Source organism: Conger conger, chromosome 4 (assembly GCF_963514075.1).
Source record: "Conger conger chromosome 4, fConCon1.1, whole genome shotgun sequence".
Classification (NCBI taxonomy): domain Eukaryota; kingdom Metazoa; phylum Chordata; class Actinopteri; order Anguilliformes; family Congridae; genus Conger; species Conger conger.
The window spans coordinates 16015484-16303841 of NC_083763.1; the positions used below are offsets into that span (position 1 = coordinate 16015484).

General features: G+C 41.7%; 4 protein-coding genes across 13 annotated transcripts; 1 reads left to right on the plus strand and 3 right to left on the minus strand.

Annotated features, from left to right (window-relative positions):
* Positions 1 to 19846: 19846 nt before the first annotated feature.
* plpp3 (phospholipid phosphatase 3) lies at positions 19847 to 55890 on the minus strand. Of its 2 annotated transcripts, none has more exons than XM_061239424.1 (6): positions 55326 to 55890; positions 39129 to 39283; positions 35955 to 36235; positions 34718 to 34775; positions 27744 to 27920; positions 19847 to 21674 (listed from the first exon to the last, which is right to left on the minus strand). In XM_061239424.1, exons 1-6 carry the CDS (start codon positions 55462 to 55464, stop codon positions 21546 to 21548), a joined length of 939 nt encoding a protein of 312 aa, XP_061095408.1. In that variant the 5' UTR covers positions 55465 to 55890; the 3' UTR covers positions 19847 to 21545. The 2 variants fall into 2 exon arrangements, with proteins under 2 accessions (XP_061095408.1, XP_061095407.1); XM_061239423.1 differs by lacking the exon at positions 39129 to 39283 and adding an exon at positions 38618 to 38775 and having other exon boundaries at positions 55326 to 55887.
* A 4748-nt stretch (positions 55891 to 60638) lies between these two features.
* Positions 60639 to 74949, plus strand: prkaa2 (protein kinase, AMP-activated, alpha 2 catalytic subunit). Of its 2 annotated transcripts, none has more exons than XM_061238081.1 (9): positions 60639 to 60752; positions 63291 to 63432; positions 65006 to 65099; positions 65403 to 65547; positions 66837 to 66924; positions 67466 to 67690; positions 68296 to 68797; positions 69995 to 70121; positions 70827 to 74949. In XM_061238081.1, exons 1-9 carry the CDS (start codon positions 60659 to 60661, stop codon positions 71066 to 71068), a joined length of 1659 nt encoding a protein of 552 aa, XP_061094065.1. In that variant the 5' UTR covers positions 60639 to 60658; the 3' UTR covers positions 71069 to 74949. The 2 variants fall into 2 exon arrangements, with proteins under 2 accessions (XP_061094065.1, XP_061094066.1); XM_061238082.1 differs by lacking the exon at positions 60639 to 60752 and adding an exon at positions 62828 to 62844.
* A 2-nt stretch (positions 74950 to 74951) lies between these two features.
* LOC133126166 (titin) lies at positions 74952 to 91067 on the minus strand. Of its 3 annotated transcripts, none has more exons than XM_061238080.1 (19): positions 90723 to 91067; positions 88663 to 90103; positions 87409 to 87591; positions 86815 to 87199; positions 86547 to 86659; positions 86200 to 86225; positions 84410 to 84450; positions 83275 to 83410; positions 82639 to 82798; positions 82026 to 82149; positions 81781 to 81815; positions 81615 to 81678; positions 79369 to 79403; positions 78099 to 78162; positions 77517 to 77609; positions 77318 to 77334; positions 76912 to 76945; positions 76638 to 76723; positions 74952 to 76258 (listed from the first exon to the last, which is right to left on the minus strand). In XM_061238080.1, the coding sequence occupies exons 1-19, from the start codon at positions 90729 to 90731 to the stop codon at positions 76245 to 76247; spliced, it is 3060 nt and encodes a 1019-aa protein (XP_061094064.1). In that variant the 5' UTR covers positions 90732 to 91067; the 3' UTR covers positions 74952 to 76244. The 3 variants fall into 3 exon arrangements, with proteins under 3 accessions (XP_061094064.1, XP_061094063.1, XP_061094061.1); XM_061238079.1 differs by having other exon boundaries at positions 76638 to 76720; positions 78099 to 78165; XM_061238077.1 differs by having other exon boundaries at positions 78099 to 78165.
* Positions 91068 to 95889: 4822 nt separating this feature from the next.
* Positions 95890 to 228565, minus strand: dab1a (DAB adaptor protein 1a). Of its 6 annotated transcripts, none has more exons than XM_061240683.1 (15): positions 228506 to 228565; positions 173651 to 173857; positions 135907 to 136046; positions 134505 to 134603; positions 120958 to 121089; positions 119458 to 119577; positions 118382 to 118420; positions 116969 to 117034; positions 115438 to 115497; positions 109727 to 109789; positions 109380 to 109476; positions 106708 to 107274; positions 104881 to 105008; positions 102948 to 103019; positions 95890 to 98783 (listed from the first exon to the last, which is right to left on the minus strand). In XM_061240683.1, the coding sequence occupies exons 2-15, from the start codon at positions 173715 to 173717 to the stop codon at positions 98739 to 98741; spliced, it is 1695 nt and encodes a 564-aa protein (XP_061096667.1). In that variant the 5' UTR covers positions 173718 to 173857; positions 228506 to 228565; the 3' UTR covers positions 95890 to 98738. The 6 variants fall into 6 exon arrangements, with proteins under 6 accessions (XP_061096667.1, XP_061096668.1, XP_061096671.1 ...); XM_061240684.1 differs by lacking the exon at positions 228506 to 228565 and adding an exon at positions 221822 to 222036 and having other exon boundaries at positions 115444 to 115497; XM_061240687.1 differs by lacking the exon at positions 228506 to 228565 and adding an exon at positions 221822 to 222036 and having other exon boundaries at positions 102921 to 103019; positions 115444 to 115497.
* Positions 228566 to 288358: the final 59793 nt, after the last annotated feature.

Here is a 288358-nt window from a genome sequence, read left to right on the forward strand (position 1 = left end):
TTTCAGGGGAACACATCTGGCTTTCGGATTCCCAAGAGTTTTATCTGCAACTAAAATGGATACAGTCTGGGTGCTAGCAGATTTAACAATAAGATGTTTTCAGATGGCTTGTATACATTTCAATGACCACCTACCCAGTCTCCTCTGGTATACTGCAACTATGTTTATCGAGCTCTGTGAAAAGAAGAGAAATCCCCTCCTTGTCACTAATACAGAAAACAATTTTTAATCTGCTATTTAACATAGGAAGAGAATGTAGGTCATTTAATTAATTTCACCAAGTAGGAAAAGCTGAAAAAAAGGCTTTTGAGGCTCTTTGTCTAGCCACTCAGCACATTCCTGGAGTGTGGAATACAAGCTTTCCCCCCTCCAGGACCTTCCATATTGACACAAATAAAACAACGGCTGACCTGGATTGGCCCATTCCCTTCCTGGGGAGCAGAAACTAAAGGCACAAAGATTTTCATTTCCAGACTGACCCGGAGATGACTGCAAGCCGGACACACGAGATGAGATTTATTGCGAAGAAGGCTATTTAGGGTTTGGATAAGTCACTGACCAGTATGCACAACAAAACAAAACCGATAAAGGAATCCCATGGACATTTAGTGAGAAACATTGTTAGCGTGTTAGCAGAAATTGTCATCAAAATTTTGCCAACCCGTGCCCATGTTTTAAAAATGTCCTTTTTCCACGAAGATAACATCGCCACATTTTCCAACATCACAATCAAAGAATTACTCCACATCTTCTTAAAAAAGTCATTATATCAGAGATGGCAGCGTGATTATTGTGAAGGGAGGCTGTGCAAAGTACCAAAAAAGGCAGTAATTTTTACATCATTTTATCTTTTTGAAAAACAAGAATATTTTTAACAAGTAAGAATTTTCGTCATAATTTTCCCAAAAGATTAAAAGATGTTAGCATTACTGGCATGATAATAATTTTGTAGGGATATATTCTGTACGGTGTTTATATTCTTCACAGAGCAGAATGAGCTCAGTGGATTAAACTCGTAATTCTCCTCCAGGTCACTGAGCACAAATGGTGCTTTTATGGTTCTGAAGCCTGTATGCCACAGTTCAGAGCATATAGCACTGGACTTGGCGTATCCTTCTTCCCGTTCCACCGGAGCTCCTCGCTGCCCAGTTCAAACAGCCACTGCAGTCAATGGTCCCTGTATGTACGCAGAGGGCCATTCACGACACAGTGTGAGAGAGCAGAGCAAACGGGGGACAGCACAAACGCCTCTCACTGAGGGACCCCGGGCCCAGCTGCAGTATTTAGGAGAAGTGGACCCTGAAAAACAGGACATCCCCTACCCACTGAGATAGGCCCTGGAACAAGTTCTACCTGCCCCCTCCCCCCTCCCCCACTTTAAATCAAGCGGGCCCAGGACAGACGACAGGATGTAGCGTGGACCATTGCTTCTCACTGGAGGTGCATAACAAGGTTGAATGAGTCCCAAGCCCATCGCCGTCAGAGAAAGGTGGTGTGAGTCTCAGATGGGGGGGGGGAGAGCATGTGTGGAGGGGGTGATGTATGGAGACTGGCCCCACAGTTGCCTAAGGTCCTGTTCTGTGCAAAAGGACAGACGTGTCCAACATTGCTGCACAGAGCGCCCCGTGTATATACAGGGGCTACAGTAAAAGGAACCTCATGCCAAGCCCTGAAAAACCTTTATCTGTCCAGCTCGGATACACTGGCCGTATTTATATGGTGCTGAGAAATCCGACCTAGGCAGTCAAGAAAGAAGACTAAAATAATATACACATCCAACTCCTGTTTATTGTTCACAGTCAGTGGAGTGGGTCTCTATATCTACTGGAAACCTTTTACAAAATCACAGGGGAGCACGGACTGGTTCTGCACGCAAGCTGCAGAAGAATCACAATCTCCATTCATATTTTTCTACCAAACTGCGCCCCAGATTCTCACTGACTTTCAATACTTGCTGACCAAAATAGGCCTCGCAGACAACCTTCCTTTTGGCAATGATTAGCCAATGTAAGAAACCCTGCTTTGCTCTATTGAGAATGGCTGTCCGCTTGAATGATTAGTTTCATATTTTGTCTGATCTTTAAAAGACTTGTACATTAAATACTACAGTAGTGGGTTTCTACAGACGGCAAACCACTAGCCCATCAATGGACCATAAAAATATCAAAGGGGGGATATACTATATCAGATAGTTCAGAATGGTTGCCATTTACTGCTTATGATCATAATGTCCTACAAATGTTCAGCTATTCCAACATAGCGGATGCAATGTTATTAGTACCTGAAGTAAACCACAATGATATCAATACACATTTGACAACCCTCCTCCTTGGGTTCACCACCAATCTCTGTGCACATATGGTGAACACTTGTGTCTGAAACACAGCCAAATGGACGGAAGGGCGGTGAAGATCTCTGAAGACAGACTGCTCTGTGTTCCCCCTGGAGGACGACAGCAAAGGATCATCTGCCTTTCATCTCCATCTGCTACCTGCTGACCCTTGACCCTGGGAGGTCAGGACTGCGCTGCCTGCTGACGGCATGGGGGCCCAGGAAGCTTTGTCTTACTTCTGCCTCTGTAAGGCCCTGGAGGGGAGGGAGAGAGAGTAAAATACAGAGGGAGCGAAAGACAGACAGACAGAGAACGAGAGGGGTGAGGGGGTTGGCAAAGAATACGAGCCCCCCTTGCATTAAAAACGCATCGCTTAACTCTTCCTGAAAATGAACAACAAAAAATGATGGAACATAAGGAGGAAGTGGAGTACTGTTGATAAATCTTGGGTTAGTAATCCTGCGGAGGATTACGAGCAGATGGTCCTGATAAAGATGACGCCGTGGTTTGTAATGCAGCACTGCTTGGCTCCACTTCCAGACCAAAGCCCTGTTGAAGGTCCAGAGCACCCTTAAAATGAAGCTCAGCCAGCCCTCTCACATTCCAAAGCCTTTTTTTTCAGCTCTCATATGCACAAGGCCAGGGATGAAAGGGCCCACGAAGAACGGCACCTTGTAAATTTCCACCTTTGACTCTCTTCACACCAAGAGCACAGTCCTGTTCTTCTTTGAAGCTATGCGCCACTTTCCTGTTCCCAACCCAACATTACACATGCATGAGCAGACCAAAACACATGTATTACTCTACTATAGTACGAGTGAATCAGGCAGAACTGCAGGCGGCTTCCTCACCGACACTGGCGCACAACCGCAAACGCCATTCATTTGCTCAAAGCTCAGTTCTGTTGACTCGATCCTGCCAGAAGCACTTAGAAACATCGTTGCTCTGAGATTCAGAGCACACACAATGAGACGTTGGGCTAAATATCAGAGATGTCTTTGAGGGAAAGAAACGACTCCTCCCCCGAGCTGAATGAACTGCAGATTTGGTGAAAGGATGCCGTTTGGACGGCTCCTGGATTATGTCATTAGTATGCTGTAGGCAAAATAAGGGCATGGACATGCAAGCTGAGTCCTGTTGTCTTCACACAACATGACTGTAAGTGACACATTGCAGTCAGGAAGCGTAATATGATAACACACATAAAATTTTAATTTGGGCCATTCCCACAGACTCCCATTCCCTTGGAAACTGGGCCTCATTGACAACTGGTTAAATGAAGCGTCGATTCCTAATTCTCACCGCTGTTGAAACCAATGTAGCAATTTCACACGCTTCACCCTTGTCAGGCTTTCACTGCCCAAAGGAACTTAGCCCAATGGACTGTGGTAACCAGCTGGACTTCAGGAGTTTACAACCATATCTGTCTGAGCCATTGTCCGAGGGGGATAGAGAAAAGACAACAATTGGCGCGGCTGATTTGTTTTTTATTATTATCACTTGTGTGAAAGGAGCAGCATGTTGGTCAGTGGGCCATTGAGAGGGGCTTCCTGGCCTCCCTCTGCTGCCCCATTCTGGGAAAATTCAGCAGCAGAAAATGTGTTTTGTTCTGTCCTGAGCTGCACTGCAACAGGCGTGAAATTTGCTCAAAGAGCGGGACCCAGAGACCCACAGTGCAGAGAAAACTACTCGCATCAGTAGGGTGGTGGTTATTTTAAGAACAAACAAATTTAATTTCTTTGTCTGTAATGGCACCTGATGCAGAGCCGATAGTGGAAATGAGTAGCATGATGTCTGGGGATGAGACAGCAGTAATATAATCCAGACCTGATCCTTTTTATGGAAAGACAAGTTTGTGAAGTTACATGAAGTAATTTAGTAGTGTGAGCACTACTAGGGAAAGGCAGAAACAGAATAGAGCAAATCAGATATTGTTCATTTGGTAAATGGAACATGGAGGGGACAAACTGGTAGCAACAATAGCATCTTTTGATGATCACATGGCAGGGGGTCAACCAATGGAGAGGCAGACCAATCAAGGATGAGACAATAGCTAGAAGAGCCGGGAATGTATTGTTTAATGAGGTAATTACTGAGGGACAGGGTTCACAATTCACATGCCTACTCTATTTTTTCTCTCTCTCTCTCTCTCTCTCTCTCTCTCTCTCTCTCTCTCTCTCTCCTAGTTAGGGGCCCACTGGGTCAGCACATGCTTGCATTCATTCAGCCAGGCAGGAGTTGAGGGGCACATCTACACAGTAACAATGCAGTGTGGACTCCTGGAAGGGTTGAGAGATTGCTGACTGGAGTCTCAAGTGTACAATTTCAATAAAAAACCTGGAGAAAAGGGCTTATTTATTTCCTATAGAAAGATAAGAGCCCCATATGGGACAGTGCATACTGTTGTGGCCCACACCATTACTGGCCTCCCGCATAAATTGTTACCAAAACACGTCATGAATAACTTCACATTTTTTATTGAGATTTATGACAGATCTTGGCACGCTGTGAAATTTGGCTTAGACACAGTATGCTTTGCAATGCAAAAATATTGAGAGCATGTGCCTATGACCAACAGTGATGATATAAAGGCATTAGAGATTTGCAAAGTACTAAATCAGATTTCACAAGATGCATCTAAGGTTTCACCTTTCCCCTCAATTCTTGCTTTTTCAGTAGGACAGAGAGCAAAGACATTCCTCTCTGCATTCTAGATGCTTCTATATCAGCAACATGTAAAGACTTTTCATTTTGAGAATGTACTTTATTTTAAAATGGTCTTTTATGTGCTGAATGAGTGTGATTATTTCTTTGAAAGAGATTGCAAATACACAAATTTAATTTTAATCCTTAATTATCGCATGAATTAGTGTACTAATATATCTCACTTGTGATGCTATCCTAACTTTTGAATTAGATCATTTTATGTTGTTGAGTGACAGTTATTTTCTTTAGAAATATAATGCATTGAATATGCAAATAAAATACACATCAGAAATATTCCAGTATGATTACCATAAGATCACTGCTTCCACTACTGTGTGACTGGTGACTCAGAACAACTGCAGCAACAGTGGACTTTCAGGTGAAAAGGCAAACAGGGAAATTTAGGAGGCAAGTGTGGCAGTCATTGGGTCATTCCGAAGCGAAACAGTTTTATTGCTGTCTGGCATTTTTTAGGTCCAATGAGAGGAACTGAATGGCTCAAAGGGCAGACGTCTCTAAATTAACAACTGTGGAAGGCATTTGAAATGCGCTCATGTCTACATCATGCCAGAAATTCCTTCTGTACCTCTATTCTCTATATACCATCCATCTCAAATCCAAAGTGCAGCGCTCGTGATGCATGCAAAATTAATTTGATGCATATAATGCATCATATTAAAAACTAGCACGTAACCTTCTAATCTGAAATGGAATGTCCTCAATGTGCTGTAATTGACATGTTCCAGACTCATTTTTTGGTGTAATTCCAATTGCATTAAAACGTGGTGTAAACCGCGTATGATATTCTTCTGCGTAAATTACATGCACTAGAATGCGCTGTGTCCAAACAGACTGATAATCAATTGCCAGTTTTCTTGCTCAAAAAATTGGCTCTGCGGAGTTTGGCAGATGCAGTGAAAGTGGATGCGTGGTGTTGTGTGGAATGTCACGCTCCGCCTCCTTCAGGGCGTCTCGCTGGAGCTGGATGCGGCAGCTTTGCGTGAGCTGGTCGGCCCAGGAGAGTTGACCTGCAGCTGGCGGGGTTCCAGGGTTTCATTAAGCCCCCTTGTAAACCTGGAGATCTCTCCAGTGAGCCTACATCTGTAGAGAGAGAGAGAGAGAGAGAGAGAGAGAGAGAGAGAGAGAGAGAGAGAGACTGCGTTGTCCATCTGCAGCTTTTGCCTCTTCTCATCCAAAAAAGTAAGGAAGAAAAATGGGGTCTTTGGCGTAACCTGTTAATGTAACATTTCAAGAAGGCTTATGCAGGTCTCCAGGCCATGACATCAGGCCTGATAAAATGAGAGAACTCCCAGAACAGCCACAGAGTTCCCCCGTGCCTGCCCTCTCCGACTCCAGAACCTCTCTGCTTGGTTTCACATGAGTGAATTGCGAAGTGAAAGTTAAACTTGCACTATTTTCCTTGTCTTACTCATACTGAAAGTGTTAATATTTCAATGGAAAACCATGTATGGCCTTTTCAGTGTCGTTCTCTTACAGTGTACAAGAGCTTCATGTCCTGAAAATGAAACCACTCTAAATATGAAAGTATCTCATATCTTTTATCAGGGACTGAATATAAACCAGTGGAGGTCACTATCTGATTATAGTCATCTCAGAGCCTTGTCAATGCACAGTCAATAGAATTCTCTCTACAAAGAGAAATGCAGGTACAGCCACCAATAGGTGCATTACATGAATGTTTACTACACAAAAGACCAGCAAACTTTGACATGATCAAATTACTGACAGGAAATTACCGTGCTTTGAAATTAAATCTGCAGGCCTTTCAACATCTAAGGCTCAAACTGAACGCAAATGAACACGAGTCTGCTGGGCCGAAATGCCACACTATGAATCAGCATGAAAGCTTAAAAAAGATAGCACATGAAGCAAAGGGTCAGAAAAACCCTTCCCTTATCTCCATGACAATTTCTCTTTCTTTCATGGGCAAAACATTATTTATCTTTGTACAACCCTGATCCTTATTGCTGTGACACAATGTGCAGAAATGGTACACAATGCATGTGCCAAAAGAGCCACATCACGTCCCTCCTGATGCAAGGGCTTTGTGACCATCCAGTGGCCACATGACTGCAGACAGAGAGTGTCATATTTTACAAATAAGTCATGGCACAGTCTTGAGTCAGGGAGGGGAAATCACATTTCTTGTGGAAATTTTGTTGACAGGCATGTGCTGTAGGAGATGTAGTTTTTAATGTTTAAATGAGGTTCCGATTCTGTATGTTTGTTAAAGGCCCATAGGAATCCGTTTTCTCCTCCAGGTTTTAGTAATCACATTTTCGGAGTGATGTAGGTTAAGTCCATAACCCTGCCCCAGAGCACCCCAGACTCCAATGGTCAGCTCTCTGTGTATGCAAAAACATATGTCATGTCATGTGGGAAATAGTTTTTCGAACAGCTTTGAAAAATACCACTTTTACTCTGAAATATTAATACATCGACCAATAATTTATTTTGAATAAAAAAAAAAACAGAAAAACAGGAAAAACTATGTGTGTGGGCATTAAAATATTTAATGTAGCCTAATTAATCATGTAGCTTCAAGAAACGGGACAGGTCTGAGAATGTCACCATAGCTGAATGCGGAACAGCACATTGCTGAGTCACTTTTCACCTAAACTGTAATATGTAGGGAATGTACATTTTATTGACACTGGTCACAAGCTGATGGTGGGTTGGCCATTCAAATTCCAGCTTTAAGACACAACAAGAAAAGTTCAAATTTATCAAAAGTAAAACAAAAACTACTAGGGTCAAAGATGGTCTTCAGTTTATCTCTGTATGAAACACTACTGTTGACAGATGAAGTAATACTGATAAATGCACTGGCTGTGTACTGGCCCTCTGGTGTGTGGATAGTCTCACCGGTTAGCTGGGAGCAGACACCTTTAATGATTTTATTCTGTACATACTGCAACACAAAGGCATTTCTTAAAGAATGTGCACTTTGAGGGAATGACAGCACCAGCATAGAGTAAGGGTGAGAACAGTGAGAGAAGAGGTGGTCTGCCTACAGGGGAAGAATGGCAGTGCAGTGGAAGAAGTAAATATATGAAGTAAATAAGAATGTTTGATGAACAGAATGAGTTCATAATTGTGTCAGCGGTCTAAATGTGACCTGCTCTATCAAAATCAGTTGTATTGACTTCAAAACATTTTAGAACGAGTTTTAGAAACAGAACTATCAGTGACCCATGTAGTAATATATTAAAACATACTCCAAAATACCACTACAGTGTCAATGTTTAGATCACAAATATGAATCAATAAAGTTTAAAAATGGACATTCCATTATGAATAAATTTTCAAGAAATGTAACACCACACCCTGAAAAAGAGGAAATTGCACATTATAGGGTCCACTTAGGAAGTTTCCTGAGTTGCAGGGCATAGGAGGCGGATGCTTTCAAAGAGACTAAAAGAGCTGTGAACCACTGAGCTTTCAGAATTTGGCACAAATAATAAAAACAGGACATTTTTACAAAGCAGGATGTTTTATCGATTAATGTGTTGTAGTTCACAGCACACTGTTGATGGAAGATGGGCTTGCATGCAAAGTAGCTTTTGTTGAACCCAAAGGGAAGAAACCCTTCCCAGTCAGGGAAGATATTTCATTATGACAAACCCAAAAGCTTGCCAGAGCCTTGTTTCCCATACCTTGATCAGCACACACTGTGTAAACGTGCCTCCGTGCTTCAATATGAAATACAACCCGGAGCTGAACCTTGGCAAATGCTGACAGTCACCAAAGATTCTCCTCTAATGTAAAAACAAGATCCTGCGGCAAAATTCAACTGCTAGATGCCTACATGCAAGTATGACAACAAACCTCAACCCTGATAATTAGGATTATTGATGTTAATAATAATAATAATAATCTCACAATCTTAAAGCAATTATGGTTGAGGAGAATAATTCACTCAACAATAAATTGATGATGTGGAAGCAAAAGTTATGAAAAATGTGGGATAAACACTGTAACTGGAGTGATACCAAAATACAGTATTTGTGACATATTCAGGATCTGCAAGCTCTCTGCATGTACTGCAAAGAGCCACCCTACATCCAATATGATCATCCATCACAAGAAGGAGCTGTCTGGACAACATACTGTACACTGTGAACTCTTCCCATCTACAAAGTTTAGCCAGAATGCCAAAGATATGCACAATGATAAAATGCTTGGGTTACAGATTTGCTCTCGTTCACTTGGGGGTTATATACACAACGGCCACAATCAGGCTTTCCAGGTTGGCCACACTGTTGAATACAGAAATTTCACAAGACAATGAGAAGGGATTTAAAATGTGCTGACTCAGAAATGTCTCACACTTTTCCTCACAAAACAGATGCAAGTACAATTCACACAATATCCACCAGCTGTTACTTAGAAATATATTATATCTCAAATATAAACTGAAAATAATTAAATGATGCTAAAAGCGAGATCAATGAAATAAATAAATAGCTAATATAATAATAATAAAATAGAAATAAAGACACAGTGTTTGTCCAGTTTCCTTCCCAAGCTTCCAACAAAAGGTACACAGAATTTAAAGGGGCAAAATAACATCCCACGACTGCCAAATGGGCCTGGTAGAGTTATGCAAGAGAGCGAGCATCTCTCCTTTCATATGAGTGGCATTCAAGTAGGAGCTAGAGTGGCTCAGCCTGAAACAGCCATCGTGCAGCCCACTGGAAGGGGGGCTCGTGTTTCCAGAGCGGGGGGCCTTTCCTTCCCACGGCCCCTGCAGCAGACGGATCTCATCCAGGCAGATGGTGCGAACGTCAGGAGCCTACTGCCTCTGTTTCTATCCATCGGAGAGAAAAAAAGAAATATAGAGGCATTCTGTTTCTGTACGGAGGCACAAGCTGAAGATTTACATTACTAAATAAAAAGCCAGGACTAATTCCAGTAGCCTGGGAGGTAAATATGACCTTGGGAGACTGTTGGAAACCAGGACACAGAGCAGCTATTTAGATGTAGATGACATAATCACCTGTGCTCCTGCTGGGTTGCCAACATCTGCAGAGTTTATTATAAGAGCCCCAGCACTAACGTGGCTCTCTCCACCTTCGCAAATACTGCTTTTCTCTGGCTTTTCATGGAAACTGTCCGAATGTTTCCAAAGACAATTCCGCTAGAGTGCATATAGTCCTGCCAAGACAGAAAAATAACTGGATTAATATGAAAACAATGCACAAAACAGACCAGCCTCAGAGGTCATCTGATCTTACTAGTGATCTCTGAACACCTTCAGTCGAATTTTTGGCCCAACAACGTGTAGGCAAGAAAATCTTTCAATGTTAAAATGTCAAAACCTGCTAAAGCCTGCCAAAAACAAAAAGAACAGACATACAGATGAAAACAAGAAGAAGCCACAGTCCATCTGAACATGTTTATAATTGTTGGAAAAGAGCATACATGATGTCTCTGGGATACAAAACATTCATTTTCAGTTATTTTAGACATCATGTTTGTTAATAAAATGTTAAGCGTACAGAACTCGACTATAGTCAATTCATGTGTTACTCATTATTGGGAGGGAAACACTTAGAAGTCAATTCAAACCATGCGTACACAACAGTGTATGTGTATGTCATTAAGCGGTACATTCCTCTAAATGGGGTTGCTTCAAGGCTCAACAAATTGGTTCAAATTCAATACAAATTCCTGTCCCATGGAACATCAGAATAAAGACAACAGTTAGAATGAGCATGCTCCTTTTAACAGAAAGAACCTTTCGGTCTGGGAGTTACCACATCATTAAATATATTTGGACGACATTTGCTCATGTGATGCACATGAAACCATTAGACTACATAATTTCTTCTGCTTCTGCTGCTGTAGCCTATCCGCTTTGAGTTTTGATGCATTGTGTTCTTCAGAGATGCTCTTCTGCAAACCACTGTGGTAATGTGTGGTTATTTGCATCACTGTCACCTTCCTGTCAGCTTTAACCAGTCTGGTGCTTCTCCTCTGACCTTAGCAACACGTTTTTGCCCACAGAGCTGCAGCTCACTCGATGCTCACTCGAAGCTTTTTGTTTTTCACACTATTCTCTGCAAACTCTAGAGACTGTTGTGCATGAAAATCCCAGGAGATCTGCAGTTTCCGAAATACTCAAACAACAATTATTCCACAGACAAAGTCACTTAGATCACATTTCTTCTCCATTCTGACATTTTGTCTGAACCTCTTGACCATGTCTGCATGCTTTTATGCATTTCGTTGCTGCCACATAGTTGGCTGATTAAATATTTGCAGTACCGAGCTGGTGTACCTAATAAAGTGAGTGAGTCAGTGAGTATATATTCAGTCACTCATGATTTCCTATGACAATACAGATTTTATTTAATTCTCTGAAGTGTAGACAATCTCCAGGTCAACCCTAACTAATGGAGTTTAGTCTATCTAGCGTAAAATCTGAAAGTGAGAGGGAATGCCACGGGTCACAGGCGGCTCTCTTAAAGCTGGTCTGAGATGGGGGTGGTGGGATTACCTTACCCTCGCTCACACGATGGGGAAGGGGGACATTATTTATAGCTGGAAATAATTTTCGCTCTGTTGATTACAAGGCTGAGGAGCCAAAGGTACGTGCATACAGAAAACTAATAAGAGCTGACAGGTTGGGGATATGTGCTCCAGTCAGAGTGTTCACGGAGGCCTGTTAGTATTATTAATTATTTATGAATAATTTAAAATGGAATTACGCATGATTTTCCAATTAGGACTTTTCTGAGTTTCCAATTAAAGCAGTTTCCTACTACATTTACATTTACATTTTAGTCATTTGGCAGACGCTTTTAATCCAAAGCGATTTACAAGTGCATCAGTTCTTCCACAGGTCCATTATCCTTCCCATTGTCTCCAGCTAACTCTAAAAACTGTCAGACTAGAAATATATTAAGAGATAAGTCATGACATTAGTTGTGTTGTCTGACTCAGTAAATATTATGATTTATTTATTTATGAAAGCAATGGTGATGGTAATTTTGTGAGATAAACTTGGCAAAATGGATGGATGCACCATGTTCCAGGGTTTAAGGGCAATAGGGGGGCAGGGAGTAATTCTTGATTGCAAATGGCTCCATAGTTTGTTTCCACAGCATGAGTGTGGTCCAGGCTATGGGCGTAGAGTCTGTACAATGTGATGAATTGATCAGTCATGAGATGGGTGGGAGGAGGCTGGAAGGAATGGGGTTCAGGGTGCAGGTGGCGACAATCGAGAGAGGTCATCGTGTGTAAGGAGGAGGAAGGAAAGAGCAAAGGAAGGGCCAGGCAATGGAGGGGAGTGCAGAGGAGGGCGATGACATCTGAAGGAAATTGTGAATGTTTGCATTTTCCTTGTGGAAGTGTGCTGCAAAGTCATCTGCATTGGTAAGATGCTGAGGTTTGAATTTTGGATTGATAGAATGAAAGCTTTGCAGGCATGGCACATAAGATAAAAACAGAGAGAGGTCATTGGTAGTTGGACAGGTCAGCAGTTATGTTGTATTTCCTCTTTTTCCATTGGATGGCACAATTCTTTTTTTTAAAACTGGCAAATCATCTTTTTAGCAGGCAGGGGTTGTTTAATTTTCCCTCACCATGCATAAAAAACTGGAAACAGGCTGGAGCTAGCTTGTTAGCTAACTCTGGCCATGTATCTTGAATGTCATGGAATATAGAATTCACTTTAACCACACATTTGGTTCTCATTTTCAAATATGTAGGCTAACAATCTCAATGCCTCTCCTTTCTGCTAACACCACAGTCAAATAAATACAACGCCCTGAACAGACTTTCATACAAGCATGGGGATTTGTGAATCCCAGTTCAGAAAGTAAGACTTAAAATGAAAAGCACGTGCAATAAAGTACAGCTAGCACTCATGTGTACCTGAATTTTACCAAAGGACCAACTGAAAAACTACTATGTCAAGAAGAACACTTTAAGGACACTGAAGCACCACCCAAAACAATCCAGATTTTTTCTCCACAGAATGTTCAACATTCAATAATTAAATTAATTCCAAATTAACCGTAATGGCACTAATACAGCTATACTGACTGAGTATATTTTAGGACAGAGTTCTTCAATCAGCCTGGCTATTCTGATTCTGAACTATGTACCGAAAAAAAAAAAGATTTTCATGCACCAAATGTATGAATCAGGATTTATACTGTATATCATGTTTAATAATTTCCATATCATTTGCATATAGTATCCTTCACTAATGTAATATCATGAAAAACCCATATACACAAAGTGAATAAAATATTATAAACGGAAGATTGAAAGGTAGGTCAATCCTGTATTTTACCTAAAAGGATGTTCTTGCATTACTCTTGATTTAATACAAGCTTCATCAAGTATTCAGACTACTAAAAAAATGTAATATGTCAAATCTCTGACAAATCTATCTTCCCAGAATTATGATATTTCTGGAACAAGCAATCCCCTTGTGCATACATAATATATATATATATATATATATATATATATATATATATATATATATATATATATATATATATATATATATATATATATTTGTTAAGATTCACTTTTTAAAAGAGAGTACATAGTATTGTGTCCAATTGTTACTGTACCACCCACAAAGACACTGTTATTTGGGACAGCTACTGTAAGTGTCAGCATGATTGGATATGCCATCTGTGTGTGCCCAGAATCCAGCAAGCAATAGTGTTTTCCTTGTAAACTCCTCATTTTTGACTGAAGAAAAATGCTCAGGAGTGATTTAAAAGAAGAAAAAAAAAAAGTCAGACGTTCCTGGAGTTTCCAAGACTGGACTGGAATGTGGACCATTTCCCTAAAGGAAGTGTGAAGGAGAGCCCAGCCCAACCGCCCTCCTTCTCCCATACTGTGTGGCTCTGCGAATGGGCTCTGAGGCCCTCACCTCCTCCCTGGAGGTCCTGTCTCCCATCCAGCACTGCTATGCCACTTAAGCTACTGTTTGTGCCACCTTGTTATTAAAACCATTACAGCAGCTCTGTGGTTCTCTATGGTTAATACATAAATTGGGGGAAATTACAGCTTCTGCTCCATTGTAATATCATAATTGCCATCATCACCATCCCTCATTAAAAAGGAACCAATGAATGTAAAGATGGCAAAATGATACACTGAAACTGTAGGCAATAATGAAATTGATGAGAACCTGAGAGACAAGACGAGAACTAGTTCTCAGAAAGGTAATTATTGTAACAACATGCAATTTTCAAAGATATGAATATTAAACTGCATTTGTACTAATGACTAGAGAGAAATGTTTTTAATTAATATATGAGTTCATAATTTCATTCAGGCAGTCCAAAGTAATCAAACTTATCTGGATATGCAGTTTAAATAAAATTATTCATTTTCATTTCCAACATTTTGTTTACTTTTGGGGTCAGATAACTGCATATTTCATTGGGGGGTCAAAAGTATCTGCTAGCAGATAGCAGAACACATTCTTTAGAAAAACAACATTTTCAGACTTTCCTTTTTAAGGAAACAATTAGCATGGAATTTTCCTTTTAAACATCTCGTCAGTTACATAGTATCCAATCATGCTGACTTCCAAGGTCTGTTGTGAGTGTGTGTGTTTCCACATTATAATTGATGTGACTTTCATCTGCATACTGTTCATATTAACTTTAGTTTATGGTCAACAAACACCAATCTGGATCTCTTTTTTTTTTTTTTTTTTTTTGTAAAATACTCTGATAATTAAGTAATGTTTGTGTTGGATTGAGTGAGGGCAAAATGTTTCCTGTCTAGATTTTGTATTATTTTTCCAGCATGTAGGAAAACCCATTTTGCAATCAGATACACATTTTGCTTTCTGCCAGTTTCAGTAAATTATATATTTTCATTTCTTTCACATAATCCCGGACAGCTTCAGGCAAATAAATGCTTCAGCTTTCGCCATTATATTATTTTGACTTATTTTGATTACACCCCAAAGATTGTTTACATTATCTTTTAATTATTCCTTGGTAATATTATTATTGTCTTAGATACAATATGTTGGATTATGCTGATAGCCATAAAATAAGTGAAATAATTTTCATTTTCAGATGCAGATATTTCTTTCAGGCGTCTCACATATGGTTTTAATTGTGAATAATGAATTGCGAGTAATTTACTGTACATTCAAATTCATAATTAGAGTGTATTTGTCATGTTTTATGTCTAAATACACAGTATGCTGGTACATTTCAGTCTTCATTCCAGAAATAAATCAGTAAATAAATAAATAAATATAGTCAGCAGTGTTGTTACCACAGAAGATGAATTTCTAAGAAAAAAAGAGTACAATCCTTTAGTCTGGATTAGGCTAATATAGAGAACTTAACCAACCCAGAAAGCCTACTTGGATCTACACATGCCATGCATTAGCATCTGTATTTATGTTTCAGACTGACAACACATTCCGCTCTGTTACAGAACACAAAAAACTAAACTGTCCAAAATGATTCACACCCTTGATGAAGTTGAGCAAAGAAGGCTGCATAAAAAATAAACAAATAGAGAATGGAGAAATTATATTACTGTAAACAAATCAATATGTCCTTCATCACCATGACAAACGGCAAAGTAATCACAGAAGAAACAAGATCTTTGATCTTTGAAATTCAGGAGATGGGTATAAACAAATAAATGAAAAGATAAAGATATTACTTTTCTCTTGTAGGCCAATAATTAAGATGGCTAAGGCCATTGCAACAGAGCCAATTGAGCCTGGGAAAGGATGTATTAGGGACACGAAGTCTCCAGATCAAACACCATAAGCCACCTTCATGACAATATTGTTGCCAGAAAAAAACTGAGGGCAACAAGCAAAAATAAGTAATAATAATTTTAGCAAATTGGGAATTTAATAAGAAGCATTTGGAATTCAATGGAATCAGATGGTATGGTCAGATTGAGCAGACACCACCATTGAGCGTTTTGGCCTACATGTTCAAAGCTGATTTTTTGTTGTCAAAAAACCTCAGCTCAGCTTCTAGCACTGTTATACTAAAATAATCTGTGTCCAGAAACACACAAAACATGTATTTTATTCTGTACGAGAAAGTGCCATTGTTTTTGTGATTAACATGCCGCTACAAATGGAAACTTGCTCCCAACTCACTGAATTTACAACCTGCAGTTCATATCTAGATCTCTGAAACCAGCATGAGGCCCATCTCGTAACCTTTTTTTGCTTCTCATACACAAGCCAAGCCAAGAAACTTAATTTCCTTGATCCTTTTATAAAGGCCTATCTATTCCAACTGCAATGCTAGGCATTATTAGTTGGAGGGAGAGCGGATAACAATGATGATGTGTTATTGAAAAAGTATCCCTATTGGGACAATAGCTACATCTGCCACCTGGACCCTTTTCTCCTTTCTTTGTTGGAAAACACTCTTTTTGTGAAAGGAATTATCCACATAGTTTCTAGGCAGGATTTAGCAATCTTCCTCACAACCTTGAGACTTCTTTTTTTAATTTTACTACCACATCACAAGACAAAACAGGCTTTGGCCAACAATGCAGACATTCCTCAGCAATCTTTGTAGGATATATCAACCACAGTAAAAGAGCCTGCTACTCCCAAACAGTTTGACTAGGAATAATGGAGAATTATATGTTTGATCTTTGAATGGTAGGCCATTATACAGTAATTCTAAGCAGTTATTCTTAAAAAATATATTTTAAGGGGTCGCACTGGCTGCAACACCTGATTCCCCAGGACTGGCCACCTCAGTTTCCAGACCGGAGTGAAAAATTGTGGTTTGAATTGAAGATGGTAATTCACAAGCACAGACCAAAGGATCTTAGAAGACTCCAATCTCATGAAACATGGTAGGAAATTACCTCTAGTGTTATTTTGGGAAATACATTCATATTTTGAGAAAAGAGCCATTTTGGTTGATTCCATTGAATCATCATTACATTTGAATATGTTCTACATTTAGAGAACTGAAAATATAACTCAGTATTTATGTTATTTTATACATTCATTTTTGTTCATCTCCATCACGGGTGTGGATAATCTTAGAGGGAACTCTATTTACTAAATGTATAATATGATTTTTTAAAAATGTGGATTTGGTAAATTTGTAGATTTCTGGATATTTTTATTTTATTTAAAAGCTTGAATTTATGGCCTGTTAAAATAAGAACAGAAACTCCAGTCCTAGTTATCGGCTTGCCCCAAAATCAACTGCTAAATTTCATTTCTGGGAATTTAAAAACCAGATTACTTTATTCAGATTATTTGAACATTCTAATGTAAACCTTCGATATGCTTTACAGATCAAACAGTTGGTAACACTTATTTTCATAAATTTTAACACTGATGAGGTCAGCAATAATGTGGAATGACTGGCACCAGCTTTCCTTCTCAGTGTAAGAAAGCAGGGTACAGACAGGATGTTGTGATCTCTGACTGTCATCAGCCAAAATGAGTCAGCTGCTCCCTTGACTATGAATCATTTAAGCAAGCATGGACACTTTGGGGCTTGTCTTTCCTTTTTTTCCCCTCCTGCTCACATTTTTTCCTCCTGCTCGCAGTCAGGTTGCCTGGGAAGGAACAGTAGCCAACTTCTCAAAGAAGTGCTTATCTGCTGGTTCCCTTCTCTGAGGTGAGGTCAGTGATAGAGGAAGAAAAGGGGCTGCTTCTGTCCTTGTCTTTGGGAACAATCCTAACACAAGTTCCCATGTTACTCAGAGAGCAGCAGCCATTTCAACCATTACAAAATGGTGATCACTGAGTTAAAAGAGTCACTTGCGTAAATCGATTCACATGCTTTCCCTTGTATTGATGTATTGAACTCTGGCCAAAGAGCAAATAACGCTGAATCGATTAAAAGCTCAGTCAGGCCCAATGTCCATGTGATCAATATATGGAATTGATTCCCAGAACTCTGCTTGCAGAGAAGCATAAATGTTTGGCTGACTGCAATGGAAATAAATTATATATGCTAGATTTGTGAAGCATAATTGTCAAACTGGTCCATTATTTTGAAATCCACTGGAGGTGAGGAAACAACTATTATACTTGCAGGAATCATGAATAATCAGGAAAGAGAATGTACTGTCCATTCCATTTATTATTGAACATGTGAAAACATCATCCAAGAAATAACTGGCGGGCAACAGTGCAATTAAGGGTATAGCTTTTACGCTACACAACAACAAACATGAGACAAACAGCCCAAGGCACTGGGCATCCACATGTTGTTAGGCCCTTGAAATGGTCTAAAAGCAAAGGCAGGGGAAAGGAAGCTTTTGGGAAGCCAGCCCACCATTTCTGCTCAAATACAATGGCGTGCGTGGAGCCCTGCCAAAGAAAAGCTGTGTTCAGCTTCATCCCTCCCATGCTGAGGGGGGCCGTAAACATCTCAGAGCAAAAGAAGCAAGAAGCCTTCATTAATCATGTAGGGGCTACAGGCTCCAGTACGTCACAACATGACACCAACGGCCGCATTTTGGTTCTGCAAGCTTGGGGGGCTCCATATGTGTGCATGCGTTACGCTGGCCGCGCGCAACATTTCGTCAGCGGATACTCCATGCTGGTGATCAACAACTGCTTAGATTAGTTCCTGGTGTTGTGGTAACAATGTATATTTTTTGGCCTGGGGCCAGCTTCTTGCAAGGGGCTGCTGCCACCAGGAACAACACTAATCACCCCCCACCCCCATACCCAAACGTCTGCATCAGGCTTTGGTCCCAAGTTAGTACAGCTTATTAAGGTCTTACAGAAAACACCTCCACTTTTTTTTTGCAACTATCACATTATTATATTATAATATAAAGAACAATCATATTTTGCTGCCTTTTGTTGAGTACTATTGAAAATTGTCCTTTGTAGGGCGATTTCTTTTTTGAAATGTTGACAACTTCACAGAAGAGGCACATCAACCCAACACAGCCGAGGGCATCTTAGGAACAGCACACGAGGCCAAGGAGGCCTGGAAAAGAAATGTGAACCTGAAGACATACTGTGAAAGGCACAGTGTAAGTGTATTCTCCTTCTCATGGCTCATGGCTTTGCCCATAGAGAGTGTGCAAATGGATGCATATGTTTTGTCTTTTCCTCTAGATTAGACTTCAGCAGCAGCCAAAAGCTAAACCTCTAAAAGTGCTTATTGCGGGGCAAGATCTGAATCCATACAGGGTTTGGCCTCCCAGCAAACCCAGGTGGCTGGTGAGCTTTAACTTTGCAGGGAACTTATCCAGAAAATGTCAGTCTGGAGCATATTATATTGCGCCTCGGTGGGGAGATCGGAAACTGTGCTGTGGGGTACAAAACATATTCAATTTATGATACTATGGCCTGGTTTTCATAAAAGATTCCACAACACTGGCAAGGGCTCGGACTTTAAATGAAGTGCATTACCATAGGTCACATAAACCATGTAAGCAGGCTCGTAGCCTATCAATGAGTAATAGCAAGTTTAGAGACCCACCTCCTTAATTACCTTAATCACCACTTACTGTTAACTGGCAACACAAACACCCCCCCTTTTTCTCCAGTTACCAGTTGTTGAAAGTGGTAATTTCAGGACAAATTCCTCATCTGACTTTCCGAAATAACGAAGTAAATTCAAGGAGAACGATGCACACTTAGGCTTTAAATGGAGTCAAAGGCTAATCATATTTTCAATACAATACAAACTCGATTTTTGTTGATAATGAGCTTTTATTTAAAAGCACATGTATTATAGCTAAGTACATTTAGCAGGAAGAAAAAAAAAAAAAAACTTTGCTAATACTTCTTTTGTACAAAATGAGACAATACAAAAATACTAAAAGTGATTTTTAATACAATTGTTGGTGTACTTCTTTCTTTACGCATATTAAAAACTACACAAATCTACAATATTTTAGTTTACTAAATACAAAAATCTGTCAATCAATGCTTTTTTTAAGCAGCACTTTGTAAATAACACAGGTCATGACACAAACTTTTTATTCATAGTGGATATAACTAAAAAGGTTCGGAGATAATATTTTACATAGTTAATTTTTAGTGATCTATACATTATTTATATATTTATAAAAAAAATAAAACAGCTTGCTGTGGTTGAAATGATAGGACGGACTATACAATGAGAAGGATGTGCAACATTGTGGAGTTGTCATTGTTTACAGGGTTTTTGTGTATGCTGTAAAATTATTTGGGTAACTGTACAATTGCTATTGTTAATAACAGACAACATAAAAAATGTTAAAGATGCATCCATATCAAATATTTTTTTTTTTTTAAATCCACAGTTTTCTTTTCAAAACATAGTAACAGTCCTCTCGTTACTCAGCGACACGCACTCCGGACTTGGCACAGTTTTGACTGCGGGTGCCCCGACCTGTTCAGGCCTTATCTACACACACACCATTGATGGGGGCACGTCTGGTGTACATCGCGGACACACACTTCTGTCATGGAGTGATTGAGTAAGTGGAGCTCCTCCCAGCCAGCGGAAAGAGCCCTCTGCCAAAATGTGCCAGTATGCCATGGGAGTCAATCCCAACGACTGTCCCGACAGACCCCGTGTCCCTTCCTCCGCCCACCCGAACTCCTCTACTGAAGACCCCAACACTGAGGGGCAGCATGGCACAGCCAAGAGCCCACAGTACTGCTTGTGATGGGAGGCAGTGAGAACTTTACATCACCCTAAGAAAGAAAATCCTTAATCATGCCTCCCGCATCCCTCCCCTTACCCACATCCCATGGTGGTAGGCCACTGTTCTGAATGTCTATAATAAACCTGATGGGTTGGAAATGAAAGCAAACTTTCACTTGTATTACCTCTTTTCTTTCCAAATATCACAAGCAGGTCCTTGTGACAAAGAGGTACTGCATAATCCTAGGCTTCTTCACTTTGTGTGAGCGCTAGAACCCCCTCTGTATCATACAACTATCAACAAGCTTTCTTATAGCTATTCTTCCAAGTAGCAAGTGGTGACAATTTGAAATGAGCTCGGATATAGTGCTATAAGTTATTTATATTGTTAATATATCTGTGCTAGTTACATTTCAGGAAAAAATAATCATTCCTATTACTAAGGAATTTGTTGTCCTATATGAAGAAAGGCCACAGAGAAGGACAGGGATTAACTGGTGATGTCCTAGAGGGCACTTCAGCCAGCAATATATCCCATTCACCCTTTCCTTTTTTCTTTGTCATTTTTTAATTATTTTTTTAACCCCCCCACCCCTCCCGTAACCGAATGCGTGATTATTTCTCTTAAGTCAGAGAAGTGAATCTACAAAAAGTAGTTAAGAGGCTCAAAACCCTACACATTTTGGGGGTTTTTTGTTTAGCTTTTTCTTCTACAGCAAGGGCTCAATTTAAAAAAATGAAAGTCTCAATGGCAAGAATAAACGGTCTCTCTTCCCTACATTCTACTGTCAGATGAGAAGGGTGAGCAGCAGGGTGGTTGCTGGTCAACGGTCACAGGTGTCTGTCCTGGGTGTGCTTCAGATTGTCTGGGCAATGCTCCGTCACACCATATTGTGATGATTGTTCCGCTCTATGATGTCTGCAGAGGGGAGCAGTTCTTTCTTGATGGGAGAGGGTGGAGGGGTGGCCGTCTTGGCTTTAGGCTTGAAGAGGTCCGATACATAAAAGACCTAGAAGATAGGAGAATACAGATAGGAGTTGTCAGATATGGACTGGTTGCAGTTCCAAAATGCAGTTACTTAGGTGCCAGGTATTACCCTAATTTGTATAAACTACATTCATAGCAAAAATACTTTCTGTCTGGTATATACACATAATGCATCATATGATTCACAATTTCCTGTCTGAGCGACAATAAAATGACAAGTGAGGTGTGAGTATGCCAATGCACAATGAGCAATTCAGGAGAGGATGTGAGTGTTTTAGGCCATCTGCCAGACTGAACCCAGCCATGGAGAACTTGCCCTGACAGCACCGGCACACTTTAAATATAAAGTGTTAAATATACGTTAATCACCATGTGACTCATGTCCAATAGAAATCCATGTCATTAAGACAGGTTTTCTCAGTCCTGATTTGGCAGTATGAGGTCACTTAGGCTTGGCATGGTGGGAACGAGAAAAAGATACAGAAAGGCAACCTTTCCGGAGCTTTAATGACATCATTGGTGAAACAGGATGTAGAGGCCAGCCTACCAGGGAGTGGCAGAACGGAAACGGGACCGTGGAAACAGCCCTGGTCAGGAACCTTACGATTTCCTCCAAGACACTCAAGCAACCCCAAAAACCCTTACCTGCCTCACCATCCACTACACAGATTAGGGATTACGTTACAAAGCAGTGTAAATTGAAAAGTTTTATTCCATTTGAGCTGAAGTGGGACTAAGTGGCCTTACTGGGTGCCCAATGTTTCTGGCTGTACCTTTGCAAAAATAAAGTGGCGCATGGGAGCTGAACTGCCACCAAGTGTGTTTTTTTTTTTTTGACACAAGCCACCCATACTAGATTATTGTCCATCGGGCATGGTAAACAGCTGAGATATATTTTAGTCTGAAATATTAGATTCTTCCTCTGTGTCTGGCCTGCCTTTGTTTACTACGTGTCAGGGGACAACAGCGGAAGCACGCAAAATACTTTGGATGGCAGGCACAAACTTGGCTATCAGGTTTCCTGCTTCACTGTCAGAGAAGAGCTGGTCAGCGCACATTGCCAGTTACAAAAGAAGAGGCTTAAAAAAGGCACTCTGTTTCCTGTTATGAGTGCAGGGCTTCAGGCCACATGAATGCACCTCCTTCTCATGTATGACTTTGAATACCAAAAGCAATGCAATACACGCATAGTAACTATAGAGCGTGTGTTCATACTCTCCACTATCATCATGAAACAATGCTTAAAGGTGAGCAGGAGCACCTGTTTGGACAAGCTATAGCTTTTGAAAAAGGCCAGCAGGCTTCTTTCTGGTATAATATAATTCCATTTGCTGGTGACCTTTTGAAGCATGAAGTGCTTGCTGAAATAACTACTAGATGGGGAACTAGATGATGCCATTTCCTGATGACATTTAACAGAATGATGTGGACTAATTAGGAGCCAAAATGTATAGGATCCATTCACAAGTCATGCTAGATAAAAAGTGCATGTCCTGTTTGTAGAAGAAGCAGTGGGCATGAGTGATTCTGAGACAGGCACGGGTGACACATGGGAACCAGTTCAGGGCACCAGGATCCAGGATCTCGTAAGGGGCTGACTCACGGCAGAGGTTTCGACCTCTGAACTTCAGCAGCCAATGAACCCTTATCGCAGCTGCGGAAGTTCCTGTGTCATAACCTGTGGTACAAGAGGGACCTTCCCATGGTGGCAGAACCCATTGTTTTGAGACCGCAAAGTCAGCAACAGGCGGGAGAACTGTGAGAGTGGGCTCCTTGTTGGAAGAGTGCCAGGGGTCAAGTCACACTGTTAATTCAGGCATCAGTCTGCCACTTTCCTCGATATTGGCCACTAACTGTCTGCCAGCACACTGCCTATAGTAATTTTATGTCCTGTGGGTACAAAAACAATAAACCCATCAATTTTTTTTTTGTTTCATGGAAAGAAAGGTCTATTTCAGTAGGGGGAGGAGTGCATTGGAGCGACCTGCTGGAAGTAACGTCATCCTGGTACTAACAATGGGAGAAGGCCGAGAACAGAACGAACCAAAAGGACTTAAACAAAGAAATTATCCTCCCGTTGATTAATTTTATTTTGATCATGACTGCCCAGCAGATGGAACCCTTTAAAAGTCAGGTTTATGGCATCTGACTCATAGAGACGTTGAGTCAGGCAGGAAATTACAGCGTGAAAAGTTGCTTTCAAGCCGTTTGATTCTACTTAAGTTTCCAAATAAATTTTGAAGTATAAAAAAAAAGAAACCCCACACAATAGAAGTTGAGACTTATTCTGAACACTTGCAAGCGGGGCTATAAACTTCAATGCAAAAGAGGTGAGACATTTAGCAAATATTTGAACATCTAAGGACAGGCATTCAGATTTCGTTTTCGCCAAGGTGAAAATACCCAGGACAAGCTATTTTAAATGATATTGTTAACTAACGTGATAGATCTGGAGCAAGCCTTGCATTTCTTTGTCTTTCCCAGACTCTCAACTTTACGCTTTTAATTTTCGACCCAGCGTGTGAAGAGAGGAAGAGGCTTCCATGATTCTGCAATGAATCCTTTAGCACCCTCAGGCCAGGCAGACAGGCGAGGAAGGGCCTTCACCAAAGGCAGCATAGCACTGGTTGTTGTCTCAAGGCACTGGAGCACGTCCATGAACAGCAAAAAAAAGAACTAACTCGTGAGGCCAATTTTTTAAATGCATAACATCTGGAGGGTTTAATACCACACAAAAGCCCAGAGCTTCAGCTTCTTTTCTCCTGGCTTGTCGCACAAGTTCTCGTGAGGTTTCACACACGAAATAATGAAACGTGTAAATGTGACTAATTGGGTAAAAACAAAAACGCCCTAGAGATTGGATATGTGACTGCGTTGGCAGATAACCAGAACTTTAACTGGGGGCTATTATCTTGGGCAGAGATTAGTAGCAGAGATCGACAATTCCCCCCTTGGTCTGTCAATACAAGGTCAGAAAGCACAAAAAAGTTAAGTTCTTCATGGCCATGGTCGGAGAGCAGAGGAAAAGTCACTCCAGTGGTCTTTCACAGCTGCTTCCTTAAGCCTGACCTTGTCTGCTATGCTACAGGAAGAACCCATCAGAATTAGCAAACAGCGTTGGCCCACCTCCTACCCCCTGGCCTAAACCATGCAAAAAAAAGCAAAAGGTATGCCATCTTTATGAAGGGCATTCCACTCCAAGCAGGAAACAGGTACAGGATGTGACCAACTCCAATGTAGGCTGAAGAGAAATCAAGCCTGTTCCTGTTTAACTTAAAGGGTTCCTCTCTCAAATCTGGTCTCTCAAAACATTGTGACTCAGTTATAGTGGACACATATGGTTGAGACAGCGTACATTGAACAGGCCATGTCTGCAGTGGGCCCTCAAGAGTTTTGGAGACTCACAAACTCACTACACACAACCTAAAACATAACTATGAACCTGAGGGATTAATCCATGGATAACTTTCACAGCCATTCGATGTGTGGTACTTTGCCATTTATGCTAACAGAGGAGACAACTGGCGTGCTATCCCTACATGACAATAAATAACACCCACCCTAGATGTCTTTGAAGACCTGACACGCTCTGCAACCAAGTGTGACGTATTGTACTTTAGCTCTGGATGACTGTTTTTATTTCTTCTCCAACAACACAGACTATGAGATCTCCCTAAAGGCCACTTCTTAACTGAGGTTATTAAAGATATTTTAATTGCAGTCCCTAAGCATTTGCAGATGTGTGCGTTTCGCTAGATTTCTTGGTTGAGACGGCCGAGAGGAGAGCCTGAGTGTTTCCAAGCCCCATAAAACCAGCCAACTGTGCCTGGATAGGCTGGGTGTGCCTGTTTTAAGGACCGCTGTTCATGGGAGAAAATGTACTGCGTGACTGTGGAACCAGAACATAATCTAAAAACAAACAAACAAAACAAATAAGACGACTGGTCTGTCTTAGAATACTACACTATCACACATCAATTGCATTCCTCCTTGCAAATAGCTTTATTACAGTTTTCTGATATCCCCATCTGCCCTTGAACAGCCAATGGCCAAATTGCAAGAGTGAAATGCTCTTTAGATGTGCTAGAATGCTGCTCAGGATTATTTTACAAATTCGTTGTGCAGTTCCCAAAAGTGAATTGAATGGAATTCCAAACCTCACACTGGAGCCCAAAGTACCATCCCTATGGTACTTAAGCCATGAAACTTTCTCAGCTGTGGTCCCTCCTCTATCCATTACCCTCTCTGTTTTCTACACGTTTGAATGAAGCAGTAAATAAATACATTTGAAAGCAGGGCAGACAGTCTCATCTCCTTATAAAGCAGCACAACATGGCAGTTTCAGGATCCTTGGCTGATGGAGCACACGCTAGCAAAATAAAGGCTGTGCGCATGAAGCGTGTCTGTGCAGTTTATCGCAAATCAAAACAAACAATGACCCTTATCATGGGTTATAAAGCAAAACCCAATCACAGGCCAGTGAAATAAGTGGTTCAATTGCTATTTTTTAACAAAGCTATTTGTTCATGAATTCTTGAAGACAAACGGTGAAGGGAGGTGGAAAATATCCAGCATAACAGACTTAACGGCATTAAAAAGCTGCACTTGGTGTCTACAATGCTTGGGAGGAGGAGCGATGTCAGTGGCAATTTGTTTGACGAAATACATTCCCTACGGACTCCAGAGTGCGCCGGTTATCAGAGCCGAAAGTAGCGAGGCGGCCAAGAGTTAGCCTGAAATCAACCTGGTAGCACAGTGACAGTAGCCGTGCCAAGGCCTGGCAGCCTTATGGAAAGTCTATGAAAACACTTTTATTTTATGGAACGAACAATTTCCACGTTTACTTTTGGGCCCCCACAGGAGATCAGGGGGCCTTACAGGGTGGCTGTCTGCTTTGGAAAGCACTGCAAGCGTGGGCAAAGGTCTGCTGAGCCCGAGAGAGGCAGCCCAATAAAAAAGGCCTCAAAATAATTAACAGCATCTTTGCATCTCTGTTTCAAAAGAAAGCAGATTTTTTTTTTCTCCCCAATTTAGTTTTCCTTGGCGTCATCCAGCCTACTACCGTGTTATGCACACCGCAAAAATTCATCTGGCAAGAACCAAGACGGGAGGTGTCAAGTGTCAAATTCACAGATTTGTTTTAATGTGTGTGTGTGTGGGTGTGTGTGTGTGTGTGTGTGTGTGTGTTAGTGTGTGTGCATATTCGTGTGTGTGAGTGTGTGTGTGTGTGCGTGTGTGTGTGTGCATATCCGTGTGTGTGTGTGTGTGTATGTGTGTAAGTGTGTGTGTGTGCATATTCGTGTGTGTGTGTGTATGTGTGTGTGTGTGTTTGTGTGTGCGTGTGTGTGTGTTTGTGTGTGTGTGCGTGTGTGTGCGTGTGTGTGTGTGTGTGTGTGTGTGTGTGTGCATATTTGTGTGTGTGTGTGTGTGTGTGTGTGTATGTGTGTGAGTGTGTGTGTGTGTATGTGGGCACTGGCACCCAGCTGAAGGGCAGCATGCTCCCTGGGAGCTGCCGCAGGGCTCCAGGCAATCCTCTGTTCATTACGAGGAATCAAGAGTCTTTTTCCACTCTGCTGGCTGCACAATTTCTCAGAGCAAAGGAAACATGTGGAGATGAGGGTGGGGCTGACAATGTTTTGATTCAATTCCAGTGATATTTCATGGTTCACCAGCTCTAGCCCATGTGGAATAAGCTGTCCTCCATTCAAAAATAAATAAATAAATAAATATATATGGCTTGCATTAAACACAAGATTCTTTATGGCCTAAACCAGAGCATGATGCATTCCTGAATTGCACTGGATGTTCCAAAGGATCACTAACTCACAGTCAAAAGTCACACTGGGGTTAGGAAACGGGGCAGATTACAATTAATGCTTTGTTATTTCCTGAAAACGTAAGCTTGTAACATTGTAAAGTAGGTTGAGTACAGTATGAACGATGTCATTAAAAAAAACAAAAACAAAGATAAAACAAAAGCAAAACACTGCACTTACTACAGATGTTTTCCATCTTCCTATTGAATGCTGGTTTCGTGACACAGCTGGGGTGAACAGCATGTGAAAAATGCGGTCTGGGAAGCAGAACTTACTATGCAGTAGGCCACCAGGGCTCCCTGTGCAAACCCGGCCAGGACGTCGGTGGGGTGGTGCTTGTGGTCAGAGACGCGGGACAGGCCGGTGTAGAAGGCCATCATGAGCAGGGTGAACTGCAGCAGGGGACGCAACAGGCGTGCTCCACGCCATGTGAAGCGGGACTGCAGGTAGAACTACAGAAGAAGAAGAAGAAAAGCAAGTCAGATACAGACACCAAGCGTACACTCTTCATTCAGGCTTGAGCTTTCAATATGAATAGCTCCCATTCAAAAAACCGGTTATATAATAATACAGAATATATTGTCAAACAATTGTACTACTAGAAGGAATTTCTTGGATATCGGAAATGCCATGAGTGAGTCATGGTAACCATGTACAAGTCAACTTGGAAAATATTACGCAATCCGCACTACTGAATGAAGGCAGAACTGCAGAGATGAGAAATGAGAATTTTACATAATACTCTTTCTCTTGAACTTGTTCAGCCCACACCTGTGAGAAATACCACTGTTATTTCTGGTTAAGCACACACTTCTCCAGCATTATGACAAACTTGAAACCAGGAATCAAGAGGAAGGAAAAACGGCAACTCTTGCAGTTCTAACAAATATTCATACTACAGCTGTACAAATATCAAAGCCACTGTAAGAGGAGAATAATATACAGGCAAGTCCATTTTCAACACCTTTTCAAAACCCACCCATCACTCTCTGAATAAACATGAGGGTAACAGAAATCAAATGACTACATTTTCTCTACTTAAATCACTGACAAGGCGGGGACATGCTTCACACTGAAGCAGAAGAAACGCTTCCAAAAGAAAATGGAGCCCCTGGCCCCCTCTGGAGTGAAGTGGCGAGACAGGAACCCAGACACCCTGAACCTAAACCAAGGTCAAACAGGGACCCACGGACTTCCTGTGTTTATTCTCCTCCCCACAAAATCCATTGCCATGAATTGGCCTGGCCTTCCTCTATGTTGCCTGGAGATGGAAGGGGGGAGGAGGAACAGAGAGCCAAGAGATCACATCCCTAACCCCCACTGACAGAATAATCAACAAGCTTTAAAATACCCCCAAAATAGCCATCTACATTAGTTGTATTCCCAGTAAAGGTGTGGACAAGGTCAAATCCCGCATCCTGGAAAGAATGCTATCGACAAACATCATCATCGTTGTTTTTTTAGGAAGGAATTCCTCCCAGGGATGTTTTGTATATTCACTTCCTCGGAATCTATTCTCAGGTATAGATCGGAAAAGGGTGCGAGCCAGTGGTGGGTAGCTTCATTGTTCTGTCTGAGATCCCACAGGATATCACACACAATCAACCCACCCATCTTCAACCTGAACATCAGCAATCTTGCACCTCATAATGGCTTTTCCATGCAAGAATGCAATCGAAGCAAATGCATTAGCCTAATGTTACAGTGGTCTTAAGCCTCTTAATCCCAGACAACATGGCTTTAACCCATGTCTGGGATACAGAATTACTCCGACACAGTTTAAGTTTTAATGGGAGCAGGAAAAAGTCCAAACATTCCTTACCATCACTTGACTCAGCAACCACAGTAGTGTTTATCCATTTGGGATAAAATGTGCCTTTAGCAATGACATGCGTCTCAGCAGCTTTTACTTCTGAGATCCCAAACAAGTAGTTTGGGATGAATATCAGTAAGATCAATTTTAAAACAATTCAACTGTCTCTGCAAACTGGAACTGAGTTTTAGAAAGGGCCAAAACAGACTATAAGTGGATTATAACAGCAAGCAGGAACTAATTCCAAATACACATTCATTCTCTTCATTCTGACTTCCTGGCTGGGAGCACACAATTTTACATCGACTGCTCCATCAAAATAATTAGGAACTGTTTTGCCCTTAAAAGTGCCAATTACTTGGTGTTCTTGCCATTCAGAAATAATTATGGTTGCTGACACTTCCAAAGACTGATGAAAACAACCCTATAACTGAAGCTTGTCTTGAATTCACATAGAATTGGGAAATCGAAGTTGTGAGAAACCACACAAATGCATTGTGGTTGGGTTTACTGAAATTGAGTTCAGGATGATTCCTTGGACTGACTATTGTAAAATATGAGACAATTGTAAAGCCCTTTTGAGAAACAATGGTTTCCACTCATATGATTCACGCTACCCATAAAATAATCCTGCTTGTGGTAAAAACAAACCTAGAATTATTGTTTTTTTACAAATTCAACATCCAGTTTCAAGGTCTAAATCTTATGGATAGAAGAAAAAAAAAACGAATTTGACATATAAAACCCTTCTACAGAATGTATGGCATTTGCTAGCCCTGGCTCAGTTCTCACTACACTCCAAAGACATCAGTCATATCTTCTCCCTCAAGCCTCTATCCCCATTTCCTCCATTAAAGGGACATGGACCGTCTGGAGCAGTCCCTGTGGTATCGGGCGGGCCCCTCTCGGTCTCTCTCCCTCCAGCACACTTCACACAATGCCAGGAATGTTTTTTTTATTTTTTATTCAAACTCGCATAAACAACATGCCACAAAACAAACAGCACTCCAGGGCAATGTAATTGTAGAGACGGTGTTGATACTTCAAATGGTAACTCGTTAGCAGATCGCTAGAGAGTCCAGTGAGTAGCTGTGCACACAGACAGCTATTCCATTTATTTGAGAAGCTCAACATCCCACGTGCTTTTCAGCTTCACCATCTTTCAGAGACAGGTCAGAAAGCATTACTGCTTTGGTGAGATTCCGCAGCCACTGCAGACTTACTGTACAGTCACAGTCCACAAACAGGCCTTCAACCAGCTTTGCTTACACAAAAACACTATATAATTTCATGCAAGGTTGTCGAGTTCAACTTGACATGGTAGTCATGAAGTGCTATAAGATGTCTATTAGCATTATGTGGATTTTAACATTGCTGGGAATAAATAAAACTTAGCTCTTTGTCTCAATGTTACATGTTCCATCTCATTGGAATATTTAGGGTAATCAGTACGGAAACCTCTGCAGAAAGTTTCCAAACAAAGTCACTGAGAAGGTAAAAAAAAAGCTCAAATCAGTAGCTGGGCATATCGGAGTGCTGGGTGCCCCTGAAGTCCACTCCTGGCAATGAATGTGGAGTCACAGGAGGGAAATGCACTCCATCCGCAGGACTGACTGATAAAGAAAGGCTTTCATATGATGCAATCTTAAAAGAAGACAAGTGGCAGTTATGAAAGCCAAATCAAAGAAGTGGGCTAAGGTGCCCCGGAGTCCATATCTTAGAGAGCTTCGAGAGACAAAGTGCTCTGATACCCTTATCCAATCCTCTCAATAGCCCTGGCACCATGCCTGTACACAACAGTATTCCTATAGAGGCAGCTGAAGAGATAACTTTTTGTCCTCCAGCAACCTTTGCTTTATATCTCGTACAGCAGATCTGCTTAGAGTGAGAAAGTGACCAATTGACTGGTAGGGAAAGTGGATGCATTTATAGAGCCTTAGAACAAAGCAGCATTGGGACATTTTCTTACAAGTGGTACTTCCTTCACTTCAAAACATCCCCATACATTGCAACTAACTCCTTTGAGCGGATATGTAACAAACTGCAGAACTGAGATGATCACACCACTTTTGGACACAGATTGGTACCACAAAGTGTTTGCAGTATCAGAGGAATTATAAGGCTTTGTTTCAGACAACATTTTCTAACTTGACTTTTAACCATCCACACTTAATCTACTATGGTCAAACTGCAGAAACCCTCAAAGCTTCACATACTAGAGTCCATATTTTCTCTGATAAAATAATAAAAATATTGACAGGAGAACCAGTATCTTGTGTACCTCCTCACTGGTCAAGTATTCACTTTGTTTTCTGTTTTTATACCTGTATGTGTGTGGCAGAAGCTCATGTTTATCCTTTCCCTTCCGCAAGCACAACACTTCACCTCACTCAACCAGCTCTCCAAAATTTCCTCCTGGCCTGTGGCATGCTGTGAAGGCTTGGCCAGAACTTTAGTGTCACTGTGCGGTCGGGAGGCAACCTCCCCCAGCCAAACCAGAAGCCATCTGCTGTAGCAGCGAGCTGTCTGTGAGGAGGTTACAGAGAGGCTGGGAAATACCCACTCTACGAGGCCTGGCTCACCACATCACCCACTGACATCACCCATATCGCAGCCTGCTGGAAGCGCCATTCACAACCACAGGGATTCCCACAGACACAGGGCAAAGGCTTAAACCGGTCATACTGCACTATGGCCATACATCCGGCTGCTCGGATGCTCTGCTACCACCATCATCTCTGACTGTGCCCTAAGCCCTAAGCCCTATGCCCTATACATTAAGCCCTTTGCCCTAAGCCCTATTCTGGCAGCCATAATAAAAAGAATGAAAGTAGAAAAAGAAGCGTATAGAGAGGAGTGTGTGAAATGGAAAATCCAGCATAGCAATCCTAAATCCTAAATGTGGGCAATGCTCCCAGTTTTACAGCAAAAAATCTCCAGGACTCATCCTCAATGTTTTAACGAGTGGGTGGGGATTATATCTTCTTCTTCGAAGATATGATAATTATTCAAAATGCACGGCTTAAGATCGTCTCCCTTCCATATCAGCTGAAGACAGAAGGTCCGAGGACCGAGCCTGGGGTGGAGAAACAGACAGGTACTGTGCCCATACAAATGGAGCCTGTCTGTGCCAGCCAAGCACCACATCTGAGCTTTCATTAAGGAGGACAGTCAGAGGAAAGGGGCCTTCAAATTTCAGGATTGCCCAACATCTTCCAGGGGGCCTCCTTCACCCCTGACAGCTGAGATACCATCAGTGGGGTATCTGAGCAAGCCACAAGCTGGAGTCGGCATACGGGGGCCGTGGAACAATGGTGCACTTCACCACGGCCTGCGCGGACCGAGTCAGGGGCACATGACCGGTTCCTGGGATGGGGTTTAGAAAGAGGAGCGCAGCGTTTGACTTACTGCAAGCCTGAGGTCTGTCTGCCAGCTGAGCCCAGCAGGAGAGCTGCCTCAGGCGGGGAGTGTGGGAGGCTTAGAAAGCACACATCAAGGACGGCTGTGTGCCCGTGCAACGTGTTTGTGTGTGTGTGTGTGTGTGTGTGAGTGTGTGTGAGAGTGTGCGAGTGTGTGTGTGTGTGTGTGTGTGTGAGAGAGTGTGCGAGTGTGTGTGTGAATGTGTCTGTGTGTGAGTGAGTGTGAGTGTGTGTGTGTGTGTGTGAGGGAGAGAGGCGAGAGAAAGAGGGATAGAACCTAAGGCAAAACAGAGGGTGGATGTGTGTTTAAATGTTCACATAAAGATATGATGGGGTTTTTTTAGTTTTGTGGTTTTCATATTCATCTCAAAGGTCCTGTCCAATTACAGTACTTTGGTCCAGTGAGCCAAATCATATTGATACTATTATTTTAACTCAAGTTTTGTGTAAGCACATATAAAAATATATATATTCTCTTTGTATAAATTTTCGGACTTGTTGGAAAAATACGCACAAAATATGCATAACCCTCTAGACTATGTCAACAGAACACATGAATTAGAATAGCTGATTAAAAAAAGGAAATGTGCCTAGTGAAATTTTTAGTTCTCATATCCAAACCCAAAATACACTAACAAATTCCTCTCCCGACCACAACTCAGTAGGACAGATTAATTCACATGATCTTTGCATAGACCGCTGAAGAAATGTCAAGTACGTCTTGCATAAAACAACCACAATTATTCAGCCATGTTCTCCTGTGGCTTTTTCACATTTACATCAGTTTTAATACAAAGAACAACATGTCCAAAATAGAATATTCCAACTGCAGTCCTCGCTGCTCATCAGTACACGCGAATTACACTATACCCAAACCTGTAATTGCCCACTGTGGTCAGCACCATTATTTATTTGCTCCCATTATATTACAAATGGCAGCTCTTTGTATAATAATGATTAAAAAATAATAGTTACAATAATATTTCCTTAGTAGGTGCCATTATCCAGGGGAACATACACAGCTTAGATTTTTACCGATGGGTAAACACAAGGTTACAACTGTGGAAACCTCTGACCATGTACTTAACAATCTAGTGCCTTAAGCTCTTTGCCCCATTTGATATCCTTTGTAACCAAATATTTTATACTGTTCACCAGATGTCCCCTGACCTCTAAATTTACCGTACAATTACTTCAATTTTGGTAAAAGGCCAGTGACTGTGAAATTAGAGGTTTATTTAAGTGGCGCTCAGTTAGGGATACCCTTGCTGCAAGTTGAGTGGTTGTAGGCTTGTAATTTGTCTTGAACCGTGACAGGGAACCGAAGGACGGCATCAATACATCTCCGGTTTTCACATGACGTATTCAGTTTCAGCTCATGCTCTCAATATGATACTCCAATATAAAGAATGAGGAGCAGGTCACATCTTACTGATGTAAACCCCCCTCTGGGAAGTCAGGGACTGTGCGCACACCTGTACGTCTGACATCTTGTGTGCCTGAGTGTGTGTGACAGTGATGATTAGAACACCGCGGGCCAGGCCACCTATGGGAGATACACTCAGGTCTTCACGGCTCAGGCCTGTGTAGCAGTTCTGAGCCCTGTTGTTCATGGAGGCGTCAGAGGCAGGAGAAGGAAGTGGGAGACACCTAGCATTAGCACAGATTCGAAGCACAGGGCTTAGGAGTGGTCAGTCTGGCTCCTGCTACACAACAGGTGGAGAGGAGGTGGAAGGAATCACACCAGCTGCTGAGAAGAAAGCATTTGTTTCTTCTCACCACTTCAAACTCTCTAGCAGAGCTATGTGGCCAAGTGCATAGTGCAACACTGGATTATAGTCTGCCAAAACAGACAACCGCCTGGCCATTCAGTAAAATGAAATAAAGGGACAGTGTCAAATAACAAGGGCAGGAGATACAAAACCCATCTCGAAAAAATGGTGAATAGGAAGGTGTGGAAGACTGTGCGTGTGTGTGTGCGTGTGTGTGTGTGTGTGTGTTTAAAGATTGTACTCACCGACAGGTACAACATAGTGTACATGGAGAAAGAGGCGTGGCCTGAGAAGAAGGATTTTCTGAGGAGGGGAAAAAAACAAAAACAAATAAACATCCATAAATAGGCCTGCAGTCAGCAGTTCCATTATATTATTTAATCACTCTGCAATGGCCATGTTACTTTACAGAAATTTGAATTCCACCCTGCTCAACATTTTGCATAGAACCAAGTTCAGACTAGATGCAGTTCTTTATGAAGTGAATAGAGTCACTCAGAGCTGTATCTCGGTAATGATTTCCAAGTATTACAGGTTAAATCGATATTTAAATGGAACACTAAAAAGTAGTATCTCATAAAAATGCATTAAGCAAGCAGTGAAGTAATTTTCTTTTAGATTACGAAAACCTCAAAATGTAAACTCAAATAGCTTTATCTGCTACTTAGTCATAAGATATGAATACAAAGGCAGAACAATTCACATTTTATTGAAATGATAAAACTGACAGAAATTCTGAGGCTTACACTTTTCATTTAATTTCCTGTTGGGCCATGATTCCCAGTTTAATACTATTGAATTTATGCAGTGACCTAAAATATGCTTACCATTTATAATTTTGTTTTATCATCATTCAACACAAAATTGCTACATGAATTTCATTAAAGCCTACCAAATACGTATTATACTTTTAGATTATTTTATAGTAGCTCCCAGTTGAGCTTTGAAAGACTGAATCAAAAGGAATCAAAATTACATAATGCTTTTTAGAAAAGCCAATCCAATAACTCCAGATTGGTTATACGAGCATGATAAATTTCTTGATAAGATTACTTGCTTTTGGGAAAAATCACACAGAGCTGGAGCAGAAGAGGAAAATTATTGCCTGACTCAAGGCATCTGACTGTACCCCCACGAGTACACAACTGAGAATACAGCCTTTCTGTTCACACAGAACATGCATACATAATATTAACATATCGTTGTTAAAGTTTGCATCATGAGATTCCGGAGGCCTCAACGCCATTGAAATACTGCTGGGTTGCAGTGATTACTAATAGGCGCAGATGATTAGATAAGATCCTATTTCAGGAACGGGCTTTAATGCGATTTCCATTAAGATAAATATTGTGCTCCGTACAGCATGTGTCCAGACAGTTGTGATTCAATTACACTCTATCTGATCAGACAAGACCAGATGAGACCAGCCGATAGTAACTGGACACACTAATGAGGATGCGGAGGGTTCCTGTTCATTCATACCTGGCCTCCTGCACTTTGCTTTCGAGCCCTCTGCATGTGTAATCCGTGATGTATCCCAGGGAGCAGTTGATGGCGGAGAAGTCTGGGTTGCACACATCGAGAAAGTGGGGGCGCATGCGGCCAACCGACACCTTAGCAATGTCTGTGAAGGACTGGCTAATTGAGCAGCCGAAGATGAAGACGCCAACTTGCTTGTAGAGGGCAGAGACGTACGGATTGGTGATGAAGGACTTGGAGCCCTCATTCAGGTAGTGAATCCTGTAGCATTCTCCAATAATGATCTAAACAAGGCAGGGGGACATATTGCATGTAGAGAGCGTTCTGGATCCTGGCCATTCCTTCTTACAAATAGGTTTAACAGATGAGGAAGTGATAACAACACTCAGTGGTAATAATGACAACATTTCCTATGTTAGTGTTAGTTTCCCAAACACAACAGACAAAGGGGATGAAATGTCAAACAAAAAAGGGGATGATATGTCAAACACAAAAACACAGAAAAGCATGGCCTGCCTTGCCTGGTTTAGAGGTTATATAGTAATATAGTATATTATAAAGCTATATGTTCACAGTTAGCAATGACAGAGGGTGTTTTGGAAATCAGTAGGGTGAGAACTATTAGAATGTAAGCAGAGGAAGTGTTTAATTCCTCAAGTCAAATAGAAAAACAAACCAATCCATCACCAAATCACTCAAAACTAGTTATAAGTAATACTTTTAGAGAAGTGTGTGAGTCACCTCTAATGACGAGGGCTCATAAAGCTGTGCAGTGCGACTCTGTGCAAGCAGCAGAGACTGAACCACACCGTTCCAGCAGGAGGTCTGTAGCCAACCCCAGGTGAAATGTGGAAGTGTCAATCACACGGATCACTGGGGACATCTCCCAGGACCCCAGCAGGCCCTAACAAAGCTTCACTGTGCTCCTCCACTTCTTAGTCAAGCTTGAGATAATATTTACTGGACCACTGCTGAGCCTTCCAGCGTTTCATCTCTGATGCAAGGACTCCATTTCTCTGGTTAATTCTGTCCGTCCCCCGATTATATGCAAGCATAAAGTTTAATTCACACACATACATAGAGTATATTAATTATATACATAATGTATATAGTGCTATGGCACATTCTGCAGAATATGCAGTGGATTGTGTTGATGTTCTGAAAGGCTTCAGATAGGTAACCTGGAGTCTACACTGGTGGACTGTATTCAGAGCTGATCCACTGAGCAGAGTGTATATTTTAACTCTCATTATTTGTATACATCTCCCTCACTTCTGCCCAGGTTCTCCACCACAACTTTCTGCCACTCTTGAGTGCAGACAAGAGCTGTCGGGAGAATGGAGTAGAGACTGCCTTGCTGGGGTAAACAGAGGGAATTGAGACGCCGTTAATTCACTGCAGCTGTGCAGACCGCCAGCTCCCCAACCACGAGCTGTGAGCAGACTAGAGACTCCTGGTTTTGATAAGAAGAAACGCTGAGCTGGAGGGCGCGTTTCCCTCCCACCAATGGTGGGAGACGCTGTCCCAGGCACTTTTCTGTTTGGGTTTTCGCAAGGAATCACGCCCCAAAATGGTCTGGGTTTTTGGAATCTCCACCACAGGTTTTATGTCTTTAAAATGAATCTTATGTGCTGGTGCCAGAGATGAGATGTTCAACACAGAAACACTGCGAACTGGACCTCAAACTTACAACAAAACAATATAAACCCACTCAGCTCTTACCTGCCACTACTGCAGATATAGAGCACGCCACCTATTTTTACTGATGGGTTTAACAGGCTGGTTTTTAATCTGCTCCATGCATGGCACATCCCTCCAGCAATCATCAGATCCAAGCAGTATCCAACATGTCAAGCATAATTACATACAAATTCCACATTCTTCAGTCCCTTATGTCTGGCCTTCACCTTAAAGAGAAACAGCTTCAGCATCACGGATTCAGAGCTTTGGGGAATCCGAATCCCCACTACAAACCCACAGCTCTCACCATTCAACAGTTTTCATGGCTTCCCAGCATTGAAAGCCTCTGTAAGGAGCGGAGAAAAGCCTCAGTGTGGGGAAGCCAAGCTCTGGGGTGGCATGTGGCTGCACTCTCTGGGGTGTCCTACAGAACTGCTACACTGTTGAGGGCTGCCTGCTCCTAATCTGCAGTCAACTTGCACTTTGTTTCTAATTCTGTTCCCTGCCAATTTCACTAAAGAACGAATCTGGATTTCAGGAAGCAAGGGGGCGTCGCACAGGATTTTAAAAGCCTCTGCGTTCTCTCCCCATACATATTTTGACATTGCAATGAGCCAATGCTGATATGTGAGGATGAGACAAGGGATTAATTCACAAAAGACAAACAACATGGAATTAACATGAAACCCCAACAAAAAACACATAGGGCCAAAAACACAAAAGACGACGATGTAGCCTAAAGCTGAGCAATTGATGAATCGTATAAAATAGCATTTGCAATGTAAAGTCTTCTATTCACAGACTCAGAATAGCATCACTAAGGCGTATGTAGCTTTCAGAGTAAAATGCAAATAAAAGCATGTTTCTTGCCACAATTCAATAAATAAATACATTTTAAAGATTTATAATGAATTGGTTCTTTTTGTGTATACGGCAATTAGGGTTTGTATGGCTTGGTGAAATATATTGAAAGGAGAAAAACTTACAGAAAGAATGGCAATGAGAATGCCAGCGGCGCAAAGCACAGCGTCACTTATGGTGTCTCCGTTTTTGAACGGGTACTTGATGGACTCGTCGGTGCAGTAAAACCCGCGCTGGTAGGGCTTGATAGTGCTAGTTTCAATAATCAGGAAAGGCAGGCCAGCTACAGCGAGACAAAGAGGAAGAAGAGACACAAATGTTTCAGGTCAGTAACAGGGACACAAACACAGGAGTGCACACAGGGGGCACAGCGCAGGGCGCCCCGGCAACATGGGGACTGCGGGAGTGGGGTGATCCGCTTCACGGTTCCTTACGTCCCCCAAAGAGACGTTTTAACCCATCTTCACTCTTTAAGGTTCAGCGACCCTTTCACCACCTGCGCTTTCCCCTTGACATTGTCAAGCCACCACTGGAATGCACCCTGCCTTTTTTTACGGGTCTTTTGAGGACAGCGGAACAGTCGGACACCCCCCGTTTGGCCCCCATGTTCCAGGGGCTGCGCCGTGGAGCACTTACAGAGGCGACCGGCAGAATGAGCCCCACGCCCATCAGCACTGGGGAGGGGACGGTGCTGCTCTTATAAGAGAAGCGGATGCTGTCGTCGCTGCAGTAGAAGCCGCGCTGGTAGGGCGGGATGGCGGACTTGTGCAGCACGAGGGGGGGCAACATGACTGCACAAACAGACAAAACCGGGGTCAGCACCTACCTGCACCTCCTACTCTGGGGCCTGCAAGGCTCGGGACAGGCACAAGGCTTTTCATTTCAAAGCTTTTGGATTGTATGTGTTCGAAACGTGAAAATAATGAAACATTCTATATAATAAAATATAATAATATAATAAAATATACATCAACATTTGATCTGGTTTCAGTGGGACAAATTCTAAACCCCTCATGCACACACACACACACACACTCTGACACAAAGAATTTAACCCATTAAAACAAAATAAAAAAATGAAAAAAGACCTTTTGGACATTATTTGGATTGGCACATTATCCTATATCTGACAAACAGAAAATTATGTGAGCACATGGCCATATCACAGCTCCCGCAACACACACGACAGCTGTCACCAAGTCTCAATCGAAGAAAAAATAAATACAATTTCTGAATCAAAGCAAAGTAAACACAAAGTTTAAATTGTGGTAGGTACTTTGAAACGTTCCTTTGAAGGATTGTAAAACTTGTGAATACCAAGAAAAACAAAGCTACATTTTTCACTGGCCACCCAAAATTTCATATTTTTTTCCCAAGGGGAATTTTGAGGCGGTGCTTGGTTTACATGTGGTTAGAAACAGAGGTAACCTGAGTCAACACCCCAAGGTCCTTGATTCAAGCTTTGCACTCCAAAATAAACACGGCCATCTTTGAAGCCTGGCTACCAAGGATCTCGTGTTTCTGGTCGAAATGGTGCCAGAGGCCAATTGGCAGGACACTAGAAACACTCAAGAGAAGAGCACCTTAAAATTGCACAGGAAGTTAAATAGGTGTGGTTCCCATGGCAACATTTACACCTCCCCATACCTGCATTTTAAGAGATACCGAGTTCAATTGTGAGCACTGCTAGCATCGGTCACATCATGACATTTACTTTATTGTTCTACAGCAAAAGCATGAAAAACAAAAGTATATAATTATTATTGATTAACCCGACACACATTTTTAATAAATGCTTCTTTATTGAACAATATAGAGTAACTGAAATTACATATTCCATGACCCAGCAGTGCCTCTGAGGAAAATAATTATAATTTTGCGGGAAATGCAGCAGACTGAATTAGTGCTGCCTCAGCTGTTTTAGATCAATAACACATTAGTATTCTGTTTTCCTTTTACTCTAACATTTGAACAGCTGGAGAGAGGTTGTCTCTATCTAAGCATCACCTACATCACTGGGCAGACACTTGCAAAAATAAAGGCCGGAACTTTGAAACAGTGGAACTGGGAAAGAACCGGAAACCAGGAGTATTAACAGTGTCGGGGGCAATAGGCTGAGTGTTCTTGCCCTGTACAAAGGAACAGGCTGTTTTAGCTGGAGATGACAATGAGACGGGAGCCAGGGTCAGGGGCCATGGACAGTTGGAAAGGTCCTACAAGGCATAGACGGTCCATCGTTTATATAAGGTCACAGTTAAGCAGCCCAATGAATAATAACAAGACCTCATTTGGGCCAAAGGTCTGCCTGTTCTTAACTTTCACATTCAAAAGGCCACCAATGGCAATTTTACACCATTTGATTGTCATCTGAGAAAGAGATGATCATCTGAGAAAGAGATGATCATCTCAGCAGACGTTAGAACCATTTCAGCATTGCATTAACCTCTCCAACAGATCCACACAGAGACTTCCAAAGAGCTGGGGAGTAAACAGCTTTGAGCTGGGAAGCTTGAGAGATGGAGAATAAGAAATTCCACTCACAGTGGCGTGATCTGCATTGGCAGATTATGATGCAAATGAAGGGTATTGAAAAGACAGCCCCGGGTTTAGCACATGTGAAAACTCCGACGGGAGCTTTGCCCTCAGTAGCAAACTTAAACAAATTATAAGCCAGTCAGAGAATATAAGTGGGAGGCTCAGAAGCAAAGAGTAGGACTTGGGTTCTGTTCCACAGTGGGATAAAGAGGCCATTCCGGGTTCCACTGTGCAATAGAGGGAGCGGAGCGGCCCAACAAAGCCTGAATGGGCTTTTAAAAAGAGGAGCGCAGTGGCCGGGGGGGACGAACTCGGCCCTCTTTTCCACACTGCGTCGACCCGCTCACAAAAGCCTCTCTGTCCGTGCCCACTTCCCCAGCTCACAGGCTCCACCATGCCAGGGGAACATTGTTTTGCCCTCCATGCCATCTCCATGAGAGCAGTGTGGTATGCAAAGATTCCCCAATGCCACCCCCAACCAAAAGCGGAAAACAACAAGATCCTTTGAACCGTTGGGGAAAAAAAGAAAAGAAAAAAAGAGCCATCTTACGCAAAACGTAACCACAAATGCACGTCCAAGGGAGAAAATGCTAATAACTGTGCAAATGCTAATTTTGGAGAGGGTATGTGTGGCAGTAGGGGCTGTCACTTTCCCAATTTTGGGAATGAGGGAGCGTTTGCAAAAGGAGACAGAAGCTGTAGGAGAGGGAGAGAAAGAGCTGGGCTGGGCCTGTTGAGCGGAGTGAATTAAAAAAAGGCCAAATTGGAAAAAAAACCCTGAATAGACCTACATTCAGAAGAACTCCTGCACTGTGACAAAGAAACACAAAGCATACACTGACAACTAAAGATTCCATTATTCACCTTCAATGCCAAGAGAGGGGGGAAGGACAAGTAACAGGTCACATTGAAATGACTTGAGTACCATTTTACAAATTCCTCAACATTTTAAAAACCACTGAGAAACTAAAATGGAGGGAGCTCAAACCTGAGGGTTTACTTTATCTCCATATTGTTTCTATGGACTCTTCTCAAATGTTCTTTATGGAACGATAAAATAAAATATACATTTTCACCATCCCCTATGATAATAAATATGGAAAGTGACCCTAGTCCACCAGAGTTCCAGCAGAGGCGGGAAAGTGTTATCGTCACTTTCCCAGGGGCATGGGGTTTACTTTGCATAAACAGTTCATCTGCCCATTGAGCTTTACAAACTGCCTGCTCAATTAAACCATAATGAAACACAACTGGGCCTGAATGGAGGGGGGGAGCAAACTACAGCCATGAAAAACAATCATAAGTGGGTGGCAAATGTCTGCAATATCTTGTCGAAAATGTTACTTTGCTTATCAGATGCGGACACACACTTTTCACCTTTGCCTGAAATGGGGGTGAGGGGTGGGGGATTGGGTGCGTGTCTTTCCCGGTCTGTGGAACATGCACTGCTTTTAGAAATGGGAGACACCGCCGGTCATTAGAGCCCCATGAAGGCTTATGGTATAAAGCGTGAACCATGAAACACATTTGGCACCGTTTTATCGGGTCCATCTGCCATTGGAATGCACACACTTTCTCTGATGTTCTGCAGAGCCCCAGTGCCTCAGTACATCTGAAGGTAAGACAGGCAGAGGCAGGGGTGCGAGATCTGGAAAAACTTTTTATTACAGTTTTGACACTGGAAAAAACAATAAGCCCCATGATTCCATGGCAGTCATCAGGGGAGGTGGGATTGACTGGCTGTCAGGTATGCCTCACTGGCCTCAGCGAAGATTATTTTGGAGTGCTGCTTTGATTGGCTTTGGGGTTACGTTGGACAAGCTCGCACGGCAAGAGATCAGGTTATACTAATGTACTCTGACACTGTACAGCAACTCCAAGGAGTCTGAACCAGCTTTGTCTCATTATCCAGGGAAACTCAAACTGGGGTCACTCATCTGTGCAGTAATACCAATCATAAAATGGTAGAAGAAAATCTGGCGCTAGCTCAATTTTTATGCTTCCAAGTTTTACCATCCTAATTTGTGCAAACCATTCCCAGTCACAGCTTTTCACTGTCAAAGAGTCACATGGACCCTTGCTCATGAAGCCATAACAAGCAATTGTTGCATTGCAACTGCTAACACCCCTCCAAGGTCTGTCACCATGGACACAAAACAGCACCGCCTTAAAGGAATAGCTGCAAATTCCTGGAGAAGTGATGTAATGATACCACAAGAATGACCTCTCAACTATCCTGCAATCTCACTATTGAATGAGATACTTAATCCACAAAATTAAACCTTACTACTACACATGAGGTTTACATAAACACATAAAATAGACAATCAAAGACATATCGCAAGAATGTAATTTCACTTCATTTCTATAACCATACAGTTTTATGGGAATGACTGAAATATAAAATTACTATTGTGTAAAATAAAATTTAAATGTTCCCAGCTGTAAGGTTCTGTGATAAGTGCACCTCACTGTAACACTAAACATAATTGTATGGCCATTAAATCTGATTAAACAGCCCCACAATGCTTAGAAAAGTCACCTGAAATGTAATTTCATCCAATGGTGTTTTCTTCCCAAGTGTATTAAACTGATGAAGAAATATCCCATTCACCTCCTATAAGCCAGGCAGTAAACAAAGGTAAGGACAAAGCACACACTCCAGCCTTGGAAAACCAGCCTGCCTCTTCCCCATCAAACTGCAACAAGCGATATTCTAATGTTATTAGATTAAACCTGAATGACCAGTGTGGAAGCGAGGTAGAAGGGGGCATTCTAATCTTGGATAACTGAGGATATCCTTTTTTGTCTCGCATGCGACCATGTGACACTTTCTCCTCAGGAAAACAAATAGCAAAGGCCGGGACAATGGGATGGAGGGAAAAGGGCAGCTGGAAGGTTGGCCTTGCCAGTCTATTAACCCTGCGTGCCTCCTCCACCCTACCCTGACAGCACCATGACAGATGACTGCTGGGTTCAGGGATCAGGCTCGGAGCTGGAGGACTCTCTGAAGGAGAGTTTTGGGAGGGTAGACATGGCTTTACTGGCACGGGGAGGCCGTCACCTGCCATTTTCTTCCCAGAGCAGCAGCTGCAGGACTACTCATTCCATCAAGGCACGTACACCAACATGGACATGGGGACTGGTACGGCGGCACTAGGGGTGAACTGGGATAGGGCCACGCATTCTATCCAATCACAGCCTTCCGGCATTCTTCTGACAGTGAGATTGATGAAGGGGAACAGGGGGTAGAGCGAGCCAGGCACAGTCATACAGCCTCTCTCCATCTCTCCTTTCAGCTGAAATGAAGGTCTCGGAAGGTTCCACAGCACTGTTCTCATCACCACACTCCCATTCAGGGACTGATTCTGAGCACGCTGCAGCAGAATCCTGCCACTAGTGCTGCTAAATGGTGCTAAATGCTACTTGCCAAATGCCAGTGTGGATTAGCCACTGCTGCCATTTCAGTTCTCACACACTGCTTAAGGGGAGCCAACTTCACACAGCTGAATGGGGAAAGCGTTTATCCTTTGAATTCTGATACTTACAAATTCTCAAAGTAGCTGCCAGGAATACCCACTCCAGCCGAGAATACTGCAGCCGAGAGTCTATGTGTGACCTGCCTTCACCCTGGGATGGCCTAACAGTAGCCAATAGTGAATTACAAGACCAAAAGTACACGGCCCTGCTTCGGGAGCTTTTGTTTTCTTTGGTTTCTGGTCCATTAATTGCATTTATCACCAACAATCTTTGCATTAGAGCAGAGGGCCACTGTCCAGGGCTGATAAGCTGTGGGAGTGATTCTTTAGAGAATGGGTGGATGAGTGCCAACTCTGGCTGCAGGGCCTGGCGTATTGTTCACTCCATCAATGCTCGCAGGGGCAAATACAAAGGGAGCAGGCTGCTGGGAAAGGCAGAGGGGGAAATGTACATTAATTAGTCAACGCTTCCAAGTGCTCGGGATGTAGTGCAGAGGAACAGGCCAGGCCGTCATGTGACCCATGACAGGGTCAGAACTCATTCTACATTAACAAAATGGGACTATGGAGGAGGGAGTGGTGGAATTGAGAGACGTTATTTCTACTCATCGCTACATTCCCTGTATTTTAGCACAAAAGTATTTGCTTTACAAACACTTACGTGCAAAAAGACAGAGGAAGATCGAAGGAGATTGGCAAGATATAGGTGTTCTAGGTGGAAAACTCATCCCACTGACCTTAAATGAACATAGATATACATTGCGCTTCAGGGTTACATCCTGTGGGCATATATATATATATATAGACAGGATGTTTGGAGGGGTGAGACAGTGCTCTTTAAATCTGGCACCACACGCATTACTGTAGCAGGCATGTGCCTACAGTGTGCAGATTCTTGGGAAGTCACAGCCATTTTAAACAGGGGTGGTATTTCTGAAGCGTTCCTGACCCTGACACGGGTCCCAAACACAAAGGGCCAACTGCATTCCTCCCCTCAGTGATGAGTATTTCACCTTAGCACACACTCATACAGGCACTCACTCACACAAACACACACACACGCGTACGCACGCACACACGGGGGGGGGAAGTTTTGCCCCAGATGGATGCCTGACCTTTCAGAAAAACTCAAGTGACAGGTAGGTGCTAAAATAGTGAAGCAAACAGAAGGACCTCAACATGGATGTCCCATGCCTTCTAAAGCCAGTGTGGAAACCTTAGACAACAGCACAATACTGAAATACAGATTCTTTGAAAACCAAGACCTTGGGAACTTTGACCCACTTAACTGAATATGCTGTATTACATGTCACAAAATATGAAAACCATTTGTGCAGCTCTATAACTATAATGACTTTTTAAACTGACAGGGGGAGGAGAAGACTGGTGGAAAGTCTGGCTTTGAGTGCAGATGAGACAGTGGAAAGGGGGAGGGGAGTTGAGATGCTGGACTGGCTGGAGTGTGTGCCACTCTGGGACCGGACTAACAGGCCAGCTGCAGGCCTCTTCCCTGGCTGCCAGTCCGCTAGGCCCCGCTTCAGATAGCTTTGTCTATGCAAGCTGCTGATGTCAGCACGCAGCGGATAGTGCCAATCCCTTCCTTTCTCATTCTCTCAATACATTAAACAGGATATGGGGCCAGGGCTGCGCTGAAACATGTGCTTACTCAGAGAATTTTTTTTTTCATAGAAATAAATGCGAGCCCCACTCTTTTTCCACACAGCCCCCATAGGATGTTCTGTGAACTTCATTTTGCTGTAGACTCTGAAGAAACAGTCTTTCTTGGCAACTCCGCTCCGATATTTGTGAAACGTTTTGTACTGTACAACTGGTTATGTACAACAAAAAAAGGTTCTGCAATAATCACTCGCTCACATTTCAGATCACATTTAAGTAATTGTACTTTTTCTCATGGAAAGACAAAAAAACATTTGCTCTCTAAATTAGCACTGAAGAAGACAAAGAACATTAAATTAAGAACAGACATTTCTTGATGGATTTGTTTTCATACCACAGCTATCAAAATAAACAAACAAACACACAGTTTCCATTGGCAAGTGTGAGTTACTGTATACAGAAATAGCTGTGTTTATGCATGTGCCCTGCATACATAGCTGTAGCTCCCACGCGAGTGACCGCACATTTTCAGCGGCCTACCTGAAAGCTGCCTTTGTTGGATATCCTATTCCCCAAACTGCAAGTTCTGACTTCAGGCTCCTAACTGGTTCCTCTTCATCCTACAGGCTTCACCCATACAGCGAGGCAAATGTGCTTTTCTTGCTCGAAACTGCAGCAGAACACCCCCACAATGCCCTCCGGGAACCAGCTCTCTTCAATGCCAATACCTGTGTAGTGGGCCTTGGCTCCCAGGAGTACTAGAATGTATGATTGCAAAATCCAATTAGATCTGTTCATTCGGAATACACAAGGGCTGATATGTCACTTTAAATATTCATCCTTTTATTCGACCCTTTAAAATGAGCAGCCACAACAATCAGCGGCCCTACAAGCCACCTCGACTTTTCACAATGTGTGTGTTCCCCATCTCACAGACTCCCTCGATCTTGTTTTTTTTGGGTTTGTTTACACGGCCATAATGAAAAACCAGCTGGGCCTCTGCCTCCTTCGAAATCAAAAGAGGTGGCCTTCTTTGTGAAATAAGATACACAAGTAACTATAATCATGCAACAAATCCTTTTCATGTGACAGATCATAGAGTACAGGGGATAGGGGAACAGACACATAAACACAGCTGGAACCAAAGCTATTATTCTGCTGAAGATTTGGGGGGGGCATTATGGAATGCACAGAACTCCCATTTAAAGCTTAAATAAAGTCTATTACCAATAAACTGCACACCTATGGGTTTAAAGTCCTCTCAGGAGGGCAACGGCTTTCTCACATACACACAAACACACTATCTTTCTCTGTAGAGGCTTCAAGGGAAACCTCTTTCTACACTACAGGATTGAGACGGTGTTACACATCAGTGCATCACTATATACATGCTGTGCAGGTAGGACATGGCAACATGGACCATTGAGCAAATGACAATGTGCGTAAATGGCACAAAAAAACAGAACAGACATTTTCAGCAACACACAAATCTCTATATGACTGCGCCAAGGTATCCAGGTGTGAAGCAGTACTGGGCTGGTACAGGTATGTGTATTCTGAAAAGCACCATGTACATTATTACCCTGACTCCAAATGAGGTTTTGTATGTGAAATACAGATAATCATGGTTTTAAAATACAGCTTGGCTCTCAGCTAGCACCAGCCCTCCTGAGCATGCTGTAATGGAATTATATCATATGACAGAAGTGCCGGAGATGACCGGCTGCCATTGGAATCCTCCGATTAAAATGATCCTGGTGTTAAGTAAGCGCTCTAGGGACAGGGGACTGGGTTAAACGAGGCTGGGTGGCGCCAGAGTGAGGGCCACCTCCCGATGACTCCTTCCTCTTCCTCATTATGTCCCAGAAACCCGCAGATCCTAAAGCCCCAAAAACAAGGCCCACTGAAACACAAGCATAGAATTCCAAAACCAGAAGGAAAACAAGACTGGCTTGGTCTCCAGGAACGGAGCGTCCGACTTGGCACAACGATCCCGAATGGCTGTGGCAAGCCCGGATGTCAACATTCACAGCACTGATACCACAATGTGGTTGGAGCAACCTCCTACACAAACCTTCACAAATAAAACAGGAAATTACAGAAAATCTAGCCTAGCCTCTGTGACAACAGTTCTAGTCAGGTATTAACAATGTAACAATCCCTTACTGCTAGCATGCTATGCCGCAGTTTCATACCTCCAGAGTAATGCAAATTAAATATAGAAATTTCTAAATGCATACTCTGGATATGGTATATGCTATCTTTAACTAATGTGCAACATGTAATTCATATGGCTGCAAGTCTTTACAACTATGTAAACTGTACCTCTATTTGCATTTGTTATTTAGTGCTTCCAAAGGCATCCAGCTGTTTAAGCAAATACACTGATTAAATTAGGTTGAAGCTAGGAGCAAAACCTTTAAAGGTGTATCACAAACAGCCTATGGGTATGTTAAGCAGATTATGTAAAAGAGTCAGGGCCTACAGGAATTGCATTTTAAAACAGTTGCCTGTTTTATTCCTACTAGACTAACATAACCAGCAGAAATCTTGTTTTATGAGAGACGCATAACAGGTTCAACACAGTCTTAATCAAATTTGTAGTTGGCCCTCTGAGGCGCCCTTCAGTAAGATGGAATAGTAATTGCAACCCAGAATGCTCTGGGGTTAGGCAGACCTTAACCTGTTGCAGCTCTGATCCGTGTTAAAAGGTTGGAAGTAGTCTAATCCTCTAAATGCTCCACTTCCTTTTTGTGGTGAAGTCCCAGAAACCACATCTTTAACAAGCTTCCTCACTGGTACCCTGTGACACCAAACACACAGGGCAGACACATCCAGATAGTGGAGACAAAGTATTTTATATTGCTCCGTTACATTTCCACCACGCCTGTATAAAATCCTGTCTGTATAAAATCTGTCAACCACATTCAGGAACCCCATATAAGCCCGCAGTATCAGGGACCTAAATTTCATTACACCTATTAAACTAACTTCACCACCAGGTTGAGAAACAACTTTCAACACAGAATCATGGAATAAACTCATCATTCCATAAACAAGAAAAGGAGTCCTATTTACAGAAATAATAACTCCTAAACTTATTACCCAAGGTTCCAGAAAAGCAATGCATTCCTTGCATCAGCTAAAGCTGGTGGCAGGAAAGCAGAGATGTGATCTTAAAGTGTGAGAGTCCGCAGTTTCCAATACTGCAAATAAACTAGGCCACTTGCAGCTCATGACAATGGCTGCCAGTGCAGTGCCACCAGCCTGGGACACACGGGCCCATTTACATTCACTAACCAAAAAGCCCTGTGACGCATCAAAAGGAGGCATTGTTCCCAAACAGCATCGCTCCCCCCCCCTCTCTCTCTCTCCCGCTCTGGGAGCCATTGTTGAAGGCACAGAGAATGACAGCATTGGGACACAAACAGAGCTGGACAGAGCACCAATTGACAGTGTGCTGAGTCAAGCAATGAGAACGAGAGCAGGGTCTCAGCAGCTGAACCCAACAAGGCTGCCCCACTGTACACAATCCATCTGCACCAGATGCTTGGGGGAGATGACTCAATTGACACTTAACAGAAAATATGCATTTTAATGTCGTTAAGAGCGTTTGTACATTTGTGTATCGGCCCTGCCGACAAGTGCATGCTTGACACTGTATGTCAGAGTCTGCTGACTGGAGATGATGGAGCTGCTACCTCCTGCTTCTTAATAATAGGCAGTCAGAGGGCAGCCAATTTGCATCAGGTCGAGGCCATGTCACTGCGGCCATAAACCTTAGCCAAAGAAGCTTCTCAGAAGGAGCGAGCGTCATTAGAGCAGGAATGCAGGGCTTTGTGAGGTTAATCCACATGACACAGATCAGAGAGACAGTGGCAGGTTCTCTCGGTCACAGAATGCATGCAGGGATTCCTGGGTTACAGCACAGAGGTGTCACAGGTGGCCTGTGTGGAACTCCTCATGACACATTCCAAAGAAAAAAAATATTGTAACCAATTTCATCAACTGGGAAGTCAGATAAAGAGAGGAAGATATGCATGGGGAAATGTGGTGTGCTTAACAATACAAACTCAAAATTGTATTGATCTGGAAATAGTTTCAATTTGCATACTTCACAGCTGTACATACATCCAGCAGGGCACTTTTGCATCCCGCATTGTTATCAACATGATAACCAGGTTTATCCACTGCTACTTTGTGCTAGCACAATGGTTTATGGCGGCAATAGATCTGTAGAAGGTCATTTAGTTCAATCCTAAAGGGTATCATTGTTTTCACCTGTCAGAACTGACTGGGGAAACAAAGAGTGAAGTCACTTTTTTTTAAAGATGCAAATGTTATAACACACCTGCTAACTACTCCATAGTAGGCTTCTTTCTTTAGTCTTTGTTTGTTTTCTTTTGCAGTCTGACTACACAAAGACTAGGTGGCTAATCAGAGAGGTGGCTAATAAGGCATAAGCACAGTGAAGCAGATGGTAATTGAAGCCGTCTACTCCTTACAAAGGGGCCTCCTATCAACAGTCTGATAACTCCTAATTAACATTCTCCTCACACCCCTGCTTCAAACTGTTCAGCATCTACTCTAGTATATCCAAACACGAGACATTGTACACATACAAGCTCTAGTAGCCTGCCCAAGTTCTCAGGAAAAACCAACACACCAGGCCATTGCATGTCAATTTAATTGCTATGTTGAGCAAGTTCTTCTCCCTTGTAAATCTCATAGGTATATAATTTAGTCATATTACAAGCAGCCGCAAAAACCAGCCTACGTTTAAAGTGAGACATTGTTTATGTTTCGTTTGCGCGTGGGCATAACGCTGGAAGGACTCACCACCAGAAGAGTCTTGTTAAATGTAATGGTGTCACTCGAGGAAAGGAAGCGCACGCATTCGTGTGTGTGCACACACAAACACACACACAAAGATAGGATCCATTTTCCTAGGTCTCAAGCACCTACTCTTTCCACAGTGTTCACAGCTTCCCAAACATCAATCATGTTTTCATGGAAAAACAATTAAATAACAGGCTCTCAGCACAGCTCAATCAGTTGTGAAGTCGCATCCGCACTCCTCTCTTAAGTTTATAGACATAAAACTCAAGGAGCTTTAGATTGGACTCTGAGAGATGACACTGTTAAAGGGCAATGCAATGCTGGAACCTCAACATGCTCCTTTGTCCAGTCTGCACAGTTAGGGTGCAGATTACCAGGACATCATTGGTATATTATTCACACCAGTGGGTGCTGAAGAAAAGGAGAAACAAAATGAGTCCAAAATGCTGGAAAATCATCAACACACCATCCCACACCACAGAGTGCTTTCACAGAAAATCTAAACAACAATTTCATCCACGACAGAATTACTATGCAAGTCGAGCATATACTTTAGACGTATAAACAGAGATTTGGTTGTGACAGCTTCTGTTTTTGTCAAGAACTGAAAGCAACAGAAACGTAAACAACCACACATACCATAGTCAGAGAAAATCAGTCTGAACCTACAAGTCAGCCACCCGGACTCATTGACAAGATCATCTGTGCCATCTCTCTCATTTACATAGGGGCTGCTTATCAACTAAATTCCCTGCCGGAAAACAATCAGATGGAGCAAATGAGCGCAAGAAGAATCTGCTTTAACTGCTTAGAGCTTTTGCATTCCTTCATGAAAATGTGCTGAGCTTCAAGGGTCCCAGCAATTACTCAGTAATTGTAAGTGCACTCCATGGAAATGGACTAGAAAGAAGTATTGCATTTCACAGCAGACTTTGCCACACCTAAGCCAACCCAGACTCTACCTTTTCCCACCCTTTCCTGAATTCCGCAACACACACACACTCCCAAAATTATACCAGATGGCACTTCAATAGAGCTCCCTGCTCAGTTGCCAGTGAAGAATGTAAGAAATTTTGGCAAATATTTATAGAACAGGCCAAATGAAGGCAGTTCAAGAGGTAAGGGCTAAAGCCAAAGGACTTAATGGAGTAGGCACATGGTCACTTGATTCCTGCCATCCTTGCATACCTTTAACAAATACTTAAAATGCATTTAAACAGAACAGACACAAAAAAAACTGTGGATACAATTTCATCCAATTTGCAAGCGGGTTTTCAGGCTTGAGAACATATCATCAGTTATCTAGCTCTAAACTCTTTCCCCATTCTACAGAAAGACATAATGGATACGTGACAAAAGGACCAGGACATCTGTAGAGGCACATTTCTTTAGAAAGCCGGCTTTAACTCTGAGTGGCGATCTTTCTCACAATGAACACTCATATCTGACAGTAAGTAATCATTGAAATTATCTATCCGGGCCAAAGCCAGTTTGAACTCATTTTGCCCGGGGGTCGACTTTAAAACCTTGTTCATCTAACAAGCTTCAATTAAAAATGACACATCTTCAGGTGGTAGACTTCAAACTGTTACCAAATACAACTTAATGTGAGTCAAAGCGGGCTCGGTGTAACCTGGTCATTTGAGGCGGTGCACATACTCTTGACTGGAACACGTGCCTACAGGCATAAATGCAAACACAAGAATGCAAGCAATCCTTTGCACCAATCACTCCACCAAAGGGTTGCTTGCTGGTACAGACAGCAAATGCATTATCAATACAAATCAGTTCAGCAGAGATCTACCAGCACTCAAACGTGCTCAGTGGTCTCTGCCTGTCTATTGTCCAATATGTCTAACATGCCACTATTAAATTACCCTCTCTGATGTGGCTTTTGACTATTAAAAACAGTGCTCGACACTGGGTATTGTGTTATATGTATAAGACTCACAAAAACGAATACTGTGAAACATTAAACATATGAAGAGGATCGACTCTCTAGTCTTAATTGTACAGGCATAAGGTTGTGTGGTTGCCATAGTGATCTGCAAAAAACATTTATAAAGCAACCAAATAATCAGACCCAAAGAAGTACTGGAAAGGCCCCTTGGGAAGGCAAAGAGACAGTGATGCAAGCGCATCAAAAAACATCACAGCACAGGAAAATGTTTGAGATGGACTAAACCTCAGACTTATGAAAAGTTGTATTGTATTCTCCAGAGCAGCCCATTCAAGAATACAATTTTGCTCACAACTTAGCCTTCTTCCTCTATATCCCCAGTGTGTCTTTTTTCACCATATAACACCACAACAGAGACCAGCCACTCAGCCTATTGCATTACAAAAGAACATGTTTGTTTGTCTTCGCTCTTCGATGCACAAAAAAAGCCAGCTTGATTTCTGAGGGGAAGGAAGTTGGTTTTGATTCCAGCCCATGTGTGTTAAAAACATTGCACTTATACGGAAAAAAAATGAGGACACTTCTGTTTCTAATAACCCATGCACAAAAACACGTACTCCATGTCCACGTCTGCTCCAAATGCACTGCTTTGTTTAATTTACTTTTGTCAGAAATAAAAGTCTAGTGATACATAAATATAAGAAATGCCTCTTTTTGACAGCTTTCTCCACAAATAACCCATTTGAATACCAATTAAGACTATAGTGCATGATTAACCTGAAAACAAATCAGTTAATGTTTTCAGCGCATCATCACCCTCAATGCAAACACTCAGTGGTTCGAAATGCTAAAAACTAATCAGGTCACATGGAAATTATAGCCTATTTATTGCATTTTCAGTGATGCACGGTCCACATTTGGAGGTCTTGCATGAAACCACATGTTTATACATTTATTCCAAGTAACCCTCCGTCCAAAGCAAGGGAGATCCAACTCACAACTCTTTCAGAAGGGGTGCCTTGATATGTGCTAAAGAAGCTGCCTGGCTGAAAGCCCTTGTAAAAAGTTTCTGAAATAATGTAATGTGTAATGCTGGCTAGAGTCTCTTTATCCTTCGCCTTCTTGACAGCCAGGACTGTGGAGGAGAGCTCCAGGGATCCAAAACTTCACCTCTGATAACTTGCAGACGCAGGACTAAGCGATGCAAGCCATCATCACCCTCATATCCCCTGTAATGTTCTGTTGTAATTACAGTCTCTGCTATGGAAATAGTAACCACATCAAAATGCTTACTGAATGGTTCATTTTCTTCAAGGCTTTGCAAGTTTTTTTATGTTATTATAAATCCGTCTTCCGGAGATTTTGACATTAAAAAACACAAATTCCTAATGTAGGATATAAGAAAAACATAGAAACTCGTGTATTTATTGCCAAATTGGTAATGTCAGTGATCTAATAATCATTATTTAATTGACATGTTGCTATGAAAAAAAATGAACGCCTTGCTCTAAAAACGCCAGTAATACAAATGCCTCATATTTTATGTTTGCTATTGAAATAGCACAATAAATGTGTGTTCCAGGGTCAAACACTGATTGCTTATGGCGGAGTAGCCTACAGCGCATAATTCGGGTGATGCTCTCTGGAGTCCGCTTACGCAAAAATAAGCAACGACGCGAGGAAAGCATCACTGAAGCTGTAAACCTATATACATACACAATAATGTTCTTCTGCAGTCGTGAGTGAGTGACTTAAGTCATTAAATGTAAACGAGCACCCAACATCAATTTAAAACAATGTCAACAGCATATATGTTTTGAAACCTGGAATTTGATTGCAAACTCCCGCCGCATTTTGATGTAAGCTACTGTCTGCCGAAGTCCTTTTTGGTGCCTTCAGCATTCTTACTATACTACGAAAACATAATGATAAAAGTAGCATGTTAAATCGAAACTACACTTTTCGAAAGTTGGGTACCGTCCCGTTGACAAAATGCCGTGATGGTGGGACAGGCGCTACGATAACAAAAAATAACGGCCTGAGTACTTCTGTTGAAACCGATAACATGCACTGTGTTTTCAAACTGAAGCTTAAACAACAGCTAGCTTACCACAATAGCTTTTGTAAAGTATTCCGAAAAATGTTCTATGGGAATGCAAAGTTGCAATGCAAACCATGAAAACGTAGGCTAAATAGGTCACATAGTATTTATTCTAACCTAATTTCATAATGAGTGTTAAAAACAACATATTACATCTACTGTTTATTCACATCTTCATTTGTGTTTGACACTACATTTCTTCAAACAAACTAAAAACTTTTTTATTTATGTTTTTTGCATTGCATGTGTATGACTAGCAGTCGCGTCTTTCAGTTACATTTACAGTTGTAGGGCTAAGCCACCATCCTCATTAATTACTGTCGCGTAATTAAATAAAGCGAGTTGGCAATACGACAACTTACCGAGAAGCAAACAGAAGACATCGAGACATATCAGCAATTTCCTCTTGCTGTTGTCTATGCCGTTGTTGTTATTTAACGTTGCGCTTCCTCCGTTTCTGGTCTCTGGTGCCATTGCCTTCTCATACATGTAGTTTTGCATTTGAGAACCTCTTCCTATTTTCGTTAAAATCCAATACCAGACAAACGCAGGAATCAAAGAAGAAACAAACTTGATTTGTCCTTTAGGAATAGTTTAAACAAAAAAAAGGTCATGCAATAAGGGGAAAAACTTCCCTTGCGACTCGAGGGAAGAAAAGTCCTGCAAAGTTTGATCAGCAGTGAACCGATGCAATCTCTCTTTTGACCCCTTACTTTATGTAGCAGCAGAGTATTTTTTTTTTCTACTCTAGATAAACGTGGCCAAATTAAGCTGCCTAAATTAACTATTCGAATCGCAGTCTTCACTTAAATAAAGATACAGATCTGGCTATATATCTCTTGGAATGAATGGGAATTCAGTGTAACGCCGCTCCGTTCAAAGGTTTGGACTGATTCCTTGCTGATCAACTCCTGTTTTATGAATCCTTGTCCTCCTCCTCCCCCTACCTCTTAAAGTAACCCTATGCAGTCTAGCAGGCTCAGCCCCTTCCTCGAGGTTTACGCTAGGAGTAATTACCTCCATAGATCGGCGAGAAACTTTTCCAAAAAGATGAAAAAGAATAGGCCTTTAGTGCTCCAAGTGGTCATTTTTGGTAGAATTATTTTAGCGCCACAAACAGACGGCGGCTAAAGACAGTTGTCACAGGGAATGATCTAAAACGTACAAATTCTGTTGAAGATACCTCAAGACCCAAATAACGAAATAAGATGAATCAAGAATTGAAATGAACATTTAAAAACGTGTCAATACAAACGTAACTTCAAAGTGCCTAAATATGAACATGGGCACAGATTGCACAAATTATTTTGTTAGTTTGTTTGGTATGATTAAACAGTGTTGTAGCCTATGTAATGCAGCTTTTTCAGCCTTATACCATAATCATACTAGACCGGCATTAATGTCAATAAAATACGTGCTTTTTACTATTGTATAACGTACACCTCCTTTATTACTTGATTATATTGGGTTGACAACATTGTTGTATATATATTCGTCATGAATAAAAGTGAACATTTGGTTTTATTTATATAAATTGAATCAGTCATGCAATATAATTTTGAAGTGGAGTGAAGAACAGGTAGGTATCAAGAAGTATCATAGCTCCCCTTGTGGAGGACTGAAGGACTGTCCATCATAAATGTAACTGTCCGATTACAATTGGTACTACTTTCATTTCTCGTATTCCCAATGAGGTTCTTGTAAAACCCTACAAAGAGAGCAGAATAAATATGTACACAACAGAAAATATATTTGCATTATTTCTTATCTATTTATTTCTAACCTGGTAGTTAGTGCCAATGATTAAGAATATTGACAATATGGACTAAAAGATGTGGCAATAAAGCTTCTGTAAGCACATGCAAAATAACCACCATAACAATAATAGTGGTATATGACAGAATCAAATCACAAGAACAGCAAATGTGATCAAAGAGTGCCAGGCAATTTTGGAGATACATTAGCCTACGTTTAGCCATGCACTTTCACAGGTTTTAAAAAATAGGTTTTCTTGCATATTCCATGAACAAGGAACAGGACATGGTTGTGGTGTCTGCTAGTGAGAAGAGTACATAAGAAGGCACCCTTCTTAGGACAACCTTGCAACAAATAGTTAATTCTATGAGCAATAAATGTTATTCATCCCAACTTCGGATGTAGTGTGCAGTGACTGGTAAAGGATTTTGAAGCTGTAATAAATCACAGACGATGTGACAGCCCATATCTAACATTCCCAATGCATCATGCACATATTTCTTTCTTATCTTTCAATGGAACCAACTTACTTTGCTTTCAGTGAGATGCAATAATTGCTTCACAAAAAAACTAAACTAAATTTGATATATGATTTTATTGGTTTTAAAAGAATCATTTTTGCTAAGCTGCTATCAGGAAATTGTAATTGAGTCCCCTGAATAAACAAAGTGCAATTATCTTAAGGAACACAGTGAAGTTTGTGTCAACAGTTTCTATTTCCAGTATCATCAGCCCTGTTTAAATATGATATGAATCTTTTTTTATCAATTTGTCTTTGAAGCAGAATTTCTATTATGTTGCATATGTTTGAGCTAGATTGACATTTAAAAAATCAAATAATTGATCATAGATTTCTCTTTCCAAACTGCTGAAATCATGGGGGCTTATTTCAACTACAATTCCTTAGGTCAACTATACCTGAGGCAAGCCAGGATGTGTCCACAGCACACCAATTTATAGATATAACAGCGAGTGAGTTCAGATCTGAAGCAACAAGTAGAAACGTGTTGTCAATTTGAGACTTTGTCAATTAAAATGGAAACCTCCTCACATTCACTCAATTAAAATGGCATTAATGCATGTTTTTTTGATGGGCATATCTCATGTTAAAATCAGACAGCAAATTTAAGTAGCAAGGGAAGGCCAAAAGGGGGCAGTCCTGCCTCTGGAGTCTGGTCAAAGTAAGACACAGATTCCCAAGTGCCAAGATGGGGTTGGTGTAATAAACACTGCCTTCTTTACTGAGATGTCTAACCAAGGTCTCCATTGAGAATGTAAACAGTCTCATGAAGCATACCATATTAACAGTAACATCTGTATTTGTAGCTAACGTGCCAAATAAATTTCTCTCAACTTAACTAGAGGAAAGGTGCCATATTCAAGTTGTTATTCTTGGACTCTCAGGATAATAGGAGTATAATCCATATAATAACCCACATTTTATTCCAATTATGCTAGACAAATGTCATTCATTCTGACACAACATGGTTCTCTTGCTTTAGAATGTAGAATAATCTCTGAGCCAGGTGGTGCTTTCATTAAAATTTTCAAGGCTACAACAGGGAAAAGGAAACCACACAATGCCAATGGATCGTGCACTGCTAAAAAGAAGTACAACTGTTCAGTTATACTTCTTATTAGCTGTGCATATACTATTGGGACCTTTGATAAATATGCACCAAAAATCGTGTAAACACAAAATACAGATAATGACATAAACTTTATTTTCCATGTGTAGAGTGCTTTATTAATGATTCAATGGAATCAACCTATGTCTTACATCTTTCAAATAATGCTTTCATAATTATTGGCTCCCCTACTTTGTGCAACTACACCTGGTAAAGATGAAAGCCATGACCATAGTGGTTAAAGTACATCACTGGGACCCGCGAGGTTGGTGGTTCAAATCCCAGTGCAGCCGCAATAAGATCCACACAGCCGTTGGGCCCTTGAGCAAGGCCCTTAACCCTACATTGCTCCAAGGGAGGATTGTCTCCTGCTTAGTCTAATCAACTGTATGTCGCTCTGGATAAGAGCGTCTGCCAAATTCCATTGATGTAATGTAAAGAACACATTTGGAGGGATTTCTGACCATTCCTCCATGTATTCAGAATAATTGAAATCCTTGGGTTTGTGCTCATAGGCCCCCCTCTTCAGTTCAGACCACATTCGATGGGATTTACAGTGGTACAATTTCTGTTCTTTTGGGTCTGTTCTCCAGCACATTGGATTTGAAATGAAACATTGGATATGAGGTTGCAGACTGTCACCTTTAATATGAGGGTATTTACAGCCAAATGAACTCAGTGACCACTTTATTAGGTAGACCTGTACACCAGCTTGTTAATGCAAATATTTAGTCATCATGTGGCAGCAACTAAATGCATAAAAGCATGCAGACGTGAGCTGTTTTTCAGACAAAATGTGAGAATGGGGAATAAATGTGATCTAAGTGACTTTGACCGTGAAATGATTGTTGGTGCCAGACAGGGTGGTTTGAGTATCTCAGAAATGGCCGATCTCCATGGCTGTTCATGCACAACAGTCTCTAGAGTTTGCAGAGAGTGGGGCGAAAAACAAAAAAAACATCCAGTGACCAGCAGTTCTGCAGGCGGTAAAGCGTTGTTAATGAGAGTGGTCAGAGGATAAGGGCCAGACTGGTCGAGACTGACAGGAAGGTGACATTAATGCAAATAACCATGCATTACAAGAGTGCTATGCAGAAGAGCACCTCTGAGCACACAACGCATCAAACCTGGGTAGTGGGTAGGCTACAGCAGCAGAAGGCTTAATATAATAATATAATAATAAATAAGTCTAAAAGATAAATCTAGTAAATACCCAATAAAGTGCTCAATTAGTGTATTTTTCAGTGTGTAGGCATCCCCAAATTGAATATTTAAAAATGATAAAATACTATGATAAAATATGAACTACATTTCAGTTATGGTTATTGTTTAACATGCATATGATTGCTGAAAAAAACAAGTAAAAATGACAGGATGGGTGATTACCAACCTATAGGCCTATAATGAAATACTTCAAAATCAAACTAATAAAGGTATGATAGTGACATAGCATGAATTATAGTAGCATTATTGCTGAATTAAAACATTCAGATAGGTTCAAATAATATATCCATATCTGAAATATGATGCTGTTAGCAATGCACTTAATTAAAAGTGGCGAAGCTCTATGCGACAGAGGCGTGTGAAAACACTTTCTACTGGCGAAAATGACACGCTACAACAGTAACAAATCTTCTTTATTTTTAATGGACTAGTTTTTTTCCATTCACAAGCAGAGTGTGAGTTTTTATATAAATGGTGGTCCTTCTCAAATCGTTAAAATCAGTGAACAATACAAAGTTTGGTATTTTGAAAAAACTAATTGTGAAAATGTAATGAAAACCCCTAGCTAAATATCAGTATGTGTGAACGTATAGCCTCGCATCCATTTATAAACTTCACTCATCTCTCACTGCTGGAGATTTCCTCTGTTTTGAAGTTCTTCTGTTGCTTTCAACTGCTTTAACTTGCTATCAATCAAGAAAATAGGAATTTTCGTTCGTTAAAAAAAAAAAAATCCCACTGGCGAAAGAGACAGAAGGAGATGCCCAGGTTTAACGCGCCGCCGATTGGTTGCAGACGTTTACGCATATCAACGATGGTGATATTAAAACGATCGGCTGGCCATGAGAAGGTGGGTAAAAGCTGTAGAATTTCACAATACATGCAATGTTTACGATTTGGTACCACAATTAAATAATAATGTAATTAATTAAATATATGTATAAAAGGTAGCGCAAAACAGTGAATATGAGCATTCCCTCACGTTATTTGAATTACTGCCACCGAGTGTGGTCTTCTGCTGTCCTCCACTCCGACCCCGCCTCCCTCTGCACTCTGGGTAGAGCTACAGTAGGATTCCAAATGGTAAAATGGCTGAGAAGCAGAAACACGAAGGCAGGGTTAAAATAGGACATTACATCCTTGGAGACACACTTGGAGTCGGCACCTTTGGAAAAGTTAAGAGTTAAGTGATATGCTTTCATAATGTTATGTAGACGTTGCAACGAGATCAAGAGAAAATAGTGTTTTTCCCCCCTCTCTCGTTACTGTTAAACTTACCGGTGAACCGTGTACGCTATTTACGTAGCTCAGTTGCTCTCGAGAATGGAAAATATCCTTCTTCGAGAAATGTGAAATAACTGCGTAAATGTTATTTGAGAATGGGGAGTGTGCAAAATGTGAATTCTGTCAGGACGAAAGCACGGGGCAGTCCTGTCGCACATTTATCAATGTCGTGACACATAGAAATATGATTTTTCAAAGAAAGATTAAGGTACATTGTATACAGGTGAACCTGGAAAACTGAAATTTCGTCATGATCGAGTGACAATTAAATTAATAAAAATGGCAATTAACCGTAAAGGAATTTAACCTAATATACGTATGCACCAATAGGTTATTAACTAGGCTATTATTCGATGATGAACATGTAGGCTACAATGTAACCTTATACAGCAATATCAAAAGTAGCATCGACATGTTTGTGTTGAATTTCATATATTATTTGACGAGCGGTTTCTCCAATAATTGTATGTATACGGTCAATAATAGCGATAATCTCTGGGTATTGTGACCTTGTAGTTTTTCCAGTTCTGTCGAGTTGTCTCTTTTCGCTGTAGGGTGCGCAGAATGTGATACGAAGCTTATTTTAAGAACGAGGCCAATGTTCTATAGGCCTAACGTTACATAGTAAAAAAAACAAAAACAAGTATTGAATCCTTAGTTAAATTGTTTGCCATATGGGTAGCCTACGATTGTGAATTCAAACAGATAGCTAGCTAACATTATTCAGTTGCACTAAGCACAGTGGAACTATATAGATGCAGACACATTCTCGTTTACAAACACAGATGTAGAAAATTAGCCAATTCTTTTATGATGTTATTTTATTACATTCAGTATTCGCAAAGCAAGCTATTCATGTTAAAAACCGTTTGTCGTTGCATGCTACATTTAATATTAGGTTGGCTAAATTTAGCATCAATACGAAATTACGCACATATTTTCGCCACATAAGACAAACGGTACGAGTTCACGTCTGAGCAGTAGGTCGGGAAATGCCTCCTGTATTTTGGAACACCGGGTGTTGTGTAGTTTCCAGGAGGTTGCCCTTGGGAAAAAACAACTGAGGAGACAGTTTTCGACCATCATGTTTACATAAAAGCAGTCAGTCTATACACCAGCCTTCCATGTCCACCTGTTCATCTCGCTGTACCTCTTGCATGTCCATGTTTTCACTGGAAGTGTTTCATAGAATACATTAGCCACATTCAAACAAGACAACCCACTGTTTCAAATGCATAAACACCCACCTGCCTGGTTGACAATGGGAAATGCATGTTAAATACTGAAATGTGTCATACTTTGCCTGGTGCAAATAATATCATACTTGAAAGTTACCACAATAAGAACTTATTTTTTTAATATGAATTAATAGCACAGTAGAAAAGTTTCATACTTTTACCTAAAGACTGGAACTTTTTCTTCAGCAAAAGTTTAGTGTATAATACTCGACAGCACTGGTGTTCAGTAGAGTATCTCTCCACTCTCCAGTGCATTTTGTACTCTATTTGGTTTCAATTATAAATAAGTTCTTATTTTAGGTTTAATCTTCAGACAGTTTGTAACTGGACATTAAAAGCAAATGGGAGAGATTTCTCTCACTTTACAATAAAGACATTCCCTATGAGCTAAGCCCTGAATCTCTCTGAATTTCCCCATAGTTATTGGCTAATGATGTTGATGCTTTGCAGCCATCAGCCTGAAGTAGAATAGGTAGCCTTACAAATTTACTAAAATCATAATATATGGTAATTCTAATTGTAATGTGTGCCAGCTCAGAGGATCACCCAATCTCAAACCACAATTGAGTCGTCGGAGTCGTCATTTTGTGTGCGCTTTATCCTCGATTGCGAGGACATTCCCCACTATAGCTCCAGGAATTAAATGCCTAGTAATTGCACACTAAGGTCTTTTCCAATATTTAAGTGCAACTTGTATTATATTGCCAGATGAATTTGTCTGTGAGGACTGCAGTCAAGCAAAGGGTACTTTTGTATGTGACTATTTCAATTGACCAGATTGTTGAATGGTTGTTGAATCAGTTTTGCATGGTTATTTAATATGGAATTTGGCAGACGCTCTTATCCAGAGCGAAGTACAGTTGATTAGACTAAGCAGGAGACAATCCTCCCCTGGAGCAATGCAGGGTTAAGGGCCTTGCTCAAGGGCCCAACACAGCTGTGCGGATCTTATTGTGGCTACACCGACCCTGCGTGTCCCAGTCATTTACCTTAACCACTACGCTACAGGCCGCCACAATCATCAAGTGAAAACTCAAAATGCATCATCTTACTTTCCCTTGTAGTCCCAGAACAATGCCTCTAAATACATTGTCTATAAATTAGGTTTTCTGTAACAAAATAAAGCTATGCATGTGTAATATTTGTGGTCCATTTTTATTCACATCTCTATGTCCCTGTCTTTCTATATGCTTTTCAGTTGGAGAGCACCAGCTTACAGGACATAAGGTCGCAGTAAAGATCCTAAACCGGCAGAAAATCCGCAGCCTTGATGTGGTGGGTAAAATCAAGCGGGAAATCCAGAACCTCAAGCTGTTTCGCCATCCTCACATCATTAAACTGTGAGTGCGTTTCTGTTTCTCCTCATGCATAAGCACACATACATTCTGCAGCAAGTCCATCATGAGCCATGCTATATGAAATCAATGTGAAACAGGCAGGATACTTGTTGTGTCGTCAATTTCCCAATGACTACACTGATCCAGTTTTAGTCATCAAAACTCATTGCCCTGCTTATTTAACTCTGCCATTTTACAAAATTTTAATGATTCTGAACAAATTGTGCAGTGAAATTTCATTTACTTTGATTCAGCATATCGCTCACAGTTTCCACAGTTTCCACATTGAAATTAAGATTGTTGCTCTTCCCTCTCAATGTGCATATACCAAAATGTGAAAGTGAAGCCAAAATCGGCCTAAGATGCACTGCAGATCCAAGAAAATGTGTAAACACAATGGCATCGATACAGTGCAAACAGAAGGCGTCTGTTCTTTTGCTTCACAGTCAATGAAGACTTGCCTGTGAATGTCTGGTGGGAACAAAACTGAACATATTGTATTTACAATTGCATGTGTACTGGCTGCAAAGCAACCCACTTAAAAATCTGTTATGCTTGGTATGTTGGAACATAAATGTGTAAATACATTACAAGATTGTAAGCAGTAATAACACATGTAAAATAAGGTACAGTGAAATATTCAACTGCAGAGTTTTGAATGCTCGTTTATTCTGTGGGACCTTCTGTAATAAACAAGCACACTGAATTAAGAAACCTTTCTCAGCATTTGCCTTGAGTAAAAGAAATCAGTTCAGGTTCAGGAGATAGATGTGGAATTCCTTTGTCAGTAAATCCCCTGGGACAGCTTCCCAAGTTACCAGTGTGTTGTTTTCCCCTGTGAGGATAATACTGTTACACGTTTATTTTTAGGACTGGGAAGACATAGGCCACTTTGAACTATGGCAGACATCCGCTATCTGGTGCCCTGAATGCTGCTGTCAATGCAGCGCAGTTCCCAGTGAGACAGCTTCTAAAATAAGCCTTTTATCTATTCCAGTAACAGCCACATTTTCTATTACATTTTGCCAAATAACCTCTTGCAGCCGGGCACTGCACAAAGTGTAATCTGTGGAAAACAGGCACGGAGGCGTTTCTCTGAAGTGCTATGAGCGACTGTCTCCACAATTCTCAAATATTGTATAAAGCCAGACAAATGAGAATGGAGTAGAACTCAGCAGAGCCCTTGGGGGGAGAAAAAGTCATAACAGTGTGGCTCGGTTTAGTCAACATGTCTGACCTTTGTCAACATGCAGTCTTTTCATACCAGAGTTTTTCCGGAGTCATGTTGTTATGTGTCATGCGCTCTCTCCTCCTGCCTGACATAATCTAAGTTGAATGCTTAATGTCAAATGCAAAAAAAAAGGATCTTGAGGAATGAAAATACCATTCTCTTGCCAGCTTGAACTTGACGCTTTGAATTATTTCACCACAGTCAATTCATTTATACTGTGTGTTTCACTGTAGGTTCAGGTCAGCCCTTTGAAACTAATGGTTGATATTCTGGATTTTCTGTTATTATTCCGGTTGAAGGCACAAACTGTGTTGTAGTAGATCATAGGCTCCTCCTGTTTTTCAGGTACCAGGTGATCAGCACACCTACGGATTTCTTTATGGTGATGGAGTATGTTTCAGGAGGAGAACTCTTTGATTATATCTGTAAGCATGGAAGGGTAAGAATTAAATGCCTTGTTCATACCCAAGTCAGCCCATTATAACAGCATATTAAGAGTGTGTACAGTGAATTAGATGTTTTTTGTGTAATATAAGTCACTGCCAATCAACAACAGACACTAAATCACGCTAAAAATGAAATGCCATTCAGAATCAGCAGAGATACACCTCATTCAGTCTCGTGTCCTCTAACGTAGTGCCATATTTTGCAGAGAGCATGTTGGGAAGCTCTTAGAAAAAGCCCAGAATGCACAGGGGGAGTTTGGGGCCATCCTGTTTGTGTTTAATGCTCCTGGTTGCAGGTGGAGGATACGGAGGCCAGACGACTCTTCCAGCAGATCATCTCTGCAGTCGATTACTGCCACAGACACATGGTCGTCCACCGCGACCTGAAACCAGAGAACGTCCTGCTTGATGGCAGCATGAACGCCAAGATCGCTGACTTTGGTAGGTTCTGGGCCGGGGCTGAGGGAGAGAGAGAGAGCGACAGAGCCCTGGTGAGTTGCTAGGCAACAGCCAGTGTTGATGTCCACTCTGGCAGAGAGCCAGTGAAGCCCAGTGTTGTGTGATAGGTGGATTCTCTTTTCCTTTTCTGGGCCGTGTGAGGGGAGGGGAGGGGAGGGGAGGGGGCAGGGGAGAGGCACCGATGGGTCGCATTTCATTGGTGGGGAGGAGGAGAGCAGTCAGGCAAGATGGTGGGACGGAGATTAACGTCAGGTGGTATTAAAGCAGGATAAATTCATTAACAAGGGCTTCAAAGGGGGCCTTCTCATGCTTGCACTGAAAGATTTGCACAGTGTGCAGTGCCTTATGCTAAATGGCTACATCCCATTTTATTTGGAAAAAGAAGAAAACCAAGGATTTTTCTAGGTTATACTATTTGGTATTAAAGGTTAGACTAGTTAAATAGATCAACAAAATTTCTCAAAATTACTGATCTATATTGACTGTTATACACTCAGTGAGCACTTTATTAGGTATTTATTGGACTTATATTTTAGACTTCTGTTGCTGTAGCCTATACATTTAGAGGTTTGATGCGTTGTGTGTTCAGTGATGCTCTTCTGCATACCACTGTTATAGTGTGTGCTTAGTTGTGTTACTTGACAGTTTCCTGTCAGCTTTGACCAGTCTGGCTGTTCTCCTCGGATCTCTCTCATTAACTAGGCATTTCTACCCGTAGAACGGCTGATCACTGGATGTTTTTTGTTTTTCACACCATTCTCTGCAAACTCCAGAGACTGTTGTGTATGAAAATCCCAGGAGATCAGCAGTTGAGTTGAGATACTCAAACCACCCTTTCTGGCACCAACAATCATTCTACAGTCAAAGCCACTTAGATCGAATTTCTTTCCCCATTCTGATCCTTGATGTGAACAGTAACTGAAGCCCCTGACCCCTGACCCCCTGACCCATGCGTGATTGTATGCATTGCACTGCTGCCACACAATTGGCGGATTAGATAATCGCATGAATAAGTAGGTGTCCAGGTGTTCCTAACAAAGTGCTCAGTGATTCATTCGGTAGTTATGAAACACAAGAATTTGATTATGTGCATACTGTAACATTTTCACAAGTCATTATATATTTTCTTGCTTTTGCCCTGCCTATAAAGCGTGGCCGGTTACAAAATCCCCTCAGCTTGCCTGTAAGCTGTTAGTGAGACGTTGACAGGTGAGATGAGGGTTTAACCCAATCCAATAGATTCCTTAATCCTTTTGTATTCGGTCTGTTAGGGCTGTCCAACATGATGTCTGATGGAGAGTTCCTGAGGACAAGCTGCGGATCTCCCAACTACGCTGCTCCTGAGGTCATCTCTGGGAGGTGAAGGAGACATCACCTTCTTCTACCACATAGATCCCATGTAGGACACACCCTTGATGCAGGGCTGCATTACTTTAGCAAATGTCATACTGATACTTTGTGCTTTCTATTGTACACTGCAGCTCTGTTTGCTCATGAGAATTGTGGCTAATGAGAACCTAGTAGTCTTCCTTTTTAGCTCCTCCGTTCTGATAATACAGTTTCTTTCCAAAGATTAATGTAATGCTAATCACTCATTAGTTACTAGACTCTTATTTCCCATTTGTAGAAATGCTAAAGAACACCTCATATGTTGAAGTAGTTCTGCATATTTCTATTGTTAATGATAATGGATAATGGGGGTTTGCTTTCTAGAATGTTTTTTGAGCAGTTGAATGGCCTAAATAATATAATTAGATGGAATTAGAGGAGTAGTATCTAGTTGTCCCCAAGGCAGACAGCACATGTTTTTTCATTGGCAAAAAGATGAATGCTTAGCATGGCTAACACAGTTACAAGATCACTTACACCAGTCACAAAAAATGGCTGCTCCCCTCCGTAGACTCTACGCAGGTCCTGAGGTGGACATTTGGAGCTGTGGGGTCATCCTGTACGCCCTGCTGTGTGGGACCTTGCCTTTCGACGATGAGCACGTTCCCACGCTGTTCAAGAAGATCCGCGGGGGTGTGTTCTACATCCCGGAGTATCTGAACCGCTCGGTGGCTAGCCTGCTGATGTTGATGCTGCAGGTGGACCCCCTGAAGAGAGCCACTATCAAAGACATCAGGTACCTCTCAGAGCTCTTCGTTTACCGCCACATAATTTCCACCCGTTCATGCTGTTGTTTAAACTGCTTGAACACTGTTTGAATAAAAAAAGTTTAATAAAAAATGATATGGGGAAGGACAGAGCATTTACAGTATACTGCAAAAAATGAAAAATAAGTCAGTCTTAACAAGTATCTTAGTCTTATATTTAGACTTAAAATATCATTTCTATTACTATTTTGCTAAACGAGACAAGAAACTGGCAATGAAGTGAAAACGTCTGACTCATTTCAAAATTGGCCAATGGGGTGAGAAAATGTCAAGCAAACAGTAACTAAAACTAGCGAATATTTTCTGATATTTTCTTTAAGAGAGAAAAAAAAAGTACATGTTATTACAAGACTGAAAACACCTGTTAAGACAGCCATTTTCTGCTGTGTATACACAGGGCAGTGGTGTTTCCAATAGCCTGAAAGGGACAGGAATGTGAGTCATTTTATGAGTGAGCACATAGCTGGGAGCCCTGCAGGATGACACTTTGCTCATGGAGCAATTCATTATTCAGGGTCAATTCCCAAACTGTGGACATTACACTAAACATTTCTCTTTTGGTGTTCCTTGCCAGAGAGCACGAGTGGTTCAAGCAGGACCTCCCTGGCTACCTGTTTCCCGAAGACCCCTCGTACGACGCCAACGTGATCGACGAGGAGGCCGTGCGGGAGGTGTGCGAGAAGTTCGAGAGCACCGAGTCGGAGGTGATGAGCAGCCTGTACAGCGGGGACCCTCAGGACCAGCTGGCCGTGGCGTACCACCTCATCATCGACAACCGCCGCATCATGAACCAGGCCAGTGAGTTCTACCTGGCCTCCAGCCCGCCCACGGGCTCCTTCATGGAGGAGGGCATGCTGCTGCCCCCGGGGGTCAAGCCCCACCCCGAACGCATGCCCCCACTGCTGGCAGACAGCCCCAAGTCCCGCTGCCCCCTCGACGCCCTCAACACCACCAAGCCCAAACCGCTGGCAGTCAAGAAGGCCAAGTGGCACCTGGGCATCCGCAGCCAGAGCAAGCCTTACGACATCATGGCCGAAGTGTACCGCGCCATGAAGCAGCTGGAGTATGACTGGAAGGTATGCGTTGCCACGGACTGGCTTGTGATGGGCATCACTGTGGGTCAAATAAGCGTCATGGAACGAGAACCCATGGCATATCGTGGATATTGCGTCATGCCTAATCACACCCTAGCTGTTCCAATATCCACAACATACCACAGGTTCGAGTTCCATAACGGTTTTATTTGGTTACAATATTTACTTTTCAAAATTTCAAGACAGACTTTAAACTAATGTATTTTTTAACTAAAATATGTTTTATGGTAAATGGATTCCTCTGCTGAACAGTAGTTTATTCGTTGCTAAACAACAGTATTGCTAACATTAGCTAGCGATAATGTATCCCCACTGCACTAGTTAAGCAACGTTAGCTAGCAATAATGTATCCCCACTCCACTAGCGAAGCAACAGTACTAACGTTAGCTACTAGCAATAATGTAACTGCACTAACATTAGGAAAGCAAAGCTATTGTAATAATAATGTATCCCTACTGCACTAACGTTAGCTAGCTAGCTAGCTTGCTTGCTAGTTCACGTTACACCTGATGACACTGATACACAAGCCATTTATCTTTGTTGTTTGTTGTTTGTTTATCTGTACACTGCCAGATAACGTGCACTTACTGAAATAACTTATGAGTCATCATTTGCTTCGCCAGGGTTTGATGGTATTTTGATCCGAGGATGTTGCCTTAGTTGTATTTTTTGGTTCCTACTCCTTTCCAAATCCCCAAAAAGGTCAACGAACACTTTAAAATCACTCATTTTGTTTTACTTTGGTTGGACACTAGCGGCGAGATGATGATAACATAACGTTAATTTCGGTTTCAAAGTAGATAATGCTGATCTACAAACACGGAGTAATATTAAAAGATGTGTGAACTTTCCATTTAGCCATGCATATAATGTGGATATCGACACGGCTGGAACGCAAAATGAGACAACCAATAGAGACAATGGACTGGACCTATCCGTTGTATAATGTGCTGTGTAGAACACACACACACCAAATCTGTAGGGCATTATGTGATAAATATTGCATTGTTCACAGCTTTATTACAACAATTTGTACAAAGGTAGATTAGATTCGTGCTGAAAAACACAATGCCACGCCTGGGAATTGTACCTGCAGTATTTGGGCTGCAAGCCCAACTGCTTAATGAGCGTACTGAATTGTCATCCCTCAGATAAACACAAAAAGCTGTTGTGTTACAGGTGGTGAACCCCTACCACCTGCGGGTGAGAAGGAAGAATCCGGTCACAGGGAACCTTGTGAAGATGAGCCTGCAGCTCTATCAGGTGGACAACCGCAGTTACCTCCTGGACTTCAAGAGCATCGATGGTGAGTCTTCTTCTGTCTGTACGCTGGTAATGTTGTGAAAAATTCATCATGGGATGGACAAATGCTACTGCCTAGACTGACAGTGGGATGAGTTGAATTTGCATACTGTGTACTGTTTACGTGGGAAGCTGATGAGCACCGTAGTCTATTGCGCAATTGCTTTGGATTCAAATACTTTTCTACGCTTTGCTGAGCTTGTCTTGTGTATGGTGGAACCTATGAAATACTCTCAAAAAGTACAGACTTTACCGTCTGGTCCCCTTGTTTGGCTCAATTGCACCAGACAAGATCAATTGAGCACAGAAAAGTATTTGAATCTGAGATTCTCTTCACACTTGCCTTGAGTCCCCTAATGTACTGTCATGTGTTTTCGCTTGTCTCTATCTTTAGCCAATTGTTGTAATTCTGTACTTTAATCTATTCGTATTTCATTTAATTTGTATTGTCTCGGTACTGTAGTCCCTTACCTTATTGCTTAGACCTTGGCCTATCTACCTTGTGTACTTGACTTATGTTCATGGCTTTACAACCGATCCTTTGTGAATTGTACCCTATCCGACTGTAGTTCTGTAGTTTGTCCTATGACCTTGGTATGCACTTTTTTGTATGTCACATTGGATAAAAGCATGTGCTGAATGAAATGTAATGTAATGTAGCGGGAAGAAGCTGAGTCTCTCCCCTACCTCCCCCTCCCTCACGCTGCAGACGACATGGCGGAGCTGAGGTCAGGCTCCTCCACGCCTCAGCGCTCGGGTTCGGCCGGCGGGCTGCACCGGCCGCGGCTCAGCATCGACCTGGCCTCGGCCGCCGTGGAGACGCCCCAGCTCAGCAGCTCCCTGCCGGGGTCCCTGACAGGAAGCGCCCCCCTGCTGGCTCCGCGGCAGGGAAGCCACACCATGGACTTCTTCGAGATGTGCGCCAGCCTCATCACCACGCTGGCGCGCTGAGACTGCAGGGGAGGGCACTCCGTAAGTCCCGTCCGCTAAACCACCCCACCTCTGACCCTTAGCCATAACCCCGTTATCACTCTTAAAACGCCATCACTACAGCACAGTTAAATCCCCTCGCAAGTTTCAGAATTTGTTGATTCTTTTATTTTTTGTTTTATATATATTTTTAAAGAAAGTAATTGCATACAATATATAATACATAGTACACATGTATACATGTATGATATATTTATATTATCATTTGATTTTGACAGCAAGTTGCTGCTTAATTGAAAGGGCATACCAAAAATGAAATGTATACATAAAAACGAAGATTCTAATGATAGAGATGTCAGATTTTTATTTATTTTTTAATGATTTTTTTTATATGTTCTAGTTAAATTAAGTACTGTCCTGAGATTTCAGGTTCTTACCCTGTAACTGACCGTGACCTGAATATAAAGCTGTTACATGTGCAGTAGTTGGAAAGAGCAGGCTAGCAATGACGCAATATGGGCAGGCTAAATTCAGCAGATACTCAAGCATCATTTCTGGTCTTATAATACGTCACACTCAAGTTTGAACAATTCTGGGACGCAGTTTTGTGGCTTTTGCCACTACGACCTCACTGGTGATATCCTGGACCTTGGTTAATGTGTTTTTCACATTGTCATCATTTGACTAAGTGAACCCAAGGTCAGTGCTTTGGATGTGCTTTTGAGTTTTCCTGTCCTTGGGTTATTGAGACTACAAAGACCAGTATTATTTATCCAAAGTTAAAGCTGTCGTCTAAAGAATACTTGTAGAATTAACTTAAGTTTTGCTACCCAAGCATGAGGAAAATAATTGGAAACCACAATGACTCAGTGATCAAATGCCCACATTCGTACTTGATCAGTGATCAAATGGGTAGTGCTACACTGTAATATTAAAGTATCTCTAAACTAAATTGACCACAAAGGACAATTAATTAACATTACATAAAAGAGTTTGGGTTTGTTTTTGGGATAATATATCAAACTAAGAGTTTCTCTTGTGAATGTAGTTGGTGGTATTAATTGGTGGTTTTGTGATTGGGGAAGAGGAATCAAAAGGCAAATGGCAGGAGATTTCAGTCAAATTGAGGACAGCTAATGAATGACAGTAGTGCTCTAGCTTCTCTTTAAGTTCCAGAACCCAGCCGTGGTTCATCTGTGGAGCAGGGAGGCTTCAATACTCCCTCTTCTCCATTTACTGACTTAATCGACCCTGCAGTTACCTTCAGTAATTGGAAGCCGTAGCCAATGGAACATAACGGAAATGCAGAGTGAGTGAATGCCTCTGCTGGACTGTGAAGGCCATGGATTTAGCTCCGTGTCCTTGGCTGGATGAGGAAAGCGGAGTAATTAGTCTGTGTCCTTCTGGAAAACAGGTAGTGCAGAGAATCTCTGAGAGAGGGTAGCAGTCTGCCGGGATATTCGGTCGATTGTCGGAAGACTATGCTCTTTAACATACAAACCCCCTTTTTGAGATGGCCTGCAGTAAGAAGGAATGAGTTCAAATTTACGCGACACTGGGTTCTTTCCATTTGCTCTTTTTTTTTTACCTCTTCCTTCCTTTCCTTGCCCCTTTTCTTGCTCCTAGCTTCACCCATCAGGAGAGGCAAAAAAGGAGGCTGGAAAGGGAGGTGATTACAGGGAATCAAAATAATGTAAATTAGGCAAATGGAATGTCCTCCTTCAAATGTCAGTTCAAAGCCATGTCCGTTACAGGTGTGGCATATGCATGGCAGATGGGGAGAGGTGGATCCACAGGTTGATCGTTTATATGTCACGCATTCTGAAAAAATACTGCCGCTCATGTTTTCTTGCTCCTAACTTTGGCCTCTAGCTCATTGAAGGAACATTTAATGGGTTGGCATTTCCTTGTAGATGGCGGACCCGATTTCCGGGTCAGACAAAGAACAAGGAGATAGGAGTTGAAAAATAGGTGCATGGAAAGAGACACTGTTTTCCTGCCATACCCAGTGATAGTCAGCTTTAAAACTGATTTGATCCGATTACTCAGCAAGAAACACCTGGTTGATTGCTCCCAGAAGTTGTGTGTGGTGATTTGAGGTGATTGGTGTCTGCTGGAGTTCTGCCTGAGATCAAAGCCAAGGAAAACAATTTAGAGCCACTGAAAACTTCCTCCAGTTGCCTTAAATACACTGTACCGTTTTCTTTTTTTCCATTATGTCTGTATTGCATATTTTTGTTGATAGAAATATTTATTAGTGCTGTACACTTTATTTAACCTCACTTGTCAGAAGTTACTGTGAATCAGTGAAAATCATAAGCTGGGTAGGTAGTGACACTTTGGGAAGGCTTATCTGTGTTAAGAAAGATTTGTGCCAACAAGACTGAAAAGCAGGGGAGACTTTGCCGAGTGGCCTCTCAATCTCCATAGAAACTGCAGAGTCACTCTTGCCAATCAAGGTTTCAAGGTTGAAATGGATCACCAATGAAATTTTAGTGTTAAGGGAGAGGGTGGGTTTCAACAACTGCAGTCACTTTAGCAATAGTGATGATCAAATCAGCCTAGTTTTGAGATGGAAAAGCCAGCAAATTCAGCAAAATGTTCATCTCCCCCACCCGCTGTTTCTGATAGATGTGTATGTACTCAAACATGCACCAGCAGTAAATGGATACCTTATCCTCTTCATCAGCATTTCCTTTTTAGGTCTTCCTGAAATTCTCTGCCTACCTTTCATATATTGTACGGAGTGAGGAGTCATTCTTCTGAATGCAATGGGTTGTGTTACTGTGTTTTGTACCATGTTGATTTGTAATGGCACAATAAGCTAAAGTGTTGCTGTATCATTTATACATGAATGTAAAACCACGAGGACTTGAACATATGTTCGAAAACATTTCATTAAGAATACACAATGTGTGTGTTAAGTTCACTGAGAGTTCTCATTGTTTTAATGTTGGCAGCAAGTGATTAATATTACTGCAATCATTTACAAAATTGTCACATACCAGTTCCAGATACTTGACTTCTATTGTCCTACCAGTCAAAATACGGAATGGATTGCCAAGCTGCGTAGAGATATCCCCTCATGTCAAACCCTTTATAGAATATGCTCAGCCCACCCCATATAGTTGCATAAATGTACCTTTGGGGAGTGGAAGTTCTCATCTCTAGAGACACTGGCAATGCAATACTGTCAGGTTGAGAGGAACATCTGATTTCTCTACTTCAATTGCTGGACTCTGCCCTCTGCTGCTGTAAACATGCAAATACACTCAACTTTTATGAAGCGTCTCATTTGAAATGAAACAGTTGTATGAAAAAACTGGGAGGGAAATAGATTCATTGGACTGTGAAGAGATAATTATTGGATTGTGTCTGAAAAGGCACTGCGGTTTTCTCTGTATTCAAAAAATGCAAAACAATCTGCACACTCATATAATCCCTGCAGACAAGGCCAATGGCATTTTCATGCTTTCAAAAATAATTATGCATCAAGTAGGCTTGCAGTTCTTTATGGCCGCAAAAACGCAGGCCATCACCACAGCAAGAGGCATGCAGCTGTGTGAGAGGAATGCAACGCACGCTATCAGAACCGTACTGCAGGACTCCTGTGCGTCTACACCCACACGTTTCCATTATGTGTAATGTCTGTCAGCAGAAGTGTTTGTGATTGGATGTATTTTTCTGTCATTTAATGGCTCACGCTGCTTTCTATGGAAACGGGGGGCTGCTGTGTGTTGGAGTGTGATAAATCAACACGCGGTCTTTGGACTGCGAGTTGTACATTTAGTACTTTTTTTGGTTTTGGATTTCATTGTACTGCACTGCATGGTGTTGCTGTTCTGATTTGCACTTTAATAAATATTTATTGTAAAAAATTAAAAAAAAAGAATCGGGATACAGCTTATTGTCTATGGCATTTATTGCATTCACATTCATAGGACTTTTCATTTTGCCAGTGTATTATATAGCTAACAACACTCAAACTTAACCAAAGCAGTGGGGATCTAGTAAGACCCAAGTCAAGTTTAATGAGCTATAGCTTAGCGACAAACAGAAATAACAAACAGTCATTCAAGATAATAGAGTATACATCAGTTGATTGTCAGACTTGAGTTGACAAAATAGATCAAGGAATGCTCAAACTTGCCAGAGACCATCTTTTATCTTCAGTTCTCCTTTCACATCTATATGCAACTATATCACAGACACATACAATCACTGATGTGTTGCTCATTGTTTCTCAAGGCATTTTCACATTTAGTTAGACAGGAAGTGCCCTTATAAAATGAAGATATTTATTATTTGTAAGAGAACATACAGAAACATACTGGTATGTATATACTATATTTTTGCACAAATAGAAAGACAAATATATTGCCACACATGGCACTATATCATAAACATTTTATCCCCATAATACTAGTAATAAGTTCAAAGAACCTCCATTATACTTGTTTTGTATACTGCAGAGTAAACATTCACTCAGTAAAGACACTTTAATATATCAAAGGTATAATACAACAGGAACTTGTGTTGGTAGAGATGTAACAACTTAACAATAGATTGTTTTTTTTGGTTTTGTATGTTATTAAGAAAATAAGTCCAACTCAAGAATTCCACCATCAACACTATTCTGCCAATGGAGGCATCTGCGCTTATGATCTCTGTAACGTAATGCATTTGCAATCTTTGAACCAGTGAAGCAACTGTTGTCACTGACTATACTTAAGTTTCAAACATCATAAAGACCTTTTAGCCCCTATTATTACATTTCATTATTACTATAATCACGGTTTCGATCGTTTCTCTACTTTCCCTCAAATCCAAACTGGATCCAAACAGTTCTTGACCTGAAGGTGAAAGGATTTTCAATTTACTTTAATCACACATCACACAGTTCACCACAGGCACTCGCTGACAAATGCACAATTCCATCCGATGACCTTGAGAGGGCCTGGTCCTTTATGCGGCTGGCTGGTCACCACTCATCAAAAGCTTTATTACTAACCCAAACGTTTAAAACAAACACAAGTTGTTTCTCATTCTTCATCAGCGCAGCTCAAGCGAGGCTTACTTGGTAAATATCTCATTCTCCCAGATGAATTATACCGTTCTCCAACCTGGAACTCTGTCAGCAACAGTCGTATATGGCTGGCCACATGGGGGCCTCGTGAAGAAGTCCAATTTCCAGTGTTCATTCCACGCCAACTGTGGGAACCAAGTAAAATAAATATACGTGGATGTGTGAATACAAGGCTATATTGACTGTTTCTGAAAGATTCAACAGATACCACAAGCATACTGCAAAGAATCCTACACTGAATCTGAAGTCTTTGCCATTATGACTAAGCAGAAGAGTTTATTTTCTGGGCTGGCAGTCCTGGGACGTTATGTCAATCACATGTGCAGTGTAGCTTTTATTGCCAAAGCCACATTAATACAGACTTGCCCAAACACAAATTAATATAATAATTCCGTTTATTATGTAAGAACCAGTTTATCAGACATGAGAAAAAGCACTCGGTGTGTGCAAAGCAGTGTGTAAGCAACGGCACTGGCAGTGAAAAAGACCGACAGACACACATACTCGTGGGCAGGCTGGGTAGATCATCCACGCTGTCTGCATACAGTTCTGGTGGAGGAAGGATCTCCATGACATCCTCCTGCTCGCTGCTTGAGAGAACAAGAGCGCACAGTCACTCTCCCACCAAGCCCAGGAATGTGCAGCAGCTCATTAGGATCCAGTGCACCTTGCGACATTTTTTTAACAGGAAGAACAAGCTGCGCCAGTCCGACCACAGCGAGCGGGAGGCGTTTACCCACCATCCAGTTATGCGCAAACGTATTCAGGGAATACTTACGGGTAGCTCGACTCCTCCACAGGACACAACAGGCCTATGCACCGAGGGGAAAAACAAATGGAATATTTTCATCTTGCGCAATTTGTCTGCTCATTATTTATTTAACACTCGAACAGGCTTTTCTGACAAACACTATTCAACAGAATGATTCCAAAAGCACAACAGCAACTAAGTGGTACTGAGGATCTATTTTACAATAAATTATAGCAGTCGTAGTGCTGTCTCGATGCCTCAGTTGCGTCCTTATTCATGGTAGCTTGTAGTGTATATGTTCCAGCCCTCAGGCCAACTGTGAAATGGTGCTGGTGGAGTTGCATGTCTTCTTAAGTATTACAGAACTACATTGTAGCTTTAAAGAGCAAAGCACCACACGGCTGTGCTACATTTATATTATGCATTCACTTACTGGGTGCTTCTTCAGTTCTTCAGTCCGAGGGGGGTGGGGGAAGAGAGAGACAATAAATCAGCCACATAATCCTAGGAGGACTGAATATTTGTTCAATACAGTTTCAATAATTACATTATTATACACCAGCAACCTACCTTATTGTTGTATTTAATTATAAAATGATAGAATAATGTGATAATCATAAAGGCCATCATACCCTGCTGTAGTAATATTTTCGATCTCAGTTTCAGTGGTTCCTCTTGGCTGCCGGAAGAAGGTTGCCAGTTTCTGAAGTGCTTCATGTTTCGCGCTGTGTAAAAAAAATAGTGTAAAATACATTGTTAAATAAAACAGAAGCAAATCAGTCTTGGATATTACATCTGTCAAAACTGTTAAATGTTAGAAAAGAACATATTATTTATCTGATATGTAGATTATTTTCTCCCAGGCTGTGACACTTTTACAACACAGTAGATGAGAGACTGTGTTGACTGCATAATCATAATCAATTAAGTAACAGGACTCAATTAGAACGTCCAGCATATAACAATTTCCATGAATCAAGGAGGAGCTGTGAATCATTCTGTGAATTCCAGTGTACACCATCTGCCAGAACTGAGCACAATTGTTAGCTCTTTTAAACTGAACTAACTTTTTTTAAGTATATATTGACTTTTTCTTTTTCAGGGCGGTCAACTATGAAACTTAATTGAGAATCCGACCTATCACTGTAATCAATGCTGCAGAAATCATCTTGGAAATAGCTGTGATCATATAGAGAAATAAAAATATTACTCACTGCATATTGTTACCATCCGAGCTGCCATCATCAACAGTGTGCTGAAGGTCTGTGTGGTCACTCACTGCTAGGGCAAGAGGCAGAGAATTTTACTTTGAGTGAAAGCTTTAAATTCTGATAATGCTTGCAATATATTCCTTAAAATACTGTGTTTTCAACACTGTAGACAAAACAAAAAAAAAAAGCCTGTAAATAATTACAAAGATGTTCCATAAAAATAAATATTTAAATCATGCAAGCAAAAATATGACTAGCTTTACAATACTGTACATAGCACAGTTAGCCATAAAATACTGTATAAAATGTCCAATCCAGATTCATTAGATTTGCCTTGCAGCAATTACTCCTTGCATCAATTTAAAATATTGACAATAAGCCATTTTATATTGATGGTTTAAGTCAGAAATGTTGCAACCGCATCTTCCAGCTTTAATCAGAAACAAATTGCACGGTATTGTCCAATTCCTAAAGTCCACAAGCATGTATCATTTTATGCTATTGAAACTCTTCTATCCTGCTGAGTTTGCAGTAAGAGCGTCTGCCATTTCAGAAAGAGGACAAGTGTTGGTAGACAGGAGGAAAGCGGGAGTCGGGTATACATAACAGTTTCTTGGAGATAATAAACCTGATAAAATGGCAGAATGCCGTGTTTAGCTGTGGATAAATGTATAAACTGGAACCCATTCTGGTTCTTTTCCATTAATAATGGCAGAACCAAAAACACCACTATCCCTTCGTTTCCATGTCATTAAGGTGATGCATGAATGGAAACTGCTTTAATCTTAACGTGTGTGGTGGTAAGCAGCTTTAATACAATGTAGTGGGAAAACAGGCAATTGTTACTCATAGGCAATTATAGCATTTATAGATGCCATTGCATTGACTAATTTGCTGACATCAGTATTATCCCAATCATGGCAGTCTCCCAATTGTCAGCAAGAAGACTGGGATTACAATTTCAGACATGACTCATTAAGGTGACAGTAAATGTAAAAGTATTTAGACAGCCAGACACTAAGCAGTTTCATGTATACCCAATTTTCCCTCTGCCATCCCCGACGTCCCTCTGCGGCTGTAATTTGGCTGCGAAACAGCAAACAGAATCGGTGTGTAGGATTATAATTAAAGTGACTATTCGGATACTGTAGCATCATGGGCTAATAAAGTAGCGCATTTAGCTACTGGACCATGCTGACTTGGCCAACTGGAGGGTCCTGCTGGACTGAGCCAGCTTGGTGTAGAACAATTTACACTTAAGACTTTTACTTACACATATCAACCATTGGGGCAGTCTGACCATTTCCCCTGAAAATTGCAAATGAATGACACAAATGACATAGGCATGAATTAAAGCAGCACACACAATGCATGCATACACACCCACCCACCCACACACACACACAGTATAATACAGGTAAATGCAAAAGAATTGGGATAGTGAGTTATTTTTGTTTTAGCTCTGTACTCCAGCACATTGCATGTGAAATAAAGCAATGTACGTATGAGGTTAAAGTTCAGACTGTCATCTTTAGTGTAATTTGCAAGTAGTTACATCTATGTCAGGTGAAACATAGGAATTAAAGCTCTTTATACATTCCCCCCATTTTGGGGGACCAAAAGTAATCGAACAATTATTTGCATAATTGCATTATTAATTCATGCACAAGTAGGCTAACACAAAAGGTCTAGAGTGAATTCTAGGTGTAGAATTTTCATTTGGAGTTTGGCTCTCAACATGAGGACCAGATAAGTGTCAATGCCAGAAAACCATCATGAGACTACAAAATCTGAATGAATTCAGGGACATATTGAAATCACTGGGTGTTAAAATCAACCATTTGATACATTGCTAGGAAGCAAGATCGCACTGGAGAGTTTGGCAAACAACCTGGTACACCTCAGAAGACTACTGTAGTGGATGACTGAACAATAAGTGAAAAAGCAACACCAGTCGAACAGGTCAAGAACACGCTCCAGGATGTAGGCACAGATGAAGAGCAACACCAGCATTGCCTCAGAGGGTTCAGTGCATGATGCAAGCCACGTCTAAGCCTCAAGAACAGAATGTCAAGATTACGGTTTCCCAGAAAGTAAATTAAAAAAGAAAACTAGAGTTCTGGAACAAAGGCTTACAGACATGAGACGAGTATTAACCTGGAATAAAGTGATGAAAGTGTGGAGAACCTAAAGAGCTGCTCATGATCCAAAGCACCCCCCACATCTGTGAAACATGGTGGAGGTAGTGTTATGGCTTGGGCATTATGGCTGCTCACTTGTCTTCACTGATGGGATTGCTGACAACAGCAGCAGGTTGAATTCAGAATTGTACAGAAACATCTGAAGAAGTATCTTCTCAGATCCAACCAAAATGCCTCAAAACGGACGCCACTTGCAACAAGACAATAAAAAACATACATACATACTGCCAATGCAAGCAAAGAATGTATCAGACCCAAACAAAGAATGTTCTTGACTGGCTAAGTCAGTCACTTGAATCAAACTGAACATGCCTTTCACTTACTGAAGGCAACACGCTCAAATAACTAACAGGGACTGAAGATGGCTGTAGTACAGGCCTGGCAGAGCATCACCAGGGATGACAATCAGCATCTGATGATGTCTGTAGGTCACAGACTTCAGGCAGTTATCAAAGGAAGACTCAAAGGATTTGCAACCAAGGACTAAATATCAACTAAGTACACCAGCTTGTTAATGCAAATATTTAATCAGCCAATCATGTAGCAGCAACTAAATGCATAAAAACATGCAGGTTCAGCTGTTTTCAAATGACAATGGGGGAAGAAATGTGATCTAAGTAACTTTGATCGTAGAATGATTGTTGGTGCCAGACAGGGTGGTTTGAATATCTCAGACATATCTCAGCTGATCCCCTGGAATTTTCACTAGAGTTTGTAGAGAATGGTGGAAAAACAGGTGTGCAAAACAGCTTGTTAATGAGAGGCCAGACCTCTGGCGTCAAACCTTAAGTGGACAGGCCACAGCAATCAAAACAAATAAGTATAATGAAATACCTAATAAAGTGCTCCCTGAGTGTATATGTATAAAAGGCAGTAATTTGTACATTCATTCACCCAAAATGGATGCGAGTACTCTCAAATTAAAGCTGACAACTGACTTCAATCTCATATTCATTTTTCATAATCATATTCAATGTGCTGGAGTTCTGAGCCAAAACAACAAAAATTGCATTGCAGTCTGAGTAGACTACTTTCACATTTCACTGTATATGCAAACCATATAACACATACTATACATACTGTTGAGAGCTGTCAGTGGCTCATTTCCTTCCATGTTTTTGTCTCCATTTTATACTTTAAAGAGGAATACTCCCGAGTAATCCCCTGAATCTCATCAAATAACATATTTAAGCAAGCAATCCCATCCTCCACCCGCTATGCTTTAACGCCACCCAGAAATGTCCAGCAATAACAGAGCAGACAGTGTGATTCCAGAAGATTCCATAACTACATCAAGACTGTCCTTTCTTTTACTCACATGTTTTCTGTGGGAGACAAAGTGTCATCATCATCACAGGTCCATTCCTCACTGTCGTCTGTAACTGAAGAACAAACAGCCATTCAGGTGCATATGCTCTCAAAACACTTTCAAAGCTTGGAATACAAAATGGAAATTTATGTAAGTAAAATGTTACAAAACATACAGCTGCAAGCAGAAAGCGGGTAGTGATTAGACGACCTGCAAAAAAGGAAAACATTTATTAACAACTCGATAATGTAATAAAGTACTTCATATTTTGTTCTGGCATTTTGGAGTTCCACTAAATTTGGAATTGACTGCAAAATATGCCATTACGTACAGGAACAGAATAAATTGTAATGTATTTGGGACATAACAGCCATCGTGTCATTTTACAGAGAAACTGAGCATAAGTGGCCTCCTGGTTACCTGCTGCCCGTACTGACGGTCTCCGCCTCAGTCGCAGTGCTGCGACCTGCAGCCTGGGCCTTCTTCCCCAACTCCAGCATCTCCTTGATATCCAGCTCTACACTTTTCACAGAGATGTACCCATCTGCAAGAGCACCAACAACCATGAAGGCATGTACCCATTTGCAAGAGCACCAACAACCATGAAGGCATGTACCCATCTGCAAGAGCACCAACAACCATGAAGGCATGTACCCATCTGCAAGAGCACCAACAACTATGAAGTCATGTACCCATCTGCAAGAGCACCAACAACCATGAAGGCATGTACCCATCTGCCAATCTGCAAGAGCACCAACAACCATGAAGGCATGTACCCATCTGCAAGAGCACCAACAACCATGAAGGCATGTACCCATCTGCCCATCTGCAAGAGCACCAACAACCATGAAGGCATGTACCCATCTGCAAGAGCACCAACAACCATGAAAGCAGGCCCTCAATTACGATGAAAAAGTCAACAAACTGTAGCTTTCTTATGATAATTAGATGTTATTGCTTTCTGCACATACTTTTGGAAATATTACATGGAATCACTGTGCTGCGATATCATGAAGATTGATAACCAACTCACACTTGCTGGTGCTGTCCCTGGCCAGCCATTTCCCTTTGGGACAGTCGGTGGTTCGGATAATGCTGATAATGTCCCCGGTCTTTACGGGCAGGTCGTTCTTACGGCCCTTGCTTGGTAAAATAACTTTGGCCTCGTACATGGCGTCCTCCTGCCCTGTGATCTGGTGGGACACAGAGAATGGCAGACCAGCAGGTAACACGAGAACACAAACTGTATTCACTGTAACTTACAGGTTACAAAAAAATATAAGGCACTTTGTGTTAAGAGCAAAATCCTTGGCCTAATCCACATTAAATTACTTAAGCTACTTTCCTTCTTGATTATAAATCAATGCAGACTTTCATAAGAAAGGATCTTTGAAAGGCTACATTTTTCGATTGGCTTGCAATGAAAAACTACGCCTACAACCCTAAGCTTTCATGTTAGTCCCAGAGGAATGCACTCCTGTCGGTCGCCCCCGCCGTGTCTGAGCTGATGAGCCAATGGTAATGTACAAACAGGACTAAGCACAGGTCAGAACAACAACAAACAAATCCAAAGAGACTCGTTCCACAGGAACAGTGCAGCCAGTTTGGTCAACGGTTTGATCTTTTGCTACATACAATTCATTTCATTTGTCCTTCAATGCAAACTTACTTTGAACTTCTTTTTCATTTCATTTTCTTTCTTCTCCCTCTCTTTCTGCTCTTTCTTCTCTTTCTCCAGACGTTGCTTCTCTTTCTTCTTCAGCTCTTTGTCATCATGAGCCTCTGGGCTTACCTTTCGTTCATTTCTGTAACAACTCAAACATACACCTCGTTTTTAGAACCCCACCATATTAACTGCAGAATCAGAGGGACATCAATTAACATTGAAAGAAATAAAGGGCTATGAACAAGGGCGGGTTGTTTTCTTCTCCAATATGATAAAGATATGATTTACTGCTGTCGACTGAGAGTAATATGTCACATGTCATCTGCATGAGAGAAAAATGCTAAGAAATCATTCTTCGTATGTATTCAGGCATAGTGTGCCGTTCACAAGAAATGTCAAATGATTTGGATTCCTTTTGTTTGACATTCCTCTGTCACACCAGATGTAGAGAGCAGAAAATTGTTAAGAAACACCAGGAAGTCAGCTAGCATTCCTACTTTAACTTGCCACATTTCAAAATCTTGGTAAAAAGTTTATTATCTTTTCTGTTTAGACAAAACTAAAATGTTGGCATTATTTGTTGATGGTAATGATGTCGTACATTAATACCCAACCTCCTACAAAAATGATACAGTGCCCTGCACAATGTTTGGGACAAAGACCCATCATATTTATTTGCCTTTGTACTCCACAATTTGAGAATTGTAATACAAATAAATCACATGATTAAAGTGCAGATTGACAGATGTTAATGAAGAACATTTTTATAAGTCATGGAATGCAAAGGATATGGAACAAAATAATAAGCATGACTGCTTTCATGTACATAACACTGCTGTGTCCCAAACATTTTGGTGCCCTGAAACGAGGTGGACTATCTCATTTCTACATGGTGAAACCAAAATGTATAAAAATACACTTTATTCAAATCTGACAATGTGCATTAACCACATGTGATTTTTCTTTATTGCAAATCTCAAATTGTGGAGTACAAAAATAATGGGTCCCAAACATTATGGAGGCTACTGTACATCTGGACATTATGATCCCGTCAGAGCTATTTATTTGCAGTCTTCTTTTGACTGGTTCTGAGAGTTACCGAAAGTCACAAGAAATATAGGTTCAAGTTCTGACATACCGTGGATTAAAGAACCACGAACTCCGGTGAGACTCTTCACTCTGTGAACAAAAACAATAATAAAAAAATGTATAAGACCAATTTGTCTGATAAGCACACTCGCTGTTAATCTATGGAGTGATAAGTGACTACTGCTAAAGGATGGTGCATGGAAGGTCTGGTTTACACTGGTTTAAAATTCACTTGGAATGGACACATATCAGAAGCAGATCCGAACCGAACATTCCCCAGTATGGTCTTTTGAGTTTGTACACTAATAACAAAATGGATTCATTCATTCAGGAGCCAAAGGCAGATATAATTACCATTAATTAGCTTGAGTCAAACACTGGACTAAGAGATTCTTTTCAATGAACTTGATCAGCGTTTTCCCTCTACTAGTTCTACTTCTCTCTCAACACAATTTCCTTATCATCCATACCAAAGTTTGTCTTTTAATCATTTTAAAACTTTAATTAGCTGCAGCACTCATGTGTGCTTTGCATCTAAACATTTACTTTGAAACGTGAAGGTTAGTCCAAATACAGCAGACTGAGAACTTTGAACTGCAGGGTTTCGGACTCAATGGGTATGTAAGGAAGTATTGTACATACTGCGCCTTTTCAAGTCCCTTATTACCGTTGATGCAAAAAATCAAACAGAAACCAAAAAAAGTACTTGCTATCAAAATACTAACAAAAAGGTAATACAAAAGGATACTACAAAGGGGTAAGTGCTAATGCTAACAAAATGTGACAAAATCAAGCATTTGTAATATGATAACAGGGGGAAAACTAATGTAAACCGTTCAACAGTCTTAAATAAGATGGTTACTAGAAAGGAGATATATCTGTACAAAAATTGGATGTATAAAAATATTAATTACTGGATTACTGGGCTAATAAGATCCTGTTTGCAATTACCACTTAAAGTACTGGTTATTAACTTAAACTTAAAATACCGCAGCAAAATTAATGTTGCCCACTTAATTAAGGCTACAGCCAAGAAAGCACACAATTGCAATTAAAAAAGGACTCTTTGTCCTCTATGGTTGGACCTTTTGTGCAGTGATCAGTATACATTTTCAAAAACCAATAAACAAAGTTTAAAATAAAGTGTTAATGTTCTTTCAATTGGTGTGTATACACATCACTTTCAAAGTACACCAGGATCTTGTTACATGCCATCATATGGCACATATATTTTGTGTCTCCATTTCAGGGATTATCACTGAGTCTTTGGGACACATCTCCACTTTGCTTCAAATTACCCAATTACATTGCCAGATCCGTTTTGGACAACAGTTTCATCAGGAGTCATCTGTTTGATGTACATCCCCCTTAAACCTCACCACAGCAGCCAAGGGATAGAAATGTAGGGGTAACAGAGGCCAAACTCCAAATTGAAATAAGAAAAGCATTAGCATGGCTTAATGCTTCATTGGTTGGTAAATCATTTGTGTACCTCACTAAAAGGAATAATCTATTTGGCTAACATATGGGTTAGAATTTCATTACTATTTTAATAGTTTCATGTTCCCATCGTACACTGCTCATTTTCTCAGTTTTGTCTCATTGGATTTTGTAATTGCATGTTGATAAGTGGCAGAAAAGAGACTGGGACACCTCACCACAAAAAAAAGACTGAACAGATTACAGACAGGCGGTGCTGTACAAGTAGATTCCCACTGTCCTGACCAAGGTCCATAACATATATTGAATGTCTATATTTTATGGACAGGGTGTCACAATTTATTGTGCTGGGGATGTACAGTACAGTTGTGTAAAAGCGAAATTGCAAATGTTATTTACCACTGGCTGGGCATCAGCATAAGGATCTGTAAGATAAGAAACAAAAGGAAAACTCTTTGAAATATCTGTTTGAATGAACATATAAATCAACTTAAATACGTTAGCCTGTTTCCTTAATCATGATAGCAATGTTTAGATAATATTCATCAGTCAATTTCATAAGCATTCATGGAAATTTCTTAGCAAAATTTAAGATAACACAAGCACACATACGTATCCAATTATATAAATCATCCAAATATTGACTACCTTCGATATCTTTGCAATATATACAGTCCTAACCATATACTCTATGGTCCAAGTATGTTTCAATTCTGTTAATTTAAAATCTGATCATTGACTCTTACTTTTTGGAGGTCCTTTGCGTTTCCGACCATTTTGACCTTTTTTTTTGTTAGCAGCCTCCACATCCTCATAAACGTTATCACAGCTTTCATAATGGCCCTCATCCTGTTGGACTCTAAATGCAACAGAACATGGTCATACAGCAGAATAAAGCAGTCACAAGTAAAAAAGGAACATACGGAGTAGAATTAGCAGAGTTAGCAAAGTGACTTCTGACTCCTGACTCCTCGCATTGGGAATTATTAGATGACAGAAAACTAGTGATCTTACCCTGGTTGTGGCTCACTCTCCTTGCAAATGGGTGAATCAGGGGAGTCAGTGACAGTGGTTCCTGGAGCCTCAGCCTCTGGAGTCTCATTTTCTTGAGATCCAAAATCTGGATCCCCAAGATTAACATCCTCTGATTCTGGAGGACCAAGGTCCAGGGCACCACCATTCAGAGCACCAGGATCCAGAGCCTCAGGCTCACCATATTCAACAGCTCCAACTTCATCAGTCAATAAATGTTGGGCATCAAAGTCTGATGTCTCAAAATCTGGAACTTCGGGTGCCTCTAGTTGTGGAACTTCAACAGGAAGTTCAACAGGCTCACACTCAGGAGTGTCAAACTCTGGGACCGAAAATGCTTGATCTGGAAGTGCTGGTGTATCCAGTGCTATGAAAAACACGCAAAAATGGATCAGTATTGGAGGTCATTTAGAGGTCTCAAATGTTGGTGTACTTTGAAAGTGACATGTATATACACCAATGCAACTGGGCAGCAGAGGGATTTTCTTGAACTGTACTCATAACAATCTACTAAGAACTGTGGGGGATTTACATATTTACTTAAGTGCAGTTGTAGAACACTGAAAGTTTAGTTACCGTTCTCCACATAAGCTTCTGGAGCTGTGGCCTGGTACGGACCAAGATCCACAGATGGGGGTCTTGCAGGCTTCTCTGGAGGAGGGCCCAATGACTCCAAGTCTGGGAGAAATTGTCTTGGAGGAGGAATTATTTCCTCCATCCCCTGTTCTACACTGCCTTCCAAAGAAGATGAGGGCTCCCCTTGAGCAGCAGAAATAAGTGGTTACACAATGGGAAAACATTTCAACTGTTATGTTAGCTCAGTAGAGAGCAGTGTAAAGATTCACACTTTGCAGAAAATATTCATGTTCAGTTACAGTGGGGAAGCATGGTTGTACATGCTTTGTTCTAGATCTGAAGTGACTCATATGCAACACTAAGTCTACAGGCAGCTACATTTCTCAAATTCCAAAAAAGGAAAAAGCCTTTAAATCCTCAATTTAACATTTTTACATATAGTGATATACATATATAAAAAACAGTGAGTATTCCTGTGTACAGTGACTATGCCTCAATATTGATTTTTGTGAAGGAACAGGTTACGTGCTTTTCAGGACAACACATAAATAGTGAGAATAAACAGACAGGTACACAAAAACTAGTTAATTATTTTGTGAGCTATGCTGGTTATAAACTAAGATGGCTCCAATGTGCATTTCTCCAAATCATTCATGGGATTATCTATCTCCTTGAAACATGACACAATTACTTTAACTCACAATCATCCTGACAATGACAGAAATCTAGGTGTACACAACCACAATGGCATGTATTAAATAACTAAAATACCAGAGCTTCCATCAAGATGGAAAGTTTTTTCTAGTAGAATGCCAGCCATGCTGTTTGTCTCTTTCTATAACCCTTGTGAATTATCCTTTTTCCACAGATCAGCCAAAATCTGATAACAGTGCAGCCATGGTGTTACGCTATCTCTTGAGAAAATTGAGTATATAAAAACTTCATGAATATCTTCTCTGCATGATTTAAGAATTGCTCACCCATCTAAACATTATGGTTAAGATTCAACAAAAATATGACCATCATTTAATTCATATAATCATATAATCATATAATTTCCATATTCAAAATGCTGCATGTTTATCAGCTAAGCCGGAATCAGAAAATTGTTTGTACATTAGAACTGGTGCAGCTTTTTTGCAAAGCACAAAGACTACTCTGTTCTAATAACAGGTATGCAGGCTAGTATTATATGCTGAACTGGTAACGTGAGTGGAATGTGGTCAAAGCATGGACTATTCAGTTACAACTTACTAGGAGATGAGCCATCACGCTTATTGTCTGGAGAAACAGATGCTGCGGAGGGTACACGTCCAATTAGATCCTCATAGTCTATGGGGGGCAGTTCCGGGCACAGACGGCTGGGGGTCACTTCACCAGACTGATCCCCATTGACAGGGGAAGCGCTCTTCGGTCTGGCCTGCTGCAGTGAATTAAAGGGTGAGAATTTCCTCTTCGCATTTTCAAGAGCGTTCAGAACACGCTGATCACAAGGCGGGGTCCTGCTCCCTGTGGACACTTCATCAGCCCTCTCATCTCCTGAAGGTGGAGGGTCCTGCATCTCTATACTTAAAGACTGGGGCTCAGAACACAAGTCCACCTCATGTGGAACATTCTCATTATCCAGTTTTGGGGCCTTGTCATCAATCTCCTCAGCTCCCATTGGTGGTGGTATTAGTACCCCATCAATCTCATCAGCTCCCAGTGGTGGTGGTATCAGTACCCCATCAATGATGAGGGGAATGTCAGTGATGTTGAGGGAACCTTCACTAATGCTGGGAAGATTTTCACTGATGCTGGTGGGACCCAGAATAGTGTTGGTTGGATCCTCACTGGTTTCTACAGGACTCTCACTGATGCTAGTGGGACCCTCACTGGTAATGGCAAGAGACTCACTATCATTGGCCAGACTCTCACTGGTGTCGATGGGACCCTCACTAATGTTGACGGGACTCTCACTGTGGATGACAGGACTTTCAGCGGTGTTGATGGGACCCTCGTCGATGATGACTGGACTCTCACTGGCATTGGCGGGACCCTCATTGGTGTTGACTGCACTCTCGATGGCATTGGCGGGACCCTCATTGGTGTTGACTGCACTCTCGATGGCATTGGCGGGACCCTCGTTGATGTTGACTGGACCCTCGCTGGCATTGGCGAGATCCTCGCTGGTGTTGGAGGGACCCTCACTGGTGTTGGAGGGACCCGTATTGATTTGTGTAGATTCTTTTCCAGACTTTGAGAATTTTTTAAAGGCGAGAAAACCCTTTTTCTTGGGTTGGACACTTTTTGGTGGAGGAGCTGGATTTGATTTAGTTACCACAGGAACTGCTGGTAGCACAAGGGGCAATTTTCTGTCTTTGAAAGCTTGCTTGACTACATCTCCTTCTTTCTTCTGTTGATGGTCCAGCATTTCCATGTTAAAGTTTGAATCTCTAACAGGGGGTTTAGTGGGTACAACAGGGAGGGGCCTCTTTGCCTCTGATCCAGTCTTAGCATCTTTAAAGACCACTCTGGGTATGACTGGATTCTTGTTTTCCACGGCTACATTGATGGAGCTCAGAAGGGAAACTCGAGCACCAGGAGGGGGGATGAGTTTTGGCTTCTCTGGAATGGCAGGTTTGTTCTTCATCTGTCTCAAAGCAGCCTCTTCCTGAAACTTGGCCCTTAGGGCTTTAAAGTCCAATGAACCCTCCTGTGGACATTGAAAAAAATAATAATCTTAATAGACATTCTTCATACAGGAACATTTTTTTCAAATTTCATTCTGCCAGTAGTGTGAATATTTGTTTAAAAGAATTTGTTCAATCATACATCTGTTACATCTGGTTTATAATATTCAAATCCCCAATCATGATTGATCCTAGAAATTCATTCACTTCAGATGTAGGCCTATATGATCGAACTTCAATTAAGTAATCAGTAGCATATATGCAAATATTCTGATTATATACTTACAAACATGCATACATGCACACATACATAAAGTCCTTTGGCAACCAAATAAATAGTGTTTAGCGATTATTTTCCCTCACAGTAAATAGCAGGTCTTCAGAATTCTTCAATTTAAGAATCAAGACAAACAATTCCTGAGTTCAGACACATGACACGCATTCTGCGTCATCAATCAAACAATGATCAGTATTCGTCTTGCGAAAGAGCTCAATATATTTTTTTATTGTACGATATTGTTAACAAAAACATGGCAAACGCAGTCGTAGAATTAATGGTATATGTTCGAAGGGTTTAAAAGTCTGATTCAAATCTGTAACTTGAACTTGATAGCGTCACAAAATTCAAACCGTGTTTCCTACCTGCTCCATTGTGCGTGTCGTCGTATCGCCTTAATGAAACGATATCAGCACTGTGTTGTGATTTGCCTACATTTTAGTGAAAATCATACTTGTTTGTTTGACTTTTCATGTCAGTCGTCGCAAAGAAGAAATAATCCAATGTTTTGTTCTACGGTATCTCCTTGGGAAACACTCCTTTAGAAACTACTCCGGGAAGGAAAATGCATTGAGAACACGAGCGCGCACGTTCTGTTGCTCACTCAGAGGCGTCTGCGAAGGTTTCGGTCTTGAAATAAAGTTTGAAACGAATATTCATGCACTGTGAGTCGGTCCGTCTTGTTTAACAAGTCTCACCGTTCTCCAGTAAGGCACAGAGTCATCAACAGAAGCTGACAGATTTCATTCACCAAGAATGCGGTCCGTCGGGTACGGAATGTAGCAGTCTCAGAAGATAAAAAAAAAAACGTTTTAGACTAAAAAGTAGTAGGCTACGCATTTCTTCTTCTGATTATTGTTGATCTTGTATTTATCTTCTCAATAATACATTTAAAATCTCATAAATTCATGAGATAACGTGTACATAAGTAGCCTACAGTGTGATAAAAACATGTTTTACCTACCAGAAAGCAGGAATTAGTTCATTTGGATGGAGATTCATTAGGCTAAGGTACTGGCTTTGGGGGAAAAAAACCTAAAGAACTTTGCACTGGGATTAAAATGCTGTGATTTTACTTACAGCTGTGGGTCAAAGTGGCAATAATGCAACAATAACACTGCAGGGAGGAATTGAATGGAATCAGTTTCAATTTCGCCATCCTTGAACTTAATAATTAATGTAGTCTGAATCTTTGTGGTTTGCATTCCAGACTTCCTCACTGTGTGCCTTGTGAACCATAAGTCTCCTTGGGAAATTTCTGACTGATTTAAGTGGCCAATGAGTGAATGACTACTTGATGTTCTCCAAATACAAGACAAATAAACTCCTTTCTTTCTCCTACCATAGACAGTTATTTTATCCAGTTTCATCCAAATCCACTGAGAGCTGTCGTCATCCAGTTCACAGAGAGACATATAGACAGAGTTTAACATATAGATATAGTTAAACATACAACCCTTATTCCATTTCCAGTGGTTTCGGGAGCAATCCCTATTGAATGCGATGAGGCAAAAATGGTAAATTGGCAAAGGTTTGTACAAATTCAGCACATTCGGTCAGGTTCCTGACAATACCCTACTAAGGCTTGTCTGTTGGCTTTGGATGCCTGCTGGTTAGACGCACAACTGTCATCTACAATACTACCCAGGAATGACAAGAAGCCAGCTCAAGCAGCCAGCACTGAGAATGCATCAGGCAGCAGCCAGAGGGAGAGAAGCCTGCTGCTTTCTCAAGCCTCTCATCTGCACAATGAACCCAGGACTGTAAACACAAGAAACGACAAACAAGCTGCACTGGCACAGCACTGCTCCTTAAAAATTTCCCACTCCAGACACGTGAGGGACATCCAGACTTCAGGAGTGGGACGTGTAACTGGAACATGTGTCCCACAATCCAAGGCTCCACAGCTGGTGTGGAAGCGGCACGCATTCTGTCACATGCGCAAGATTTCACCAAGCTAATGCCAAGGCTGGGCAGCAGAGTCTCTAAAGCCTGTGTATTCCCAGTACAGTCCACCCAGTGTAGACCAGTCTCAGATGAACCCCAAAGCCCAGGGGCTCTGGAGTAGACCTTTGTATACTGTGATCTGTTGTCACTGGGCACTGTACGAATGCTTCAAATTCCCCCTTTTGATATACCACATTCACCCTCAGAATAGAAAATAATTTAAACTGGAAACGGTTTAACGTGTGTTCCTTGCATATTCTTTTTATCTGCCAGGGCCGGAATATCTACTAACAAAACTATGGCGGGATAGAAGAGGGCATCAATAAAGTGATTGAGTCACCTGGAGTGGGGCTGCCATAACTGGAACATCAGGTCCTTACAGATACTTTGTGGAATGAAGAAAAAGCCCTTTGGAAGAACTGGGGTTTGATGTGGAAATCTGGAAAGCTGAAGTCAACCAGAGAAGGAGCACAGCCCTCCAAGCTTTGCTCATGGACACAACCAGGGTTGCCTGACTAGTGTGGCTGGACCCATTCTTTACATGCACTTCAAAGGGAGAGATGCCAATTTTGGAGGAAGAGGTGTAGCTGAATACATACAGTAAGGATGTAGTGTAGCGTTCTGGTTAAGGTACATGACTGGGACCCACGAGGTTGGTGGTTCCATCCCCAGCCACAATAAGATCCGCACAGCCATTGGGCCCTTGAGCAAGGCCCTTAACCCTACATTGCTCTAGGGGAGGATTGTCTCCTGCTTAGTCTAATCAACTGTATGTTGCTCCGCATAAGAGTATCTGCCAAATGCCATTCATGTAATGTAAGGAAGTAGGCAACAGCAATGCTCTGAGAATAGGCTAATGTGTAATGTTTAACAACATGGCAAATGTTTTTTCAACTTCATTCAACATTCCTTATTTAGTAGCTGTTGACAGACATCATTCAGTGTAACAATCTTAACTGTAGATATTTAAAAATCAATACTGTAGACAAAATAAATCAACTTCAAAAGTTGTTTTGCACATCTTTAAAGCATCAGTTTTCAGTTAAAAGTAAGGGAACATGGCAGCACCTTAAAAGCAGCCCAATATCACAGAATCTAATTTCCCATCTCTTTAATGGCATCAATGATCAATTAACAGGCCTTGAAAATACTGTGTAAAATAAGTTTTACACAGACTCAAATAACAAGTGATTTACAACTTGTCAGCCAAGGCTCAGCACCATAAAGCCTTCAATCAACTCAGTAACTGACCAGCTTGTTTGAAGACGGATGATTGTGACACCCATTTTCTATTGTAAAGGCCCATTAGGGCTGCAGTCCTTTGAATAGCTACCTCTGAGTTTATGTACTTACCCACACAGAAATGTAATAGTTCTTCAGAGGTGGAAGGAGCACTTCCCAGTTCCGAGGCTGGACCTTGACAAGTGGGCCGTGGCCCTGTGGCCGCTGACGTGGTCTTGAAGTAACAGTGTATTCAATATTCACAGATCGGCAGGAATCAATATTTCCAGGGAACTCCTCGCCCGATTCGGTTCAGATACAACCTTCATCAATTCAGTGAGGAGGGGGAGGGGGAGCCTGCCATGAATACCAATGTATAGATAAGCTGCGTTTTGTGGAACTGAATTTTGAAATGGACACAATGTTTCTTACCAGGAAAAGCATGATATAACATGATGAGCTTTTGTTATTTTGTCCTGATACATACTGTATGTAGCTGTGTATAGCTAGCTGCACTGCATTGTACTTACAATATCAGCCACTTTAAATAATGTCCTCGGATTCTTCATCTGGATACAGTAATAAAACCTCAGATGGTGCTTTTCATGTTGCTAATACTGAAAAAGATAATCAAAGTACAATGAAGTCAATTCAATTTTCACGGATGGCTTTGGTCAGTGCCCTGGGGGATGTTTCCCGAAGCAGGATTATGGAGTTAGCTGGATAACTGCACTGAGTAAAACCCAAAGCGCTCCAAAATCTGGCACATAGATTGAAGAAAAAGAGCTGTTCTGGATTTTACGATGTCGAGATAACTCTGGTAATCCTGCTTCATGAAACAGGGCCCAGATGTCATCTATTCAGCTTCCCAAAAGTTCAGTGTCAGCAGAAATTTATTCTACCTAACTCAGGAGCAAAACAGTTATATGAAAATGGTCAAATGACTGGTGTCTCCATCTGTCTCTAAATTCAAAATGAACTGTTAAATCAGTTGTAGCTACAGAATATATATATGTCCAAGTGACATTTACTACTATGATAGTTTTTACAATAAAAAAATAGTTCATTACATTTTCAGAAAACTTTCCTCTGGAAAGTAATTAAACCAATAAAAAGACATCATTCTTTAGTGAACATGACATGACACAACAGGGCACTTGTTTGAATGTGATACAGTATTCGTCACAGCCAAGATGATGGTACAGATGATTTCTTTGGGAGGTGCAGCTTATCAGCAGGTGTAATTTGTTCAAAGTGACTAACAACCGAGACAGCCATTTTAAAACAATTACTGTACATACAGTATCTGATAATGAATGGCAATCTATTCTTAAAATTAAAGGCACATAGCTAGTTTCATGTTTTTTTTTCTGCTTATATCTTATTATTGCTATTATTGTTGATGTTCGCATTCAGTAATTGGCAAGCATAGCCATAAACCAAATATATTATGTATAGAAATCTTTAAACCTGGCTTGCCTTTATAGCAACACTCAACTATGAAAATAATAACAATGTCATGGAAGTCAATAACTTCTCTACTGTCTGGATGTTTAAAGAGGAGAATGGACTGATCCATTGGACAATGAATTTAACACATATTTGGCAGTCTAAATTTCAAAGTTCTCTGGTCGTCTTATTCATGCTGGTGTCAATGAAATGTGTGACACACCACTGGAACAGTATTTGCCTGAAACAGATCTAATTTACACTCACTGAGCACTTTATTAGGAACATTTATTTACTTTATTACACCTACTTATTCATGCAATTATCGAATAAGCCAATTGCGGCAGCAGTGCAATGCATACAATCATGTAGATACGGGTAAGGAGCTTCAGTTAATGTTCACATCAACCATCAGACTGGGGAAAAAATCTGATCTTTGTGACTTTGACCATGGAATGATTGTTGATGGCAGACAAGGTGGGTTCAGTATCTCAGAAACCGCTGATCTTCTGGAATTTTCATGCACACTAGTCTTCTAGTGTTTGCAAAGAAAAATAATAAAAAAATGCAAAAAAATAAAATAAAATAAAAAAATCCAGTGAGCAGTAGTTCTGCAGAGAGAAACACCTTGTTAATGAGAGAGGTCAGAGGAGAATGGCCAGACTGGTCAAAGCTGACATTAAGGTGACAGTAACGCAAATAACCACACATTACAACAGTGGTATGCAGAAGAGCATATGTGAACACACAACACATCATAACTCTAAGTGGATAGGCTACAGCAGTAGAAGTCTAAAAAATAAGTCTAATAAATACCTAATAAAGTGCTCACTGAGTATATGTAGGTGCAATATACATGAGGATAATGCATCATATGAACAAGCACAGTACTCAATGAACAAATGAACACACAGCCTCTTTTGGGATGTGTTTATTTGTAACAGTATTACATGGTGGGATACATAAAGCAAGAGAAAACAAAAATCCTCTAAAAATCCACTGTAGAATGTTGTATTCATAAAGATAAAAATAATGTGTAAATTTACATTAACAAACTGTTAGCTGAGGTAAAGTTAAAATAGGTCTAGAAATGTACTCAAACAGTAATGTTCCCTTTTTCTTTTCATTTTTTTCAAATTTAGTTGAGATCTTAGTCCAAAAATTATTCAAATTAAATTGGGACTCTGGCCATAAAATAGGAAGTAGATGATGACAGGCAATGAAATTATTGAAAAAAGGCTGACAACCCCAAATCAAAGTATATAGACTGATATCTATAGTCCCTAGTTTGTCTTGAGGAACACGCATGAGACAAGCAGGATCTCTGGGGCTTCTCCCTTGTTGTGTTTTTGTATAAGGCTGTTTGGATTCTCCTTTGGGCCTAAAGAATGATCTAGTGGTAGGAGCTGGCCATCTACAACTAAAAACATTTTTGCTTTTGTGTGTTGTCTGTGTGTCTCTGTATGTGTGTTTGTGTGTTTTCTGTCATTTTGACTGGCCTGGAGTAACCCTGGATTCATGGAGAGCAAACCCTGCCATCCAGTCCTCATCCCCCAGTCCCCACTTCACACACCTGGCCCTGGAGATGGCACTCAACAGTTTGTTTAAACACTTCAAACCTCATCAGGACCAAATGGCAAAGACAGAGAGGGCTTATTTCTGGCTTGGAGTAAGCAGGCCAGACCTTCTCAATCAGATAATAGGCCATAGAACCACATCCAGTGTTATCTTTTCATTTACCCAAGTGTGACCTCTTATAATGTACAGAGCAGTGTTTCTAACGTGGACTCAGGAGACACCTGTGAATGAACAGCGATGGCTCTTGATGGAAACAGCCATTGCAAACACCTTATGATATGAAGCACTTTTCAGATGTTTTCAATAAACATAACCCCCCAATTAAGTGCCCAACTTAATCTCTGTTCACAGGCATGAGGCAGGCATTTGGCCAAGCAGTGAATAATGCAACCATGTCCAAAAATAATAAGATGCAAGATCAGGTTGGGTGAATAACTATTTAATATTGTTTTCCTAACAGCCACACAAGTGTTTCTTTTCTTTTTTCTTTTTTTACAATATCTCACATCCTGCTGCTGTTCTGTTCTTTCCCGTTCACTCCTTGACGCGATGTTTGGCTTATTTGAATCCTACGACTTTTACTGGGTAATTTTACTTGTGCCCAAAATATCAAAGTTGGGGTGATCTCCAATCTTAAGAAAACCTTACTAATAATGTGCTGATGTCAAAGACCGCTATCAAGTTAAAAGGGAATTGATTTAGTTAAACTGCAGCCATCGGCCTGAGTTTGAGAAGTGAGCAGACAGGGGCAGAATTTGGCTTTATTTCAGACAGGGTGCATGACTGAACCAAATCTGCCTCTATACTTGACTTCTTGTCACTTAGAAACTCCCTATCCTGTGGAGCAGAGGTCAAAGTTGAAATTATTACTGGTCTATACACCTCTGCTCGAGTGGAATACCAGCAGTAGTCTTCACCAGAGAAAAGGCTAATTCTGGATTAGTTCAACCTACTGTACTGCAATGGCTGCTTTCACCAAATCGAATCCTGTGGATTTACATAAATATCACTGGCGAACAGAAAGTAAAGCAACAATAAACCATTGGGAAAAAATGCTGATATTGCTTGGGTACCACTTAAAGTTTGCATCACTGAGGTCTGCCTATTTTATGCCGCAGAAGTCCCGGTGAAACAATGAACACTATTATTTACAAAATGAATTTGGCAAACCAAAGTTCAGATGCCTTAAAGCCATTTTTACCCTAAAACACTTATAGAGTTGACCCCAACGGCTCGATTGACTTATAAAATAAAAATTCCATTTCAATGTCTTTTTTAATTAGTATTGTACAAAAGCTATAGAGAATGAACAGTTCAATCACAGAATCAGATTTGCAATATCCATGCCCCTCAGTGTCCATTTCAACTTCCGTCTGAGTCTTTACATGAAGAGAAATTTGGCAAATCACTCCTTGTGTCTTCAGCTAGGGGTTCACAGAGCAAGTCTTTTCTGCATAGCTCTCTAGCAGCAGACACTCAAACATAAAAAGAAAAAGAAAATAAAACATAATCCCATAAATGATTTGAATCCATTACTCCACTCATTGAATCAAATGACACATTTTATCTGCATTGTGATTGTAGCCAGAGGCTCCATTCAATCAATCCTATGCAGCAACACAGTAATTCTGTAGATTTTTTTATTATTATAGGAAATGATCTCTGTGTGTGTTGTGTTGAGAAGGAGGAGGGAGGTGCTAATCCGCATGGTCCTACGTGCAGCGAAGGTTGTGTTGGAGGGATCTGGTGAGAAACTACGTGTCGAGAAACTTTAATAAGGCTGGCTGTGGAAATGGTCAAGAAAAACAAAAACAAGTCCTTGCGGCTGTGGTTGCTATCTCATTGACAATAGAGGGGTCCTTGCAGGCGAGGAAAGTACAGTAAAAAAAACAAACGAAAGAGAGGAAGGAAGGGGAAATTTGTATCTCCGTGTTTTGATTGGGAGTCAGACAGTGAAGCGGTGTTAGCCTCAACAGGCCAGATAGCTCCACTGGAGAAAGGGCTGCTTGAAGAAGCCCGGGTGGTCAAGGGGAGACCTGTTGCAGTGGAGTATAGAATCCCACACACACACACACACACGCACCCACACACACTCGCACGCGCTCACGCATACGCACAGCCGGGAGACAAATAAAAGTCTTTCACCTCCCGTCTTCCCCAGCACCGCTCAGACCTGTGCAGAGTTCCTATTTCTTCCCTTTGTTAATCTGGGCGTAGAGAGGATCCTTCCCCTGTGGACGGGAGAGTCACGGTTAGCACAGGGCACTGGCACAGACACGCCACATCTCACACGCACGCACAGTCCATTTCACTGCCGTGGGGTAAAAAAAAAAAAAAAAGACTGAAGTGCACTTCATTTGCAAGATGTCAAAGAGCACGTCTCTCTGCCAAATGATGTTTCAAGTACCCCAGTACACCATATGCTAGGCCTTTCAAACTGAAGGAGCAGAGAAGTAGCACAGGGGAACGTGTTAACTGCTCACAGAAGGCTATGTTCTCTGATTGCCAGTGCAGAGGGTGACATTTGCTTTTATGTTGCACAGGAAATAGGTTTCCTTTTTTCCAAAGTAAACCCATTCTTGTTGCTATGACACCAAGCACTGCAGTCGTTTGATACTGTTACGTGACACAGCTCACAAACAGCACCAACTCAGGCGGCTGAAGTGATGGAAACACTGTTAATGAAGGATTAATAAAGAGCTGGACCCGTTAATCTCAGCATTGTAGGTTTCTTTAATCCTTTAATCCATTAAACTGCAGGTCAGTGAAACAATTGGCAAAGTTCAACAGTATGGACCCCCCCACCCCCCCTTACTACTCCCTAACTGTACACATATAGACATTATAATGAATATGGACCATGGTACTCGGTACCCTGCCATCCAGTGTACCTGAAAACAGACAGACAAGCCCTAAAAAAGATACTTTGTAGGCCTAGTACATGTTCCATTATCCCATGATCTGCAGAAACCCTTCATTATGATTAGCTTCGGTCACATTAAAACAATGACAGGTACAGTTAGGGTTTCTTACATGGCTAACTATAGCACAGCATAGTAAAAAAATGGAAGTGGTTGATTGATTGGTAGACTGCGCCATGGTTACATGTGAGATACAGTCGCATCCAATATTAGCACCCTTGATGGTGCTAATCAAATGAATCTAAAGCCTGTCAATCAAATGACCCTAAAGCCTGTCAATCAAATGACCCTAAATGTATAAAAAAGAAACAGAGACATGTGGACTGCCCTCTTCAATTAAATTCAATCTCATTCCACTTTCAACCGGGTCAAATACAGAGACTACAGTAGCTACTATAAAACAGTGATTTTGTGGTCAGTTAACCATTGCTTGGTTAATCTTTTTCAAGGGTGTGAATAATTTTGAAAGGCACTGTATATACATATATTGCTTGGAATTTCAGTGACATTCACCGATAAAATGCTCTGTGAAGCTGAGGTTGTAGCTTGCTCACTTCAGAAAGTATCATCTGGATGACATGCTCTGTAAATACGATTCTTAAATTTTTTTCCACTGTAGTAAATACTACAGTCAGCAGTTTTCATTGAGGCATATTTTGTTATTTCCGTGACTGTGCATACTGTGATAACTGACTGACTTCTTTTCATGTGTCTGAGCCCCGGGTTATGGAGTTGGCACTCCTGAACAGCAGATGGCAGTAGTGCTGCTGTTGAGAAAATCAGCTCGGCTGAGAGGCCTGCCATTTCTCCCACCAGAGGCTCAGGATGGAAGAGCATTCTCACTCATCAATGGCACTGGAACTATACTGGCACAAATGACGTATACCGTGAATTATCTACATCTGCGGGACCAATTATGACTAATGCATATATTTTTCCACACACAGTGAGCTGAGGTAAGTGCGTCAAATAGTAAGTCATCAACCAGCCTAAATATACATATATATATATATATATATATATATATAGACACTCATTGCAATTGCTTGCATTTTTGTGCGTTATTATCCCCCCTCCTCCCCAATCAAAAAAGTAATTATCGCATGGCGTCTCTAGTCGGTTTCAGGCGCTCAAGGTAAAAAGCTTCCAATCTCAGGCTCTAAATTTAAGCACTCCCACCGTCACTATAGAAACAGTCAAACCAAATCTCTGGCTGTTCTCTGACAGCAGCGCTAGCCTTGGCAAGGGGCCTGAGCGGGAGGACGGACAGGGCGTGTACACAATGCAGCGGACTGCATCCAGGGCAGCTCCGAGGCAGAGCACGGTCTGATGGACCAGGGAAGGAGGACCGGTCTGTGGGACCAGGGAGGAAGGACTGGTCTGTGGGATCAGGGAGGGAGGGAGGACAGGGCGTGCACACAATGCAGCGGACTGCATCCAGGGCAGCTCCGAGGCAGAGCACGGTCTGTGGGACCAGGGAGGGAGGACCGGTCTGTGGGACCAGAGCAGGAGGGTCAGTCGCAGGCACTACGTGGGGCGTGGAGAGGAGAGCGCAGAGCAGGGCCAGATGTACAGCAGAAGGCTGCTGCCAAGAAGCGTAACCGTCTTTCGCTGGGACGAACGGCGACAGCTGGGCGAGAGATATCAGCTCCAGTCACTTTGTGTTACACATCGCCCCCAGCCCTCCCCCCACCCCCCGATGTCCCCGCATCCAAACAAGAGTCGTGGTGTCTTCTGACATGGGAGAGAGAACAAGGAGGACAGGGCCGATGCCACACGCCGCTGGCGTCCACCCGGGCGTCCTGTAACAAAGCGTTCCAGCCGAGCGGCGCGGAATTGATAAGCGAACCGCGAGAACGGCGCCATTTCACGCATGTGACCGCGGGGACTTAATGGTATCATTCCGGACAAGCGCTTTAGCTCCCGTGTCCGCAAACACATGTCACTCCGAACAGCGGGAAGAAGTCTGCATGTCAGGAGCTGTGTCGTTGCGTGAACTGTTCACCCACCAGCCCTCGCCGTCCTGCAGATAGACGAGGTGGAAAGCGCCGGACTCTTGGCTTCCACTCTCCCCTTCATGAGCTCAGCGTAACACAGGTGTCTGAAACAGCCCATGCAGGTGTCTAATACCAGGTCTAATGAGCCCTTAATGACACAAGACAGTGCCATATGGATAGAGAGGAATAGCTTTAGCTCGACCAGAGCCGAAAGAGCTCACAGGAACTGTCCCATGACATTAGCGCAAAGGGCTAAGCAGTATTAACGAAGACATGCGCGATTTAACCACGCTCGCTAACCCTCAGACAGCATCTCCTTACTGCTGGCTGTCTCTGAGCCTTACATCCCGCCTTATGAACTCTGCCAGTGCCGCCATTGTGCCAACAATATGCTGCAGGCGCACAACAACGGGAGATACCGAGCTCTTCAGCCCGTGAGTGAAGGGATGAGGCTGATGGACCTGCGTCATTGTTAGAACCGCTTATTACCGTACAGCGATTTGTCCTCACAGCTGAGTACTGAGGGAGGGAGTGAAGAGATCATACTTGCTTAGCATTTCATCCTTTTGTTGAGCGTTCTAATAAACTGCCAGTGCTGGAGCATATCATTAAATGGGCTGTAGTCAGTCAACATGTTGCTTTGGCTGACAGGCCGAGAGAGAAGAAAAGGCACTTTACTGACACCTCTACAAAAGCTGGCACAACTTTCCAAAGTCCTAAGAATGGCACGGGTTTGTTTCTGGTCTATTGAACAACAGCTCTAATTTGTAGGTGTTGCACTGTATGGGTAACCTCTGGGCGCATACTGTGATAATGGCAAGAATAACAGAAGAGGCTCCTGAAGGCAGACGTTTGCCAAACTGTTCATATTTTTCAGCTACAGCTTAGTAGAATTTTCCCATTATTAGCCAGCAATGCCATTTGTGTTACTTGGCATGCAGGTTAAAACACATGAATGCATGCATTAAATACAATCTCTGTGTAAAATAGAGTGCAATTTAAAACGATTTCGAAATTATTGCAGGTCTGACAAAAATATTTTTCTTCCGACTGTGAGACGTATTGACAGAGGAGAAAAAAACAACATTCTGGAAAGTGCTGATTTCATAGTACACAGAACAATCATCAAAGAGCTTAGATACTCACCTGCTTCAGGCTGTTTGGGAGAGAAGAAACGTCCACACACAAAAAAACCAAGTACAGAATACACACAGACACTGTACACACTGTACCATTCCCACACAGCACATACCCTCACCAATGCAAGCAGGAGCAGCAGGCAGGAGAGGCAGGGTGAAGCAGAGAGCAAGAGAGAGAGAGAGAGACCAGGCACAGCCACAATGTGTGGGTCAGTGAAGGTGCAGACAGGTGGGAAGGCGTGCTTGGTCAGCTGATGTCTACGTGGAGCAGGCCAACACCGAGAAAGGGGAAAGGAAGGATAGATACCTACCCTGACCTGCGCTATCTAGCTACCGACCTGTGGACTGGGCTGATCAGCAGAGGGCTCTGCACACGGCTCACTGGTGGAGGGCGACTGAGAGCCTCCGGCCTGAAAGGAGGAGAAACGGAGAGAGAGAGAAGAGAGGGCACAGCTGAAGAGAGAGCCGGAGAGATCAGAGCAGGGAGGAAGCAGTGCAGGGGACAGAGGGGCCGGGCCGAGGGCTCGCCCAGGGCACATGCAGCCAATCACTGTTTGCCACCTCACGGGAGGGGCGTTCCTGTCAAGCAGTGTCAACTCTCTCACCACGGTGTTAACAAAGTATGCGCCTGTCAATCAAATTACTAACCAGTCAATCAAATGAGCAGCCAGTTGCGCAAACAACCGACCAGTCAATCAGACGCCCGATCAGTCAGCCAATTGAAAAGCAATATATTTATTTATTCATCCGTGCAACCATCTCATGTGCAAAGCGAATGCGCCTTGCTTTTTTCATCTACTACAGGTCTTGTTTATACAGTATAATGATATTTCAAATCAAGTTTATTGATCTTTGCCATATTTGTCTTCCAGAAATGCACTTTTAATACCCTGTCTGAAATGCAAGTGGGATGCCTGTTTGGGCCTTGAAAATAAGCCTATACTGTATGTTGGCTGGCCTAATTTCTCCTTTTGTGTTGTGTACCCATTTGTTTCAGAAAAAGCTGTTGGCAGCCCTCCTGTGGCATTTCCGCAGGTGATCGAACCCTACTTCTGAGATACTAATTAAAGTCGTGTTCTGTAACAAGACTGAATAGCGGTGACGCCTCAAGCCTGCTGGATGACTCACAGACTGTTTGTGAACCCCTTTAAAAAGTGGGGAGACTGGGCTGTGAGTCACCGGGGAACACTGTTCCGCTGCTCGTGCCTACCACAGACCCTGGCCTACAAACCTGCCATCCTCTGCCATTATGTCATTTATAACTGCAGCTGGGATCCAGAAGAGTATTTCTTGCATCTGGATCCCCCAGTGCCTCTCCTCCCGAATGCAATGCAGTGATGCCGACGGCCTACTTAGAGCTATGTTTCCACCTGTAGGGGTTCAGACACCTCTGCGCGCTCTCTCAGGGGTCATAATGTGTGCTACACAGTAAATATTAATCACCCAGGAAGGAATTATAGAATATTTTTCTTCTCATTGCACCTTATAAAATGCACTCATATAGAAAAGATAATGAATGATATAAGGTTCCAATCCATAGGTTGTGATGTATGAAGCTCACCTGCCTGTAATTAATAACTCTCTAACGATCTTACTGGCAGTTCTGCGGGCTAATTTAACGCATTGTTGGCCCGCGGTGCTGGTCAGCCATGGAAGGGGCTGTTTTAAGAAACGATCCCAATCAGGAGTGAGTGATTACCTGCATAGTCGGCTCTGTTTCAGCTGTGATTCATCAACGTATCAATAAAGTGGGAGATATTTGTGTTTAATGCTTATTTTTCTGTGGTCTTAGAGATCTGCATTCTGACCTACATTAGAATGACAGTACGGGATATGCTTTTTGCGGGCATCTGCTTTCATGTCTCAGGCACTCCAACCACAGCAACACTTCACATCCAATCTTCTGCTTATGCACTCTATGGGATTTGAAATGTGCTGTTCTTTCAACCTTCTCCTTGCCCAATGTGCCCATTCAATTCAGACCTCTTGATAGCCAATAAACGGTCCCCTATTCCACAGCAGGAACAGCATCTTCATATGGCAAAAACCATTCCCATTCTCCACTTAGAGCACAGATTCTTACACTGAACCCCTCCCCCTTCCCCAGTAACAACATATTCCTAACCTACAATCTGCCCACCTATTTCTACAGTAACATATTCTAAAACCCTATAATCCATCCCACACTTTCTGTCATAACATCTTACTACCCTACAATCCTATCACCCCATCCAAAATGGCTTCTCAGCGGCTCCTCCAGCAGATACTCACAGCGTCTTCCTCTCCGCTTCGGCTGGGGCTGCCCTCCGCCTCCCCGAACGAGTCGTCGGTTGGGGGGTCACTGGCATGTGAGGCAGAGGATTTGGAGGGAGAGCTCTGCCGCGGAGCTGGGGTGGGGGCTGCAGGGAGGAACAGAGGGAGGGAGAGATAGAGAGAGGGGGGGCGAGACAGAGAGCGATAGAGAGAGAAAGAGAGAGAGGACATGCTTGAGATGAGATGCAGAAACAGTACCCTGGAGACCCTGTAACTGGGTTACTGTGCTACTGCAATGCAGCCTGGTGAGGAATGGCTGTAAGACTTCTTCTGAAATTGTTTAATGACCTGATATTTTACTTCTTCTTCTGGTCCAACTTCCTTTGCTAACTTCCTTTGGCTATTGTGTGGTTAGTTGGTTAGTTTATTTAGTTAATCATCATGAGATGATCTCTGTGAAACCTGTAGCTTCCTATGGAGGAGAAACAGATGGGCTTACATGGAAAAAACAGGTGTGCAACAAATACCTGACACATATCACAGTCTGGACAGCCCTGAGTGTCAGTCATGACATTTCCTGACATTTAGAAGAGCAATCATTCCCGCTCTTCTGCAGCCAGACAGACGAGTGTTTGGAAAGAGATTCAGTCAGATAAAGCAAAAAAACTCTATAACTGGGAAGAGTACAGATGGACATGTGTGATATCACGGCATGGATTCCTGTTCTCACACAATGCTGTGTAAGGATTCACTAAATGACACGTCAGTTGGACACAGTCGGTACCGTACAGTAGAAGGATAAATCTTATTTGTGCTCACTGTGAGACGCAAGACATCCCCCTGGCTTACCATTCTCACTCATCAATTTCCCATCCCTCCTGGGCGCATTGACGTTCTTTGAAGCTCTGGCTATTACGCCAGCTCCATACTGATCATACGCAGAACATATAAACTCACCAGGGCCCAGGGTTGTCCCTAGTGGGGAAGGGTGGTGATGATTCTAGGGGCCCACAGCATTTCTTTTTTGGGAAGGGGGGGGGCAACAGCTGGAGAGCATCCACAGACCTTCCAGTAGGATTAAAAAAGGGGTCACTGGCCCACAATCCTTTAGCTACGCCCCTGCTTTGACTACAAAGCACTGCCTGACCCCCAAGATTCCTGGGGCATCTGGGCATGACTGTGTCTATGACTAAAGCAATCTGCTGCATTGGGTCCCTTATAGAGGCCAGCAGAGTCAGTTGAGCTCAACCATCTCCTCTACATTGAGGGAAGTGGGCAAACAGGAACTCACATGGAGAGCTAATGAATGAAGGAAGAGAGGCACAAAGCACATTTGACCAGATTTATCCTTCAGCTCTAGGGATCTAAAAGCAATTACCCCCCGCATCACACTGTCAGTGAACGTGAATTGTTCCTCTGCACTGATGAAGATCTCACTTCTACGGAGCAGTCGTTTACAGATGGAGTGGCCCATGCAGATCGAGCAGCACTTCTCCCATGCAATAATTAGCACAACGCAGGCTGAGGGATTGGAACAGGTTGGTCGGCTGTCTCCTGGGACTAGCGATAATTATACCCCTCCCAAACACCTCACAGGTGGGAAGAGCTTTTACTTCAGTTCTCCTCATCGCCACACTGAGTGTTGTTATTCCAAATTCGATAGCGTTAAAACGCTGCCACCTTTGAAGGAGTGGTTCTACAGCTTCACGGGAAGAAGTGGGACAATCGTCGAGAAACCCGTCGTTTCAAAACCGCAAACGAGGACGGCCGTGGTAACGTGCAGCGGGTTCTCTAAGGCTCGTGTGGTGACTGCATGTACGCGGGAGGAGGGGTGCGGATACTCACGCGAGTTGGTGGATGGCGTGGTGGACGTGACGGGCGTCAGGTTCATCTGAGAGATGTCGAAGTCGTCGCAGTCGTCCGTGTCCTGGGCCATGCCCACGCGGCTGAAGTAGCTGGAGAAGGCATCGGAGGTGCAGGCCAGGTTGGGCTGCTCGCTCTTGCGTGCCGGCATGGCCGGCGGCTTGGCCATCTGAAAATCCTTGAACATCTCCTTGCTCATCTTCTGCCGGGAGCGGTCCGTGTGCTGGGGGCTGGTGGCGGAGGCGGCCGGAGGCTCGCAGGAGGGGGGCACGGCCGTCACCGGGGCCAGCGTCTGGAACATGGCGGCCGGCAGGGGGCCCACAGTTTGCGTCGGCATGAAGGCAGTGGGGGGGAATGCGCCCGCCATGGCGGCCCATTGCTGCTGAGTGGCGGGGAAGAGGTTAGCCTGGCCCCAGATCATGGGCTGGGCTCCGGGGATGACCTGAGCGACCGGCATGGGAGACTGCACGCCGAAAGCCAGGGGTGCCTGTGCTGCAAACGGCTGCTGGCCCCAATGCGCCGGCTGCACGGCTCCCATGGTGACGTAACCTGGGCGACACACAGGAGAGGAGCATGCTGGGTGCTGCGGCCTGGAGTCGGCCAGGCATGAGGCGTCCGTGACAAAGATAAAATATCGTCATTAACAGCGGCCGGAGCTGCAACCACGAATGTGCAGACCTTTCTCTTTTTTCTCACAGGGTCGTAACATATTAAACGACGTGATTTACGTTTCACCGACAGTCTTCTGTGCTGCCTGAACATCTGGCAGGTTTGCATTTTAAATGAGAACACATCTCCCCCCGCGTATCAGAGCCACACCGGAGGAAACGCAGGTCAGAGGAAGCACAACCTGCAGGGCAGCAGCGTGTTTTTGTTGACACAGCCATTAACACCGTGCAGGACGCTGAACACCCCAGATCTGATCTGGGCTACCGAAGTCCGCTTCCTGCCTACACGGACCGCACTGCTGGAGCAGAGAGACGGCGGAGATGGCAGAGAGATGTCACGGCAGGCTGGAGATGCATTTCCCCGAGATGTGAGGGAGGAAAGCATTACACTGGGAATCAGCAACACCAGCACCTAACACAAAGCCTCAGTTATGACCAGTCAAGCAGACACTGGCAATTTCCCTTCTTCCCATAGCCATAAGTCATTCCAATGAAGTGCACGCATTAGCATTATCCATTTATAATACAGATGCAAAGATTAACAGTTTATCCATCTTGAGTGCCCCACTAAGTGTGAAAAGCGGGTCCAAATAAGCCTGCATTTTTGTTTTCAGAATATAAATCCTGAAAACTCTTATGATGTTGTGAAGAAATGAGTCAGTGAATCACTGCCATTCACAATATTAAACCAAAGGAAAACTGTAAATGAAATCTCCATAATAAAACCTACATAACTACAAATTGTACAGTCAGTGAAGTGTTTTAGCAAAAAATGACATAACACACTATTCTGAATATAATTATTCGTAATAATCACGTTATATAGAATAACCAGTTCAAAATTCTGTGAGCAGGTATGGTTCTTGAGAGCTTGTGTACTTGTGATTCCAAATGCGTATCAGTACACAGGGTGCAGCAGAGATATTCTGATGCATTTCAATGAAATATTGTTTACATTTATAGTACTAGTCAATCTTTCTGGACCAGATGCGGCCCGACACATCAGCGGTTGTGGGGGATTAGAATATGTACAGCATATTTCCACCCATAGATGCCCTGCAATCAACTGTCCTGCACTTAGCAGGCAAAGCCACCCTCTTACAGCAGAATCCCAGTCTTATAAGATGAAACTCCTTTAAGCAGACTGGCAATAAATCCACCCTGCTCACCTATCAGCTCACTAATGGAATGATTCACTAGAACTAGTTTGAATAAGCCATGTTTATTAAAGTCTCTTTCAAAATGAGGGATTCTTATTCTTCTTTGTTGAATAAGACAGGCATCTGCAAAATGTACATTCATTTTCCACAAAGTAAATCCTTTGGTACATTGCCTGCAGTGTTCCACTATTGGCTGTGTCCCATTGTGCTTAGTTTTGTTGCCCAGGATTAGTGCAGAGCCTCTGTTTTAGGTAATCTTCTCCAAACAGGCCAGACAGGAAATGAGGTACAGTACCAGGCATGGCAGCTTACTGTACAATGGCAGCAGCAGTATGCGTTTGTTTGTGAAAGCGCTCAGCCGATTAGAGAGGAGCCCACAATAAAAAGTGAATAGCAGCCAACGCTATCTGTATACTGCTCAAGCACAGACACGCACACATAAAAACACACCCTCCCTCCCGAACGCACACACACGCACACAGACCACATTAAAGCTCTCCTTTACGCCCAGACAAGGGTACACTTTACTACCTCGCCCAGCAGGCTCATCACACCAGGCGAGAACCTCATAACAAGAGTGATACTGACGACCAATTCAGCCCCATCTGCAAGGCGGCTTTCAGTGCTAATGCAGTAATTCACAGTCCCTAACTGATTATTATGCCAAAGCCAGTGCTAGGCTGAGACAAGGTTACATTTACTGAGGCGTGCTGGAAGGCTTTCTTCTCTACTTTCACATTTCTTCATTAAACTGTAGGATCTGTTTCTTAAATTCAAACGCAGTCCAAACAGAGTGGCTCCATTTTTAGCAATGAAGGTTCCTTACCTGAGGGCACAGACGCAGGGTTGAAGGAGGGAAAGAGTTCGGAGGGGGGCTGATGTGCCATGGAGGGGTCCAGAGTGTTCGCTGGAGATGCGGGTGTCTGGGGGGGGGGGGGGGTAAACAGAACAGCTTACTTCTATTCTGTCCTAGTCGAGACATAAACACACCAGTCAACAAGCAGTTCCACCAGTCCACAAAGTACCAGTGTGCTTTGATCATGTTTAGAATGAACGCACATTTGTAAACGGTTTTTGACCCTTTTGTCCTTAAACTCTGCTGTCCACCTGGCGCTCACTGATGCCAGGGCTGTGCCATTACTGGGAAACGCTCAGCAGGAGAGGGGAACTCACCGAAGGGGAGGTGATGTCCGGAGGGGTGGACATGTCTCCAAAAAGCTCTAACTGGTTGATATTCTGCAATCAGAGAAAGAGTCCACCAGTGCATATCAGCGCATGGTCATGCAATGCACCATGTGACTCCTAAGCACAACACATACACCTGGCACACGTCCAAGCACCCTTGCACAGAAGAGCGAGTGGGTACGCTTGTGTCACCAACAGACCGGTGACAAAGCGGACTATTAGTGGATGAGTCATAGCATGCCAATGGGATGTTAGGTTGATGAACTGTGATGAAATACCTACCCATGATTAACCACTGACGGTCTTCAAAGAATGGCAAGGTATCTAGAAAAATGCTTATTTCTATCATCTACTAATCGGTTTTACTGGGGAGGCACTTTTTCTGTTTCATCTATTTCAGCTGCATGGAAACAGAAAGAATGTTCTCTATATATAGTGTTCTACATTTCAGGCTTTAAATATCTGATTAGAGATTTGCATAAATGATGTTACGGGTAATTTCTTTTGAGAATTTCTTGGAATATTTTGCTTTTCTTTCTAAAATTTGTCCATCACATATAGACCATGACCCCCTTATATCATTATCAAATAATGGATCTGAAAGCGTCAACGTTATAGCCTTGTCTCCTTCTGCTTGCTTGGATATCCAGCATTTTAGAATAAATGGGAGCTAATAGGACATTATTGTATTGCTGCAGACCACTGGTACAGTAAGAACCCCCCACCAAGAAGACATTGTTCTCCAAGTTAAATAAGCACGTACAGCTTATTGAATTACAGAAATATGCTCCTGACTGCTTGTTTCTAACAACAGAGCCGTGCGCAGTTAAGGTGCTGCAGCACAATGTTAACGACGGCTGCAGAGCTAATGAAACGCACCCACGGGACCCTTCCTATTTGCACTGTAGAACTAACTGCCGCTCATTCCGGCACACTCTGGTCTTATTCCTCCTCCCGCTCAAAGGCAGTGATTTGTGGTGGAGTGAGTGCAGAGCTGTGAGTTACTGTCGCTGTCGGCTGTGCTCTGCTGGGAGATTGCCACAGCATCCCTCTATCTGAGATGGCTTTGACCTTCAGGTCCATTTGAAAGCCTCAACAAAGACTAACAATCAACTGCAGCGCCCATCTCTGTTCCTGCGGTTCTGTAAAACATGGAAGAGGTGCATTGTGGGACATCCTTCCCAGGCTGCCTCGCTTGTGTAGGGGGATGGGGATGTTTCGTGGATGGAAACACAATGGCCTCCTTTTGTAGTTGATTGATGACTAGGTAGAGAAATGAGTCACCGGACCCGGGCCATCGTAATGACGCTGGACTACAGAGGACGTCACGAGACAGCGGGGGGCACGGGAGACAGTGGCAGGCGGGGAGGGGCTAATCCAAGAGGTTTCACATAGGGACTCTCCGGTGTGCTTGATAATGCATCCCAATAAAAGCTCAAGAGCACTTAGCGTTTATTGTGTTAAATCTCATCAAACCGCTGAAGGGACATACATCTCTGTCCCTTCCCCGGTGATGCAGGAAGGGTCCGCTGGTGCCCGCCCCCTCCAGGGGGTGGCATCAGCCTTACCTCTGTGACCTTGCCAAGATCCACCTCAATGTCCACCAGCATCTGCCCGTTCTGCAACAGCAAAGTGGTGTTAAATGGAAGGTGGGGTGAGATGGGGAGGTAGCAGTGTTACTCTCACTAAAGGGCTGGTCTAAGGACAGGTGGGTGTGTGGGATGGGATGGGGTGGGGTGGGGTGGGGTGGGTTGAGGTGAGGTGGGGTGAGGCAAGGTAGGAGGAGGTAGGCCAGGTGGGCAAATACCTATACCATACCTGTACAGATGTGTTCAGGTTATTTACTGACACACAAGCAGATCTGATTTCTTTGTATGTATGTACAGTAACACATAAATCTGTGATGGAGAATCAATCATATTGGTTCACCGTCACAGTTTTTTTCAAGTCCAGTATTAAGCAGGTTTAGGTAACATTTTTTAAATTATGAGAATACGTATCATGTCATATATTTTTTTCATATTTCATATTCCATGACATGTTGTTAAAATATATGAACCACATCTGTTGTAAATGTCATTCATTGCATTGTTACACAGTCAAGAAACAGCAAAGGGAGTGCACGAGAAACAGGAAAAAGTGCACAAAAAAGGTCACTCCTTTGAGTCTGTCAGCACACACACACACACACACACACATACTCACATACACACATACACACACAAAAAACAGCCTGAAGGAAACACAGTCACAAGTGCGACAATCTGACAAGTAAGCCAAGTACGCTATTTAAACTCTCTGGTGTTAGCAATAAGTATGGCATGAGAATGGCTGGAAAAGGGATGTCTTAGAGAGATGTCTGAGTGGTACAAGGATTAATTCTAATCCAAAACTAAAAAGCAATGGAAACGCATCTCCACATGTATAACAAATGAGAAATTCCTCTCTGAAAAAAACCACAGTGCAATTACCAAACAATTAGACAAATATATCATGTGGCCTCATTCTAAACCACATTATTGTCCGAGTCTACCCCTTCCCCCGTTTCCATTTAAAGAGGACAACCTTGACTTCATCTTAAAAAAAAAGGAAAACAGATAAATAAAAGTGTGATTTGTGATTATTGCCTTCCGTGGCCAGGACGGTCCTGCGCGGCTGACCTTGCACGGTTTGAATGTCGAGCGCCTGAGCTCTGACTTAGAGCCCATGTTAGGGCGAGGCACTAAATAAAACAGCAGCCAAATTAAAACCCTGGAGGCGGTGATTTATTCATCTGTTCCCGGGGCCCAGATGGCTGCGACGGGGAAGCCTGGAGCACCGGAGCCAGGATCCGCAGCGAGTGTCACTTGTCATTTCACAAACCGCCATCTCAGGTGGAAACCGCAAAATGCCCGTTACGCCGCATTGGGGCGGTCCGGGGGCTAGGGAGCCGTTTTACGTAAAGGCCCACGACTACATCTATGACTGCATCTGTGACTACAGACATTAACCATTTTAGTCAAGATCCGAGAAAAAAAGAGTGGATGGAAACGGAAACGGAGAGTTGCGAACGCGCTTTGTGAACGTGGTTCATCGGTGGACTGGCTGCATTGGACCTGCTTCCCGTGAACCAGCCAGACGCAGTGTCTGCTGCTGCGCTGGCTGCGATCGTCCATCACTCCATCCCCATGCCCGCGGCCATCTTCCCACTGTACTCTCTCTAAGGAGAGACTAATTATCCACCTGCATGCATTTGCATGTATTTAAGGCAACCCACTTAATTAACATAATTTCCCTAATCTCCATTTTTCTCACTGATCACAGTCGTGTATTTATGCTTTGAAGGTTTTCAGTTACAAATCTGGAAAGCTGGTGTGAGGACACAGAGACAGACGTGTATCATGTGACCTCCTCTGACAGCTGATGTGTTCAGACTCACGGTGCATTGTGGTACTGGAATTGGATCCCTTTCATTAAAGGGCAGCTAGTGGTCTGGGGCAGGACATGAGCAGATTACAAAACAATTCTGCAAATGGATCTGTCAACATTGAAATCTGGGGCCATTGGTCAATGCATTGTAAAGTAACGCATGACGTCTGCGTAATGCGGTAGTCAGAACCAGTAAACATTTCAATTTCAAGCCAAATAGGGTCACCCTTTCATCCAAACAGTTCAAGTCATGAAAATGAGTGTTTTTTGCAAAGAATAACTTTCAGAGACATTCAGCAATCAACATCACACACTGGCACCTCTTTAAAATGCAGGCCCCAAAAATGACTGACAAAGTCCAAAAAGCATAACGTGTGACAGGTAACAGTCCACATACTATTTACTCTGACACAATCCTCAATCTCAGTCTGCTTTGTTTACATTTTATCAGTGATATTATGGGGATACCCATGATATATCTTCAGCCTAGACCATTAATTTAAAATTATATAACCCAGTGAAAACAGAACCAGGATCTCTTTGAAAAAAAAAGGAGCCAGACCATAACTTTGCCTTTAACTTCAAAACAAATATGCGTATATGTTAAATGACAGAAACAGGATAAATGCTGCATCTATATGTGGGGCTACTCAAACAAGAGCAACACACACAGACACACACACACGCACGCATGCATGCACACACACACCCGCACACACACATGCATGCACACACAGTGATTCATAGCAAAAACAAATTTGGGTGACATGTTTAGCATAAAGACACACAAAAAAAAAATTAAACAGCAATCAGTGAAGTGGGGCACTTTAGATGCAATAATTAATTACAGATAGATTATCTCAATGGTATAAGCCTCTGTAAATTTCTCATTAGCATAAACTTAAACTTCCAGTGTACTCATGATTGGACATATTTTGTATTGGCATCAATGCTGGCACTGGTTAGGAGCCAGTCAGCAAGCCCCCCCCCCTAAGGATTAGATCAAATAGGGGCAGGGAAAGTGGTCTAAATACAGATCATATACAAGGTAGGGAGCTATATGCACTCAACAAGCTCCAACTGAATGAACAGACCAGCAGTAACACCTGAGAAATGTAAGCCAACTATGTTATGACCATTTCAAGTGAGATAGCAAGGTTCCATGATCAAATTTCCAACCATAACCTGTACTCAGCATAATGACAAATGAGAAGTATTCAGTGAATGAAAGAGGATTGTGGATTCCCATCTAGCAGCAAGGGGATAAGGGGCCACAGAGGCATACTATATCTTGAAAATGGTCAAAACTTGGTTTTATTGGAAATCGTATTTCCTTTTAGCTGAACACTTACTATCTCCTTTGTAAATGGTTGAATCTTGGCCTACCCAGATGGAAGAAATATATTTTATTTTTGTCTTTCATTTAGTCCTATATCTTATGTAGAGCTGATGTGATGATATCATTGCTTCTCTGAAAAACTATTTCACTTTTGGAAATATATTCACTGTCCATATGGGTAGGTGGGGGTCAAGCATTTCTCACCAGACTACTACACTGCATGCAGCTACACCAAGCGAAGGCTACCTCAAACAAACCTCTCAATATTCCTGACAAGTAATAGAGAACACTGAAAAAAACATTACCAATTACCCAATAAGGAACAGGGGACCATGGGCCATTAGTGTATAAAAATAAAAAATGTTTAAAATTAGAAAAACAAAGCTTATAAACCATTATCTTTTCTTGTCTGCAAAATCATTTGTTTTGCATTTTCTCCCAAATGTGAACTGAAAAAAGATTAATTACATTCCACACTTAAAGTAATTAAAATGGTTATGATAAAATTATGATAACAATATTCCAGAATTATTGTACAGTGGAACAAATAATTACCCAAATGCAATAGTGCTTTACACTTTATTTCAAGGTCTATTTGACCCCCTCTGACAGTCTTTCCATTAAGAGGCATGGTGTAACTGGGACTGTATGGAAAAAAGTCCCCACCAGTTCCACATCCTCTATGAGATACAGAGGGTACGGCATGGGTGTGTATAATTTGATTGGATAGATTCTCATGGATTGATAGAGACACACATTTCGTAGGCCCATGGTCTCTGAGAAGAAGCCATAGAAAGGCACTTCCACAGCAGTCCCACGGCCTGGAGTGGAGCAGGGGTACCCTGTCAAACCCCAACGCAGAACATGGGCAGGAAAGCCTTTGTGCATGACGATTTGGGGGCAACTGAGAGGTTTGCCTGAGGGAAGCAAGCAACAAAGTACAAACACCTACACTCACTGGGTGCCGTTTTGGAACATCATAGACCCCTTCCTTCTGCTGACTTGTAGGGACCTAGATTGGCAGTCATTCAAGCCAAAGATAAGTAAACAACATATTATCTTAAGGCAGTGAATACCTATAACCCTGAGCAGACAAAATGTATTACTGACAACTTCCAGGATCTTATATTTACAATTTAATACTCAGAAGACCTTTCTGACAGTCTGAGTTAGCATTAGCCTAGTAGTCTGTTCATAAAGTTCTCATCTGAGATGATTATTTTGCATATCGCATATTTGCATTATATTTGTGAAGGCGTTAAGCTGCCACTGACATTGCATTGGTTCATTCTGGTTCATCAGTCTAACTGAAATTATTTGTATTTTTTAAACAAACAGTACCATGTGGTGTCTGCTTATGGAACCATGTGATTAATTCCATAACTTCACGGATGACATGGTGCAGCTGAAAAATGTTCCGGGTCTAAAGATAAGTTCAACGGAGGATTGCCGTATCCTTTGTTGTATTGGGGGGTGGGGGGGGGATCTCAGATGGCCAGCGGCTATGCATGTCATTGCGCCTGTTCTTCTTTTGTTTGTTTATTTCATTTATTTGCCACCATTGTTCATTTCCTCTCGGTTTGGGGGCTGATTGATATTCAGCACATTTTAACACATGCTTCTGTTTGAACTAATTTTTCATCCGTCTTATTTAAAGATCAAACAGCGCCGCTGCTGATTAATCTTTCTCCAGCTTTCATCTTGGGAAGAGGAGGAGAAGCCTGCTGCTTACTCACGGGGATGGAATAAATCACAGTCACGGCTCCACGAAGGTCAGCCGGCTCCGGTCTGTGGGAGGCCAGGCCGTGCGCTGCGGCACCTGGGCTCGAAGGCAAGGCCACTGGGCCTCCCTGTGGAGCCTCTGAGAGGACACACCACTCCACAGCGACAGCCGTTATTCAATCCGCATTGATGCGATGCACTCTCGAGTGTCTGACACCAGAGATATGGCTTTACGATGGCTCGCCGGGTTAGCCGATAAGGAGCAGGACCTCAGTGACACGACTGTGGGCTCTGTAGAAAGGCCTGATATGGCAGCACCAACCTGAATTAGTCACATGGTCAGTCAATTGAAAATACATTTCCAGGACATAATTGCTCAATGCAGTTGGTCAGAAGAGCCAGTGTTCATCAAAGGGACTGTGTGTGTAATATATTTCCGCTCTGGACGATGCAGACGTGTCTGTCTGAGGCTGTGGTGTTTTACTTAATCAATTCAGATATGGACATCAGACTTCAGGGCAGGCAATGGTGTCATACTTTCTGCAGCTGTACTACCTACAGTATGACCTATGAATATCATCGGGAGGTATATCTGAATAGTGTTCGTGGATTAACAGTCACCAGAAAAAAATCCCTAATTATGTTGACAAATCCGAATAGTCTGCTCAAGCATACTCGCCCACGGGCTAAAATCCTCGACGTTTTATTTAAGAATCAGGCTCCTCGCCCTCGTGGAGCAGAGGGGAGGAGCGTGATAGTACCTGATAAATGCTCTCCTCTGACTGGGGGTCACGGATGGGCTCGTGTCCAGCCTCAAACACAATGTACTATAGCATCAGCAGCGCAGGAGGAGAGAAGTAAGGGTGGAGAGAGAGAGACAATAGGAGAGCAGAGAAGTGATTGGTCAGACAGAATCAAACAGCAGGAAGGGCCCAAGCAGGTTACGTTACACTGTCAGTGCAGTGACCACCCAGCCTCCGGAGTGAAAGGCCCCATTCCCTCACCTGACTGGAGCCTCAGTATGACTCTCACCCATACCTAGTGCGAAACACCTGCTTTAACCGTAGCGATAATCTCAATTACATCCAAAGACATCAGACTGCAGCACAATTGCTGTATTGGAATTGTGCTCGCATCTGCGTGTACGTATTTGTATTTTTTTGGTATGTGTGAAATCGTTCTGGGTTTTTTCATGAATCGAATCACGAGGCTGCAGTGATTAAGCGCTAAAGAATCTGGGGAGAGTCAGACGCAGAAGCGAAGGTTTCTTCTCCTTCCTGACCACTTCACCTACACTGCAGTAGCTGCAGTCTCCTGCCTCTGCCAGCTTTCTACACACTATCACCCTGCATGGAGGAGAAATATGCTGTAGCTCACCGTACATACGAGCCAAAAGAGGCTTCGGCTCAGCCACTCTCAGCCAATTCCCCCTCTCCCCATGCATGCCCCATTGCATGTTGGGTTTTTACTGTATACTGATGTAAGGGGTGTCTATGCAAATCAGGCCCAGCCCAACTCCTTTTGCAGAGACATGTTTATAGTGCTTTATAGGCTCTGCTTCATATTTCTCTGCAATGCAGGGATCACTTAAAGCTGCGATACTACTCTTTTTTATCACAACGCATATTTTCTTTCAGCATGCAACATTCTCCACTACATGGAACTGTTCCTCTCGTCTCCAGATAACACTAGACAGAGTTAATGTTATTCACTTCATAGGCACACCGCCCAGTGTCACATCAGAGTTAAGGGTTAAAGCTGTCTGTATTCAGTGAGTGCTACAGAGTACCGCATTCAGTTAAAATTAAGGGGTGGGAATAACAGAGAATACTCAGGATATGGTTGGCAGTAATAATAATAATAATAATAATAATAATAATAATAATAATAATAATAATAATATATAAAGTAACATATAAAATAGTACAACACTATGCTGGTAATAAAAACAGAATTACTGTAATGGTCTACTATGCATTAAAGGTACAGAAATGATGAAATAATATGACTTTATTAATTCAAGAGAGAAAGAAAAGTGGAGTGGAGTTATTCATTTCAATATGAGATTAAAGGCTGATTACTACCACGGGATACCTCTACAGTGCAGTGCAGCAAAGAGTCTTTCAGGAACAGGAGAAAACATGGCAAGCGGCAATTTGTGCAGAGGAGGTTACCTGGTATACTGGGTCCTCTACGTCTTCCTCCAAAATTGTCTTTGCGAGCATTTAGAAGAGTGAGCAGAGATTGAATCAAGAGAGAAGGGAAGAGAGAGAAAGAGAGAGGGCGGGTGGTAGAGAGACTCAGAGCCAGGCAAATCAACTGATCAGACAGGAGCACAATAAATTTTTCAACATCTGATTATTAAATTTTCATTCAAGGAAAAAAGAGTTCCCTTCTTTTCCCCTCCAACACTCCTCTAAACTGCAGAAGCTGGTATTTGACAGATTTTGTCATTTAATTGTACAAGCTGCCTGAATAATATCGCATTGTGGATCTTTCAGCCAGTGGCCACATTCCTTGTGTGGAAGAAAGAAGTGGGAAGGCTGGAGGGGCTCCCTGTGAACCCTTGATCTCTTTAACGACATACTAAATTATCTTTCAGTGCCCTGACTGCTTTTGTCTTTACATGGCACCTCACACAAACCTCCTCGTCTCTTTCCTGTGTCTATCCTTTATGTGTTCAATTGTCTCTCCGTTTACTTTGCTGTGTCTGGTATTCATTTGGTCCTGTTTTTTGGATTTCCTCAAAGTTTCCTAGCTCATACCAATTCTGTTAGCTCTTGCTTACCGACCCAAAAAAAGTGGAATGCTTATGTAAGATTTTATGTATAAGCTTAGTAAAGGCTTTCCTTTCTATTTTTTCTATCCTTTTCCTTTCTTCCTTTCCATATCAATGTACATATAATATACGGCATGCTACTAACATACGTATCTTACAGGACAATAACACTGTATAATCACAACCAATCTTCTGGGCATAAATACATCCCACAATACCCTCCATCAATGACCTTGCGAAGTGGAATACCTGTATAACAAACATTACACTGATGAACAGTCCTTTGATGTGTAGATGTTGCTACCTGACAAGCAGTCTGTTTCAATTGCTCCCAGAGAAGCATGAATGCGGTTATCTGATAGATAGCCTGTTTGGGCATGTATGTGTGGTTATCTGATAACCAGCCTGTTTACGGGTGGGTGTGGATACCTGATAGCCAGTGTGTTTACTGCTATGAGTGGGTGTGGTTACCTGATAAACAGCCTGTTCACACTGCTTGTCCTTTTGTGCCTTTTTCTCCATCTCCTCGCGCTGCTTAATTTCGTAGATGAGTTGGAAGAGATCGCGCAGGTCAAGTATCACTGGCTCAGCCTGCAGAAGGACAGAGGAGTCAGAAATGACCGCCATCTCCCACACCCTTCCTCCCAGTGCTGAGTCAAACTCAAACAACCCCAAAGGTAAAGTAATCCAGATGGCACCCCCTCTGCACAATGCCTCCTTACATGGCAGATCAACCGCCCCCCTCCTGCTGTGAATTCTTCAGATAGTGTCCGTGTACAGACTCCCAATGACCAGGCCCACATAAAGGTAACACACTGTGTGGATTTTTATCAGGACAGTTGCATAGAACTTGATGAAAAACCTGCTTAAAACATATTTTTTGCCCAGCAAGAGATTAGTTTCTGCTATTATTCACATTATTTATTGAAACATTATTTTCACTGTTCATTAAAACACTAATACATCAATCACCTTTTTCAATCCACAGGGAATAATAATGATGAAAAAGTATAGGGTTTCTTATGATTCTCAATAATATCCCCCATCAGAAGCAAAATGACAAATAACCCTGAAGTCCGGCACTGCAAATGATCTGGAGAACCTTTCCCCATCTGTCTATGTCACCAGCGCCTGGGTCACTCTCAGTTCAGCTCACTGTGAAATGGATGGCGTGTTAAACTCGGGGACGGATACTCATCGATTTGATATGGGAAATCAATAAAGCCCCTCGCTGAGGCAGAATAAGCATGGCATAACATCAAACACAGCAGAGAGGCAGGGGAAGCCTGAGAGATTCAGAATAATGTCTGGACAGGAATGCATTGAGGCTGAATAGCAGGGGCAGGCATTGTGCTGGGCTATGACGCTGTTTCGGGATTCAGCAGAGGGTGCACACATGCTGGGACTGAATGAACAGGAAAAGCTGGACTAGTATTCTGTGTATCTTGTGTTGTGGTTTCTGTTGGGAGGATGTAGATAGAATAATGTGTTGTAGGTATACAAACAGAACAATACACAGACCTGGTGAGAAGGTGGCGTTCATGTCAGGGGAGGGATGACAAGTGAAGAATGAAAAGGATATGTATGGAACACTATGCAGTGTGGATGTACAGAGAACACAATGTAGTCTGGGGGTACAAGGAACACTATGCATTGTGGATGTACAGACAGCATTACATAGTATGGGTGTACAGAAAACATTATGCAGTCTGGATGTACAGTACAGAGAACACTATGCAGTGTGGATGTAAAGGACAGAGAACACTATGCAGTGTGAATTTACAGTAGAGAACACTATGCAGTGTGGGTGTACAGATAACACTATGTAGTGTGGATGTAGAGTAGTTCAGCTATAAAGAAGACATGCTGGGTCTGCATAGAGGACATTGTGTGTAGAGTGGTGTGTGTATTGAGGAGTTTATAGAACCTTGTACTGGATGACAACAAAGTTGATGCAGTGCTGATACTCACAGACTGAGCTGTCTTGATGGCCACAAATCTATGGTTGCCCTCCTTGCCGCAGACATAGCCAAAGGCGCGGTGGTCAGTGATGTCCTTTGCAATGTAGGAGATCTCGTGGACAGCATGGTGGTGCTGAAGGATCTGCAAGAATAAGGAGGCACCGTGGAATGAGCTTCTGTTAGAAGATAGCAAAATATCTCTCATTCCGGTCTCCCATTGTTCTGAATGCCACCATCAGAACACCTGCAGAAGAAATGCCTACATTTTGACATTCAGAGCATGTCAGCACAGGAAACCCTTGAAGCACCAGTCAGGAATGATGAAGCCCTGCTTCAGGGGCTGGAACAACATTTTACAGCAATCTCTCCGGCTTCTTAGGTAATTATCAACAATTACTTTTCCTCAACATTCTGCACTTAATTTTACAACCCAGAACAGTATTATAATCTTCTGCAATTATAATCAATCATCTTCCACTGTAGCTGTACAACACTATTTAGAGAGATGATTGGCAGGGCGTTACTTCAGTGTCATCTGGCTCCTCTCTGATTGCTTTGAGCTGCGTGAAACGCCTCGCCAAAAATACACCCTGTCTGAGAGGTTAACAGCATGCTGCGATGCTGTCTGCCTCACCTAAAGCAGTGAGGACAACATTTCCCAGAATGCTTGTGGCACCGTGGGCTGGGGAACTTGTGAACTGTGCCAGACTCTCTGCTCATGCTCGTGCTCAGTGACACAGAAGGCCCAGGCAGATGTTTAGAGAGGAACCATCCTGACCCCGCCCGCCCCCAGCACACAACCTCTCTCATCTGGGCTCATGCTAATGAGCTCATTCTTTACATCCCAGAACGGCCTCCTCTCCCCCTGTCCACCTCCAACACCCACCCTCCAGCCATTCTCTCTGGTACAATGAGGAAAAAACTAATTGTTTTCTTTATTTTCCCAAGGCACTCAGTTAACTGCAATGAATGAGAATGTATTCAATTTTTAAAAAACATACATTTCTCTCTTTATGGGACACACGAGCCCTTCACCCCCTGACCTCTTGATGCTGAGGCAATTCTGAGAGCTAAAGTAATAAAGTGAAATGAAATAATAGCCAGTTGTTTTGGGGGCTTAATTACTTGCACAGGAAGCCATTGTGGGATTAATTACTCCTGCGCCGATACGAAGGTGTTCTTCTGGCAGGTTTACAGTTTGCCTGGAGCATCCTGGGTGAAGCCGCTGCTATCGTTGAGTGCAGCCATCTTCCCGTCATAATGATGTGGAGCCAGGAGTCCCAGCAACCTCTCTGTCGGCCTCACAAACACAGCACACAGCTGCTACAGGAGGAACAGGACAGAAGGCCTGCTGCAAGCCCCTGTCAACCAATTATATTTCACAGCTGACCTCAGGACACAGGACTGCAGCACACAGACTATTTAACAGGAGCATTATTCCTTTGAAGGCAGAGCCGCAGGGATCTCCCTGCCTGCCCCCGGGTCCCCCCAGTGTTCACACCGAGCCATTTATTTCTGATTATGTGTAGTTTGGAAATGTGCATCTTCCAAAGAGCACCCCGAGTCGCCGCGATGAAGCCGTAAATGTCAGAGGTGTGTGATGCGGGCCCTGAGCGGGGCGGCACACCGCTGAATTTCCCGGGCTGGTCTCAGCCGCGGGGCATGGGTTTGCAGGTGCAGGTAGAAAATAGTAAAAAAGAGAAAAACCTATGGGAGAAATATATGTGTCTGGGCCAAGTATTGTACTGTAGGTGATATCACAGCCAGAACGGCAATAATGTAGGCACTAAACGCACTAAATTGGGTGATGGTTCTTAAAAGCGAGCACAAACCCAGCACACATTCATAGAATTACCCTCAACGCTGGCTTTTGTTGGAGGCAGCAGGGGGGGATTATTCTGCTTCTGACAGCAAGCAGGAAGAAACCTTCCAAATATAGCTGTCATTTGTTTTGCCCCCTTTCCTCTATTTTTGTGCGAGCACTCGGGGAGCAACAAGTCTTGCATATTACGCTGGAAAAGGCTATTATTGCGCTGATTTACACAGCATGGAGCGGCTAAGAGAGGGATCTGGAAACTGGAGCAAACAGCTTTCCTACCAAGTGTTGTGTTTCTCTGTCGCATCGAGTGCATATTATATGCGCCGCCCAACATCGCTACGACAGCACACTGAGAAGCAGGGGCCGTGAAACGCACTCCGCGGAATGGACTGCCGGGCTTTAATAATGTCTGGTCCGAGGTCGCCACTATGTTGCCAAACAGTTCACCTCCGCAGGCCCCTCTGGCAGCACAGGACTGTGGCTCAGTTATTATTCACGGTGCAGCGGTTCCTCATAAACTCAGTGTGGGTGGATTATTTCACACACAGCGGAGAGGAAAAATCCGGAGCCAGAGAGAAGCAGCGGGAGTGAGAGGAGTCTCGATGAAATCCGGTCCTCATTAGGAAGGGGCTGTGAATTGGGTCACTTGTTGTGGGAATGGGACAAGGTCACCCTGAGACTTGGCTCACGCTCCCACCTTCGAGGGCTACGGCCTGGCTGGTGGGCTGCCTATCCGTGCCGCCTCTCTTTCATCTGTTTTGGGGAGAACAGGCCCCCCGGTGCTGCCCTGTTTGTAACACAAACAGGTTTCTCCCTCCTCGTAGAGCTCCAGACCTTGTTTCGTAGAGGCCACCAGACTGCCAGACGGTACACTAGTGGTGTCTTTCGACCTTTATGGAAACAACTCCTCGCTGGTTCAGACATAATTATTTAGGCGAGCAAGTTGGCTGTTCCCAAACTGGTTTTGCCTCCCCCTGAGATGTGTCTGGCACAGGCAAATTTGTTAGTACTGACAGATTGCCTATGCAGAACACAGATAAGAGCAACGTGCTAGCCGGAACCCTGCTGTTGGTTTCACACAGACATGGACGTTAATGGGAAGTACAACTAGCAATGGTGTGGAGGGGGGATTGAGGAGCTACGCTCTATCACTAAAGAGCTACAGACCGGCAATCGCATGGAGTAAGGCTCCAAACCCCAATGGCTACAGTAAGTATATAAAGTAAACAGTATAAAGCAATGATATGTAAAATGGCACAACGTAAGTCTCACAGGCTTAGGGTCTCTGTTCAGGAAACAGATAAGGATAAATTGTGCCCGGCTCAAGGTTGACTGACTGCAAGGTTAGCCAGGAAAGCTTTAAGTAGCTGTGTGAGCAGGTTAAGGGAAATGTGCAAATAAACAGACATCAGATGGCCTGACCCATAGAGCAGGACGCGATGCGCAGCACAGCAGAGGAATAGCTGAGGCCAGCAACTTTCTTCATGGTCGTGAATACAGAGGCAAAGCCCTGAGTAAATGTGCCCTCAAAAGTGTAATTGACCTCACAGGGAGCTCACCGGCGGGTGTGTGTGTGCGTGTGTGCGAATGAGTGTGTGTGTGTGTGTGAAAGGCCCCCGCTGCAGTATCAGTGGGTGTCTGAGCGATCAGGCTGCCTCTCTAAGCTCAGAACATACAACGTGTCACCATCGTGTTCCTCCGCAGCATAGGGACAGAACACACTTCACAACGCCGAGGAGTTTGCTTCTACAACGGAAATGGAACACGCTGAAAATATGCAGCATGGAAATAAAATATATTGATAGCTATGATATACTTATTTTTATAGCACATTCCCAGCAGCGGAGCAGAAGATAATTCATACAAAGCAAGGCAATAACAAAAAATGATATTAAAATAAAACTTCCACTTTCAGAAATCCCAACGTACAATTTTTTTTTTTTATGCCCTGGCGTGAAGTATATATATATATTTTATAGTCAACATGTTTATATATTCCGGTATATTCCATTTTCATAAGGATTTGGAGGTTGACTTTGTCTACTTATTATATTTAAGGCATCATATACAAATCTACTGTACCTCTTCAATATTAAACCTAAGCAAAAAAGTAATTCATTCATTTATAATGAAAAACCGTGTTCAGCATTAAATGGGAGCTCAACGGCTTTGGTTTCTCCTTTCATCCCACTTTCTTAAATAAACAAACCTGAGACTAAACATCAACCTTTGAACCTTGAACACTCACTAATGTATGTCAAAACAATAAGGCTGTGAAGGACAAACAAGGCCTTAAAATGCAAATTATTTGCTTTGAGTCGTTTGATGTTATTTTGGCTGGAATCTGAAAACGGCACTGAATGGCAGCAAGATCCAAACCTCTCTCTAAAAAATGCCTACAGCTATCGTAACACCTGCAATCAAAATCATGAAATCACAAATACTTAGACCACTACCCAATTTAACAGCATCTGCAAGTAAAAATCCCATTACGACAGTTCATTTCACGTTCTTTTTCAGGGAGGAAAATGGAAGCCGCCCCACCAGAATAAAGCACTTCAGCGCAATCTTCGGTACGGCGTGAGATGAAAGGCCGTTCTCCGCATTCAATGCACAATATCATCTCATATAGAGAAGGGGTACTTCAGCAGCCTGAACCGCAGGCAGAGATAAGCGCCTTTATGTCAAAGGTACGCTGTTCAGCCTGGTGGAGGTAATTCCGCAACACGGCCCTAGTCTCGCTGCTCTGACAGCTTTTCTTCTGCTAGGCTGAACGGCTCCCCGATCTCTGTGCATTACTGCACATTAGACCCTTTGTTTTGACAGTCAGAATCCAATTACACAGCCAAGGACCACAGTAACATTAGTCCTCACCGCGGCCCGTGGCTAGCCCGAGAACCTTCCCCCGTCCGCAGACGCAGTGCATCATTCCGCCCAGGGCCGCAGCGGGGCTCTCTTAATCACTCACAGATGAAGAACACAGCGCCCGTCCCACTGTGAAATATGGGATTCATCTCCCATAGTGGCAGCGAGTAAGCAGTGAGGAGATGGGATTGGGTCTCGGTGTGATATGTCAGGCGGGCCAGCGGAGGTCTGGGAAGAGGGTGTGGGGGGGGGGGGGGGGGGGGGGGGGGGCGGGGGGAGGGTGGAGCTCCGAGCTTGGCGAGTATCTGCCTGGGCGTGGCTGTAAATCAAGGCCAGTTCAATTTCTGGCGTGGCACCTCAGTGTGAATTGATGTCTTCGGTGTGGAGAGGAGCCAGCATCTGTTCTCCACACAGCGCCCGCGCCACCCCCCCCCCCCCCTCCGCCTGTGGCAGCGCCGTAAATCTAGGCTGCGAGCCGGAATCAAAGACACGGACGCATCAATGCCCTCCAGCAGTCAGCATCCGCAGATGACGTCCTCTTCCGTCCTCTTCTTCTCTCTCCCTCTCTCTTTCTCTGGGTTTCTGCGAGCTTGTGCTCATGACATGATCCCTGTCCATTTGGAGTTTTCTCTATCTCCCATCTCTTCTCTCCCCTCTATCTTTCATTCAATAGCTCTCTCTCTCACTGCCCTCTCCTTTCTTTCTCACTCTCCGTCTATCTCTCCTTTTTCTGGGCTCCTTGAGCCTGTGCAAGCAGGAAATGTCGCGCAGAGGCGAGAGATTGCATTGATAGAACAGCCAACAGAGCAGGTACGCGTGAGCAGTCATCCTCAAGCATCACTTTCCCTTACAGCCCCCTCCCATGGACCACCACAGAGGAGAGGAGCATGCAGAGAGATTGCAATAACCGCTCTGGAAAAGGGCTGTGGCAAAATGTGTATTTTTAAAATAGAAATGGGCCAGGTTCAACACAGAAACGTTCAGGGTTAAAAATGGAAAATCAAGGGGGTTAAAATAACCAGGGGGCTCAGATGTTCAGTGCAGATGAGACAGCTGGCTGGAGCAGCTCTAGCATGCGAGCAGTGGATACATATCTGATGTGGCTCTGGTCGAGAGAACAGCTCCTTCCACCGCTAATGGTTTTGGTGACCTCCACCTTTTAACCTTCATATTCCAGAGGCAGCACTATCTCATTAATAGGTTTTAGGATGATTTATTGCCTCACAGAGCATCTCCCTCTCCTCTCTCTACCTACGTCTGGACCCCCCCCATCCCTCTTTCCTCCGTCTCTCACTCTACCTCAAAGAAGAAAAAAATGCACTAAATATTTGCAGGAAATGAATGCATATGAAAATAGACAGGAAGTCAGCAAATATGTGAAATATGTGATGTGCTTTTCCTTGTGCTGCAGATGGAATGGAGGTGAGCGTGAGGGAGATAACAGAGGGACTCTTTTCTGGGGTTTCTCTGCAGCCTCGGGGTTCGTGCTGTAGTTTCATCGCGAAATGAGAGGAAGACGGACATTTATTCTGTGTGAACACAAGCATGGAGCGGCTCTCCTGGGGTTCGGCAGAGGCGGCAGTGTTGAAAGGGCCCAGGACACGGAGTGAGCAGGCAGGCAGGCACAGTCTGTGAGAGAGTAGCCTCCTCCCAGATACAAGCAGACTGGAGGAGGGGCAGAGCAGGAGGGAGGGGAGGACGAGCTGAACATGCTCTGCATGCTTAATTCTCTCCACGGTCTCACACACACTCTGATACTCTCTCCCCACTCTTCATTTATTATGGGAGTTACCTGCTCTGCACAGTGTGCCATAGCTCACCCTCTCAGACACACACACACACGCAAACAAACACACAAACGCACACACACGCAAACACACACACACAAATACACACACACTTCTGCACACAGTGCATTTTACTGTAGTCCTGCCCTTTGAAATATACTGAACATACTGGCCAGTCCAGGCAAGTGACTCTATTGACTAATTCTGCTAGGGTGATAATCACCAGAATGCAGCCTCCTGCAGCTCCTGAAATGATGAGGTCCACAGGCTGTTTGTTTCTCAATACACCGATATGGCACACTCCATGCAGGGGAATCTGTCATTTACACCGCTAATAACACTCGTAAATGACAGGGAATTCTGGCTCCGGCAGATTATCGGCTCGGCTAATGCACACAGAACAATCATAGCGCAATATCCTTGTCACACCATGCCTAATAAAATGTTCTTTTCAACGGCCAAATGTGAGGAAAAAAGTGATGTGGGCGCTTCACCAACCACGGAGTGAGGAGGGAAAACGTCAAAGCGCCCCCACACACACATCGCTGGGTTTTGTTCTATTTTTAATAACTCTGGTGATTATTCCCATTGATTGACCTAGGAGCTCTGCCATTACTCCACTCAACCTGCTGTTACCACGGCAGGAGTTATTGAGTAATTAGCTGCTACCCTGGCGATGATGAGTGTCGGGACTGAGGCCTCTGATTAGAGGGAAAACCACTGCATCATCCCACGGTTTAACAGCAGGCTGCTGGGCCTTCAGAAAGAGGTGTGCAATTAGAAAAGAAAGCTGCTTAACTCAATCAAACGTCATTGTTATCATTAGAAGTTGGGGCCTGAGTCGGACCCCGCGGGGCGGCTCCACAGCCAAATTGGCTTGGGTTGTGTCACCAAATAACAGGGATGTTAATAAAAGCGTTTGCCCGTGGCGTCCTCCGGGAAGGCACGGGATCCGCGGCATATGGACATGCTCAGATCCGTCTCGCGTTCCCGTTCTTCCCAGACTGCTCGCTCAGCCCCGTGCCGTGACGGCTGCCACGGGCTCCGCTGCGTTCCCCCGCCGCGTGCCATCCAGATCACTCCCGGCTCTGAAATACCCAATCCCCATCCCGCTCTCCTCTCCTCTCCTCCACGGCAGACTTAATAAAGAAAAGACTTATTTTGGCAGCTCTCCAGAAAACAAAGACAGAATGAGATTAGCTAAGTCACATCAGTGTATTTTGCGATATGGTTGCTTTGGTAATGAAATTATAAGGTCACTGGTGTTCGCTGGAAGCGGGCTCGGAGAATCGCAGAAACATCAATGAACAGGGAGGTCAGTACAAGGAGGAGGTCGGGATGAGGCGGGGGACAATGGCTTTGACAGGAACTCTGGGATACGAGTTGGAATGACTCATTTCGATGGGCAAAACAATTTCCTTAATTATAGCCAAAACAAAAGCTCTTTGATTTGGAACTCCTCAAAACAGTATACATGCTTAGGGCATACTTCTTGTTGATTTAATTTGAAAGGCCAGGGGTTTTAAACTAGAATTGTATTGTTATTTTTAATTCAAGTACAAGCCTTTTGAAGCAACATAAAGGTTGGCTTCTAATTTTAATGTTGTATCCTCTTTCGTAATTAGTATTTAATGTCCTATTTCCCATTTGCCATGTGTATTTCTGAAAGAATCATTATACTATAATAGTTCAACAATATTTTGTTATTTTGAAATTATATTTGCCAGACAACAAAAGCACAAACAATGAAAAACTACACTCAATGAGCACTCTATTAGGTATCAATTAGATTTATTTTCTTGACTTATTGGTCTTCTGCTGCTGTAGCCTATCCATTTAAGATGTTTGACACGTTGTGTGTTCAGAGATGCTCTTCTGCATACCACTGTTGTAATGTGTGGCTATTTGCATTACTGTCACCTTTCTGTCAGCTTTTACAAGTGTGGCCTTTCTCCACTAACCTATCTCATTAACAAAGCTCAAGAGACCATATCAGCTGTTTCTTCGATAAACTACCATTCTTGGCACCAACAATCATTCCATGGTAAAAGTCACTTAGCTCATATTTCTTCACTGTTCTGATATTTTGTCTGAAAAACAGCTGAACCTCTTGACCATGTCTGCATGCTTTTATCCATTTAGTTGCTGCCACATGATTACATTACATTACATTACATGGCATTTAGCAGACGCTCTTATCCAGAGCTACGTACAATGAAGTGCAGATCAAACACAAAGTACAAGTGCGAAGAGGACCTGAGAGGACAGTACAGTTCTGAGTCCTAGTGTAAACATAGCAGATATAATCTGAACCCTTGAAGAATACATCAACTTCCAAACTAGCATACCACAGTTGGCAGCTAGAATACCCTGAGTACAACAATACAATAGCTAATACAAAAATCAACAATATCTATACAAATATATAAGTGCCATTACAGTCTATGGCATATATAAGGCTAATCACGGTGGTGAGTTAGGGAGGGAAAATGATTGGCTGATTCAATATTTGCATTAACAAGCTGATGTACCGGTCTACCTAATGAAGTACTCAGTGAGTACATGTGTATTATAACCTTTAAAAGGAGTAAAAATTGTCTTTATTTCACCATTTTAGGATTTCTATGGCAACCACAAAACACAGCCAGCGGAAGGACCAGACCTTCAGCTGAAATAAAAGCAGGTGAGAGTGCAGTGCTTTGAAAAGCCAAAACATTGGGGTGGCTGGCAGAGCTGGGTGCACATCTATTGACTAAAGCAGTGTTAATGAGGAGTGCAGTCCAAAGTCACAGACAGGAGGGGCCAGATTAATGTTGTTTTTCAGCTCTTCCTGCTCAGTATCCAACAGCTCAATGGCCCCTCTGTCCTTCCGGCAGCGTTCCCTGAGCCAGGAGAAAATGAGGAAGCAGAGGACACACATCCCTCCGAATATCCACCTGCCATGCCACTGACTGATGCCCTCACAGGAAATAAGACTGTCAGCCCTATAGCCAACCCTGACTGTACGCAAATTTAACATGAAACCATTTATGCCTATCGCACATGGGTTAAAGGCTGAACGCTGCAAAATCTGCTGTTTCAATCTGTGTAGGATTAAGGGCACAATCTGGGGAGCAAGGGTGAGAGCATGTCTCTCTCTATTTAATAATATTCATGAGTACAGTGTGACAGGGAGCAAAAGGGGTAAGCATTTATATGTAAAAGGAAATATTTTTAGTGAATGCATTTTGAATAAATGCAGAAAGCATTAGCACACAGAAGATAACCTGTTTGGATGACTCTCTCTGCTATGTTCAGATCAGGGTACACAGATTCCACTGTGTATAGAGTATTTCTCTACTCTGCTCTCTGCAGCAACTCCTCCCCCTCTCGATTTCAGACTGTGTTTTTTCCTTGTCCGGCTCCACTCTGCCCCCTGCTGGTCAACTGCTCCATTTATCACAGACAGTCACGTCAGTGAGGAAAGCCTCCAGGCACCAGGAAGTACCTGACAGCACACGGCTCCGCAGCAAAAAAAACCCACTCCGATGTGGTGTTCCTCCTGACGGACGGCAATGACTCATCACAAAGGAAGTCTCGGTGCGGCAGTGATGGGCGCTCTGTCAGATGTGCGCTTCCAGAGGGACACCTGGACCCTCAGGCGCTCCGCTCCAGAGCCGCAGCCTGCTGACGGGCCAATTACAAACCCCCACATGATAGTGACACGCTCCTTTACTCCCGTTTCCGGGGAGAGCGAGATCAGGCGCTACGATTTGCTCCTTTTTGTTTGCACCTTCAGCAGACAGAGTCTGTCCTCTTCAGCAGAGAGAGAGATAGAGAGAGAAAAAGAGAGACAGAGATAGAGAGAGAGAGGGAGAGAGAGAATAAGGAGAGTGAGAGAGGGAGTGAGAGAAGGTGAAACAGATTTATAATGGGGGGTAGTGGGAGAGAGAAAGCTGTACTACTGGACATAAGATCCAAAATGTAATAAGTCTATAATGCGGACCTTATGTGGGAAGCAGCCACAGCCCTGGTCCTGCCTAATGCTCCATTCCCCTGATTTACTGAGAGGATTTTTCATCAGCGCCAAAGCTCACACTCCCCAGCCTGCTCTGGTGCAGCCTTTTTTATAAGAGAGGTAAATCCTGAGCTTACCACCTCACAGGCAGTCAAAGCCAAATAATAGATATGACTTAGAGCTGCCACATCAGCCCGGATCATCTGTCTGATACGCGTCGCGGGGGCGACGGCTGGGAGCCCGGCCACTGCGGTGTCACCGGCACACGATCCTCCAACACCACCTGTGACCCTCCCCTCTGCTTGCAGGTCCGGAAAGCTCACAATTATACCACAGATACCTCCTGTGAACTCACTAATGGGCAATGCTACAGTGTTCAGTGCTGACGTACTGAGCATGCCGTGAGATTATTGTGAGTCTGCAGTGAGGCTGTTCAGTGAGGGAGTACTGTTCAGTGAGGGTGTGGATGTGTTGTTCAGTAAGACTGTACTGTTCAGCTAGGATGTTCAGTGAGTGCCAATATCCACCATATATGTACGGCTAAATGGAACGTTCAAACATCTTTTAATATTACTCCGTCATCTACTTTGTAATTGAAATTACAAGTAAAACAAAATTTGTGATTTTAAAATGTCATTTTATCTTTTTGGGGATTTGGAAAGGAGTAGGAACAAAAAAATACTACTAAGGCAACATCATCAGATCAAAATACCAGCAAGACCACAAAACCCCGGCAAATGATGACTCATAACGACGCTGTGAGTTATTTCAATAACTGCACGTTATCTGGCAGTGTCCAGATAAACATGTACACAAAGACAAATGACTGACAAATGACCTGACAGGTGTAACATAAACTAGCAAGCTAGCTAGCTAAGATTAGTGCAGTGGGGATACATTATTGCTAGTAGCTAACATTAATACCAATACTTAGCTAGTGCATTAGGGATACATTACTGCTAGCTAACATTGCTTAGCTAGTGCAGTGGGGATACATTATTTGTAGCTAATATTAGCAACCAATAAACTACTGTTCAGTGGAAGAATAAATTGACCATAAAACATAGTTCCATTAAATTACATTCATTTAAAGTTTGTCTTGTCTTTCTTTTGTGAAATTTTGAAAGATAAATTAAGTAAATGGGGTATAAAGGGGTTATAGAACTTGAACATGTGGTATATCGTGGTATATCGTGGATATTGGCACAGCTAGTGGGGTGGTTAGGCATGACGCGAAGAAGAGTTCAGTGAGGGTGTACTGTGCAGTGAGGGCATACTGTTCAGCGAGGGGGTTGATGTACTGTTCAGTGATGGTATGCCGTGCACTGCTGGTTCTACTAACCCACAGCTCCTTGCTATGTGTTGCCATAGACAGGGCACTGATTAAAACCTCTGTCTCAGCAAGTGAGGTTCAGAATTACAGCTACAACAAAAGGTCACAGAAGGCCGTACAGCTATCAGAACAGAGATCTGCTCTTATTAAGAGTCTGCCAAACAGTTGCGGTCACTCTGTGGGCCCAAATTCCTGCCCAAGCTGCAGTGATACACTATAACAGCATAAATCACTTACCTGTATCCTCAACACCATCCTCTGCATTACACGCAGACTATACTCTGTCATAGAGATGCAGCATCATTTCACCTACTGTAGAACTTTACCCTCTATTTAGAGAAAGAAATTAGCAAAGAAAGTGGCTTATCATTTACATAGAGACTCATTTTCTCAATTGGTCTGTGTAAGATTCCGTCATTCCCTTAATTCAAAATGACAGGTGATCACTACTCACTTGCAATTTTTGCTTAACATAATCTTAGTATGTTAAAACTGCACCCATGTATTGGTCTTGATAACACAGATGAAGCATGCTCCTCCTATTCCCTTCACTGACATGGACTTCCTTTTTTGCGAGTATAAAAGCATACTTAAAATGTTTCAGGGGTCAGTGAGGGGCTAAATGTTGCTAAATGTTACATTTTGCATTGAGCTCACTGCATTGCTCTCACCACTTACAGCAGGCTGACAGAGCAAGAACTGTGGAAATGCACAGGCAGGCAGCTACAACATGGATGCCGAGGCTAACTGCAAAGAGCAAATGTGGCCGTGTGCAGATTACTGGAACTCTCACAGGTCACTGCGAGCAGTGATTTAATGCAGCATTTAAAATCTGATTCGCAGACAGGCCTTTTATGGCAATTCCGATGATTGTGCTCATTTTTAATACGGGAATCCATTTGCATGATCACATTAGTGACCGATGTGTTCCGACTTAACAGAAACAAATCACGCACTTTTCACATCAGCTGCGAACATTAACATTAATGCCGCGGCAGAAGCTCCCCAGCTGCGGCCTGCCCTCTGTCTGGCATCACAGCGTCACTTCCAGCTTGAAACCGCGGCGGACGCACAGTGCTTTCACAAGCCCCTCTTTAATTCGCACCGGAGGGTGACTGACAGCTTCATTGGCGCTATGTGGCACGTGCGAAAAACAAAACTGGGTCGCAGAACATCGAATCCCATCGCGCTTGGCTCAAGCCCACGCCGAACTGGCTTGTGTAATTTCATTCTGGACGGGAATAGCTTCCGCCCCACGAGTTGCATGTGCAAAAGGACCGTGGACCTGTCGCTGCTAGCAACGGGTGAATGTGCAATGTGGATGAAAAGAAAGTGATCACCCTTCTGGAGGAGGGGGGGTATGCCGTAGAGGAACAGAATGCCTTTCAGATGTTTGCAGAGAAAGTACAAAGAGGCATTTGGCAGCTGAGGGTTTCAGAGCGGCTGAGGATGCACATGCAGCATTTATGTACCACGGGGCCTGAGCCAATGTTCTGCCATGGTCTGAATTCATCACTCTGAAAGGGAACTATACCGACATGGCACCTTTGGGATTGATCTACAGCATGGCTCCATAGAGCCCCCTGTAGCTGCCCTTGCCCAGGGAGTTGAGGAATAAAGGTGAGTGCTGCTCACCCTCCAACAGCCCCCCCCCCCCAACCCACCACCACCACCACCACCTCACTACACCCCAAAATCCCCATCGGGGCTCTGACATTTCCTGTGTTGTGCCGCACTACGTGGTTTGGCTACTCACCCCTGACTTTTCATCAAAGATCTTGATCCCTCCGAAGGAGACGGTTAAAAAGACTTTCTGCTTGTGTTCTCCTTTCGAACGTGCTGCGGCGGCAATTCCCTGCGGAAGATTAGAAAAAGAGCACCGTGAAGAAAAAGAAGATATCAAGGCTCTTTGCCTCTTTCATCCCTCATTGTGGGGGGAAACAGGTGTTACATAATGGAGTGGATGTGTTTTCTGCACTCGGCCCCCTTTCACAGCGCTGACACCAGCACCGTTTACAACGCGGGTCCTAACCAGCACAGGGAAGATATGCTGACTGACCACTTTTAAAAAGCGCTGCTACACTGAGCCTTCAGACAGGGCCTCCTGGCTAAGTAGTAGAAGAGCCTTTGAAGTCTTTTTTCCCCTCAGCTTTTTTCAGTACAAACAATTTCAATTTACAACTGTCTCTCACACAGCATTTGTGGTACAGGCTTCAGTCCCGGCAATCTTTCCATGTTAATGGAGAATATGAAGTCACACTGTACAACCTCAATCACCGAGTGACCTGAGTGACCAGCTGTCTCCGAATCTCTCGGCCACATCGAACACCTCGCCCATCCGTCTCTACATGAGGCTTGAATCAAGCCATTTTCGAGCTGTGGATCTGCTTTTAAGCCCCATAAACTTGCCCAGATTTGGACAGGCTGGGAACTAATGTGCACGACGCCAAGCGGAGAAGTTATCTGCGCCTATCAATCGACAATCCACTTCTTCTTCAGGGTATTCATTCTGCCGGCTTCAAAGGGCGATCAATGCCGACCCCTGACTCCCAGACAATAGTATGCGGGTATCGATCGCATCATTTCTCTTGATGTGTTCGTGGGTGGGAGGCGGAAGCTGTGTTCTGAGTCTCTGCTTGAACATCCCAGCTTTACGAGTGTACGACGCCGCTATGCATTTCGCCGAGTCGTTTTATTTCTGCAGACGCTGGTTGGGTCGTTTAAGCGTGTCACCGTAGCCCTGGCACCTCGACGGACCGAGGGGCTGGGCTGCAGGGGAGACGAAGAGATTAGAAATAATAATGTTTGAACACTTGTTTACTTATAGGTGGGGGTTTCTTTGAATATGAGTATGGATTTCCCGTCAGGATGAGCGAGGATGTAAACAGGTTTGATCAATCGCTGCCTGGGCTCCCATCCCAATTAGCCGCTATGCAAATGAGGCCTCCCCCCCTCCCCCTTCTCGTCAAGGAGAGACGATACGACGTGTCAGGGCTCGCCCCGAGCGAGCTCAGCCTTCACCTGGCAAGGCTGTGCCCTGCTGCCGCTCCTGATGCGTACGGTGCTAATTAAAGCCGCTGATGGATCGTCCCGGGGAAGGATCGTTTATTCCGACCCGGAGTCGGAGCCGGCGTGGAAACCCTCCGAAGCTCACTCACCTTCAGCTTCATCATGGAGTCCTGGCACAGCTTGTCCCCACGCGCCGCCGTGACCTCATCAATCCCGATCAGCTTGGCCTTGTAGCGGATCCCATCCCCCTTGAAGCGTTTAATCAGCCCGGCCTCACTGCGGTCCTGACCTGTGGAGCAGAGAGAGAGGACACGGTCAGCACTGGCACGGCGCTCCCTGAGCCCCCGCCAACCACAAACACCGCTCCGAAGATGTACACAACACAGAGCGTTTCCAATCAACTCTGGCCAAAACATCTGTGATCTGTCATCAACACATCTCAGCCACATGCATACGATCATAGTACAAGAAATAAAGATGACTCTTGAAGTGTAGAACAAACTACCATTCTCCTGTCTGAAAAGAAGAAGCATGATAATGGGTTTACAGGTCAGCATGACTTTGCTATTGACCTCTCCACCATCTGACCACAATTCACCGAATGGCCCAGGTGGCTTTCATGAGGAATCTGTTGACTACTTCCACAGCTGAAGCAATCAGTCTGCAGATTCTGTGATTCCTCAGCCCGCTGATGGCCTTTGACCCATACCACAAGTGACCTCTGCCCCCTATTTCATAGCATGGCGGCATTACACGGTTAAGAAAAACCGGTAAACAGTTCTTGCAGGGGCCAAGGGAAAGGTCAGTCATGTGATTGACAGGGCACTGATGGGCAGAGCTTTTTGTGGGAGGGCCGCAGTGCCCTGGCCCTTGATGGTGACTGACAGCAGATATGGGTTTTCCTTTTGAATTAATATGAAAAATGCATGCAGACTGTCATGCCCCCCTTCCTGCAGTGTCCATCTCTAGGGGTGCGGCAGGTTCATGCGGTCCTCGATCGTGTGGTGTGGGGCAGAGGGCAGAGGCCAGAGGTCGCAGGGAGAGCCCACCCATGCTGACTCGGCAGTGTAGGCAGATGGACCGTAGTACAGTTCCACATCCATGGATAAGATGACCAGTCCTAAAATTGTCCTTGACCTTGGCCAAACACTCAGGCACAGCAGATGTGAGAGAGAGAAGAATATACTGTTGCATATACTTAAAATTGTTAAATGTGAGAGAGAGAGAGAGAGAGAGAGAGAGAGATAGAGAGAGAGAGAGATTGAGATAGGCTAGCCTCATAATAGGAAAGATTATATGGATTGAAGGAGTGGTGTACAAAGGAATAAAAGCTTGTTTTTCCTATAATGTCAGGAGAGTAGTGAAAACTTGCAGCCTCCCATGGGTGTGAGACACTGGGCAGGCAGTAGTTAGAGGCAGAGGTACTATAAAGAGCTTGTGCGCACAAAGACACATTACAGAGCTCTTTCTTCCAGCAGATTCGACAGGTGAGGTAACTAACGCAAGATGGTCCGCTGCTCCACCCATCGTCAACCTGGGGCAAAGTGATAGTGGGATGAAAGCAGGCCACGTTTTAGAGTGCGCACATCAAAGCAGGCGCTGCTTAGCCATCGCTGTTTCCTGTCGTGTTGCCTCCTACCACATCTCTTCCTGTTCCTGATGGCAGGCAGGCCAAACGGGAGAGCTACAGGGCCCTCTTCTCGCAACAAGGCCCAATTAAGCCAGTTCAGGTACACCCGAGCGGAGAGCGCCAATTTGTTGTGACTGGCATGGTAGGGAGGGAAAGTCTGCCAGCGAATCCCGGCCATTAGCTTCACAGGGTAAGAGGTAGCCGGGCAGCGGACGTACGGGCCGACGGACTGGCTAATTGAGTGAACGCAGCAGAGCCGGGGGGGGAGAGAGAGGCGGCGATGGAAACGTTAAACAGGCCGTTGAGTGAAGCACTAATTACAGGTGAGGAGAAAGTTGATGGGTAGGGGGCACGAGAGGTCTGGCTGCTTAATAAGGAGATGTAAGCAGATTCATATTTGAGCAGGCAGCTGAGGCCTTTTGAAAGGACACGGTCACGGACATATGGTGAGTGTGAGGAATAAACAGGGAGAGGGGGGTTGGCTTTTTACTGCCAGGAAAGCAGGACACATGGGGGGCACCTTACAGTGATGAAAGGGAAAATTCAGTTTGGTAGAAATACTCTAAAGCCATGCATTTTTTGTTGTTGGAATGAGAAACAATGAAAAAGAACTAAATGTGCTGTTTATGTTTTTTACGTCTTGTGTATTCACAAGGACGGCAGGCATCACAAGTGATCCCCGTGCACCTGCTCCTTCAGACAGTCAGCCAAGGACGGCCAGGACTCGGCCAGAACATAAGGGCACAGGGCACCCCGCAACATCACACTGGGTGCCAGGCGATATGACATCACACAGGGTACATGGCATTGGTGACATCACACCGGGCGCCTGGCAGCAGGCGCATCTTACGGGGCCTGACAGCAGTGACACGAGAAGGCAGGGTTCATCCGGCGAGCTCCAGCGGACCTTTTTGTCCTGAGCTTACACCACGGTATGAAAGGCGGCTATTGAGAGTCGACAGCGGCTCATAATTGCAGCATCATTTCGGTCGATCGCGCACCTACAGTCCCGGTGGCCCCCTGGGAGAGAGGAGTCGCAGTCTATTGTGTGGCCTCCCTCTCACGCTGCCCTCTCTGTCACATCTCCATGACAGCATGACATTTTCGTCTTATCTGGCTGCTCTTTTCCTGTTCCCCTGCTTCAGCTCTGCCCTCCATTGTTCAGGTATCACTGGAGTCTCTGCGCTGACCTTGCTCTTACACGTTTTTCTATGGTGTCTATTGTTGCGGTTAAAACACTCCTCTTTCCCACTCTTAAGGGTTATGAATTCTCAAATCAAGCATAAACGGTCTCCCCCAAGAGGGCTTCTCCACAGCCCCGCAACCCTTAGGAAAATGGACCCCAGTCAGTAGCTTTGTCCTTTTCGTATTACGGGCTGTTATTCTAGAAGCAGAGTCGTAATGCCTGACACAATGCACCCTGCTGTCTTGGTACTTAGCTTAATAACATGCACTACTTCCCATCTTATGCGTTTGGGGTCCTCAGTTCTGCTTGAATGCTGTGCAGTAATTAAAAACCTGACAGTTTCTCTACGATGCTGTAGAATCCACCCCAACCTCCAAAGCAGAGCTCTGTCAACTGTCAGAGTTAAACTCTCCCCATCCTGAGCGTGAGATAGAAGTCTAAACACAGCTAACAATGGATCAACAAGGCCTGTTTCATTTCAGTGCCAACAACACATTCTACACTCATACGCTTTCATGAAAAAGTCTGGAAAATCTGCACTAACCACACCCCCAACACAGAGACATTTGTTCTGGGAGAAAGGAGAAAGGAAAAAGGCAGTTGAAATGCGTGTCATGCTTTGCTGTGACAGCACCCTTGATCCTGCATGCGTTTTTAGGCCCTTGCTCAAAACAGGAGCAGAAAATAAAAAACTTGAGGAAATCAAGCACAGTTCTATGACTATGAGTTGTGATCTTCAAAACCGGAGCACGATGCAGATCCTCACCTGGGCCCACCATAGAGCCCAACCGCGTTAATCACACGCCAGATATGTGTGCAAACATGACAGCACCAACGCCACAATGCTGGGAAACTCCACTGTTGATAATTAGGCTGCAAAATGTTTTGTTTTTCAGTTTGTACGGTTATGTTCATTCAAGAAGAGGATGAGAAGTCGCACATGAGGAGTTTAAGGTCAGGTGAAGACATCAAAAAAACTAAAGGAACATGAACCTGTTCTGTAAAAGACAATGTATCAAAACAGATACAGATTAGAGCCCAATTAAACATGGCAGTAAGGGAGGGTGGTGATAGAACACAAAGCATCATGAGATGCTGATTGTTGTTTACCAGTCTTTGAGACAAACAGGAAAAGACCACAGGTATCTCCCATGAATGACTGCTTCTTTGAGGAAAGCCTCTTTGATTGGTCCTTATCTCTCAGTAGGTTACACAGCACAGTGAATTTGTGTCTCACATATGACGATCACAACTTCTAAGCTAACCATGATACTAGTCCCTAAGAGCAAGACAGTCTAATTTTGGCATATGCCCCAAATAAGACCGACTTCTAAGCCTTCTATGTGAAGCTTGAGTTCTGAAAAACATGATTTAAGGGTAGTGAACAGATAGATGAAACATGAATATTTTTGATCTGTGTAGATTTCGATTTACACAAAAGTGGGCCATGTTTCTTCTGCAGCCAGAAGGGTCAAGAAAAATCGAGAAGGATAATAAATGAAGAAGTTGTAATCAAAGACAAAGGACTTCCTGTGCAATGAGGGAATGACACTCCCAAGGTCGGAGTCAGCATGATGAAGAGGTTTCTGTCCGCTATAATTGCCCACACTTTATCTATAGCATTATCCTCAGAGATATGTTCCTAGATTTACAGCATGCAAATGCGCACGGCGACAGTATTGACTACTGTTCAAAGGTCTAGGCCAAGCCAACAGCAAGAAGCCATCCCTCATGCAAGGAAAGCGTCCTGCTGGTTTACAGCTTTTCTACAATTAGCACACCAGGCACCTTTTCCACAGCTACTTAGGAGCATGGATGATATTTCGGCGAGCACGGAAAACGGCCGCTCTAAAGGGCAGGGACACGGAGGACGAACAACGCGCTTCATCCAGCAGTGTCCCAGACAACAGAGCGTCTGGCGGTGGCAATATCACTGCAGGGTTCAGGGAGTATGCAGTCGGAGCCGGTGAGATGGAGAGAGAGGGACGTTCAATCATGTCGGGCCGGATCAGTGTGCCACAGCCGCCCGACCAGCGGCGGAGATGATGGAGCGAGGAAGGACACTCGGTAGCATAACTCAGTGTGTTAAATAAAGTAAGTAAAACGCAGTGTGACAGAGCCTGGGTGGGCGCTCTGCTGGGGGAGCAGCTGTCCCCCCCCCCTCCCCCCCCCCCCCCCCGTGTGCGCTTCGGTCTGCGAGGCGCTGCGGCCCCTGATGCTGGAGATTTAGGGCTGAGGGACGGGGCCGGCGGGCCCCCGTGCCTGATTATATTCCCCGTTAATGAGCTGCATGGCTGTTCAGCCGGTCCTCGTTTCTCCCTCACGAGATGATAAACACGGCTGTCACTCCCTCCCATCGCTCTCTCTCTCTCTCTCACACACACACACACAAACACACACACACACAGACACACACACACACACGCACCGGGCCTGAGGACCAGACATCACAACAGGAGCTGCACACTGAAGCATGCCACTGCTGCTGTCACACACAGCGATGCCCAGGAGGCTGTGTGAGACCCGAAATCCAAACAGCGCTTTCCAAATGCACTGCGCTCGACGAAAATAAGACAGGTGAGATGATGTTTGCCATTCATTAATTTGTAGTGATGACACATCAAGGTGATAACATGTGTGCTGTCAAAAAAATTCTGTCAAAGGGTAAACTATTGTATATCAGACAGTCAATATCAACATTTCACAAATAAATAGGTTGCCACATGCCACCATATTTGGTGGTTGGGTCATGTTGGGCCCACTGTATATGGCTCAAGTGCATGAATTGTGAGGGCAATATTGTTCAAATTGTGCTTGGTTTTGGGCCCTGCCATGTAAAAAATTAATAAAGCTAAATAATACATTTTAAAATGTATTACCTATATGAATATACTACCTCCACCAATGGAGGTATATACTGTGAATATAGTGTATACTGTATATTTGTATAAAATGAATAACAAAATAAAATAAAAATACATTCCATAATGCTTTAAGGATATACACTCAGTGAGCAATTTATTAGGTAGACCAAATGTCAGAATGGGGAAGAAATGTGATCTCAGTGACTTTGACTTTGAAATGATTGTTGGTGCCAGATAGGGTGGTTTCGATATCTCAGAAACTGTGATTTTCACGCACACATGTGGGCAAAAATGCATTGTTAACAAGAATGAGGAGGAGAGGAAAAGGACCAGGAGAAGGTCCAGGCTGGTCAAAGCTGACTGGAAGGTGACAGTAACACAAATACCCACGCATTACAACAGCGGTATGCAGAAGAGCATCTCCGAACACACAGCGCATCAAACCTTTATGTGGATAGGCTACAGCAGCATAAGACCAGTAAGTCTAAAAAAGTCTAATAAATACCTAATAAAGTGCTCACTAAGTATATTTATGCGATATAATTTCGCAAATAAACTGAAATACATATTGGTTCATATATTGATAATATCATTCATTTTACTATGGGACTCTTGGCTGGATTACAGGCCTTAAAGCTGTATAAAAAATTAATGTTTCACCCGTATGTACTTTTGACCACTATACAAAAGCTATAGTCTGATACCCAGCTGAGAACCAATGTACTTTACCTAACTGAGACAGATCATCAATCAATAAGATTGTGCGTGCCAAAGGAAGGCCTTGATCCAGCCCACTCACACGCCACTCAGACACCTCACCGTGCCCTTGGGATGCAAAGCAAATAAGCCAATTTACGTGCACATGGGAAAGAGATGTTCTTAGCTCCCTCCTACACAGCCCTTCCACATAATTCCATTACAAACTGGCAGCCATTGTGGTATAACAGGAGCCATGTTCCCTCTACACAGGCGTCCTAATAGCTTGATACAGCAAATTTCATTTTATTACATGTATAAGCTCTATATTAAACATAGCGCTTATTGAATCTCATGTCTCCCTACTTACTTTTTCTTCCCACTACTAGTAGTAACCTCTTACATTAAAATTGTATGAACTGTTTTGGTATTCTACAACAAAGATTTTTAAGAACAGAGATACATATCAATTAAAGGTACGAGATTGATAAGATAAATATGTAACAAGCGCTGCTGTTCAAAACTGAAAACATTTACTTCATTAGATTACATAGAATTTTCAGGCTCAAATGTTGATCGTTGATTGCGTTTCATAAGCTATCAAACTACTGGAAGAAAAGGATTTTAAAATGTAATGTGCAATTCATGAAAATATGAATGTTGTTCAGCATTTTTTAAATGTAAAAACAAAAACAGAATGGTCATGTTCACCCATTTGTCATTTGTCAACAAAAAAGTGTGCAGGCTTTCATTTGCTCCGCTACATAGCTCAAAACAACACTCTTGTGACACTTCCTGAAAATGTGTCAGTATTAAGACAAATTGAATGTTAAAAATAGTCTTTTGAGCCGCATTCACAAAAATGCTGTGCTCCAGGGGTGATATTTCTCGGCTCGAGTTATTTGATCGGTGTGGTATAAAATCTCATGGTATAAGGTATTAGTTCAGTCTGTTTGGAGGGGGAAAATCTGATTTGCCTGAGCTTGTTATGCCTCTCAATCAATACAAATCAACAGTTTTAAAGAGTTTCGTTCCCCTTACCTTAAATGTTCAAATTAGGTGTGTGTCTGAATCTGCTACGTGCCGTGTTGCCCATACAAATTCACTTGAATGTATGGAAGGGATTCAATCAAGACCCACAACATAAAAGCCTCTATACACAGAAACATGCTCCTGTGTTGATTCTTTCATTCAGTGAGGTTCAAAGAGGTTGCGATGACATGCAATTTTAAGTAATCATACACTGTTGATTATTTGCACAATGGCAAAGTTACACAAAAGAATTGAGCAGCCCATCTGAATACTGAAACCTTGTGTCCCCTGGTCTTTGTTAGCTAATCCATATCTAAGGCTCTCTTACAATAATCCTTACGCATACTGCATTTAGAGAACTGATGTTTCAAAATGGCTAAAACGGCAATAATAGAATTTGCCATATCATATGCATTGGGGACAATGTTCTGATGCTTACATTCAAGGTTCTCAGAGGTAAAATCACTGGAACATAATGTTGTGTATGTACTGTACATAGCACACACACACAGTGTGGCTGCTCTGTTGCTAGGTGTGAATGCTGTGCACTGTGTATGGGAGTGAAGGTGGCAGCGTGCGTCTACACGGACGGTGAGACAGACTGTGTGAAAAGGGGATTGCAGGGAGTAGCAGGGAGCCATACATGTCTGCTCCCAGCTCCACAGCATTAAATAATGTTCAGCCAAGCTCAGCTGGTGTCCCCTCTGTGGAATGAGCTTTTCATTTGGGGGTGACATTTTAAGGCATAGATTTCAATTTGAATTCATCACCTTGATGACAGCTATTTTTAGCAGGGGAGAGTGAGACACACGACACAGAGGGCAGGTTTCTGCCGAGCGCTTTATATTACTGTATCTCTGAGTGATGCTTTGTGTTTCACTCACTTTATCAAAAGCAGCCCTTCAAAATTACATTCTGCCACAGAACAGTGTTAGAGGAGACACTAATTCCCCAGCAATTACATCCTGCGCTTTGCCGCAACCTTGCCATGTGCTTCAAATGATGCGTTCCTAGACTCATCTTTCATCCACCGAGGCTGAGATTCCTTGGTGACCATCTAAACAGGCACCTGTCCACATATAAAACCACACAGCTGTACCATGATTAAGGTATCTATCCACATATCGGTCAGTAAAACCACACAGCTGTATAATGACTGAGGTATTTGTCCACATATCGGTGAGAATAACCACACACCTGCACCAAGATGAAGGCATCTCGCCACACATCAGTGAGAAAAACCACACGAAGGCAGCCACACTTCATAAATCATGTCCATCAGTCTGTGGGCTGTTGTTCTTCAGCAACGCATGTGGTAAACCATCTGGTAGGTGGAGGGGCTCGTGATGGCACACGAGCAGGGGCTGGCTGATTCAGACGGAGGAGATATTACTGTGCACCTCCCTTGGGGGCGACGGGGAGGAGCGCGGGCCCTGTACCAGAGGTGACAGGTGACAGGTATGTCTGTCGCCCCTGTGACACGTCGCCCCCCCCCCCCCCCCCCGCTGTCCCCAGCCCCTCGGCAGGCACAGATGGGTCTGTGCTCCCAGCTCGGAGGAGACCTCGGTCACCGTCCGCCGAAAACAGCTCAGAATAAACGGCCGCATCCCGCCAGTGCACAGGGTGTAATTAAAAGTCTGAAACTGCAGGGAAGAGTTATTCCTCCAGCGCGTGGCTTTTACACCTTACTGCTCTCGCCCGCAGCCCCCTCTTCCCCCCAAAAAACGAGAAAAACTACCCTGAAAGAGCAGCTTTATTGTGGGAGAATAAAGACCGTAAATACCGCGCAACGCAGTACAGCAATTACAGCAGTTCATAAATCACTCCGCTTCTTCCTTTTATTTTTATTCCATCTCTAATACTAGTTCAGTGTGCACTTGATTGCCAATATGTATTAAAAAAATACTGCTTGAAAAGGGGAAAAAAAAAACCTTTTGATTTGTGCACACTATTTCCCATGCAATTTCAGGGTAATTGCATTTTGAGACTGTAACTATATATTGGTTATCTCGCTGATGAATCTCTCGGTTGATATACACAACAAAGCGACAGTGAGACGGAGAGGAACCTGGGGACCCGACAGTGAAACGGCTTTCACAGAGATGTGACGGTTAATTTAATCATTCCGTTAAAGAGAGGGCAAGCCCTTTATTAAATCTCTGCCTAATGCATTCTCCTCTATGGAAATTAATCCCACGTATTCTATTGATCACCTTCAAAATATGTTAAAATGAGTATCAGAATGAAGCAGATTTCTTTAAGCACTTTGGGGAAGAAGAAAAAAACCCCACTGATGTGATAATCCATCTGCTGTCTCTTGTTTTGGCGGCACGGATGGTGCAGTGGGTAGCACTGCCGCCTCACAGCAAGGAGGTCCTGGGTTCGAATCCCCGTCGGCCGGGGCCTCTCTGTGCGGAGTTTGCATGTTCTCCCCTGCGTGGGTTTCCTCCCACAGTCCAAAGACATGCAGGTTAGGCTACTTGGAGAGTCTAAATTGCCCATAGGTATGAGTGTGTGAGTGATTGGTGTGTGTGCCCTGCAATGGACTGGCGACCTGTCCAGGGTGTATTCCTGCCTTTCACCCAATGTATGCTGGGATAGGCTCCAGCCCCCCTGCGACCCTGTTCAGGATAAGCGGGTTAGGATAATGAATGAATGAATGAATGAATGAATGTCTCTTGTTGTGCTTGTTGTTCTGAATCGCATTGGTTTCCAGACCAGTGCTGCACATAAGCCAGTCATACCTAAAGACTTCTCTACATCAGCATTCCTGGGCATCTCCATATGGGTGAGACAGCACAGGTCCTACACGCCCAGTACCTCTGTCTCTACGGAATAGAGACATCCTCAGGCCAGCTCCCCAAACACGGAGTCTCAGCACCAATCAAGCCCCAGGGCCTCCCTGTGACAGAAGCGCCTATTCATTCCCCTTTAGCTGAAATAATGACAGACCAGGAAGAAAGGGAAGGCGGGCCGTCGCTGTAATATGAAACGCTTAATTTCACTTTTCTCCAGAGAAATCAGACTGCTCCCATGGAAAACAGGCACAAAATGGAGGTGCCTGGGGAGGCCTGAACATGAGCGCTCCTGTTCATTGGCCACACTAAGCAGTGTTAATAAATAGTTGATTGTCCCTTTGAATCAGCCAGTGGGCTGTTGGGGAATGCAGTGTAACAGCTCTCAGCCAGGGGATAATGTATTATTCTCAATCCAATATAAAGAGGTGATAGAAAAACACTGAGACAGAGGACTGGGTTCCAGATGAGAGAGAGGCTCTCTGTGCACTGAGGAGGGCGCTCATCTGATTTTTTAGAAGAAACTGCCTTTCAAGTGCGCCATACAGGAAAAGGCTTTTCATTAGAATGTGTTTGTTAGCCTCTCAGTAAAATTGCTATGCCTCTGGCTGCAACTCTCAGAGCAATTTTGTAAGCCGCCCTTGAAAATTCAGGCACGGTGTGAATTATTCATCTGTGCATTTTGTCTGTTAGTTATCGTGGTCGTCTCTCCTCAGTTCACCTGCTCTGCTCTGGTCCCGAGGCTTGCACTTTGCCAGCAGTGACACGAGGAGAGAGAAGAAGAAAAAAAACCTTCTATCAGAAAGGCGACTAAATTACAACCAGGGAAGTAAACTCCGCCACCTCTACCCTGCTCCCACGCACGCTCACTGTCTCATTTATTCTCATCTACTGAGGCAGAGTCCTGTGGGGTCAGTCCTTGAACAATTGAGCGAATATTACAGTCTGATCTGAGAACAGGTCGCTTGTACATCCGTCTTCCTGCCCTGAAATCAGAGAGGCTTCTGGGAATAACAAAGAAAAACAGATAAAAGGTGGGGACGGCGAGTGGGCTGACCGTGGGTGAGAGAGACGACTCACGCCCCAGCGCAGGGTCGCAGAGGTGAGCGGGAGGCACCCGAGAGGAGAAGAAGGACTGCTTCGCGGTTGGAATGTCGATGTTTCACATACCAAAACATACTCCACCCACCACAGTCCCCTGCAGAAGCCAAGTCAACTTAGTTACCTAAATGTGAGACAAAATGCGGCCTGTGCTAATGCTCACCTACCGTAATAGCAGCAAATTAATATTTGCTCATGCCATAGTCACCTTTTAACTGAGGTTGATTGCAGTTTATTAACAGAATGCAGCCTGCTAGCGAGTATGCCATCGCTGTTGGAGCTGCTAAATGATGTTTGGTTTAATATTGGATGATAAAACATCTCTCGCAACCATGAAATTGAAGTGCTGCTTTTTTTAATTACCGGATGTGGAGTGGTTGTCTTTTTTTCACTCTCTAACTTTTAACTCATCGATGGCAGCCAAACAGTTATCAGTAAAAACAGCTGGGTCCTGCTTTATTAAGCGTGCCTGTGCTAATCAAGCACACACATTTTAAACACAAAACAGCATGCAGCTTCCTTTCCTCAGCACAGCCTTCATGTATATTCAAGCCCGAGTTATAATTATGAGTGTTGTTTAATATTTAAGCACGGGTGGTTCAAAGTCTGGATGTGTCTTTCCAGCTCACTGAGTTTTGAGGCAAGACCCATAATGCACCTGGCAGGGGTTATCTGCATGTTGAGTTTCTGACTTCCTCTACCCAGCATCTCACAAACCATGGGGTAGGAGCCATAATCAGGAATGATTAGCTGGTAAAACACCAGTGAGAATCTGTACTGAATAAATCCTTTTCATATTTCCAGGCTCACTTTACTGAATTCTCCAAGATTCTGATCAAAAGAATTTGTACATCTCAGCAGTTTCTATGTCCATGTCTTTGTATCCAAGCGTTCCCCTGAACACAGCATTACTGTTTCTATTTTAAATACCTCCAACTAAATACTTCACATCCTTGAGTTATTTTAGCTTCTTTTTGCTGCTGAAATTTGCTTAAGGGCAGCACGGTGGATAGTATTGTCGCCTCACAACAAGAAGGTCCCAGGTTTGAATCCCGGCCTTTCTGTGTGGAGTTTGCAGCTTCCTCTCATTGTCTAAAAACATGCAGGTTAGGCTAATTGGTTAGGCTGATATGCTAAATCGCCTTTACATAGGAGTGTGAATGATGTGTGCTCCCTGGATTGGCGACCTGTCCAGGATATATTCCTGCCTCTTGCCCAATGCACGCTGGGATAGGCTCCAGCCCCTCTGCGACCCTTACCTGGAATAGGCAGGTTTGATAAGGGATGGAATTAGCTAAAATTTCAATAGTTCTGAAACACAAATAGTGCCTGAAACTGCAGTGCTCTAAAACTAAAGCCTGTTGTCATTTAAAATGTAGTTTAAACTTCAAGCATTTCAAGATGGATTGTAAATATTTACTGACTTATTCATGAAGGCAAACAACCAGCTAGAGACTCGGAAATGCAAAAGAAATGTGGCAATCAAATTTGGTCCTTAAAGACAGTTTTTGAATTCTCTGAAATGAAACAGACAGCTCTTGTGTTCTGTTTTAGAAGTCCAAACACACAACTAATGTCCAGTCTGATTAATCGAATGTCTGCTTGAAATCCATTAACACAGGGAAGGTGGCGTCCAACAATTTTTTCTGAAAATGACTGCTTTGCCAGACATATTTCCCGCTGCTTAGAATATTCTTGCCTCTTTAATCTTCAGTAGATTGACACGTCCGTAACCTTCTTCCATTCTCTCTTCGTTTTTCTATGTTCTCTGGGCTCTCACTCTGGTCCTTGTTTCCCCTCTCTCCTTATTACACACCTCTGCCCTTCACTCCCTTCCTGTCATTCATTCCTCTCAACTGTTCCTCGTTTTCTGTTCCCCAGCTCCCACACCTGTTTTCGTTCATTTGTGAGTGTATTCAAGCCTGCCTGTCTGATTCTGTCCCTGTATATTCCTTCCCCAATCCTTCACCTGTTTGGCCGTTTGGCTGTTCATCCTGTTTACCGACCTCTGATTGTTTTTTGACTGATTCATGGATTGTTGTTTTTTGTACCGTCGCTCTGTTCCCGGACTACCTCCCCGTCATTGGACTCTGCCTGTTATATTATTACGCAACTGATGTTCCCTATTATATCCGTTTCCTGGAATCTGACCTCTGCCTGCCTTGACCGACCTGTTATTATTGGGCGGCCTGTAGCGTAGTGGTTAAGGTAAATGACTGGGACACGCAAGGTCGGTGGTTCTAATCCCGGGGCAGCCACAATAAGATCCGCACAGCCGTTGGGCCCTTGAGCAAGGCCCTTAACCCTGCAATGCTCCAGGGGAGGATTGTCTCCTGCTTAGTCTAATCAACTGTACGTCGCTCTGGATAAGAGTGTCTGCCAAATGGCAATAATGTCAATGTCAATTATTAAAGCCTGCCATTTCGCTGAGTTTCCCAGTCAGCAGTAGGTTCTTCCGTTCCGCATATCTGACATAGGTCGGTTAGTTAAAAAAAAGCAACATGACTTCTTTAAATTAATCAGCAAAAGTAATTGCATACAAAGCCGGGAGCACGGCTGGATTAATTAATGTTGCAGGTGACAGTGATTATTTATCTTCATGCTGTCGCTTATTGAAGCTGTCCTTGACTGTAAATGTCAGTTTACAGAGGGGTGCTGGGCAGAGAGTCTGTAGCCATTGCATTAGGGCTTAGGTGGATGTGGCAACCCGTGTCTTTTGTTTGTCCTTCAAAACAGTGGCCCCTGTCCTCCCTGGCGAGTAATGGGGTCTGACCCGTGGGCGTGTTGGATTTAGACTCTGTGAGGTCACGGGAACTTGTGACAGTGAAAGCACGGTGGGGGTAAGGGCCATACCTCCATTCACAGTCACTCTGTGAGCCTTCTGCAGTGGCACTGAAGCCAGGAGGCCATAGGTAACATCCATAGACATACACCCAATTCAGGCTGCCTCTAACAATTGCCTGAGGAAGAATAGGGTGATTTATAAAACTCCACAGGGAATGAAATAACCACATTATTGTAATTTCCTTTGCTGAAATTAATAGGGGAGCTATGGAAATAGAGCAATATGTTTTGATGCCCTGCAGTTTTTCAGGAAAAAAAAAACCCTTCATGTTGTGAGAACAATATAGATCACAGTGCCCCCTCTGTCATACCCAGACTATGTCTGACTGTAGTTCAGAAAGCTCACGGACAACACGCACACACATGAAGGGTAAAATCACAGACAATGAGTCCCATTCATTATACACTCCTTCCAGCCCCATGCTCAAAATCACATGCATATAATATTCAGCTACCATTACAAAAGCCTGAACATCAAACCCCACACCTTTTGTTATATCAAAGGCCATATAATATCTAACAAAGTGACTGTGAATGGTCTGTTGCAACTGAAAATCGTGAATGTAAAATATAATTAAAATGTTTTTATCTATGATGTTGGAGTACTTAAATCATTTAACTAACTCAACTAATGAACCAGGGAGCAAACAGCCATTTTCCTGCTCAAATCAAAGCTGAAAAGAATGAAATGATGGTGTATCCATAATGAGTGCTTTCCTGTTGTGCAGGGATTTGTAAGTTTTTTGAGAAAGTGAGAAAGAGCCAAAATCTGTATTAATCTCTCCCCTACAATCACCTGCTGAATAATAAAATGTTTTTGGAAGCATCAAGCATATTCTTATTTACTACAGTAGATTACATCATACTACACACTATATTTGGTGGAATCAAAGTGCTTGTAAGATTGTAAGATATTACTCCTCCACTCTCAGCAGGCAGGCCTGAGGTCTCAGAGGCCTGCAGAGAAGACGCTGTCTGAGGGAGACGATGAGAAAAGCTTGCCTTCACCTGGGGTTAAAGTCCCACTCTATTGTAGCTCTGTGGGACACATCCCTGGTCTACTGCACCACACTGCTAAAGCATACCTGCATTCCCACAAGTTTGCAGAAACAGCATCTCGCTCTATAAACTTTGTGCCAAACAAGTTCTGAGCCTAGCAATTAGTCCTGTAACTGTGGCCAAAGAGACCACTGCACCTCAAGTGTATGTATCTCTGGACCACTTTCAATATGAAAACTGTCACATCCCAATTTCAGCTTTGAGGCGAAGGATAGTGGGCTAAAATGGGGACAAATGAGGTGGGCTCGGAGGAGAGAGAAGCTGATTCTTCAACAGCACCCTGCTCTGGAGATGAGAAAGGTCTGCAGCCTGGCCTCTGCCTGCACAGCCCGGGGAGGATTGCGATTAATCTCACGAGTTTCCCCTCTCCTTTTCCGCGGGACCATCACGTCTGCTGCCACAGATCAGACGGACGAGGGCGGCGAGCGGTGACTCACTGGGAAGCCAGGCGGCCGCCATCAGCCTGCTGAGTTATAACTTTCCTTCCATCCGCCGCAGCACGCAGACCTCCAGAGAGATGAGGTTTCACTTGAGGGGGCCTGTGGCACCCCGGGGAGCAGGAGGGTAACGGACCCGGCCCCTCTCCCTGCCTTCTGCATGCGCGGGGGCCCGAGGGCCCGCACGCTCCAGCGCTTATAAATCTAACAGCAAATTCAATCAGACATGTGTCATCCGCTCTGTCCCCGAATCAATGTGAGGATATTTAAGCATTCCGAGCCGCTCCTTGCTTTAACGCGAGCACTATTTCACATTTGTTGTTTCTGCCTATTTGCCGGCTGTGATTTTATAAATCTCCCAGCACAGCCGTCTGCCTCGCAAACAAAGACCACAGCCCGTTTCCAAAAGCAAATGTAGTTTATGTTCACTACCTCCAGGAGGAGAACACAGACGACAAGTGCTTGTAATGGCTGCTTGTAAGAGTCCTGTGATTGGCCAATAGGAGGTCACACGGGGTCAGCTCCCATAATGCAGTCCGATTATCTGGATGCGGTTACTGCTCCTGGCGGTCCAGCAGGAGTAAGGGTTTACTGCAGACTGTGGTTCAGCAGTGGGGGTGACATAACGATCCCCATCCAAATCTTGTTTCCTACTCCCAGGTAGCCTTGGCTGGGCGAGAAGGCTAATGCAGATCAAACAGAGCTGTTGCTCGGGAAAAACCCAGGAGGGCCTCAAATCCATACACAGGCCATTCCAGGAGCTCAGAACCAGGGCAGGACAACAGAGCTGTGCAGGGGCGAGGGCAGGCGCTGAGGGAAGGCTGCCTTCCTCACACCCGCTCTTATCGTCTGTTCTGCACCGCTGCCTCCATGTGAAGCCGCCCCACTGAAAAACCCTCACCACCCGCTGCAGTTCCCGAGCTGGGAGACGCAACACTTCCCACAGTGCCAAATCAGAGGCACATTAAGACTGTGCAAGCTTTCGCTGACAGACCGCACCAAGAGGAGCAGGGCCGGGGAGCAGGGCCGGAGAGCAGAGCGGGGAGGTTGTGGCCATGTAAACAAGGCAGACCATCCATCTGAAGCAGGCGGGGTGCGACGCAGACAAGGCCCGGCGCCGCACGGCTCAAACGGGGCGAGGGCCCAAACGCAGGTTTGATGTAGATAAACGAGGACTGCAGTCGCTGGCCTCGGTGTTTGTCCCATCTGGCCAGGATCAGGAAGGTCAGCCTTGTTTCCCCTCATTATTCAACACCCTCTGAACTCCGCCGGGATGGAGCCATACGAGTCGATTCACCTGAACCTCTCCTGGAGGGTAACCGAGGCGTTACACGCTCAAGCAGACAGCCAGGCCTCTGTGCCCGGAATAAATTTCCCTTTCATGCCGTCACTTCGGTTTACGCAAACAGCGGAGGACGCCGAGGTCAGGCGGCCAGGTGGAGTGTGCCGGGGAGGGCGGGCGTTCGTGAAGCCGTGGCTCAAGCCCCAACGAGCCGGGTGACCTTGTTGAGATGCGACTGTAGAGCACGCACAACGTGCCCACCCTGAACACAGAGTGGATGAGGTGATGGCTGCCCCATACATTACCTCTGATGATAGATTTAGAGATTAACGGCAGATGATCTGGCATTATTCCCGAGCTTTATCCTTGTGCCACAATCGCGGTGCTCTGAGATAACAAAGCAGGTTAGCCTGTTTTACTGTGGACATCAGCTGACACTGGGGAGAATTAAGCATCCAATTGAAACAAAACAACACTTCCGACAGTATGTCTACATGAATCTTGCACCTTAAAGATATCAGTCCTACTGAACTGTTGAGAGTGAGAATCTTGGGTAGGATCGTGAGGAGAACCATTCTGGAATGTCATAAAAGGACCCATTACCCATGTCAGTGTCCAACACCAATCGATCACAAGTAGGTCAACCCAGGACCATACCATCTTTCAGGAGAGGAACATTCAAGTGACCACTGAGGTACCACCCCCCATTCCCCCTCTTGGCCATATCAATAGAGACAGATGGCACCAGATGGGTGAAAAGTGGCCCTCCGGATATGAATCTGGCATACCGGCATGCTTTGTGCGAGATTCCCGCGCGGGGTGACCAGACCTGCATCGCCAAAGGCTGATGTCACTTGTGCGCACCCTCCCGCGCTCCGTGTCTGGCAGGCCTGGTCGGGCGTGTGCCAGGGTGTCCGCGGGGAGCCTGGGCCCGCCTGCCGGTCAGCGTGCGGTTATTAATATGTAGAGGCATGTTATCTCACCACAACATGCAGATGGGGTGTTTCTCATTAAGCCATGATGATTAATCATGATTACACTGCACAGTTCCAGGTTAACACTAATGGGAAATTAGTCTAGTGTGCATGTTGAATGCTATGCATCATTTGTCCATTCATCACACCATGGAGAAAGGGGCGGGACTCTGTGTCCCCCATGCAGCATGTGGACATGTACAGACAAACGTTGTCTAAACCCTACAATCATGACTACTTGATGTAATACCAGTGGATCACCATCATTGCTTCTTTGTCTTGTGAGAGTTTGTGGGCAGACCACAAGTGAGTGTTTGTGTGGCTCTATGTGTCCCACTGTGCTGAAGACACTGCTTCACTGAGGTGTGAACCCCAAAACGCCATATTCTCACAATCCAGTGAGTGTATCCACAATCTAGAGCATGTTGACACAACACTGTTGACACAAGTGTATGGTCCCACAATGTTTCTACAATTTAGTGCATATACCCACAATGTAGTGCTTCTACAGTCTAGTGTATGTTCCAACAATGTAGTGTGTTTTTACAATAAATGTATGTGAATATTCCCACAATTCAGTGTATGTTTATATAATCATGTATGTATTTTTCCACAATGTATGCATCTTTCTACAGTCTAGTGTATGTTCCCACAATCCAGTGCATGTTTCTAAAATCTTGTGTATGTTCACACAATGTAGTGTATGTGTCTACAATCTAGTGAATGTGCCCATAATGTAGTTTGCTTGTGCAATCTAGTGCATGTTCCCGCAAGGTAGTGTGTGTTTCTACAATCTAGTGCATGTTCCCACAATGGCTTTGACAGTCTTTTGTACCGTCCCAATTTAGCAGCAGCAGACTCATTGGTAGTGAAACCAGTGAAAACTATGGGCCAAGGCTCATCTCAATGAAAAAAAGGTTGCATGAATGCACTGGAAACATCACCTTTCTGTCAAAGAAAACAATCAGGGCTTCCTGACTGTCAAAAGATGAATAGGGTTGTAATTCATTTATTTCATTGCAGAATTCACATTTAATTATATACCGTGTGATCATCCTACTTTTTCATGCACAAGAATACTCTCAATCCCCTCTCTCGGATTTCCAAATTAGACAGAGCGAAAGCTCATTTTTCACCACATCTTACCCTGTCTTTAATTACAAGGTAATTAGTCGCACAAACGAAGGGGAACGAGCCTGTGTGGTGAGGACGGAATTGAAAGGCATCTTGGGCTTTACATCTGCCACCAATGGGTCCTGCGTTTGTTTGTTATTTATTTCCTGGTTTGTGTCAGAGACGGCATGGAAATGCGAGGCCCGTTGGTCTGAGCCTGAAATCCCCCAGCACTGTACTAAGGTATGTGTTTGATTTAAATTCTGACAGTACATCAGACACTGCGGTGTATAAACAGGCCCTCAGGAGCCTTTCCTACACAACTGAAAACATTTCCCTCCATGGATTTGTCTGCCCACAGCCCACAGACAAACAATTACAGTGGCTGGCCTTACACCACATGTTCTCTTGATTAAGGAGTACGATGTTTTTGTATATAATAACAATAACATGGTACGATTAACAAGGATGTTGTTCTGTGGTACCGTAACTCACATCCCTGTCCTGTTTTGGGAATAAGTGGTAATGCAACGACTATTTTCACTATGGCAGTTCTTTCATCTCTCTCTCTCTCTCTCTCTTTCTCTCTTTCTCTCTCTATTTTACATTGCCTGCCATAAGTGATCTTCAATGTATGTATACGGTTAACTACTTTTGTTTAGATCATCTGCAGTTTCTTCAGTATATCAAAAAATAATAATTTAGCAATGAGAAAAATGTCTCATGTAGTATTTATTCTGCAAAATTGCTTTTCAAAGGGGAGCCTGAGGTGGCTAACCGCATTGGTCGCCATATACCGTATATTTGCCACTATAACGGATGTGTTTGTTTTAATACAACTGGAGGAAACTGCTTTCACCACAATCGACTTCAAGATTCACACTCTTCCTTATAATATCAATGTAATATTCTGCACATTTGCTTCTTGCTTGTATTTAGGACCATAAGCAGAGATGCATCACATCTCCTTCACTGCCTTCTCAGTTGGGATGCTGAGGAAGTTGCAATGAAGTGCTGGAGAGAAAGATACAAAGAGGCCAAATCTGTTGCAGCCATCTGCCTCCTTCTCTGCATGTATGCTAATAGCATTTACACACATTTTAAATCAAGGCTGTTAATTACCGCACCACAGCTATGCTTGGAACCATCCAACTAAATAAAGGCTGGTCTAATCATGCTACCAATTACAGAGTGTGTGTATACTAAGCAGTGGTAAACACAATTAGGGATATCTGATTAAACCAACAAATACAAAGGTGTGAATACATTAGGGATAAGAAACACTTACAAATTCAAAGGACAGAGGCACAGAGAAATATTTCTGTCGAGGGAGCGCAGCATGGATGAAGTGGAACTGGCTCAGTTCTTATTACAGTACCACTATTACCGAATACTTTTTTCAGTAAAAAGCTTTTAGGCTTTACTGTCCATTTTCAGCATGCAGACCTTGGATGTGTCTGTTGTAAATTGGAGGGGAAATAGACCCCAGAAGACAGGGGCACCACAAACAGCAGAGTGATACGCTGCAAACCGACAAACTAGCATTGCGTCGAGGGAGCGTCCAAACCCCCAAACAAACATATGCAAGAACGCGAAACAACCGTGGAGCACCAATGATGGGTAAATCACTAGCCGACAGTTTGAGGCACAGAACAGCATGCGCTAACGATAATGTACCTCGGTGCTGAATCGCACTGTGTGAGATCCCTCTGTTCTCCGGGATACCACTATTTTCACAGGTTTGAACCTGCAGGCTTTACACAGCTATTGAAGAGAGATAGAGAGCAAGGGGCTTTCATTAAAAAAATCACTAGTGTGCTGTCCTCCTGAAAGCACATATACTGTCAGGAGCACACCAGGAAGTTAGCTACACATTGTATTCTAAATTTATACAACAATGTATGATCCAAAACATTTTCTTGGATCATTTTTCAGCAGAAAAATTGCCCTTAAAATGATCATAGCAACACAAGCGTGAACTGATACACACAGCCAATTTCTCCATTTACGAAAATCTGAATCAAATACAATTTATAGTTCTTTTGTCTGAGACATATCCATAAGAGTGTAGAAGCCAATATTCTAGTCAGAAGATTTGTGCATCTCACCTTCATTTCTCTCTGTGTTGCTGACAACATGGAGTCTAACAGTTCCATCATGTCATTAGTCACAGTGACTGAAGAACATTTATCTTGAGTGTACAATTTGTTCCAGTCCCCCAACACAATGACTATTCTTCTGTAGAACATTTGGGGAGGGGGCATTTCTATAGTTTGCATACCACATTTACACAGAAGCAAACCAAAGCATACATTGATGTGATCTGCTAATTTATGTTTATATGATGTTTAGATGTTTAGCACAGCCTTTCAAATCAACATCAAAATAAGAACATACATTCAGAATGAAGAATCAGTGTTACCACGGTATGACTATAAGACTTGTTAAAATGAATGTTTTATGTGTGGGGGTCTGTGGGGTTTTTTTCTGCGTAAATTACTACTGGAGAGCAACAGTTGCCATGGAGACTGGAGTTACTGATGCGGTCAAAAAACACATCAACAGGCTGAAGCCCTTTACAGTAATATTTTTTTAAGACTACATTTTGAAAACAGCACACGAAAAGTGTTCTATTAAAATATCTGTCCCCACTCATTCAATTTGCGATGTGAAGCCAGTCCCAGATAGGTGAAAAGCTGACCATCACTGTCTGATAGATTGGCTGTCAGTGGATGAGAAGAAATCTGCTCGGCTCTGAAAGCTGGGAAGACGCACAACAGTGGACGCAGGCTAGGGCTTATCAGTGTGGTGTTACATGCCTGCTAAAGATAGACACCCCATTTCATCCCTCACTGTCTCCTTACATCAAATAAAAGGTGAACCACTCTCAGATGGAATAGGGCAGGGCAGAGGGCACACAATCCCACACCAGCCACACCAGTGAGGTGTGGACCTCAGACTCCAGTCTGCGTTCAGTGTTACGCCCCTCTCCCCGCGGAGTCAGAGATGGTCAGCTCCTGCCTGTCTTTGATCGGCTTTTTTCGGTAAGTGTATCTGGATGGGCTGCATATAAGTGGAGGTGTACTCTGCCAAGAGAGCACCTTCTTGCATAAACCATCACACATCTCATATGGTAGCATACATCTTTCATGCTAACTGTTTCAAGAATTTAAAAGCTCTGTGATTGCGGATCTGCCTCCTTACAGCTCAATTTCTGGGAAAAAATCTGTACATTCTGTACAGGATCTCACTCAATGGAATACATCTATCACGCATTCATCATTCAGTGCTCCTGTTAACACCAATTCATTTTATGTGCCTTGTAAAATATTCTGATTAAAACAATACTATTGGATCTTTTCTTCTGCTTTCATGGATAAAGCATTAAGCCTCAGACAACCAATTCTGCTTTTCGGTGCCTGAGCTGCAAAGAGTGGAATAACTTTGGGGGGGACAAGACTCTTGTCATGACACTAGAACATACTGTACAAAAGAGCAAAAGAATGAACACCAAATCACGATACTGCACATTGTATTTCAGACCATGATGTCACATTGATTACATCTACTACAGTACGCTTCAGTGAGCCCTTACCTCTACTGTAAAGGAAAACAGATAAGAAATACCCATTCAAAATGAATTCAAGGAGGCCCCATAGACATCTGAGGTTAATACAATCAAGAAAGAAAACATACCCAACCATTTATTTGTCCTACATGTACAGGGGCTCCTCGCCTTACATCACAGGATGTTTATGAAACAACTTACATAAGGAATTTGCACCCATACAAATTAATATCATTTAGAGGGGTTGCATTCTAAGGTCTAGTGGGGAATGTTCATGGGGCAGATAATGACCCATTTATTACCACCAGAACCAAGGGGGAAAAGTAGAGATTCTACACTGTCCCTTAAGCCAACCAGTCAATACTAGCCTAGCCTAAGCTAATGATACAGTATGCTATTCCCAACACACACACATAGAGGCCCACACATGTGTTTCACTACTTTTCTTGCTGTATTCTTCATCACAAACACTTCGTTAATTGCATTTAAAAACACGTTTGCAGCCTAGTCTAGGTTCATCTCCATTAAACGACAGTATCTAATTATTCTTAAACAACTTCTCTTTATATATGTTTAAGGTCTTAGCCTTGACACATTAAACAACAAGAATTACTGTATCCTTAAAAACATTTATTTTTACAGACATCATCACACCATCATTATTACTTGCAGCTGGGGCAAAACAACATGCAAGTCTGATTAAACAAAAATGGTCTTAATAACTTGATGGGGTTAAAAAAGTGTGAAAAGACAAATACTGGGTCAATGTATAGCGTGAAGCTGCTGTACTGAGCGTAGTTTTAAACCGATAGCTCGGTTTAAATGGATAGTTCCAGAAATAGTTTTGGTTTGGAATTTTAATTTTATATGAAGCGTTGATTAAGTATAAGGATGGCATAGTAGTTATAGGCGAAGCAGGTCTGTTGAACACTGGTGTTACTGAACCAGAAATGAATGGATTGCCTAGTTATCTTTGATTCAAAGACACAATGCCGCTCCCACATCGCATGTGGACACAGCAACGGATGCAGTCCACTGGCTTTTGAAGAACACACGCACACACACAATCAAACTCAATTTCATCTTCATGCTCATCTGGCTCAGAAACCAATGTAATACCAAACCCAATTCAGAAACCACTGGTAAAATAAAGGGATCGCTGTTCTTGAATGCGAGATCATTTCGATATCATGTAATATTAATGAAGACGAGAAAGGAGTTTTACACCTCAATGCTTTTTATTTACTGTGTGCTGTTGGGTGACACAGCTCGATATGAGCCAGCGCTGACTGACAGGGTGCTGAAGGAACTGTCACCTCAGGGGCCTCCAGATGCCTTCAGCATTTTCTCGAGAACAGAAATAGAGACAGTTTGGAGACAGGACCTGGAGAGGGGGGAGGGGAGGCAGACTCCTGGCTGCAGAAGCATGACACCAAGCTTTGCCGAGCTTACTGAGTGCCAGGAATATGGCTCCCATTGTGAAGTCTCACACACAGCAGGCTAATGCTGCGCTCAGGCACAGGAGATATGTGGAAATGCGCTCCAAAATCAACAAACAGGAAAAAATCTGATTTCTGTTTAAAGGCAAGAGACTTCACTATATGAAATTTCTTGTGCGATGTAAGACTGTTTCAAACCCACGACATGTGATATTCCAGGCGGTTTATATGTTCATCAACATGGATGACCCCACACTGCAGCAGAGACTAGTGGAGTCAGATACACGGGCAGCTCCTAGGGAATGTGGTGGGAGTAGAGCTCTGTCTCTGGGGCAAAGAAACACTGATGAGGTTCACTGTGTGGTCACTGCGGCCAAGCATTTCCCTTCTCGGCAAAGTGATCGATTCCTGAGCATCAGGAAGTACACGGCACACGTGGAATCAGACCCAGTCACAGCCATGGAGCTGGAGATAAAATCCCCCTTCATTAAGCGTTCTGCTGTTCGGAGGCAGCCGTGTCGCCCAGGCTCAGTGGTGTGTGACATTCAGCAGAGGTAGAGGGGACAGGAGAAGCCCGTATTTGCATAATAGCTGTTAAAAGCTTCGTGTCTGAACGAGTACGTTACGTCCACCACACTGGAAGCTCTAAGAGTCTTTTCCTGGAAAAGCAAATTTTGTCTTTGCCATAATCACAAGGTGACAAGACTGGCCAACCCTGGTCATGATGAATGGCTTGATGAGTCCTGTACTGCACTGTACAAACCATTAGACACTTTGAATAATGCAGTGATTGCGGTGAGCCCGAGCTATGGTGCTCTCCCACAATATAAAAGACCTACTGAAGTCTGGTTGTTACCAAGGAGATGTGATTCACCCGAGATTAACATTGATGCATTCGTCAGAAAAAACACTGTGTGCAGTTACTAGTAACTAGACATGGAACACGTTTTGCATTCTGATACTGAATTTGCTTCAAAATAGCTTGTACAGCTTTGATATTGCCAGAAAATTACTTTAATTCGCAATGAACATTAGAGTTGAAATTAATGCGAGGCGAAGTGCAATCTTCTTTTAGGGAAGATTACACTGTTATTGTGTTACTGAACATATACCGTGTTTTCACACTGAAATGACGGGTAACTACTGTACTTACAAGTTCTCTCACGATATAAAAATATCCTATTTGATATTTGGAGCACACATATAGATTTGTTGTTTGAACTATATTCTAAAAGGCATGTATTTCAAATTCCAAAACTGAGTACTCTATATATACACTCTGTGTTCTCTATGAAAAAGCCATACAACAAAATAGCTTATGTGATGCCTTGGTTGGAAATCTGCACCGTAGCTTAAATTCTTCTAATTTTCGTTCTTGAAGAGTTAAGGGACAAGGAGGTTTGGCATAAAAAGACAATGTTTCACCCATAGGCTTCCACCCATATACAGTACTGTAAACATTTAAACAATGGAAAGTCACACAACACTTTTATTCCAAGGCAAAAAATACTTGGCCAGTATTTACAGCGCTGTGAAAACATGTATTTGTGCATTTGCCCCCTTCCTGGTGACATTTTCACATGGGCGATATGGGTGTTTGATAATTTTTTTCATTAAATAAATGAAATAATAATTTGTTTTTGGTGTTTACTCAGATTCCCTTTGTCTAATATCACATTTTGTCTAAAGATCTGAAACCATTCAGTGTGACAAATGCAATAATAGGAGAAATCAGGAAGGGGGAAAATAGTTTTTCATGGCTTTGTAGGCTTACACATTTTCCCTTTTGAAACCACAAGAATGCAAAGCAATACAGCAGACGCATTCATGCAAAATATGAAGAACATAATACAGTGCTATATTTTCAAAAACAATTAATATGGTATGCTACTCAAAAATATGTTTACGATAAAAGATATGTTAATAATAATTCCTCACAACAACTGGACTAGAACATTTAGGAAGGATACTTATAACAGTAAACAACATAGGCCTAAAACCAAACTAAACTTAGTGCTGTCATATACACTCAGTGAGCACTAGGTATTTATTAGATTTTTTTAGACTTATTGGTCTACTGCTGTACCCAATCCAATTCAGAGTTTTCACACGCTGTGTGTTCAGAGATGCTCTTCTGCATACCACTGTTGTAATATGCATTAAGTTATTTGCATTACTGTCACCTTCCTGTCAGCTTTGACCAGTCTGGCCCTTCTCATTACATTACATTACATTAAAGCATTTGGCAATGTACAATTGATTAGACTAAGCAGGAGACAATCCTCCCCTGGATGCAGGGTTAAGGACCTTGCTCAAGGGCCCACTACACTACAGGCCGCCTGACTTTCTCAACTTTCTCCACTCAATTTTCTCATTAACAAGGAATTTTTGCCCACAGAACTCAAGCTGCATTCTCTGCAAACTCTAGAGACTGCTGTACGTGAAAATCCCAGGAGATCAACAAAGTTATTGAGATATTGAAACCATCCTGTCAGGCACCAACAATGGTCACTTAGATCACATTTCTTCCCCATTCTGACACTTGGTCTGAAAAACAGCTGAACCTCTTGACCATGTCTGCATGCTTTTACGCATTTAGTTGCCGCCACATGATTGGCTGATTAAATATTTGTTTTGTGTACAGGTCTACCGAATAAAGTGCTCAGCGATTGTACAATGCACATTTGTAAATTAAACCTGCTGCATTATTATTCACCAGGAATATAAGGTGTGTTCAGTATGTAGAGTTGAGTGACTTTCATTGACTATATTCACGGCTGTCGAAAAGACGTGCTCCGAAGATGAACACTCAGGTACTTTCTTGGCAGCCGGGTGAGGTGAAGTTTTCTGTACTACCCAACATCTTCCACCATTCAAGTGAACTTCTGTCAGTTGGCAGTGCGGCCTCGCTTTTGTAGGACCATAGGGTTATCTCTCCTATCGCACCTTCCCCTGTAGTTTCTAGTTTCTGAACCGGATGGTAACTCCATAGATATTTATTGGACAGTATAGTATAGAGAGACAGGAAGAATGGGGGCGAGAGAAAGGGAAAGACAGGACAGACAGACAGACAGACGGGCGGATTCGAACCGCCGACGTCGCGGCTCGCAATGAGCATGCGGTCAGTGCTCTACAGGCTGCGCCACTGAGACACCCCAAAATTCCTTCTTTAATGTTGGCATGCACTTGCTCCTTCTGTTCCTCTGATAAATGGATTAAATGGTGAAAACACAGATCCAGTTTTGTTTAATAACATAAATGTTGCTATGTTCTCTTTGGCATAGCACAAATCAAATCTGTGTCTATTGTGCTGCCATTACCCTCAAACTGTGCATGGGATTTTATATGGGTGTGCCAATTTGGGACAGGAGGGGGCCTACATGTTTTAAGCACTGTACAGTCAATGGTGTGGGGTACTGTAGACAAAGCCTCAGTTGTGATTTTGTAAAGTCTGTTTAACCGGTGACCATTCAGTTGTGGTTAGTTAGAATAGAATAGATACTTTTTCTCTCAAATATTTGAGCTGCCAGTGCTGCTGATGCCTGGCAGATGATATCGTATACGTGCTCTTCCATCATTTCCCGCATCACACTTTTCATGCCCAGCAAATGTTGCTCATTATTCAAGAGGCAACTGTCATTAGGTGACCAGTTAACATTTTTTAAATTCATTATTTTATTTTATTTTTTTATTTATTAATTTGTTTTCAGGGCGGCACAGATGGTGCAGTGGAGGTCCTGGGTTCACAGCAAGGAGGTCCTGGGTTCGAATCCCCATCGGCCAGGGCCTCTCTGTGCGGAGTTTGCATGTTCTCCCCGTGTCTGCGTGGGTTTCCTCCGGGTACTCCGGTTTCCTCCCACAGTCCAAAGACATGCAGGTTAGGCTGATTGGAGAGTCTAAATTGCCCGTAGGTGTGAGTGAATGGTGTGTGTGCCCTGCGATGGACTGGCGACCTGTCCAGGGTGTATTCCTGCCTTTCGCCCAATGTATGCTGGGATAGGCTCCAGCCCCCCTGCGACTCTGTCCAGGATAAGGGGGTTAGGATAATTTGTTTTCAGCCCGCTAAGTGTAATGTCCAGCAGTGGAAAATCAGAGTTGAGAAGGTAAAAGTCCTCCTCAGTATTTTGTTCCAATCAGCTGTATTTGCTAAATAGCACAATTCTTCAGACAGGAGGTAGAACTAGTTAGAGAAATCAGCTGGCTGAGACTTCACACCTCTGGTTGTGCCTATACTGTAGACGTCTCTCTTGTGCAGCCCAGCTAGGCAAGTTATGTTAATAGTAACAAGATGTATCGCCACAGCGTTTGCATAATTATGTGTACTGTCTGTCTGCGATCACTGAATCTCACAAGATTACTGAATCACGAGAGATTTGAAAATCCCTCAACATACACTCTGCAACATTTTCCGATGTGAGGCTACTTCTCAGCTCGATGGTTTGTAAGACAAAATGAAGTTCCCATTTCTCAAAAATGACAATGTGGGATTGTTATGCAATGTCCTTAGTATCTGCCATACATTACACATGTGGTATCGCAGATTTTCTGAATGTTTTGCCTTATCGTGGGTTTGGCTTGGTTATCTCTGGACTGCAGGTTACAAACAGTACAATGAGGAGATTAAGTGATGTCACTTATTTCAGTGAAATCTTACTTCTTATGTTACTGCATGAATGTTTATTTGTTGGAAATGTAATATCTGGATTACACGTAATCTGAAATCTGCTGTTTTCCCTGATATGTCCGGATATAGAAGTGCAGACTGCATATGAGCAGAATGCAGGCTGTAAACAAGTCACACAAAAAGGTATTACTCTGCATAATGCAGTAGTCTTTTAATGCTTCTTTAAAACGTGCAGTAAATATTTCTGGGGTGAGCTCCTGTGTGCTGTCCAGGTGTCTCAGATGGGTAACAACCACATTTCTCCCTGATCTCTTCACTCCGCAAAGTGGGATAAACCACAGAGCATACAAAGGGAAAGAGAAAATGTATGTCTATGCTCCTTTACCATTAGTGGTGCGTCTCATGACTGGCTTTGAAAAATATATTCTTAAAGCACATTACAATCGACAAAAACAGCTCATACAGATTCAAGCAGGAGCATACAAAATGCAGGCCACAAGAAAAACCTCTACAATATACTGTAACTGGAGGATTACCCATTAAGTCCAGCGACCAAAAACAGTCTATTCTCCCGTGTCAGTCCACCTCTAAGGCATCAGACATAATGTGTCAGAATATATTAGACGCTAAAAAGACTGCTTTACCACTCTCACTACAATGGCGACAAGTCTGGAAGTTCACATGTAATGAAACAAACTGAAGCCTATCATTTGTACTCTTTCCGGAATGTTTCCCAAAATCATGTTAATATGCATGTACCGTGTGCAGGTTGGTTTGCTGTATTATTTGTAGGACATCAAATCTGAACTCTGCCTGTAGACATGGTAGAACGGCAGATTGGCTGAGCTTGAAGACTACACTTTACCCAATTCTCCTGCAGCTGAGGGGAAAGAGGGATAATTTAACCTGGACCACTGAGTTGATTTTTCTGGGTTTCTTTGTGGAATACTGTGCGATTTCAAACTGGTTGGCTTTCTCTGTACGTGTGTACATGTGGGGCTGAACTCTATCAATAATTTCATACGTCATTTTTATGTATTAATATTCAAGCTAATATACATAAACAAGTTCCACATCATCTTACGGGAAAGGACATGCTAATAAAATGCATCTCTGGTGTGACAACTCTTATTGCACAATCTTACATCACCCACACTTGTCTGAAAGGCCCCTCAAAGAGTAGCCCACAGCCAAGCTAAATCTTCCGCTGCATTTATTGGGATTTGGGTGTCAGGAGAAATTAATGAAAGGAGAATCAATGATTAGATCTTTGCTGTGCCACATAGAAGAATATTACTCCTTCCTGCATCTGAATCTCATCATCCCCACTGTGGACGATGCCCACCATGGAGACTGCGGTACCCTTTCCAGGCCCCAGAACCCCAGTACTGTGATGCCCATGGCCTACTTCCTGTCCCATCTCCCTCCGACTCCGCCGCACATCTCCCCAGAAACGCTGTGTTTTTCCACAAATAAACTCCTCTGGACAGACTCGCAGCACTAAGAAGCTTAAGTTCTGCTCAAAAATGGGCTCTCCTTAAGTCGTTGGGCTGGAGCTAAAACACTTTACAGAGGGGCCGGGGATGCATGTTAGAGCATGAAAGAGGCTCGTGGAGGAGCCTGAGGAACTGATGAAGGCAAACGCAGCAGAGAATTCAGCGCCTAAGAGCATTGAGAAGGATCCTCTATGCCTGCCTTTCATGGCCCTATTAATAGAATTGGCAATCAGTTAATAACAAAGAACTCCACAAAGTACAGAATTTCAGATTTTACAGCTCAGCTATTAGTATTATAGACAGGACATAAAAATGAGATAGACTAATCTCACAATGCATTAAATTACTTTCCCCTCACTAGGTTTAAGGGGAAAAAATATTTTATGAGCTTTTTAAACCTTCTTTGGTTATTAGCTTCTGAGGTAAAAACCCTGTACAATTAATAGACTCACCTTATGAGTAATGGCTTCTTGACCACATCATATAGGATTAATTCTTACTGTTTTCAAATATCAGTGGGAATTCCTGTTTGATGTTACTATCATTACAGAATTAAATCTTTTCATCATAATGTTTTTTTTTTAAATGTATCACTCAACTAAGACCATGAAATGGGCACATTTCACTTTTATGCTGCAGGCTAAACTCTTTGGACAAGGCTCATCCCTAGCATTGTTTCCTATATTATAATAAAATGTCCCTCAGACCTCCAAAAAGGAACACAAAGGTTTATTTTACGTTATGCAATATGATAGGCTGTAGTTGTTGCAACAAATGAAATCAATCAAAAACCTAAACTATAATTTATAATTGAGAAAAGTACATATAACAAAGAGATATACATACATAAAATATTGTGTTAAATGTTTAGTACTTCTATCATTAATTGGTGACTCCCTGAAGATAAAGTTAATTATGTATGAAATGTACATATAATGTAATATACAAATATTACAACATAAATTACAAAGACTGAGGCATTTTTTGACACCATACTGTAAATCATAAGTAGGAATGAAAGGGCTAACATTTGTAATTTCAGCCAATTAATTCTTGGGTTGTTTTAAAACTGCATAACTTCTCATTCAATTGAAGCATGCACCACTAAAATGGTATAGTATTTGAAAGTGCCTGTGAGAAAAGGCTATTGACATGAGTTATATATTTAAATGTGTATGATTAGCATGAAATTACTGTGTTATCCTGTAATAAAAAGTGATTGATAGTTCATCCCAAATTTCTTTATTTTTTTGCATCAAGTGAACATTCATAGTTCATTAAAGCTTGTAATTAAAATTGTTCAAGGCAGCACAGGGTTAGGCGTTCCCTGATGTTGTCCAAATGCTATTCATCAGGGTTCGACTGTGACACCTTTCTGAAAATAATCATTGCAAATAAATGCTAAAAAATGAATTATGAGTATATCTAGTTAAACGGAAAATAAAAAATAATAATTAATCTTGGAGAGCTTAATTATGAGTGGAGAATGAGCTTGGGTGGAAGGAGGGGGAAGTGGACCAGATAGTAATAACATATTCTGTCTTCAAGAGCATATGAAAATGTATTTTAATTTTATTTTACTGTCCATGTGTATGTGTGTGTGCGTGCATGTGTGTGTGATTTCATTTTTCTGAACATGCTTAAGTGTCAGTAATAGATTGGCCTAATCTTTTTAAGTAATTTAAAAAATATTTTGAGAAAATAAATGTGATTTTTAAAAATGTACCCTCATGATTGCTAAATTTGTCAAATATGTCACGCCTCCACAAAATCCCTTCTGAAATGCTGGCCACTGTCTGCGCTGGCAAGATTATTTCCAAGCACCCCTAACCATTATTGTAAACAAAATAAACAAGTGAGTGAAATTGGCAATACAATTTTACCTAATTTAGTTAATCTCAGTCTATAGGAACAATAATGTGTCATTACAACACTTTCACTAGCGTATGAAAATGAGGTAACAAGCATGAAAAACACCTTGGTCAACCATCAGCATGGGAAAAGCCAAAATTGATGTTTTGGAGGTATTTTGCTGCCAGTGGTCCAGGGGCACAATTAATTCAACAAAGTACTTGGAAATCTTGGCAGAAAATCAGGTTGCGACTGCTGGTAAGCTTGGTTGTAGGTAGATTATCCTGCAGGACAATGACTGGTTAAATAAAAACAACAATCATGTTCTGCGATGGCCATCTCAGTCTCCAGACATGAATCACATGAAAAAACCTGTGGTCTGAACTGAAGAGTATCCCAAAGATATGAATGATTCTGAAAAGTTCTACAAAATCCCTCCAAATGTGTTCTCTAACCTTATCACAAATTATGGGAATGGCTGTTTGCAAAAAGCATTAAACCAGGTGTGCCAATATTTTGTATACATGCATTTCTGCATATTTATCAAGGGTGCCAATAATTCTGGAGCCCACTGTGTATGTTGTATATGTGACAAGATGATAAACTGGTCTTACAGTTCAAAGAGCACTTCAATAATGTACAAAGCACCATTAAAGCTTAGAAGACAATCTGCTTTTGAGAACAAAAAAACATTGTAATGTCACAATAAAACAATTTGCCATTTTAAGCAAAATTTATGAAGTCTTCAATCTGGTCATTATAGTCTCTCCCCCGCAGTGAAACGACTGACATTGACCCTCCTTTTTCCAATTTTGTTTCCATGAAATCCCCCTTTGATGTCAATAAGATATAAAACAAAACAGCAACCATCCACCCTCCTCCAGACGGCTTGGTTTGCCCATATAATGAAAAAAAGTAATCAATCCCCACTCTGTAATAAGATTACTTCATTCAGATTCACTTTATCTTCATCATGTGATGCAATGCAGACGTCCTCACGGTGAATACAACATGATTCATTCATGAGACATAAGAATACTAATTCATAACTGAAAATCCATTGTTCTTAAGTCTATTCATTACACAAGCCTGTCAATTTTGAGGAAAACTAGAAGATTTCAGCAGGTAAATGCTGCCTGTGCTAGCAATTATTTTTGTAAAAAATATTTTTGAATTTTGCAAACAAGTATAAAACCATAACATACTTAACAGACACGTACGTGTTATGAGCAACTTCCTGTGCAGTATTTTATTTCATCAATGTTTTTCCACAAGAAAACGGTCTGAGAAAGAGGACCTGATAAAGTAAGTTTTGCTTGAATGTAATGAGAAGAATGACAATAAACTTGAACTTGTTTGCATTACTCCTATGCATTAACAGATGCAACTTTATCGAATAATGTGAACAGTATTGATTCCTAATATTTTGGGACTTGCCAAATAGAAACAAACAATAGATTAATAGATTAAAAATATCGACCTTGACTTTTTCAGTCAATGTTCTTTAAAAGAGGCGTGGAGTATACTGTAGCTCAGGTTCTACCCAAAATATGTTTCTCCAACTTTTAAACATTATCTGTAATTTTCACTAAACATGCATTATAGAATATGTTTTTTATGCACTAAAATCATGTAATGCAACTTTAAAAGCAAAACAGACAGGAAAAAATAGAAATATGTCTTTGAGGGTGTTTTGCCTACAAATAAAAGCAAATGCTTCTGGCAGACATTCACTGCTTGGTAGAGGTACATTTGCTGTTCCCTGCCTTTCAGAACCTACTCTGTTCAGCATGGCTCAGTTTCAGATGTATATTATTTTCTGCATACTCTATAAGTTTTAGTTTAGATCTGATTTGCCATCCCATACTGTACATGAGCCAATTTGGCTGAAAGGTTTCCTGTGTTAAAAGTGCAAATCAGTTCAAGCATTTCTGAACACATATTTTTTACATAGATAATTACAAGACAGATTTGTATAGTACTAGTCACAATGTCCTTTGATATCTATAACAATATCCTTAATTTACAAAAGTAATATGGTGAACATCTTTCATGTGATACTTGTGACCAGAATATTTCCATATTCACATTAATCTAAATAGTCTCTTTGGAAAAATAGGAATACAACAAAAAGCCCCTGTAACATCCACATCCAATTATGCTAAATGACATGACCAGATATGCAACTGCATTGTAATTCAACATGATTTGATGGGGAAGACTTTTTTTCATTAAACCCGACTCTATTTAATAGTCACTTCCTCAAGCCATGCAATTTGTCTGAGAATCAGAGGCTAACAGGAGAGGCAATATCAAGGACTGAAAGCTTTACTTCCCCCCTCCTCCAATAATCCAGATTTACTATGGGAGTGATGTTAATCATAGCCAAGTAGAGAGCCCGGTGAGTCAGTGACAAGCCCCAGCCCCTACAGCTGTGATTCAATCCCATTTCAATTTCACGTGGAGCGGTCTGTAGTGAAGCCTCCTGACCTGGCACATTACAACGTTACTGCTGTTCATTAGTGCAGACGGAGGGGACGCAGTGCTCCGCTTCTACCACTCCTCCTCCCCCTCTTCCTCCCTCTCTCTCCCTCACCTAAAAGGAGAATCGCTTTGTTTTGACACCGCAAACCCACCCGCCTACAAGAAAGCGTTTCAATTAGCCGTAATGGATTGTGTAAAAAAAAAAGAAACATCACGGTGGAAGGAAACAATTCTACAAAAAAAGAAAAGCAAAGGAACTAGATGTAAGATATTTCTTGTATCTTCAAAGTAAGATATATCAAAGAGAACAGCAGAAGGTGTGTTGCAGTTCCAGACTGCGGTATAAATGACGCTGTGAAGTTGGTTGCTCAGAAACGAGCGGCGTTGACCATCGATAGTCGTTGCGCCGGTGATAAAGCGCTGGGCGCGTCTCTATGCAGCTGGGGTCCCTCCCCGCACCGCTGGCACACTGCCCTGCTCCATATCTGCTGAGGAATGAATGGGCCAATCACACACACGCTGCTTCAGAGTGCCAGGACTCCTGCTGAAAGGTTCAGCCTGCAAATTAACTTCTGGGTCGCGCCGTGACTCACTGCCCTCCCACGCCTGTTTCTATGGTACCAAGAGGTTTGGTGCTTCCGTGACCGCGAAGGCCGAAAACACTCGACGCGCAACCGCCCCTCCCCATCGAAGAGGGCCGGCTGCTTCCTGCAGTCAGTGCAAAACGTCGGTAATGAAGGCCTGAGTTAAAGAAGAAACATTCAGAGCCGTTAACGCCGGGTTTTAAGAAAGGGCAGGTTGGACGGCTCTCACCGAACGTCAGCGTCATTAGTCAGGACGCTTCTCAAAGAGCCTCGGCTGCATTAGGCTCCTTTCCATTTTAATGCGCCTTAATGACATTCATTTTCATTACGAACGGCCCCATGTGTGTCCATCCCACTCTGAACAGATACAGTTTGAATACAGCTCTCTCATTATTCCTCCTCAGCAGGCCATTGGGAAATTCACCCATAAAGCGTTTATTAATTACTACAATTGATTTGGTGTGATGTTTAAACCCCTGTTACGGCACCATCGGCAGCGCAGGACGCACACGGAGAGGAGGCAGGATAAACATGTGACCGCAGGGTTGTGGGTTTGGAACCTGGGCGGGGCCCCGTCTCTGCTGAACCCCCTGAGTGCGGTACTTAACCTTAATTACCTCGGCAAATTTCCAGCTGTTTAAGGGGGGTAATGAGCACGGCACGGGCTACCCTCCACGAGGACGTTTGCCAAGCAAGTAGATAATGTTGCACCGAGCATCCCCGGAGTCTCTGGCCGAGACTTTACAACAGGTGCCGTGTAAGGATATCCACAGGGACACCGGGACATCATTAGTAACAGGTCCCGTAAATGACGGATGCCGTTCTGTGCAAACACCTTGAAGATTAGGTCTGAGGCATTGCTAATTAGGCAGCGCCACAATGCGGGAGTGACAGTGTGCCGACGTGTTAAACTGGAAGGATCGTGACTCAGGAAGGAGAACAGCTGTTGTGACTGCGCATTGTCAAACAGCACAGCAACGGCGCTGCGATACAAAAAAAAACACCGCAATCAGGAGCCCATTGATTAACACCTCCCCCTCAGATGGGAAACGTCTCCCTCTCCTAGCCACGGCCGCGCCACTCCCACGCAAACACTCCACTTTCTGAACACAATGGCGCCCATGAGTCACCCGCCCAGCAGCTTTGTATTAGCCTGGAACTTTCCATCACACTCGCCGTTCCTCATTATGCTTTCAAATCCGCCAACAGTGATGGTGACAGTAATATTCACATATCTAAAGATTTCTTTCAGAGAACAGAGAAAAGGTAAACAGTTTGTTCCTTACTTTGTTTCATGTGTCCTTCTACAGCACCTAGCACGATGTAGTTAATGGAAGTGTTCTGACAGAGGCAAAGATAAAAGGACGGCACCTTTTCCTTTTTCCGTCACTGTAAAGTGCTTTTTGCACTCGTTTTTTTTGTCAGCTGCAGTGTAGGCTATAGAACTATAGAGTCAATAGAGCTGAAGCCTCAATGAAGGCATGTTATGGTGAAGTGCGAATGACTGGGAAGCCGGTGAGTATTACAAAGTGGAGTGCTTTCAAGAACAGCAACAGGTGACGACAAAAACAAATAGGGTCTGTTCCTGTCCATCCTTGTACTATTTTACCCCTGTACCATTTGCCCCCTAGAATGGGATTCAGATTCATACAATTTATCAACTGGATACAATTCAGATTCTCTAGAATGTAAGATTCTCTATAACTGTGTTCAGGAAGGCAGAGGAACAAGCAGTGCTGACTGGTCAGGTGATTGAGAACTCCATTTAATAAAATTCCAGGAAGCAAATATTCCCGTCAAACCAAATTTTGCTTCTGTAAAAACACCGCATGAGAACTCTTCATAATAAAACTCTTCATAAATCTGCTGGCAGCAATGTTGGGACTGGTACAGGTGAAACTATGACCTGGAAAACTCTTTGCCTGAAAAATTCTCAAAAATAAGGTCAAATATGACAGAATCAAAACAGAGCATTAAGAAGTAGACAAATACAAATGATGTCAAACCGTCTAAGACAATTAGCATCAGTTTAGTGCTAAGATGGGAGAAGCTAGGCCAAGCTGACAGAAACAGCCAAACTTAGCCTTTCTGCCAGTGAATTACTCTTATTATTCTTATTTACCCAACTTTATTATAGGATGTTGTTCAAATAAACTTTACAGTACAACAAGACAACATCCTTCATACCTATGGTTCAAGACACATTCATTTAGACATCTACTTCTTCCAGACTGAACTGCTCCACATTTTAAATGATGTGCTACTTGGAAGCCTGTCTGCGAAGCTGTACGACAAGATGGGAGATTTTTCACTGCGCTCACTTCCACTGTTCTATCAAAGCAACTCCACATATAATTACTGTAGAGCTGGATAACATGTGTAATATTCAATGAAGAAGGAAGTCAAAAACTGAGTGAAATGTCATTTTCAAATTTCATGCTGCCAGGTTCATGCAAGTCTTCCTGAATTACTGTGAAATTGCAAGCTATACCAGTGATGACTGGAGCAGTAGAGGTCAGAAAATATCTGGCAATTAATTAACACTGATTACTTCACAGAAAGAAATTGCAGCAGTTTCAGTAATCCCACTAAACACACAGCCACATAGCACTGATAACTTTATGCAGCAGAAAAATAGGCTTTATATGCTAGTGTCAAAGGTCCGTTCTACAAGACCTACCTGTATCTCTGTGGTTGCGGTGTTAACACATATCTATTTTTGTCTGTGTATGTGAGTGTGTGTGCGTGTGCAGTGAGTGTGTGTGGGGAAGAGACGGAGAGAGAGTGTGCTAGTGGCCGTAGAGACAGTGTAATCAGAGACCCCATGCTCCTACCTTTCTTCTTGGATTCCTTTCTCACGCTGGGTCTCACAGCCGGCTGGAGTTCCGCCTCTGTTGACATCCTATTAAGTCCTTATTCCTTTTCAAAGCAGGTCCAGTAGCGCACACAGGCTCATTTAGAAGGGCTCTCCTGCCGACTGTGAATCAGTCCCACTGCTTGCTCTAGCCCTGACACAGCATCCCAATCACTCCCTTTGAGTGCTGCAAAACAAAGCAACACAGAGAAAGAAAGAGAGAGAGAAGAAAAAATTAAATTTGGCAAGGCATGAAAGACAAATGCAGGAATGTTCAAAGTACGCGAGCTTGTCTTGTAGCCATTGTGGTTCCTCCAGGTCCCAAGGACAGTATCTCAAACCCATCATTCTCTAAGGAGGCAGCTGAGTCTTAGCAGGGCTGCCTTCTGTAAACAGGAGCTGTTAATGACTGCACTAGTCAGACACACACAAGCCATTTGGGACCGTATGGCTTAGTATTCAGAGAAAACACAAGTTGGAAAAACATGGAAAAACAGAGCTGCAATAACCATGCTTTTTGGGCCCTGATTATCAAGCCATAACTACTGCAGTAGCCCTGTGGCTTACGTATCCCATGAAAGCACAGTGCTTTGTGAATTCACTGTAACAAATGTGCAACCGACGGGCCATTTGTAGTTCCTTTCATGTCATTTTGGGCACACATTCATTATCATGGGCAATTCATCAATAACCACTGGGAGGAATTCTGGCCTCATACAGGTGTGACATTAATGGTGATGGGACCTCCATCACTCAATTTGCCATCTGGATTTCATTGAAGGTGATCTGGCGGTTATGCTCAGGTAATACTCAATCATAGGTTTGCTACTGCTATAAGGGCAAATCAATTTTCTGTTACCGCCATCTGTTGGAACATGAGCCTTGTACAGTTACATCACACCATCATGCATTACAGAGTGTAGTGAGGTCACCAGACATGATTTTACCCATACCTTCATCGACTGCCGATTGGTTAATACGTGGGCTCTTAGATGGCATATCCAGTCAAAGAACTACTTCAGTGCAGTGATGCACCACACAGACCAGAATCAAGTTCTTGCCAGTGTCAACTGCACAACTGACTGTACAGCACATCGTTTTACCATAGCATTACCCAAGAAGGGAGATTTTCAGTTAACTTGGTGTTGGATATCTAGATTTTCGATTATCGCCTTAGAGAGAGAGACAATATTATATGATATAGCAACTCTCGCCACCCCAATTGCAAACAACAGAATGTCTTTGGCAACTAAAAGTAAAGTCACACAGCAGGTTGTATGTCTGTACAGAAACCTGGAGTATCAATGAAGCCTTCTCTCATATAAAGCTGTATTACTTTCTGAAAACACACAGCAGAACCATTGGGGGTCAGAGACAGTCTGGCCACAGAATGCCACAAGGATTCCTTGTTGAATTTAAGTTTCAATGCAGTCTTGGTTATGGTTGTGAGTCATGGCCGTTCGAATTTTAGATTTATAGAAGCTGTTCCAGTTTCAAGTGGGATTTGGCTTTGTTACATGGAAAATATTTTGCCTGAAGTGGAGATTACCACTGGCTGGATTTAGCCATTATTTGTCACCGCTGTTGTTAGAAGCAGAAGTAAACGTCCATTTTTGTAGAGGTATTCAATAGCTGAGCTGGATTACCTCCTAATGTATTCATGTTTGGTCTCATTAGAAAGAGGCTTCCAGCAACATGAAGCAACTATAACCCTTTGAAGAATAGTTCTTTTTTTGGCATTTTCTATTTCAAAATTCAGTCATGGTTCTAGAACACTACTGCTTTCACTTTTCAATCAGTTCAACCATCCTCCCCAGCCATTCATTAAGTATGCATGGGCCTGCAGAAAAGAGGGTGTTCAGCCCCTTTCCTCACTACATAAAACTGGGTCCCTTCTTTCTTTTTTTATTACTTTTTTCTATTGAGAGCACCGAACGTTAAACGAGGGTGTCAGCTGTTATTAAAACTGCTAGATTCAGAACATAAACATATTTCACTCAATCTCACTTCCCCGACAATGGTAGACACGCTGTTACGGCCCCCCGCTCGGTCTCTGTGCTAAATTACAGTAACTACAGTAAAATCATTTAGTTGCATAAAAGAAAAAAGAAGAGACAGAGTAGACAGAGACACCCCCACCCCACCCCACAATTCTAGCACTTATGTGTAAAAAATGGTAATATTAATTTTTAAATATTAATTCTTTTTTATTTAATTTAATAGCCTACATCTCAGTCCAATGTGCTGGTCTCTTGAAGACTTCCCAGAACTTTACATTCTAAATGTAGCTAAATATAGGGAAACAATGCATTGAGTTGACAGTGGCAGTCAAGTTGGACCGACCACAGTCTTTGACACACAATGTCACCACCTAAACCCTATTTTCAGCCAGTAAAAACCCTGATTAAGCATTTCAAATTGGGGAAGAAAGAAAAAAATTGGAAGTAAAAGAGTAAAAAAGGGAGCGTGATTAAAAAGTCAAATGAATGGCTGAGTTGAGAGGTCCAATGAAAAAACCTTGACACTAAATATAATTGGCTCAAATACTCCAATTCAATGAATAAGTGTGCCATTCCTCTGTGTAATTCTAAGTATGAACATGACTGCAATTTTACATGTCCGCTAAGGTGGCTATCAGTCCTGACAGTACCCAGCACTGCCCATGTACTGTATTACAATGAATCCTTGTAATGCTTGAGAGTGGATATGAATGTTAAGTAAATCAGTAAAAGTCAAAGCAGTCGTTATAACTATGCAGAGTGCAGCTACACAGAGAACAGTCAAAGTTTACTCTAAAGTTATGTTCAAGTGATTTTGCGAGCATGAAAATACAATTGCAAATTAATAATATACAGTTCCAATACAATGTTATTATTATGCAATGAAAAATGAAGACAAAAATTCAAATAATTAATAAATTCATATTTCGTAATGTACATTACAAGGTCATATATCTTTAAAACTAGCCTTCTACTAAACCAAATGATAATGTAAATCCTCCCTTTTTTGAACAGGAAGTGTGGTGGCCATTGTTCTTTGCACCTGTCATTCCTGTAATTTCCCAACTAATTAATGAGGCATCAGCGGAGTCCCCTGCTGCAAGCTCTTCAGCTGAATTCCCTGCGTTCCGCTTTTGACACAGGCGCAGAGTGTTGGGCTAATCTCTCTTCTGAAACACCGCAGCCTGTCTCCAATCCCACAACCCCTTGTGCCCCTACTCTGTGCTCCACCCGCCCCACTAGTAGCCACTCGAGCTTGTGTTGTCACCTTTGATGTGCTAATTGGCCTCCCTGGAAATCAGCATCACTCGGAGCAGCAAGCAATTCATGTGTTCAAACCAAAACGGCCTCATGAATAATTAACAACGGGCAGGTTTGCTCAGCTCAGACGTCTTCTTATTTGCATTGCTGATTATTTACACTGACACTTGGACAACAAACAGAGCCAGCGGTCGACCAGGTTAACCCACCGCATAATCTCCATTCCTTCACTGGAGAGGCTGTTGTTCTCCTTTTTCCTGTCATTCACTGCACTTGCAGCCATCCAAGAGCTGAAAACGGTTTGCCCTGCTCGCACTGAATCTAGGTTTGGTCACCGGCTGAAAATTTCTGGATCATTGAATTGCTCAAAGGGCACGGCAACTTAGCAGATCATATGTGTGTTTTTTATTTCTGTGCATAATATGTACTGGGCTGAATTAGAAATGAGTGAGGCCTCACTGAAAATCTCGATATGGGGAAAAGCCGAGAAAACGCGACGCGCTCCAACCGACTGTATTATCCGAGCAGCTCCAGTGACTGAATGAGGAGACCAAGAGGACGCTGGCACTACCACTAAAATAGCACAACAGTAGCTTACCGTATGTTCTGCCTCACACAAACCCTCAAAGCCACGATGACAGCTTTCACCCACCAACAAACACCCACTTAAACGTTTCTTTTCACCCGTCGGGGGAGAGGAGCTAGTCGAGCTGCTGTATGATGTGGCCCCTTTCTGTCAAGCAGAGCGCACACATCGGGGGACAGGCGAGGCAGGAGGGCCCGGCCACATCAAACTCCCCTGAAGAAGATGAGCGGTCTTCACAACGTCCTTGTAAGCAGCAAGAGTTTGGCCTGTCAAAGCAGATACACTGTGCCGCTTAACAACAGCATTATCCGACCCTAGTAACTGTCAGTGCTATTGACACCCTTGTGTCAATGACAGTGCCTCCACTGGCACTCTTTGCATGGCAGCCTGCCAGCCCAGGAAACAGTGCTGCCAGGATAGAGAATCCACTTTCTGCAAGATAAGGATGTGCTATATATATATAGCATGAGAGACCGTGAAATTCAAAGAGGAAACCTAGTGGTAAAATGAAAAACATAGCCACAAAAATAGTTAAAAACTACCACATTTATCAATGGTCATTTTTGACTTCAAGGTATTTGTGGATCACACAAGCAACAACTGGATTAGTTTAAATGGATATTTGTGTCCCAGGAATGCAATAACAATAATATATTTTATTCATATTTGTAATTTCATAACAAATACCTTTTTAATGTAAGTAGATAAAGGAGGTAACACAATTATCTTTTTATGAAGTCATTACTTCACAGGAGCACATCTTTCATGATAAAGCACTGTGATTTAGCATAGACAGCGCTAGTTTAGCTTCAGCTTGTGAAATCATTTCACAGAAAAAGTTACCTCAAGCTAGATATGTACTATTATAGCAGCTCTCTTATTTGTCATTTTTACTAATAAATCAGACTCTGGCAATTTTAAAGAGATTATTGGGGCTGTGAATGGTGTCAAGTTTAGGTGGAGACAGAGGTAAATTCTAGGAGTACTCCCTGAGATAAAGAGTGAGAGAAAAAAAAGCACAGACATGGATATGAATAAAAAGACATATAATCAGCTTCTCACAAGCATAATCCTTGCCTGGGTTCTCAGGTGTGCTTTCACAAAGCACAGGAGTACTATATAAAGCTTATCACTAGATTAAAGAAATACGGAAGAACAAATTTAAAGGATTGCAGTGAGCAGCCTTCTCAGTAGCAGACTTCATATTGCTCATACTTCTTCATGTCCCCCTAATTAAAAGAGGCTTCTGAAATGAGTTTTTCTTCTGACAGATAGGCAGTGCACCACTTTTTATGGAAACACTCCAAACATTCAGCTGCACGTCGCTTCTGCTTCCTCGACTGATGTGCAGTGATCTGGCACGTAGAAGAAAATGAGTCATAAAGAGAAACGTGTGATTTTTGGGTTTTTGCTAACTTATTATTATCCCATTGTAACATATTTAGTTAAGATTTATTTTGTTTAGTTTTTACACGAGTCACAGTAGCAGACACAACAGATGCAACCTCCAAAACCCTGACATGAACCCTTCTGCCATCCTACTACCGAGACCAGACACTGATTCACTGCTTCTCCCCAAGCCAAAGAAGATATTTTCAAATCTGGGCTAATGTCCCCTTCGGGGGAAGCCACACTTTCTGAACACAAAGTGTATAAAATTATTCAGAAATGACTGTCTATGTTTAGATCCAATTTCTCAAGCCCTACATTTCAGAAATAATTACTAATAGCTGATCACTAAAAGACTGAAACTCTCAGAACAAATGCATCACTTCAGAACTTCGAAACAACCAAATTAGGCTACAGAAAAATCTAAATTACTAAAGATTACAGATGATTTCTACTATGGCCGCTTGGTTTTTGCCAGAAATCTGCTGCTCTGGCAAAGAAAGGGCCCCCTCAGGTCATTCAATGCAGTACCTTGAATCTCAGGTGGTAATAATATATTCATTCCACTAATTGCACTATTAATCTACAGATTTGCACTTAAACCCAGAGGTATAACTGGAGCATACTTAATATATTTATGATTAAAAATGCTTTTGTGCCATGGGCCCTTGTCAAACCTGTCCAAGTGGTCTTTCTTTGATGTGCAGATTTCTTTCATTAATATTGGTGGAAATTACAGTGCCATTACGGACACTGCTAGCCATTTACCATTAAAGTAGTGTTCCTTACGCTGCCAGCTAGAAAACAAATGTACATGCATATGTATTTCCTTCCTAAATAGTAACACTAATCTGATTTGCATGTACAAATAGGTAGCATGAACCATTTAATTACTGGAAATAAAAATGTAAAAAAAAAAGGAAACAGGGCATTTCATTAAAAATGTTTACTTGTTTTGAACATTTTTATTGGTTATTTCAATCATATTACATTTCTACAGTTTATTCAACATCAATCATAAGGTAAAAACACCCACAAAGAATATACATAGACCATTCGGAAATCTTTAATATGAAATGTTCATTCACTTCAATAGCCAGGTAATGACTTCAGTTGAACACTAGTCATGGAATCAACCGAGGTGAAGCACAGGAATTTTGCAGGCATTGTAAACTATTTCATCTGGTATATTTCACAAGGCACCTAGAGGCCAGGTAACGTGTTAGATCAAAAGTCAGGCATTTTCCTCATGGACAGTAATAAGTGCAATACCTAACTCAGCAGTAGTTGTGCACAAAAAGCATTGGCTTAATCAGCTGCATCCATGTGCATCAAGGTCAGGCAAGCAACAGCTTCCATGTATAATTTGATGGCCCTGCTTCCCTTTGAATAAAAAAATAATATACAGGATTTCATGATCTTAAATGTTTATCTAAGATGTCTGTTACTGTGTTTTACTGAAGCTCAATCAGTGTATGCGCATTGACCTACTCTCGACTGTCGTGTAGCTAGCTGCCTGGCTAGCTACCCAATATTATGCCTAATATTACCAGCAAATTCAGCCTACAGCTGCAAATAAAAATTGCATACAATTAAACTGATTTTTCTCTAGATACCATTAGCGACCAATATCACCTCAATTTATGACTGTGCTGAAGGCTACCATGGTACAGATCTTTCCTACAAAGGCTAATTGAATGTTATACAGAGCAGCCATTTCAGCTGTGCAATGATGGAGACGTCTCTGTGTAACCATGGAGGAAAAGGAAAGAATTGAAAATTCAACTCAAGATATGACATATTTATGGCATATTGAAATTGAGAAAGCTTGCGACATGAAAGATGACATAAGACATAAAAGCACATATCAGTCAGGTCAGTCTGACATACTTAAATGGATATTCTTTGTGCTTTGGGGCACCATTTGAAGCTAAAATACAGTATGTGATACATTCCTTTAAAAATGACTAATTCAGACTCATTTTTGTTCATGCTCTAGCACTCAATTTTTAAATTATTATAGGTCAAAGTGTAGCAGGCAAGTTTGCGCAATATCAGAAAATACTTCTGCGTGAAACTGTAACTTTGTCAGTGACAGTAGAAAACAATGATCTGTTATGACTATTTTACTTTGACATTTTTTATACGTTACTGATAAAAAAATAAAACAGTGTGCTTTATATGTGTCTGTATAACCTTAGGAGATGTATATGTTACAGTATTTTATCATTCATGTGGAGTGATAACTGACGCAAGACTATGTCTCTCATCCAAACGATAGCAGGGGGAGGTGGCTGATTTATATGTTATCCTATATAAGCAACTGGAAATCTACCAGAGAGAGGTATATTTCTAAACTTTGAGACCCACAAAAGATCACAGAACCCCCTCTGATAAGGGAACCTGCTAAGCACATATTAGTATTTAGCACCTGCATCTCCTGGGGCCATTCAGCCTGAGATTGCTACATAAATGCAAGAATAAAGTAGAGCTCTATCTAACATTCATAAGGTGCAAATCCAAGTAGAAATTCACAAAATATAAAAAAAGCTACACCTGGCTTTATACATTAGCTGGATATAATTAATATGCAATACATTTCATGTAGAAATTGATGGAAAATGCCCAAAATTTAATTTGGAAGGGGTGACATCTTGGCACCAAAGTGTCATTACTGTTTTGGCATTAAAGTGTGACTACCAGGCAACTTAGCAGAATATAAAATTCAGGTGGTTCCAGGCATGCAATACAAAATTGGCAAGAGGACCTATTTGCAATAGCAGATGCTGCAAAAGCCTTATTCATATATACATTTTTACACAAGGACCTGGTACTGCGGTTTAGACTACACATATTAATATGACATCAACATATGCATTACATTTTTAAGATTATTTACAATGGTAAGAAAATACTGTATAGTTTTGGGGGCTGGGGGTGGGGGAGGGGGGTAAATTGGATGCCCATAAGTAGCTTCCTGCCAAAAAGCGAGCTTAATCCCCATAAATCATCTGCTGCTAACTGGACAACAGTGCCAGGGAAGGCTTAGAAAGTGAGCGCGCGATATTCATTGTCGGTTCAGCTTCTTCTGAATGTCCTCCGCAACAAAAGCGACCGGTGACTGTGGGCCCGTGCCCGCTGCCCTAACGCAACACTGAAGTCGCTATCGGCTGAGGGCTACGCAAATCACCCTTCTGGAGTCACCGAGACGCTTCTGCAGGACGAGCACGTCCCCCTGTCTGTCCGTCCTCACCATCTGCACCGAGACGCGGCTCCCTTTCCCCGGCTATTCCTATGCTGTGAATATACTGCGCATATTAATAGGAGCAAAGGTAGACGACACTGTTGGAATACGGAAAAGGCTGATATGGAGGTAAACATAGTGCCGATAGCATCAAGCTGCACGCATCTGAATAGATCAGACACCTGCTTCATTTGCATGCTTGATTAAAAAAAATAAGCTTGAGGATTTAAGTGGACTGCACATTTAGAAAGGACTGTGCAAAATCAAAGAGTGAATCACAACTGAAGCATAGTCCTGAGGTACATGCCCTATAAACATCTCAAACAAAGGCTGAAAGAATTGCAACAGCAAAGGCATTTTTGCCTCTGAGAGCCATTGTAATTTAATTTTCATTAGAGTGGAGATGGCTATGACGGTACTTCATTATATTAGACAGCCCAGCAAGCAAATGTGTTGTACAGTACGCCTGCACTTCAAATCACTGGTATCTAGGTCACTATTGCTCTCAATCTGTTCTTTGCTTTAACAGCTTTGATTGTCTCATCTAATTTAGGTCAAAGCTAATAAACGCCACTCATTCTGCCGATTCCCAAGAACAGCGGAATTCAGTCCATAAAGGCTTTGCATTTGAGCCCAATAATCTCCCTCTTGAAGTTTCCTCATTTTTATCTGTCTGCCCAACCCCTCCCCATAGCAGCTATCTACACCCACTGCAAAGCCCAAAGAACATGTTTCTCCAGTAGACTGTTTCAGTTATGTTATTTTATATTTATATTTTTTCTGTTCTTACGTTGACAGAATCCCTAATATTTTAATCGCTCTACATCAATACATTGGTGTATGATCTAATAACCAGGGTGTCCTATTTCTGACGCAAGATCACAATTGTATAGAAAGAACTGAGGAAGATACAAAGAGCCCCAGTTCATGTTTAATGTTTGATATAAACATCTGCTCAGTGATGGCTGTTGCAGTGCAGTGGGTGACAGGACATGAAGGAACAATGTGATGTTGTGGCTTGACTAAACAGTACAGTAGTTAAATTGTACAAATTGTGAAAAAACAATGTGTCAGTGTTACACCAGGTGCAAAGCTTCTTTTTAATAAATGATGTCCCATGTATGCTCCTTGTTAATAAATGAATTAATAAAAAGACCAGCAGTCAATGCTGATGTATCAGTGCTAATCATTTAATCATGAAAAAATGTCTATGATTCATTTTGGTTTTGAACTTGTGTCTTTGCTTTCATATTAAACTTAATAGTGATTTTACTAAAGCTGCATTGAAAGGCATAGCTACATGTATGCCTATGAAAATGGTTCTAAATAAGGGTTTGGATACTAGTACTACGATTAGGCATTTTGCTGTATATAGCTTGTTATATCTGCTTACTGTACATGACATTAATTTTCTAATATATTACTGTGCTTGTCAAACTCATCATTGATGAGTCAGTTACCTAAACAAAACACTTCTGAAGTATTTAACGGTGTTGATATATCACTCCTTAAATAGATGACATTATTTTTTACTAAATTGATGGATATGCACTACAGGCTATTTGTATTTTTATCTATGACACTGTAAGGTATACTTAGTTTTCACTGTACTATATACTGTATTACATGGCAAAGATGTGTTCATATAACACAAGAAACTAGGAAAATGTAGCAAAGCCAGCAGCCACACCATCATGCATCCAGCCCCTGCCAAATGGCTGGCACTAAGCAGGTGTGGGCTTAGTTAGTACTTGGATGGGAAGACCTCCTGGGAAAACTAAGTTGCTGCTGGAAGTGGAGTGGGTGGGCCAGTAGGGGGCGATCTTCTCTCTGGTCAAAATATCCCCAATGCCCCAGCGCAGTGATGGGACACTGTGCAGTACACTGTGGTCACTGTGGTCATTAAAGATCCCATGACATGTCTTCGAAAAGAGTAGGGGGTCCCCCGGTGTCCTGGCTAAATTTCCAAGTTTCAAACTGCCACCTAATCATCCCCTGATTCAATTGGCAAAAACATTGTTCTCTCCCTCTCTACCTCAGCTGGTGTGTGGTGAGGGTTCTGGCACAGAAATGGCAGCTGTGCATCACCCAGGTGGGTGCTACACATTGGTGGTGGCTGAAGCGAGTTTCTCCTTCATCACTGCAAGCGCTTTGAGCGCTAAATAAATGTAATGATCTATCTATCTATCTAAAAACAAATTAACTGAATTGATGTTCATTTACCCATGTTAATATTGGGATACTCAATGGTTGAAACCTAAGTGAAGCTGAAGTCTGTTGCATCACAAATGATGAGATATTAAAACTAATAACAGCTCATGAGTTAGCTAACCAGTTTTGCAAGTGTATCAATGAAAAGGAGAAGTCAGACAGTTCTGAGAAGATTTGGTTACCCACAACAAATTGGTCAGCACAATTTACTATCAGTTTGAACTGGACCAAGTCGAGAAAAAACAGTTTCCTTCAGTCTGTGTGAAACACATGAGAAACACAGTTGTGAAAAGGAGCCATTGTATGGATAAGGAATGCACCTCCCTATTGTAGCACATGCTATGCCATTCATTTCTTTTATCAAAAGATTATATCACATGATATGCCATCTGCGGTACTCCCTGAGGTCAAGGTTTTCCAAGGCAAATCTATACACAGCAGCTCAATATGTGGAGTGTGTATGTATCTGTGAAAAATGACACCATCACCATTCTTTCATTGGAAAGCCAATGAATGCATAAATCCCAGGTAACAGGCGCACCTCTAATAATCCACAAACTACTGACGCATTTCCCCACGCTGCCCATCAATCACAGAGATCACGCTGATCAAAAACATCACTGTAATACACTATTCCTCACTAATCTCCTCAGCTGTCTGATGCATACATGCCAATCTGCTGTTTTTTTTCCTCCTCCTGACTGGCAGTTTGCGGTTTCAGAAGGCGCGTCTGTGCGCCGCGCAGCCGGGATTAGGCAGAGGGGTGGGCCTGGGCAGACAGAGTGACAGGGAAGGACCAGGAGCACAGCTGTGACAGACAGTGCAGAGCCTTGAACAGATCCAGGACGGGACCGTCAGCACGGCACAGCTAAGCCTGCACATTACCAGCCCTGGCAGCTCTACAATGGGCCTCTCTATCAGTGTGCCTCTCCTCCATACAGTAGCAAACTACTCCCTCCAGTGTGCTTTGATACAAAACCATTCCAGCTTTCACAGTGTAACACACAGAAACTATACTGAACGATAAGGACTCATTCATTAATTCATTCATTCATTATCCTAACCCGCTTATCCTGAACAGGGTCGCAGGCGGGCTGGAGCCTATCCCAGCATACATTGGGCGAAAGGCAGGAATACACCCTGGACAGGTCGCCAGTCCATCGCAGGGCACACACACCATTCACTCACACACTCATACCTATGGGCAATTTAGACTCTCCAATCAGCCTAACCTGCATGTCTTTGGACTGTGGGAGGAAACCGGAGTACCCGGAGGAAACCCACGCAAACACGGGGAGAACATGCAAACTCCGCAGAGAGGCCCCGGCTGACGGGGATTCGAACCCAGGACCTCCTTGCTGTGAGGTTGCCGTGCCATGATAAGGACTCATAATAAATAATAAATACCTAATAGTGCTTACAGAGTGTATACTTCTGCTCCATTTCACAAGTGACTGTCACCATAATTGGTGAATGAGAACAGAATGGATATATAAGTCTCCATAATTCAAAGCACTATATGTTCTTTTCTTTTGAAAAATAATTCCCATATGAGTAATTTCACTAAAGAATTGCTAATTACTCAAAATGACCCATGCTTTAGAATGACTGTGAAAGCAAAAAATGATTGATAAAAATATGAACTGAACTATGAAATCAAATACATCCTATTTTTCAATTTAGTTCCTTTCTTTTCTTTTCTTTTTTCTTTTTTTTTTGGGGGGGGGGACTAATGTAGTTTGTTGGGCACCTACATTCTATGTTTTCAAAGTTCTCATATTGGAGTGAATATTTATTCAACGAGCAGCTCTAGTCTCTAATTTTACCAGTTCAGCTGTTGTGTAGAGGTTATTGTAGAGGTTCAGCAGTTGAGTCCAGGTTATTGTAGAGGTTCAACAGTTGTGTAGAGGTTATTGTAGAGGTTCAGCAGTTGAGTCCAGGTTATTGTAGAGGCTCAACAGTTGTGTAGAGGTTATTGTAGATGTTCAGCAGTTGTGTAGAGGTTATTGTAGATGTCCAGCAGTTTAAGGCTTTATAGAGGCTCAGGGCGTTCTGAGGGACTAAAGATCCTAACAAAAACCTGGGGGAAGCATGATCTCAGCCACCGTACACTTAAACACCAGCACTGTTCCCGCTTGTCTCTGGTAGGACGGTATAATGAGCCCTGACACTAGCTCCTAGCCCCTGGCTATAGTGCCCAGCCATGACAAAGGTGAGAGCAGGATAGATCCATGTTGGCATCCGGACCTGACCCTCTGGTTATGAAAGCCCTCCCAGGTCCATGACACAGATACTGTCGCAGCATAAGTCACCTTGATGCCCAACAACTTTAGCTGCTATGTATCATCCGTGACGGATAAATGTCAGTTTGCACAGAACCCCCATTAAGAGAACAGAAGAACCATGGAAAGGGATAGTTCAGAGGCTTCAAAATAAAAAATAATAACCATTATTTGTTTTGGAGCTGTAAAGAAATGTATTGTGTTGTAGTGCTTAAAATAGTATGACACATTAAGCAGTGACCTGAGGCTGTTGAAGCTTTGCCTCCTGATGGAGAATTTACCCTCTGAGTTTTACTTGTATGAGCTGACTTATAAATGAATTGAATTCATTTCTGTTTTGGAGACAAAAATGCAGGCCTCCTGATGAATAATTCAGGAATATCCCTGATCTGAGTACTACGTTCCCTGTAGTTTGATCAGGCTGCCCACAGGTGACTGACAGACGGTACTCATTAAACCAAACTGAGTGACATTCTACTTAAATCTGCCATATTCATTTATAACTCCATTCAGCCCAATATGAAATCCATTTGCCCTTTAGATCTGAGACAAACGGTGAACTGTTCCAGGCGCCAAATCATAGCTGCACCACCAAAGGCTGTCATGGAAACACTTGATAACCTATCAACTACTCCCAGCTGGGTATGAAGCTTTGCAAGGACATCATTCAATTGTGCTGATCCAAGCAGACATTTTCTTCAGAGGCTTTTTACTTACCATTCTCTTGTGTGTGGGCCATCCTACTCATAGTTAGTATCGATTTGTACCCAGCTAAACCTATTCCAGTTGACTGAACTAGGATTTATTCCAAGTGTGTTCATTAGAATTGTGTTTTCATTAGCTTTGGGAACAGGAGTAAATGACTTTAACGTGAGATTTCCCTCTGACACGTTTATTTAATGGAGAAGTATTGATGTCTTTCTCTTGGAACGAGAACCTGAACCCCAACAATCAACTGGAGCTAATACGAAAGATAGAGAAAACAACGATTCCTCAAGTTGATGTGTTCTGCCAATAAATTTCAGTGTTCTGCCTCTGTCTAGCATCACACTGTAAGCACAGGGCTGAAAATTATATTTGCTACAGTAGCACTTAGCTAATTGATCTGCCTTAATGAATCTGAATATTAATGCACCTGTATTGGTCTAGCTTTAATGGCATGTTCTGATGAGGATGTAGAGGGATAGCTATTGCATTAATGAGCATAACTTTTAATCACTATTTTGGAATGAAAATAGCACAAAGTAATTGGCAGGAAGAGGCCTGTCGTTTAATCAAGATTCTTCTGGAGTGTCGCTTTCCCACTTCACTTCATTGCAAAGTAGCTTTTTGAGTATTAGCCTTAATTGGAGCAGTGTACCCAAACTAAGCCTTTACTTCAGTCTGAAGAATGCACCTTCCTCCCCACTTCAGAGAAAACAACACTTCTGCAATAGGCTGACGGATCTCGCTAGAGACTCCAGTGGGAATGATTGCTGTTGACTTAACCCTCACATTGTCTTCCATTTAATTCACACACCGTGTGTCCACATCGTGTTCCCCTACATCACCATCAAGAGAGGCTGTATTTATTCACTCTACACTCATGTTGACTATAAAAAACAATATTATTTTTTTGGTAATAGATGTGTGGCGCTTACATTTCATTATGAATTATGACATAACTGCAGGGTTATAAAAAGACTGAATCTTTGTACCCTGATGGGGTATGACATATAAGATAAAAAAATATTCAAATGGTCAGGTACACTGGTAAGCATGTTTATGCAAAACATATTCAATTTCAGGGGTTTTCAGAATACCACACAAGGGTTAAACAAGAGTATGGCTTTCAGAATCCAAAAAGTTTTAACCTATAACAACAGGCAAATCATTAAACAGACTACCCCAGCAAATTAGTTCCCAAAGAAATGCCAATAAGAACACTGCCCGTACATAGACCCTTTTTAACTACATTATGAAAATTAACAGGAGGAATACTCCTTTGCAGAGCACACATTATACTGTACATAATGTTGTAATGATTTTGAACTGATGACAGAGACACAGCAGTGGACTATTGTTAATTGCGGAAATAGCACAACTGTGACAGTAGCATTAGCTGTAGTCAGAAAATGGAATGCATTTTAACGCTGTGGAAAATAGCAACTTGTCTGCCGGCTGATAAAACTACGCTGTTTAAGATGCAAAGTGCACCGAAGGTAATTCACATTGGCACCATGGCGCAGTTACTTTTCAGCTCAAATTCATTTGAAAACAAACATCAACACTGCATCACCAGCACTTTCTCATTCCCTCTTTACATTACCTGCCAGCGTCAGTCTGTGTCTGTGGGTGAATATGGAAATATATCCTTAAGAATTACCACCTCACTTCCTCACAGAGTTGGAGGACAAACTTGAAATCTCCGGTAAAGAGAAACAGTGCAAAGTTCAAGGCACGGCCTCCAAATGAGTCCACAGATGGGGCTCAGTGACTGCGGGGCAGGAAGAGTGCAACACTGCCTGAGTAACTAGTGCATCTCATTTGAATAACTGCACAGATCTCTGCTCCCTTTGTAGCAAGGTCACGCGACACACTGCCATGCCAAAGGATTCTGCTTCCTCCATGACACATAACTCGGCTCCATTGCTCCCTTCATAAAGCGTTCAGCGCAATGTGCATGCAGAACAGAGACATAAATTTAGACATTTAAGACAAATCATTACACATTTCTCTGCAGGATTAAGGCCCCGCAAGCATTTCATCATAACACAAATGACCATTTTAGTGAAAGGATTTAGGTTTTTCGTTTCATTTCTGTATGAAGAAATCTTCTGTAGCCAGGATAAAGGGTATTTAGAACACGGGAGAAAAATATATTGTGGGTATAATTCTGCCCAAAATTTCTCATCCTTTTACTAAGATCAATAGTGCAAGGTACTGCCAGACTACCGTGTGAATCAATACCGAGCAATGAACACGGCGTAAGGAACAGGGGATTACAGCACATGTGCTTAGCAAACGCTCTTATCCAGAGTGACTCGCAAAGTAAGGATCACAGTCACCTCCTTACAGCTTACCCAGAAAGCCCTCTGATAATGATGTCACTTTAACTGTAGCATCATTATGACTGGCAAGTTGTTGCTTGCTTATAAAAAAGGTTCATATTATAACATATTAAAATAATTATTTTACATTTTCAGAAGATGACATGACAGTAACCCAATACCCCCCCAAATCCATCCACATGTGGGGAAAAAAATACACCAAGAGATGAAAGACATTGCCTTTAACCTTGGGGGATAGCATATCCTCATGTTTTAGGAGGAGAAGTCATGAAAATGCATTGCGCTCTCTTGTGCCTTTCCCCTTGTGTCTTATTACTCCTGCTAAAATGTAAATGGGACTTTGCTCAGCCCCAGATCTTCCCATCGTCTTTGTGCAGAAATAGGATCAACCTTTTTGTCAGGGTACCAACAGATACCTTAATTAGTATTATATCCTGCACTGCTGTAAATACTGTCATTCGCAATGTGCTGCCATGCTCTTCTGTCCAGGCATAAAAGTCAGTTGGCTCTGATTTTCAATTCATCTTACAAGAATGTCATTTCATAGAGATTTGGATATGAAGAAAAAAATAAAATAATAATAATAATAATAATAATAATAATATTTTTCAAAAACTCATGAAAAAGACTGCAAATAAAAAAAATGAAATACATAAACTTAATAAAACACCTCAAATCCAATTACTAACTACAGAAAAACAAATCATCAGAGCAGAAAATCCAGATTTAATGGCAGAATCCCCCTCTAATTATTCCAAACAATTAATCATCTTGTCATATGCCCCTGTTGACAACACTCCTGAAAACATCTCCCTGGGGGTTGTTCTGGGAGCGAAATGGAACCATTGGATTCTACAGATTTATCCATTTTATAATGTTACATACTGCAATAGCTTGCTGCAACAACTGCCAATCTCTGACTAATCCTGCTGAATGCTCACATTTGATAAATAATGAAACTCTGCAGCAGTGCTACGGGATCTGGATCTTATGGAAACATAAGAGAAAGGGCATTTTGAACTTTCTCAATCGGCTTTGAATTGTGCTAATCAGCTGATAGGGCCTCACCCAAAGTTTCCTGTTTTTTGGAGGTATATTACTGTGTAATGTGACTTTGGCCAGCAAAAAGCACAACCATGACAGATACCATTTGGTGTGTCTTTACCGTTTCAACATTTGATCATAAAGACGAATGTGAAACCGTATGATTTCAAAAGTAACCTGTAGAATTGTTATTCAATGATAGGGTCGGACCCAGAGTTGGAACCACTGTGAAGACTAACAAGCAGTTTTAGTTTGCAATCCTTTATAAGAGTAATAAATAGATTGTAATTCCACGAGTCTGAAAAACCTCTGATCTAAAGTCGATTCCAGATGGTTAAATGTTTTATGAAGCCCTAAGCAAGGCTAATTGGTTAGCTTAAAGAACCTTTTATTACTTCTAGTTGTGAAATGTTTAACCTTTGGCTCAGAGCATGCGACTAATCATTAAATAGAAGGCAAGCTTTGACTGGGATCAATCAACCGGTTCCTTCAGGACTTAAAGATTCATTTTCAATTTTCATGGTTCTAGTGACAAAGACCAGCTCTGAATTTATATGTGAGAAGAAATGTTTAAATACCAATCGCCCCCACTACTTTGCTACAGCAATCGAAAGCTTTTTACTTACAAGCAGAAGACATGTATTATAACTCAGGCCCGTGGATTGCTTCATACATCCAAGTTAAACTTGCCCTGAGGGTTCATTTGGAAATAGTTGGTTTCCTGCTGATAATGTGACATTTATTGTAAGCTTCAATGAGATAAACCTGCTGGTTTATTATTGTTTATTAGGTTAATTATTGTTCATCGCTCACAATAACATTTAAACATGACCTCAAAGTTCTGTCCATGTCATGTGGTGCTGACAAAGGGAAATTTGATCAGTATTAATTTTCAAAAAAGAATGTTGTCCCTTGTCGTTAATGTGGTGGAAATGCAGTGATAAAAGCACATTGTTTTACATACGTACATAAGAATCTTTCAAGCTCAGGTTAAAATAAATATTTGCCATACTGTAACAGTGTATGCTGTGAGTTCCATAAGGATTGGGACACATATATATTTATTTCCCTGATTTGGCTTTGTACTCCACAATTTTACATTTGTAATTGAACAATACAATGATATTCTCAGCTATCATTTAATGGCCTTTTTGACACCAAGTAAAAATTACAGATTTTTTTTTGTAATACATAGAAGAAGAGTGTTGAGTGTTTCTGATCTGTCAGACAGGTGTCTGTGGGGTTTATAAATAATAAACAAAGGCAATCCTATAATTAAGACTAGATACAGAAAGCTCTGTTATACCTGCACTAAGGAAGCAACTGAACACCCCCCACAAATCAGAAACCTGTGAAGCCATTTGTCCCAAATATTATGGTACCCTGAAATGGTGAAACCAAAAAGTATAGAAATACCCTTTTATAAAAGCTGAGAATCGACACTTTAACCATATGTGAAGTGTTTGATTACAATCGATCATGAAAAAACATTATGGAGCTCACATGCAAGCCACAGTATGTCATAAGAGTAATGTGAAATTAAAATTACTAAAATTAATATATATTATAATTATTAATTATAAATGCATGTATATGAAACCTAATAAAAGTAATAACAGCACTAATTAGAAATGGAGTCAGCAAAGGCTGCACTCAGAGCAATAATTGCAGCCTGATGAAACAGTCTTGGCCCTTATAAGTATAGTAATAAATCAGGATTAGAGAGAATATCCAACATTCTGTGCATGGGTGAGCATGTACATGTGTGAGTAGCTGTGTGTGTGAGCATATGTGTGTGTGATTGTGTGCATTTACATGCCTATGCACAAATATCGGTAATTGTGTGTACCTATATGGATCTCTGTGAATTGTGACTGTGAGTGGGTATTTTGGAAGGGGCCAGTGCATGTTACATGTATGAGCATAGAAGCATGTATACACACATACTTGGAGTGCATGTGTATCTGTATGTGTTTGTGTATGGGAGCCTGTACGTGTTTTCATGTGTATACATGCGTGTACATATGTGCGTGCATGTGCATGCCGTGCTTCTGTGGGAGCCATGCCAGGCTGAGACAGAACTCATCTTCCTCATCTCCTAAATTTAGGCAAGCCAGAAGTGGTCATCCTCCATATTTGTGCCTTAGCCAACTCTGCTTTTCCTCACCAAGTCTAGCGGGAGTCTCGCCAACTCTGCCACATGTCCTGTCTTATCCGCTTACAGCCGCAATCCATTTCCCCAGAGAGACCCGGTGACAGTGGTGACAATAATTCAAGAACATTCTGTAGACCCGCTTTCACAAAACGCGCTGACATTCCGCAGCCTTCTCACTGATTGTTACACGTATATGAAAACCCACCTCCTTATCTATCCCGATCTCAGGCACAATTGTCTTTGGTTGTGAAAATGCTACACAAATATTATGATTGCTGTGCTATCCAGACAAAACATTACAATCCCCTGGTCCCGTATTATCATAAACTGCACCATTACAGCAATGTTTCCACATCCATTACAGACAGCGCGTCTGACTGAAGAAAAGGCATCCTGCTGTTCCCGCTGTTTCTCTGACCCTTAATTGTCACCGACTAAATGTGCAGATTTAGCAGCTCCGCGCTTCTTCAAACACAGACACCTACACTGATCAAAAGGCCCGTGCACTTCACTTTACCCCCATACATCACATTGCAAAACATGGTAGCTAAGTATCTGTCAGGCAATGAATCCCACAGTAATGCCACTGGAGGTTCAGCACCGCTGTCATCTCCCTGTGGGTTGGGCTTTCCGCAGTGCCGTTAAATTAAATGTAGGCAGAAGGCGGAATTACTTGAAGCATAACGTCTCTTCTTTCACAGTGTCCCCTGTAATGCGAATAGTGCTTTCACTATTTCATGTTGAAAAATAATGACCAGATTCTGCACTGTGTTTAGTGGAAAGTGTTATTGAATATAACTTTCTGTTCCTGGATGGAAATTCTCTTTCTTATACAAGAACATTTAAAATTAGCTCTGTTTCTGAAGAGGGTCATAAAAGTCACCCAGCTGACACCAATTGTTTTATTAACCTTTACAATGACACTCTGAGTGTGGCACAATCAAAAGGACAGAGCTGCACTGAACAGCCCTACTAATCCACTATGGTTCAAGATTTGAAGGGTGGGAGCAGGAACTTCACCTGTCTGATTAAATGATAATGAATCCTGTATAATTGGGCCATGACAAAGCTGGCGAGCCTGGAGTATGAAAATCCATGGTCTCAGATAATGATTAAGCCCAGTCCTGTTGTGAGACAGTGAAGCCTGCTTTGTGTTGCCAGTAGTGTACACACACACACACACACACACTCACACACACACACACACACACACGTACATGCACGCTTGCATGTACATACGCCCACAGCCACACACACACATGTGCATGCTTGCACATACATACACACACACATTGGGGCAGCATTGCCTGTGAAGTTGAATCCCATTCTCACAATAGATTGGACTTATAAGTGGAGACAATGCAGCTACATAACTTAGTTTTTCTTGAACTAGCCCTTTTCTCAGTAACAGGGCATACTGCCTGTATAACACGATGGCCTCTATGTGTGTCCATGTCAACACAGATCTGCGGATGATTGTGTATCTATCAGCTATAGATAGATAGATCTTTATAAAGCACTTTTCCAAACAGAAGTTACAGTGCTTTACAGAAACAAGCATAAAATCAGGATACAATAAAGCACCAAAATATTAAATTTTTAAGATCAATTTAAAATAGCAATAAAATGCTCTAAATAAAAGTTGCAGAAGTGGTACAAAAAGAAAAAGAAAATAATAATAATAATAATAATAATAATAATACCACCAACAAGAATAATAAATTATAAGAAAAACAACAATAAAACCAAATAAAAAACAAGGCTTTTTGGATTAGTTGGAGTCGTGACAGAGCAGAAGCACTAAGGCAGGTAAAAAGCGAATTGCAATAATCCAGGTGTGAGGAAATTAAAGCATGGATAATCTGCTCAGTGTCTTTCCTAGAGAGAAATAATTTCATTTTGGCAATATTCCTGAGTTGGAAAAAAAGCCTTTCACTGTGTTTTTGACATGTTGATCAAACTTCAGGTCGGGATGAAATATAACGCCCAGGTTTCTCGTAGATGGCTTTATATTGGCTGCCAGTGGGTCCATACATTTATGGATTTCACTGGTGAGGATGTCAGGGCCTATAATCAAAGTCTGTTTTATCAGCGTTAAACTGGAGGAAGTTACTAGACATCCAATTTTTAGTAGCTGCAAAACAATCATGCAAAACAGTAGTTAAAACAAAGTATTTGTACAGTTTGGTTTAACCTAAAATACAGCTGCGTGTCATCTGCGTAACCTTGATACGAGTAAGAGCTATACTGCCTAATTATATGGATATTTAGACTCTCCAATCAGCCTAACCTGCATGTCTTTGGACTGTGGGAGGAAACCGGAGTACCCGGAGGAAACCCACGCAGACACGGGGAGAACATGCAAACTCCGCACAGAGAGGCCCCGGCCGACGGGGATTCGAACCCAGGACCTCCTTGCTGTGAGGCAGCAGCGCAACCCACTGCGCCATCCGTGCCGCCAATAAAGCAATTTGCATTTAGAAATTGTGAAATGGTATCTCATATAAGTGTGAATGGTTTTGTGAAGTACAGTAGCGTTACATCAAGATATTAATAGTTCTCTATCTTAGCTATTTGTGAATGCGTGTAGTTTGTAAAAGGACAACACTCAATTAGCTATCACCACCACAAAATACAGAAGCTGGCTATGTTGGTCAAATTGTGTGATATACTTTTCTACGAAATTGTGAATAGGCAGTTGAAACACAAGTGGAAAGAATTTAAGGTGGACCAGGAATAACAAATAAGAAGCAAATAAGAAACCAATGTAAGCCTTGTTTAAAACCTTGAATTTAACCATCTGCTTAGCTTCTCTATTTTGAGCAGAACCTAACCAGCATATGTAGCCAAAGCAACATTGTGAAACAGTAGCCACCTTAGCTTAAAGCAGTTAGTGCCAGCAAAAGTGCCAGGATGAATTGGACGAAAATATTAACGACCCTTGACTATATTTTTATCTTTGATAAAAGACCATGGAATTACGGTTGAAGATATTTACATGCAAAGGAATGCTCCACGCCGGGTGGTTCTTCATCCCTGCATTGTGTGCTAAAACCCTTTAATGGAGTGGATTATTCCTTACGCATCTAAATATCTCCAACCTTAATTCCGGTAGTCTATTAACAAATAAGGAAATGTCAATATTTTTCTTTCCAACCTCTAAGATAATTTCAGTGTCAGTGGTTTTACCAGCACAAGTGCAAAGTTGCACTTGGCACTAGGAATTGCATCAGAGGCAAAATCCGATCTGTCTAAATCTGATCAGACCAAGGTTTCTACGTTAGAAAACCACAAAGGAAACAAAGCATATTAAACTAAAACAAAATTAAAACAATGCCAAATAGATCCATGTATGCATGCAAAACAGTCATTTCACTTGATGTAAAACATGAGGACTCACAAGATAAAAAATTATAGAGGTCACTGATACGATAATAATGCACATGCCTGCAAGCAAAATATTGCTCAAATTAAACTCTTAAAAGTAGAGCACTGGGAGCTTTAAAAGCAAGTATTTTGCAGTGGTTTATATTGGGATGATGTCCAGGGGTATATATTGGAGTGTTTGTATTGAGTTATACTGGGTGATTTCATTATTATAATCAGAGCTTCCTGCAGTGTTTCAAATTTGTAGCAAAATATTTTCACACATTATATTCTTCAACCGGCCAAAAAATGCCACATATACAACAAATCATTTAAATAATCACACAAAATATTTATCATTGTAATGCTGAACTGAACCCAATGTTATCTGCAATGTCCTCAAAAGGCAGATGGTTTAGATGGCATGGCTCATCGCTATACTGTAAAGCAATGCTTCTGTAAGCTGATAGAAGCATGCAACATGGCATCTGTCTGGTTGGCTCTTTGTAACAGTTTCACACACAAAAGGATTCAATCACAAAATTGACTGAGCTCCAGGATTTAAGATGGGAAAATCTACCCACTGTCCACTACCCGAGATAAGGTGTGAGCAGAACAAATACATATTTCTTTCTCATCCTACTTGAAATTTAAAAAACACTGGACATCTTACCATTGCAGTATTGTTGGTAAATTACATGCATTAAATTGCCAAGCACTATAGTACCTCTGACAAATCACAACAGCGCCTTACCTTTAAAAGGCTCACCCCAAACTACACCCCAGCCCTAACACGGCAAAGAAACCAGCCTCAGATGTTCTATTAATATTCCGCCGTGGTCTGTAATGATGGTGTGCATGCCAGCCCAGCCCTCCACTAAAGCAGCATTTCCCACCTTGTGAGGAAAGGGCCACCCCGACCCATCAATCATGCTTTGTGTGCTAATGATGGACTCATGCATAAGAGCCAGCGTAAGCAATGAGAGGCAGCGAGCATGAAAAGGAGTGAATCAACTGTCAGCAGCAGGGATGTGAAGGAGTGCGGCTCTGTGACTGGAATCGCCAATCGCCCTTCCCTCGGTCTGCCCTGCTGCTGGTTCTGCTCAAGGAGGAGGATCTGCAGCCAGCTTGCCAACAATACACTGCAGCCCCTGTACCCTAACACTGCAGCCCCTATACCCTAACACTGCAGCCCCTGTACCCTAACACTGCAGCCCCTGCACACTAACACTGCAGCCTCTGCACACTAACACTGCAGCCCCTGCACACTAACACTGCTGCACACTAACACTGCAGCCCCTGCACACAAACACTGCACACTAACACTGCAGCCCCTGCACACAAACACTGCACACTAACACTGCAGCCCCTGCACACAAACACTGCAGCCCCTGTACCCTAACACTGCAGCCCCTGCACACTAACACTGCTGCACACTAACACTGCAGCCCCTGCACACAAACACTGCACACTAACACTGCAGCCCCTGCACACAAACACTGTAGCCCCTGTACCCTAATACTGCAGCCCCTGTACCCTAACACTGCACACTAACACTGCAGCCCCTGCACACTAACACTGCACACTAACATTGCAGCCCCTGCACACACACACATGCACCCATGTATACACACACTGGGGCTACTGGAACACTGCAGGGCCAACACATGCACACACACACACACACACACAAACACACACACGCACACACACACACATTAGCACTGAAGACTTTGAGCGCTGTCTTTGACCAAGTGTCTACTGATACAGATTCTATTTACTAATTTTACAACCAAATATTCCACTGGATGCCAGAGTCATAAAATATTTTTGACTTTAGCTCAAATATATTTTTCAAATGTGCAAATAAGCTAAGAATGAATTCCTGTCATACAGAGAACAAAATGTTCCCCCATCTAATCATAAAACAACTAAACAAAGATCAATGTCATATCAACCACTTACCCTATTCTATGCATAGTATTCATCTACAAACACAGATAAAATATATGCATTTTTAACATGAATAGTAGATGCGACGGTCACATTGTCAAAACATCAACATATCATGAAAAAGAACATTGCAACATTTGAATTTTCATGTGTGAATATATTCTATAAATATACTTATTACAGTTAATTGGATTCAGTTAAAAGAAAAAAAAAAGAACCCTAAGAATACAGATTATATGTATTGGACAAACTAATGGAACTGAATACTTTACATCTTGAATATCCTTGAACATACTCACTAAGCACTTTATTTAGAACACCTGTACATATTCATGCAATTACCTAATCGGCCAATCGTGTGGCTGCAGTGCACTGCATAAAATCATGCCAATACGGGCCAGGAGCTTCAGTTAATGTTCACATCAACCATCAGAATGGGAAATGACTTTGACCGTGGAATGATTGTTGGTGCTTTGAGTATCTCAGAAATTGCTGATCTCCTGGGATTTTCACGCACAACAGTCTCTAGACTTTGCAGATAATGGTGCGAAAAACAAAAAACAACCAGTGAGCAGCAGTTCTGTGGGTAAAAACACCTTGTTAATAAGAGTGGCCAGAGAAGGGCCAGACTGGCCAAAGCTGACAGGAAGGTGACAGTAACACAAATAACCACATATTATAACAGTTGTATGCAGAAGAGCATCTCTGAACACACAACACGTCAAACCTCTAAATGGATAGGCTACAGCAGCAGAAATTGAATAAGCCTAAAAAATAAGTCTAATAAATACCTAATAAAGTGCTCACTGAGTATTTTAGATTCACAATCTTTCAGTAATACAAGTTGATTTATCCTAGAATGTACTTCATCATACATCATGAAATGGGTTATGGCATTATGGCAATGCCACAAGTAATTTATCAGCAGTAAAACATATTCGATTTTCAGTACTTAAATACTGAAATTTCTGCCATTACGTTGTTGAACCTAAACAGTTCTGGCAAAGGCAGATGTTTATGAATATTCATTATCAATAAGACTATTTCTTGTTGGGTTCTCACTCAAATCACTATCTATATGCATAGAGTTTTTGCCACTACCAGCCATTTATAATGAAATTCGTTCTAAGGCTGCCTCCTTTTGAATATGCATGAGTTTAGCAGTAATCAGCAGCCAGAGCCAGAAGTCTTTATGGCACAGCCACAACAGCAGCAGGGACAGGAAGGAATGCTAAGTGCTCACTAGTAATTAAGGATTTCTCCTACTCCACCACCAGGATTAGCATTGTTTGCTAACACATGGCCTTTGCTTCCCACCCACTTTGAACGTAAAAAAAGACATTTAAATAAAGTGACTTCTGTCTGAGAGAACTGTACTGGTCAAATATATTAAGTGATGTCCAAGTAAATGGTAATTTTTAAAGTATGTAACTACATAAGCTAATATACACTTTTGCAAAGCACAAACATGTTGCAACTGGAGCAAAAACATTCATTTAAAATAAAGAAGTTTCTTATATCTGTCAGGCATACTGAAGCTGGAGAAAGTACTATTTTCTGTTAATGAACAACAAGGACGACATCATGCGGCTGGGAAATAAGAAAAAACAGTCAAACAAAGGACCTTAGGCTTCCCAAAATCAATGTTTACGAGCATTCAGAAGAAAGCAAGCAGTGGTGGGCTTCAGTAGTGGTTTGGGCAAGTATGGTTGCCATAGGTACTGGCTCACTTATGTTCATTGATGATTAATTCTGAAGTGTACCAAAACATCTTATCTCTTAAGTTCAAGCAAAATCCTCCAAACTCATTGGATGGCGCTTCATCCTCCAGCAGTGGTTCCCAAACTCAGTCCTGGGGCCCCACTGTGTATGCCGGTTTTCATTCCAACCACAATTGGAATCCCAGAACCTTAACAAGCAGTTCATTTTTCTTAATTATGTGCCATTGAAGTTTCCAGGGAATATTTACCATCTTAAGCCATGACAGAAATAGGCTCCTAATTGGTGAAATTGTGGACACCTGGCCACTACAACTAACCACCTGGAAGATAATACAGAATTCAAATGCACAACAAGCCAAACCTGCATTGTGCATTGAACAAATTATGAAAGAAATTAAACAGATGTGCTCAGCAGCCCAATTCAAGCCTATTGATTAACCTCAGGCTTTCATTTGATAAAAATGTTACCTCTTGTAATGTGATTGTTTGCAATATAGCACAATACAAACATGACATTATTCCTCACGGTATGCATAGTTATGTCTGACAGAATGTGGCTTAAGAGGGTACATAATCCCTCTGAACATGTGAAAAGCACATAATTAAGAATAAGTAACAGCTTGTTAAAGTTCTGGTTGGAATGAAAACCAGCATACTGTACAACGGCCCCCCAGGACCGAGTTTGGGAATCAACGATCTTACATTGACAACGATCTTAAACATACTACAAAAGGAACAAAGGATATTTTCTAAGCCAAAAACTGGCCAATTCTTGACTGGCCAAGTCAGTCACCTGATCTGAATTCAATTGAACATGCGCTTCATAACCTGAAGAGAAAGTTAAAAAAATGTCAAATCTCAAAAATTGTATAACTGTATGAATTGAAAAGCTTGTCTAATACAATATCTGCTCAATATCTGTTTTTTAAAAGAGAGATATAATAGAGGCTAATACATTTATTATTGCTAAAGTAATTTTCTTCAATGTGAGAATTCACATTATGACTTAAAAAGGATTCAGCTAGTATAGTAGAGGCAAGAGCATATCCAAAGTATTTACAGGTGTTGGGTAAACAAGCACAAATACCTTGAGGCCCATGGCACACTGGTTTAAATCAGATAACAGAAAAGTACCGGCTTGTCCATAAGGTGAATTACAAAGCAAGGTAATTCCAATCAAATCAGACAAGGTTTCGACGAGTTTGGTCTTCGCAAAGACCAAACTGGTCGAAACCTTGTCCACCTTGCTCACTTTAATAAATATATCAGTAGGAAGCAGTAACAGCATTGTGGTAATATAACTTTCTTACTTTAAAATGGATTCAGAACAAAATATTTAACATTATTGTGACTTTTTGTACCTTACAGGAGATCATGAAGATTATCTCAGCACAAGTATTATTACTCAAAAACCAGGTCATTTAATTCATATTGACCAAGACTTCATTCAAAGAATAAACATAACTGACAAACAGTCAACATATATGTAGAATGTGTTATATTAAAATGAATATACTCAATTAAATTGGCTAATATTGTCAAAATTAAAGAATCTGGGACCAACAACAAGAGAGGTATGATTGTCTTTCAAATGTATTATCTTCTTCTGATAACTCTTACTCATGCTGGCTGCCTCTTTCATGGGCCCTGTCATATGATAATAGGGGGTAGAGCCAGAGCAACCATGACCCACTGTCTCCATCCACACAGAGAATGGTTCACTACCTGATCCTGCCCTACCAGAATCCTGACCGAGAAGTGTACATCCCATACACCAGTGAAGGGATCAAAGCATTTGGACAGCCTGCTGACAGAGGAGAACTCAGCCTCCCCCCAACATTTTGTACAAAACATGCCAATATCAGAGTTAAAATATTGCTACGATATGATAATCAAGCAAAGCAGGATTAAGATATATGCCTTCCAGGCAAAACAGATAAGGGCAGGCTTTCTGTACGTTAGGACTAATTAAAGAGTTAAATAAACCCTAATCTCTGAATTCTCTTCTGCCCTCCACGTCAGAGAACATGAAAGAGAACAGGAACTTTGAGCATGATCCTGGGGTTAGCTTTATCCGTGCCCCCAGGTGGGCCTTAACCACGTCTCTACTTCCATACCGCAGTACAACTCTGGCCTCCACATGCTGAGACTCATCACCCCCAATGCACACGCTCCCATAATCCTCAGCGCACACTGGCAGATCAGGCAGCCACGTATTTTCACCATCATAACACGGTACCATCCACCCCTCCCCCAACCCACCACCCATTTCCCCCCATCTCCTCCCCTGTGAAAAGCTGTAGCAAATCCGAAACAACATCCTCATGGCTCAGTGGTTTGTTTGGAAAACATCTGGGCCCCATTGGTTTGCAGAAATCCAACAAGGGCACACTTTGCCCTCGAATGAGTTCCAAGTGGGCTGAGTTGGGCTCACTATGCTGCTTGGTTTGCCTTCATAGATTCCACTGTAGATAACAGGATTTGGCTGGATGGCAAGGAGTCTGGCAAAACTATTCATCCACTGATCCACAACAGACTGCCAATCAAATGAAAAATGCAGAATTCTAAGAGTGCAAAAAATCAACGCAATAATTGCCAGCCCTCCTTGCCTTGTATTTTGAGGATATGCCAGAGAAAGCAGTCAGGGACTGGGCCAAGGTCACCAAGCCAGAGAGAAGCCAAGTTTCCACATCTCCACAGTGCTTTAAAGCCCTAACCAGCCTCCAAGGGCTACTCCTATTCTCATCAGTTTGGTCATTTCTGCACTCAGACTGTTATCTGAATGGGGCCATTTACCACAGACTGCTAAAAAGCCTGGACTCATTCCTAGAGTGGGGGTCTGATCCATTTTAAAGCCAAGGACTCATCTCTCCCTCTCCACAGGGATAGACAGGGATGGACAGCATCATCCATGTGCAGACAGAAATTTACACACCCCTCTTAAAACTTTAGGTGGCTCAAAGTGAAATTCAGTTTACCCCAGGGAAAATGATTTCATTCTTGCTCCTGCTGGTAAGTTTAGATGAGAATTATCTTTATTCTACATGAAGAAAAACATTAGCTTTTAAGGGGTTTACTGTCAAACCTGGTCTCTTGCACATTTCATAACTGTTCTACGCATTTTTTGTATTATGAAGGACAGCAGGCTATGCTGCATCATGGGAAATGCAGTGCAATAGTTAACCATCTAACATGTCCTCTTTTTCTTTTTCTTTTTTCTACTTCTAGCGCCATCCATTCGGAGAGGCTAGAAAAAGAGGCAAGCAAAAGAAATGAAGACTGGAAAATCAAGTGAACTAGGCAAATGGAATGTCCTTGCTCTGTCAAATGTCAGTTCGGGTTAGAATGTCTTTAAAGATGGCGAACCTTGATCAATTTCCAGGTAAGGAGCAAGGAAAAGAAAAAAGAGGAGAAAAATAAGCAACTGGAATGAGCCCCGGGTTAAATTCAAAACCCTGAAAAGTACAATCTTCATATACATAGATGAGCAACATCTCAATAGATATTGCTCATCCTGACAGAATCAGAATTGCAGCCCCAATTTCTGTACATTGACATAAACTAAAATTAAAGTAATTAAACTTCACTCAGTAAACCATTAGATTGCTTGGTACAGAATATTTAAATGGTACTGCTATTAACTCACAAGCAGTCTATCTGCTTCAGTCTTTGCAGCCTGAGGCTAATTATGGCACATAATTTGCTTTAGTCTGTACTAATTCCGGCGGCATGGATGGTGCAGTGGGTAGGTCCTGGGTTCGAATTCCAGTCGGCTGGGGCCTCTCTGTGCGGAGTTTGCAAGTTCTCCCCATGACTGCATGGGTTTCCTCCCACAGTCCACAGACATTGGTGATTGGAGAGTGTAAATTGCCCGTAGCTATGAGTGTGTGAGTGAATTGTGTGTGTGCCCTGTGATGGACTGGCGACCTGTCCAGGGTGTATTCCTGCTTTTCGCCCAATGTATGCTGGGATAGGCTCCAGCCCCCTGCGACCCTGTTCAGGATAAGCGGGTTAGGATAATGAATGAATGAATGTACTAATTCCGAGGAGTTTGTCAAACATCAGAATATACACTGTCCTATAGTCGTGAGATAGGTACAAAGCAGCTCAGAAAATGAATAAGATACAGCTAAGTTAGCTGGCTATTAAGGCCAGGTTTTCCAGTCTGTCCCCACCACACGGGCATAGTTATGATATTTTTTCATAAAGAACGAATCGACAATCTCAGGTTGCCCTTGTTGTTTTAAATCTGCCATAATAGTAGCTTGCTCTTTGCACCAGTTAATATTGACCATTGTGCAAACATTCAATAATTCAGTACATGACTGCTGTTTCACTGGTAATTCATCTGCAGTGTGCACAGTGTCACACATGACAGGCCTCTACCTCCCCCTTGCCATTTCATGGACCCACTGTCACTGGGTGACTGGGTGTTTGAACAGATTCACTTTCCATATTAATATGTTCCATATTAAATTAATACACACGACTGTCTTTTCAGCCAAAATCCCAATTCAGTGCATACATCTAGGCCTAATATTTCATACCATCAAGTTGGCCATAATTCTACAAGCAAAAAAGTTATTTTGGACTATTCCATTTTCTCTTGTTACGGCATATACAAATGCATGAGGTTAGGGCTTTTGAAGCTATCATTGAAACCAAAATCAAGACACCGTGACAATTTTCTTCATGAAAGATTAAGCTTCAACATGCCAAAGAAAGAATGGTGGCACATTTCTGATTCCCCTTTTTGGGGGTGTAAAAATGTGTAAATTAACTGAATTGCATTTTTCATGAGCTATATTGTCAGACCGGTCTATATAGGAGAAAAGGTCTCTTACAAGACTTCAGCAGGCAAAAAAATGGACAATAAAAAATAAAAAACTTTTGAGATCTAACGCCTTGGAAATTGCTTCTTGCGAAAGGCCCAATATTTTCAAAATGAAAAGAGATTAATGTTTTGTGACAGCCGATTTGAATTCTCTAGATTTGAAGTACTCCCAAGACATAAAATATGAAATGATGTGGCAGTTTGCTTGTAGAATCATGGCACTTAAAAAACAGGTTTCATGCAACTTGGCACTTTTTAAGTGATGGCCCCCTAAATTTTAGAAGGCTCTAGCACAAAATTGAAGCAGCGTATGAAGCTAATATTTTCAGGATTTCTATTCCTCATCATTGCCTACCACCACACAAAAACATTCTGAAATTGGAGAGATGCTGGATGCACTTCATTTGAGTTGACACGGCATGGTCCTTCACTGTGACAGGAACTTACTCTATGTAGGCTTGTTAAGTAACACATATGCAGTTTGACTTAGTATGGTACATTAATTCACTAAATCAGTCCTCCTACAGTACCTTGTTTAATCTGTTCATACTGGAGGTGAAGAGGGAGCAAGAACAGCATTTTTCTGTGGGTCCACTTGCAGTTTGGCATTCTCTGATCCCCCGGTTCTCAGAAGAGTGCATGTGAGAAAGCGCCTGAGGCAGCAGCCACTGATGAGCCCTGCTAGCACACTAGCGCAGGAATGGAGTAGCCCTCGGTAAGGCTGGAAACCTTCCAGGTGTCACCTGGGAGGCTCGGTTTCATGACTGGCGGTGACGGTTTCCCCCGCAGGACTCTGGCGCTCTCAGAATCTGCAGTGCTCTCTCGTTTTTGTCGCTCATCTCTCTTCATCTCCCCGTCCTCCTGCCATCTGGATAGCAACAGTTGTGCCTAACGACTGGCAGGTTACCTGTAGCGTCGCCCGCAGCCAGTGTGTGGGGATGGCTGCTGAATGCGCAACAGCAGAACAGCCTCCTTTTCCTGCCACTTGTAAGAAGAGGGATCAAATCTGAGGCAATGCATTATGCCTCGGCATAAAGACAAATGCAAAAATAGCCCTAATGCTATTCCGTCAAAAAACCTTCCCTATTTGTACATTATGTGATCCCCTGCCTTTAAAAATAGTGTATGAATGTGAAGGCTGAATCCAGGGGTGTGAGGAAGCGAGATGACTGTTTGTGATTAATTGGGGAGCCAGGCGTGTTGTGGAAGGCAGGCTGTGAGAGCCCGCTCCACCAGTCACACCAGGGCTCGGCTGTGAAGGTAATTAGTCCCACCTGAGTGTCTCCTCTGCGCAGTTTGTCTAGTTAATCTCACGTGTGAGTAATTAAACTCGCTGCTACACCTGGAACCGCGCTCAATGAGGAACTGCCGTTCGGATTCCTGTCATCTCAATTTGTACAGCACCCCAGAGAACTTTTTTTTTGCTAAATGACGTTGTGGCGTTTGCGCGCAGCAAACTAATTGTGTTGATCACAGTTTCCACCAACAATTAATACATATGCATTATGCAGCATGAAAAACTCTTCAAAAATCGATTCTTGCTTTTCAAATTCCTTTGATGGAATTATTCATATCTGTGATACACTCCCAGTAGCACAGCTGCGTTGAATCAGTTGTGAAGTGATTGACTCCATTTTCTGCCTTAGACAGTACTGTAGGTGAGAGCCATTTATTTTCCCTATTGTCCAGAGTATTGCCTAGCAAATGGACCCGAGTTGAATTTAATCTGTGATTAGGTTGGTTTGGGCTTCCCAGGAGGCCCCTGTCATTTCAGCCATTCAGATGCTTCAGACAGTTATCCTAATTCTCCCCCCGAACGGATGCCAACACACCGCTCAGCAGTGGAATGCTTTGTTTTTGCAGTTTACTTTTTGTAAGTCTGAAGCAGAAATTGAAGCCAATCTGTTTTCTTGATTAAAAAACAACAGAAAGCTATTAATCCTCATTGCGTTCGATAGCTTTCACTCTGTACTTTATAATGAGCTTTTTAGTAAGCATCCTCTTGGGAAAGGGCATAGGATCCAGGTTTCTAGGTAATTTTGCCTGCTATACTCCTGGCCGTAAATTCAACTTGCACTAAAGTCTCCAAATTCAACATCCTGTTATTCATTTAGTTCATTAATATTCTTCATGCCATTTTCCCTCCCAACAAGCTGGTGCTACACAAAATAGAATGAATCACATTTAAAGTCTCATACAGAAAATAGAAATCACCCCCTATAATTGAGAATGACAATTTTAGAAACTGAAGGGCGATTGAAAGGCTGGCAGTAGCAGGAAGACAAGGGCACAGACATAACCACCATACACAGACACCCAAAAAAGACTATTCAAATCAATCAGGATATACAACTTCCATTACCTTCCTGTCTAGACCTCAGACCCAATGCACTGAATATTGATCTGCATCACTTTGCTTAACAATATAGTACAAAGCCATATCAACATGAGACAAGCTATTGCAGTAGTGCTTTACTCAAGGTCTGTCCAATGATTGAGCAACTGCTGGGGTATTTAATGAACCATGAATTCTGAATACAGAGGCCTTGCTGAGGTTCAGAAATATAACCACAGTTAAAATTTTACTGTCTTCATTGCAGGCGCTGTTCAGAGGAGAACTGGCACTCATTGACCTGTCTCGTTCAACCATAGTTAAATTCTGTATGACCATGTAAACCCCTGCTCTTAATTCTTACTTGCGTTTCTCTAAATGTCATTGTCAATACTGTTCTGCTATATTAAACAGTATTGATAATAGTAGGCACACGTCCCCTGAAAGGAAGTGCTCCACCAAACAATATCCACAGATATGTAAAGTAAGTTATGCTACAAAAACTAGAGGATGAGATTCATGCAACATTCATAAGCACCAGAGGGTGGCCATCTGAAAGGCGGGAGGGTGAGTCAGACTATGCTTTGGTTGAGACTTGTGGATTCTGCAAATATATTTCCAGGATCCACAAGTCTTGGGAGCAACCCTTCCCTCTCCTTACTGCAGAAGAGAGATGCATCATCAATCATATGTGACATTAGCACACCTAATTCAAACCAATGCTATCAGTTCTGAATCTGCAATGGACGTCCTATTCCAACTGAGAATATCACCATGAATGCTCAGCAGAACACAAGCGGAGAGAGAGAGAGAGAGTCAGACAGACAGTCTTTCTGAACACTTGGATGTGTAAGTTACCATCTTAAATTCTAAGACAGTTCACCCAGAGGTGAAAACCAAGTTCAACATGAGGACAATGCCTGTAATACATGAAGATGAAAAGCCATTTTCCAGATTTCATTTAAAAATCTTAATTTAAAAGAATCAGTACTGGTGCAGGCTGGGCCCTTTAGGCTAGACATACTGTAGCACATTCAAGCAATGGCGGGACACAATTTGCCTCTTCAGGTTTCCACTGTATTGATTCCTACCAACCGCATCCAAGGTGCCCTGAGGCCACTCGCCATTTTCACTGACAATTATGCAACTCCTCCCATCAGCACCTAGTCTTGTAGTTCTGTTTGGTCGGTTGTAGAATGTAGCCCTGGCTCATGAGCAACTGATATGGGCAAAGCAGAGCTCATGATGCACTGTTGAAAGACAGTTCTAAAACAAGGCCGTCTCAAGAGACACAAAAAATACCATCCAAATATTGATGAGAATTCCCTCAGTTCTACCCCTTTTTGTATACAAAATATAAATCTCTCAATTCCATGCTGAAAAACAGAGACTGCACCTAGATCAATGCACCTCAATTTGTGTCCTCAACTTTTACAGACAAATGATGTATATGTACTTTTGTGTAGACACAATATTTCCATCAGTTTTGATGATCACAGAACTCACCAAACTGCCTGGACGAGAACAACTAACGTGCATTCAATTGTCCATTAAGTTTACGGAAAATGTATCACAATGCACAAAGCTCAGTAACTAAATACAAAATATAAGACCGTGAATTAGTACTAATGACAGCATGTGAGTTATTTCATTATACAATTAATAATTAAAATAATTAAAACAGCCCACTTCACTTGTAAATAATTAGTCACTTGAGCTTGTGAGATATTTATCTGCATTATAAGTCCGCTCATAGTCATTTGCTAATACATGTTATGTGGGGACTCAGGACAAAGATTGTATACCTTCATATCCTGCCTCACTTTCTAAATGGGCCACAGAAGACAGAACATGAGACGAGCCCTGAATCTTTGGCAAGAGGAAGAATGAAACTATATGCAAGGCAGTCTAGGACAGACACCATGAAAACACTGCAAAAAACCTGGCTTAATAAGCATTTTAGTTTTGTAACGAGACCCATTTTCTCTCAAGTAGAAAATATTAGCTTGTTTCAAGTTCTTTTTTCTCGAATTGTGGAATTGTCTTACCACATTGGCAAATCTTCAAATGAGTCAGACTGTCTCTTTGGCAGTTTTTAGTTTTGTTTAAAGAAAAAAAAAAAAAAAGAATTTATATTTATATTTTTCTAAATATAAGACTTGTTACGGTAAACTTATTTTTTGTTTTTTTGTAGTGAAGAAACAGGATAAATCCACCCCAGCCCCATTTTGCAATGGTGAGAGGTCTGCACAACACACATTCCAATCAACCCTCACCAGGGGCAGCCAAGAGCCCCATTAGTATTCATCACAGCACCTGTCTGTTGTATTATTGCTTTAAATTGCATTACAGTTGGTATAAAAACAAGCAACAGAGAGTGGGCGGGAGGTGAATGTGTGCGTGTGTGTGTGTGTGTGTGTGTGTGTGTGTGTGTCTGTGTGTGTCTGTGCATGTCAGAGGGTGGTGGTAAGACAGCAGAAAGGTATAAAAACACTGCTGAAGCTAGCTACAGCACTGCGGGAGAAGAGCATACCATCCTGTTCGTATACACCGAGAGGTGTCGAAATCAGATTTATTTAAAGAGCACTTGTACCCAGGGGGCTTGGTGACCTAAACCCAATTTTCTCCCCCAGCACACTGGCTGTTGTGCTGCTATTGATTTACGCAGACGCCTGTGCGCTGAGGCCCCTTATCGGAGCCCTTTTTATTACTGTTGTTACTGCTTTGACTCCTCACTGTGCCAGTGTAGTTTAGAGTGCTCCAGAGAGTGGGAGCTTGAGGGGGCCCGGCTGCCCACTGGGCACCACTGCCATACCCATCAACAGTCCTGACCATTGCCCTCACAGGCCATGTTTTACATTAACCCCCAACACTAAAACACGCAGCATCACTTCAGCTTGGGGTTGAGGTAAATAATGGAAAATAAATAAATATATATTTTAAAAAAGCTCAAATACCACCTTTCATTTCCTCCACTTTCATAATGTTCACATCCTGGGAAATACCTAACCTTAAAAACTCAATAATAATGAAATTGACCAAGCGCATGCCTAAATGGCATTTCTCCATGTGTTTACCACTGAGGAGAAGGACAAATAAATCTATAGATCAGTCAGAAGGTTGACTAATAATTCAGCAGAATTTACAGTGGCAGTCAATGACAATCAGAGCTATTTTTCACTTCAGCTCACTGGCATTATGATCGCCACATTGTTCCATCTCAGCACCTTCCAGAAGGACTCAGGCACTGTGAAATAGCTGTGCTTTATGGGTCGGAAACCCTTTTGTGATTGGAACTTAAGGAGCTTTCACAGCTAAATGTGCTGAGAGTGAACCCTCAAATTTATGAATTAATCCAAGCAGTTAACTTTAAGCTTCCCAGGTCAACAGTCGATGAGCAGGCTCAGCCACACACCCATGTCCACATTTTCTTCACCCCAATGAACCTGCAGGTGCTATTTTGGCCCATAGGGAAGAAAACAGGAAAGCTCCTCCTACATGTGGTACTAAGAACAAACAGATTTTCTCAGGCCAACGGTGCTCTGGCAGAATTCCTCACTAGTGCCCATATAGCCATATATTGGTCATATAGCCGTAGGAAGCAACTCCCAACACTTTTCGTGCAGGCCAGGGAATGATACAGGTCCCTTAGCCTCAGCTGACTGGAGACAGTCTCCATCAGAGGAGTGTGTAGTAACAGCAGGCAGCTAGCTGCTGGGGGCGTCATTGGCTTAGGAGGTAAGAGCAGTCGTCTGGCGGTCAGAGGGTTGCCCATTCGATCCCGCCCTGAGTGTGTTGAAGTGTCCATGAGCAAGACACCTAACCCCTAATTGCGCCTGGCAAGCTGGTTGTGCCTTTTATGGCAGCCAATTGCCGCTGGTGTGGGAGTGTGTGTGAGGGAGAATGAGAAGCATCAACTGTGCAGCACTTTGGATAAAGGCGCTATATGAATGCTGACCATTTACCATTTAGCTGCAGAGAGGGTTACTCTACTAAGCCCTGGGGGTTGGGACAGAGTACAGAGCAAACCCCTGTGAATCATACATGCAGTTGGAGGAATTCAATTCTCCACACAAGAGATAATTGCAGCAATTTTACCACCTGCAGCCGCACCAGTGACACAAACACATGTTCGGTGGGTTATCTTCCAGGGACACCTTTCAGGCAGCGCTTCGCACCTCCCCACACGCACACCCCAATCCGCACTTCTTCATTATGAACGATGGGCAAAATGCTCTTCGCTCCCAATTAATCCTCATGGTCTTCAGATTGACTCAATCCTCTCAATAATCCCACTTTAGAACTCCAGTAATGCCCACGCATACTGAGGTTAAAACCATCAGAGACATCAGCATGTCTCTCCCTTTTGTACGACAGCAGCATATGTCCCAATCTTCATCAGAAAATACAGAATTTAATATTGCAATTTTATTAAATGTAGCTATCAAGGCATATCAATATATTATGTTACTGAAACAAAATTATCTGAAGTCGACTAATAGCATTAGCTGACAGGGCTAATTGAAGGCATTATCTATATTACAATCACAATAGAAGGGGACGACTTCTCATGCCCTTGCAGCTGGGAAGTCTGGAAAACTTATGCAGAAAGGCTGCACATGATACATGCAGTATATAAAATACACCATTTTTCTACTGGAACATACCTGCGAGAACAGAAAAAAGGGGACACTAAGTGGGTCACACAAGTGTGGCCTTCTGGGATGCAAAGTAAAACTGGATCGAGAAGCACAATTACTAGCACAGTGATGATTGAAACCTATTTCTGAAAGGTGCTGCTTCATTCCTTAGCTCCGTAATTCCCTGCAGCTGTCTCTCTGAGCTTATGTGATCTTCAGACCTAATTACAGAGCACCCTCACACCTCCCCTACACCTCTATCACTTATCTGTTTTTGTGTTCAGAATCAGTGTCTGATTGTCCCGAGGTAGAGATACAGCCGTGGAGGACAATAAACACCGAGGAAGAGAAAATGACCGGAGCCCACTGAGACACCCACACGTAGAGCCCTGAGACAGACCCAACCCACTCCTTCTGCTATCAGGAACAGAGAACAATAATAATTGCAAAGGCTGGTTTTCATACATTACATGTGTAAACACAGGAACACAAGGCACTTTACAGTGAGTATATACACAACAATGCATGACAAACATTGTACAGTATGTAGCACCGAGTATTGGCAAGGATGCTCAGTCTATTAAAAATTAAGGATTAGCAGGCATTAGTGTGTTTAGCCAAGACAACATGGCAAACCATGGTATGTGTATTAGCAACAGTGAATGTGTTGTTTGAATGATGCTTCCTCTTGTAACAGTGTCGCCCTCTCCCGCTACCCCCAGGGGATTGGTCTTAATGTCCTGTTGATGGTACAGTAGGCCCCTATAGGTCCACCAATGACACACATAATGCTCTCTCATTCTTACCCACAGGTAAACACATACAAATACTATTTCTATTTCTGCACAAAAAAAGCCAAGATTTGAAACACCACCTTTCCACAACCTTTCCGACCTGTGGCTGAAGCCAGAAATACAGCACATTAGTCATCAGCCTCAACCCAAGTGCAAAGACCCTGCAGATTAGCTTTGAAACCAGACTGTCCAGCACCATCTAGCACTGTTGGTCAATGTGCTCACCGCATTAGACAGGGGCAGACTGGCCTATTTATCCTGGAAGCATGCAGGGAGCCACAGTGTTCAAGATGGCAGTTTAATGCACTGGGTCTTTGAATGACTGATGAAGATGTTTTTTCCAGAACTGCACCTGGTCCAAATGCACAGCTGACATTGGCCAGCTCAAGTGGAGGAGTTCATGGAAGCTATCGCTCAGCAATTACGGACCACTCCCCTTTTCTCTACACCAGCTATGTCTTCCATCGCAACAGCTAATGTCTCACAAGAGATCAATAAGACAAAAAAAATCAAGGATGGATTTCCCAGGAAAAGGCCACTGTGGAAAGGGTACCCAGAAAGGGTAGTCATTTCTATCAAATACTAAAACATTTTGGGGAAAAATGGAATGGAATAGCAATCTTTATTGGGAGACTTTTACCCTGACAGCACTTCAAAAATACTGCCATAAAATGGCACTTTCTGAAGTGTGGAAAATTAGAAAGCAAGGGTGGTATATTGTACAATGACTCTTATTCCAGTGTTATACTAACCAAAAGGAAACAGAAAAATTAATGGATGCTTCTGCTGAGATAATGTACTTGTATAAAAATTCTACAGTCTGCAAAAATCCCATTTTACAAAACATATCGATGGCCAAAGATTTGGTGAATTTCTGTCAGGAAATCCATGGTGCCTCCTGCTGAGGTCTTTTTATAGTGTCAGTGTCATTCACTTAATCACATGCCATCTTGGAACCCTTTTCATTCCCATCCATTTGTGATTAATCTCCTAGTTGTACAGGCTGCAAAGCATGATGGGTGTGAACGGGGTGAACATATCTGGCCGGACACCCCTTTTGTTCACCCGGTGAACCTGGACACCAGATGTTCCCCAGAATTGGACGGATGGGCTGAAGCCACCTCTGCATTGCCAAGGGGGAAAACAATGGACTGCCTCACTTCACCAGATGCTTCTGACACTGAGAAACCCCTGGCATTACATTCAGCAAGGCCACCGCCAAGACCACACTACCATCAGGTCTCTGCTCTGGCACTGCAGATGGCATGAATCACTCAGGGGGTTATGTGTTAGAGTATGTGCACATATTATGTGCTGGAGGTTGAACTTTTGCAACAATGGAAGGGAATTTTCAGCTGAAAGTAGTCTGATATTGAGCTAGAGCTGTGACTTTCTGTAGTATATGGATACTCAAACCCCTAGGCATCCATAATGGCATTGCAGGAGCTCCATAGCAATGATCCATAAAAATCCAAGGAACCCATTAATACTCAGGTACAGAATAGGATCCCAGTTGCCATATTTTTCTACATCAAATGTGCAATAGACAGCAAAAACACTAGAACTAACCCAGTTTTCTACTATCAGGTCATTTATTTTACTAGAAAAACTGTGAATGCTCGGTCAAACTCAGCCTACGCAGGCACACAATTCTCCAATAATATTTTGCTGTAATACTGTATATAGTGGTTTATATTTACACACTTGCAGAACAATAAATAAAAAATATAAAACTGTTACATTGTTACAGCTGTAAAATCTGGATAAATGTGTCAGTTGAGTTTGCTTGGTTAACTATACCTTGCAATGAAATTATATTCAATATTGTTATGATACATACAGTATATTCAGTATCTGCTCCCCACAAATATTTGCATGAAAGAAAAAAGAAAAGATATCTAAAGGGGGAGCCATTGTGATTTAAACATAATATTTTTTCCTAGCTATTCATGGCCAAACATAAGATTAAACAAATTAATGCACATACTGCTTCAGTCATTACTAATATAACATGTATCAATTGGCAAATTCTGGCTAAGAAAATAATGATCATGTGAATTATTGACATGTACTGATGTTACATTACTAGGACCTTATTTTTTAGCTTGTAATTTAGTGCACCAGTAGCAAGATGCTGATGTAGCCTCATCATAAAGCTAACTGCGGTGAAATCAATTACAAATCATTCAGTCGGTGTGCCTGGAATATCTAAACTAGAAACTCGAAACCACATACAGTATAAATGCCTATCTATTTTATTCAACAGTGTTCGCAATTATGTGTTAATAATTCATTGATACCACTAACAGAATATGATTTGTGAATTAGTAAATTATGACTTTTTAAATATTATTCCAAATGACCAGTGAAACTGTAAAATGTAAAATAAATGCTGCAAAATAATTTATAAGGATATCTTTTATTATGAAATAACTATAAAATACATTAAACACTAAATTCATCAAGAAAGCAACAAACTAATGTAATAGAGTCTAAAATCGAATTATGCATGTCCCCTCAATATACTAGCATGTCCGTCACATTTGGTTTAAATGTTTCTCATTAAACTATAGTTCGTTTTTACTTCCTCAAAATCATCAGCTGCACAATTCCTCTGTTCTGCTAAGAATAAATAGATGTAAAGAGAAAATACAAAGAGAAAACATGAATAATTCATACATTTTTATCCGCTATAGAGACTTCCCGGATGTGACCTTAACTATGGTGACAAAACCCCTTTGCTTAAAAAGGAAGGCCCCAAACATTTAATATTTGGAGAAGAAATTGAAAACTTCCTAAACATTTTGTCCTCCATCTGTTTGTTATCTATTTATTTGTTCGCTTTTTTTGGTGTTGGGTGCAAAATGCTGCATTGTACCTATAAGAATGGTCCATAGGATCATGCATTTGGGGATCCCCAGCTAAAAATTATTTTTAAGCATAGTTAAACACTATTTTACAAAGCCATGAAATAATCCTTGAATCACTTTTTAAATCCTTTCCTGAAATTAATAAAATCTCCCTTCTTTATCCATTAAAAATGAATAAATGAATCATGGATTTGTACAGCCACAGAAACTCTCACAATGTTAGCTGGTACAATTATAATGAAATTCCAGAGGGTTACCAATCTAGGGGTGGCCATTTTCTCTGTTTAATCTGGTCTTTATTAATTTGTCTTGTAATCATCACAGTCAGATACACGCTACAGAACTGATAGTAAGATTACAAACAGGTACAGCCTAGCAGAAGGAGTCCAGAGAGCAGGGGCCTTGACACTTGTTTTCAGTAGAACATGATGGCAGGATTCAGACATAATAGCTTTTGCAATGGCCTCCGTCAGACTGCTTCTGCGGTGTAGGGAGAGTATAATGGCAAAGCATACGAAGCACTGACGGCAGTGAACTGTGAAGTAATTTCATTCAAGACACAGTAACACAGCGCATCAATGGGTCTGTTTCCCACGGCGACAAAACAGTTCTTTTTTTTTCCGGCCAAAAAGTAGTTGACCACCAAAAGTTTGTTTCAACCTGGCAGTCCATCGGATTTCATTTGTTGTGTGAGTGGAGCAACACGTTGAACCGTGCCCAGTTTCTCCACAATGCAGCTCTAATGTGTCCACTTCATTGGTTTTTATGTGAACTCTTTAAGCCACTAAGATGAATGTTTAGGAATAAATGTGTCCAAGAAGGCCAATGAGTATGCTGAAATATGTAGTATTGGTCTTATAAAGAAAACTTGAATGTAATTCATGGAAACTAATATTTAAGAATATGAACACCAAAAGCACAACTAAATATGGTTTGCAAAGGCACAAAAGATGCACAAGAGCTGAAATCTTATGGGAAGCATCCTCTTGCCTCCTTCAGTGTCGGCTTCTGAGGTTTCTGGTAATTCTGAAGGAACAAAAGATGTCAACAAAGGGCCTGATAAGTGTTCGGCTCAGCCAAAAGAAGTACACTACTGGGAAATGTAAAACAACAACGCGCTACCCAAGCGTATAACACCAGGCCGCATTAATTTGCTTTTGTGATGGCAGAATAAAGTGGTAACACAAAAAAGGTAACTGCAGCTCTTTTTGCAATAGTTTTAAGGAGGGAAAACCATAAATTAAAATGTAATTTATTGTGCTTTCTTTCACTTCCCTGGTATTGCCGTCAAGTGTCAAAAGAAACGTGATGTACCACTGGGGCCCAGCGAACAGCTGTGTGCTTTAGAAATGAATGCATTGGAATGCCGTGCACTAGATTTCTAAAAAGTGGTCTCCCAAGAGAAGACAGGGCGTACTCTTTGCAGGCTTCTCTGCTCTGGGAATAAGGATGTAAGGCAACATGAATTAATTGAAGCATTAATGTGCTGTGACTCCTGCATATGCTTCATTTCAGCATGGGTATCCGTGCCAAATTTTTTTACTAATGTAGCAGTACCATCATATGCATTGTTCGGATGTCTGGAGGTAAACTTCACAATAGTTTGATTCGGGGCAAAATAATTGTGCAAAAAATAAATAACAAATTGCATTTTTGTACCATTGGGATCATCTCTCTTGTCAGGGATGCACTTATATACTTAAGAGAAACACTTATACTTAATATTTAATTGTGGTAAAGAGCATAAACAGTATGGGATGAAATGGCCATGCACAAATCAAGTGGTTTTAAGCCCTTGTGTGGTGGTATTGGCATGTTTTAAGCTGCAGGGGATCCACTCTATCCAGCCTGGATGGCATGTCTGCTGCTGCTCTGCTCCAGACTCAGACCCAGACGTCACAGACAGGCGCTCAGTGTTTTAAGAAGATTAGATGGTAGATTAGTAGAGCATATCCCAGCATGCTTTCATCCGTGTGCCACTGCTCACCTCCTGCCCCGAACCCACTATGTGTAATGACACTGCCATGTACTTTGCATCTATCTATTTGCAATGTGAAGTTTGTAATTAATGCTACAAATTTACTGACAAATTACAGTTACCTGCCTCCTATAGATCACACAGGAAGAATCATTCATTCTAAAAATGATCTGATGGAGGGCTAGCATGTGATTGATAGTCTTTTGCTTTTATCTACTTGAACACACGATCACAAATGAGCAAGACTCAAATTCTGACCCAAAAAATTTAAATGTCTGCCTGACCTGGTCCTACACAGAGTGACACACATGCAGTACAACCCTTGCTATCATGGGAGCCTCACTGCCTAAGGGCAAAACATCACACAAGCTCTTCCACAGGTTTTTCTTTTAATTTCTCAGTAGAGGCATTCCTGACACCCAATTAAGGTTCCTGATAATGTCACACAAAGCTGGGAAATCAATAGGGAGGACAGTTAGTCGCGGTCAATGCTTCTCTCTTGGTGAGATGCATTTGCTGAAATGCTGCTCCTCTTCTGTTGCTCTCCATTTGGGGAATTTGGCCTGTAAATGTTCTGCTCTATATGAGAGTCCCACTGAAATATAATTTATATAAAATACAGAACCCAAAATCAAGAGAATAAACTTTTTTACTTTAAAATATTTCCAACAATGCAGATGACCAAAAGTATATACATTTCTCTGGCTGTTTAAATCATTCACAAATGTACAAGACTATGTTCAAAATGGCCGCCATCTCTTCCAGCTTAAATAAGCTAAATAAAGACAACATTATTTTGACCAGCATAATATGTGTTTGCCATTTGCACTGCATTATTATCTTTTGGGTATAACATTAATAAAGGGTGGTTATGGTGTAATACCCATCTTTAATTCATATAAAATTCCTATTCTGCATGTGTTGCTTCTGAAGCCCTTGTAAGTCACCCTGGATAAGAATATCTGTCATATAAATTCACCTTTTTCTCATCTCATATTAATCACCTTTCTTGGTCTTTAGTGACAAGTGAAAAGAGGGTGTGATCATTCTAACAGCTCCCATAAGTTACGGCAATCTGCTCACCTCTCCCTCTGCAATCAGAGGGAAACCAGCGGCTGCTGGCTCTTACAATGTGATACAGCACAGATGTAATGAGTCTGATGACTCACTACCTCTAGCAGGTAGCACACAGTGGAAACACCTGTGCCAGGAGGCTATTTTGTGTAAAGGGTGCAATAGAAATACAGGCATATTTTTCCCCCTGCTGAAATATACATTCATTGAGTGTGATGAAGTGCACACATGCTGTTGATATTATTAGGTATGCCAAAATGTTAATTTACGCAGAAACCCATTCCAAATAAAGTGTGCTGCTATACAACTGTGGAGTACGTGCACACTGCTATTGGTAGGAAATTGTTTATTTCTAAACATGCTTGGATATTTTAGTATATATTTGTATTTGTTTTGATAGTGTATGCTATATTTTATTACCTATTCTAATGCAAAATGCCTTGATAGCAAACTACCTTGACTTAATTATGAATCTGGCATTCTGAAGATGGTAGCTACTTTAAAATGTCTAAAAGAGACAGTTTCTAGACCTTTGTTTATAGTACAACAGAATAATAATAATTTGGTGAGAGTAATTTTATGATTTGAAATAACCTTGGAAAGAATTAGCATTTAACAGAGAAATAATAACAAGCAAATGTTTCAGGTCTGTATCATCCTCTTTAGAAATATATAGTGCAGAGGATGTCAGGCAAAAATGCTCTGGTGGAGTTACCATTTTTAATACAATGTACTATGAGACAAATTTCCCTATAAGACACTGCTACTCAATCCAAATATAGACACAAAAAAGAATAAGTGAGTGAAAGAGCAAAACACTGTTGCCTTTGTGGGTTTACACACAATATAAGGGGTTTCTATGGAGACACATTTTCGCCTGCTGGGCTCCTACAAGATGAAGTGAATGCCCTTTCCTCAATTAAAACTGAAAACTCGGGAGACAACACATTGACTCAATATGGCAACCCCATGGCACTTGTTCAACCTAGATGGTGTGCCAATCAGACTGTGCCAGTGCCAAAAAGCTGGGTAGAATTAATAAAAGAAACCAATGGGTTTTCCTCTTTTTTAAGAGAATTTTTTTTTTTTCAGTTTTGCCTATAAGATTGAAACGCCTCAACATTGATAAAATGTGCAGATCCCTGAAGTCGGATGCAGGCAGATAAATAAAAAAGGGGGTTACTCATGTGGAAATGTGATGTAAGCTGTGTCACCATTTAGTCAGCATGCAGATTAGGACCCAGGAACTTAAGAATCAACAAGTATGGCATTGTAGTTAGAATCCCAGATATTGGATTTGTGGACTATGGATTCATTCATAGACACTAATATTTCATTCATTTTTTGTTATTTTTACACTCTTATTTGCATAATTGTTTTACTGTTCACTGTTACCATGACTACTAATATACTGTATTTAAGCCATACAAAAAGCCACAGAACATAAGAAAAAAATAGCCATAAGGTGTCTGTTGAGCACATAATCATACACTGAAAAGAACACAAGATGGAACATGGGTATTTTAGGGTCTGCATGGGCTGAGTCTTCATACTCAGAAGTAAATAATTGTGAGATAGAGGGGAAAGATTATAAACTGGAAAAAGTCATCCAAGTATCACTTTGGCTATGAACTGTATTCTCCTTCTTCACTAAAAAGCACTTTACTTCTTAGCACACATTTGAATCTAAAACTTATTATTATGATGATGATTATCTGTCTGTCGCCTAGTGGCTAAGGCACATGACTGAAGGTTGGTGGATCAAGCCACGATAAGATCCGCACAGCTGTTGGGCCCTTGACCAATGCCCTTCATCATACATTGGGGATTGTCCTCTGCTCAGTCTAATCAACTGTAAGTCGCTTTGGATAAAAGCGACAGCAAAATATGCCATTACTAGTAGCCTGCTATTATTATGAACCAAAAACACTGGCATCTGAGATGTATGTATCTGAACAAAAGAAAACCAAAGTAAGGCAATAATGTGTTTACTTGCCTAATTATGCAATTTCATTTTTTACTTGTGCTTACTTGACATTTTTAATTGGGGTGGCTTAAGTCTGTAAAGTTTGATTGTCTTGTGTCGTCCAAATAAAAAATAATATACAAAAAAAACCAAAGGGCAATCAACAAATGGCTGAATTGCCTGGTACTTTCTGCACCCGGCGATTCCCATGATGCTGTGATCTCATTGTCTTCCCTTGCGCGCGCTCGACCGATTCTCATGAAGTTCAAACGCCAACTACAGCCACTTGGCAGTCACACACCAAGACCTCCGTTCTGCCCGCTCTTTCAGCGCCAGGGTTTATTTTCATCCCAATTAGAGGACGGTCCTTACCATTCTCAACTCCCAAGACCCCCCGGCAGAGCGATCATAACCCAGATCTCAGAGAGAAAAAAAATGTATGCCTGATGTCACATCAAATCATTATTTTATACTCTTATCTTCGACAAATGAGGCATTGGGTACAACTGTCCTTAAAACTCTACGTCAAACAAACAAACACGTCGTCATCAGAGTACACTTTTATTATTTTCTTCCCTGATTTTACAACAGCCCTCCTCACAGCGATTCAACCGCGCAGCGCTGCTTAATGATTTATGCGGGTCTAAAATGCAGCGGAGCTCAAAGCAAACTGATGAATCCACGGAAGAGTCCGTTGGCGTTTTCTTGAAGGCTAAGCATTGCTCACTGAATTGTGATTTATAAATATGCGACATGTATTTTTACATCAACACTAGATGAAATAACCATATTAGGACTCAATACCTCAATTCATTTCATTTTAATCTATTTATTTAGCCATATCAGAGGAAATGCAAAATATCGTCCGTGCAGCGACAGAGCGTATCAGGAATTGAAACAAGGTATTCTGCACAGCATTTGAAACGAAATAACGAAGCACCGAAACCAACACGGGAAAATGCCATCTGATCACAGTCAACGTATTTTCAATGCCGTTAAACAGTAAATTTAAAGTACAAATATTTTAATGCTAGTAGATTAGAACGACAGCTTATGTCAGTAGCCTATATTCAAGCAAGGATGAAACCTGCCATAAAATGTCAATGCAGCAAGCAACTACTGATTCGAATGTCATACTGATACACTGTAACATCTATTTCAAGTTTGTATGTTAAAACAGTATAGGGGATTCGTATTTAACATAAGAACCTCCTTAATTTTTACATTGCAGTATTCATCTTTGCCATTTCTGTTAGCCTATGTCAACTTAATGTACAGGCAAGGTGAAGCCGTCACATGTCCGAAATCGTTCAAATGCATCGACGTTGCAAATATGCATACCCCCGTTTCATTAACATTACTAAAGCTGGAACTCAGTTTTTGCACCTGTTTCGTTTCTTACCTTTTTACTGAAGTGCGATTTTTCTGTTCCCATACTTCTCATTGTTAAAACCCAATTATCTCCCGTTGGCGATGTCTACAGATGCCCATACTGTTTCTAAAAGAAAGGTAATCCTGTTTTCCATCCCAGGAACATTCAGTAAAAACTGGACTACATCCTTCCCATCATCGCTGAACTGTGTCGGGATTTGAGCGCTTCTTTTTCCCTTCTCTCTTTTTCGCTGCTCGCTGAAGTTGCCTAGTTACCTCTCTCTTAGGGTAGCTCAAACCACCGATTCGCCAGCCAATCACAGGACCTGCTATGGATTAACTCTTTCCAGGCCCCCTTGTCCTGGTTTCTCGGTTTCGGGGGAGAGCGAGAGGAGTGGGCGTGGAAAGTGAGAGTCCCAACGCCAAAAACCAGATACGCAGGGACAGATCGAGTGAGGGAGGGGGTCTATAAGGACTAAGGAGGAGTAAAAGATGGGGGAGCTTAAAAAATGTGTGAGAAAAATAGACCTAAGCCTTATGCAAATATGAATATCACTACAGAGAGCAAGCCATGGTATTGGTGAGTCAGATAAATACATTTGGAACATGGTTACATGGTTTGTAAACTGGTTAACTTTTGATAGCAAATTTCAGAGAGTAATTTCTTAAATATTTGAAACAATTAACTAAAGGAGCCTCAGCTCCTTAACCCTCTATCACAGGCTGACGTTTTATTTTAACCCTGTGAGTCACCCCATCATACAGCATATTGATTTCAATTACACCTGCAACACCTAGAAAGCCCTTGTCAGTTTCAATCATTGTGGTGGGGTGAGTAATGACCCCCACACCACCTTCCCCATTGTTCGGTCCTGAAAAGGGGAAATGGAAGGGGGTGACCTTCTCCTCCAATGCTAGCCTACCCACCCCAGCAGGAAAGGGGTTCTAGCCTGACTGACCAGCCACATCAGGCACCTGACAGCCGCGAGTTCCCTGTGCTTCTGTACTCGTGCCATGTCAGGGGTTAAATACTGTACGCTATCGATTGCTCCATTTCCAATCTGAAGCGATAGAGCTCGGGGATTTCAGCAGAAAATAAAATCAACTCTTTCTTTGCCTCAAAGGGTGTTCATGCTGTTTTAAATGTCAGGAAGCAAGGGGACTGGATCAAAGGGACATGTCTGACCTGCCTGAATGGGGGGGACAGAAGATTGAGCCATTTTGTGACCGGGAAGCACCTGAGCGCAATGGGAAGTTGACCAGGCAGGTCTTTGGTAAAAGGAACATGTAGCATCTCAGAGAAGACCCCCTCTCAGAAATAACAAACATGCTCAGAAGATGTAAAAATTAGCGCATTCCTGTTTTTCTCAATTTCCATTGTGTTGTGCTATAACATTTGAGAGATTTTTGGCATAGAGCACATATGGCTGTCCCTCCCACGACCCTGCCTTTGTGTGTCCAAATCTGGCTTCTTTAAGCTTGGTGGCACAGATAACATGCAGATGCGCTCACTGCCATGTGGCCCTGCCTTGCAGTACAGTAATCCCGATGACTCCACAGATGGACGTGCTCTCCATCTCTGCTGTTTCCAGAGGAAACATCATGTTTCGCTCCCACACTTTGTTTATGCAGAGATGTTTTTCCCCTAGATTTTAATCCCCCTAAGTCCCTCCCCCTCCGCACAAGCATAAGCTCCCTCCCCACTGTACCTCTCTGAAATACAGCAATATAAAAAACAGGTCAGTCCCGTTAAAAGGATCAAGTGTGCCCTCTGATTTGCAGCAAGATTGCCTGTAATGTGAGATTACACAGCCTCAAAAACACATACAGACAGGATGCAGAAAAGATACAGGAGGGGCTTATGTCGTTCCCTATGCTTATGTCCAAAAAGCCTGAAGTCATAGACAGCCCTTCTCAGCTGATAACATATCACTCAGTCCAATATGCCCAAGAGTCTTCACCCATGCCTGCATCACAGTTGTTTTGGAGGGTTTGTGTTGTCCTAACCCAAAATGAAATCTGTTTTATTGGCATGAAAGTAAAGTCGGAAATGCTGCCCAAAGGTATTACCATTGAAAAATATAATTAAAATTTTGTGCCGACTCAACCTATTGTCCAGCTGTTCAAAAGCAAATAGTTGATGTCACCTTTGGTTCTACTTTGAGTGTTTTTTTTTTTCCCCAGGTGAACTTGAACTTGAATGTGTTTTCTTCCACAAACCTTTTCTGGTCTCACTGCCCAGTGCAAATTACTACACAATATATTTCATATAATAATAACAACAATAATAATGACAATTATTATGATTATTATGATTATTATGATGATGGTGATGATGGTTGTTAATATAATGAGTATTATTATTATTATTATTATTATTATTATTATTATTATATGGCTTTCTCAAAACCCAGGGACACTTTATAGAGCTACGATTAAAAACAACAAGAAAACATACAAGGAGAATACAAGAATACAATATGATAAAATGAACAAGCAAAACCAATGATAGGAGAAGAGAGAAGTAAGCCTAGGGTGAGAGGTAGGTTTCAGTGGGATTTGAATGTGGAGATATTGTTACAGTCACATAAATGTTGTGCTAGTGTATGTCAGAGTTTGGGGACCAAGGTACTGAACGACCTGTCCCCCCATAGAGGGATGAGGGGATCAATTGGTTAGAGGATCCAGTGCCAGAGGACCAGAGGGCTTATGCAGGGATGTAGAGGAGGAGCAGCTCAGAGAGGTAGGTAGGGGCCAGAGCATTAAATGTTTTGTAACTGGTACAGTAATAAGGATTTTGTAGTTGCATGAGGAAATGGGTAGCCAATGCAGCTGACTGAGGATGGGGGTGATGTGAGTCTTGCTGTATGTAAGGACTGAGATATATTGCAGTTTTTGGAGTGTCTTGCCAAGGATACCACAGAAAAGAACATTGTAGTAGTCGAGATGGGAGGTTATGAATGTGTGGACCAGGGTTTCAGCATATTTGAGGGTGAGGGATGGGCAGAGTCATGCACTGTTACAGAGATGGAAAAATGGATCTTAGTGAAAGTTGGGGTGATGTAAATGGTAAATGGTTGGCATTTATATAACGCCTTTATCCAAAGCGCTGTACAATTGATGCTTCTCATTCACCCATTCATACACACACTCACACACTGACGGCGATTGGCTGCCATGCAGGGTGCCGACCATGTATGGTATGATGTACAAAGCAGGTATGAGGGTTTGACTAGAAAGCCATATGTCTAGAGAGAGGTGATTGTCTCATAGTTTAAGTTCCATTTAGAATGTACATGTACAGTAATTGGACCAAACTAGTCCCAGGTATTTATCTTATACTATACACAATTGAATTGCCTCTAGTTTCTAGCAGAGAAATATCATATCTGGTTATGTCTGCACGTGTTATTACCAATCAATCAAAAAATCTGTCTCAGGTGAAGTATTTCACTAGCAATGTTTTTTAACCTTGACCCCTACACAGTTTAATGACTAGTTGAAATGAGAGGTGGCTGTAGTCTTCCCATGAGAAGCTCATTTGTCTGACTAATTATATTATGACTAATGTGAAAGTGAAACCTGCAGTGAAATTTTGAGGGGAAGAAAGTGATATACAGTGAATAGGGTATGGTTACATCTACTATTATTATTATTATTATTATTATTATTATTATTATTAATATTAATATTAATATTAATATTAATATTAATATTATCTAAATTTTGTATGTGCGGTCAGTTTTTGTATAAATAATATTGGTAATCAAGCTGACAAATCAGTCATATTATCAATCTTGGTGTCTCTTACTACAGTATATGTAGTAATGTTTTCATGTTTTGACTCATATAAAAGTTGATAGCGCCGATTATGATGGTCGGCAAAGAGACAGGAATGCCAATTTTACCATTCTGTCTACGCTCTGATTGACGGTTATGTCATGCATCCAACAAAATGCATATCCCTGGAAAAGGTTACATGTCTGGAAAAGTGTTTTTAATTAGGACAAGTGTCACATAAGCAACCAATGTTCTCCTCTCTGATTCTCCTTATGCCCTTCCTCGTCTTCCTGCGCAGAAGGAAATATTTTGACCCATTTACCCTTACACAAAACATAATGGTCAAGTTTAATGAATTGGTTTGTATTCAGCAATTAATACATCCTGTATCACAACAGTAGATGAAGAAAACATTTATGTACATACATTTCATTGAGGCAAGTGATTCATGCTGTTCAGAAAACCTCCTGGTACAAGGTGTAATGGGGCGCAGGGGAGTGTGAGAATCCAGGCTTGAGGGTTTTCTCAACAAATACAGTAATCTCATTGACATATTTCTCGTTTTATCTGGTTTTCTCATTAGAGGGCCATCTTTTATATTTCCTGTGAATGCGTTTCTCTAGATTTATTCAAAAACATGAAAAGTTGGAATTAACAGCCTCATCAACTTAGAAAACTTTAAGAAATAATATCTATATATTTTTACAAATTGTGTCAATGCATGTCCTTTAATCTGTTTAAGAAAAACATAACTAATCTTGGTACTTCAAAAGGCATATAGAGAAGGCAACCTTTCAATGAATCCAGACACTGATGATCCACTTGAAAAATACAATTTTGGCTATACGATATTGCATCTTATATTCCTTTTATGATATACAAAATACTTAAAAATGGACCTTTGCTGTGGCATACAGAGGGAAAAAAAGCATTTTGGAAGGTCATGACTTGAATATAACATGGCAGGTTTGTGCATGTAGATGAAAGAAAGCTCCATGCAAATGAAAACACCGCGCACTAAAATGTCATACATGTTTATCCTTTTATCAAGATATAGTCATGTGAGTAATGCCCTAGAGATAATCCATCTAGTTCCATTAAAACAATGTGTACACCCACACAGGCCAGGCTGAAGCTGAGGCCTGAATTTTCAATGCATGTACCTTCTGTACTGCAGAGAAACCACTCTAGCTTTGCACAGGAAACCTGGGAGAATAATGAAACTCCACCCAAGTGAGTAACCTATAAGATCTGCACCAATGGAAATTGCATTAATCAAAATTAATTTTTTATTATGCGCCTTCACCTGACCTTTTAATCCACATATTGTCATAATAGTCTCTGGCTTACCTCTCTCCAGAACATGTATTAGTGAAAACTTAATGTATAGCTTCACAACACAATTTCAGTTTGGATGAATTATTCAGGAAAAGCATTTTTATGCACGCTGGTCTCATTCATTTTTGTACGATGATGATAATATTCTACTTCACTACTTCACTTCACTGCTGAAAACTGTGTTTTCTATAATAGGATTGCACACTTTGAAATGTACTTGACCTCAGGGCATCCCAGCTAACACTACCTCTGATACGGAGACAAGGACATGAATAGCAGGACACCACTTTCTCAGAAAAACAAAAAGGAACCATCTTTCGGAAATAATGCAAGTAAGGCTCTCATCACTTTGCGCATCACCCAACGAAAAACAGCAGAAAGATGAAAACTTAAAAATATATATATGCCAATGACTGCACACAATAATGATTTTCAATCTAATAAAAAATTTGCTTTGGTTTGTGGTGAGGGATTTGAAGTGCCAAATCAATGAATGTGTTAATGGCAAGTAGCTAATGAGTGCAAGGGACTGCTACTAAAAAATTAGCTGCTCATCTAGTTTTGCTATGGATCGATCAAGTGGAGCAGCTGAATGCAAAGTAAATTAAAAAAAGACGTGAGGGAGGCAGCCAATCTTCAAAACATGTCTTCACTTTCTATATTTTTTAAAGCATAGTCACAGGATAACAGAAGCTTGGAAGAGGTTAAGGTAACCATTAGCCAGAGTATTATTCCCATACCTGCAACACAGCCACTGGTACATCACAGCCTGGCCTGATGCCTGTAATTCCACCGATATCGGTTGGCAAGGAGGAGGATTGTCCTCCAATACTATAACACTACATTCATTTTTCACACTAATTCGACGACAGGTGACCGAATGTTCTGACCACTGAAATTGGCCTCTGTGTTCCGAAATCAGAAAATTTGCCCCCAGCATTTGAAGTTAACAGTACGTTAACCAAAACTGAGGCACTCCAACACGTGCGTACAAAATATTTTTGTGTCGCTATGCTCAATTAATATATTTTATGTTACATCGTAACCCTAAACCTAACCGTAACCTCTGTTGCTACATTTCTTTGTGTATTTACAATTATGTGTAAATACATCTATGATTTTATATATATGTTCATATTTTACATCTATTATACTGTATTTCTCCTTGCAACGTATGACTTCAATGTGGCTATTTGAATGTGTAGTATTTCATTTTCACTCACTGGCCCTACATGACTTCAAAGTCGCTTTATGAATATGTAGTGTTTAGTGTTTGCTCACTGGCCCTACATGACTTCAGCATGGCTATATGAATGTGTAGTGCTTAGTGTTTGCTCACTGGCTTTTCACTACCAGGATGTTGGTGCTCGATGTCACACAGATGTAGGGCCAGTGGACAAACACTGTAAATACAATATTGTCCTGATGAATTTGATTACATCACGCAGACATCGATGCCATTTAATAAATAAATATGTTCCAACAACGGGGTAACAAGTAGTGGGTATGTATTTTGCTGTTGTTTGTTTTTTTAAAGGAAAGCTCTGACACCTTGTAAGCACCTAGAAATACGTCAAATACTAAATATCAAACTTACCGTAGCTTCACCACGGCTGGTTTCCATATCAATGCTTCTTTAGCTGCGGGAAATCACCTAGGGAAATAGAAAGAAGTGCATTGAAAAAAAGCAGCTTGTAGCATCCCATTTCAAACCTGTGAGTTTCTCATTAACTCACAAATCACCACTGTTTAGAATTTGTCTGTTTCATTAGTCATGCGCAAAGAGATATGATCGTCATGTTAAATCCATGCAAATTGAATGTTCTGTAAAGCCATGGATAAATTGCTGTTAGTCATCTGAAGGCAGTCAAGGTATGACAACTGCTCATTAAATCCTGTTAATTTCCGACACAGGTATTTAGGGATCAGCTCCCAAATGAATTATTTGAATGTTATCTTGCACATTACTATCTGTTCTTAAAACAATGTGAGTCAAGTTGGTTTTAGTTTAATAACACAATATAATTAACATCAAAGGTAATACATTTTGATGTGTTGCTTCACAGTTTCGAAGAAGTCAGATCAGCTATACTGGCAAACACATGACCAAAGCGAAGGAGAAGAGAAAACAATGATTTCCTGATAGTGTTAGACTCACAGTTCTGGACCTTAGAGCATGCTCATTAAATATACTGTTAGGAAGGGAATGCAGCAGAACTGGGTCAAAGCAGCCAGCAAGCAATCTGTTTGCCCCTAATTAACTTTTCAAAGCACTCTGAACAATTCACTGCCAAATGAGTAAATACAACAGCCATAATGAAATGTTCTGAGTGCAATGCTTGAAGATATAGGTTAATCTGGCATGGTAAACCATCATATGGGTGAGACTCATGACCACTGTGGACATTCCAAAAGCTTTGTGGACTGTAAACATTAGAATTTGAATTGAATTTGAAAATGAGATTTCCCTGTGATCATATTTTGCAACAGAAAATGATTATATCTTCCTAACAAAATATTTCTTTAAATTAATTTAATACTAGTTTTATTTAATTTATTGCCTCATTATCTGAAGCACAATTAAAATTTTGTATGTGCAGTTTTCTTTCTACGTCAGCAGTTTCCCTCAGGGAGATGCGATAAAATAGCAAAGTTAGTCACCGATTTCTAAAAAAGGATTTTATTAAATAAGATAATTAAATCTTTTTTTACCTAGAAGAATATGCTAATTGAATCAATTCAGTGTAATTGTACAATATAAGATAATAATCATTTTCATAATTCCTTGTCATAATATTTAGCTTGAATACTCCCATATACAGCTAGTAAAAGCCAATTGTGCAAACTGGCTTCATATGAAACATTAATCAGGCATTCTTTCCAGACTAGCAGCATATGAAATTAATAAATCATTGAGTACAACTTCCAAAGATTGTTAAGATTCTTGACTATGCCACATATCTTTAATGCATGTGTCCTTTGGTGTGAAATTGTGATGCATTCATCCTAAAGTGGAAAAATTCCTATGTCAGCATGTTCCCTACACTACCACTGACAACTAGTGTGTAAAGGAGAAATGCCACATCATTCCACTCAACTTATTACAGTGTCCTAAGTTTTCCCTCTATGAGATATTATCATTGGTTCCTCCTCTATAGGCCACAGTCATGAATACTGTATGTACACAAATAGGCCTATGTAATGTCTCAGTTAACTGTGCTTAAAGTCCCTAAACATCCATAGTGACACACATCATAAGGATGTCCCACCAAAATAGAGACTGTCAATTCCACCATGGGTAAAAAATGCAGGTTTTGTGTTTCCTCTACACAAAAGGAAAGTCCAGCTAACCTGAGAACATCTCCTGAGGGGGATTTGTCACATTGGGGCCATGCTGAAAAAAATAAAACGTATGGCAAAAGAAAAAAGTGTATGTATCTTCACAGGCAGTGCTTAGACACCGTAGTCCTGCGCCTCGTACCTTAGCACGGCAGACTCATGGAGACATGAAATGATATTATATTTACATGCTAATACAGCTTCTCCAGGTAGTGGGGGTGATCCTGAATATAAATGACTTGCTAAAATACTGCGACGCACGAGCGCAGTCTTATGGCAGATTCACATTAGACGCCAGTCTTTGGGATTCTCCAGACTTGTTTAGGATTCCGCCCGTGCGGCGAAGTTTTCCCCCGCTGTCTGGCGCACAACCTTGAGGAAGCGGTGAGTGAGCGGCATACTGTGGGCTCATCTGTCTAAAACCGAGCTGAGATCCCGCCGCTAATACGTCTACAGTGACACTCCAAATGAACGCGGTCGCATCCATAACTGTCTTCCTCGCTCACATCTACATCGTTTCAGTCAAAACTGAGATGTCCGAAAATCTCCGGGGAGATGGTTTTGCTTCAGTGCAGCTTTTCTTTTTTAAATGCCCCGCAAGGGGTTCGGAGGAGTACACCATGCTTCATTTTCCAGAATAACTCTTTCCCATTTCAAACAATTTGTCTCTAATTTGTGTCGGATATGCAGATATGCACTGGGTAGCGAAAAAATAGTGGTCAGGATATTAAAATGACACCAAATGAGCTGAACCATTAGAAAAATTGTTATGAAAGCTGTTCCATTGTAATGATTATGTGTCTCTGTCTTTGATATCTAATTTAAATAATAATACTTAATTCATTTAAATACTGTCAAGAGATGGAAAATGAACTAGGCAGCATTTTAAAGTAATGTTTGTGACTTTACAGATGTGTGTGACTCACTAGATAACAATAAATTACCCTCAGGAGCCATAAACAAGATAGTGCATAGTTATATTCATTAGTCATTTGAGAAATATTAGAAACTTTTAAATGTAGTTTTTGACAAGACCAATATTCAACAGCAATCTTTTTTTTTTTCATAGAAAAATGACAGACCGAGGATAGGCTAATTCAGGGCTACTCAACTCCACGTCCTGTGGGCCACAGTGTCTACAGGTATGTATTTGCTCCTACCGTGTACTACACCACCCGATTTCACTAATTATTTTACCTGCTTGGTTAAGATAATTATCAGGTGGTGTTTTGTACAGTTGAAGCAAATGCCTGCAGACACTGCAGCCCATGTGCAGTTCAGTAGCACTGGGCTAACTGGAGCATATTCGTTTGGAAAATGTAACCTCATTGCGGCAAGGCTACATTTCACTCACTGATGAGCAGCATAGTAGGCAATGTAGTGTTGAACAAATCAGCCAAAGGATACACCATCATACTGAAATGGTCTTGGCTTCTATGTGGAATACAGCTAACTCCAGTACTACTGAATACTGTACAGCTGCATATCAACGTTAGTGAATGTGCTGACATTGAAAATCGAAGGCCAAATTAAGCCAGGCGGCAAATAATATACAGAGTGATATAATAATTATACAAGCATTACTACAAAAATCTGTGGTCTACTGTGGAATTTTCCGTATATTCACTCTCCACAACGTGAGCCGTGATTGAACCAAGCCCTGCTCTGATGTTTCTCCTTAAAAGAATAAGGCCTGAGATCCAAAAAAAAAAAAGATCAACGAGCGTTTATCATTCCTAACTCATTTTCCAGATGGCTTATTTACAAACAAAGGACCCGAAGAGTCAGAAAATAAAACAAACTCAATGAAGTGACGCTGGCCCCTCTCGGAGAGAGATCTTTGGCAGCTGTCGTGTGTCCCGTGCCTCCTCACAGCTCCGCCCCCTCTCCCAGCAGGCTAATTGAGCTGATCTGTGCCAGTGCAGCCAGAGTGCCCTCCTGACCAATGCCAGCCAGGCTCACTAGACTGTGCCACCACGGCATTAGACTGCAAATGAGCTGAGGCCGTTAAATGACATGAAATGAAAAGAAGCACTTTCCTGTAGCAACATTGTGTCAGCTGGTACCTGGAGGAGTCTGTGCTAGTAGAAAGACGTCAGCATCTACCTCAAAGTCTGACTGATGGGGAAACTAACTGAGCGAGGCATGAAGTATCGGATTAATTTTCAGCAGAATAAAACATAGAAGGAGCTACATACAGATATCAAATATAGTTTTGATGCTGTATAGCTTTTGAGGTTAGACCATTTGTGGTATTTCACTTCGTTGGCTGGTTACTTTTATTTCAATTAGCTAAATAAAAGCGAGTCTATATGTAATCTCAAAAATACCTAAAGACTCAAAATCATGCAAAGGGAAACTACAAAGTTAGATTGAGCACATTATAGAAAAGAAGGAACTGCCTTTAAAGGGATAGTACACTTACTGGACTTAAAAAAAAAAGTTTTGATTAATGCTTTGTACATACGTATGGAAGAAGGATATTTTTGCAAAAGCTTCTGAAGACTGCCGGCTTTCCATAGACTTGTATAGGGACACTTGGAAGTTCATAGTCTAAATCAAGAAAATATCATTTTAAGTAACACCAAGGCAGATGTACAGCGCTGTTATACCTCCAAAGGTTATGTGATTATTTACTGAATTATTCTTCAAAAAATACAAATAATGATATGTTTGATTGGAAATATTTTCTATGGTTAACAAACTGACGGACTTCAGAGACTATTTTACAGAAATCTCATTTTTTAAAATACAGGTCACAAAAAGCCAAATTCATTAGAAAACAGACTGATATTATTAATTGTTATGAAATTGAACAGATTGCTTATCAGCTTATTCATTGTAACACTCAAACACACTTGAAGATTTCTTGATATTTCTTTCCACAAGAGATTTAACCCCATTATTGCTCAACAATGGTAAAACAATTAAGGCAAATGGCAAAGGTAATGGTGGCTAGCCAGCTAACTACAGGTTTTATTTAGCTCTAATGTGCATTCACACTATTATAGTGCATGACACTAAACATTCACTAAACTGCCTTATTAGCTAGATTCAAATCTGAGTATGAACCTTACTAACAAGCTGTCACAGTCTAACTTACCAAGGTTTGCAAGAAATTTATAAAAATGAATGAGATAAGCACCCATCTCCTTATTTCTGTTTTAGTTGGGAATATGAGAGATTTATGAAAATAATTACATTAACATTGTAACATAAACCTGATGTGGGAAAATATATTTTAGGTGATTATGTACACTTGCCGGAATAGGATGCCTTAAGTAGAATAGTCTCCATGTCACTTTCACTACCTTTAGATAACCTCCCAGTCTCTATGTGTTGAAACACCAGAACCCTACATTTGGGCTCAAATAAACATGGTTTGTCAGTGTAGCTGGTCATAATTGTAGCTTCCATTTCAATGTGTAAGTAGCTTGGCTAATTAAAGATAAATAACCACTGATGATAAGCAGTGTGGTAGGCTGCCATGTGAATAGGCCAGCTGCCTCTAAACCACACCTTTCTGGTCCTTGGGATATAAACCAACATGACCTCACTGTATAAGCTGCTTCGGAGTGACTTGAAGTGTATTTTCTTGTTTCAGACCACAAACCTCTAAATGCCCACATGCTGGCCATCGTAAAGCTGACTGTTTGTCATGAATTTCTGTATCTAACACATACTTCATTTTACAAAACCTCTCCGGGCCAATAACAAAACACTAAACTACAGTGTGCTAACTAAAGTACACTAAACTAAACGATTAAACCTGAAAACCGGAAGAACAGAAAATAAAGTATCCCTGTAGCATTGGACTTTAGAAAAGAGCTGATATAGGCCTACTGTATGTTTGCAAATCACAGAACAGTTCATTTGTGCTTTAAATGTTTGCTTAGCATTTGTGACTTGTTAGTTGCGTGTTTGGTTGTAAATCCAGCAGCAGAACATTATTAAAACCTACTCAAAACTAAAACAAGATGCATTCATATTATGATTCATATTGAGCTTGCGTCATATATTTTTATTCCTAAAAAATAAATAGAATAAAGTACTATAACTACTGTAAATGTAATTCATAAAAAAATAGCATGGCTTTATTCACTAATGCTATGTTACTAAAATAATGCCTGTAATTCATGAAATTACCCCCCCCCCCCCCCCCAGTTTTCTTGTTTATTGTATTCTCTTGAATACACTCGACTGGTAAAATAGTGCTCGTAAGAATAAAATGATTTGAAACATGCCGGTTTTACAAGCAGTGCGCAGTGCAACAATAGTTCAGTAAAGAGCATAAACGTGTACATTATTCAATATTCTTTAATTATTTATACAATTATTTATATAAATTATTTATTTATAATGTACTTAACATCAGTGACCGCAATGTATGTCCATTACAAATATAAAGCATGTATGAAATCTTCAGGGAAAACCCGTTTAAATATGCAGCTTGAATCTATCCCTAGCTTTTGCATGGCTTAAGATGCATATCGAAAAATATGTTCAGAAGAAATACTACAGGTCTATTTTGCATTATTTAAACATCCAATTCTCACTCTTTTTGGATCCCTTCTGTGATTATAAATGTATCATTATATTGTTTCCTGTGAATATAGGTCATTATTGCTCTAACAACTAATAGAGACAGTGAAAAGAGAACATTATTTAAACTGGAATGTAAAACTTCTTCAATGGATCTTGAAACTTTGCTAGATGAATGTTAGTCAATCCAATCCGCTGAAGATATGCTGTTGCCTGCAAGGACACTTACTTTCTTTGTATCTACTATATGCCCTCTCTATGCTATCTGCAATTGGATAAACTGAACTGATTTAGAGAAATAGGGCACACCTTCTGGGAATGATAGCAATAAGACATAACTCCATTCCTGCACCACCAGTCTTTGTAAAATAGAACAAGGGAAACTTTAAAATGCATGTGTAACTCAAACAAAACCATTTTTTAAAAACATGAACACTGAATTCATTAACCTACTGTACAAATATAAAATAAACTTCCATTCTTGAGCAGTTTGCAATGTAAAAATGACTGAATAATTGGAGACTTGTTGGTATGAGAAGTATTGTAGACTGAACTATTATATAAACTATTATATAAATACTGGTAATATAACCTCATCAGACCACATCAGGATGAAAGAAAAGGTTATGCATGGAAAGGGCCCTGTAGCTAATGTGCATGCATGTTTAGTAGTTTAGTAGCATGTTTAGGAAAGATGTATTCCAAAATGTTACTTACTGTCTGTGCAAACATACAACTCTTGCAATGTGTTTAAAACCATCTTTCCTCTTTTATAGTCCATGAATAGGTTTTCCCTTTTACAAACTTTTCACACATAATTCTGAGTAAGAGGCAAAGATGTCCAGGCTTGATTTCCTCTGATAATGTTAAATGCGTATTAGTCCAATGCGCTTTTTCAAACATAATATACTGGCAGGAAATAGTGCCATTTATGAGAGTTTGCATGGCAAAATAATTGCAAGATTACGTGTAAATTACACAACACATGAATGATTTTGAGTAGTTTGTCAGGGAATAACATTGGGCCTACGGGGAGTGAAACAGCCTGGCAGATCTGGAAAATGACAGTCCTTAACTCCATCACAATCCCTCACACTGGACGCTTAACCAGCCGTCAATCTCCGCTGGTTAACTGGCCTTCCGAAGCAGGGAGTGGGCAGAGGACGAATGAAATTACAGAGGTGAGAAAGGGTTGGGAAATATTGTATCAGAGATGCTCAATCGCCCTGCTCTGAAACCGCTCCAGGTGCCGCCGAAGGTCCTGGCAGTGAATCGGCCCTCATTCCCCACTCCCCTCCTTGCTTACTGACGAAATTCCTCTCCTGCTGGGTATCTGCACTCACATTTACCTCTATCAATATGGCGCAGCAAACAGCCTCAGATGCTACATGATTCATCCCAGGACTGCAGGCGACGATGCCCCCCGCCCCCCCACACCCATCTGTCCCAACACCCCTCCCACCCCTGCTGGGGTCCCATGTGTTTTGGCTATTAAGGCCAAGCAAGTGTAATGACTATCATTAAACCGGGGCTTTGTGTGCAGGGCGCTATGGAGAGGGACTGACGAATGCATCTGTTCCATTCCACTCGGCCTGTGCTGGCAAGCCCAGCACCCAGAGATGCTCTGAACCTCATTAAAAGCACCTGTGAACAATTCATTACTACAATTTAACTGCAGGGGATGGAGCGGGATGTGGTATGGGGGGTGAGCTTATGAAATGTGGGTTACCAAACAGCCTGCTGGGGAGGTTCCCATCCTCAGGGCCAACCAGATGATAGATGAGGAAGGAGGTGGAGAGATTGTTTGGGCTAGGGGCTGAGTGAACATGTAGCATACAGGATTGGGTTAGCCTCGCCATTAAAATGCACTGTGTTGTCAACCAAACAGCTTGCACGCTCGATACGATAATAGCCTTTCCGTAGGATCAGTCTTTAGTTATGCCGAGACATACTCATGCTTAAATAATTTTCAGATTTTCAGAAAAGAAATCCTTTGGCTAAGGTTAACAAGCCTGCATATTTATCAATTCAATTCTTTAATGATAAAGACTGCCCACGTTTTTTCACATCCTTTTAGAGCGGCCACAGGCCTCCCTGCCAATGTACATGATACGGACTGCGATGTTCTGCTACGGCGCAATTTTAAAGCGTGATAAAAAACTGTGAGGATTGGCTGGTTTTCATTGTGCTGACATGAATGGCACTGGCTATTTCTCAGAAATTGTCGCAAATTTCCTATGAAAGATGTGCAAATTCCTTTGTGTGAGATTAGCTGCCCACGGCTCTCCCACACTCAGTAAATACCTCCGCACTGAGATAGTGAAAGGGGGGAGGGGGCCTCAGGGCTATTCAGGCCACTCAATTACACAATTGATATCCAAACACTGCACCGCCCGCCCCCCCCCCCCTCCCCCTCCCTCTCCGGCTGGGCTAAGCACTGCCTACGGAGGGCCCAGACAGACAGAGCCTGATAAAGGAGTGTTTTACAACCGCCGGGAGAGTATGCGAGAGCGCCCTGGTGCTACATAAAATAAGCAGTCCTTTGTGCACCACAGTAAACCCTGCAGCTCCGTTGGTGTGGGCAGGTGAACACAATCTCAGGAAGTCATTAGACCCAGTCATCATCACATTTGCCGAGCGCATGAGCGCGATAATGCAGATTACTTTATCGGCTAGGCATTAGCTTGGGGATTGCGCAGCAAAAGGTAAAAGCAGCTCAGTGGGAGTGTTAAATAGGTGAAAGGAATAATCATGTCAAAATACAGCTTCTTCTTTGTTTTTTAAAAAAAACCCAGTTAGTGAGATGATGAAAATGACATTGTTTATGAGATTAACACAGGGGTATAAAGACAAATCATTATTATTATTATTGTTTCAGTAGTTGTACTAACATAAAATATTATAATTATTATAAAATAAAGATCATTGTTTATTTTATTATTATTATCACTAGATAATTATCATTCTATTATTTTTGACAACATTATTGATAAAACATGTACATGATAATGATGATGATTCATAATGATGATGATCATCATACAATAGTCATTTAATAAAAGGCCTATTCCATATCAAAAGCATTAGATCACAGTCACAAACATCTAACTATTAACCTACAGTGAGCCATTGTAAATGTACATAATGCAAAATATTCAACTTTCTCAGAGAGACATTTTTAAATTGGAATTGGAACATTTTATTTGCAATATCATGGTTGCATTTTCATGGAGAGTATGGCTTATACAATTCATCATCTGTACCCACACTTCCCCCCTCCCCTGATGGGCAGAGGAGTCTGACACTGAATGAGGTCTGAATTTCTCAGCCTGCACCAGCCTTCATATAGCGAGAGCGCAGCTCCAGTCTTCTTGCTGTTCCACTTCAAATATACCATGCAACTAATAAAACAGGAACTGGCATAAGGTAGCTTTAATGCACAATTACAGTGTTCAGATGGGTTCTGGGATGCTAAAACATGTGGCTACCTTTGTAGTCCATTTTGCCTGTGTACTATTTTCACTTTGTACTTGCAAAGTGGACAGTGGAAGGCTGCAAATTAGCTAATGAAGTGTCTGGTCTGTGTGAGAAGGCTTTAAACAAACCTGTATGCATGTCAATGCAATACAGTGCAAATATACAACATGATTGTTTTCCTTTAATATTAAAGTCCCTTCTAATCCTGCAATAGGTATTATTTCCTCAACCAGAATTTCACATTTACAGTATATAATAGAACACTCCAGCTGATACTCAAAACATAAAACATGAAACAAATTGGAGGATTCTTGAGTTTGCATACTGTAAGTACCATAAGTCTTTGAAGTACCAGGAGCATTTCACAAATACAAATGTAGTAGATTGCCTTCCACAGATGCAGAGCTGAAAACCCTTTCACTGTGACACGGAACTAATAACAAGGTGCTGATGGGATGGGACAGCCAGTATTTTTGTCGCACACAATATAGTTGAGTACAATAAAGATATACTAACATCGGAATAGATTGTATTCATCCTTGCCTGTGTCTTGCCAGGTAAAAGCATAAATGTCTCACACACATAATCAGAACACACAGACTACTTCAGAAGTTCATGAAAGATCCCAAAAATCATTTGAGAATAGAAGCACTACAGCGGACCTCAGCCCTCTGTGCAGAGGCCAGTTAATACTGGATACTAACGACACAGACATTAAACTGACATTTGTCTCCTCATACCCAACCTAGCCCTCAGGACCTCCACATGTTCGCTGTGTGCTAATGAGAGGCTAGCATCTAAATGGCCTGCGTATTTCCTTGGTTGCTTTCATGAAGGCCTGTCCCTAGGCACTCCTGCTCCCAGTGTTCTCCATGGGAGGAATACAAATCACAGGAGCAGTCCCTCCTGAATCCTGACCCCTGCCTCCCTCCCTCCGTAGCATGGTGGGTCTGACCCATCCCCTGGGACTCCAGTGGCAGATCAATGGTGCTCATACACAATGCTAATCTAACAGTGTTTTGGGGGGGGGGGGGGTGGCTAGCATGGTGAGGATAACATGTATTAGCTCCTGGAACTGGGATAGTGTTTTATTTCAAATCCATATAATTAAACCTGCTCAATGAGATAAATAAGCACAGGATTCGTAATACAAAGCATAGTGATTGATGTAATTTCACAACTTGAAAAACACATTATCATTCATTAAAACTCTAACTGTTGAATGACAGTCGCAGTATTTGTAATTGTGTGGCTATTTTGTATTCAGTTACATATACAGTGTGCTGTAATTGAAATCGATTAAATCAGTGTCATTTGCATTCATTCTTAAGTCACGGTTGCAATTGTAATTTATTAATTGTAATTGACCCACATATCCTTCTCATTACCCCCTTCTCCCTTATCTTTGTACTGCAAGACCCTGTGCATGATTGAGTATTCCTCTCAGATCTCATCCAGATGCCTGGTGGAATCCAAACCATTCTTTCCGAAATCTATTTGTGCAGCCATTTAAATATAAAAACTCACAGTCATTCTGAACAAACGCTTGAATAATCGAAATAATCTTAGCCAGTGCTGTCGCCACTCACGCCTGTTTGACATTTATGCAAGCGTGTAAATACCTTCCTTCCCCCAACACACAGGACATGCACATCACACACACACACACACGCATACACGCACACACATCTGCAACAGGCATAAATTTGCTTCCAGCCTTTCCAGAGTTTCTTCAAATGGCATGGCCACCCATCCTGCAGTCATACAGTCCCACGTATGACAGGATTCTTTCTACACACGTCAATGGTTCTCCCTCATAGAGGTCCGTTATGACTATACTGAGCCACTCAACAGTTAGGCAGTATGTTCACTTTGCTCAGTCAGCAACTCTGCAGCAGCCTGGCGGTTTGCTGCCATGACAACCACTTCACTCATGTTTGATTGGTCGAAGTAAATCTGATAGGGTAGCACAACAGGCAGTATATTTGTAGGAAGTAAATGGAAATCCCAACAGACAACATTATATTCAAATCTGAGTTTTTGTTGAAATGTTTTTATTATTATTACCACGGTTTCCAATATTTTGGGTCCTGTGTCCTCAAATGTACTGATATGGCTTTTTGAACAAAAAGAAAGTTACAATATAATGAATAAACAAGTAACTCTGTACTGACAAGTCAAGGACAAACATTAATGCATAAATATAGGAACTGGCAAATTGTTTTAGATTATTTAGAAATTCAAGACATTTAATTAAAAATATGCAAATTACCAAACAGCTTTCAGATTTTTGAATGAAGAAATTACGGAAAGAAATTCAATATTGCAGACAATATTTTCAATTATTTTCACACTGCACTAAAGATTACTCTGTTTAATTAAAGAAGTAACTGATTTAAGGTTCTTTTCCACTGAAAAAAATCTAATATTCAGTCAAATTTACCATTTTCTGTTTACTGCTACAAATCATCCCTGAACTATTGAACTTTCATGATAATACCACGTGATAGAAAAAAAATGGCTCAAAACCATCTTCAACCATATCTTATTTAGAATCTGAAAGAATTATAACGATATATTACTTGGTTCAGATTATAGACTGCTACAAAAATGTTTGAATTTGTAATTTCCAGCATCTTGAATTATGCAATTTAGCTAGTTTACATATTTTGTTGGAATTTATCTTTTCAAGTCCATACCTCATGATAAGTGTATTTTTTTATTTTTAAATCTGATTACAAATGTTAATACTTGGAAACATAAGATTGAGCCCATTCCGTGTAAAATCTAAATTAAAAGCTTGTATCAAAAACAACCCAAAAATGAAAGATTTTAATTAAATACAAATGTGAACATCAAAATATAGAGATGTTTAAATCATGCTGTATTACAGATTACAAACTTGAAAACCAATGCCGACACATTGCAGTTTCTATGGAGCAATGACCCTGAGGATAGCATGGCAGCTTGAACCTTCTTTTCCAGAGCAACAGCATGGACAATTACTGATGGCTCCACAGGACTCCTGGTCACAGTCTGCACTGGCATGGACAGGATTCAGTCCAGAAGATGGGGCACAGGACCCAACTGTTCTTCAGCCAGGTATGCATATCTCTGCTCTTTCATTGAGCATTTTCATCCAGAGTATGAATAGAATATCTCTCAGCACCTACACACACGCTCTGGTCTACCACTTGTATCTGTACACCAGCTCATTAATGCAAATATCTCATCAGCCAGTCAGGTGGCAGGAACTCAATGCATAAAAGGATGCTGACATGATCAAGAGGTTCATTTGATGTTCAGAACAAACATCAGAATGGGGAAGGAATGTGATCTAAGTGACTATGACTGTGGAATAATTGTTGATGCCAGACAGGGTGGATTGAGTTAGAAACTGCTGAACTCCTGGGATTTTCATGCACAACAGTTTCTTCAGTTTACAGAGAGTGGTGTGAAAAACAAAAAACATCTAGGGATCTGTGGGTGAAAATGGGTTGTTAATGAGAGAGGTAAGAGGAGAATGGCCAGACTGGTACAAGCTGAGAGGAAGGTGTTAGTAACTCAAATGAGATATTTCAGTTTTTGATTTTTAATACACTTGCAGAAATTTCTAAAAACATGTTTTCAATTTGTCATTATGGGTTATTGAGTGCAGATTGATTGGCAAAAATGGCAATGTTATGCATTCAAAACTAAATCTACAACACAATAAAGTGCGCAAAAAAGAAGGGGTCTGTATACTTTCATAAGCGACTGTAATGTATATACAGTCTATATACACACACACAACTGCAGAACTCAAGAAGTGTAGAAGAATATAGTCATTTATGAAAGCCATTGCTGAAAGTTAGGAGAAAAGCAGGAGCAAAGTTAGGAATAAAGCATCGAATGACTGCTTATGATGAACTACTACAGTACATTGGTCCCTAAACTCATGTTGTCAGTCCTAACCCACATTCTCAAGTCTTATACTGACAAGTGCCAGCCTCTCCTTGTTAGTGAAGCAAAGATTCTGTATTTCACTGTACTACTCTGTATGATCATGCCTCCTTGGAAACAACCAGACTCAGGCCTGTGCAGTCTCATCTGGAAAGCTTGGTGTGAACTATCCAGCCTGATTAACACTCCAGGGACCTTACAGAGTGTGCAAGGAACATGTGCTGCACTGTAGCAAAACACTGGGCCAAGAATAAGCTGGATGTTCATATAACAGTTTCATATTGATATTTTTGGGCCCATACACTCTCTCAATAAGCTCATTATGTCATTTGTGATCTGGATACCCAGACAGAGGTCACTATAGAGGATTGTTCTCCAAAATCAACCTATCCTTCACAGCATAAATCCTTAGTTTTTAATACCATTTCAAAATTGAATTTTTGTATAATTATAATATCAATTCAATGTTTGCATTCTGTTCGGTGCGTCCTGCCAAGTATTCGGATGTGATGACACACGCAAAGGAACTTACACTCAGTGAGCACTTTATTAGGTATTTATTAGACTTATTTTTGTCACTTACAGGTTTGATGCGTTGTATGCTCTTCTGCATACCACTGTTGTAATGTGTAGTTATTTGCGTTACTGTCAGCTTCCTGTAGGCTTCAACCAGTCTGGCCCTTCTCCTCAGATCTCTCTCAATAACAATGTGTTTCTGCCTGCAGAACTGCTGCTTACTGGATGTTTTTGTTTTTCGCACCAATCACAGCAAACCCAATAGACTGTTGTGTGTGAAAATCCCGGAAGATCAGCGGTTTCTGAGATACTCATTTGGCGCCAACATTCGTGACAAAGTCACTTAGATTACATTTCTTCCCTATTCTGACATCTGGTCCGAAAAACAGGTGGACCTCTTGACCACATCTGCATGGTTTTGTGCATTTAGTTGCTGTTGAGTTTCATATGTTGCTCAAAATGTCATACAGTATCGTTGGATGTCTCTAGGCAGTCTACTGTCCAAAATGCACTACCGGTAGATTATCTTCTAAGAAAAATAAGCACTTGGTGATGTGGTCCTACAGCTCAGTTTTGAATAGTACTCTGGTATTTGGAGTATGAAAAATAACTTGAAATAACTCTGAGGAAGACGTACCTGAAACCAAATAATACAAATGTAACCACTTTTGTAGCAGTGGCTAGTTAAACTAGTTAGCTAGCTAGCCACCAAATGATGTGTTCGATGTCAAGGCTAATATTATGATCTCACAATGACAATGCCCACAAGGCTGTGTGTGTCCAAGTGGTAGCTGTGGGCTCTTTGTTCAGTCCAGTGAATGACCTTCGGGCATTCTCTGCTGTTTGGCAGCTTGTTCTGGTCTGATAACTTGCTCCGTTGCAGGAATGTTAGTTCTACCTGGAATTGATCGCTATTCTATTTTTTACCATCAATTCATCTCCTGTCATCCATTATCGTTTTTGTAAAAATATATCCTTGAAGTCTATTTTGCATGGTGCTTTCAACATTCTGCACCGATTCTTTATCTGACACACATGCATTCAGAGAGTATCTTTCTCTCACTCAACATCAAACATCAGATTTCTTGTATAACATACTATTGACTTGAGCCTGTGTTCTCTGCATCCATGGCCATGGATAAAGCATGTTGCTCTTTTCTGTATTCTGCTCTTTTCCACAGGGAGCGTACATCTTCTGTATGACAGATCATCAGGATTTGCAGAACTTTCAGAGAAATTCTATGCTGTCAAAGGATATCTTCCATAACATTTGAGAATGAATCATGTGGTATATTGAAAAGGTCATGTGTAGCCTTGATGCTACTCAGCTAATGATAACTTCCATCTTGGAAATGTGTGAAGTTACCATTTGATGCACTGAGTAGTTTCATTACCTAATTTATTTATTCATATTCTATTACCAAACACATGCATCTCCTCTAGCCACTCTTAGCAAGCACATCATTTCTCCTCCCACTTATGAATTGAGAATGCTGTGATAATATCTGCTGTATGCCCTATAAATATATGTATATAAATAAATATATATAAAAACAAAAAACATCCAGTGAGCAGCAGTTCTGCAGGTAGAAACGCTTTTGTTAATGAGATAGGTCTGAGAAGAATGGCCAGAGCTGACCGAAAGGTGACAAATGCAAATAACCACACACTACAACCGTGGTATGTAGAAAAGCATCTCTGAACACACAACGCATCAAACCTCTAAGTGGATAGGCTACAGCAGTAGAAGTCAAAAAAATAAGTCAAATAAATACCTAATAAAGTGCTCATTGGGTGTATATGCTACTGCACAGCCACAGAACTGTTGGTTGCAGATCCTATTTCACATTTGACAGGATTATAGTGATTAAATGAAAAGGGCTGCAGTCCTCGTGTGCGCCATTCTTTTCCCTCTTTTTCTGTATGATGATTCTGGCAGTGTATGTTTAAATGCACTAATGCTAGTAGCATTTTTGAGTCTCCTGTGGGTTCTTTGGCACATTATCTGCATACGCTCAACACAGGAATGAAGCATTTTCCTCCTTCTGAGCTGCTTTATGTCTTCAGTCGGCAACAAAGCCCTACTGACCTTTTCACAGAGCTTGGACATGGAGGTAAAATATAGTTTACGTCCTCTGCTCCTCTCCACCAAAATATGACTTCAAAATCTGACATCTTAGAGAATGAGAGAGACTATAAAATCCCGTTATAAAGAAGGTTGAAGGATTTAAATCACCTCCTAGAGATAAAAACCAAGAAGCACAATTAATATGGCATTAATCCAAAGCATATATATAGCCCAATTTCCACAGAGCCTACTCTGAAATTCCAGCACGTGATCAGACGGCGAGCAGTAAACTGCAACTGCGTCTAGATAAAACCTCTCCGAAGATAAGATCACTTTGATCACTGGATGGATCTAATCTATTTACGATTGTTATTATTCCCACATTCGAATGCACAATGGCGCATTGTGGAGAACTGGAACAGGAAAAGGCACAATAAGGAAAGTGAAGGAGCCTGTCCCTGTGTAAGCGGCGGAAGTGATTTCCTCAGACGTGCCGGACGTGCCGTAGGTGCTTAATGAAGTGACTGCGGTGGCTGGACGCCGGGGGGTGGGATTCAGCCAGCGATGGCCCACCGCCCTCCCTGCCGGACCGGGGCTGGTCTGTGTCCGCGGCGCTCGCTCCTGCCTCTCCCGGGGCAGAGGACCCCTCCCTCCGGCCTGCTTTACATTTTTATGGGAGATATATTTTCTTTCGTGATGAAGCCTCATAATTATCAGAGGCCCCTTCATTTTTCATGGCGCAATGATGGTGGGTGAGGAGCAGTCATGGGTGGTGAGTTTAAATCGTGCCGTGGATGAAGATCTATGCAAAACTGCTCGGAACCCACTCGTCTGTGGGAGATATTATTTTTGAAGCCTCGGCTCCTTAAACAAGGAATATAATTGAGAATTATTTGTTTCCTCGCGCTGTTGGTTGAGGTGGACAGAGAGAGGTCACATCATGGGAGGGGTTGAGTTGTGGGTTTTTTATCCGAAAAGAAGCAAAACAACAGCTTAGCTTTTGTATCTAATTAATGTCTGAAAATGCTGCTGTTTCATATTGCCAAGGTCACGGATATTCATGATGCTTTGAAGTTCAATTTTCCGCAAATAGACTTGCAGAATTGATACATACTGGCACATACATACTTGTGAACAAAATGAGAAATTAGTTTCAGAGGTCCATTCATATTGGGAACCTCCATGCAATAGTAATAGATGAGTTGAGGTGTGAACGAAAAAGTACAGCAAAGCACTACCTTACCTAGCTTTGGAGATTGCAGAATGCCCAAACATCAAGCTCAAGGTCTGGTTCATGTTGCCAGACCATTAAGTAAATAAATGAAACTTGACCCATTTTGTGGGAGCTGAACCTTTGGGACTCATGGAGAGCTGGAGTCTGGCATCTATAACCGATCAGGCCTACAGAGTGCAAAAGCTTCCTGTCATAAAGTTCAACATTGCTATAAGAGGCAATGGCAGCAGGCTTCTACAGACCACATCCTTTATCAACCCAAGGTAGCGGCCTGGTGCTCATGGATCTGCATCCTACAGCTACACAGCTTTTCGGTACCTTTAAAGGTCAGAGGTGTTCCTCTTGTCTCTCACAGTGATCTGGGAGACTGCTGGTGAATTGTGCTGTATGTATTTCTGAGAATGAAATGGGCAGAATTAGAGAGAGAGCGATATAGAGAGAGGATTGATGTGGGCGAACACAGAAAAGTGTTTCTGCACACGTATACGTGTTCATGCATACAATAGCAGAATCTAATTATCTGGATTGCAAGGGTTTTGACTATGAAAACCATGCTTGTTCTGTGCTCATATGCCTATTTGTGAATTCCCAGATAACGGATACTTGGTTCCATTATTATGATTATAATACTGAAAAAAAAAAAAAAAACTCACTGGGACCTCTGCTTCTGTAATGCATTTTGCCTTCCTGATTGTGTTTGATTTTATAGAAAATGCAGCAAGCATCAGCATAGCCCTTATTAATTGTAATGAATATAACTTTCACTCTGAACAAATTCTCAACCATCACCCTCCTATCAGCATTAATTTAAATAATCCATAAAATGTGCTGTGAATTGAGAACCTGCATATAACAATGAGAAACACACTTAAGAATTTGAGTACTAGTTACTCCCATTAAGCCAGATTCACACTTGCAAGCACATCACAGATTAATAATATAGAACATTCTACATTCTACAACAAATACCAAAACCAACCTTCCATTCCCTCTTAATGACCAACAATCTACTAGAATCAGACCCAAATAACATTCTCATGCAGATACGTGGAGGTAAATTAGATTTGTATGTCAATGTATTCCCATAGATAATTATATTTATCAACTGACATGATTTCTTTCCTTGGGTATTTTCCTGGCTTTAATTTCTTGACATGAATAACACACATTGATGTCTAGTGCAGAAAATGAGGTGATGTATCACATTTTCACAATGCACAGACACTGTGAACCGTTGTGGCATTTTCTCCCTTAAAACAATGACCTTTCAAGTCCTGCGAAAATAAGAACATTCCTGAAGGCTACATGATCAATATGTACACTGTATATGTATTGGCCATTCTGCCAACCTGGTTACACCCAAAAAATTCTTATGTGGGCATTCAACACAAAAATGATTGTTATCATACTTTTGTCTCTTGTGAAGGTAATCGGTCAATGATAACAATATAGCAATATAACAATTGGTCTTTTAACAATGGGAAAAGATTAATATTGCTGCAAATACATGGACAATTCTGAAGCATGCTAGGTATATCCAAGTCTCAATTGAGTAACTGTATACAATTGTAAAAGTGCACACAAATGTAAAATTATAGTTCAATGATGTACTTATTTATTATACTAACAGTATGCATTGCTGAAAGATTGATAATTACTGTCAGTGAAACAGAAAGAATGAGAGAGGGGCGAGAGAGAAATAGAGCGAGAGAGTCTCTCATTGTCCCTTCAAGAGATCAAACTAATAATAAATGATACTGACAAGACTTATCACAACAGTCCCAATTCCTTTATACTGAAGATTGGGGATTTCTGGTAACGTCAATGAAATAAACTGAACAAAGCTGATCCCAGACCTGGCACTTAATGGGAAAAACCGTAGGTGAGGCAATCTAGAACCTTCCTTTAGGTTAATAGACAGATTACTGTCATGTTGCCATTTCTTGACGTGTCTTACAATGAGGCTGTGTGATGTCTGGAGACCAAGGAGGTTGTCAGCTCAGCTCTGATAACAAGAATTTAACAATTTATTTAAAAATGATCTTTCTCTTTGAGTCTGCTCCACATTAAGACTCCTGAATGAAGCTGTCATGAATATCACTGTGAAGGCCTTGATGAAGAGGATTTCTTCAAAGGCAAATGTGCAAATACTATAAAATGCACAAATAATATGTTCGTCGTCTTTTAAAACATTGAAGGAAGCAGCAGGGGGGCAACTGTGACATTACATTACTGGCATTCAGCATTACACATGACTTACATATCTTAGGCCACATCCATTTATGTAGCTGGATATATACACTGAAGCAATTCAGGTTAAATGCCTTGGTACAACAGCAGAGCCCTAGCAGGGACTGAAACCTACAGGTCGAGTTCCATAACCATTATACTTCACCGATGTAAATTCACTATCATATTGTTTCAATATTGTAATAAAACCTTTATAGTGGGGATGGTAAAGACGAACCACAAATTTGCATTGTTTTTGTCATGGAATTTACCACGATACTAGGCCTACACTGTGACCTAATTTCCTGTGCTGAAGCTGATGCTCCCTCCTTTCCTTCACTCGTCTCATCCTCCTATTGAGAAGTATGGGGGGAGGAGACGAGTGGAGGAAAAGGAGGATACATTTTTCGAGTATCGGGACGCACCCATGCTCTCTCATCTTAACAGCCAGGCAGATGGACCCAGCTCCCCAGTAGATGAAAAGAGCAGCTGGTGCAACTCACACTCTGCTCACACTCTCAGCGGGAACGCAGACAGCATATTTGCACCATCGCTCTCCACTTCAAGGGCTACCATGTCTTCATATAAGCATATATTAAACTGTCCTGATAAAGGGGTGACTGCATCTGTACTGCGTGTGCATTCATTTTCACCTGTTCAACAAGTGAGTCGTCACAAAACATCAGTGTCATTTCTTTCTTGCACTGAGCAGGGGAGCAGGGATTATTGCACATGTCAAAGGCAAATGTCCTCTTGGTGAAAATTAAAAGATGAAGCTCATTCCTGCGTATCCAGTCTAAAGGATAAAGGATATTTTACTTGCCACACTAAGAGAGAATGGTGGCCATCTGTGACCAAGCCTAGCGGTTAAAATGGTACAGGCACCTAGGTTGCACTGCCTAATCAGCCCAAGGGTTTAAACGCGTTTCTTTTTGCAGTAGCCGTCTGAGACCAGAGACTGTGCGCCAGACAGCCAGAGGGAGAGAGAAGCCAAAAGCCCAGTTTATCCTGCTGAAAACCATTTGTGGGTTTTTGTTGGTTTTATTTTACTTGTTTGTTTTAGTTCATTATTTTCGCCCAGGATCCCATGAGGGGGAATGGCAAAGTTTTTTGTTTATTTTCTACAGCCAATAAATATACCAGTCCAAACAGCATCTCCCTGTCTATCTATTTTGTTCCTTCCAGGGGTGTCACACGGCATTTAACTTTCCCAATTTAATTTGGCTAATGACAAGAAGACGGTATTACTGGAGTGCGCACTTTGCAGTTTAGCCTCCCCTTCAGCGTTCAAAGCATTGTTGAAGTAGGGGGGGGGAATCCATGATCATTCCAATTTTCAGATTTTCTGTCACACGCCATTTTGTTAGGATTGCTAATTATCATGTTAATAAACATTATTGTGTTTCTTTTTGATTTTATTGTAAACTTGCCTGATTACTTCAGCTATATATACGTAAATGTGGGTTAAGGCACTCTGAAAGTCCAAACTGTAATTTGAAACTTATTTTGTTTGTTTTGTTTGTTTTAAGAAATGCTTCATTGTATTGGCATTACCATCTCAGCTGTCAATCTGTAGTAGGGAAAATGCATGGATATGACATTGGATAATCAGTTATTTAGAAAGCACATTAATCAGACAAATCACACTTTATTATACTAACTTGTGATTATGTGTATGTTACATAACATTACATTACAAAGCATTTAGCAGACGCTCTTAACTAGAGCGACGTACAATGAAGCATGTGTCCTGGAAAGAAATATACAGGTATGTCCTTTGTATAAAGTCTGTACATTAAATAATGTCTGAATGGATGTGCACTAATGTTCCCAAATAATCTCTTGTTACAGACATGGTAATGGTATGCAGCATAAATGATGTCTCTTTCTCTGTAGTGTTCTAGACCTTGATGCTCCCCATTGATAACAATATATATCCAAAGAAAACAATGCAGTCTCATATGACAGATGAGTAAAGAGTACACATTTGAATAAAGTTAGTAAAGTGGCAGTGTGACATCAGTGTCTGTTACTAACTGCCACGTATCAGAAGTCTCCTTGTGGGGCTGGCAGTCTCAGAAATCATTGTAATAAATAACACCCTGAAGAGCAATCCTAGGACACAGAGTGAAAAATGCCCTGAATATGCTGCGACTCAGCTCTGTTCTGGCACTGAATCTGATGCCTCCCCCCTTGAACCTGTCGGTTGGACAAATCAACTTCCAAGTCCCATTTCAGTAATGATCACAAGCAACCCCGGTTAGCTCTGATTTAAGGGTATTTATTGAAGAAAAAAAATGTCAAGAAAAATATGGACAGTGGTTGCACACAATTAATTAATCTGTATATGACGTCTTCAAATTAATCAGTTCATCATATCCAACTTAATAATATTGCGTGCAAGCCCAGTAAGCATATCGGGCGATTAACTTTTTTTTTGCCTATAGATTTAACATAGTGATAAGCAAGGGCATTACTCACTCATTTGATGGTATCATCTGAGGTGTGTTTAAAAGAGGTCGGGAATAATGGCAGTTGAGCAGGTAATGTAATTGATGGTACATCTCTAGCTAAAGCTTAGGTTATAGCTGTAGCCAGGTACAACAGTAGTTAGTGGCCACAGTCAGTTTGGTCATGGTTGAGTCGGGTTTGTCATAAAAACTCATATCATCCCAGTGATAACTTGGTTACGTTTTCTGCTCGTCCTTTTCTCCAGAGTTCCATTTTTGCGTGTTAGCCTGCTTCCTTACAAACTGACGTTCAAATTTCACCGCCAAAATGAGCTAATTACATAATTCTGCATCATCACATTATTCAAAATGGACATGACATTGGACATTAACAGGCATGTTATCCAGAAATCTTTGCATATCAGAAAAGAGGGTTCTGGATTTCAAAGAAAGTAGCTTACCACAAATAGATTAATGAATAGTGTTTGCATTTAGGGTACATTCTATGAATATGTTTGGCATGTTCGAAGGTTATTCTAATTTTAAAAAATATCAGTTGGCCTAACAGTGAAGCCAAAAGGTTTTACACATTGATGGTATGTAATAGCTTGTAGATTGCTTTCTTATTCAGGTTTAGATGTTGAAATTGCTATGTTCTCGCGCCGTGTTCGGGAAGTAAAAGAGCATGCAGTTTGTCTTTAATATTTCTGTAATAGGCTGTAACTGTGCAGAATCAATGGCCATAGCAGGCAGAATTCTATTGATCTATTTCAAATTAGTCAATGTTTCAAAAACATATCAACAAGTATGCGGCTTCAACTATTTATAGCAACAGCTACTATGGATGTATATCAACTTACAGGCTGTATATACACAATACACAAGGAATGAGCAAAAGAGCAGAAGCGAAAAAGTGATAAAAAGAGAGCAGAATAAAAAATTGCTAAACATTGTACCATTATATTGCATTCAAACCAAGGGGTAAAATATGGTTTGCAATGCACTGTAAGAATTCCTGCATTGCAGTAAATTCCAGGCACATGCGGGGGAGGGGGGATCTCCAGACACCCCCTTTGTCCCAAGTGCCCCTTTGATTTGGTGAAAAAAATATTATATTTGCATCATTATTGCTGAGGCCATTAATTGTCTTTCATTAATTTTGGTGAAATATATTCTGTACAATAACTGGGTGTTGTAAAACATTTTTTCTAGGTTGGTGTGCCCTTTTCTCTCTTGCCCCTCAAAGAGCCTTGGTCCTGGTAAAATCTAAAAATTATCCAGAACAAATAGTACAACAATCAAATAAAAAAAAAGGAAATAAAGCATAGACCTTAATATTATAAATATTTATCTTCACGTACAAGTGATACATATGCTAACAAAAGGAGAAAAAAAAAACCTGATTCAATACACACTATGGAGTAGTCTCGTTATTATATTATTAACTATACCAGGAGTTCCCAAACTGTGGGTCGGGACCCCATGTTGGGTCGCTCGATTTATCTTTAAAAAGATAAAATAAAATGTTTGTCTCTTTAAAATATTTGAATGTCAGGCACTACATGTTTAACATTACAACAACCCAACTATCATTAAGCAATGAGGTAGGAGAGGTTGGAGGTCATGGTTAAAGGGTGTTGTTAGGCACAGGATGTGTGTGGGTGGGGTGTTGGGGTCGTGTAAGTTTGAGAACATTCATTTGGGAACCCCTGAACTATACAGTAGCAATTTATTTCTTAATGTGTGAGGTCAGCATTACAAAAAAAACTAACTTTAATCATCACAAAAATCTTTAAATACTTTATTTATGTAACACTACAAATGTGAATTATTGCTCTAGTACAAAATATACTATACATATTAAGGGGTGCTGACCCAGAAATACTACTTAGACAAACAGAAAACCCTCATCTGAATGTATGTTTATTTGCTCTTTTCTAAAGTGGGAAACTGAGAAGGTCACTCCTTTTATTGCCTTGACAGAAAAGCACTTTCCAGTGCTCATGACCCACACTCTGTGACTAATTGATTTGGTCTTTATTTATTAGGAAACAACATTTTAATGATTATGGTCAGTGTGTGAAATCTTGACTAATGAGCTGAAATTGCACCATACATAGACACTTGTAATAGCTAGGGAACACAGAGATATGGTAGTAACATGTGATATGGTCCAGAAATGTCCCAAATAACAAGACTACACAAACACAAACCAGAACAGTTACAGTCAGCCATTGGCAGTACTAACTACACATAATATGCACATTATATTTTGTAGCCTTTATTGTTTGGGCACTGCAAGATTAAGCCCTCTTCTTACAATTGGTACAGGTAATTGTAATTTCCATGTGACTCTATGCAGGTAAGGGCTCTTATATCAGAAGAGTGTACCAGCATGTTGACATTGTTTCAGTCTGACTGTCTACTGCAAGGAAGCATGTGAAGTATAGAATTAGCAGAAGCTTATGTACATTTGGAAGTTGCATGGTGATAGGAAAGGAAGAGCAAGAGCATGCATGCATGCATCACTGGCTTATATCCCAAACTGAAACAAAGTGTGGCTATGCCAAATTGTGTCTATTAGCCAAGTGCAATGGTCTGGTTTATTTCCTTTTCTGTCGTTTGCCATCTGGCTGGTGGAGTCGCACGCTGTGCTAGACCCTGACTGGAGTGAGGCTACTTCAAGCAGTTTCCATAGTAGTGAGTGAACTGATCACACGCTTCCTGCACTGTGATTCTGCCCAATCGGTGTGAGGACTGCTGTACTAGAAGCCTAAATTAACAGAGCAGACATGTGCATCTAAAATGGCACCTGTTCAGCTTGTTTTGAGGAACAGCAGGATGTTTTGAAAGCTCTCAAATAGTGAGTGCTTCCCGCAGTGACCCCTGCTTGTAGATTGGAGCCCATTACTGTAGCTGAGCTTAGACATTGCTCATCCTAAGAGGAACACTCCTAGACATAAACTAGTTTCCTTATTGGACTGTGAATAAAATTCCACCGCATATCTGGCCAGATGTGTATAAATAAATATTGTATTGTTTGTACATTTAGTCACCTTTCCTGAAAAGGCCCACTCCAGATGCTTTGTAAGAAATTATAGCCCCATTGCATATTATTCAAGAAAAAAAGTCAAGAATTTAAAGTCATTAAACACATTCTTTGTTTAAATTCAATCTACATATATCATTTACTTTGGCAAACAATTAAAAGGCATAATTATTTTTTCATCATTAACACAGTTTGGTAAGTCGCTATAATTAGAAAGCACTATAATTTGACGATAACTAAATTAAATTGTGAAGAATGTATATGTAGCCTCTATGTGATATGTGATGCCAGGGAGGGTGCTGCAGGAGCCCCAATGGCTGCTCCCAGGTCCTCAGGTGATACCTGAGATGTCTGCAGGCCAATGGACAGTGTCAACCCCACAGGCAGGGCAGCAGCTGGGGCTCATTGCAAATCGAGGCAGCTGCTACCCATTACCAAAATTGATGGGCTACACTCCATAGGCCTGAGGGAAAGACCTGCTGGGAAGCTAACCACTGTGTGCCCCTGATCCCCAGCACTCTGGGCTCTTTTTGTTCTTTGCCCTGAAAATGGTACATTTTTGTTGAAAACTGTTATTTTTTTCTACATTTGATTTGTTTTTCCAAACTAAAGCAGTAAAATATAGCTCCAAGGAAAGTACCCATGGATGCACCATACCAATGTTTGTGGATATAGGCAAATGTTTGTGAGAGAATGAGACTTTTTCAAAAATATGCAGAAAAAACTGTAGAAGGCACTTGAGGCAAATTTGTTCCTCATATGGAGTGTAACATCTCTTGGGCAAACGGGGTGTGTCTGGCACCAACAATCAATCCACGGTCCAAGTCAATTAGATCACATTTCTTCTCCATTCTGATGTTTGGTCTGAACAACAACTGTATTGACCATGTCTGCATGCTTTTATGCATTGAGTTACAACTACATGATTGGCTGTCAGATTTGCACCAACTACGTGGTGTATAGGTCTACCTAATGGTCACTGAGAGTATATTTGGTTAGCTAACTAGCTAGCTAGCCATCATAGATAGCTTGGCAGTAATCAATAATTAAGTTCATGTTACATTGTGTTCCAGAAGAAAATATTTTTGATTGCTGAAGTCTGAAATTGTATATTTAAAGTGGTGACCTATAATGCTAGGATACTTCTTGTAATGTTTATTAGCTAAAGTGTCTAACAAATGTTACGTTAATACAATAACATATTCAACAGTAGGTTATCTGGTTTGTACAGAAATGTAAAATGTAGCATAGTAGGCCCGCTTTCAGTATTCCAGGTCAGAAAAAAGCAAAAACAGAATGTTTTTCCTTCAGTGGGACAGCTCTTCTGTCCCCACTGACACCCTGCCCTGCCCCATCTCATGTCACACATACACATCCTGCCTCTATCAGCCCCAACATTATAAATGTCTGATGTGCTTACAGGTAGATATATACATTCATGGAGCACTTTATTAGGTATCTATTACTTATTGGTCTTCTGCTGCTATAACCTATTCACTTGAGAGGTTTGACGCATTGTGTGTTCAGAGATGCTCTTCTGCATCCCACTCTTGTAATGTGTGGTTATTTGTGTTACTGTCACCGTCCTGTCTTTGACCAGTCTGGCCCTTCTCTTCTGACCTCTCTGATTAACAACACGTTTTTGCCTGCAGAAATGTTGCTCACTGGATATTTTTTTGTTTTGCGCACCTTTCTCTGCAAACTGTGAAAATCCTAGGAGATCAGTTTCTGAGACTCAAACCACCCTGTCTGGCACCGATACTCATTCCACAGTCAAGATCAAATTTATTCCCCATTCTGACATTTGGTCTGAAAAACAGCTGAACCTCTTGACCATGTCTGCATGCTTTTATGCATTTAGTAGCTGCCACATGATTGGCTGATTAAATATTTGCATTAACAAGCTGGTGTACAGGTCTACCTAATAAAGTGGTCACAGTGTACATTCTTACATTGTAGATTATGTCAGATCTTGCCCCCTGGACAATTCTGGCAAAATAAATAACTACCTTCCACTTGGGTAATACGTCAACCGGGTAACACTGCATGTATCAGCTGTAATTATTAGCCTACAACGCTAGCAGACCTCTGAGTAGTTACCACGATAAAGTATTCCAATACAAGTGTGGAATTCTGTGGAGTGCTGAGAGTTCCATCAATGCTCAGCTTAAATGAAAAGGATCCACATTTTCTTTCTCCACATTTTCTTAGGTCATTAGACAGGGGTCGCATTAATGCCTGGCTGTTATGTAGTATACAAGGACTGCACAGTATAATGATGTACACACTGTAGCTATCTACAATGAGAGCTAATTTTATGAGAAAAAGCTGTTAGTTTAAAGTGGCACTTTGCAGTATGTTTCAGTGGAGATGCTGAACATTCACAAATGGAGAGCAGAGAAGATGTCTGATTTGAATTATTTACAGAATGCTACTGTTCCCCAGAAAGTAAATGAAATCAATAAAACTTATCCAAAGCATACACATTCAGATTTTTTACTAAAATGCCCACTCCTCTGAGACTTACACTACTCCACACAAGGAGTGAAAGTCAAAGTATGCCTTTTAGCCAATAACAGCTATATCTACACCATCATTCTAAAGCCTTTAAGCTGATCTTGTATGATGTACATTTTTCTGGCCGAATCTTACAACAATCATCCAGTTCTGACAAGTATTGTACATCCTCTTTCTCTTTTCAAAGCAAGCATTGCTGTTTGACACCAGCACCTCCACTGCAGTAAGAACAAGTGATCTCAGTAGGGGTTTGTGCAGTGCAAACTCTTTAATGAAGTGCACAGTATTGACTGGAACAAGCTGATGTCAATCAAAGCTATTCTGTTAAGATTGTTCTTTGCCAGAACTGTCAGGCATTAAAAAATTGGAGTCAGCTATACTAGACCTTTTACAGCAGATTCGGTTGAAAAATACACATTCTGCATTGATTGAAGGCTTTTTCCTCCAAAGAAATCTTTGAAAAGCAATATATTCTAAGCTAATCATGCTGCCCAGTTTTCTCGATTGTGCACTGCCTTCACTGCATCAGATACAGAGGTTGTCTGTTTGCATTTTGTGATTTTGTGCTGAGTTTTTGTCTCATTTCTCATTTTCTTTATTTGGCTTGACTAGTGACAAGCTGAGACGAAAGGCTACAGCAAGCTCAGGGGAAATCTGTAAGTACAACAATATGCCACAAGGTATCTGCCGGATGGAGCAACTGTCTTCCAGCCCAGAGATATGCCTGTACTCACACATATGCCTCAAAATAGCTGCTCTGCTCTTCCTGTTTTTTTATAAGTGTAGGTTTGAGAAACACTTAACTTCTGTCACTTGCCATTACATCGTATGGAGGAGAGAGCCAGAGAGGCCTGCAGATTTGCTCACAGCCCATTGATTTCCTTTGCCAATCGGAGAGACGGAGGGGGGAGGGGGTTACATGGAACGGCAGACCTGATCTTTTCAGAGCCTGTTTGCCAGGGCAGCCTAATGAATTCATTCTGATTTTCATATGACAGTGCATAGTAACAAGCTGAAGGCAGGCATCAGGCTTTCACAGGAGATCACTCTTCCTGACAGCACCACTCCCATGGCACTGGGGGTCTCTTTATTGTGTCAAGGGTAATTATCAATCTGTAAGGGCACCTGCTGGGAGCAGTGATTGATTTTGTTATTGCTTAATTTTTTCACTTAATATAGAGAGCAGAAAGGTGCCAATTGTATTGATAGTTGACTTCAATTCTGCCCACAAATAAATAGGGTAGTGGCGTTTGCTGAAGCTGAGATTCCTGCTTTTGTCCTTTGAGGGGAACTTGATGAGATGAATTCAGTAGATTGTGATGGGTCCTGTCAAGGGACGAAAACAGCTTGAAGAAGTATCTGAACACGTTGGAATCTTTCAGGATGAGCTTTATCCTCTGAGATGACAAACACAGAGCAGTTAGCTGTAACTTAGCAACCAGATGAAAGTGAAAGGGTCAAAGGTTAATGTATGGTGAACACTTTTACAGAGGGACTCCTCTGCTGTTGCCACAGCACTGCCAATTACTGTCTGTTGGCACTGGAGCATACAAGTGCTGCACAGCTGAATGCTTTGAAAAACCCTACTCAAAGGACACATTCAGAGTCTAAATTCTTACTTTAATCTCCTTTTTCCTGCAGATACCAAATGTTCGGAGGTTGGAAAAGATACAGAAAAGGTCCATGTGAATTTTATTGTTCATTATAAATAATAAGTCAATTGAAACGAAGAAATAGATAATGAATGATATTTGCATAGTTGTCTTTTTTGTCTTGATTGCAGTTATTCTAGTCATGCCTGCATGCCAATTGTAAACCATTTTAATGTTCCAGTTCTTTGCATTGATTAATGGGTAGAAATCATGAAGAATTGGATGTTGATTAGACATTGAAATTTTGCGTAATTTTTGCATTGTTTACTGATAATGTACAATTATTCTTTCACATTGCTTGCAATTCTCACCAGCAAAATACTCCCACTTGAGTATTGAAATCATATTTCCTTTCAAATTACAAGTCGCATCACACCACAATGGGCGAAAATACAATCACAAGTTTTAAGTGATTGATTCCCCCGCTGGAATGCTGCTTATTAAAGTGTTTGTATTGGTGATGAGAGAGAACGCAGGTGGGTCTAGTGGGGTTTCTTCTACATGTCTATTTCCTGCCTCTGGGGAAACGGTGTGACATGCTCTTCACTCTAATCCAGGATCAATGCACATAATACCAGCTGAAGTGTAACTTGTCCGACATGACTCAACATAATGCCTTTTGTGCTGCGGAGCTATATGAAGTGTTGCTGAGCAAGTAGTTACACATGTCTCACAATGAAGAGGCCTCAGTGAGAGGTTCCATTGCAAACTTTGTTTAAAACCATCCGGCTCGTGATCAGAAAATCAAATAAATGCTCTGGAATATGTATGTTAAATATACTGTATATTCTTTCTAACAGATTTTTAAACATCTTTACAATTAAATTTGTATGTCTCATCATACAACTCAAGCTTCTTCATGAGTCTGAAATTATATTTCAGTTTAAACATCTGACTCTTGTGAAAATGTGTAATTAATGGTAGTAATGCCACAAAAAAAAAAAAATGCTTTCTGTGGCTAGCACATTACCTAGTGTTGCTTAATTATTCCAATACATGTCAGAGTCATGCTCATAAATCCTGATAAAGATGATAATACTTCATACCGGAGGGTTATTTCCATCTCAGGGATCAGACTGACGGAATATTGGCATGTTACCAATCAGAGCTCAGAGCTAAAATACAAAACAATGACCTGAAGACTGTGAGACTTGCTGTAGACATTAAGATTTAACTCATAGATTTTTCAGTTTTTCCTAGAATAACTTCTGCGCCATGAACCAATGTAATAGAACCCCAGCGCAGAGAAGCATCAGGAGCCTTGGCACTATTTCCCGCCCAGCGCGGCCTGCTCAGGGGTGAGCTAGGCTAATCTCTTGAGAAGTACATTACAGCTTTCATGGGCTGAAGTAAGTGGATTTGTAACATTGGAAGAACACCAGTAAGCTTCTTTCCCCTGTCTTAAAGGTGGATTAAAGCACAACTCATAACTTAAAGACAAACAGTTAGGAGAGCACTGATTCCATGTCTGGGGCCTTCAAAGAAAGGAGCTTGTCACTGTTCTGTCAGTGTGGTCTGTGTGTGTGCAGCTCTGCCAGTGGATGTCACACACATCCCTTTAATTCCTCAGTGCTGGCAGGTGTGACTGACTGGGCCGTTCTTGATGCTGCTGAAATCTCACAACATCAATAATTCAATTTTATCTCCGACAAACAGTAAAAAGCTCACAGTTGTTGTAGGTCCTGTTGTTTTTTTTTTTTACGATTCATCATTTTTATTCCAGTAATGTCGTATGGTGGCACAAGAACTCTGACCTTGCTGTGGTAACGTCATTTATTACTACACAATACTGACTTAAGCAAACAAACGAAAGGTTCAATTTCAAGAAATGAAGAGTGTGCTGTCCTTACGCTATGATAGCCTGACGTGGCTGAGGCCGGGCGTGAAGGGACCTGGAAGCGTCAGGCTGCTGAACACAAAAACTGGCAAATGACCAGCAGGAAGGAGAGTGCTGCTTTGTGCTGGTGCGTCTGTGCGCCGTGGGCGCTGCGTTGAGGCGGGAGCAGCAGTGGCTGTGTAGCTGGAGGGAACGCTGCAGGCAAAGTCTCTGTCTCCCTCTGAGTGTGGAGGCGAACACAAAAGGCCTGCCTGTCAAACACGAGGCCTCCCTGCAGTGATAGGGCATCACTTCCATGTGCCCTCCCCGCATACCCTCCATCTTAGGTTGATAAAAAAAACCTCTACTGCTAATGACTGGTCACAACAGTAATAGGGCCCTCACAGGCTCACAGCAGCCGCGTTAATAAATCAGTCAATCATGAATGTGTGTGCACCATTTTACAAGGTTGAGACTGAGAGGTTCTTCACATGCTGGGGGTCTGGACACATTTACCATTAATGAAAACATTTCTGAAATGCTTAGCCAGAAATGGGCAGAAAATTACATTGTTATTGTGAAATTTAAATTGACCTAACATATTGCAGATATACACTCACTGAGCACTTTATTAGGAACATTTTTACTTTATTACACCTACTTATAAATGCGATTATATAATCAGCCAATTGTGTGGCAGCAGTGCAATGCACAAAATCATGTAGATACGGGTCAGGAGCTTCAGTTAGTGTTCACATCAGCCATCAGAATGGGGAAAAAATGTGATCTACGTGACTTTGACCGTGGAATGATTGTTGGTGGCAGACAGGGTGGTTTGAGTATCTCAGAAACGGCTGATCTCCTTGGATTTTAATGCTCGCTAGTCTCTGGAGTTAGAGCAAAGAATGGGGCAAAAGCCAAAAGAAAATCCAGTGAGCAGCAGTTTGGCGGACAGAAATGCCCTGTCAATGAGAGACGCCAGAGGAGAATGGCCAGACTGGTCAAAGCTGACAGGAATGCAGAAGAGCAGAAGGTATGCAGAAGAGCGTCTCTGAACACACAACACATCATAACTCTAAGGTGATAGGCTACATCAGTCTAAAAAATAATTGTAATAAATACCTGATAAAGTGCTCAGTGCTGCTATTAGACATGTTCTGCTTATATTCTCTGTGTGCATTGTATTATAAGTTAATAATATTTTATGGAATTATAGTTCAGTCCTTTTTTCAAATATAGTATATTGCAACTCTCAAAATGTACATATTACCCCAAGAGTAAATGTGCATTCTCACGAACACATGGGGAGTATGTTATATATATATATATATATATATATATATATATATATATATATATATATATATATATATATATAAATAAATATATAGCTACAGGGGTTTCTCAGCTCTTTCACTGACTCAAAAAATAATTTAAAGCCAAATGAGTCATATTGAAGCTCCTCCCATTGCAGCAGGAGTGTTGGATACAGTTAACGACACACATGCCAGTAGAGGCTCATTCTGCGTAGATTCTGCCTTAATGTCCTTGAGTTGGTGCTTCTACCAAAGCTAAAGACTACTGTCCGATCTGACTAAAGGAGACCGGAACATGCGGCAGTGCCTTGCAGACCCCCTCCCCCCTGTTTCTGCCCAACACGCACATCTACACCGTGCGTCTGCATCATCCGAGAAGCTGCAGCAGCCACGACGCTGCAGTGTGTCAGGCAGAAACCCGGAAAAGGGAATCCGGGAAAGGACCGAGGAAACAGCTCCACACATGCAGAGGAGCTGGCGCATAACCCCCTTGGAAAGTCACTCCACTTCCTGCTCTCAGAGCTGGCATGTTACGTCCAAGGGTTAATCAGTCCCCCTGCTTTATTTCATTCTTTTTATTTGGAAACCTTTAATTAGCAATTCAAATGGTGGTTATTTTAGTATGCTGCCCAGTTCCTTCTTTCTGCTTTCCAGGCGGTTTGACAACATTTTTTCTAAGCACCATTTATCCTGCATACAGCACTAATAAGCAAAGGGGGTGGCAAGGGGGGCTTGTGCAACCCCTTGCCAAGATGCCTGTTTAGCAAACATCATTTGCATATAACTAATACGGATAGAATTCTGTGTCACAGCAATTTTCATACATTTGCATAAAATTAATACTCTTGTGTCTCCACCATGTTACTTTCTGATTTAAAAAAGGTAAACAAATGATATCAACAGATACAAACAAAAGCAAACATACTGACATAGAGCTCATCCATGCAGTGAGAATAGAGTAGGTGAGAGACATTGAAATAGGCAATGTGAATGTTGCTGCCATTTGCACTAGTGAGTCTCTGCACTGAAGATGAGCTATGTGATGATACTATGATGCCAGGAAGGAACTGTGGGAAAAAATATATGGCATACAATAATTATCCATAAAGGCATTAACATTAGGGTATTAGGTTCTTCAGCAAACCACAGCAATAAACCCTGCATGACATAGTTTCAGCATATACTGGATCTATTACAAACTCAAAATGCCTTTTACAAAAAATAGAATACATTAAATTGGTAAACATACATTAAAATGGGGATCCAAAAATATTTTGAATAACAGGTTAACTAGTTTCTACATTCATAGTGGCCTCTGGTATTCTAGCGTATGCAAATACAGAGTACCACCACATTAACTTAGCAAGCCTGCATTAATTTTAATAGAATATTTAAACATATGAATATAAAATATTCTAATAATGTTTTTCTATATATTGTATATAAAATATACCTATATGTAAGGGTATGTACATATTTAAACATTTGGTAAAATACAGCTATTGTAACCCATATTTGTACAGTAAACCTAAACTGTACAGTTTATTTTGGCACTTTAAACATACAAAATGTATTAAACATTTAGACTAATATAAGTATTAGTAAGTATTTTTACTGCATTGTTGCTGCAGAATGTAATTATCAGGCCTGCTGCCATGTCTAATGACAAAGCAGTTGATGGTATTAGACAGAATGCTGTTCTATACTGTCTTTTTATGCCTCAAATGAACACTCCATGAATTAAAAGCGTTTTGTTTGCACACTGTGCAGAATAAGAAATAATAAAAAGTGTGTACATTGTGAATTTGACCTAGAATTTTAATCACACAGCAGATTCTCTGAGACACGGAGCCAGACATGTAAAACATAGGCAAAAGATGAAAACACCTAAAAACAGACACCCTTCACCAGGAGAAAAAACCCATTTCAAGTACAAATGCAATGCTGTTTGATATTAGTGTATAGTCATTACCATCCATGCATGCAAGAATGCACACAGACATGTCATGAGGCTTTCCGATGCCTATGTGTGTGACACTGTAAAATCTGTCGATGTTAATATAACAATGCGGTGTGCTTTTCTTTGCTATCTCTGATGTTAGGAATTTGCAACAGACTCCATGCATTAATAGCATGGATAGGCAGATTGTGGTGGAGAAGGTGTTCACAGTGAAGGCTGTGAACACATTAATGAGCACGATGCTCATTCTCACTGCATTTTCTGTCAAATCAAACACAATCATGATGTAAAAAAAAAGTGGTGGGCTACCATAGTTGGGGCAGATGTGCCGAGGAGTTTCCAAATGTGCTTGTAATGACTCCCAATAATAAATGACCAAAATATTATACTGCCAAATTTGCAGAGAATTATCTCAAGTATAATTTTCACATTGAAAGTCCACATTTTGTGATATCAAAGAGAAAAGAAACAGGGGCTTTCTATGCATGTACATTATGAAGTCAAACACTTCAAAATAATGCTTAGACACTTCAAAATGTAACTTCTGAATTATCTCCTGATGAATGTCATTCCAATTTATTATTTTACATTAATCCAGTGAGGAAAATTCCTCACCTACTCATGTTGCTGTTGAGTTAATAAATCCTGTTGCATTATAAAAGCATTCATTAAACATTCATTCTTACTTATTTGCATATTCAAATGTATATAACAATTCATGTATTGAATAGGAGAAAATGGAGAAAGCTATTTCATTCCCATGTGAGCTGTCTTGCCACGATATTATAGAGTGGCCTAATTTAGATAACAATTTATGGGTGTAATGGGAAATGCCACTGTTGCTGCATGGCATTGTGGGTATTAGGAGCTCAACCACTGCAGCATCCCGTCACTTGACACTATTTCTGCAGGGCACATAATTCATGCCACACAATGAGCAGGCACCTCTGTTCCTCTGCTGACAGAGAGTTGGCTCATTGCCTTCCAGCACCAATGACTGCCCACTCTGACTGTTCCATCCCACAGACACCAGAAAGAGAAAGCCTTCTTCTACTATCAAACAGCATACAAGAACTCAAATATTAGTCTTCTTGTGAAATACGGTTTTCAGATTGTCAATAAATTGCAAAATGCAATGTATCAAATTGTCGCAGACTTCATTTTATGTGACTGTCAAATAAATTTTCACAAATGCAGAAAATGTATCATTGCCCACCCCACCAGTAAAGGAAATATAAATTGACTGTCGAACACTTAAGTCTACTTAAGCCACTACAATCCACAGCTCAATTCACTTTGGGGCTTTGCACAATTCCCGGATAAGTGTCCCTCTACTTTACTACCAGGAAGTGGAAAAAAATCAACCTGTTGAACATCACACCAAGCTTGAACCCTCTTGTTCAAAAAGCCACAGCTGGAGCAGAGTATTATTCCACTTTTAATTAGTCTTTTAATGAGTTTACTTTTTAATCTATACCTAATTAGTCTATATTCAATTCAGTATTCCAGTATGGGGAGGGGACATTCTTCTTGGAGGAGGTATAAGTCAAAGGCAACATGTAATTCTTTCAAAAATGAATGCACTATTGGGGAATGAGAGAGGAATGAGGCTATTATGGAGACAAACTGAGGCAGAGGGCGAAAACCTTAAACAGGTCTGCAAGGTTGCCCGCACGGCACTATCTAACTTATGAGCGCTGTCCTACCTCATTACCTCAACATCCACTACTTCACAGTTGACAATTCAGCGCCAAAACAGTGTGCACGGCAAATTCCAAGGCTTCTCTTTTTTTTCTCAGGCAGTCACACGGCCATCATCTTTTATTCTGCCAGCTGGCATTACAAGGAAGGGAATACTGCGAGGGGAAAATGAAATATGCATTGCCTTGGAAAAGGTTGCCTTTGGGCTGCATTCTACAGAGTAAGTTTATATTAAAGAAGGCAAAAAGGAGGTCTAATAATGACAGATGCTCTCCGCTTATACAATGTTTTGTCTTTTGGTGTTCCACACATTTCATTAGGGATCGCGGAGTGAGGAGAGGATGAGCAGCACAGAGTTTGCGATGACATGCACTCTGTCTGGAGAGGAGACAGCTGGAGCTCCTGCCACCGTTCAGTCATTCTAATGAGCTGTTATAATCTCTCATAAGGCTCTCAGCTCCTTGACTCTACCAGAAGAGCTCTATAATGAGGAGTGAGTTATTTCTGCTGTGTCAACATGTTATACACATGTAATAAATGCTGAATACAAAAGATTGAATATTGTATTAACATTTAAAGTGTTTAAATGTTGCGGGTGGCTAGTCGACCAACAGGGGTTGCTGGGGCACAATGAGATGTTCTCATCCCTGCCAACTGTGCCAGCACTCTCCCTGTAGGACTGCAGTCCACAGATTACACTGGCACAGCCTGCATCCGATAGCTGATCATTGATCAGAGGAACACATGCGGGAGCTTTCCCCCAATGTCATGGCCCTGGGGGTTGCAAAGTAAAACATTTCTATTGAATCCAATGGAAATGCACTAACACACAAAAAAAATCCCTGTGTAAAGTTTAAAAAAATGTATACTATGCTTAACACTGCCCTTGGGCATCTTGATGGCCCTAACCTCTAAAGTTTACAGACCCGGGACATCTATCCTCTGGGCAACAGCACAACCAGGCTCATTATGGAGAGCATGGATTTGATTTCTGAATCTTATAAAGTGACACCAGAGGCTATGGATTTTTCCCCACTGTGGCAAATTCAGCAGATTCATTAATAATGTGTCGGATATATTGCTTCCCTCTCAGTTCTTTTGGGAAAAAAAGTTCAGTTAAAAAGTTCAGCTGATCTGCGATTATTGATGATGGCAAAAATATATGTTTTACGATTATTTTTGTCTGGATGAGATTTGTCATGAATCGTAAACATTCCAGCACTACTTTCTGGCCATTCAACAAGAATAATGTCCAAAACCGCTGAAAAAGGGAAAGATGGAAGAGATGGGGCCTGACTACAGATCAATGCCAGAAAACACAGCAGAAATAACAGAATGGTTCTGAAGATCCATGGCTGGAGCTGCCACCAACATATAACCTTCCAATTTCTGAAAGGGATGGAAGAAAACATAAAGCAGTGTGCTCACAGGTATTCTGAGGCATACAGCAAGTGGGGTGGCATAGTAGAGGGCATAAACACACATAGAACATTCTACATTGAATTGTCATTACTGGGAGCAGCTGCCAGGAAAATACAGTATGGAGGTAGGCTGCAAGATCCACTGCACAGGATCCATTTGTGGACAATTGTGAACAAAGGCAAAAGTAAATGCAGGACAACAGATATGTGTATACTGTCCGATCTGCGCATCCATACGAGGCCGGGCAACTACACCAGTGCAGCTCATTTGTTAATTATGCAAGTAACAGCTTAGCATGAATAGACGCATCTTCTTATGTATAAAAATCATGGTTGCAGAATTACAACTCCCATGGTTGCAAGAGGAGACATCTGTGATTTTGGAAGAGATTATTGTTGGGGCATATTAATGTATTTTCAATTAGTGGAATCAAACAGAAATGGAATGTTAAATAGCAAGCACTGTCGAATAACTCAAGCATTTAAAAAGCTAAATGGAAATTTAAGTTGGGAATTATTTAGACTCTAATGATGCTATTTAACAGTGGTGGTGTACTTTAAAAGGTATCTGTGTATTATTTGCGTTCTGTCATTGCTTATTGGCACTTTTGGCATCATATAAAGTGTAAATGTTTAATATTCCAAATAAATCTACTGATGGGGAAACACTGCTAGTATTGCAATTGTGATCCTTCTCCCCTTTTTCAGGGGTAAAGGGATATAAGCATAGAACTCTGACGTAGAGTAGTCTTCAATGTGCAAGATAGGGTGGAAGTGCAGTGGCCTGTAGCGTAGCGGTTAAGGTAAATGACTGGGACACGCAAGGTTGGTGGTTCTAATCCCGGTCTAGCCACAATAAGATCTGCACAGCCGTTGGGCCCTTGAGCAAGGCCCTTAACCCTGCATTGCTCCGGGGGGAGGATTGTCTCCTGCTTAGTCTAATCAACTGTACTTCGCTCTGGATAAGAGCGTCTGCCGAATGCCAATAATGTAATGTAATGTTTCAGTGTTTCTGTTCATTACTTGTAGGTATCTCTAATGTATGGCAAATACAAATTAAAATACATTTACAGTTAATTGTGTGGAAGCCAAATGCTTCGGGTTACCTTTATTTCCAAATTGGGCTGGGACCAGAATTCGTCACCATACAATAAGGGAAAAAAGGTCACCATGGACTGAAATAGGAGTAGACTGTGTGTACACAGAGGAGAGATATGCCTTTTCTGTGTTCCTTTAATGTATCCACTCAGATATTTCATTGGAATTTTATGGTTCAAAGAAATGTGTTCACACGGCAGATCAGCTGGCACAAAGATACACAGTTAATACTGGCTATCAAAGGTAGCCTATTTATTCTTCCAAGATTAGCCCTGTAATCTTGCAGCATCTTTGATAATGTACTAAAAGATAGGTTGCTCTGTGAATATAATGCTCTTTTTATCAAGGATATTTCTTACCATGTATCACAATCAACTTGCTTCCAATTGCAATGAGTATACACCTGCACTGAAATACAGTGTTATGCATTATGGGCTATCTTTTAAATTGACCATAATTTGAGAGGCTACAAACCAATGTGATGCAATTTGCATCTGATACATTTCTACACTGCAAACTGCAGGCAGTGTGCCATTTACAAACTTTCAGCCAATTTGACTAGACTATTCTAGGTTACATTGCAAGCTATTATAGGCTACATTCCAGTATGAGATGACTGTTGTTGAGAAAAGACACTAAGCATAAATTGAGCTTAAAATAATTCAAACCAATGAGCTCATGAAAAATCTGACATTACTGACGTTGTGGACTATCCATAGGTAATAAATTGGGAACCTATTACTGATGCATGCCGAGGGAAACTAAAATGAGACTACAAAAGTTGAGAGAATTTCTCCAATAATGTTTTTTTCAGAATTGTTGTTATCGTGAGTTTCAAATGCTGCTAACCCCATGACACCTTTTCTGGCACCCAAGCCCTCTTTGCCTGTGTTTTTGTAAATAAATGGGGGCAGTCACTCTCCAGATGGCTTGAATGTGCATGATAGTGTGAAATCATGATGCTCTTGAATGTGTTATTCCATTTAGAGTAAAAAAATAAGATTGACATTTGAACCAGCCACTCGAAAATGAATGAACCAATCAACCATTTATTATTATTATTACTCCATCAAAAAAATATTTTTCGCCTGCAAAGTTCGCACTAAAAATGTATTAATAATTGTTCTTGTATCCAGTGGCCTGTAAAATGTGCTGTGTGACGAGCTGAGCTCGGACTGACCTATAATCATACAGTATGAGGTTTTACTGAGAAAACACCTGCACTGCCACATGCATACTGTAGCTGGGCTTCTGCAAAGGTGCTTCAGCGTAAGTGCCAGAGAAGATGTAGATATATGCAATTCAAAAAAATATTTTCAAATATTCTGCTAAGATGGTCTTCAATATTTGAAACTATGCAGGTTATATTACAGTGTCTCACTTATGCAATGTATGATATATCTTTTCATATTCAGAGGGTCTTTTTTAACTTAATCTGTTTTCAATTAGATTTAAATATGCATGAGTTGTTAAGTCCCTCTTCTGCAATAATCAGCAAATGAAAGAACTTGTCTTTTTACCGTTAACAAAATAGGAAATTGTTTGAGTTATTACTGAGTGAAATATTGAGTTTTGTGTACACAAGTATATCCAGAACATTAGCTATATTTCCCTAACAAGGGGTGACTGCTCTTATTCACTGTGTATAAATCCCTGTGTATATTCGCAAAACTGCTATTGGGCAACTGTGAAATTAGGTAACGGAAATAAATGGGTCACTTGAAACTGCTTTATGTTTGCATATCTGCAAAGACAGAATAAGAACTAAGGATTATATGGCACAGGAAAAACGGTTTGTCAAGCAGTTTGGGGAAAGTAGCTAGAGGCCAGGCACTGAGCACAGTTGCTGTCCATGTAGCTCTGCCACAAAATTCATGTGATGCAGATCAGTGTCAGAGATAATAACCCAACCCATGTACCAATTTTTTATTTTAATTTATTTTAGGGGGGGTGGCGGGGGTGTACGTCCTCAGAGAAAGCTGCATAATGAGCTTGCCGATGGAAGCACATTCGCCGATGAACACAGCCCTACAGTCCCACAGACAGGGGACTGCTTTGTCATGTAACAATAAAAACGAAAAAAACAGGGGAAGTCACAGAGCACCAACACTGCCGACAAGTAAAAAGATCACCCAGGAGTCAAAAAAGTCGTGCAGGTACATTTCCTGAGAGGGACACGCTCTGATTGGTACAACACCGCGTCTCTGAGATCTTATCGTGAGCGAGAGGAAATACCGTCGCTGGGTGACAATGGAAGAAAGGACACTGCAGTTCTTCTCTGGCCTCAGCCTGATAACCTGCTTTAGCTTGGCACCAGCTGACTCCAGCAGTGTATCTGTGGGCCGCACTGTACTTTTGGCTTGGGGCAGTCATATAATTCCCTATTAGCACTGAACCTTTCTGATAAACACTCCCAACGTCACAGCACAGGATGCTGTGCATGAGAAAGCTCTGTTTCACCAGGCCAATGACACCTTAATGAGTTAAAAGTCCCAAGGACCCCAGTTCTCACATATACGAGTGGCTCCACAGTGGCCAGTCACACACTTATTAGGTCCACTTAACCACTTAACCAAAAACTCACAATTTAAATACCTATCGAAGTACATTACATTACAGTCATTTAGCAGACGCTCTTATTCAGCAAATCAGAACCAGGGACAAGTGCATTGAAGACCCTAGAGAAAAGTACAGTTCCAAATCCTCGAGTGATCACATATATAAAACTTGAACCCTTGAAGTATAAATCAACTTTCCACGTAGCGTGCCACAGTTAGCAGCTGGAATACCCCGAATACTAAAACACTAAAAGAAGTAACATTGCTCAGTGTGAAAATCGTTTGGTAAAAATAACAATAGTAATGTTTGAATAATTAAAATACTATTCATTTTGTGACAGTTTTCTCTTCTTGCTTCTGTGAAGTGCAATTGGCATTCAGAATGGGATTCAAAGTCACAGCAGAGTTTGGCAAGACACTGCACACAAATAATAAAATACCTTATGAGTGTAGTTAGTTTTGCCAAGCCAAGAAACCAACAGCTTGTTCCCAAAGGCACACAGCTGTTACAAGGACCTGACTCCTCAAGTTTCAAGGTTGATGGGCAATAGTATTTGTGCTCCGCAGAGAATTGATTCACTCAGGGAGACAGGCAGGCTCTGACTGTGCACTATGATCTCATGTGAGCACCGAAAAACCTTGGGAAATGGCCTCCAAAAAAGGCTTGGGCTCCATCAAGCAGTGAGGTGTGTGGGGAAGTCACTGTTTAGCATTGCAGTGTACTTGATGTGGCCGGTGGAAAATCGGCTAAACTGCTAATGCGCACAGAGGCTAACATGCATGGAGGCCGACCTCACAGTTAGGCAGTGAAAACCAGAGGAATTGTGAGAAGTTTATAAAATCACTTACCTACTTCAGTTGGTTCCACGGCACAGCACAGGTATAGCATTCATAGGGAAAAGAGAAATTATGTTTTGTTAGAAAAATTAATTGAATACAATATTTCAAGTAATAATTTAAGTCTGAATTCATATTTTTAATCTGTTTCATATGAAACCAGGCTTTTATATTACTTTTAGCATGAAGGGGCAAACCTGGTCTTAGTGATCTATCCCACGAAAGCGAGTGTTCAAATGACAGTAAGTGAGGTAACACCAGAAGCAACCAGTTATTATTTCTGTAGAGCGCAGCAATGCTAGAAATTATGCCAAGAATACAGAATGGCAGGATCAATGTCTCTCTTATTTATAGTATTTTTCATGTAGTGCTACTGCAAATAGTTTATCTGTGCAAATATATCAGTGATATGTGAGTCACATTTATCCACTACTTGGTTACTTGTCCCCCACACACCACCTGCATAAGACTAGTTGTGGTTTCACATCACTTGAATCACATTATGGAAGTGTCTGGTCTGTGTTGCTGTTCACAACAGGCAATGCCAAAGCAGCACTGTCAGTAGAGCCTTTAAAGCCAGAGTTGCATTTTGGCAGAGAGCGGAGAGTTACTTCACCAGAAGGAATGGCTTGGATCCCAGTTTTCTGAACCCCCCTTTTTCATTACTGTTATCAGTACTAATAATTATGAAGCATTTTATTCACAAAACATTCCCATGGCTTTCAAAGTCACATGTTACATGTACACATACGGTACAGTGTCAATGTGAACAACACACTTGTGCTTCACACATTTGACATACCTCTGACATCTGGGAATTCAATAGATGACATTTAGCTTATCGCATTGAACGCCAAAGGCAGGTCTGTATCATTTTCAACTGATATCAGAAAACAACTATTGTACAGTACGTTGTCACTTGAAGCAGCTATTGCCATAATTGGAATATGTCTCCTATAAACTTTTTCATAGCTTAATTACTATATTTCTGTTTCATTGGATAAACCAAAAATTCTTATTTCAGTTTGTTACACTGATATATTTTCTAGGTTTTCTCAATTAAACATGTTTTGGTTCATTTAAATGTGGGAGTCAATTTCTCAATTTTCTAGCACTACCTAGATAAAAACAACTATCCAGGGAAAGTTGAGAAAATTTCCATTTGAATTAATTTCCTAATCACTCATTGTCTGCCCACTTCCTATAGCTCATCCACAGTTAGTAATTATCTGGATAGTCACACAATGCTTCTCTTCATAGCTTCACTTGTGACTGATGTTTTATTTATGTTGTTTGTTTGTTTGTTTTTTGGATCATACACACATACATATACAAGACATTCTGATTCATTCACAGTAGGAGCTATTTGCATAAAAAGCACAAACATAATAGCATTTAATATTTCAACAACTGCATGAATATTCCTTGCCGAATAAAGCCATTTTCATTTACTGTTTCCATAAGCATAGTTCCTGTTCTAAATTCTCATGCTGAGATCACAATTATGAGATCACAATTATTATGTTTATGCGATTATGAAAATGAGCTAAGCATAATGAATGTTATATATTGAGCAGTAATAAGCACGTTTCTTCCTTTTAAATAATGAAATTGTGCATAGCCTATGACAAGCTTCCAGGAAAGGAATTTGCTCCTGTGAACAGGGCTTTCATGCAACTACAGAGCCCTGGTGCTACTGCCCCTCCTGCGCTAACGACTTCTCTGTGCCCGTTCCCAGCCATGGAATTAATGAAAAATACATTAAATGTATTCACTGGAGTGAGATGTGTCTTGCAAAACATCACAAAAGGTAATGCTAGGGCAGGTATCTTATTTCAATTTAGGCAAAAAGAACAAGCAGCTCTGTGAATAATGCGTGATTTTAATGTGACAATGTACAATGTTCCTCCAGGCAATATACACTCAGTGACCGCTTCATTAGGTAGATATTTAATCAGCCAATCATGTGGCAGCAACTAAATGCATAAAAGCATGCACACATGGTCAAGAGGTTCAGCAGTTTTTTAGTCCAAATGTCAGAATGGATCGTTCTTTATCACGTGACAATTTACTTGACGACGACGTGTTGGAGGACAAATATTATAATAAAATATTATGATGGTGCCTGGTCAATATCAGTTTTCATATAAAGGCTGGGCGGCACGGATGGTGCAGTGGGTAGCACTGCCGCCTCACAGCAAGGAGGTCCTGGGTTCGAATCCCCGTCGGCCGGGGCCTCTCTGTGTGGAGTTTGCATGTTCTCCCCGTGTCTGCGTGGGTTTCCTCCGGGTACTCCGGTTTCCTCCCACAGTCCAAAGACATGCAGGTTAGGCCGATTGGAGAGTCTAAATTGCCCGTAGGCATGAGTGTGTGAGTGAATGGTGCGTGTGCCCTGCGATGGACTGGCGACCTGTCCAGGGTGTATTCCTGCCTTTCGCCCAATGTATGCTGGGATAGGCTCCAGCCCCCCTGCGACCCTGATCAGGATAAGCGGGTTCAGATAATGGATGGATGGATATAAAGGCTGGATGGTTGACCTGAAAAAAACAAAGATCTAAGGGGGGGGGGACTTCACTGCTGGAGCCACCCTCTGCATGCTAGTACTCTTGATTTATGCATTACTAACATAAGAGCGGTGACACAACATATTCCTGTGGCCTACACCTTCACTCAGCAGGTGTAATCACACAATCACTCACTAATGATAAAACAAATTTTCTGCACGCAGCATCATTTTTTTGTTCTGCAGGCTAAAACGCGTTCAGAGAAGGGCCAGACTGGTCGAAGCTGACAGTAACTGTGACTGTAACGCAAATAACCACACATACATGCGACATTAGCTCAGCAGGTAAGAACGGTTGTCTGGCAGTCAGTGGGTTGCCGGTTGCTGGTTCAATCCCCCACCCTGGGTGTGTTAAAGTGTCCCTGAACAAGACACCTAACCCCTAATTGCTTCTGATGAGGACTGGTACCTTGCATGGCAGCATGTCGCCGTTGGTGTGTGAGTGTGTGTGAATGGGTGAATGAGAGGCATTAATTGTAAAGCGCTTTGGATAAAAGCACTATATAGATGCAGTACATTTACAAACAGTCCATTTATAAACAGAAAAACTGTTAAAGGTTGATTTCTGTATGAGCCTTGATTTCATTTGTGAAGCTATGAAAATAATTGGTTCTTTGAAATACAGTACTCCGGTCAAGTACTGGAGAATTTTGCCTGTGCAAATTTAATATGTTGCAATAACACAGTATGATAATCTCTTTCAGTTGCTCCAGTGACCCTACTTCTTTGAGGGCTGAAAAACAGATTCCGTTCGGGAGGGAAAGCCTAACCCATTCAAATTCTGTCAAAACCAAGCAAGAAATAGTAACATAATTCTCTAAATGTACCTAATTATGTTTTTGCTGGATGAGACAGTGATTATATATATTTTGCCATGAAACTTTAACCAGTGGGAGTGAAGTTGTTTTGTACCTCTATTTACAGTCTGCGAACAGGTACAGTAATGAGGTCCTGACCTCTAAGCAAAAGGCATACCACAATATTTTACGGATGAGTGTTAATGCAGCCGGAGTAAATCATGTTTACACTAAAGCACTTGCATCTGTTTCATTATAAATGTACAAAGTAATCTAAAAACTCACTGCATTCTTAATTTTCTATATTTTTCAGATGTAGGGAGTATTTATATCATTAAGTATAAGTAATGCTAGTGTTACGTAGGTTTATATACAGTATGATATGTCATGTACCTCTCTGGGTAATGCTATGGCCGATCATGCACACCACAGTCAAGACTCGCTTAATTCCAGACCATGGGAAACACCGTATTCCATCTTTTTAACATGTTTTTATTCACCATTTCTCCAATATTTGAGTTGGCAGCTCAAACAACTTCAAACAACTCAAAGCAGGCCTTCAAGGTTGTTATTCTAAACTGTCCTCATTTCATTGCTACATTGTAATGACCGAGCCCAATGCTGCATACTGTGTATCATTGCTCAAAGCCTTCAGAAAAACTAATTTCAATTCATTCATTATCCTAACCCGCTTATCCTGAACAGGGTCGCAGGGGGGCTGGAGCCCATCCCAGCCTACATTGGGTGAAAGGCAGGAATACACCCTGGACAGGTCGCAGGTCCATTGCAGGGCACACACACCATTCACTCACACACTCATACCTATGGGCAATTTAGACTCTCCAATCAGCCTAACCTGCATGTCTTTGGACTGTGGGAGGAAACCAGAGTACCCGGAGGAAACCCACGCAGACACGGGGAGAACATGCAAACTCCGCACAGAGAGGCCCCGGCCGACGGGGATTAGAACCCTGGACCTCCTTGCTGTGAGGCGGCAGTGCTACCCACTGCACCATCCGTGCCCCCCTAACTACAATTCAATTCAATTCAATTCAATTAATGAAATCTTCATGAGGATTAAAGAGACATCCATACTGAAATTTTTTTGTTTGTTTTTATTGATTAGCATTCTTTTATGGACATTTTGACCCATTTCTTGCCACATGACATTAATCCACAGCAATGTCAGAATGACATACTGTAAATGTAAAGCCCTTTCAAATAAAGGGATATCAAACTGACACAACATACAAGATGTCATTCTTTTACATGACACCATAATACAAGGTGACTTATTACATCGTGACAAAAGGCAGGCAATGATGGCAATCTTTAGGTTTCTGGATACAATTACAATAAACTAAACCGGCCGCTCTGGAACATTTACAACCACAAATGTCTGGATTATTCTCTTTGGAATTTCCTGTCCCTTGTTTTGTATGTTTGTGTCAAAGACAAATTCAACACAGAGCTTTGTACCAGCCATTTATTTCTTTCCGCACAGAATTCCAATGCAGAGATTTTCTTCTCTCTAACCTCCAATGGATTCATTCCTTTTTTTTCATCTGCTATCAGAAAAGACATCAATCTCCATGACTGACGTTTAATTCCAGGTGCCAGTGAACAAGGCGAATGGGAGTAGTACCGCAGAGGAACCTTAAATATTGCTACTAGAATCACAGTGACCCACCACAAATCGTCCATATGGCTGTCTAGTAGGGGTCAGGTTAAAATGTATAAGCAAGAAAGAACAGACACAAAAAACCAACAGTATTTGAAATTCTCTTCATCCTTTACTGTACTGACACATACTGAAAGAGACAAAGCTCAGGCAAAAGAAAGTTCCAGTCCTTCTGACTGGAGAAAGACTAATGATACTTGCCAGGAAAGACAGTGGGCTGGCGGATTATTGTCTTGTTTCAACACAAAGGAGAGTAGGGTATCGTATTATACTGAGACAAAGCAGCATTAGAAGTCATGTTTTTAAGCCAGGGATTTAGAGTGTTTTGCACAAGAGGGGTAATCCTTGGATGGCAGGAAGCTCACTGAAGAGTTCCCCAGGATATCTGGGACATCAGTTGTTATGGTCTGGACCAGATACCAGATACAGTATACAGTAACTACCTGAGTGCAGGCGTGTTCCGTACCGTGTTATTAAAGATTATAGAAGATTAGTATATAGTGGCATCATATGTGACAGTGACTAAACTGACAGATATGCATTATTTTCATACAGTACAAAAAAGAATGTTTATTCTTAGACACTAAAATCAATTAATAGGCTACGATAAGATCACTTTGTGGATGTATATTTTTTTAATTAGTAAAATAATTTAGAGATACATCTAGTTAAAGAAAAAGCCTTTCCTGTACGTCAACACCCAATCAGTTATCTAATAAATTCAGGAGGAAGGTTCTGAGCACCACACCCACACTACACTGTGTCATAATGTGTACATGTCTGGAGAGACTAGAATGGAAGTAGGGCTACTTTTATATAAAGGGGCGAGCAATTTGAGAAAAGGGAAACAGGTAAGCAGCTGGATCTATAGCTTATTTGCACCCTGATCCACACATACCCCCCCCCCCGCCACTCTCTCCCTCTCTCTCCCTCTCTCCCGCTCTACCTCTCTCACTCATTCACACACACACACGCACTCATAGAACAGCATTACCCATGAGTGGAAAATGGTGGCCTGCGCAACAGAGATTAAAGTCATGGAACAGAGACCGCAGTGCCATTCCACACCCCCAAGAGCCAAGCCACTGTAATGCCAGTGAGAGATGTCTCTCTCTCTCCCCCCTCTGATCTCTGCATGAATTCCCTCATCTGTATTTTTATTCAGCCAATTAGGAGCAAGGGGCCGGCTCCCATCACTACCATGCTCATTGGGTCTGAACACAATGGTTCTGAACAAGGCCGGTGAAACAGGAAGATTGATTAAAGCCATGAGGAGATATTATATGTGCATGTAATTTTTTGTATGAATTAAAAATAAATAAATAAATAAATAAAAATAAAGTTGTTTAAAAAAAAAGGGGGGGGTGGATTACTCTCAGTTGCTGTCTAGCTATATTGTCTGTGGCAGACAGACATTACCACTGAATATTCACAAATGAGATACATATCTTAACAATGCCATTTTACCCTGCTTCCTCTGTCACCCCATCCATCTTGATGTATATGAAGACAGGGTGATTTATGTTCTATTTTTTATTTTTATTTGATGGGGGTGATTAGGCAGTCGTTATTTAACAGCAGTTTAATTCATTTTAAAATAGCTTTTGCAATGCTTTTTTGTGTACATTGATGCACAATTTTTTGTTTGACAGATACATTTTTTCTATTTAATCACCCAGACACCCTTTAATCACTCATCTCAAGGAGCTAGATAATTTAGCTGTTTTGTAATTTACATAATACAGTCCTGGTTGGAAAAAACCTGCCCATGGCCTGAGCATGACGGGTTAGCTGTCAAACAGGGCATAACAATAAAAAATCCATCTAAAAAGATCAAAAGAGAACAAAAAAAGGGAAATCAAAGTAAAAAAATAATGAATAAATACATGTTGTTTTTCCTCCCTTGCTTTTATCGTTTTAACCAAATCACACACCGTCCCCGACTCTTAATTTAAAGTTAATGCTAGGCTGAAAGAGCAAATGAGAGCCCCTGCCGGGGTGCTCAGTCCCTCAGATGATCCTCGTCGTGCTGTGGCAGTTAAAAATGCATTCATTTTCAGGAGCATGTGTAACAACCTCTTCCTCCTCTTGGTGGCATCTGGTGCTGTCTGTTCCACCGTGCACCACCTGTACTGAAGGTTGTGATCTTACTTCTTTGTCTCCAATTTATTTAGGATTTGTTTTCTTCTCATTTAAGGCAAGTTTTATTGTGCTAACTGTTTAACTGAAGCCACCTAATAGAGGAAGCTGATAATTTAATTGACCCAAGTGAGGACCATCTACAATATAGATGAAAGGGAATTTTCTAGCATTATTTGAAAGAGTTTAATTTTGACCACCTGGTTGCTTTATGAATAAGGGAAATGATCGTTCTGATGAAGGCTTGATATGACCGAAACCTCAACACTACTGTGAGATCAAAATGTAGATTTTTGTGCATTACAACAAGTGTGCAAGTCTTTTGGTTTCAGAGTTTCAAGGCCAGTCCTTTTCACTACGCACCATGTGCTGTTTCTGGTGTGTGTGCGTCTCTTCGGACATTTGACTTGCTTCATGAATCTCTACTGATCATTTCCTCACCTTTCATGCCATTTCAGGGGGGTGTCAAATCACGGAACTGGGAAGAAGGGGAAACAGTTTTTAAAAACGCTTTTTTGTTGGTTTCCCTGTAGTCAGTCACTTCAGCCTGCGCGAAAACAAGACACATTTCAGCCGTTTCCTATACAGCCTTCCTCTTCTGAAGTGGCATGTGATCAGCTATATGATTCCTTTTCATTCGCCCTCCTTGGCTGGATTTTCAGGTTCAACAACTGTTGACCAATGCACATCCCTCTCACATCCCTTCTTGGTACCCTGCAGCGTCTGAACACATACGTCCTTTAACAGTGATGTCATTTCTTTTAGAACTACTTAACTTTCTGCAACTGCGATGACTTTTTAATAAGGTCACTGGAAAGATTTTTTTCCCTATATTATATCGGTTATAAATGACAGAATATCCCTGCCATCATTATCTAAGCGACGCATTGACAGCTGTTGCGCAGAGTGGCAGGCCAGGCGTATTAATGCGCTGGAATACCAATCAGCTTGCTCAAAGAGACAAGCTTACCACTGGCCACATAAGAGCGTGGCGGCATAATCAATTTTAATTAACATTACTCATCATGCGGAGTGATAAGTTATCAGTCACCGTAACTGCAGGTACTGACAATTAGTCTGGGCTGTTAACATCTCGGCCTGCGGGGTGATAAAAAGGATATCGGCCAACGCTGCTGCTCACAGGGACAGCTGATTCCCTCACGGGTCCAAAAGCAAAATCAATTCCCAGATAGCAGAGCGCAATCACCCCCTCCCCCGCTCACCCTTTCCCCTGCCCCTTCTTCGAACGCCTTTTCAGTCCCGAGAAATGTGGACCGACGCACATCATCACCACATATTCATTTATGCGTTGTTTTTTCAAGAGCAGCATCGTGTCGTAAATAATGTATGAGATGATCAGATATAGTGTATTGGAAATGGCTGTCACACATTCTTAGGGGGATTGGATTTGAGTTCAGCTGCAATCTCTTAAATGACTTAAAGGCATCTAATGACATTGATATTGGATAATGGTGAAGTCAGGATGTAGGGAACATCTGATAATATTGGGAAAAACTAATATACTGTATATATTTATCTATACATATCATATATAGTATATAGTTTACTGTATATACATACATACATACAATGTGATGTGTGTGTGTACTATATAAATTGATTTACTGTACATAGAATCCATTTTATACAGTTGATTATGTTTAATGAAGCAATGCAAGTTAAGAACCTTGCTCAATGGTACACAGCACACTGCAGCTGGGAATCAAACCCACAATCTATGAGTTACCTGTCCAGTTCATTAACTATTACTGTATATTACAAACCAAATGTGTTTATCTGTGTGTGAGTGTGTGCATCTATATGTATGTGTGTGTGGGTGTGCGTGTGTGATACATAGTTCTGCAGAATGTCCATAAGAATTTGTGATGCTACTCTCCTGTTTAGAATGCACATAGCACAAACTGCATTGCTCACAAACTGTACTCAAGCTTCTCACATCCGCTCACTGCAAATACTCACAGACATAAGCTAGGCCATAGTCGTAATCCAAAGCTATTCTTTCCAGCACTTACAACCACAAAAGGACCATGTGATATCCACAGCATAGTGCCCTGGGTGATTACTGTATGCATGTGGGGAACTCAGCCATCTGGTTTACCTCTGAGTCGAGCACTGTGCAAAAATGTATCTTTATTTGGTGCTTTTTGAAAATGCATCAGGTGGATATCTCAAAATTATATTTGGTTCTGGAAAGAAATTGTAAGCTCTCTATGATTTTGCGGTTGGAGGAAAAAAAAGCAAATCTTTAAGCAATCTGAGTCGTAGATCTAAAGTTTAAAAACACTGTATAAGCTGACAATGCCCTTGTTTGTGGAATCAGTCAGGGAGGAGATCGATTTTTCCTTTCAATAGAAATGTAACAATTACCCTAAGGTGCTATAATCTTGATGGATCTGCCTCCTTTTATAGAGATGTGACACTTGACTGCTGCAGGATTAGACGGCACAAAAGCCAGTCTGCAGGGACGAGCTATGCCAGAGCTCTGTACCTCAGAGTAGCCTGGTGTGAATGAAAAGGGATTTAGACTTTAGCATACCTCAGGAGAAACTAACAAAGGTAAAGAACTCTGCATAACGGACACAAAGGTCCCCTCAACACATGCATGAACCAAAGGACATTTCACACAGCAAACTACTGCAAGAAACTCACTGGCAGCCCTGTAAGATTCTTTTCTACGATGATGACATGATCAGTAGCAGTCTTATACAACTATAATCTTCAGTGTTAGGCGGTTGTGGAAAATGTTGAACCATGGAACTATGAAATTAAACCAATACTGGATTCCAGATACTTAGGAATACCTTTCATACTGGTCATCCAATGTGACTCCAGTATAAATACAGCATAACATTTTGAAGCGTATTTGAGTAACCCACACAAATGAATCCCAAACATCCAACATACTGTGTGAAAGCTCCACCTAATAACCCCTGCTGACTGCCTTGCTCCCAACAGCGATGTGTACCTTAGCGCATTAACCCTGTAAGTCCAGTTTAAACATGCAGAGTCACTGGGGACGCCGGGCGGATCGATACTGCTGGAGTGCTCTCGAAGGCTGGGAAACATGGTGATGGATGTGTTTTGTCCACTCAAACATTTGCACATGGCTCATTAGAATCGGTTTTGTGCAGATCAGCGGGCCACACCGTAGCAGCACCGCCCACCGTGTTAAAACAGGATGAAATGAAGGCGAATGTTCTTTTAAAGCAGCGTGTAGCCTGCGCTGCCGTAACCACCGCGAAAGCAGGAGGATAAGAGCAGGGGCTAAATATAAATCCTTGATTACACTGGAACACCAGCAGAAGGAAACCCTCCCGCATGTATTCCCAGTCTGCCGGAATGGTTTCCCTGCGTTTACCCTGCGCTTTCCTCCTGGTCATGTGATCCCGTGATTCTGACAGATGGAAATTTAACCTCTCGTGGCACTCTTTGCTGGCGGGGTCTGCGTGCTTGTTGGTAATCCGGCTGGACCTACCCTCCCTCTGCACTGTGTTAATCATGTAGTTGCATCGTACTTGGGCTAGAGTGCAGGAGCAATGCGTCTGAGACTCAAAGTCTTTGGTTTCTGTGTTCTCTTATGCGAGCTCCCCTTCAGCATATTTCAGTGCAGAAGTGGAAATCTCCCGTGTCTATCATGAGAAGCATGTCTCCACAAACAAGCATTTCCAAACAAATGTGGTCCTTGATTGCCCGCATACTTTCAATCAAACACAAATCATACAGATACTTCAAGGCAATCACACCCACTGAGACAATCACCATTTAAAGCACTTGCACACTAAAATGCATACTGCACACGTAGTGAATAAACAGGCAAGCAAAAGCAGAAAAATACAAACCACTACGCTTTGAACAGTATTTTTCAGAGACGTCATACTACAGTAAATACCATATCTATTAGTACAAACAAAATATGGGTACAGTTCTGACATAATATAAGTTAGGTGTTATTAATATTAATAATGGAATTGTGACTTCCATTCTCAAAGGCAGAATTTAAAATACAAAAACCTAGAGAAGAGTTTTAGCTGATTCGATGCTGGTGTTTATGCTTATGCTTGGTGAAAAACACCAACACACATGAATACAAAAGATTATTCTTGAAGAAAAGGAAGATGCTTTGCATAAAATAAAATAAAACTGATTCTCCACTCTATTTTTTGGCTAGTTTCCATACCCAATCACAGCTCTTCTTTCAAAAACAAATCTCAGGTTTTTGTGGGGTTTTTTCTCTCCCTTGTTCTCTCCAATTTGGGCTGCCCAGCTACAATTAATCTGGGAGGGTTTACTCTAGCAAACATCTGAACCCATGCAGTCTGCAGCCTGCTTCTTTTCCCCTCTAAAGATATCACCAATACTGTGCAGAAGGACTGCACATCTCCAGCTCCGCCATGCAGGTAATAGGCACCTAACCAATTGACCAATGAGCCTCTACATAAGGCAGAGGTTAATTAATTTTCCACCTGATAACCTCCCTCCCTGGGTGATACTGTAGTTAACACCCAGCCATAGGCCTGCATAGGCATAATTCAAATACAATCAGGGCAGTAGGATACACCACTAAACTATACACAAGTACACTACTGTATAATATCCCCATTTCATTGTGCGCAGAAAGCAGGTTGTTAACAGCCTTTGGACTAACAGCCTTTAATTTGACAATTTAACTATTTCAGATCTTTTCGCTATATGTCAACTGTGTGTCTTTCATCATGTTTCTTAGTTCACTTAAAATGGAAGTAACACAGGGTTTCCTTTGTTAAAGAAAACCTGTTTCATTTGTTTCAAAAATATACCCTTTTTTCCTGAAATCAGAAAGGCTCATCCAGTCTAAGCCAATACACTGCTGTATGTCGGAAGGGTTCAGGCATGTTTATCTCCTCCAGCTCTCACCTGTTGTGTGCTAGCCCGTCTCAGGTGGCAGCCAAAGAGGCTGTTGACTGTTTGATGAGATGTGAGAGGACTCTTGAGCCTGTCAGATCAGAGCGAGGCAGGCCCGGCTCCAGTGACCCGCAACACTGCCGCAGGCCCGGTCATTTGGTTCTGGAGCCTTCAGTACTGCACTGATCCCCCAGACGCGGTGCAGAGGAGAAGTGCTCTGAACTCTGGGAAGCCTGGACACCAACACACTCTGCACATACATAGTTGCAGTGTGGCCCACAGTCAGTCTCCAGCACTACTGGTTGCAATGGAGCAGAAACTGAAAGGGACAGCCTCTCAGTCTCTGTGGCATTCAGTAATGAGCTGCTCTTACACTCCGAGCCACATGTCCAAACAGACCGGGAACTTTAGCAAGCACAGTGGAACATCCGGTGGGTTTCTCCTGTACGTCCAAATCAACATTATATAGCCCATGTCCGCTGCAATGTTATATTCATAGACGCCGTATGTAATAGACTTGGTGAGACTAAGAATTTCCGTAATTTCTGATACATAAATAAAAATTGGCCGAGTATTTATAGCGAACCGGCCTTTGAGTCAACCCAAGATCGGAATTCCAAAACAGCAATCACTTCCTCTCAATTCAAGTGCAAAATGACACACTGAGACATTTGTGTTTTTGTATTAGGTCATCTCCCATAATGTTACAGGTGAAATTTAACTAAGACTACTGTAGCTATTTTCTGTCAAAAAACTAGTTAGCTAGTGTGTAAGATATAACAATGAGGAGTCCTAGCAACACAGAAGCAAATGAAAATGCCCTAAACATACAAAAGTGGATATCAGAAGAAAAAATGGGCCAGCAGAAAGGTAGCCAAGTTGCTAAATTTGGACAGCTGTGCGAATCCAAGTGTGACAAAATGTCTGTGTGACCACTAACTACAACATTACTTTAAGTAGGGATATCAATAATGTGGCAGTGATTTTGAAGTACTGTAACTCCGCTTCCTCATTATTCCGCAATAGCTGACCGCCTTCTCCTGGATTATCCCTCACTTATCTAACATTAGTTGGAATATCCCCTCAATTATAAAATGTAACCTAGCACAAGTATGTTCCACTTACCCAGCTAGTTGGTCACACAAACATGTTCACTGACCAACCGATTGGACAAACTGAGAGCGCTACCTGAAGAGTGTGAACATCCACTTTGCAGCATTGTTTTGCTCGTTTACTCTTGGTGTACAATTTCTCACCAGAGAAAACATTCTGTTTACTTACATTGCAAGCTTATTAAATTACACAGCAGGGAATTTACTAAGAGAGAGGCAATAGAAGCCACAAATTACAGTGCATCTTGTGAAAAACTGTGACCTCTTGTTCTCAGGTCAGCAGGACATTTAATAAAAGCCATTAGATAAATAAAGACTGCTGTAAACTTCCACTTCAATACTGTTAGCCGCCAAGTATTTTGGCCAGCCAGATCCTGAATTGTTTCATGATGCGGGAGTGAATGTTACAGTTACAGAATGTTAATTTCCTGTATGCTAAAAGAAATGTTGGCATAAATCTTTTGTTTGATGCAGTTTATTTCTGGTATTCAGATATCTTAAATAAGATACGCATAACTAAAATAGTGTAGGTTCCATAAATTATGATGAATCTCATTTGGCCCCACCAGGTTATGATTTGCATTAATCTAAACCCATATTTTGTGGTCTCAGTCAGAACACCCACAATTAAATATGCATGAAGGCTATATAAAAAAATTCTCTCTTGCATAATGCATGTACATACTATTGTGTATTTGTAGATATTCTCCTATGCTATAATACATTCTGCACAGGATTTGCAAGAATAACCCCCCCAACAAATGATTAGTAAATCTGGGGCAGGGCACGGTAATATTGGTGAGGTCTAACAAAAGGAAATGGAGAGGTCTACCTAATTCAGGACCTATGTCTGGCAAGGAAAGACAGACCATGTAACTGATCCTATTCTTTATCATAGAGATGGGGAGATATGATGGTACACAGTAATATATCTGTGGTAATATTTATTTCCTGCATAGATGCTGTGAGTGTTTTATACATACTGTATGAGTATATTTCTCGGTGGTTTGAGACTCTTTTTCATTCCAAATAAAATGGCACAAATAAATTATACAGTAAAAAATTGTTCAGGAAAAAAAATATACAGGGCTACAACAACATTCTATAGCATACATTATAGTATGGAAGGAAGAAACGGTTCTTCAATATCATCAAATGATTGTAATCATGTTTTCCCAGGCACCAATAGAGGGACGGACTTCTTGTCATATCTGCATTTCATTTTATATTTCTACAGTTTTTCTGGGAAAAGTCTGTCTGTACCACTACCGTTTAAATAAAAACAGAGTTCACTCATCCCTTCACCTTCCTATCTGTCATATCACAGCAACATACAGTGCTTCATGAAACCCCACTATTTGGCTGCTATCACAGAGAAGTGTGTTATTCCTCCGAGCATTTATGAGCATGTTAACTGCATGTTTGCGGCGCGTAGCCCTGACAGTGCTTCATGGGAGGGGGGTTATATTCCAGCCATCCACAGCCAGCCATCCATCTTTCCTGCTGTCAGCCAGCCGCCCGGCCACGTGCTCTCCCCCTGCACTCAGCACCATTGGTATTCCTCTCACAGGCCCGAGGAGCACTGAAGCAGTGACGGGGCTGTATTTACTGCCCTCTACAGGCCCGAGGAACCTGCACATTCACACAGAGGAGCACATTCTAACACACACACTCAAACCTGTCTACACACGAGTGTGTGAACAGCCAAACGCCTATACATCCACACGCAGGCGCGCATACACCCACTCTAACCTGTCTAGAACATGTGTGTGCATTGCCAAACACCTACACATCTACACGCAGGCACACACGCCGCACACATACACACACACACACACACACACACACACTCAAACCAGTCTACACAAATGTGTGTGCACAGCCAACCATATACATATGTACACACACCTGCACACATAGACATGTGCATAAATGCATACATTCAGGCACACACCTACACATCTACTGTACAAACATGCACGCACACACACAGACACAGTCAGATATGTAACAACACACACGTACACCCATAAATATTCAGAATTATTCTCAGGGTCTATTCTAGGCTTTTCTATCTACGCCTCCTCCCACATTCAATGCATGGTGGCTCTACACACTGTTAAGGCCAGTATATAGTCCAGCTACAGGTTGTATATTGACTGAAATTTCCGAACTATAGTTCTATTTTCGCCTGACGTAGACTGTGACAGCAACATCCGTTGCATGTCGCTGGACTATAAACCGGCCTTGATATTTTATTCTCGTGTGAGTTTATCATGGCATTTGCACAAATTGTAATGATGCAATGTAATTGCAATTTAATAGTACAGATGTGGACGTCTTATTCTGGATCCTGAGAAAAGCTGCAGTCCCACCCGGAGCTGGCATACAACCAGCACACTAATCATTCTGACAGGGTCTCCTGGAGAGCTTTGATCTCTGTCCCCCAATCTCTCTCAATGGGCGTACCACAAGGGTCACTGCCTGGCCCTGTGCAGTCCTTCCATAAACAGTTCCCCTGGGTCCCCCGCTGCTTCTCATGAGTTTTCATGTCATCGGAGCTGATTTTTCTATTTCCCCTGCCTGATATACTGTACAGGATCCTTAAACAATATCCAGCATGAGGGCCATTCATCACCAAAATGATTAATCTCTAGCTAAATATCGTATCTTACTGGTCCTTTTTGATCATTACAGTAAGACAAGCTTTCTTTGTGCATTGAGCCATAGCTTCTGATTTGACAATATTTTCACCACTTGCTTCAATTCATCCCCAGCCATGTCATAACAGAATGAATTCAGCCTTCTGTTTTGACATGTCTGCAAGTAGTATTTGTCTTCATGACTTTATTGGTCTTTCTGCCACTATCTATCTTTACAGCCTGATCCTTCCACATATTTTGGAATACCTTTGTTCGAATAGTCTTTTTTTATCCATGTATGTTCCTGTAATTACTCTCCCTCTGATGTCCATTGATCAAACATGGCAAAAGCACTCATAGATTTACATGTTCCTCCTCCATCCATTTCCCCCTAAATTTTCATTTCATCTATGACCTGAGTGAGTGGTCTAACGAGCTGCCGACCCCTGTTAGAAAAGCCATTCAGTACCTTCTTTTCCCATTTGAAGCCTCACCTCTTCCTTCTACATCGCCATTGGGGGTTTCCCAGCACCCCAATAAGTGCAAAAGTACTCATTTGAGACATACTGTATCTCACATTTCTGAAAGATGATCTGTGAAGTCTTATTAGACACATACAGCAACACTTCTTTATTCATAAATGTGGAATATGTTTCTGTACTGACAATTTTCATGTTTTATTAATACTTCCTACTTACTTTTTATTATAATTTATTATTCAAGTTAATTCATTTCAATGTTAAATTAGGTTAAAGAATAAGTTGGTTTTAAAAATGTAAACAACTCTATATAAATAATGCAGGTTTATAGTTTTCCCAGACTGCAATACATGGATTGTGCATTGTTGTTGGCAGGAGAGGAAGAAAGATATGTATTATGTATTTCTTAGTATGGTTCCAGTAAGCTGAAACATTAGTTGCAGACGTGAAAATGTGTTTTCATTGGTCCTAATTCGCGAAATGTGTATGATTAGATTTGATTGTAAACTGTGCATAAAAACATTTCCACAATCATTTTGCCATTCACCTTTTTTCATTTTCTGTGTTTGGAAACATTAATAAAGCTACAGTATATGCAGACAAAATTTCCATTAAGGTTGCTTTATTATTCCAGCAAAGTCAATTTAAGTAGTTTGAGACGTCATATTAACAATAAAACGTTTATGAATTACTGTATATACATACATAGGAGCTATTGATATTAACTGCATTAACTGACCTATTTGAATAAGACAAAATCTTTCTCTAGTTTATATTTATATTTCATTTTTAATTTAGATTTAAATTTCAGTTTAGTTTTAGTTCATTTTAAGAGCAGTTTTGCTAGACTTAGTTCATATTTAGTCTAGTTAGCGTGTTTAAATTCTTTTCAGTTTACAATGTTATTTTACAACTAGTTTTAATCTTAGCCTTAATTTGCGATAATTTAAATTTAAATTTACTATTGATGATAGTTACGATAGGATACATAAAGAAGCGCAAGCATGAAGTAAAACCTAATGGCATACCTGTTATATGCTTTTGGATAACATGGTTGAACATGCCTTGGGGCTTCTTTAGAGCCCATGCAGGTATGTTCGCAGTGAGCAATCAATGGCTTATATTTGCACATGACCCTGAATCCAGCATGCCTTTTATGGGATTGGTATGGTAAATGGTAAATTGTTGGCATTTATATAGCGCCTTCATCCAAAGCGCTGTACAATTGATGCTTCTCATTCACCCATTCATACACACACTCACACACCAACGGCGATTGGCTGCCATGCAAGGCGCCGACCAGCTCGTCAGGAGCATTTGGGGGTTAGGTGTCTTGCTCAGGGACACTTCGACACAGCCCAGGTGGGGGATCGAACTGGCAACCCTCTGACTGCCAGACGACTGCTCATACTG

Bases quoted from the DNA above. Each gene is read 5' to 3' on its own strand.
- dab1a (XM_061240683.1), bottom strand. From the start codon at position 173,717: ATGTCAACAGAGGCGGAACTCCAGCCGGCTGTGAGACCCAGCGTGAGA. The intron at 109,477-109,726 runs GTGAGTTCCCCT...CCCCCCCCCCAG, and splicing joins CGGACATCACCTCCCCTTCG to ACACCCGCATCTCCAGCGAA. The intron at 98,784-102,947 runs GTCGGTAGCTAG...TCCCGTCCACAG, and splicing joins CTGATCAGCCCAGTCCACAG to GGGAAGGATCCTCTCTACGC.
- prkaa2 (XM_061238081.1), top strand. From the start codon at position 60,659: ATGGCTGAGAAGCAGAAACACGAAGGCAGGGTTAAAATAGGACATTAC. The intron at 66,925-67,465 runs GTGAAGGAGACA...TCCCCTCCGTAG, and splicing joins CCTGAGGTCATCTCTGGGAG to ACTCTACGCAGGTCCTGAGG. The intron at 67,691-68,295 runs GTACCTCTCAGA...GTTCCTTGCCAG, and splicing joins GCCACTATCAAAGACATCAG to AGAGCACGAGTGGTTCAAGC.
- LOC133126166 (XM_061238077.1), bottom strand. The intron at 78,166-79,368 runs GTAAGTAAAAGT...CTCTTGCCCTAG, and splicing joins TGCCCCAATGGTTGATATGT to CAGTGAGTGACCACACAGAC. The intron at 76,724-76,911 runs GTAAGTATTCCC...TGTTCTCTCAAG, and splicing joins GTGGAGGAGTCGAGCTACCC to CAGCGAGCAGGAGGATGTCA.
- plpp3 (XM_061239423.1), bottom strand. From the start codon at position 55,464: ATGCAAAACTACATGTATGAGAAGGCAATGGCACCAGAGACCAGAAAC. The intron at 36,236-38,617 runs GTAAGTTTTTCT...TGCCTTGTTTAG, and splicing joins TTCTCATTGCCATTCTTTCT to ATCATTATTGGAGAATGCTA. The intron at 21,675-27,743 runs GTAAGTTCTGCT...CCTATCTTCTAG, and splicing joins CCCTGGTGGCCTACTGCATA to GTCTTTTATGTATCGGACCT.